Below are 274,819 nucleotides of genomic sequence, written 5' to 3' on the forward strand. Positions count from 1 at the left end.
TCTGTCTGTCCGTCCGAATGAACGCTGTGATCTCAGGAACTACAAAGCTTGAAGGTTGAGATTAACAATACAGACTCCAGAGACATAGACGCAGCGCAAGTTTGTCGATTCATGTTGCCGCGCCCACTCTAACGCCCACAAACCGCCAAAAACTATCACGCTCATACTCTTGAAAAAAGTTTTGATATTTTTTCATTTTTGTATTGGTCTTGTAAATTTCTATGGATTTGCCAAAAAAAATTTTGCCACGCCCACCCTAACGCCCACAAACCGCCCAAAGCTGCTACGCCCACACTTTTGAAAAATGTTTTGATATTTTTTCATTTTTGTATTAGTCTTGTAAATTTCTATCGATTTGCCAAAAAACTTTCTGCCACGCCCACTATAACGCCTACAAACCGCCAAAAACTGTGTTTAAGACTCTCCTTCTCCCTTCCACTAGCTGAGTAACGGGTATCAGATAGTCGGGGAACTCGACTATAGCGTTCTCTCTTGTTTTAAATTCAAATGTCGATGGACTTTAATTCTTGATTATTCAATGAACACATATAGTTTTAAAAAATATAGTTCACTCCTTAAACTACTAACCTGGGTTGGTTTGGTCCTGGTTTACGGCGTCCTGAATGCAGGTTGTACATCCGCGCAGCTCCTGAATCTCCATCGCCTGCATCAACGTTCATAGAGGCCATTACATTCTCTAGTTTATGGGCTGGTAGAAGAGTACATATAAGGAAAAATAAACAAGAAAAAGTTGGGAATTATTTGAAAGCATCATGTATATACTTTTCAAACCATCATTAACGATTACGTGGCCAAACTTAAGAAATTTTGACTATGTATATTTTCGGCAATCAGTTGACATGTCATATTTGGTGTAAGCTGACAGTAATTCAGTTTTTTTAATATTAAATGTCGATGGACTTTTATTCTTGATTATTCGATGAATACATATAGTTTTTAAAATAAAGTTCATTCCTTTAACTACTAATCTGACTTGGTTTGGTCCTGATTGTACATCCGCGCAGCTTCTGAATCTCCATCGCCTGCATCAACGTTCATAGAGGCCATTATATTCTCTTATTTATGGGCTGGTAGAGAGTACATATAAGGAAAAAATAAACCAAAACAAGTTTGGAATTATTTGAAAGCATCATATGTATACTTTTCAAACCATAATTAACGATTACGTGGCCAAACTTAAGAAATTTTGACTATGTATATTTTCGGCAATCAGTTGACATGTCATATTTGGTGTAAGCTGACACTAATTCAGTTTTTTTAAATCAAATGTCGATGGACTTTAATTCTTGATTATTCAATGAACACATATAGTTTTAAAAAGTATAGTTCACTCCCTAAACTACTAACCTGGGTTGGTTTGGTCCTGGTTTACGGCGTCCTGAATTCAGGTTGTACATCCGCGCAGCTCCTGAATCTCCATCGCCTGCATCAACGTTCATAGAGGCCATTACATTCTCTAGTTTATGGGCTGGTAGAAGAGTACATATAAGGAAAAATAAACAAGAAAAAGTTGGGAATTATTTGAAAGCATCATGTATATACTTTTCAAACCATCATTAACGATTACGTGGCCAAACTTAAGAAATTTTGACTATGTATATTTTCGGCAATCAGTTGACATGTCATATTTGGTGTAAGCTGACAGTAATTCAGTTTTTTTAATATTAAATGTCGATGGACTTTTATTCTTGATTATTCGATGAATACATATAGTTTTTAAAAATAAAGTTCATTCCTTTAACTACTAATCTGACTTGGTTTGGTCCTGGTTCACGGCGTCCTGAATGCAGATTTTACATCCGCGCAGCTCCTAAATCTCCATCGCCTGCATCAACGTTCATAGAGGCCATTACATTCTCTAGTTTATGGGCTGGTAGAAGAGTACATATAAGGAAAAATAAACCAGAAAAAGTTGGGAATTATTTGAAAGCATCATGTATATACTTTTCAAACCATCATTAACGATTACGTGGCCAAACTTAACAAATTTTGACTGTGTATATTTTCGGCAATCAGTTGACATGTCGTATTTGGTGTAAGCTGACACTAATTCAGTTTTTATACCCGTTACTCGTAGCGTAAAAGGGTATACTAGATTCGTTGAAAAGTATGTAACAGGCAGAAGGAAGCGTTTCCGACCATATAAAGTATATATATTCTTGATCAGGACCAATAGCCGAGTCGATATGACCATGTCCGTCTGTCTGTCCGTCCGAATGAACGCTGTGATCTCAGGAACTACAAAAGCTTGAAGGTTGAGATTAACAATACAGACTCCAGAGACATAGACGCAGCGCAAGTTTGTCGATTCATGTTGCCGCGCCCACTCTAACGCCCACAAACCGCCAAAAACTATCACGCTCATACTCTTGAAAAAAGTTTTGATATTTTTTCATTTTTGTATTGGTCTTGTAAATTTCTATGGATTTGCCAAAAAAAATTTTGCCACGCCCACCCTAACGCCCACAAACCGCCCAAAGCTGCTACGCCCACACTTTTGAAAAATGTTTTGATATTTTTTCATTTTTGTATTAGTCTTGTAAATTTCTATCGATTTGCCAAAAAACTTTCTGCCACGCCCACTATAACGCCTACAAACCGCCAAAAACTGTGTTTAAGACTCTCCTTCTCCCTTCCACTAGCTGAGTAACGGGTATCAGATAGTCGGGGAACTCGACTATAGCGTTCTCTCTTGTTTTAAATTCAAATATCGATGGACTTTAATTCTTGATTATTCAATGAACACATATAGTTTTAAAAAATATAGTTCACTCCTTAAACTACTAACCTGGGTTGGTTTGGTCCTGGTTTACGGCGTCCTGAATGCAGGTTGTACATCCGCGCAGCTCCTGAATCTCCATCGCCTGCATCAACGTTCATAGAGGCCATTACATTCTCTAGTTTATGGGCTGGTAGAAGAGTACATATAAGGAAAAATAAACAAGAAAAAGTTGGGAATTATTTGAAAGCATCATGTATATACTTTTCAAACCATCATTAACGATTACGTGGCCAAACTTAAGAAATTTTGACTATGTATATTTTCGGCAATCAGTTGACATGTCATATTTGGTGTAAGCTGACAGTAATTCAGTTTTTTTAATATTAAATGTCGATGGACTTTTATTCTTGATTATTCGATGAATACATATAGTTTTTAAAAATAAAGTTCATTCCTTTAACTACTAATCTGACTTGGTTTGGTCCTGATTGTACATCCGCGCAGCTCCTGAATCTCCATCGCCTGCATCAACGTTCATAGAGGCCAGTATATTCTCTTATTTATGGGCTGGTAGAGAGTACATATAAGGAAAAAATAAACCAAAACAAGTTTGGAATTATTTGAAAGCATCATATGTATACTTTTCAAACCATAATTAACGATTACGTGGCCAAACTTAAGAAATTTTGACTATGTATATTTTCGGCAATCAGTTGACATGTCATATTTGGTGTAAGCTGACACTAATTCAGTTTTTTTAAATCCAAATGTCGATGGACTTTAATTCTTGATTATTCAATGAACACATATAGTTTTAAAAAGTATAGTTCACTCCCTAAACTACTAACCTGGGTTGGTTTGGTCCTGGTTTACGGCGTCCTGAATTCAGGTTGTACATCCGCGCAGCTCCTGAATCTCCATCGCCTGCATCAACGTTCATAGAGGCCATTACATTCTCTAGTTTATGGGCTGGTAGAAGAGTACATATAAGGAAAAATAAACAAGAAAAAGTTGGGAATTATTTGAAAGCATCATGTATATACTTTTCAAACCATCATTAACGATTACGTGGCCAAACTTAACAAATTTTGACTGTGTATATTTTCGGCAATCAGTTAACATGCCGTATTTGTTGTAAGCTGACACTAATTCAGTCTTTTTTAAATTTAAATGTCGATGGACTTTAATTCTTGATTATTCAATGAACACATATAGTTTTAAAAAATATAGTTCACTCCTTAAACTACTAACCTAAACCCGCTTTTCATTGAATATAGTTAGTTTTAAGAGGTACACAAAGGGTAAGGGTGGAAATCGAAAAAAACGATACAAATTATTTTTAAAGCGTTTAAACCCTTTTTCATTGAATATAGTTAGTTTTAAGAAGTACACAAACTAAGATAATTATTTTTAAGGGTGGAAATCGAAAAAATCGATTTTTAATGGTAGAAAATCGATACAAATTATTTTTAAAGCGTTTAAACCTGTTTTTCATTGAATATAGTTAGTTTTGAGAGGTACTAAGATAATTATTTTTAAGGGCGGAAATCGAAAAAATCGATTTTTAAAGGTAGAAAATCAATACAAATTATTTTTAAAGCGTTTAAACCCGTTTTCATTGAATATAGTTAGTTTTGAGAGGTACACAAAAGGTTAGGGTGGAAATCGAAAAAATCGATTTTTAAGGGTAGGCAATCGATACAAATAATTTTTAAAGCGTTTAAACCCGCTTTTCATTGAATATAGTTAGTTTTAAGAGGTACACAAAGGGTAAGGGTGGAAATCGAAAAAATCGAAAATTATTTTTAAAGCGTTTAAAGCCTTTTTCATTGAATATAGTTAGTTTTAAGAAGTACACAAAAGGTAAGGGTGGAAATCGAAAAAATCGATTTTTAAAGGTAGAAAATCAATACAAATTATTTTTAAAGCGTTTAAACCCGTTTTTCATTTAATATAGTTAGTTTTAAGAGGTACACAAAGGGTAAGGGTGGAAATCGAAAAAATCGATTTTTAAGAGTAGGCAATCGATTCAAATTATTTTTAAAGCGTTTAAGCCCGTTTTTCATTGAATATAGTTAGTTTTAAGAGGTACACAAAAGGTAAGGGTGGAAATCGAAAAAATCGATTTTTAAAGGTAGAAAATCAATACAAATTATTTTTAAAGCGTTTAAACCCGTTTTTCATTGAATATAGTTAGTTTTAAGAGGTACACAAAAGGTATGGGTGGAAATCGATTTTTACGGGTATGCAATCGATACAAATAATTTTTAAAGCGTTTAAACCCGCTTTTCATTGAATATAGTTAGCTTTAAGAGGTACACCAAGTAAAATAATTATTTTTTAGGGAAATAAAAAAAATCGATTTTTAAGGGCAGGCAATCGATACTAATTATTTTTAAACCGTTTCATCGAAAAAATCGATTTTTAATGGTAGGCATTCGATACAAATTATTTTTAAAGCGTTTAAACCCGTTTTCATTGAATATAGTTAGTTTTAAGAGGTACACAAAATAAGATAATTATTTTTAACCGTGAAAATCGATAAAATCGATTTTTAAGGGCAGGCAATCGATACAAATTATTTTTAAAGCGTTTAAACCAGTTTATCATTGAATATAGTTAGTTTTAAGAGGTACACAAAAGGTAAGGGTGGAAATCGAAAAAATCGATTTTTAATGGTAGGCAATCGATATAAATTATTTTTGAAGCGTTTAAACCCGTTTTCATTGAATATAGTTAGTTTTAAGAGCTACACAAAATAAGATAATTATTTTTAACGGTGAAAATCGATAAAATCGATTTTTAAGGGCAGGCAATCGATACAAATTATTTTTAAAGCGTTTAAACCCGTTTATCATTGAATATAGTTAGTTTTAAGAGGTACACAAAAGGTAGGGGTGGAAATCGAAAAAAAATCGAATTTTAATGGTAGGAAATCGGTGCAAATTATTTTTAAAGCGTTTAAACCCGTTTTCATTGAATATAGTTAGTTTTAAGAGGTACACAAAGTAAAATAATTTTTTTTTAGGGTGGAAATCGGAAAAAAACTATTTTTAAGGCTAGGCAATCGATACAAATTACTTTTAGAGCGTTTAAACCCGTTTATCATTGAATATAGTTAGTTTTAAGAGGTACACAAAAGGTAAGGGTGGAAATCGATTTTTAAGGGTAGGCAATCGATACAAATAATTTTTAAAGCGTTTAAACCCGCTTTTCATTGAATATAGTTAGTTTTAAGATGTACACAAAGTAAAATAATTGGTAGGCAATCGATAAAAATTATTTCTAAAGGGTTTTAACCCTTTTTTCATTGAATATAGTTAGTTTAAAGAGGTACACCAAGTAAAATAATTTTTTTTTAGGGAAATAAAAAAATCGATTTTTAAGGGCAGGCAATCGATTCTAATTATTTTTAAAGCGTTTCATCGAAAAAAATCGATTTTTAATGGTATATAGTTAGTTTTAAGAGGTACACAAACTAAGAGAATTATTTTTAAGGGTGGAAATAGAAAAAATCGATTTTGAGGGGAAGGCAATCAGTACAAATTATTTTTAATGCGTTTAAATAAGTTTTTCATTGAATATAGTTAGTTTTAAGAGGTACACAAAAGGTAAGGGTGGAAATCGAAAAAAAATCGATTTTTAATGGTAGGCAATCGATACAAATTATTTTTGAAGCGTTTAAACCCGTTTTAATTGAATATAGTTAGTTTTAAGAGCTACACAAAATAAGATAATTATTTTTAACGGTGAAAATCGATAAAATCGATTTTTAAGGGCAGGCAATCGATACAAATTATTTTTAAAGCGTTTAAACCCGTTTATCATTGAATATAGTTAGTTTTAAGAGGTGGGAAATCGTTTTTATTTTTTTTTAAGGGTAAGCAAACGAAAAAAAATAATTTTTGAAGGGTGGTCAAACGATAGAATGCAATTTTAAAGGATGGTCAAAAGTTTTTTTTTGAAAATATTTAGTTTTAAGAGGTGGGAAATCGTTTTTATTTTTTTTAAGGGTAAGCAAACGAAAAACATAATTTTTGAAGGGTGGTCAAACGATAGAATGCAATTTTAAAGGATGGTCAAAAGTTTTTTTTTGAAAATATTTAGTTTTAAGAGGTGGGAAATCGTTTTTATTTTTTTTTAAGGGTAAGCAAACGAAAAAAATAATTTTTGAAGGGTGGTCAAACGATAGAATGCAATTTTAAAGGATGGTCAAAAGTTTTTTTTTGAAAATATTTAGTTTTAAGAGGTGGGAAATCGTTTTTATTTTTTTTTAAGGGTAAGCAAACGAAAAAAATAATTTTTGAAGGGTGGTCAAACGATAGAATGCAATTTTAAACGATGGTCAAACGATTTTTTTTGAAACTATTTAGTTTTAAGAGTTGGGCAAACGAAAATATTTTTTTTTAAGGGTAAGCAAACGAAAAAAAAAAATTTTAAAGGGTGGTCAAACGATAAAAAGCATTTTTAAAGGATGGTCAAACGATTTTGTTTGAAAATATTTTGTTTTGGGGTATGAAAAATGCTTAATTGCTTAAGTGCTTATATTTTCTAAACTAAAAGTTTTTTCAAAATCTAAAGGGTGGTCAAACGTGGTCAAACGAAGTTATTGCGATTTAAAAAAAAAAGTTCAAAAAAGTCAAATTTTTGAAGTTCGAAAATTTTCGAAAATTTTCGAAATTCCATATCTTCAAAACTGGACGTGGTCAAAAAAAAGTAATTGGTGGTCAAACATGGTCAAACGATGGTCAAACGATTCCACCTTTCAAATTTCAAAAATTCGATTTTGGCGGACCCAGCTTCTTTGAGCTAGCTTGTGTACCTCTCAAAACTAACTATTTTCAATGAAAACGGGTTTAAACGCTTTAAAAATTATTTGTATCGATTTTCTACCATTAAAAATCGATTTTTTCGATTTCCACCCTTAAAATTAATTATCTTAGTTTGTGTACTTCTTAAAACTGACTATATTCAATGAAAACGGGTTTAAACGCTTTAAAAATAATTTGTATCGTTTTTTTCGATTACCTCCCTTACCCTTTGTGTACCTCTTAAAACTAACTATATTCAATGAAAAGCGGGTTTAAACGCTTTAAAAATTATTTGTATCGATTGCCTCCTCTTAAAAATCGAGTTTTTCGATTTCCACCCTTACCCTTTGTGTACCTCTTAAAACTAACTATATTAAATGAAAAACGGGCTTAAATGCTTTAAAAATAATTTGAATCGATTGCCTACCATTAAAAATCGATTTTTTCGATCAAACGCTTTAAAAATAATTTGAATCGATTTTATCGATTTATACCCTTAAAACAAATTATATTAGTTTGTGTACCTCTTAAAACTAACTATATTCAATGAAAAAGGCTTTAAACGCTTTAAAAATAATTTGTATTGATTTTCTACCTTTAAAAATCGATTTTTTCGATTTCCGCCCTTAAAAATAATTATCTTAGTTTGTGTACCTCTCAAAACTAACTATATTCAATGAAAACAGGTTTAAACGCTTAAAAAATTATTTGTATCGATTGCCTACCCTTAAAAATCGATTTTTTCGATTTCCACCCTAACCTTTTGTGTACCTCTCAAAACTAACTATATTCAATAAAAAACAGGTTTAAACTCTATAAAAATAATTTGTATCGATTGCCTACTATTAAAAATCGATTTTTTCGATTTCAACTCTTAAAAATAATTATCTTAGTTCGTATACCTCTTAAAGCTAACTACATTCAATGAAAACGGGTTTAAACGCTTTAAAAATAATTTGCACCGATTGCCTACTCTTAAAAATCGATTTTTTCGATTTCCACCGTAACCTTTTTTGTACCTCTCAAAACTAACTATATTCAATGAAAACGGGTTTAAACGCTTTAAAAATAATTTGTATTGATTTTCTACCTTTAAAAATCGATTTTTTCGATTTCAACTCTTAAAAATAATTATCTTAGTTTGTATACCTCTTAAAGCTATCTATATTCAATGAAAACGGGTTTAAACGCTTTCAAAATAATTTGCACCTATTGCCTACTCATCAAAATCGATTTTTTTTATTTCCACACTTCAAAATAATTATCTTAGTTGTGTACCTCTTAAAACTAGCTATATTCAATGAAAAACGGGTTTAAACGCTTTAAAAATAATTTGTATCGATTTTCTACCATTAAAAATAGATTTTTTTGATTTCCACCCTTACCCTTTGTGTACCTCTTAAAACTAACTATATTCAATGAAAAGCGGGTTTAAACGCTTTAAAAATTATTTGTATCGATTGCCTACCCTTAAAAATCGATTTTTTCGATTTCCACCGTAACCTTTTGTGTACCTCTCAAAACTAACTATATTCAATGAAAACGGGTTTAAACGCTTTAAAAATAATTTGTATTGATTTTCTACCTTTAAAAATCGATTTTTTCGATTTCCGCCCTTAAAAATAATTATCTTAGTTTGTGTACCTCTTAAAACTAACTATATTCAATGAAAACGGGTTTAAACGCTTTAAAAATTATTTGTATCGATTGCCTACCCTTAAAAATCGATTTTTTCGATTTCCACCCTAACCTTTTGTGTACCCCTCAAAACTAACTATATTCAATGAAAACGGGTTTAAACGCTTTAAAAATAATTTGTATTGATTTTCTACCATTAAAAATCGATTTTTTCGATCAAACGCTTTAAAAATAATTTGAATCGATTTTATCGACTTATACCCTAAAAATAATTATCTTAGTTTGTGTACTTCTTAAAACTAACTATATTCAATGAAAAAGGCTTTAAACGCTTTAAAAATAATTTGCACCGATTGCCTACTCTTAAAAATCGATTTTTTCGATTTCCACCCTTACCCTTTGTGTACCTCTTAAAACTAACTATATTCAATGAAAAGCGGGTTTAAACGCTTTAAAAATAATTTGTATCGATTGCCTACCCTTAAAAATCGATTTTTTCGATTTCCACCCTAACCTTTTGTGTACCTCTCAAAACTAACTATATTCAATGAAAACGGGTTTAAACGCTTTAAAAATAATTTGTATTGATTTTCTACCTTTAAAAATCGATTTTTTCGATTTCCGCCCTTAAAAATAATTATCTTAGTACCTCTCAAAACTAACTATATTCAATGAAAAACAGGTTTAAACGCTTTAAAAATAATTTGTATCGATTTTCTACCATTAAAAATCGATTTTTTCGATTTCCACCCTTAAAAATAATTATCTTAGTTTGTGTACTTCTTAAAACTAACTATATTCAATGAAAAAGGGTTTAAACGCTTTAAAAATAATTTGTATCGTTTTTTTCGATTTCCACCCTTACCCTTTGTGTACCTCTTAAAACTAACTATATTCAATGAAAAGCGGGTTTAAACGCTTTAAAAATTATTTGTATCGATTGCCTACTCTTAAAAATCGAGTTTTTCGATTTCCACCCTTACCCTTTGTGTACCTCTTAAAACTAACTATATTAAATGAAAAACGGGCTTAAATGCTTTAAAAATAATTTGAATCGATTGCCTACCATTAAAAATCGATTTTTTCTATCAAACGCTTTAAAAATAATTTGAATCGATTTTATCGATTTATACCCTTAAAAAAAATTATATTAGTTTGTGTACCTCTTAAAACTAACTATATTCAGTGAAAAACAGATTTAAACGCTTTAAAAATAATTTGTATCGATTTTCTACCATTAAAAATCGATTTTTTCGATTTCAACTCTTAAAAATAATTATCTTAGTTTGTATACCTCTTAAAGCTAACTATATTCAATGAAAACGGGTTTAAACGCTTTAAAAATAATTTGCACCGATTGCCTACTCATAAAAATCGATTTTTTTTATTTCCACACCTCAAAATAATTATCTTAGTTGTGTACCTGTTAAAACTAGCTATATTCAATGAAAAACGGGTTTAAACGCTTTAAAAATAATTTGTATCGATTTTCTACCATTAAAAATCGATTTTTTCGATTTCCACTCTTAAAAATAATTATCTTAGTTTGTATACCTCTTAAAGCTAACTATATTCAATAGAACGGGTTTAAACGCTTTAAAAATAATTTGTATCGTTTTTTTCGATTTCCACCCTTACCCTTTGTGTACCTCTTAAAACTAACTATATTCAATGAAAAGCGGGTTTAAACGCTTTAAAAATTATTTGTATCGATTGCCTACTCTTAAAAATCGAGTTTTTCGATTTCCACCCTTACCCTTTGTGTACCTCTTAAAACTAACTATATTAAATGAAAAACGGGCTTAAATGCTTTAAAAATAATTTGAATCGATTGCCTACCATTAAAAATCGATTTTTTCTATCAAACGCTTTAAAAATAATTTGAATCGATTTTATCGATTTATACCCTTAAAAAAAATTATATTAGTTTGTGTACCTCTTAAAACTAACTATATTCAGTGAAAAACAGATTTAAACGCTTTAAAAATAATTTGTATCGATTTTCTACCATTAAATATCGATTTTTCTTATTTCCACACCTCAAAATAATTATCTTAGTTGTGTACCTGTTAAAACTAGCTATATTCAATGAAAAACGGGTTTAAACGCTTTAAAAATAATTTGTATCGATTTTATACCATTAAAAATCGATTTTTTCGATTTCCACTCTTAAAAATAATTATCTTAGTTTGTATACCTCTTAAAGCTAACTATATTCAATAGAACGGGTTTAAACGCTTTAAAAATAATTTGCACCGATTGCCTACTCTTAAAAATCGATTTTTATTTTATTTCCACCCCTGAAAATAATTATCTTAGTTTGTGTACCTCTTAAAACTAACTATATTCAATGAAAAACGGGTTTAAACGCTTTAAAAATAATTTGTATCGATTGCCTACCATTAAAAATCGATTTTTTCGATTTCCACCCTTAAAATTAATTATCTTAGTTTGTGTACCTCTCAAAACTAACTATATTCAATGAAAACGGGTTTAAACGCTTTAAAAATTATTTGTATTGATTACCTACCCTTAAAAATCGATTTTTTCGATTTCCACCCTTACCCTTTGTGTACCTCCTAAAACTAACTATATTCAATAAAATGCGGGTTTAAACGCTGTAAAAATTTTTTGTATCGATTGCCTGCCCTTAAAAATCGTTTTTTTTCAATTTCCATCCTTACCTTTTGTGTACCTCTTAAAACTAACTATATTCAATGAAAAACGCTTTAAAAATAATTTGTATCGATTTCCTGCCCTTAAAAATCGATTTTTTTATTTCCACCCCTCAAAATAATTATCTTAGTTTGTGTACCTCTTAAAACTAACTATATTCAATGAAAAACGGGTTTAAACGCTTAAAAAATAATTTGTATTGATTTTCTACCATTAAAAATCGATTTTTTCGATCAAACGCTTTAAAAATAATTTGAATCGATTTTATCGACTTATACCCTTAAAAATAATTTTCTTAGTTTGTGTACCTCTTAAAACTAACTATATTCATTGAAAAACATGTTTAAATGCTTTAAAAATAATTTGTATCGATTTTCTACCATTAAAAATCGATTTTTTCGATCAAACGCTTTAAAAATAATTAGTATCGATTGCCTGCTCTTAAAAATCGATTTTTTCGATTTCAACTCTTAAAAATAATTATCTTAGTTTGTATACCTCTTAAAGCTAACTATATTCAATGAAAACGGGTTTAAACGCTTTAAAAATAATTTGCACCGATTGCCTACTCATAAAAATCGATTATTTTTATTTCCACACCTCAAAATAATTATCTTAGTTGTGTACCTCTTAAAACTAGCTATATTCAATGAAAAACGGGTTTAAACGCTTTAAAAATAATTTGTATCGATTTTCTACCAGTAAAAATAGATTTTTTCGATTTCCATATTCTATACTATATTCAATGAAAAGCGGGTTTAAACGCTTTAAAAATTATTTGTATCGATTGCCTACCCTTAAAAATCGATTTTTTCGATTTCCACCCTTACCTTTTGTGTACCTCTTAAAACTATCTATATTCAATGAAAACGGGTTTAAACGCTTTAAAAATAATTTGTATTGATTTTCTACCATTAAAAATCGATTTTTTCGATCAAACGCTTTAAAAATAATTTGAATCGATTTTATCGACTTATACCCTTAAAAATAATTATCTTAGTTTGTGTACCTCTTAAAACTAACTATATTCAATGAAAAACATGTTTAAATGCTTTAAAAATAATTTGTATCGATTTTCTACCATTAAAAATCGAATTTTTTGATCAAACGCTTTAAAAATAATTAGTATCGATTGCCTGCTCTTAAAAATCGATTTTTTCGATTTCAACTCTTAAAAAGAATTATCTTAGTTTGTATACCTCTTAAAGCTATCTATATTCAATGAAAACGGGTTTAAACGCTTTCAAAATAATTTGCACCTATTGCCTACTCATCAAAATCGATTTTTTTTATTTCCACACTTCAAAATAATTATCTTAGTTGTGTACCTCTTAAAACTAGCTATATTCAATGAAAAACGGGTTTAAACGCTTTAAAAATAATTTGTATCGATTTTCTACCATTAAAAATAGATTTTTTTGATTTCCACCCTTACCCTTTGTGTACCTCTTAAAACTAACTATATTAAATGAAAAACGGGCTTAAATGCTTTAAAAATAATTTGAATCGATTGCCTACCATTAAAAATCGATTTTTTCGATCAAACGCTTTAAAAATAATTTGAATCGATTTTATCGATTTATACCCTTAAAACAAATTATATTAGTTTGTGTACCTCTTAAAACTAACTATATTCAATAAGAAGGGGTTTAAACGCTTTAAAAATAATTATCTTAGTTTGTGTACTTCTTAAAACTAACTATATTCAATGAAAAACAGGTTTAAACGCTTTAAAAATAATTTGTATCGATTTTCTACCATTAAAAATCGATTTTTTCGATTTTCACCCTTAAAAAGAATTATCTTAGTTTGTATACCTCTTAAAGCTATCTATATTCAATGAAAACGGGTTTAAACGCTTTAAAAATAATTTGTATCGATTTTCTACCCGTAAAATTCGATTTTTTCGATTTCCACCCTTACCCTTTGTGTACCTCTTAAAACTAACTATATTCAATGAAAAACAGGTTTAAACGCTTTAAAAATAATTTGTATCGATTGCCTACCATTAAAAATCGATTTTTTCGATTTCCACCCTTAAAAATAATTATCTTAGTTTGTGTACCTCTTAAAACTAACTATATTCAATGAAAACGGGTTTAAACGCTTTAAAAATAATTATCTTAGTTTGTGTACTTCTTAAAACTAACTATATTCAATGAAAAAGGCTTTAAACGCTTTAAAAATAATTTGCACCGATTGCCTACTCTTAAAAATCGATTTTTTCGATTTCCACCCTTACCCTTTGTGTACCTCCTTAAACTAACTATATTCCTTGAAAAACGGGCTTAAATGCTTTAAAAATAATTTGAATCGATTGCCTACCATTAAAAATCGATTTTTTCGATCAACGCTTTAGAAATAATTTGAATCGATTTTATCGATTTATACCCTTAAAAATAATTATCTTAGTTTGTGTACCTCTTAAAACTAACTATATTCAATGAAAAACAGGTTTAAACGCTTTAAAAATAATTTGTATCGATTTTCTACCCGTAAAAATAGATTTTTTCGATTTCCACTCTTAAAAATAATTATCTTAGTTTGTATACCTCTTAAAGCTAACTATATTCAATGAAAACGGGTTTAAACGCTTTAAAAATAATTTGCACCGATTGCCTACTCTTAATAGATTTTTTTTTATTTCCACCCTTAAAAATAATTATCTTAGTTTATGTACCTCTTAAAACTAACTATATTCATTGAAAAACGGGCATAAATGCTTTAAAAATAATTTGAATCGATTGCCTACCATTAAAAATCGATTTTATCGATCAAACGCTTTAAAAATAATTTGAATCGATTTTATCGACTTATACCCTTAAAAATAATGATCTTAGTTTGTGTACCTCTTAAAACTAACTATATTCAATGAAAAACACGTTTAAACGCTTTAAAAATAATTAGTATCGATTTTCTACCATTAAAAATCGATTTTTTCGATCAAACGCTTTAAAAATAATTTGAATCGATTTTATCGACTTATACCCTTAAAAATAATTTTCTTAGTTTGTGTACCTCTTAAAACTAACTATATTCATTGAAAAACATGTTTAAATGCTTTAAAAATAATTTGTATCGATTTTCTACCATTAAAAATCGATTTTTTCGATCAAACGCTTTAAAAATAATTAGTTTCGATTGCATGCTTTTAAAAATCGATTTTTTCGATTTCAACTCTTAAAAATAATTATCTTAGTTTGTATACCTCTTAAAGCTAACTATATTCAATGAAAACGAGTTTAAACGCTTTAAAAATAATTTGCACCGATTGCCTACTCATAAAAATCGATTATTTTTATTTCCACACCTCAAAATAATTATCTTAGTTGTGTACCTCATAAAACTAGCTATATTCAATGAAAAACGGGTTTAAACGCTTTAAAAATAATTTGTATCGATTTTCTACCAGTAAAAATAGATTTTTTCGATTTCCACCCTTTCCCTTTGTGTACCTCTTAAAACTAACTATATTCAATGAAAAGCGGGTTTAAACGCTTTAAAAATTATTTGTATCAATTGCCTACTCTTAAAAATCGATTTTTTCGATTTCCACCCTTACCCTTTGTGTACCTCTTAATACTAACTATATTCATTGAAAAACGGGCTTAAATGCTTTAAAAATAATTTGAATCGATTGCCTACCATTAAAAATCGATTTTTTCGATCAACGCTTTAGAAATAATTTGAATCGATTTTATCGATTTATACCCTTAAAAATAATTATCTTAGTTTGTGTACTTCTTAAAACTAACTATATTCAATGAAAAACAGGTTTAAACGCTTTAAAAATAATTTGTATCGATTTTCTACCCGTAAAAATAGATTTTTTCGATTTCCACTCTTAAAAATAATTATCTTAGTTTGTATACCTCTTGAAACTAACTATATTCAATGAAAAACGGGTTTAAACGCATTAATAATAATTTGTATGGATTGCCTACCCTTAAAAATCAATTTTTTCGACTTCCACGCTTACCTGTTGTGTACCTCTTAAAACTAACTATTTTCAATGAAAAAGGGGTTTAAACGCTTTAAAAATAATTTGCACCGATTTCTACTCATAAAAATCGATTTTTTTATTTCCACCCCTAAAAATAATTATCTTAGTTTGTGTACCTCTTAAAACTAGCTATATTCAATGAAAAACGGGTTTAAACGCTTTAAAAATTAATTGTATTGATTACCTACCCTTAAAAATCGATTTTTTCGATTTCCACCCTTACCTGTTGTGTACCTCTTAAAACTAACTATTTTCAATGAAAAAGGGGTTTAAACGCTTTAAAAATAATTTGTATCGATTTTCTACCATTAAAAAGCGACTTTTTCGATTTCCACCCTTACCCTTTGTGTACCTCCTAAAACTAACTATATTCAATAAAATGCGGGTTTAAACGCTTTAAAAATTTTTTGTATCGATTGCCTGCCCTTAAAAATCGATTTTTTCCAATTTCCATCCTTACCTTTTGTGCACCTCTTAAAACTAACTATATTCAATGAAAAACGCTTTAAAAATAATTTGTATCGATTGCCTGCCCTTAAAAATCGATTTTATCGATTTTCACCCTTCAAAATAAGTACCTAAGTTTCTGTAACTCTTAAAACTAACTATATTCAATGAAAAACCATTAAAAATCGACTTTCTCGATTTCCACCCTTACCCTTTGTGTACCTCTTAAAACTAACTATATTCAATGAAAAGCGGGTTTAAACGCTTTAAAAATTATTTGTATCGATTGCCTACCCTTAAAAATTTCGATTTCCACCCTTACCTTTTGTGTACCTCTTAAAACTAACTATATTCAATGAAATGCGGGTTTATACGCTTTAAAAATTTTTTGTATCGATTGCCTACCCGTAAAAATAGATTTTTCTTCAATTTCCATCCTTACCTTTTGTGTACCTCTTAAAACTAACTATATTCAATGAAAAGCGCTTTAAAAATAATTTGTATCGATTGCCTGCCCTTAAAAATCGATTTTTTTTTATTTCCACCCCTCAAAATAATTATCTTAGTTTGTGTACCTCTTGAAACTAACTATATTCAATGAAAAACGGGTTTAAACGCATTAATAATAATTTGTATGGATTGCCTACCCTTAAAAATCAATTTTTTCGACTTCCACGCTTAAAAATAATTATCTAAGTCTGTGTACCTATATAAAACTAACGCGTTTAAATGCTTTAAAAATAATTAGTATCGATTGCCTACCCTTAAAATCGATTTTTCCGATTTTCAACCTAAAAAATAATTATCTTAGTTTGTGTACCTCTTAAAACTAACTATATTCAATGAAAAGCGGGTTTAAACGCTTTAAAAATTATTTGTATCGATTGCCTACCCTTAAAAATCGATTTTTTCGATCAAACGCTTTAAAAATAATTAGTATCGATTGCCTGTTCTTAAAAATCGATTTTTTCGATTTCAACTCTTAAAAATAATTATCTTAGTTTGTATACCTCTTAAAGCTAACTATATTCAATGAAAACGGGTTTAAACGCTTTAAAAATAATTTGCACCGATTGCCTACTCATAAAAATCGATTTTTTTATTTCCACCCCTCAAAATAATTATCTTAGTTTGTGTACCTCTTAAAACTAGCTATATTCAATGAAATGCGGGTTTAAACGCTTTAAAAAATTTTTGTATCGATTGCCTACCCGTAAAAATAGATTTTTCTTCAATTTCCATCCTAACCTTTTGTGTACCTCTTAAAACTAACTATATTCAATGAAAAACGCTTTAAAAATAATTTGTATCGATTGCATACGCTTAAAAATCAATTTTTTCGACTTCCACGCTTAAAAATAATTATCTAAGTTTGTATACCTCTTAAAACTAACTATATTAAATAAAAAACGGGCTTAAACGCTATAAAAATATTTTTTATCGATTGCCTACCCTTAAAAATCGTTTTTTTCGATTTCCACCCTTTCCCCCTTGTGTACCTCTTAAAACTAACTATATTCAATGAAAAACGGACTTAAACGCTTTAAAAATAATTTGTATCGATTGCCTACGCCTTAAAATCAATTTTTTCGACTGCCACGCTTAAAAATAATTAATAATAATTAAATTCGAACAACTCAGGGCGATCTTTCAATTCAAATAACACCTCCGATAGGATAGGTGTCGATTAGGAGTCAATTACATAATATCCAAGAGGATGATGCAAATTGATCCCAACCAGCCTCGAACAACCCTCAAAATATTTTGGAACCAGGAAGAGTCATCCGACGCTGCCTTATTTATTGATAAAAGTTGAACCAGGAAAATCAATAAAATAGTTAATAGATACAGGATCATTTATTTACAGGATTCATTTATTCAACCCGAGTTAGCAGGATGCAGGATTCATCACCGCGATATTCGAACCAGAGCCTGGGTACATCGCGATATTTAATTAAACAAATTGCGGACCGGAGAAGACGTTGAATGGATCGGCGTTAATAAAATGTAGCCATTGCAAGGCAATGTTACTTGGAACAGTCTTTATTTTTAACCTTATTCGTGGTGAAGTGGATAGTCCCGACTTGGTGAGTCGGCTAAACTTCACTGTTCCAAGCAGATTTACTAGAAATTACGTACCTCTAATTTTAAATCATTGTAGATTTAACTATGAGTTGCATGATCCCTACAGAGTATTATGTTCTGACTATAATATATTCTATCCTATTATCTCTAATTCTGACTCTCTGCCGTTTTTAAAGAGCCCAATACTAACGTACTTAACGAATTCTTAGATATTACTACTGGCATACATATATTTCCTCGTCCTTTACTGTCTTCTATATCGCGTCTATCTTCCCGCGATTCGAGCCGTACGATACACGGCAGCGCCCCTCGGTCGGTTGGGCGGAAAGTGTGGCCGTGGGACTCGCGCGTAAAAAAAAAAAAAAAAAAAAAAATGGTGAACAACGTCTAATAAGAAGCAGTGGAGAAGCTTGGCGCAGATGGATTGAAGCTGGATATACCGCAGATAGAGACGATCAAGAAGAACAGGACAGTCCAAGAGTTGGGGATACACGAGTTAAGGATGGAGGATCTCGAAACCAAAATACAGATCAACAAAATACGATGGGAAACCACGGTCCACGCGACAACCCCCTCGTCAATCAGACGAGGGGGTTCACCCGATACCCCTCGCACCACAGAACTACATCCGCTCCAATTCCACCCTTTCGACCAGATCAGCACTTTAAGTAACAAAATATAAACCCAGAGTTGTGAAGAACAAAAGAATAGAAATAAAGATTCAGTCGGAAAATAGAAAGCAAAAAGATCAAACGTTCAATTCTTTAACAAATTCAATTCAACTACCAAAATCGAAATCACTCACCAACTCCCCCATAACCTCCATCAAATCCACAAGGACCTACTAATCATAACTAACGCTTTAGTCGAGTTCCCTGACTATCTGATACCCGTTACTAAGCTTTTGGAAGTGCGAAGGAGAGACTTCAATAGTTTATGGCGGCTTGTGGGCGTTAGAGTAGTTTTGGCAAAAAGTTTTTTGGAAAATCGATGGAAAATTGCAAGTCTAAAACTATACAAAAATATCAAAATATTTTCCAATGATTTGTGGTCGTTAGAGTGGCGTGGCAACATGGGTCAACAAGCTTGCGCAGCGTCTATGTCCCTAGAATCTGTATGCTTAGTCTAACTTCTAGCTTAATAGTTCCCGAGATCTCAACGCTCCTACTTACGGACAGACAGACGGAAAGACGGACAGATGGAGAGGCGGACAGACGGTCCTGATCAAGAATATAAATACTTTATATGGTCGGAAACGCTTCCTCTTGACTGTTAATTACTTTTCAACGAATCTAGTATACCTTTTTACTCTACGAATAACGGGTATATTTAGGAGAGAAAGGCTAGTCCAGTGCAACATCCTCGTCTTTTACTTTTTCTTCTTCCTCTTTTTCATAAAAAAACTAACATCTAGTCTCACTAGATCTTGCGTGGCAAGCTAACTTAATTTTATTCTGATAACCTTTCCCTTGCCTCGCATATAATTGTGTTTACAGAGACTTGGTTAAAGCCGGAGATACTTAATTCTGAATTTTTTCCAGGTGGATTCATAATTGCAGACGTCGGAGAAGATACTTTTTGATGAGTCCCGTAACGTAGAATTTATATGCGTAAAGCTGCCATTTTCCGATATCTCTGCTAATATAAGCACTAACAATCTGCCGTCTTCTGTATTCCCAGAATATCTAAATCATCCAATCCGCCTCAAAAAAGCTATCTGATAGGGACCAATTAGTAGTTCTAGGTGTGGCACTACATTGTCGAACAAAATCGAATATCCTTCTCTCTACAGCACAACACGACTTATCGTTGTCGCAAGTTAATTATATTGAAAACTCTCTTAGTCGATTTTTAGATATATTGTTTTTACAAGATAGGGTAAATAATTTTATACCTGGTGTTAATTGGTCCGATCACTACTCTTGCTAATGTTGCAATAAACGGCATATTTTTTATACGCTAATTAAATTATTTTTTAAACTGTTGTTTTCCGTCTATCTCTATTAAACCCCCGTGGTTCAATAAATGTTGACACATCTAAGATACTATTTTTACGAATAAGAAACAGTCCCAAGATATTAAAACCTCCATGGGCCCCATGGGAGGAGCTCAATATTGTGTTTATTGAGTCAAAGGAATCCTCAATGCCTGACGTAAAAGTCAGGAAGCTGGAAGCGATTCATCCTTAAGAGCCCAATTATACTGCGTAAGACTAAACAATCGAAATCCCATCTGATCTGGTGAAAAAACGCCTCAACGAAACAATTACGATTTTTACGTTTTCTTGTAAAAATAAATAAAAGAAATTAACTTACGCAACGATCTTGGTGTTTAGAAAGTAATGCCAAAGTAGTGACGCATAACGCCTAACGCATAACGACAGAAAACATATTTTTGCCAAAGTCGCGCTACAGCTAGCATGTGCTAGCGTGTCTCAGTAAATTTGGAGGGAGATGTAATTATACCCGTTATCGTAGAGTAAAAGGATAAAAAGTATGTATGTAGAATAAAGCGTTTACGACTATTTAGCTATTAAGCTTTTTCAATAGCTGTTGCGAATAATAAGTAGCCGAAGAAAGTTTGTTTATTTTCCGATACTGTTTATTTTGCGAATTGTTTACAGCGCCCAAGCTTAACGTAGGTAGATAACAAAGAGAACAAGGAATGAGCGCCGCACAGATAAATGCGTGCGAGAACAGCGGTTTGCACTATGGGCATCGCAACTGCTACCACTGACTACTTCGGCTTACAATATTAAAGAGTATGAGATTAGTCTACTGCACAGTTTTGGCGGCTGCGTGACCAACATCCTCCCCCCGTTGGAAGCTTGGCTTCCAACAGAGTCCTCAAGGGGAAGCAGACACAGCTTGTTCACTGCCCGCCTTATTACTCCAGACGCGGTCCTCAATTCTGCAACTCGAGCGACGCCGTCTCTGCCAGGAATCAACTGCATGACTCTCGCCAAAGGCCATCTCATTGGGGGTAGATTCTCATCCTTAATAAGATCGACGTTGTCCACGGCTACGCCAGGCTTTGGGGTGAGCCACTTGGAGCGCTGCTGGAGCAACGTCAAGTACTCTTCCTTCCATCTCGACCAAAATATTTGCTGAAGAAAGGAGATGCGCTGCCAAGAGTCAAGCCGATTATAGTTTAGGCCCGTTATATCTGGCTCGTCAAACGACGAAGGCGGACCACCATTGAGAAAATGCGCCGGAGTGAGGACGTCCAGATCGGCAGGGTTCTCTGAAATGGAAACTAAAGGTCTGGAGTTAATAACTGCCGAGATGTGGCACACCAGCGTCCTCAGCTCGTCGAAGGTCAGAACCGCCGTACCCACAGCTCGGTAGAAATGATGTTTGGCCGTTTTCACCGCTGCTTCCCAAAGTCCACCGAAATGGGGCGACCGTGGAGGGATGAACCGCCAGTCAATCGTCTCCGAAATGCAAAAATTCTGAACGGAGCCTTGATGCTCGCTGCTGAGAAATAACCTTCGAAGTTCTAGAAGTTCATTTTTGGCGCCAACAAAGTTGGTGGCGTTGTCTGACCAAATTTGCTTCGGTTTCCGCCGGGTGCATATGAACCTCTTGAGTCCGCACAGAAACGCAACTGTCGAGAGATCCTTGATCATCTCTAGGTGCACTGCCTTGGTTGCAAAGCATATAAAGACGCAGACGTAGCATTTAACCGCGGGCTTGTTGCGAGTATCCGACATGTGAAAGAAGGGTCCACAGAAGTCTATACCAGCAACCTCAAAAGCGTGAGATCCTTCCAAGCGCTCCTTGGGAAGGTCCGCCATTATGTGCTCTATCAGCCGCGGCTTAATCCGAAAACATCTGATGCATCTGTTCACGGCCTTGGTAACCGTCTTTCTCCCCCCAATAGGCCAATATTGGGATCGAATTGCACCCAGAAGAGCTCGAGGTCCGGAGTGAAGATTGCTTTCATGGTAATGCGAAATAATTGCCAGTCACCGGATGGGACCTTGGAAGGATTTTCGGGTGGCGGCCATTAAAGTCCAATGACGAATTCCGGAGGCGACCGCCTACTCTAAGAAGTCCAAATTGATCCAGGAACGGCGAGAGCGAAGATATGGGACTAGACGAGGAAACTCTTCCCAGCGTTTTTAGGGACTGCATGTCCTCCCATAACTGCGCGCGCTGCACCAACCGCAGCATCATCTGAGTACCCTCTTGAATGTGTGCGACGGTGAGCCCAGGATGACGAATTCCATTACAAAATTTGTAAATGTATGCAAACACTCGTTGCAGTGAGGGGTAAGAATTTGCAAATTTGGAGCTAGCAATTACATCCACGTACGGCGACTTTACGATGAACACACTTCGACGAAGCTCAAGCACCGGTTTGTCAGGACAAACAGCTGTTGGCCAATCTCTTTCAGGCTCCGTAAGATAGGCGGGTCCATGCGCCCAGAGTGACGATTCGCTAAGCTCAGACGGCAGGGATCCTCTGGATAAGATATCAGCCGGACTTAAAGCTGTTGGAACATAACGCCAAGCCATGACATCTGTCAGCTCCTGAATGACAGCAACCCTATTTGCCACAAATATGTTGAACCTGGCGGGCTCATCTCGGATCCAGGAAAGTGCCACCGTCGAGTCGCACCAACAATAGTAGCGTCCTTTAAATACTTTCAAGCCAACTATTTCCCTCATGATTTTAGCCAGAAGATCCGCACCACAAAGCTCCAGCTTTGGTACTGTTATGGTCTTCAACGGAGCTATGCGCGACTTCGAACAAAGCAAATGGCTAAAACTTTGATTCCCTTTAGAAACCACATAAACGCAGGCTCCATAGGCATCAATGCTTGCATCACAAAAACCATGCACCTCAAGACCAGACTCTGCGCTAAACACGAACCGAGGGAAACTAACTTATTATTTCAAAACTGCGACATATATCAAGCCATTTCGTGTTATGAGTTTCCGGGAGGCTTTCATCCCAGGACAGCTTTTCCTTGCAGAGCTTAAAATAATTATCTAAGCTTGTATATTTCTTAAAACTAACTATATTAAATAAAAAACGGGCTTAAACGCTATAAAAATATTTTTTATCGATTGCCTACCCTTAAAAATCGTTTTTTTCGATTTCCACCCTTTCCCCCTTGTGTACCTCTTAAAACTAACTATATTCAATGAAAAACGGACTTAAACGCTTTAAAAATAATTTGTATCGATTGCCTACGCCTTAAAATCAATTTTTTCGACTGCCACGCTTTAAAATAATTAATAATAATTAAATTCGAACAACTCACGGCGATCTTTCAATTCAAATAACACCTCCGATATCTATCTAGGTTGATGATTACCTATCTAGGTAATCAAGCATCGATTAGGAGTCAATTACATAATATCCAAGAGGATGATGCAAATTGATCCCAACCAGCCTCGAACAACCCTCAAAATATTTTGGAACCAGGAAGAGTCATTCGACGCTGCCTTATTTATTGATAAAAGTTGAACCAGGAAAATCAATAAAATTGTTAATAGATACAGGATCATTTATTTACAGGATTCATTTATTCAACCCGAGTTAGCAGGATGCAGGATTCATCACCGCGATATTCGAACCAGAGCCTGGGTACATCGCGATATTTAATTAAACAAATTGCGGACCGGAGAAGACGTTGAATGGATCGGCGTTAATAAAATTTAGCCATTGCAAGGCAATGTTACTTGGAACAGTCTTTATTTTTAACCTTATTCGTGGTGAAGTGGATAGTCCCGACTTGGTGAGTCGGCTAAACTTCACTGTTCCAAGCAGATTTACTAGAAATTACGTACCTCTAATTTTAAATCATTGTAGATTTAACTATGAGTTGCATGATCCCTACAGAGTATTATGTTCTGACTATAATATATTCTATCCTATTATCTCTAATTCTGACTCTCTGCCGTTTTTAAAGAGCCCAATACTAACGTACTTAACGAATTCTTAGATATTACTACTGGCATACATATATTTCCTCGTCCTTTACTGTCTTCTATATCGCGTCTATCTTCCCGCGATTCGAGCCGTACGATACACGGCAGCGCCCCTCGGTCGGTTGGGCGGAAAGTGTGGCCGTGGGACTCGCGCGTAAAAAAAAAAAAAAAAAAAATGGTGAACAACGTCTAATACGAAGCAGTGGAGAAGCTTGGCGCAGATGGATTGAAGCTGGATATACCGCAGATAGAGACGATCAAGAAGAACAGGACAGTCCAAGAGAGGATCTCGAAACCAAAATACAGATCAACAAAATACGATGGGAAACCACGGTCCACGCGACAACCCCCTCGTCAATCAGACGAGGGGGTTCACCCGATACCCCTCGCACCACAGAACTACATCCGCTCCAATTCCACCCTTTCGACCAGATCAGCACTTTAAGTAACAAAATGTAAACCCAGAGTTGTGAAGAACAAAAGAATAGAAATAAAGATTCAGTCGGAAAATAGAAAGCAAAAAGATCAAACGTTCAATTCTTTAACAAATTCAATTCAACTACCAAAATCGATCACCAACTCCCCCATAACCTCCATCAAATCCACAAGGACCTACTAATCATAACTAACGCTTTAGTCGAGTTCCCTGACTATCTGATACCCGTTACTAAGCTTTTGGAAGTGCGAAGGAGAGACTTCAATAGTTTATGGCGGCTTGTGGGCGTTAGAGTAGTTTTGGCAAAAAGTTTTTTGGAAAATCGATGGAAAATTGCAAGTCTAAAACTATACAAAAATATCAAAATATTTTCCAATGATTTGTGGTCGTTAGAGTGGCGTGGCAACATGGGTCAACAAGCTTGCGCAGCGTCTATGTCCCTAGAATCTGTATGCTTAGTCTAACTTCTAGCTTTATAGTTCCCGAGATCTCAACGCTCCTACTTACGGACAGACAGACGGAAAGACGGACAGATGGAGAGGCGGACAGACGGTCCTGATCAAGAATATAAATACTTTATATGGTCGGAAACGCTTCCTCTTGACTGTTAATTACTTTTCAACGAATCTAGTATACCTTTTTACTCTACGAATAACGGGTATATTTAGGAGAGAAAGGCTAGTCCAGTGCAACATCCTCGTCTTTTACTTTTTCTTCTTCCTCTTTTTCATAAAAAAACTAACATCTAGTCTCACTAGATCTTGCGTGGCAAGCTAACTTAATTTTATTCTGATAACCTTTCCCTTGCCTCGCATATAATTGTGTTTACAGAGACTTGGTTAAAGCCGGAGATACTTAATTCTGAATTTTTTCCAGGTGGATTCATAATTGCAGACGTCGGAGAAGATACTTTTTGATGAGTCCCGTAACGTAGAATTTATATGCGTAAAGCTGCCATTTTCCGATATCTCTGCTAATATAAGCACTAACAATCTGCCGTCTTCTGTATTCCCAGAATATCTAAATCATCCAATCCGCCTCAAAAAAGCTATCTGATAGGGACCAATTAGTAGTTCTAGGTGTGGCACTACATTGTCGAACAAAATCGAATATCCTTCTCTCTACAGCACAACACGACTTATCGTTGTCGCAAGTTAATTATATTGAAAACTCTCTTAGTCGATTTTTAGATATATTGTTTTTACAAGATAGGGTAAATAATTTTATACCTGGTGTTAATTGGTCCGATCACTACTCTTGCTAATGTTGCAATAAACGGCATATTTTTTATACGCTAATTAAATTATTTTTTAAACTGTTGTTTTCCGTCTATCTCTATTAAACCCCCGTGGTTCAATAAATGTTGACACATCTAAGATACTATTTTTACGAATAAGAAACAGTCCCAAGATATTAAAACCTCCATGGGCCCCATGGGAGGAGCTCAATATTGTGTTTACTGAGTCAAAGGAATCCTCAATGCCTGACGTAAAAGTCAGGAAGCTGGAAGCGATTCATCCTTAAGAGCCCAATTATACTGCGTAAGACTAAACAATCGAAATCCCATCTGATCTGGTGAAAAAACGCCTCAACGAAACAATTACGATTTTTACGTTTTCTTGTAAAAATAAATAAAAGAAATTAACTTACGCAACGATCTTGGTGTTTAGAAAGTAATGCCAAAGTAGTGACGCATAACGCCTAACGCATAACGACAGAAAACATATTTTTGCCAAAGTCGCGCTACAGCTAGCATGTGCTAGCGTGTCTCAGTAAATTTGGAGGGAGATGTAATTATACCCGTTATCGTAGAGTAAAAGGATAAAAAGTATGTATGTAGAATAAAGCGTTTACGACTATTTAGCTATTAAGCTTTTTCAATAGCTGTTGCGAATAATAAGTAGCCGAAGAAAGTTTGTTTATTTTCCGATACTGTTTATTTTGCGAATTGTTTACAGCGCCCAAGCTTAACGTAGGTAGATAACAAAGAGAACAAGGAATGAGCGCCGCACAGATAAATGCGTGCGAGAACAGCGGTTTGCACTATGGGCATCGCAACTGCTACCACTGACTACTTCGGCTTACAATATTAAAGAGTATGAGATTAGTCTACTGCACAGTTTTGGCGGCTGCGTGACCCAACATCCTCCCCCCGTTGGAAGCTTGGCTTCCAACAGAGTCCTCAAGGGGAAGCAGACACAGCTTGTTCACTGCCCGCCTTATTACTCCAGACGCGGTCCTCAATTCTGCAACTCGAGCGACGCCGTCTCTGCCAGGAATCAACTGCATGACTCTCGCCAAAGGCCATCTCATTGGGGGTAGATTCTCATCCTTAATAAGATCGACGTTGTCCACGGCTACGCCAGGCTTTGGGGTGAGCCACTTGGAGCGCTGCTGGAGCAACGTCAAGTACTCTTCCTTCCATCTCGACCAAAATATTTGCTGAAGAAAGGAGATGCGCTGCCAAGAGTCAAGCCGATTATAGTTTAGGCCCGTTATATCTGGCTCGTCAAACGACGAAGGCGGACCACCATTGAGAAAATGCGCCGGAGTGAGGACGTCCAGATCGGCAGGGTTCTCTGAAATGGAAACTAAAGGTCTGGAGTTAATAACTGCCGAGATGTGGCACACCAGCGTCCTCAGCTCGTCGAAGGTCAGAACCGCCGTACCCACAGCTCGGTAGAAATGATGTTTGGCCGTTTTCACCGCTGCTTCCCAAAGTCCACCGAAATGGGGCGACCGTGGAGGGATGAACCGCCAGTCAATCGTCTCCGAAAGGCAAAAATTCTGAACGGAGCCTTGATGCTCGCTGCTGAGAAATAACCTTCGAAGTTCTAGAAGTTAATTTTTGGCGCCAACAAAGTTGGTGGCGTTGTCTGACCAAATTTGCTTCGGTTTCCGCCGGGTGCATATGAACCTCTTGAGTCCGCACAGAAACGCAACTGTCGAGAGATCCTTGATCATCTCTAGGTGCACTGCCTTGGTTGCAAAGCATATAAAGACGCAGACGTAGCATTTAACCGCGGGCTTGTTGCGAGTATCCGACATGTGAAAGAAGGGTCCACAGAAGTCTATACCAGCAACCTCAAAAGCGTGAGATCCTTCCAAGCGCTCCTTGGGAAGGTCTGCCATTATGTGCTCTATCAGCCGCGGCTTAATCCGAAAACATCTGATGCATCTGTTCACGGCCTTGGTAACCGTCTTTCTCCCCCCAATAGGCCAATATTGGGATCGAATTGCACCCAGAAGAGCTCGAGGTCCGGAGTGAAGATTGCTTTCATGGTAATGCGAAATAATTGCCAGTCACCGGATGGGACCTTGGAAGGATTTTCGGGTGGCGGCCATTAAAGTCCAATGACGAATTCCGGAGGCGACCGCCTACTCTAAGAAGTCCAAATTGATCCAGGAACGGCGAGAGCGAAGATATGGGACTAGACGAGGAAACTAGACGTTTTTAGGGACTGCATGTCCTCCCATAACTGCGCGCGCTGCACCAACCGCAGCATCATCTGAGTACCCTCTTGAATGTGTGCGACGGTGAGCCCAGGATGACGAATTCCATTACAAAATTTGTAAATGTATGCAAACACTCGTTGCAGTGAGGGGTAAGAATTTGCAAATTTGGAGCTAGCAATTACATCCACGTACGGCGACTTTACGATGAACACACTTCGACGAAGCTCAAGCACCGGTTTGTCAGGACAAACAGCTGTTGGCCAATCTCTTTCAGGCTCCGTAAGATAGGCGGGTCCATGCGCCCAGAGTGACGATTCGCTAAGCTCAGACGGCAGGGATCCTCTGGATAAGATATCAGCCGGACTTAAAGCTGTTGGAACATAACGCCAAGCCATGACATCTGTCAGCTCCTGAATGACAGCAACCCTATTTGCCACAAATATGTTGAACCTGGCGGGCTCATCTCGGATCCAGGAAAGTGCCACCGTCGAGTCGCACCAACAATAGTAGCGTCCTTTAAATACTTTCAAGCCAACTATTTCCCTCATGATTTTAGCCAGAAGATCCGCACCACAAAGCTCCAGCTTTGGTACTGTTATGGTCTTCAACGGAGCTATGCGCGACTTCGAACAAAGCAAATGGCTAAAACTTTGATTCCCTTTAGAAACCACATAAACGCAGGCTCCATAGGCATCAATGCTTGCATCACAAAAACCATGCACCTCAAGACCAGACTCTGCGCTAAACACGAACCGAGGGAAACTAACTTATTATTTCAAAACTGCGACATATATCAAGCCATTTCGTGTTATGAGTTTCCGGGAGGCTTTCATCCCAGGACAGCTTTTCCTTGCAGAGCTGCTGCAAAAAGATTTTACACCTTGTGATTACCGGACCGACCAGGCCGAGAGGATCGTAAAATTTAGCAATCGCAGACAAAACAGAGCGCCTGCAGGGTCTCAATGGCGACTGAAAGGCAGCTGGTCGGAGGCGGGATCCCATGCGAGACCTAAAGTTTTGGTGAAATCGCTACCATCTTCAAACTTCATGAATGACTCCTTGTCCTCGGCGGGCACACCCTCCAGCACAAGCGGAATGTTAGAGCACCATTTCCTTAGCTTGAGCTTGCCCTTCGCAAGAATGCCAGCCGTCTGCTGCATTATGCTGATAGCATCCTTTACCGTGCCTGAGCCGGAGATAAGATCATCCACGTAAAAATCACGCCGAAGGATTTCTGATCCAATTGGAAACGATGCCTGCTCATCGATTGACAACTGCTGCATAGCCCTTACGGACAAGAAGGAGGCTGGTTTGGTGCCGTAGGTAACTGTGTCGAGTTTGTATACTTGAAGGTCATCGATCGGGGAGTCCCTCCATACAATGCACTGCAAATAGCTATCTTCTTGCGAGACCCTTAGACATCGGTACATTTTACATATGTCTCCTGTAACGGCAACTGGGTGTGAGCGAAATCGAATTGTGAAATGTGAAATAGCTTGGGCTGGATGACCGGGCCGGCCATTAACACATCGTTAAGCGAGTAACCAGTGGAAGTGGCAGCTGATCCGTCAAAGACAACGCGATGTGGTAAAAAATATCGGCACGAGCTGACCTCGGAGGCAGGCACAGGCGACATATGTCCCAGATCACGATATTCCTTCATGAACGCCGCATATTTAACCCTTAAGCCAGGGTGCTTTGTAAGCTTCCTTTCCAGCGACAGGAATCTCCGCAAAGCCTGAGGATAGGAATCTCCTAAAGAGTCCAAATGGAGTTTTAGCGGCAACCGTACCGAGTAATCGCCAGCTGGCAGTCGGGTGTAATTTTTAACAAAGTGGGCCTCACAATCCAGCTCCTCCTTAGTGGCTTGAACTATTGGGCCGGGACAATTTTCTACCTCCCAAAAGCGCTGCAAAAGTGAATTAAGTTCAACATCAATGCTGTTTTCCTTGCTGGCTGAAGAAGGAACGCGTGAAGCTATTAAGGCGCTACCGCAAGGGCGCGCGCAGCCTCCAGACACAACCCAGCCCAGACGAGTTTTTTTAAGCAGTGGCAGTCCTGGCAACAACTTTATCTGACCTACGCACAGCAGCTCATAAAACAGGCTAGCTCCTATTAACAGGTCAACACGCTGAGCTTTATGAAATTCCGGGTAGGCGAGCTGCAGGTTTTCTGGAATCTTCCAGTTCCCAATGTCCACATTAAAACTTGGCTGGCGATCCGTGATATTGGGAGCGATAACTGCTGTTATGCTCGTTGAGAAATCCGAAGTGACAGACCGCATCGCAATTCCTACCGAGAATCCATCAGTCGCGAAATTGGAATCCCCAATTCCAGTGACGGAGCCGGACGACCTCGACCTCTTAAGTTGCAGTTGATTTGCAAACCGAGAGGTGACCAAGTGCAGTTAAGAACCAGAATCTAACAAGGCCCTGCAGGGAACAAACAGTCCCGACCGATTCTGCACTAGAACGGTTGCAGTGGCTAGCAGCACAAGGTCACTACCGAGATCCTGGGCAATTAGAGTAGAAGAAGTCGAAAGCGGGGCAGAAGGCTCAGTATGGGAGCTTGAAGACACCGGAACATGTGTCTGCGAGGAAGGCGGACCATCTAGATGAAGCAGCGTATGATGCCTGATTCCACAGGTGCGGCAGCGGCTCGAGCTGCATTGCCGTAGCTGATGACCTGCCTTTAGGCAATTTAGGCAAAGTGCTAGCCTCTTTGCCTCGCGCAGACGATCTACTGGCGCTAAGTCTCTAAATTGCGGGCAATAATATATGGCATGCTCTGCACTATGGCAAAGCATGCAACCAAGAGAATTTTGGGTGGTAGCAACTAGCGTCGAACGATTTCTGCCCACCTGAACGCCTGGCGCATAGGAAGCCATGGCGCAATCCACGGCCTCCAAAGTCCTACATCGCTGCTCCAGGAATGCAGCCATCGATTCCCACGACGGAATAAGGTTGACAAAGACCGGATCCTCCAAGCGCTCCTCCCACTTAGCTTGGCTCGCCGCATCCAGCTTTTGCAGCAGCACTTGCACTATGATGCAGCCAGCGATTTGCTCAGTGGTGCCCAAACCCTTCAACGCACGAATGTGAGCGTTAGACTTGTCCGACAATTCCCGAACCATTCCGTACTACCTTTAAACCCAGAATCTCGCGGATGTGCGCCTGAAAAACGAGACGCCGATTATCAAACCTTTTTTGAAGCAACTCTAAAGCCGCTTCGTAATTGGGCGGGCATAGCAATAAATCGCTTTTAATTCGGTTCAGCGGGAAGATGAGCACAAAATAAATGTCGAAAATGCAAGCGGAGTCAATGCACGTAACGATATATGTAGCAATGTATGTATGTATATATGTAATTCTAGCTCGCTTAAACACAGCCACTATCACCGAAATCACCACTCACTTGTCCAACCGATTGCGATTTAATGTATTTATATTAATTTAATATTATTTATATTAACGGGATAAGTGCATTAATTAATGCAAACACTATCACGTCGGGGTCACCAATGTTTAGCTATTGAGCTTTTTCAATAGCTGTTGCGAATAATAAGTAGCCGAAGAAAGTTTGTTTATTTGTCGATACTGTTTATTTTGCGAATTGTTTACGGCAGCTAGGGCCGACAAAGAGCGATTTCAAATGCAGAAGTTGAGTCTTTGCCGAAAAACGAAGAAGTGTCAATTGGCGGGACAGACAGCCGAAATGCAGCGCCCAAGCTTAACGTAGGTAGATAACAAAGAGAACAAGGAATGAGCGCCGCAAATGCGTGCGAGAACAGCGGCTTGCACAATGGGCATCGCAACTGCTACCACTGACTACTTCGGCTTACAATATTAAAGAGTATGAGATTAGTCTACTGCACAGTTTTGGCGGCTGCGTGACCCAACAACGACCATATAATGTATATATATTCTTGATCAGAATCAATAGCCAAGTCGATTTGGCCATGTCCGTCGTCTGTGTGTTGAGATTAGGCATGCAGATTCCAGAGACATAGACCATGTCGTCCCGACATTTCTAACGATTTGCAAAAAAAGTTTAGACACGCCCACTCCACTCCTCAAACGCTCACTCTAACGGCAAACGCATACTTTAACAACTTTGTAAAAAAAAATGTACATTTTTTTCATATTATTATTTTATTTTTTTTGCAATTTCTTCCGATGTTTCAGAAAATGAAAAAATTCTCGCTCGCAATATTAGTAGCTGAGCAATGGGTATCTGATGTCGATGAACTCTTTTTTAATCTTCTTTAATCAGCCATTTCAGGGTTTTGGCTTTGAGTTTTAAGTAGGTTTTTTTGGCTTTAATATAGTTGCGCCAAGTGAGACGTCTGTCAAGGTGTACTCTCAGGTATACAATCCTTTTGTGCTTTCGGTATCACTATGTTTTTTAGCGAAAGTGATTGATAATCTTGTTTAAATTAATAATGACGTTCTTGCTTTTTTGTTCATTTACTTTTATTCTCCAATTTAAGATCCACTTTATAACGTCCACCAGGTGAAGAGCTAGTTACGCTGATGCTTGGGTCGGACATCTGGAACGGCTAAGAATGGCGGTGTCGTCAGCAAAGGTGGATGTTGTCAGACTTCTGCTTGTTGGTAGGTCAGCTGTGTATAAGAGGTATAGACTTGGCCCAAGAACGCTGCCTTGGAGGACCCGTGCTCCAATTTGATGGTCATTGGATGTAGCAGTATTGCTTCTCACTGGAAACTTCACTTTATCCTTGTTTGACTTTAGTAGTTTGTGCGTGTATTTGGGTAGTTTTAGCTTGATCTTGTGCATAAGTCCGTCTAGCTACACTCTGTCGAAACTGCTGTGCAGTATTGTCGGTTCTTAAATGCGGTTCTTATTTCTATTGTTATACGGTTAACCTGTTCTATAGTTGTATTATATTTTGAGCTCTAAGGTATTTTTCAGAAAATCCATTGTGATAATGAGCCTCATGCTACTCCTTACAAGGATCCCTGTCCCTCCGTGTTCTTTACTATCGGGTTGATTAGTACCGTAAAAAGAGGTAGCCATTTATTTAAAAGTTGTATTTGTTTGTAAGGTGTGTTTCCGGGTAAGCATTACGTCGATGTGTTTTTCGTAGAGTAATTGACCTAGTTGAGTTCAGCTAGATTACGTTGTGAAACACCATTAGCGTTCCACATAGCTATACGTAGGGAACACATTATTTATTTGGACTGTTGTGATACCATGATTTGTATCAGCAGGTTTTGGACTCGCATTTCGCCCCGGGCCCCGCGATCAAGTGAAAAAATGAAATAAAAACCGACTTAAACCCGCCCCGGGCCTCAAGTGTCCTTAGTCCGCCACTGGATCAAGGGTATCAATACATCAACATCGAACATGGTAGATCGCATAATTTTGGAAAAAATAGCGGTCGGACAAAACCAAGGTAGAAATAACCCTGCTAGTAACCTTGCCAAAAGCCCTTAGTCCAGCCCGCTTCATACGGTAACCAAAAAAATGGGGGTTGGCAGGAATTGAGTACTTGCGACAGAGACGGCTAACTGTGCGCCGCATTGGCGACGTCAAATTTATTGCGTATTTGTTTTTTCGTTTTTGTCTTGCATTTATTACATAGAAAAATAGAAAGACATGGATTAATCAATTACTGAATGCGGAAACATAATTTTGTTTATAGTATCAGAATTGTTAAATTAATTAAATTTCTAGCATCTGAAAATGCTCAAATAATAATGTGTTATTCTATTTACACATATATTATGTATCTACATATGTATATTATGTTGTACATATGTATGTTCGCAATTTACTAAGAACTTACGCTTTCTTTCGGGCTCTGCATTCTAATCATTGCCTATGCAAGCCATGAACGACAAAATTGCCAAAATTTTATCCGAGTACTCTTAACATTTACTCTGCAATCACTCATTCTATCCATTCCGCTTTGGATTGAATTTCACTCATTTCGCATACAACGAAAACAACGCTAACCAATGCGCACTTCACTCATTTAAAACCGTTTCGGCACGCTGAATTGCGAGTTAGGCTTGTAAGTACTAAAATAACCGAAAATTTTCGAGTGCACTCGTGCAGACCTCTAATATCCAATAGCTAACTTGCAGGATTTTATCAAACAACTGCATGTATTCTAAACTTTGGATTTGGTAAGAGCCCATTACCCGATTTCTATGGCTGCCAACCTGTCGGGTTGGGAAACGGAACACAAACATTTTTTACCGTCGTATATCCCGCATTCATCACACATTCAAGCACTTTTGAACTTTTGACCTGCTTAGAAATGTAAAGAAAAATGATCAACAAAATATGGATTGGACGCCAGAACTCATTCGTGCTTTTGAAGAGGGCAAAAAGTGCGTGACCGGAGCTGCAGTCGGTGTGACTTTTCTCAGACTTTTTGGGTAAATCCATATTTTATCGCACCCAAGTGAAAGAACAACGTCACAGCAAAAGCGCCATAAGTCGCATATGTGGTAGTGAATGATAACAAAAGTTGATGATAAAAAGTCGACGTAGTTAAAGTGAAAGAGCTGCCGTTATCTGCTGATCGGCTTAAACCAGTGGATAATAACAGCATAGACTGTTCATGCCGAACAGCTGAGTCCGGTACCCCGCCAGCAGAGCATCGCTGTTGCAATAATATATGTTCGTGTGTATATGCTGTATGCATCCTTTCCCTTTTATGTTTCATCCAACCATCAACCAATCATCAACTTTCCAATAAAAACACCAAATAAAAACACAATTCGCCACATAAACTTGCACATACAAATTATATAAATTCCGGTGGGTCCAGAGATCTTCCTTCTTTAGCTGAGGTTCGTCTTAGACACTGTTTACGGAGATTATGTTGGAGGGCTTGACTTCGCCCCCTTGGTTATTATCACTAGCCTTGTGGCGATAGCGATTTGATTGTAAATAAGAACAATTGTGTTTAACGGCAGTAAGCCGGAGCAAGTTGTGGTTTATTTCGACACAAGATTTGAACTGAGTAGAAGACAATATTGAAACTAAGTTTACCCTCGAGCAATGCATCGCGCCACCACAAGTCGGCAAGCCGACTCAGCATTTCTTGCAGCGTGAAGCAACACTCCCGATAGGAAGTGTCAGCTTTCCGCTGCCAGGCGTTCTTTGCGCGGAGCGCTGAACCCAATTCTGGCGCGTCAGCATTGTTTATACAAAGCTACTTAGTTGCTACGAAGCAATACATTGTTAATTGTTAACTACTCCCCCCTCAAGTTTATGGCCGTCCTCGGTCATATTGAAAGTGTCGATGGTGCGCTGTATCTCCCTGGAGGCTCGTCTTCTCCTTAATGCCAGATAAAGGGCGAGAGAGCCAATCAAACCGAAGTTTAGGACCACACCAGCCACGAACCAGAGTCTAGGCGAGCCTTCAGATTCCATATCATCCATAAGGTTTTGGATGGAATGTAGGTTGTCGTTACTCATCCGGTGTAGCAGAGGGATGCTGAGCACAGGGTCGTGGCCAACGATGCTAAGTAGTGGTGAACGCACAATGCCTGGCTGCTTGCTTAGTGTTTTCCGTAGATTTACGAATTCTGAGCCGTTGATGGTTGCCGTTCGCTCGAAGGTTACCAGGTAGGTTCCCTCTATCAGTGTTTCGGGGCTGCCATCAGTGCTAACGTGAGCCGCGGCTTCGTTGATAATCACAACGCCGTCATCTACGGGGTTTACTTCTCGCAAGTGGCTGGGTTGAGTGTGGCATTGAGCAGCGTTTCCAGCATGGAGTGAGCGCACGCAAGTTTCGCGCCGAGACCGCTCGCAGAACGTGTAGTGTGTGGTATCTGTGCATCCGGTGACCGCAAAGGTGTCATGTTCGCATTCGGCCAATGTGTCCTCGTCGAGGCGCAAGATGGTGTGTTGGTGAGATACAGGGTAGACGGCGACTTTCTTGCAACTGAACTTGACTCTAGGGTAGGCAATTAAAATATGAATGCTATTCTCGGACTGGAGGACTCTGATCTTAGATGCTTCTATTAAGCTGGCAATTGGGGTATCCTGTTCTACAAGAGACTTCAAGTCGGCATGATCAAGAATTGTGGGATTTATAATGTTTGATTTGGCCAAAGTAATAGTGAGAATTAAATTTTGAATTTCTGTAGACAGCATCCTATTTCTTGCCAGTAGTGCTTCATATAAGTGCGGAGTGTCAACCAAGTCGCCTTTACGGGCAGTGATCACCTTATTGATGGTGTCAGTTAACTTATTTATCTGTTTCTGGGTTTCGGAGTTTATAGCTATCTGCCTGGAATTAGACTCTACTAGTTGGGCCTCTGTGATCTTAATCTTTAAGAGGTCCGTGGCATCGGGAGTGCCCGCCACCACCTTTAAGGCTGTACCTAAGAAATCTAGACTCCTAGCGATCCTATGGTGGACTTTGAGAACGGACAACAAGGTTCTAAGATGGTCAGTATCGACCTCTAGCAACTTACGCATATGTGAATGGGGAAAGGACTCAGACAGTTTCTGCGTTTCATCTATCATACTAGCGTACTCGGAAAGGTTACTCGAATGTTTCAAGAGGTCACGCTGTTCAAACACCAGCACATCCCCATCTAACACAGGAATGTAGTTGGCATGCGAAAAGTCGGTGATCCGAGCATTCGCTACTACCAAGGACATGAACATCATGAGGGTGAACCTGGAAATTAAAGACAAGGTGATACTACAGTGCTCGGGTTTTCCTTAACATAACTTACTACCTAACTGTAGAGGGGATGCCTACTTGAGGTTGTCCTTGTGGACCACCCTCCCCTTAATAAGAACAGACGTTCCCAGGTCTGCCTGCACTTTTTGCTCGGTGCATAGTGGAGTTAGCTTATTTCCTAACCTCTTGTTTTTTACAAACACGTGTTCTCCCACCTCAAACACGCGGTTTTGCCGGGATGGGTTGCATCTTCCGATGCTGTCTTGCTGAGCCTTTACTAATCTTGCCTTGATTTCTAGGCAGCGCTCGTGGGCCCCTGGGTGAACCACCTCAATTGGTCTCTCACGAGTAACTGAGTGCACGGTTTTGTTATATTCTATCGTTGCCCTCAAGATTAGTTCTACTGTGTCATTCGTTTTTTTGTCCAACTTCAGGCACCTGGCGATTTCTGCCAATGTGCTGTGGAACCGTTCAACTTGGCCATTGGACGAGCTGTGGAGTGGGGGCGCATTTACTATGTCAATGCCGAAGCTGTTCTTGAGCATTGAGGTGACAGTTTCCGAGTTGAATGCGGGCTCATTGTCACAATAGACCGTTTTGATATTGGGGAACAGGTTAATGATCTGCAACAGGGGTGCTGTGATGTCCACTATTGTTCTAGACACCACTGGTTGCACTATTGCAAATTTAGAAAATTTGTCAACACACGTCAGGAATAGCTTCCTGTCGGTTGAGAATATGTCAATATGCACCATCTCACCTGTATAGCTGGGTATGGGCGTTTCCCCAAGCTCTTGCTTTTTCGGGTGCCTGTCATACTTTGCTTGGGTGCAAACCCTACAATTAGCTACTACTTCTTTAGCTAAACTGCCCATTTTAGGAAAGTAATAATCCCGAAGGACTTGTTTAATGTTTTCCTGCGCGGCTCTGTGAGCACGGTTGTGCTCAGCAGTGACGATTTCGATCTGTTCGTTTTTGTCGGTTATGTCTAACACGACATTCTTACAGTGACGAAATTGGGTGGCTGGAAAGTGGGAAATGAGGTCGTGTTGGAAGTTTGCCAGAGTGGGCAAGTCGCAGTGAATAGCGTTCACGACGTCAGGATTTACCACCTCCTTAAGTGTTTTTAATAGCCAACTTTTATCAGTAAAGCTGATCAAGTGGCGAGATTTGCTTCGAAAGAGCACCAGGTTCCGTTTGAGCGGAAAACGTGCTGCCTCCAGAATGATCTGGTTCCTGAAGCAATTTAACGGTTTGTCCGTGGTCTCGACCGTGTAGGTCAGGGAGAGCTCACTGTGAATGGTCGCAGCGTCTGATTGGGGTTCGTTTTGTAAGGCATTCAAATTCTGCCTAGAGAGGGCGTCTGCCACGAAATTTTCTTTGCCAGGTTTGTAGAAAACCTTGGCATTGTGCTGGTCTATGTAAGATTTCCACCTCTTTATCTTGGCATTCGTGTTCCTGTCGGCAACAGCGAAAGTGAGGGGTTGATGGTCGGTAAATATATTAATTTCCCTAGAGCCATACAGGAAGTTCTGCAACTTACCTAGGGCCCATACAATCGCCAGCAATTCCCTTTCGTTTGTGGCGTAGTTCTGCTCGGGCTGTTTAAGGGTACGCCATATCATGGTGATTGGCCTGCCCTCCTGGGATAGGACTGCACCGATACCACTTGCCGAAGCATCTGTAGTAAGGTCAAAAGGCTTTTTAAAGTCGGGGTATTTGAGTATAACATCCTCGGATGCTAGTATGTTTCGCAGCCTTTGGAACGCGTTGCGTTGAGTTTCATTAAACTCAACAGGAATTTTTTTAGACATGTGTTTGCTCACCGAACCATTTTCCCCTTTTAGGATATCTGTGATCGGGCGGGCTATGGCAGCAAAGTCTTTGATGAAGACTCTGTAGTAGCTGGCTAAACCAAGGAAGGACCTAACCTTGTAAACGCTATCTGGTTCAGGGTACTCCTGAATGGCCTTCACCTTCTCCGGATCGGATTTAGTTCCGTCCTTACTGACAATAAAGCCGAGGTATTCTACACTCTCTTTAAAGAATCTAGTTTTCTCCTGGCTTACTCTCATGTTGGCATCGATTAGGCATTTTAACACCGTATCGATGTGGCGGACATGGTCGGCCTCATTTTCTGAGAAAATTATTACGTCATCTACATAGACGTAACATATTTTCCCAATTTGTTCTCTTAGTACATCGTCTAAGGCTCTTTGAAAAATGCTGCTTGCATTCCTTAAGCCGAACGGTAGACGACAAAACTCTTATTTGCCGCCGTTTACCGAGAACGACGTCTTCTCACGGTCATGTTCCGCGAGGTAAATTTGGTGATACCCTGATTTAAGATCAAGGGTAGTGAAGAATTTTGCCTTTCCCAGATTCGCTAGAATCATGGGAATGCTAGGCATAGGGTAACGGTCCGGGATAGTGCGCTCATTGAGCTTCCTGAAGTCTATTACCAACCTCTTGTTCGGGTTACCGAACGCGTCAGTGCCCTTTTTGTCAACAACCCACGTCGGGCTGTTATATGGAGACCTTGATGGCCTGATAATGCCATCTTTTAGCAAATGTTTGACTTCGTTATTCACGAAGTCAGAAACACCCATGAGGTTTGGGTAGGCTCTCGAGTACACCGGTTCGTTGTCTACTGTCCGAATTGTGGCAGTGACAGCGGTGTTAAAAGGAAGAGCTTCGTGTGAAGTAGAGAAGGCCTTTTTCCTTCTCAGAATTGTGTCCTTGAACTCCTTTTTAATGGAGGTAGGCACCACAATGTCATTCACATCCGTGAAGTTCACACTAGGGCAGCTGAAAAAATGAAGTTTTTCACAAATGCCCTGATACTCTAAAGACTCCTCAGCTAGGTTCAACTTGACTCCGGCCTGTGTTAACAGGTCTAAGCCTATAATAGCGTCGAACGAGTTAATGGAATTCAATAGGAAGAATGGAGCGTTGTGCTTGAAGACCTTCATAAAGCACTTTTGTTTGATTTCGGTGGAGCCATGTATAGAGCTCACCGAGAACGGACTGGCGACCGGCCTTACCGGCGCCCCCTAAAAAATTCAATGAGTCATCGCTTGGAGCGTACTCATTGTCACTATCAATTTCCTCAACGGCAGCCTTTGCTGCCTTCTCATACTCCTGCTTGGGGTCTTTTGTCTTCGAGTCATTGGTTTTGGGGGTCTCTTGGACAATGTTGTTCAGGCGTTGACGTCTCGGCCCTGTGAAACGGTCCGAAGAATTTCTCCTCTTAGAGGCATTGGACTCATTGGGATTATTCATATTATATTCAGTGCGCTGCCTGAAATTGGAGCACGAGTCGACCTCCATAGGTTGAGGTGCTTGCGCCTGGTTGTCATTGTTGGTCTGACCATTACCATTACCCTTTTGTCGCCTGACAAAGTGTGGGTTTCTGTCCTGGCCTTGTTCCTCTTTGTTGTCTTTTCCCTGTCTACCCTGGAAGCGGCCCTTGCCGTTTCCAGACGTCTGCGCACGTTCCTCTACGGCCTTGGCGTAGGAAGTTGCGAACATGCTCCTTTCAATGCTTGCTTCTGCTTCTCTGGCCAGAGCCAGGGCAGATGGCAAGTCTTTAGGTTGAGCCGGGAAAACCACAGCTCTAAGGGACTTTTTGAGGCCCGAGGTGAAAGCATGGAGGGCATCGGCTCTAACCTCCGCGTTGAGCAAGTCAGCGCCCTCTTGTTCGTGTGTCATCACAATCTTATTGGTGACGAGCGTCAACTTCTTCTCGACTTCGTCATAGTACTGCATCAATGGCAGGTCCCCTTGCCTGACCATCTCCAATCCCTGCCTCAGTAGGCGTAGGGATGTCTTATCTGAATACGTGCAGTCTAACCTGGCCAAAATGGCATCGAAATTCAGTACAGTGTTGTGAGACACGAGCAAGGCCCCAGCTGCGCCTCTAATTTTGTTTCGTAAGATAGCTACAGCTTGGTAATGCGCGCTACTGCCATTATAAGGCTTGAATAGGTCATAAGCGTATATGGCCGCCTGTCTCCAGGCCACATACTCGTCTTGGGTGCCAGAGAACTCTGGCACAGACTTGATTATGTCTAATGGTAAGTCACACCTAACCTCAGGATTCACAGTAACCTTCTCGTACGTGATGATTTGCGGTGCTTCCACCTGCAAACTCTGTACCCGCGCAGCTAAGGTGTTTATTTGTGATTGAAACTGGGTCTGTTGTTGTGCCAATGCCTGTCTGACGGCATTGTCGATAAATGCTTGGATCTGAGCTGGGTCCATGGTGCTGTTTATAGGGGGGCTAGCTAACGGCTGATCTACTATCGGGCTTGCTTGTTCCTCCTCCCAACCGTCCTCACTATCGTATTCAACCTTTATGTCTCTATAAGTACCTGCCCAACTCATTGGTTGGTTGACACAACACAAATATGTATTTTCGCCGAGCACAAACGATCGGCTTATTATGTATGACAGGAAAAGGTATGCAATATAATAATCTTTTATTGGGTATGCAACGAAAATTTGTTTCGTCAAAGTATGCAATATTTTTTACTAAAAGAGGGTATGCAATGTATTTTATTAAAACTGGGTATGCAAATAAAAAAAATTTTGGTTCCTCTAAAAAGTATGCAACACTTATTTTTTAATAAGGTATGCAACAAAAATTTACTCTGCCGAAAATATGCAATGCTTTTGCGATTAAATCCACAACGCACAACTATTACGTGGCCAGATACACAACTTTTTTCACTAGTAAATTTCTTGATTGCTTCAATGAAGTCACTTGTAAAACTTACATGGTCTTCTAACTTAACTACCCTGTTTGTCGCCTGACAAAGTGTGTTAAATTAGATTGGTTTTTTTTTAAATTAATTAACATCTTTATTTAATATTATTCAGGAACAGGTCAATTAAAGCCTTTAACCTAAATGTTGTCTTAAGTAAATAATCTCTTAATTATAAAATATAATTTGTTTTCATCTTAATATATAGGAATAGGTCAAATTTCGAGTAGTGAGGTTTCAGGTAAATAATATATTCATACTATCATCTTAGAAGCAGCCCAAAATGTCTTCTTTTGAGCCTGCGAATTGGGATAGCCCCCTGTAATCTCCGGGCGAGACGATTACGGTGGGCAGTTAGTCGATCGATGAACATACATATGTCCATTGCATCTGCATACATTGCGTACATTGCACATACGCAACGTCGTCCATCTGCATGGTCATAGGGTGTTTCATTAATCGCCAAAACATCAAAAAACATTCAAACAGACATTAATAGCATCCAACATATGTACATACATATATTAATGTTATTGTTTATTTTCACATACACGAAAGGTTCCACACACACGACAAGCCCAGACGATTTGTTGGACCGGCAGATAAGAACCGGCTGCAGCCAACACTAGCGACGAACACATCCACAAACACATCCTCCAGCGCAGTAAGAAAAAAAAAAGAATAACAAACAAACAAATTTAAAAACAACCATCGGCGCTAATATTTACATATTGCCTACATATGTATATATATGTACCAGCATATGTACGTATGTGTCAAGGTAGCCACTCTAGGGCCATATACGGCATATTCCAATAAGGGACCGTTCACACTGGCACTACTTTTTTTCTAGTTTCCAATAGAAAGTGTCAATGTGTGTTTATTTTTGTTTCTTTAATACTTTTTTTTGAACTCCGTTCTTGATTTTATTCTGATTCGCATATATCGTCTCAATAATTGGTCAAACATCCACGCTTATCCAGCTTCCCACATCGACAATCATAGTCCAGCGTGATCCAGCGCCCTCATACCTTTTTTTTTCTCAATCGATAACCACATTTATTCCGATTATTGTGTATTCCGCGCTTAATATATGAAACGATAACATAATTTGTTACGATTACCACTTTTTTTCAAGCGTAATCCGGCGCCCCTTGCCTTTGTCTAAATTGATTAATTCCGATTATTCATTTTTATACCCGTTACTCGTAGAGTAAAAGGGTATACTAGATTCGTTGAAAAGTATGTAACAGGCAGAAGGAAGCGTTTCCGACCATATAAAGTATATATATTCTTGATCAGGATCAATAGTCGAGTCGATCTGGCCATGTCCGTCTGTCCGTCCGTCTGTCTGTCCGTCTGTCCGTCTGTCCGTCTGTCCGTATGAACGTCGAGATCTCAGGAACTACAAAAGCTAGAAAGTTGAGATTAAGTATACAGACTCCAGGGACATAGACGCAGCGCAAGTTTGTCGATTCATGTTGCCACGCCCACTCTAACGCCCACAAACCGCCCAAAACTGCCACGCCCACACTTTTGAAAAATGTTTTGAAATTTTTTCATTTTTGTATTAGTCTTCTAATTTTCTATCGATTTACCAAAAAACTTTTTGCCACGCCCACTATAACGCCTACAAACCGCAAAAAACTGTGTTTAAGACTCTCCTTCTCCCTTCCACTAGCTGAGTAACGGGTATCAGATAGTCGGGGAACTCGACTATAGCGTTCTCTCTTGTTTTTTTTTTGATTTTGTCTCTTGCTCAATACAGCGACCCCGGTGTTTTTGTTCCAATTGTCACATCTTTTTCACGCGTTGTCTTGCGCCCCCACACCCTGTCTAAATTGATGCGATAATTTGGTTCTTAAATTACTTTTGTGCGCTTTATCGAGCGACCCTGTATAACTCCAAATCAACAAACCTTAGCTTTCGATTATTTTGGGTGTCCGCTTTATCTAGCGACTCCAGTTATTTTTTCCTAATACGGAACATTCCGATCGATCCAACTGGTCGCACGCTTATCCAGCGTCCCAATGTATAAGTTGTTTCGATCTTGGTTGCACGCTTTATCCAGCGTCCCAATACAATAAGTTAAATCGATCGGTCCCAAATACATAAGTTGTTGCGTTTTTTCAATTGGTTGTACGCTTTATCCAGCGTCCCCGTATTTGTCCAAGTGGACAGACTGTTTCGTCCCCGCACGGTTTGCGGCTCCTCCGAGAGCTTAATATGCCAATTGGCCACGGTGAGGAGGTAAAAACCCGTTTGACTGTTTCTAAAACGTCTCAACGAGTTAGAGCCAAGAGCGAGTCCTCTGTGCCCTTCAAAAGCCCAAGTCCAACTCGAAGCAAAAGCCCATCGACAACTCCACGAAAATCCACGAGCACGTCGCTCCAAGTTCCACGGTCAGCACCAAACACGAAACCGAATTCAGACTTCTCACCCCAATTTACTAGAGCAACCGCAAAAATTGCGCAAGCTGAGGCAAACAGGGCCTTGATGAAATTCATGACCATAACCGATAGAGTAGGTCAGTTCGAGGTCAGAGTCAACACCCCAGCAGACACAATTCCGTCGATCCACACAAGTAGGGTGCGACTCGAGCAGATCAGAGCCCTATGGGACAAGGTGGAGAAGAAATACGAGGCGTGCTCCGAAGCTCTGTCCGGTCTGGGATCCACAGACACAATAACAGTCATGCAGTCCAAGTATGACTATGACTGTTATGCCGTTTATGAGCGGTGTGCAGCGAGCCTCAACGAGACCATTGAAGAAGGTTCACGCTCGCAACATTCCGTTCAGGCCACCATTCCGCCGCCTCCTCAGGGAGGGTGTCGCTTACCCCCAGTCGAGTGCGACAGTTTCATTGGGGACTATGTTCACTGGCCAACGTGTCGGGATCTTTTCTCAGCCATCTACATACACAACCCTCGGCTTTCAGAAGTTGAGAAATTTTTCCATCTCAATGCTAAAACTAGTGGTGAGGCTAAATCCATTGTGTCCTTATCACCCTTAACCAATGAAGGATTCGAATCAGCATGGAGAAACTTGCAGAATCGTTTCGAAAACAAGAGGCTGCTGGTCAACAGTCAGCTTAAGATTTTGTTTAATTTACCTTCTTTTGCCCTCGAATGCGGCAAATCCTTAAAACAGTTAGAGAGCACAATTCAAGGTTGTTTAACAGCTTTGAAAATAGCAAAAATCGACACCTCTTTTTCTGTGCTCTGCCAAGTTGCCAAAGCTAACGCTGTCTCTATGGGAACAATCCCTTATGAGTAAGACAGATATTCCACTCTGGGCTGAATTCCAGGCTTTCTGACAAGATCGTCATCGAACGCTCGAGGCGATTGAAGATTTTAAGCCAAACGCTCAATCCAGAGCCCTGCGGACTGACAATAGCTCGCGTGCGATCCAGACCTTTGAGAATAGAGTGACGGTAACTCCACAATCCTGTAAACTCTGTTCGCAAGAGAACCATCCTATCCGAGTATGTCCGTTATTCCTACGAATGCCAGTCGGAGAGCGGGAGAAATATATAAAACAGCAAAAGTTGTGTTTAAACTGTTTTGCTAGAACGCATCTGCTTAGGGATTGCACTAGCACGCATAATTGCAATACTTGTAGAGGACGCCACAACACTCTCGTGAACCGAAACGGCACTCCACCAGTCCAGTCAGCGGTCAATCCTGACCACCAGCCCCACGTATCCACATTTAACCACCAGCAAGATATAAAGTCCACTCCATTAACGAATCAACCAAATGTGCAAACGTTTCTGGCTGTAAACACTCAAGGGGTCCTCCTGAGTACAGTTTTAATAGAGATTTGCCATTTAGGCATCAAATTCTCAGCACGGGCACTTATTGACTCGGGTTCTGAGGCAACCTTTATTTCAGAACGCTTGTTCAACTTGATTAAGTTGCCTTATGAATCCAACCATGCTCAAGTTTCAGGGCTCAACCTCACTGTTGCGGCTCAGCCCCGTAAGCGCTGTCAACTCAGCATAGGTTCTCCCGTCAAGCCCACATCCAAATTAAAACTTCTGCATATGTACTATCACAAATGGCCGGGAGTCTCCCATCCTTTACTTTACCTGAAGACTCTTTGGAGCATCTGCCGCCTTTGCAACTAGCAGACCCAACTTTCTACCGGAGTTCGCAGATCGACGTTTTGATTGTTGCCGATATACTGCGGCTCCCATTCCAATATCTGTGGGACGCTTCTTGGCCAGGAGACCATATTCGGATGGATTCTTTGCGGTCCGATCGCAACGAATCCCACGAGCAGAATATGCTCTTTTTCGTCCCGACTAGCTGTCACCGAGTTCAGACTGGACAACATTCTTACAAAATTTTGGGAGGTGGAGGATGTTCCAGTGATGCTGGTTAGGGAATCCACATCGATTTGCGAGGAAAACTTTGTCCAATCTACCAAAATCGTTGCCCTTTAAAGAGCCTAACAATATCAATCTTGGGCACTCCAGGTCGATCGCACTGGCTCAGTTCCTCCGAAACGAGATTCGACTGAATAAAGACGTTTCGTCAAAAAAGCAGTACGACTCAGTCATTCAAGAGTATTCAGATTTAGGTCATATGCACAAAGTCTCTCCGAACGACTCTAATAATTTTTATTTGCCCCATCATGCTGTCTTCAAACCAGACAGCACCACAACGAAGGTTCGCGTTGTGTTTAATGCTTCCAATCCTTCATCAAACGGGAACAGCCTCAATGATATCCTTCATGCGGGGACCGTACTGCAGTCCGATCTGACTATCCAGATTCTAAAATGGCGTTTCTTCAAGTATGTTTTCAATGCTGACATCACAAAGATGTACTGGCAAATTCGGGTAAATTCGGCCCATACGCACTTTTAGAGAATCCTCTTTCGCAATAAGGACGGAGAGCTCTGTGACTATGAACTCGATACAGTCACCATCGACGTAAACTGTGCGCCTTTCCTAGCCATCCGCGTACTACAACAGTTGGCTCAGGATATCCGAGGCCAATATCCTTTGGCAAGTGACATCATCTCGAACTTCATGTACGTCGACGATGTGCTCGCAGGCACTCACACTAAGCGGTCGGCAGTTTTAGCCATCGAGGAGCTTCGGCTGGCTCTTGAGAGTGCTGGTTTTCCATTACGGAAGTAGACCTCAAACGAAAGAGAACTCCTAAAAGAGGTTCCAAAGGAGCACTTGATTAGTGCTGACTTTCTTGAGCTTGAAGAGGCTAGTACGGCGAAAACTCTTGGGATCCGTTGGCAAGCTACATCTGATAGTTTCTTTTTTATTCCAATGGTGATCCACCTCCAAACTGCTCACACAAAACGAGAGGTTTTATCTCAGATAGCCAAACTTTTCGACCCAGAAGGATGGCTATCACCTTTCGTAGTCCGAGCCAAAATTTTTATGCAGAAAATTTGGCTACGGGAGCTGGGCTGGCCCAGCTCGCCAGGGATCTTACGACCCAGTGGCGGGAGTTCCTAGAAGGGATTCCTGCCCTGGAGGAGATTCGTATCCCGAGATGGGTACGTTTCCATGCAGCTGCGAAACTCCAGTACCATGCGTTTTGCGACGCGTCACAGGACGCCTATGGAGCTGCTATTTTCGTCCGAATCGAAACGAAGGAAGGCTGTTGTACCCATCTACTTACATCCAAAACCCGAGTCGCTCCTGTCAGATCCATCTCCATACCACGCTTGGAATTGTGCGGAGCAGTGCTGCTCACGGAGCTGGCAGCTCTAGTAATTTCTGAAATGCCTCCTCATGTCTACGAGACCTTTTACTGGACCGACTCTACGATCGTTCTTGCATGGCTGAGTAAGCCAGCGTGCACCTGGACAACCTTCGATGCCAACAGGGTCGCAAAAATCGAACAGTGTACCGACGGAAGCAAGTGGAGACATGTACGATCCGAAGACAATCCAGCTGATCTGGCAAGCCGGGGCGTCTCACCCCAAGAGCTTAAGGACAGCGCACTGTGGTGGCGTGGGCCAGCTTGGTTGCACCTCAAACAGGAGCAGTGGCCGAGTGAGTTGTGGGTCCATCCGGTGACTGAGCTTGAGCAGCGCCCCGTCAAATGTCACACGGTCGCAGTGCCCTCAGCAGTTGAGATCCTAGAGAGGTTCTCAGCCTTTGACCGAGCTCTGCGGATTCTTGCTTATGTGTTTCGTTTTGTGAAAAGTTGCCGGAGGGAAGGTGTAGCCTCATCGGTAGAACTCACTGCGGCGGAATTGTCGGAGGTGCAGGAGCGGTTAATTGTGCTCACTCAGAAGAATAAGTTTCCCGCCGAATATAAGGTTTTGAGCAACAAGCATCCAGTTCCGCCCGCAAGCGCAATTTCTAACCTAAACCCCTTTCTCGACGGAAATGGTGTCTTGAGAGCAAGCGGCAGGTTACAAGCATCTGAAATGCTTAGTTATGATGAGAAACATCTGATCATCCTTCCTGCACGGTGTAGGTTCGCCGAACTTCAAGTCCTTTTTATCCATCGCATATCCTTGCATGAGGGGAATCTGATTCGTTCCAAATTCTGGATTCCCAAGCTTAAAATGTTGGTGAAACGAACAATACACTCGTGCCGAGTGTGTGTCATGCACAAGAAGAGACTGCAGACGCAGTTGATGGGGAATTTGCCCCGTGCGAGGTCCACGTTCTCCAGACCGTTCACCCATACGGGAGTGGACTTCACAGGACCATTTGACGTCAAGAGTTATGTCGGTCGAGCCTGCAAAATCACAAAGGGGTACGTGTGCATTTTTGTGTGTTTTACTACCCGGGCTATCCACCTCGAAGCGACCTCCGACTTGACTACAGACAAGTTCTTGGCCGCATTCTCCCGTTTTTTCGCTCGGCGTGGGTGTCCACAACACGTCTACTCTGACAACGGGAAAACGTTTGCCGGAGATTCCACCTCCTTATCAAAGGATTTCATTGAAGCTACCAGTACATTGGTTTTATCCCAGCATAGTCTTCAGAATGTGTCCTGGCATTTCAACCCTCCTGGCGCACCTCATATGGGAGGGCTTTGGGAGGCAGGTGTGAAGAGCTTCAAGTCGCATTTTTACAAGCACACAGCCGCTGGGAAATACACGTTCGAGGAACTGACTACCCTCCTGGCGAAGATTGAGGCCTGTTTGAATTCCAGGCCCATCTCGCCAATGTCCGAAGATCCCACGGACCTTATCGCTCTTAGCCCTGGGCATTTTCTAATCGGTGGACCATTACTTGCGGTAGCAGAACCTGAGGTTAAAGAAGGTCCCAGCTCCATTATCAATCGGTGGCGAAGGTTGAAAGCCCTGAATCAGCAGTTCTGCGTGCGTTGGAAGGAGGAATACCTAAAGGAACTCCACAAAAGGAAGTTCCCAACTCGAGATCTCCAGGCGGGAGACATGGTGGTGATCAAAGAGGAGAACTTGCCATCCAACGAGTGGCGACTTGGGCGTATCTAAGTGATCTGTCCCGGCGTGGACGGCAAGGTCAGAGTGGCAGACGCTCTCACAGCACGGGGGGTCGTCCGAAAACCAGTGGCAAAAATTATTCGCCTCCCAATGGACAGCCCTAATGAGTCGAATGACTCCTCGATACTTTAAGTATTAGAAAACCTGCTACTGACGAGTCCTAAGTTTTTGTCGTCCTACGTCGTCCATGTGTCATGATCATCCGCATCTATCTCATCTAGTTTTTTATTTTGCCCATTTCTTATGTAGCCGCATATACAATGGCTCCAGCGATCCGCCACGATGTATACCGCTGTCGAGTGTGCAGGGGGGTTCATCCATTGAGGAGCTGCCAGCGATTCCTGCAACTGCCGGCTGTGAAGCGGCTCCGGGCAGTCTTGATTAACAAGTACTGCGCTAACTGTCTGGCCCACGAGCATTCGGGCCGGTCATGTCGCAGCAAAGCGAGGTGCCGCATCTGCCGAGAGGCCCACCACACTCTGCTGCACATCCGCGGTGAACAGCCAGGCTCTTCGAGGCCTCAACGGAAGCGTGAGCCACAAGCAGCGCCTCAGCCTCAACGGCGTCAGGAGGTGGGTTCGACCGGGTCACGACGCTCAGCCTCGCCGATGGATAGTTCCCCACCCCGCAGCTCATTGTCAACGCCGACGGGCGCGCCTAGCCTGGTGCGGACGAGCGTCAGCATCCTTCCGACCGCTGCCGTGCTCATTGGGTCCGAGCAGAAGAGATTCGATGTGCGAGTCTTGTTGGATCCGTGCTGCCCCGTGAGTCGCATCCACGTCTCGCTGGTGAAGGCCCTCAACTTGGCCGTCACGGGCGTGGGCAACGAACGGCTGTGCACCACCGAGATTCAAAAACGTCCCGGATGAGCAAACAGCTGCTAATGCTGGTGGACGAGCAGATGCAGAGCCGGACGCCGGCACAGCCCCTGGATCCGAAGGTGCAGGACATGTTCCACAACATGACGCTAGCGGATGACCGGTGGTTCCACCCAGCGCTTGTCTCGGCTGTCCTTGGAGCAGACGTTTACGCCGACCTGATGCTGCCGGGTATCATCGCGAGCCAGGACGGCCTGCCCATGGCACAAAATTCCAAGCTGGGATGGATCCTTTCGGGACGCTGTTCTCTTTCCTAAATTTACTTGCAAATTTCTCTTGCAAGGGGGGATATATCCGGTACCCCGCCAGCAGAGCATCGCTGTTGGCGGAATGTTTCGACCCGTTTCGGAAGTGGGGCACGAAGCCGCCATATTCATGTTGGAAAATCACTCGAAAATAAACCCCGACCAGAGAAGGACGAAATCCAACACCCTTTTAGTTTCATTCACTTAAATTCTGGGAATACTTGCGACACCGACTTTTCCGGCCCCCGACGTCTTCATAGACTATTCAAATGTCGGTCGTATTCAAAACAAACAAATTATATCGTGACCCGCTCACTATGGGGGCCACGCGTCAAGAAAACACCACAATTGGAAAGTCCCTCTCGAACGTTAACGTTTTACCACATGTAAAAGATTCATAATCTTTCTTGTAAATATAAATAAAAGATAAATAGTCCTGCGTCGTCCTCGACAGCGGATGCCGTGCTGGCACGAATAATACCTAGAATAGTATGGTGGCGGGGCCACAAGGTGTGCGTGCTGGCGGTGAATGTACTTTAGCTCCGATCGCGGTTTATCACTCGGCGCTTTTTTTTTATGTTATGTACTGTCTTAGCAGCGATTTACCGTCCTTAAAAACTTTGAACTGCTTGCACCTTTTCTAGAACATGAAAATCACTTATAATCCCTTATTCTCAGCTTTAATTCCGCCTTCAGAAATCAGAAAACCCAAATACTTAACTTTTTCATAACTTTTATTTATTTATTTTTCATAAGCCTCCTAAACAAATTTCCCTAAAATGTTTACATGTTCCCCCACATATCCCACATGTAAGCCCACATTTAATTAATTACTTTGTTTTTCTAATAATGTTCGTAAATATTTTATTACCAATTCTTTAAAATACTTCTGGAACAATTTTAAAGCCAAAAATCATTATGCAACGGCCACTATAACGCACACAAACTGTAAGTGTAAATACTTATCTTTCCACTTCCTGAGTAACGGAGATCAGATTGCGTTCTCTCTGGTAAAATCAATTAGTTACTTATTAGTAAATCAACCCAAAAAACTAATTTTTCACAACTTACCTTTTAAGAATAGAATGGTTTTATATGTCACACGTTGCAGAAAAGTAGATAAACATTTTTTTAGATCATGTGAAATTAATTATTTGATTTATTAAAAAAAATGGTAATTGAATAATAAATGAATTAAAGAAATAAATAAAACATTTATTATGTGGTGCGACCAAAATTTCGCAAGGCGATAAGCTCCGGCGACAGAAACTTAAAAGAGATAAGGCTTCTTACGAGCGTATCTAATTTACATAATTGTGAAGGCAGATTATATATACATACTTATCTACATTGTCTTATTCATCTATAATATTATAATAATCTATTTATTTAAAATCAACATTTTAAATAACAATATGGCGTAGAAGAGTACCCCCCAGATAAGATGATAGCAGTGACCCTAACACAGAAAATCAAAAATGGTCCTAGTTCATTGGCACGGATGACCGTTAGAATTTTGTTTGTGTCTTCATAATTTAAAAAGTCAGTCAGGGTTTTTTATATGCTAATACTATTATTTATTTTTTAATAACGTGTTAAATGTAAAAAAAAATGTAAATGCGTTTCTGGTATATTAAACCACCCTTATAGAAAAGTAATATTTATAGTATTGCACGTGCCTTTTATGGGTGTAACAAAACAAAAATACTGCGTAAGAAAGCAGTGTTTTCCAGTTCCGCCAAATAGTCGGTGTACAACAGCCCGTGGCTTTTAATTGCTTCGAAATGGTGACACCCCTAATTATTTTATTAATTATATATATTTATATATTATATAATTGCTTGACATTTTCTCAAAACCGAGTTTTTAATACACCCTAGTTCCCACAGCCAAAAACTACCTTTTAAATTCAGAAATTAATAGCTCTAATTTATATTTACTTTACGATTATAAGAAAAAACAAATGTTTATAATAACAGGAAGTGTAAGTAAAAAACAAATACAAAATTCAACTCACTTAATACGTTGTTAAATTAAACAAGAGAGAACGCTATAGTCGAGTTGCCCGACTATCTGATACCCGTTACTCAGCTAAAGGATGTGCGAAAAAAAAATTTCAACACTGAAAGTTTTTGGCGGTTTGTGGGCGTTAGAGTGGGCGTGGCAAAAAATTGTTGGTGCAAATCGATAGAAATTTACAAGACCAATACAAAAATTAAAAAATATCAAAACATTTTTTTAAAGTGTGGGCGTGGCAGCTTTTGGGCGGTTTGTGGGCGTTAGAGTGGGCGTGGCAACATGAATCGACAAACTTGCGCTGCTTCTATGTCTCTGGAGTCTGTATGCTTCATCTCAACTTTCTAGCTTTTGTAGTTCCTGAGATCTAGACGTTCATACGGACGGACATGGCCAGATTGACTCGGCTTTTGATCCTGATCAAGAATATATATACTTTATATGGTCAGAAACGCTTACTTCCTTAAATTTAAATAAATTAAAAAAAAAAAACCCACGTTCTTATTTTCGTATGAAAATAAAAAAAGAATTAAATAGGAACGCCTGACAAGAATACGAATTTAAGTAATAGAAGATCATATATCCATATCCAAAAATATGTTTTGACTGCTATTACAATATATAAGAGAATTCGCAATTTTATTTTATCCTCTAATGCGTTGGGTCCTTTTCGTTAAATTAATCCTAGTTGCAGGATTAAAAAAAAAATTATTACAAAGCACATTCGACGGTTTTGTGCTTAAACTTATAATTACAAAGAATTAACATGTATTTTAATATGCTAAATATTCACGTATTTTTTATTTATTAAGGCATTATTTCCTTTATAGCGAATCTTTTTTATATTTATGTTATCGTATATAAAAATATCTTAATTTTTTCTTATACTCGTATAAAAATTTTGTGGCAATATTAATAAAGGAATAACTATTTTATGCTTCAAGTAGTTAAAAACTAATGCAATTCTTTTTTATCTTATTATATGCATTTTATTTGCAGTTTATATTTTTTTCGTCTTGTAATATACATGTAATTTTATTGGTGTTATATTTCAAATTTTTCTTATACACTGAAAAGAAACATTTAATTATTCAATACAGAAAATTATAATGGTTTGCTCAGGCTTATTCCGCATCACTGATTTCATCATCCGTAGAATCAATTTTTCTTCTTTTTTTTTTAGTTCGCACCTGATTTGTTTTGCGTCCACTAGGTTTTGAAGGCAAACCTGATGCCTTCACAATATGAGACATTGGCACATCAACCACATCCTAAAAAGCGCGTAATATTTTTTGGAATTATATTTTTTAATACAATTTTTAAAAAATTTCATTATTGGCACTTACCGTGACAGTTAATGAGTATCCATCACTAGCGGTGTGGGAATTTTTTGTTGAGTTTATGAATTTTACTCCATCAGAAGAAGCAGAGATATTTGAAATTGATTTATCGCGGGATTCATCAGCATCAGAGTCACCATCATCCGGATCCAGTTTTAACATCAATTGCTTAAACTAAAATCAAATTAGCAAAATATTTGAAATTTTGTGTGTTATGTGTATTGATACCTACATCAAGGTATTTAACAACAAGGTCCAATTTCTCTTCTTGAGTAAATGTAAAATTTATGTCCGTACTCAATTTCTCTTGTGACATTTGTTTCTTTATAACATCAATTGTCGTTTTCGGATTAAAATCAATAACACTTTTACGTGTTACAGCTTTTTCATATAATTTTTGTTCGGAAGGTGAATATCTTGAAATTTTACTGTCAGTAATAGCATACATTTCCTTTAAATGATCTTTTAGAATTAAAAGAAGCATACATGCTTGAGCAGATGTCATACATTTTATTATTTCCGTCATATCTTCGGGCAATCTATTAAACAACACCTGTGGGTCTTCTACATCATCAACGTCTTCTAATACATCTCCTTCCTTGTCGCTCGGTATTATATGTTCCTTAAACGTAGCGAGTAAATGTGTTCCAGCCATTGAAATTAAGAGATCAATTTGATGGATAAGATATAGAGGCTCATCTTGAACTACATAGGGAAAATAGGCAAGGTTATCAGCAATATATAACATTTGTTGTAAAGATGTTTTCTGATCGTCAAATTGTTTTGTAACTGTTTGCACCAAAGCACGCCTTTGCGGCTTAGTAGTGCGAAGAAGTGTATAAAGAAAGTCGTTTAAAGCGGTAGTTGTGTTATCTGGTCCGCGATTCCTTAAATTGTAAATTAAAGTATTAAGTATAAAGATTCAGAAATATTTTGTAAGAAACTTACGCATATCCTCTAATTATTTCCAGTTTCCCTCTGTTGTTTATTTGTAAAATTTTTTGTAGCTTAAAGCAAAGTTGTAGCCCGAATTGAACTTTCATATTAACAAATCCAGAGTATGTTTTATCAATATCTTTTAGCAGGGCATCAGCTCGATGGGCGGACTACAAATATTTATTTAAAAATTTTAAGTTAAAAAAACTTAATTTTGTACTAACCTCTATCCTATGGTCTGTGCTTAAACAAATTAAATACGGAACCATTCTAACAGGATGAACCAAACCTTGACGAAGGACAATCTGTATTACTTTAACAGCCCATAAACGAACTGTATCATCCCGATGTAGAAAGCATTCCAGAATTTCTTCTAAATATAGTTGAATTATTCGACTTGCCATGCCAGACGAAACGTCGTTCATTTCCTTAAGATCTTCGTGTTTTGATTGTTTTTCCCCTGTAATCATTAGAAAACCAAAAGTTTGAGCTTAAATATTTTTTCTCAAAAATTTCATATTATAATATTTATATTTTCATATTTTGTACATATTTTGTATTTCTTTTTATTTGTATATATATATGAAACATTTTTAATTCTTAGCGTGGAGCTGCACTTTTTAACAATTAATCATTTGATACCCAAAATAACAAATTTTGCTAGGCCATACTTTATGGGATTTTATGTTTTCGAATTATACTCGTTACATGTAGAGTAAAAAAATATACTAGATTCTTTAAAAAGTATGTAAGTATATTCTCGATCAGAATTACTAGCTGATTCATTCGAGCCATGTCCATATAAGGTTTTGTTCTCGGGAATTGTTTTATTTTTTTTTATTTTAATTATGCATACGTGGAATTCCAACTCACCCAATTGGGCGCGCCGGCTAACTACAGTTAGTTGTGTCTAAATTTATAACAATAACATACAAGGGCACAATCACATATAACAAGTGGCATACATGTCAGGGACCGAGCCTCCTCATAGGAGATCGGAGAACGAGGTCCCTCGGTTGTCTTCTGTTAAGCCACAGTGGAGGGCGAGTACTGCCCAGGGCGTTTGCCCTTAGCCTTTCATGGTCGACTCAGGTGCTTGTTAAATTCATCAAATACCGATTTAAATCTTTGTGCAGGGTGGTGTTTCGCACAAACCACTCTCAACCAGTAACCAGTCTCGCAGACCTGTTCTCCATAACCTAGGCCCCTTTGTATATACATAGTCACCTTATTTAGTCATGACATTTTACTGCGAGACCCTAGTAGTCAATAGTGCTTTGCAATCGTAGCACGTATGCGTGTAAAGTCTGCGATCCAGAGTTACTCCAAGATACTTGGCCGTGTTCGGTTCAAGTATCGGGGCCTCCTCAATATAAACAGCTGGTGGTGTGTTTGCCGCTTTTTCTCCCAATATTCCAGCGCCTGCCGCAGTCCGAGAAACTTGTTGCTTAGTCCTGTATGACTTCAGCAGCCTCAAGCTTGTAACTTGTAAAGTAATGGGCATAGTTTGTTAAACTATTAATGCATGAGAATATGTACATACGTGTGCGCACATAAAGTGGTCGGATGTCGCGGTATGCGTACAAGAGAGCTGCTGGCTCTAGAGCTATCTGCTCTCTGTCTACCCTGGAAACAGGGAGGGCTAAGCTCTGAGATCGTGTGCAAAATAATCATATGGCGTAACGTATATGGCAAACGGCCAATTTAAGGCAGAGATATAGCATTTTTGAATAAAATATATTTAGAACGTAACATTTTCAATTTAATCGCAGTAAAATTAACAAAGCTAAAGGTCTTAAGCAACACAGATCATGTGATCATTTAACGGATAGCGTATAACAGAAATGGACAAAGATGTGCAAGTAAGAAATGCACAATCCGTCGTAGACAGGATCAAAAGGATGCTTTCGATACCTGCACTGCAACGTACAGAGCCGGCATTGATGATTTTATTTAAGCAAGAAGTAAATTAGACGCCCTCTTACTTTCTGAAGTCGGTGAACATTCTATAGCCAAAACCATCAAACCGAGTGTTTGTTTAACACTTTGAAGAGCCAAAAAAAATATAAAGTAGTTTAAACCCGTACAAATGGTTCTGGCCAAGCTAATAACAACCCTATAGACAAGCAGAACACCCCAACGCCTATTGTTTCCAAGTGAAATGAAGTGCCCCCAATGTGCAAACAAACTTTAGACACACCTGCTGTTAAGGGGAAAAAGGAGCTCCCTACAATCAATACGAACTAGAATTTCAAATAGACGAAACCAGACCTTGGCCTAAGCAAAGAACAATAAATATTTGTTTCTAAATATTTTCAAAGGGCAGTTAGTTGTTAAGCTATGCTCCTAAGATTCCAATTGTGAAACGCTCTTATTAAACCACCCCTTTAAACCTTCCCCTTTATTATAACAACATTTGTTTTGGCAATAATTGTAAGAAATATATCGTCCTGAATTGCATTTTCTTGTTTCGGCCAGGTAAATGTATACCTACAAAAAGTAATTGTAAAATTTGGATTCAAGTTTTCAATGCTACGCCGTTTAAGTTGCCAAAATATAGAAATAAAGGTACTGTTAATTATTCCATTGAAAAATAATAAAATTATTATTTGAATGTAAAGTTAACTCAAAGCATTTAAATTTCGGATTAATTGAATCTTTCGGACGAGGAAGGAAGGACTAGTATACACGCTGATATTTTGGGAACAATAGAATAAAGAGTTGAAATGCCAATTATTATACTGCTAATTACTCAGCTAATTTTGGCCTATGCAGCACACCCAATATATTCTGAACCCAGTTACGGCTACCTAAAAGTCTACGTACTCGACTAAAGCGTTTTTTTGTCAATCTTTAACTGTCAACTCACTTAAACTATGTTTAATAAAACTTTTACAACTGGCTAAGAACACTTTAGGCTTATGTGTAAAGTTACCAATATAAAAAAAAGTATTATTATATGTACATCATAAATTAAAACGCTATAGTCGATTACTAAATTACTATACCCGTTATTTTGTTTTTCACACAAAATTTGATACAGGTTCTTTAATCTATTATTTTGAATAGGTAAAAATCGAAGACGATCCAAAACACGTACAAGCAAAGCAGCTGTCAACGATTAAGTGAACATTCAAAATGGCCAAGCCTGTCGTAACCTGCAAAAATTCAAAATTCGCCATACTTTTTTAACATACCTCGTATGTCTCAGGATTCTGCATTCGTAAACTTAATAATCTGTATTTTGTAGTTCCGGATATCTAGGCGTTTATATGGACATACGGTAATTGCCAGAACGACTCGGCTAGTGATCCTGATCAATAATATATATACTTTCTAAGGAAACGCTATCTTCTTCCTGTTACATCCTATTGAACGATTTTAGTATGCCCTCGTACTTTACAAGTATGGGGTAAGTTTACTTAGATTAACCATATTAGACGTAGAAATCGATATTTCATAGTCATGTGTCAGAGAATAAAATAAATAAATAAATTGGATATACTAACATTCTTTTTCCTTATTGTGCATAAACATTTCAGATTCTGTTAGATAAATCCAAATATTCCGCATGCAGATTATTTTAAAGCCGGCATCGTTGGAGATTGAGCTTAGTATTTCGCAATACAAATTTTTAAGTTCGGGTCTAGTAAGATAGTCATCGTTTAGTACACAAAATGATCCAAGCGAAATAAGTGCTTGCTTTCGAATTTCTTGATTAGTACAACGGCAGAAGAACATCAAGCAATGGAATACATCCTCACATATCGAATCAGGCAGTCCATCATTTGTTTCACCTAAAAAATATATATAATATTATCCAAAATCATGAAAAAAAGTACATACCCAACGCAATAGGAGACTTAAAATCAAAGTATCTCATTAGTATTCCGATCGTAAATAAACTTCTCCGAAAGCTGGGAGTGTAAATATTATTAACACTGTTGTTTCCTTGTATTACTTGACTTCGAGACCCATCGAGAACTCGATAAAACCTTTAAAAAGATAAATTTATATGTAAGCATTTAAAAAAATTTAGATAAACACAGAAGACAAACTGGTACACTTTCATTTTATAATTTTATTACTTTAATATCATATTTACTTATAAGATAGCGACACTATCATCGGGTAGCCGAGGTCTTAAAATTCCTTGCAGCTTTCACACATTTTATATCTGTACAAATTTACTTAAATATCTAAAAGATATGTATTATAATATAGTAGAGATATAAAATATTAAACGCTATAGTCGAGTTCCCCGAATATTTGATACCCGCTGGTGGAAGTGCGAAGGAGAAATTTTAATTCTTGTAAGCGTTATAGTGGGAGTGGCAATAAGATTTTTGGCAAATCGATAGAAATTTACAGGACTAACGGAACTGTGAAAAATATCAAAACATTTTTCAAAACGGTTTGCGGGCTTCAGAATTTAAATTTAATTAAAACAATAATAAAAAGTGTGGGCGTGGCAGTTTCGGGCGGTTTGTGAGCGTGGCAACATGTTTCGATAAACTTGCGCTGCGTCTATGTCCCTGGAGTCTGAGTCTTAACTTTCTAACTTTTATAGTACCTGATATCTCGACGTTCATACGGGCGGACAGACGGACATGGCTAGATCGACTCGACTATTGATCCTGGCCATGAATATATATACTTTATATGGTCGAAAACGCTTCCTTCTGCCTGTTACATACTTTTCAACGAATTTAGTATACCCTTCTACTTTACGAGTAACAGGTATGTACGAAATGGCAAGAAACATAGTATGTGGGAGTTACGATGGATGTGGTCAAATTTCTGCCGGCATATCGACAGCAATTTGCAAGTCGAAAAATAAAATGAAAAAATATATAACAACTTTAAAATGTGAGCGTGGCCGTTTTGGCGGCTTGTGGGCGCTAGAGTGGGCATGACAACGTTGGGAAACTAGCTAATCTTATATTTTTAGCCGTTATAGCTCCCAAGGTCACAGCGTTCATATGGACAGACAGACGGTTGAACAGGCGGACATAGCCAGATCAATTCGTCTAGTTATCCTTATCAAGAATGTATACTTTATAGAGTTGGAAACGCTTCCTTCTACCTGTTACATACTTTTCAAAGAATCAATTATACCCTTCTACTCTGTGAATAACGGGTATATCTAAATTAAATTAAATATTAGTATTTCGAAGTGTAAAAGGAATATTCAAGAACTTATCACCTTATATTCGGTTAAAAATAGAATAAATAAGAGGCTTAAGATGCGAAAATCCCAAAAACAGAATGTATCTGGAGTCTGTATGCTTAATCTCAACGTTCTAGCTTTTATAAATCCTGATATCTCGACGTTCATACGGACAGGCGGACACGGCTAGATCGACTCCGCTATTGATCCTGATGAAAAATATAGTTTATAGTTTATATGGAAGAAAACGCTTCCTTCTGCCTGTTACATACTTCTCAACGAATCTAGTATACCCTTTACGAGTAACGGGTATAATAATTTGCTTTTGTAAGCCATTTGTAAACGCTTACTACCCAAGGAAAGGGTGCCAGATTCATTTTTCCGTATTATGATAACTTATGTAGTGTCGAGAAAGAGAGTTACGATGGTTGTCGGGTTTTGCAGCCGCCAGCAGTATTGGAGACACAACCTATCTCTACGGCACCTCAGGCGTGCGATTATCTTTCCTTTCAAAGCCCGCCTCTCTCGCGCGCTCTTCATCTTGTACTCTCGCGCTTCCACCTTTGGCGATCGATCTGCTGTTCGCTCTGCATTATATGCATGCGTGCAACGATGCAAAACCTTGTTCGAACGAACAAATAAATTAGTCGTCTGTTCATTTCTCGAAAAATAGCTTTAAAAAACATATTAGCTCAACAATGGTTATTACCGACAAAAGCGTTGTGCACACCGATACTACGCATTGTCTTTGTATATAACTTCGTTATGCGTGTATGCTTATATAAATCTTTGATTATGTTAATGAAATTTTAAAATAATTTATAATCATAATTACGTCGCCGATTATCCGGCCTCACCAAATTTTAAGCTATATCCAAAATGCTAAAGATTTTGGAATATTCAATAAGCATTAAATCTTGTTTTGGTAAAATAGGATGGACAAGCATAGATAAATATTTTCAAAAATTAAACGTAAAAAAGTTTAAAGATTAATACGTACTTTTGAAAACAGTCGCGGATCAATTTAAAGTTATGTGTAATTTTATTCACAAGTGCACCCAAGCAAGAAACACAACTAGTGACTTCGGCTTGATTTCGTGAAACAACCAATAACATTAAGTGCTCTTCCAACGATGCTAAAAAGGATTCACTGGCATTATTAACCAGGGGAACTACTTTTTCGAGAATATCTGCAACTGCACATATAAACTTTGCGGCTGTGGCAGAATGACATTTTATATTGAGATATGGCTCAATTGTTATAGCATGCTTGACAAGCAGTTGGGGCCGCACTTTAGCTAGTAAATGAAGTGTGGTAATGCAACCCAGCATTCGCGAGTTATCTGTATCTTCCAACTCAATTAGTCTGTCAACTAGGCCGTCAGCTAGTTGTTGACAAGCTATCACAATATCCATTGGTGGCTCTGTATTCTTTTTAATAAGTTCTTGAGCGAATCCCTCCGACTTCAGCATATTATCTCTTGGCTTAAATATCTATATTAAAGGAAAAATAAATATAAATTATTAAAGGTTTTTAAGTTATTTTTTTTACTTACACTCATTAGAAGACCCTCCAACCAAGTAGTTCCAGTATCATGTGAAGTATTTACCACGTCTATTATATGATTTATTTTCCTTTGTATTCCAATCTAAGCAACAAGTTATGCCGTAAGAATTATTTAAAACGTTAACTTAATTATAATTAGGTTTAAAATTTGTCTAATATACTTTTTCTTTCTGTAAGCAAGATAAAACGCCATAGTCGAGTTCTTATCGATACTATCAGATACTCGTTATTTAGAAAATGCTTTTGAATTTTTATGCTTATTCTCAACCTTCGTTCCCAAAATCTCGACGTTCATACGGAAGAATATTGCCAGATCGACTCGGCTAGTGATCCCATAAGTTAATAATTTTGCTGCATGTGCTGCTTATTTCAAATCAATTGCGTTTGAGTTAAAATAAGCCGTCTTTGCCGAACAATGTGAACCGCGAAGGTTTTGAAAGTCTAGAAGGTCTAGAGCCGGTTCGCCCTCAATAACAAACATTTTTAAATAATAAAAGATTAAGATAAAAACTAGTTATACCCGTTACTCGTAGAGTAAAAGGGTATACTAGATTCGTTGAAAAGTATGTAACAGGCAGAAGGAAGCGTTTCCGGCCATATAAAGTATATATATTCTTGTCCGTCTGTCCGTCTGGCCGTCTGGCCGTCTGGCCGTCTGTCCGTCTGTCCGTCTGTCCGTATGAACGTCGAGATCTCAGGAACTACAAAAGCTAGAAAGTTGAGATTGAGTATACAGACTCCAGGGACATAGACGCAGCGCAAGTTTGTCGATTCAGGTTGCCACGCCCACTCTAACGCCCACAAACCGCCCAAAACTGCCACGCCCACATTTTTGAAAAATGTTTTGATATTTTTTCATTTTTGTATTAGTCTTGTAAATTTCTATCTATTTGCCAAAAAACTTTTGGCCACGCCCACAAACCGCCAAAAACTGTCCTTCGCACTTACACTAGCTGAGTAACGGGTATCAGATAGTCGGGGAACTCGACTATAGCGTTCTCTCTTGTTTTGAATTTACATCCTTCTCTTAAGACTGTGTCACCAAAAGCCAATTTACCAAATGCCTAGTTCTCTTCGATCATGTATTCTATTTTTTTTATTTAGAATTTAGTGGGTGGTGCACCTGCCAAATAACTTACGTCGAACTTAATATTTCTCGTAATAAACAGAACTATACCACCGAATTTAAACCATGACTGGTACAGAGTATACAATTATATTAAATGAAATATAAAAGCTAGAATTTCGGACACTTTAAAGCAGTTATGTTCTGATGAGAATAACAATCTGATTTGTTTAAGAAATGAACATCTGTCCAAACTAAGATCGAAATCGCGCGAGCTATAAATAATAGAGATCGCGTACAATCTCAAGAATAGTCACTTTCCGGACCTGAACTAGCGGTCTCTGTTGTTAAATAAATTCCTTTTGATACTTAAAATTTAAAGTGATATATTTATTAAAATTAATCTACAAAGTAAATATTGGTACGTACTTTGTCATTTTTAATGCACGGTGTAAACCACATTTTCATAAAAACTTCAGTAACAAGTTTTTGAATTCCTTCTTCGTCATGAACACGTCGTATCATTTTAACACAAATTTCGGGAATTTTAGCAAAATCTGGATATTCTAAACAAATATCTCGCAATATTTTAATGACCCTTTTTCGTACGGAGACACCAGTATCCTACAAGAAATTATTTCTTTTACGTTATGAAAACTTTTTTTTTGTATATTACCAAAATACGAGTGGACAGCATATCATAATACTGATCGATTAGATCTTGATTACTAAGAACAAATTTTCCAACCAAATCTACTGCAGCTTCTCGTACCGAAATAGCCGTGTCTAAGAATTTCTGATTAACTCCCATTTGCATATCTTTTCGTTTTAGGACCAATGGATCAACTTCCACAATGTTGGCAAGACATTTCATTGCACGTGTTCTTACTGCTATCGACGGTTCACTGTGTCATACCAAAAATGTACAATTAGTAGAACTTCAAAAACGGACAGCACTTAATATATACTCACTTTACGACTAAAATAATTTTTTTTAGGCATCCATCAAAAGATTGACTGAAGGGCCTTTTGGTGGCCAGATATTGCGCTATTAACTGTGCGTTATTATAATCTATGTATGTTTTGATGTGCTGATTAGATGAGTGGTTTTGTTCTCCGAAAACTGAAAATGGCTTAATTTTGTTGATAAAATATTGCTTTCTAGCTTCTAAAGCATTAAAAATTTGTATATTTAATTCAAAATTATTGCTCTCCATACAGTGAATTCCTTTTTTTTTTGTATCCGTATCTGTTTCATCGCACGATCCAGAATCCGACGTATCCATATATTCACCTTGAATAAAGAAACAAATATATTTATATATAAAATAAGCTTAATTTATTGTAAATAAACAACTTAGGGTTTGAACATTGGAAGCCAAGTCAACGTTTTTATCATATCGATAAAAATCGGCCAGACAAATATAATGAAAATAATCATCAGATATCCGTTAGTGAGCTAATAGACAAGCTAGAGACAACAAAAATTAATCGACAAATTGTTCCAAAGTATGGGTTTTGGGTTCTTCGTTGACGTTAAAATAGGTGTGGAGAGGTGCGTTTGGCATATCAGTAGAAATCGCCAATGCAACTAATTAAATGAAACAAATGTTGGCCCAGCATAACCCAATCCGTGTAGGTGTACTAGATTCGTTGAGAAGTATGTACAGTTAAAAGGAACCGTTTCTTTATTAGGATCAATAGCAAAATCGATCTGGCCATGTCCGTCCGTATGAACGTCGGGATCTTAGGAACTTTAAAAGCTAGAAAGTAGAGAAAGTTGATGCAAACTCTAGAGACAGTGAAATTTGTTAATCTGTGCAAGCGTCATTTATTAAGTCGGACATAATTCAGCTAATCAAAACACCAATACACTGGTGGTAAACAGTGACATATATTTTCGCATAACACAATTGTCGGCAAAACAATTTACTCTTGTGCTTGAGTTTACCGCAAAACTTATAACCGTGTTGTAAAACGATGATTTTGTTCTTCTTTGTCGCGCTTATTTAATAAAAAAGCGCATAGCAGCAAAAGCTCCAGGTGTTTTTTTACATTTCATCCTCTTCGGTTATAATCATTTAAATTACATTAAAACTTGTATGCTTGCTGCATAAATCTATGCCTTTTTGATAGTAAAACAAGAGAGAACGCCATAGTCGAGTTCCCCGACTATCTGATACTTGTTACTCAGTGAAAGTGCGAAGAAGAGTCTTCAGCACTGACAGTTTTTGGCGGTTTGTGGACGTTAGAGTGGGCGTGGCAAAAAGTTTTTTGGCAAATCGATAAAAATTTACAAGACTAATACAAAAATGAAAAAATATCAAAACATTTTTCAAAAGTGTGGGAGTGGCAGTTTTGGGCGGTTTGTGGGCGTTAGAGTGGGCGTGGCAAAAAGTTTTTCGGCAGATTGATAGAAATTTATAAAACTAATAAAAAAATGAAAAAATAACGAAACATTTTTCAAAATTGTGGACATGGCAGTTTTTGGCGGTTTGTAGGGGTTAGGGTGGGCGTGGCAACATGAATCGACAAACTTGCGCTGCGTCCATGTCTCTGGAGTCTGTATGCTTAGTCTGAACTTTCTAGTTTTTGTAGTTCCTGAGATCTCAGCGTTCATACGGACGGACAGACAGACGGACAGACGAACGGACAGACGGACATGGCCAAATCGACTCGACTATTGATCCTGAACAAGAATATATATACTTTATATGGTCGGAAACGCTTCCTACCCGAGTAACGGGCATAAAAACATATCGGCAGCGTACTCAGGGGTACTCAGGGAGCCGTGATAGCCGCAGCTGTACCGTCTCTTTTTCCGCCATCTTCAACACGTGGAATACTGTATATAAGTTAACACAAGCTAAGCAGAATCAAATCAGCCAAATGCGCGTGCAACAAAGGTTCCACATCCAATGGCGGCGTAACTTGATCCGCGCATCTAACAGCCGACGAAGAAGGTCACGAGGCGCACGGTCAGCAGATCCGTACGCCAAGTAACCGCTACAGAACGGCACGAGGCGCATGGTCAGCGTTCTCCCGCGACGATGCCAGGTATACATAGCTTTCGTTAGGAAAGGACATGTAAGCTTAAGTTAGTTTTTAGAGAACCGCAAACATATCAAAACGTATTATAATAGTTTGATAAGCGCACATACTCCGTAACTAAACAGTATCGTTAAATTAAAACGGTAATTTCGGAAATATGATCGTGGAAAAAATAATAAAAAACGCTTTAAAACAGTTCCACTGACATTAAAACAACAGTGATTTAAAACAAAACAACAACAAATGTTTTGATATTTTTTCATTTTTGTATTGGTCTTGTAAATTTCTATCGATTTGCCAAAAAACTTGTTGCCACGCCCACTCCAACGCCCACAAACCGCAAAAGGTTGCCACGCCCACACTTTTAAAAAATGTTTTGATATTTTTTCATTTTTGTATTGGTCTTGTAAATTTATATCGATTTGCAAAAGAACTTTTTGCCACGCCCGCTCTAACGCCCACAAACCTCCAAAAACTGTCAGTGTTGAAGACTCTCCTTCGCACTTCCACTAGCTGAGTAACGGGTATCAGATAGTCGGGGAACTCGACTATAGCGTTCTCTCTTGTTTTTGTATTAGTCTTGTAAATTTCTATCGATTTGCCAAAAAAAACTTTTGTCACGCACACTCTAACGCCCACAAACCGCCAAAAACTGCCAGTTTTGAAGACTCTCCTTCGCACTTTCACTGAGTAACGGGTATCAGATAGTCGGTTAACTCGACTATGGCGTTCTCTCTTGTTTTAATTAAGAAGTTAAACCACTGCTAGAAAACGACATCATTCGACCATCAAGATTGCTCTACCATAACACTATTTCGGTGGTCGATCAAAAAGGTGTCAATGAATTCGGCCATAAAAGGAAAAGAATGGTCATAGATTTCAGGAAACTAAATAAAAAACCGTGAGTGATTAAAACCCCTAATATTTCTTCAATACTAGCAAGCATGGGTGAGGTTCAGTATTTTACAACACTGAACCTGAAGTCAGGCTTCCACCAAATTGAACTGGCGGAAAGGGATAGAGAAAAATCCGCTTTTCTGTAATCAATGGGAAGTATAAGTTTGGCAGGCTCCAAGTTCTTTCAAAAGAGCCCAGAGTGTCCAGAGGTGGAATTCAAAGTTCACAAGAAAAGTACAAGCCTAAATTTTTGAATTCCGAGAACCCTTTTTGCACTTAGATCACTTCTAGGGTAAGCCAATTATTATAGGTGTTTTATCAAGGGATTGGCTAATATCGCCAGACCCCTAAATGGAGTAACGAAAAAAATTTCGTGAACAAGAGCTTCTAGCCATTGTTTGGGCTTTACGAAATTTAAGAAATGAAACCTCAACATCTATACAGATCATCAGCCAATGACATACGCTGTGTCCGATAAGAATCCCAATGCCAAAAAAAAAGAGCTGGAAAGCCTTTATTGACGAGCATAATGCAAACATAATTTATAAAGCTGACAAGAAAAATTATGTAGCCGATGCGAAGAATAAGTAACCTACACTATAGAGACCACTGGCAAACCAGTAAACTGCATCAGGAATCAAATAATAATACCATTGCGATCTACCGATCCTTGATTTTATACACCACACACCGATCGCACTTTTCCCGTCAACAACATTTCGATACTAAAAGTATTTGGTAACTGACATCCCAGTTAAATGTTGAGCAAATAATTCGTGACTATTTTTTTCATAACATGTCCGAACTAACAGCAGAAATCGTAGAAATTTTATAGTCTGCTCAAGGGGTAAGTATGACCAACATCCAAAAAAAACAGATATAGGGCGAAAAGCTAATTCCCACCTGCGCAGGAGAGCGTTTATTTTTTACAGACCAATAATACTTTTGAACGTGTGTTGATAAATTCTCAAAGATTGCTGCGACTCAGCCAATTTGCTCAAGAGCAAACGTAGACGTCAAAAACCCGATTTTGCAACTTATAAATATTTATCCCAGCATTAACACTGCGACAATGAAAAGTCTCTTAATTTTGAGACGATAAAATCGATCTTGTCCAAAATTAACATTTCACATTGCAAATACAACTCCCTCACACAGTGTTTCAAACGGTCAAGTCAAAAGGTTTCACAGCAGAAATTGCTCATTGTATAACACTTGACACACAGTTAAGCGACACATTGATCTGATTCTGCATTCAACAATCGAATATAATAAAACAATCTGTTCAAACAATGTGGAAACAGGGCTGCAGGTAAAAGCACAGTCTAAACAAATCGCACAGGAAAATAAAAACAGGGAATAGGACATAATCAAAAAATAAGAACTTAGTATAAGGAAATAAAAATAGAACAGAAGTTAAAATTTTTTCCTTTTTTTATCTTAGACTAACAACAATACTGGTTGCGCTTTAATAAAGACATTTACGACTTCAACAATTAAACTGAAAAATAACACACTTTCGACCTATGTACATACCTGTAACAAACGGGGACATAACCATTTGGTACTGCGCAATGACATTGGACACTTTGACAGACTAATTACGATTTTTAAGGTGAACCATAGAAACGCACGTAATATAAACTTGCTTGGGACAACCCTGAAGGTTTTAGCAGGAACTCCTGATTTCGATGACTGGGAACAGATTAAGTTTAGGCAAACACAGCTAACCGATCCAAAACCGAATGAAACAGAAATGCCTCGGTAGTCGAATTCGTAAGAATTTTACGATTGATTTAAAAAGTGCACTTTTGTCTAGCCGAAATGAAATTTAAATGCCTTTTTTTATATCAAATCAGATCTGATTTACTAAGGGGGAAAAAAATGGTTCATTCCACATAACCACAATATCATTCTGCCACTTAGTTATTTTATAAACAACTTATTTCTGACCCCACCCCTCAAATTTGACAAAAATTTCGATTTCACAAGGGTAAGTACGTCGCCAAAAGTTATCGCGAAGGTTGCCATACTGTTGGTGAAACGAAACAGGCAGGTAAAAATACTTATACAATATAAAAGAAATTATTAATTCATTTAATTCTGCCTTCTGGCTTCAAAACAAGCAATTGCAAGTATAAGAATAATTTTTTCACGTTGTCTGATTTTGAAATATTCTTATAGCAAAAGATAGCAACAAATTTTTGAAAATAAAAGCACCCTAAAACGTAACCGAAAGATTTGGCCGAAATCGAATTCGAAAAAAAATTACGATTACCGGAGCCAGACACTAAATTTCAGACAAGACTCAATAAACTAACAAAAATAGTTAACTCAATTAGCAAAACAGACAAAACAATTCTAGCAAAAAATAGAATGATTATCTCAGAGTAACAGAACTTAATCCTTGCCGTTACACTTAAAAAAAAACTTCATCATCCCAGTAATGTTCAGCAACGTTGATGTTAAGGAGATGACTTTTAAGAATTTCACTAATATTAGCATACCAGATGTATTAGATGTAGATTCTATTAAAACATTTCAAAATAATGACATTTTGTATTTCCTAAATATGTATCCCATACCTAAGTTAGCATGTAAATAATAATTATATTTTTCGTGCAACATTCTGGAAAATTTCTTAAGATTTAAGTACTCCACTCCGTACACCATATTGCGGACTCCAAAGAAGTGATTCAAGAATCTGACGGACTATCGAAATGTTTTTACCTAGTCATGTTTTTGGTCACGTAAGGATCATCAAATTCAATTACTCTTTTTGTAAAGCCACGCATACCCCTTGCTCATTAACTGTCCATAAATTGTGTTTTTCTGAATGTAAGTCGCATTCATAAGCTTGACATTACTAAAAGACATAAGCTTACACATAATGCCATTCAAGTTTGTTGATGTTATCGTTGGTAGGGTTAGCAAGTGCGTTAATCGGGTTGATCGACTGATAGGCAATAGAACACTTGCCCTATGTAGGAAACGGAAAGGACAATGAACTAGGATGTGTTTAATGTCTAACTGGTGATGGTTGCAAAGACGTTTGGAGCTTTATGATTTCGGAGTTGAAATTTTGACTTGAGATTGTTTTACACGTTACTCGTGGAGTAAAAGGGTATACTAGATTTGTTGAAAAGTATGTAACAGGCAGAAGGAAGCGTTTCCGACCATATAAAGTATATTTATGATCAATTTATTCAAGGATCAATAGCCGAGTAAATTTGCCATGCACACTCTTACGCCCACAAACAACCAAAAACTGTCAGTGTTGAAGAGCCTTCTTCGCACTTCCACTGAGTAACGGTTTTCACTTGATTTACTTGATTCTTTACTAGGACTTTATAGAATTCAATTGCGTTCAAGAAAATGGTATAAAAAAATTTTTTTCTAAATGATTGATATGTGCGTGGTTAATTCGTGGATTTTATACCGTCGTAAGTCAGATCAATATATGCCACTGTTCGACTTCAAGCTTTATATAACTGAGCACCTGTGCAAGGCAGGAAAAATAAAAAGGCGCGGGCGCAAATGAGGCACCAGGATTTTCCCCTAAATTCTGTTCGAGAGGACACAATTGGACATTTTCCCACTTAGAAAAAAAATAGGAAACTCTGCCAAAACGATTGTTCCTTCCGATCATTCACCTTTTGCGAGAAATGCAATGTATTTTTATGTTATAATGAGAAAAGAAACTGTTTTGCCGACTTTCACATGATTGCATAGAGAGCCATTTTTTTCCCCACAAACTAAGGCCCCAAAAAAACAATTTTTCCAAATATATGTTATTTTCATCTAAATAAAACAATATTTACATAAATCAATATTTCTATGCTCATGCAGTAGAGGGTTAAATGGGACCCACATACCCAAGCGCATTAAGTTCGCTAAGCAACATTTAAATTGTAAGTTTACAGTCAAATGACAGCAAGGTAGTTATTTTTGGTGGCAATGGATCTCTAAGATGGTTGAACAAAAGTTTCAGTACATTTTAAAGTTTATGGAAATAGGGAGGGATGATGTGTGGGTTTCCTTAAGGGCAATGATGTGTTTAACCCATTTTAATTAGTATTTTAAGTTGGGAGTCCTACCAATTGTAAGGGCAGTTTTGTTATCGGATTTATTGGTGATTTCTTGTTGTGTTTTGAAGACTGGGCATGTTCTGTTTTTGGAGTTGTGGGTGTATGCGGTCTGTTCTTCGTTACAATTTGTGCATTTTGTACACTTTTCAGTAGTATTTGGGTCGAGGTGGTAGTCGTCGCGGCAGTTTTAGAAAGACTTGTTGTTATTACAAGTTTGGTACAATTGCCCAAATCCAAAGCAGTTATTACATCTTGTTACATACACAAGGATTGTTGTTCCTTGATAGCCAAACATTATATATTAAGGGAGTTCGTGAGAATAAATGTCAATATAACAAGGCCGGTTTCATTGAGATTTCCATTTTCTTTTTTCAAAATTTTTTTATTTTAGTTACATGTTGATGTGCAAGTTCTTAGTATAACATTTTCGGTTGTTCCTTGCAGATCATTTAAGTGGATTACCTCTTTTGTTGAGTTAAGAGAGTTGTGGAGACTTATGGTAACTTATGGGAGCAACAGATTTTAGATGCATAAGTCTTTTAGCCTGACTTCTTCTCCGCAGGCGCAATCTATTTGTTTTTTGATTAGAAATGGAGATACGTTTGTAATGTCGAGAACTGGATCGGATCTGGATATACTCATGAATTTGGTCGGCCCTCAGTCGGGCGGATCTGCCATCTTGGTGTTGCTGTTTATATGTCGCGCAGGTTATTTTTCGGTTGTATTAATTTACTAGTGCCGGTTGTAACTGTAGATATTAAGATTTATTGTTTGTTTTGGCTTGGCAAAACTATGACACAACTGAACTCAAGAAGAGTACGATTGTGACTACGATGGCAAGAAATGTAATTATTAGTTATAATTTAAGATAAACTGCGTGCATAAGTAAACAAGAAAAAGAAAGTTCGTAATAAATGAATCCTTGGCTTCCTTGTGGGGCGCCGGATGTGACTCGGAGAATACAAGAACCAGTATTTTTAAAAATCGGGCCCTTTTGCTTCGGCCATTCAAATAACTTAAAATTCGGTTTAAATAATTATTTAGGAACGTTAGGAATTTAGTTCCCTTTTCAGAAATGAATGATTAACATAGTCAAATGATAAACTTTATGTCAGTGAAATTCACATGTTTTTAAGTTATTTTTTAAATAATTTATTACAAAGGAAGTACGTTCCGAAGGCTCAGTGGTCGTTGATCTGCATTTTATAACACCGTGCTGACATGGTGATGCTGCAAATGGGTAGGGATAATTTTTTGCATCCAATTTGTTCCTTTCTTTTAATGTTAAGAAATCATAATCGACTCCTTAAATATATGAGGGAACTGTAAAGTTTCCAAGTTAGAGTTTCCAACAGTTTCAGAAGAGGCTTGCACAAGGCTTCCACACAGAACCTATGCGCCCATCAAGGAAATTCGTCGGGAAATAGAAAATAGACAAGCTTAACACGCTGAAGATCCGAAATAAGTGGGCTTTTGTTTAGAAAGGAACAAAATATTAAATTCGACTTAGATATATCGAGCACGTCCATAAACATATCTTGTGCTATAGGGGAAGAGGTTTTTGATTTTTCTTTTATGTAGAACGCATAACCAAGTATATTAATCTCATATATATAAGATAAGATAAAATATATTGGGAATTTAGAAGACGCAGAATGTAAACGCAACTGATATAAAAAAAACTATCGGAAAGTGAAAGCCGTACGTATGTGAACTCCCCTTCTGAAGGGACATTTCGTGCATGTATATTGTGTACATATCTGGGAACACTTTGGAGTTTAGGATCTCCGGCAGTGGTCTAACTAGATGAGAGAAGCTTAATTACCACGGGCCCTTTTAACTTCGAGCTCTTTTACCACCGTAGTATTTCGCGGAAAATCATCAGAACATATCTTGGAAAAAAACTCGTTAGGGACAGTTGTCCTGAGATATTATGCTTTTATTTTGTCTTGTATATAAGACACAAACTTAAAATGATGTTTAATCAGGGGAAAGTAGAGAAACGAAAATTAGTTTTGGAACCACCGATGTGTTTTGGACTACATATTGTGCTTCTGAAGGGACCCTGGTTGTCAACCCAGTGAAGATAAATCAGAATCTCTAGCAATCTCAAGCTACATACCCTCCACCACTGATTTAGCTGCCTTTGATTGTTTGCTGCTATCGACAACTGATCACTTGGCGGAGGCTGCGGGCTTACGCCCAGAATCTTTTTTGCGCTTCGGAGATTTCTCTAATAGCATAAGGCTATTATACCCGCACGAAAACTCTCTCTAGCTACGCCATAGCTGATCAGCATCAGCCCCTGCAAGTTGTCTCTTAAATTATTATGCTCGTTACTTGTACAGTAAAAGGGTGTATAAGATTCGGTGGAAAGTAGGTAATAGGTAGAATTTACAGAGTGTATATGTCGGAGAATGGAATATTCTTGATTATTCTTAGTATTAGAATTTGGTCGTCAGAGAACTTATATAGCCACACAAGCGCAAGCAGCCTGTGCAGTGCACTAACTGCCAAGAATATGGCCACACCAAAGCGTACTGCACCCTAAAATCTATCTGCGTTGTTTGCAGCGATGCTCACAGTACCGCAAACTGTCCCAAGAACAAGGACGACAGCTCAATTAAATTATGCAGCAACTGTGGCGAAAACTACACTGCCAACTGGCGAGGATGCATTGTTTACAAGGAACTTAAGTGTCGCCTAAACAAACGAGTGACTTCAGTTCGTGATCGTACCACACCAGCAATTCACAAAGCAATGGAACCGAGTACAACTAACATCCCTCTGTCTACCAGCTACCGAACAGCGCCAAATATTTCCTTTGCAAGTGCACTAAAATCAGGGATCCAAACACCAGCAGCGGACACCCCCATTCATCAAACAAACACTCACGATAACATGCAACAGCAGCCAATTGGCGTTGAAGCGATTATGCTTTCGATGCAGCAAAGCATGAAAGACTTTATGGCCTTCATGCAAACAACTATGCAAGAGCTTATGAGGAACCAAAACATCCTTATTCAAATGCTCGTTTCCTCTAAAACAGTATAATGACTCCCCTAATAATAGCAACCTGGAACGCTAAGGGCGTTTCGCGGCACAAGCTAGAACTTGCTCAGTTCTTAGCCGACAGAAACATTGATGTTATGCTACTCTCAGAGACTCACCTCACTGAAAAGTACAATTTTCAAATACCAGGATACAAATTTTACTTTACAAATCACCCGGATGGCAAGGCCCATGGAGGCACTGGCATACTAATACGATCGCGAATCAAACACCACTTTGTTAGTAATTGGCAAGAAGATTGCCTACAATCTACCTCTATAAGCCTCCAAGGCTATAACGGTGCTCTCACTCTGGCTGCTGTCTATTGCCCACCCCGCTTCACACTATCAGAGGACAAATTCACAACACTCTTCGACTCGCTCGGTGAAAGGTTTGTTGCAGCTGGTGATTGGAATGCCAAGCACATGTACTGGGGATCTCGGATAGCGACCCCTAAAGGAAAACAGCTATACAACGCAATTATTAAACCGCAAAACAAGCTTAATTATGTTTCTCCGGGTACGCCTACATACTGGCCAGCAGATCCTAAAAAGCTTCCAGACTTGATTGACTTTGCCATCACCAAAAGGATATCCCAATCAATGATTACAGCTGAGGCACTTTCAGAACTTTCATCTGATCACTGCCCGGTGCTCTTTAATCTTTTGTACCAACTGCAACACATCGAGCGGCCGTATAGACTCACAAGGAACAGGACCAACTGGGAGAGGTACAAAAAATATGTTTGTTCACATACCGACTTCTCTAGCTCATTGGAAACCGAGCAAGACATCGATCAGTTTGCTGGTAGCCTAGAATCAACACTAGTCGCAGCAGCAAAAGCGTCAACTCCACAAGATACCAACGGATGCAGTAAAAAGTTCAACATGACAAGTCGAGATACCGAACTCCTTGTGCTTGAAAAACGACGACTTCGAAGGGAGTGGCAGGAGCACAGATCACCTGGCGCAAAGAGTAGACTAAAAGCAGCTTCTCGCAGACTTACTAAAGCGCTTAAGAAAAAAGAAGCGGACGCACAACTGCGTTACATCGAGAACCTCACGCCCACCAGCACAAAAAACTCATTGTGGAAAGCCCACAGGAATCTGCAGGCACCAGCAGAAACTGTCGTACCCCTCCGTAACTCTACCGGAAACTGGTCTCGTAGTGACATGGACAGAGCAAGAGTCTTCGCTGATCATCTCAAAAAGGTATTTCAACCCAATCCAGCCACTAACTCATTTACTCTCCCACCCTTAACTGCATCTGAATTAGCACCACAAGATCCCATAGAATTTCGGCCAAGCGAAATAACGAAAGTCATTAGAGACCAACTGAAGACTGGAAAATCGCCTGGCTTCGATTTAATAACACCGAAAATGATCATCGAGCTTCCAATGTGTGCAGTTCTACAAATCTGCCTACTTTTCAACGCTATTACCAAAATTGGATACTTTCCTCAAAAGTGGAAGAAATCAGTTATAGTTATGATCCCTAAGCCTGGGAAAGACAAAACACAGCCATCATCATACAGGCCAATAAGCCTACTTACTTGTCTCTCCAAGTTATTTGAAAAAGTACTGCTGCTACGAATCAGTCCCCACCTTAAAACACACGACACACTCCCATCGCACCAATTTGGTTTTCGGGCAAAACATGGAACTGTTGAGCAGGTTAACCGCATCACAACGGAAATTTGCACTGCTTTTGAGCATCGTGAATATTGTACAGCTTTATTCTTAGACGTTGCACAAGCATTCGATAGAGTATGGTTGGATGGACTTATGTTTAAAATAACCAAACTGCTGCCTCAAAACTTACATAAGCTTCTAAAGTCTTACTTATACAAAAGAGTGTTCGCGGTTAGATGTAGTTCAAGCACTTCAAGCGATTGTACTATAGAAGCTGGAGTGCCCCAAGGAAGTGTATTAGGTCCAATTCTATACACCCTATACACAGCGGACATCCCAACAGACTACCAGCTAACAATATCCACATTCGCTGATGACACTGCAATACTGAGTCGATCCAGATGCCCAGTAAAAGCTACGATGCAACTAGCACGCTATTTAACATGTGTAGAGAATTGGCTTGCAAATTGGCGCATACGAGTAAACGAACAAAAATGCAAACAAGTTACGTTTACCCTTAACAAACAAAGCTGCCCGCCCTTGGTTATGAACCACACGCGCATCCCACAAGCCGATGACGTAACATACTTAGGTATTCATCTGGACAAGCGGCTCACCTGGCGGAAACACATAGAGGCCAAGACGACGCACCTGAGACTAAAAGCAAAGGATCTACACTGGCTTATAAACGTTCGGTCTCCCCTGAGCCTGGAGTACAAAGTCCTTTTGTATAACTCCGTTCTTAAACCCATATGGACCTATGGCTCCGAGCTATGGGGCAATGCATCGAGAAGCAACATCGACATCATTCAGCGAGCACAGTCTAGGATTCTGAGAATCATAACCGGAGCTCCATGGTATCTTCGGAACGAGAATATACACAAAGACCTAAAAATAAAACTTGTCATTGAGACAATAACAGAGAGAAAAGTTAAATACAAGGAAAAACTAGGCTCACATCCAAATCCCCTTGCAAGGAAACTTCTTCGAGTATGCAGCCAAAGTCGACTGCACCGCAACGATCAACCAGCCCAGCGTTAAATTTGTTAGGCCACATAGCACAAATCATCTCATAAAATGATAATTAGCTAGCTTAGAATAAGATTTGAAAACTTATTGTTAGTCTCTTAAGTAAAAGGGAAGATTCAATAAATAAGAAAAAGAAGGAAAAAAAAAAAAAAGAGAACTTATAAATTCTTAGTATTAGAGTTTGAGCGTCGGACAACTTCTAATTTCGTAGTATTTGAATTTGCTCGTCTCTCTGTTCCTTCGTTTCGAGGAACCATTGGAGCAAGGCGACGGTGGCGCGTCGCCTGTGTAGCGGTGCAAGAGTTACCACAAATGTGGCGCGACATCGTCGTCGAGTGCGGTTCAAGGAATCATATAAAAAGAGGTAGTAGTTTGAGGACGATGAGTTAGTCTTGATCGATCGTCGCTACCGTAAAGAACGAAACGCGCTGTGCCCCTATGGATCCTGAACGTAATTCGACATCAGAAGTGGGATCTGGCCCTCTACCTTCATCAGTAGATGGACCATGTCGTGCCATATTGGAACTACAAAATAAAAACTTAATTGAACTAGTGCGGGCCATACAAACAACGACCCCTGACTCAGTTCAACTTCCCAAATATAACCCAGATAAGACTGGCGCCATCGCTTCATCATGGTGTACTACAGTTGAAATTATTTTGAAAGAAAATCCATTAAAAGGCAGTGCGTTGGTAGTGGCCTTAAGTTCTGCATTGGAGGGTAGTGCTTCGCAATGGCTATCCCAAGTGTGTTACGCCGATATAACCTGGCTCGAATTCAAGGAAATATTTATACAACGCTTTGACACAAAGGAAACACCAGCCGCAATGTTTTTAAATATGCTGACAAAGCGACCGACTGATGGCGAATGTCTCGCAACTCATGCAAGCCGTATGGTCACAGAACTTACAACGAAGTGGCGTGAAATGGAAACAGAAGAAATCGCTGTATCTGTGACTCTTGCATTGCTGGCAAGCTTTGATAACCGACTGCAGCGTTTAACTTTCACATCGAATGTTCAATCCAGAGGAGATTTACAGTCCGAATTAAAAGCGTTCACTTTTAATAAAAGGAAAAGCGGCTTTGTGGAGCAACAAACTGAGGCTCATCCGAAACGACAAAAGCCATTATCGATGGAGTGTCATTTTTGCGGAAAATTTGGACATAAGATGTTTGAATGCAGACTCCGGAAACAACAACAGCATGCAAGTAATAATGAACGACATGACCGATACGTGTAACGTGCTACAAGTGCGGAGAGCGCGGACACATATCTACCCAATGTACGCAGAAGGAATCTGATAAGAAGACATTCATCCGGGAAAAGCGAGTGGAGCAGTGCAGCGTTGCAGTACCTAAGGGATATATGAACCATAAAGGCAAAATTTTTGAAGTCACCTTTGATTCCGGAGCAGAATGTTCACTGATGAAAGAAAAGATAATTACCACATTTTCTGGTAAAAGATTGAATAATATTGTTATGTTAAAAGGCATAGGCAGTAATGGGATATGTAGTACGGTACAAATTCTAAGTAACGTTAAAATTGACGAAAACTGTATCGAGATTTTGTTTTATGTAATTGGGGATGATCACATGCAAAACGATATTGTCATTGGTCGCAAAATATTAAATCAGGGTTTTGATATTGCCCTTTCTTCAAAAGAATTTAAAATTATAAGATCAAAAATAATTAATTTATGTACTGGTAGCGAGCCTGCCGATATTGATACCGAGCTTGAAGGACAAGATAAAATAAAACTTAATTCATTATTGTCAAAGTACTCTAATTGTTTTATAAAAGGTATTCCATGCACTAAAGTTAAAGTTGGCGAAATGAAAATTAGGTTAATCGATCCAAGAAAAACTGTTCAAAAAAGGCCCTATAGATTAAGTCCATGCGAGCGAGATTTAGTCCGAGAAAAAATTAATGAGCTGTTGAAATGCAATATAATAAGACCAAGCTGCTCACCTTATGCAAGCCCTATATTGTTAGTAAAAAAAAAGAACGGTTCTGATAGACTTTGTGTTGACTATAGAGAGTTAAATTCAAACACAATCGCCGATAAGTACCCGTTACCACTTATACAGGACCAAATAAATAGACTTCGGGGAGTTAAATATTTCACATGCTTAAATATGGCCAGCGGATACTATCAAATTCCATTAAATTCTGAATCCATTGAGTATACAGCGTTTGTGACGCCAGATGGCCAATATGAGTTTTTGTCGATGCCATTCGGGCTTAAAAATGCGCCCTCTGTTTTTCAACGCTTAGTAATGCAGGCTCTCGGTGATCTAGCCAATTCTTATGTCATTGTCTATATGGATGACATTATGATAACTGCTGCAAATCAATGTGAGGCTTTAGAAAGGTTAGAGATTGTTTTAAATATTTTGATAGATGTTGGGTTTTCATTCAACATAACAAAGTGCTCTTTCTTAAAAACATCGGTTCAATATTTAGGTTTCTGTGTTAGTGCTGGGGAAATTCGTCCAAACCCTCAGAAAATTGTGGCATTGACTGCTCTTCCGCCTCCACAGTCAGTTACGTCACTTAGGCAATTTATTGGATTGGCATCCTATTTCCGACAATTTATAAAGGGATTTTCGCAGTTGATGAAACCGTTATATTTCTTAACTTCAGAGAAAAATAAATTTATTTGGAAAACAGAACATGAAGAAATACGGAGGACTGTTATTTTTACCCTTACTGATAAACCAGTCCTTGTTATTTTTGACCCCAACTATCCAATTGAGCTGCATACAGATGCAAGTTGCAGTGGATATGGTGCAATCTTATTGCACAAAATTGATAACAAACCCCAAGTAATAGAATACTATAGTAAAACTACTTCACCTGCAGAGTCGAGATACCACTCATATGAGCTGGAAACCTTAGCAGTAGTAAACGCTATTAAACATTTTCGACATTATTTGTTGGGTAGGAACTTTACTGTTTTTACCGACTGTAACTCACTAAAGGCCTCAAGAAATAAACAAGATTTGACCCCTAGAGCGCAGAGCTGGTGGGCTTATTTACAGTCATTTACATTCGATATTCAATACAGAGAAGGAAAAAGAATGGCCCATGTTGATTTTTGTCGAGAAATCCCATATCTACAAAGCCAACTTCTGCCGCTAAGGTTACTGAAGAGAAGAGAGTTAATTTGGCCGAAATTTCTAGCAATTGGCTCATTGCTGAACAGCGGCGAGACTCTGACATAGCGGAAATTGTGAATAGATTAAAAGAGTTTTCTCTTGCTGAAGATATCGCAAAAACCTATGAACTAAGGGCAGAAGTTCTTTATCGGAAAATACAGAGAAATGGCAGAACACGTTGTTTACCAGTAGTGCCACGTGCGTTCAGATGGTCTGTCATAAACCAAGTTCACGAGTCAATAATGCATTTAGGCTTTGAAAAGACACTTGATAAAGTTTACGATTTTTATTGGTTCGATAATATGTCAAAATACATCCGAAAATTCGTTGACAATTGGCACACCATCCACATCGACATAACAGGGAAATTAAGTGGCAAGAGTGACCAGAAGGAGTACATTATTGTTCAGGTAGACGCGTTTACTAAGTATGTCTATCTATATCATACCCTTAAGTTGGACAGTGAGAATTGTATAAACGCTGTTAAATCCTCTGTTTCATTGTTTGGAGTACCAAACCGAATAATAGCTGACCAGGGAAGGTGTTTTACCGGAGCGAAGTTTAGTCAATTCTGTTCTGATCACAAAATAAACTTGCACTTGATTGCCACCGGTGCTAGTCGGGCTAACGGTCAAGTGGAACGGACAATGAGCACGTTGAAAAATATGTTAACGGCGGCAGAGACAGGAACGCAGTCTTGGCAGGATGTGCTAGGAGATGTACAGTTAGCAATTAATTGTACAACTAACCGTGTAACAAGGGCTAGTCCTTTAGAAATGTTATTGGGAAGGGTAGCACGGCCTTTAGGCCTAGTTCCACCTAGTGATCTAGAAAATGATGTTGATCTGAAAAACGTAAGGGAACAAAGAACGATTTGATAAAAACAAGGCAAAAATACTTAGACACCAAGTAGGAGATTTTGTATTACTTAAAAGCGAAGAAAGGCATCAAACCAAACTAAGCCCAAAGTTTAAAGGGCCGTTTGAAATTACACAAGTTTTAGAGGGCGACAGATACATCTTAAAATCCTTAACCAATAAAAGAAAATACAAATATGCGCATGAAGATTTACGAAAATTGCCAGAAGGGGAAGTACCTGAGGAGTTGAATGTGTTTGATGATTATAATAATAATTTCGAAAGTAAAAATGAAAATAATGTTGAAGATGAAAGTGAAAAGGAAAATATTGAAGATGTTGAAGTAAATGTTGAAGGCGAAAGCGAAAAAGAAAATATTGAGAATGTTGAAGTAAATAAAGAATGTGAAGCACACCAATAAGGGTGATGAAATGAAGAGTATTAGAAGCAATATAATGCAAGCACAAGTGCAAAACTTACTAGAGTCTGTTTTGATCATGGCGTGTGGTGCATTTTATTGAGTTATTCTAATGTTGAATAAAGAATGTTGAATAAAGAATGTTGAAGAAAGAAGGTAAAATGATGAAATAAAAGAAAAATAAGAAAGAAACGAAATAAGATCAAAGAGAATGGTAAAGATTATGTTTAAATATGAAGGTTTGTCACTATAATGTTAAAGGATAACTAATTAAGGAAATAAAGTTTATTGTGCTATGGACAAAAAAAAAAAAAAATAATAAATGAATAAGAGTAACTTGAATTATGGAACTTTATACACGAGGTCGTGTTAGAGTCAGGATGGCCGTGTCGGAGAATAGAATATTCTTGATTATTCTTAGTATTAGAATTTGGTCGTCAGAGAACTTATAAATTCTTAGTATTAGAGTTTGAGCGTCGGACAACTTCTAATTTCGTAGTATTTGAATTTGCTCGTCTCTCTGTTCCTTCGTTTCGAGGAACCATTGGAGCAAGGCGACGGTGGCGCGTCGCCTGTGTAGCGGTGCAAGAGTTAGCACAAATGTGGCGCGACATCGTCGTCGAGTGCGGTTCAAGGAATCATATAAAAAGAGGTAGTAGTTTGAGGACGATGAGTTAGTCTTGATCGATCGTCGCTACCGTAAAGAACGAAACGCGCTGTGCCCCTATGGATCCTGAACGTAATTCGACATATACATATATTCTTGATCAGAAACCTATGCAAGCTAGAGATTAGACATGTAGATTCCAGAAGAGCATCGCAAGTTTGTTAACTGATGTTGCCACGCCCAGTCGAACGGCCAGAAGCTGTTCAAACCTGCCACTTACACATTTTTCAAAGTTTTTGTTGATGGAGTTTTGAATTCTATTCCAGTATCTTAGGTAGCCATTAATAACCTATCTAAGAGAATTATATCTTCCATGTTCCAATGTATGCAGATTACGTTTTGACTCACAGTTATGACTGCAGGAAAAATGGATAAATATAAGTAAATGGTAATCATAATATACTTTTTCTAAACCCCTATAAATGCAACTTTATGTCTTTTTATCTAAGAAATATTTTTCTCGGGTCCAAGGCCAATCCTCTTGAACGTAAGAATTTTGCAACACATCAAGGAATATTATTTACTCACAACCAAAAATTTTCCAATCACATTGGCATTTTTGTTATAAAGCAAAAGTAGTCCTTTCACTTGTCAAGCACTAGTCTAATAAATTTGAAGATTCCTGCCAGAGCAACTCCTAATTTTTGGCCTATTTTTTGAAATGTCTGCAAATTAAATTTTAGGGAGCAAAATCCTATCCGTGCTTTATGTGCTCTGTATAATAATACTTCTTGTATTATATTGTTAACTTAGCTTGGATGGGCAAAGACACTATTTGTATGATATCTCAATATTCTGGTTCCAGAGATCCAGGTACATACGGACCGACGGACATGTCCAGTCGGCTATTGATCTTGATCAGCAATATATATATTTTATATGGTCGCTTCCTTCTGCCTGTTACATACTTAGTAACATTGTGACTGGTATAAATCTCAATTAACTCAACAAAAATTTGTGAAACCAAATGAAATTATATTTGTATTTCTGTAAGATATTGTTAAGCTAAATAAGTCAAACCATACACTGGGAAATAGTAAATATTTATTGCGAATTGCCAAACTAATCGAGACACTCCTTTCATGCAAAAAGCATTTATCCATGTAATTACGGCCAACAGTCATTGAACTCGCGCGTTAAAAACTCCCGAGATTCCCTGGGGCTATACTAATTAGATAGATTTTTATTCTATGTATTCTACAGACATAGATAGCTATCCTGATCTTGCAAACATAAAAAACTGCAGCAGCTACGATTATGACAGAGTTACAATACGTTAGAAACCATTCGCTTACTGGAAACTATGGCAACAATGATGTAGCTTTGAAATTATTATAAAACACATTAACAAATTGTCCTTTCATTTTTCAGACACACACTACACAGATTATGGAGTTAAGGGCAGTGCAGAGTGGTTGCGTTTTAATTTTTCGTGAACAGTCTGATAAATATAACTCTTATTTTCGCGCTCTTTATAAAGTGTTCCCAACGGAATTTGTTACTGAATACATCATCGCATAGTACTCTTAAAAAAGATGGATCCGGGGAGTAAGGCGAATTGGAAGGACCCAGCCTTAAAAAATTAACATTTAACAAGAGAGAACGGGTCGATTCAGCTAGTGGATATTAGTAGAAAAATTCGACAGGCTCAAGAAAAAACCTCCAACCAAATAAACAAAAGAAAAATCAAAAAAAAGTGTTAGGTCGCCGATAACTTTTTTCTTTTACCTGGGAAATAAGTTGTCTGTATTGTGCTCCCTACGGTGGTCCATCAAAACACTTTAAAATAAGACTACTACAACGTCACTAATAGAATAACCCCTATATTTATCTATATCTCTGAGGCTTTGTATTTTTTATTCTGATTAGGACCTTTTTGTAACTACGATCTTAAAAATATTTGATGGGTGGAGAAGTTACTATCAGGGATGAATTTACGAAACTTAACGAACTTGAAAAAGGGTTACAATTTACACTTTAACACATGACGACATATACTTATTTAAGAGTTTTAATAGGAATACGATAAAGCGGCAGATTGTTTAAAGAAATTAGTGATTTTTGATATAAAAGCTAGAAAGTTCAGTGACATAGAGAGAGCGCATGTTTGTCGATTTATTTGCCACGCCAACTCTAACGCCCACAAACTGTTTCGCCCACACTTTTGTAAAATGTTGATATTTTTTCAGTATTTTATTAGTAAGGTAATGCCTACCCTAACGCCAAAATACCGCATAATACTCCCACGCCCACACCTTTGGGAAATGTTTTGATTTTTTTTTAATTATTTATTATTTAATATTTATATTTATATTTAATATTATTTATTATTTAATTTATTAGTCTTGCAAATTTCTAACGATTTTCAAAAAAACTTTTTGCCACGCACACTAAACCGCCCACAAGCCGACAAAAACTGTCAGTGTTGAAGAGCCTCCTTCGCACTTCCCCTAGCTGAGTAAGGAGTATCAGATAGTCGGGGAACTTGACTATAGCTTTCTCTCTTGTTTTATATCATATATTTATTATATGGATGTACTATCCATATTACAAAATTGTAAAAATTATATTTATTGTGTTAGCATACCATTAGTCTTCCGATTCTTCCGAGTTTTAGACTTCCTGAAAGTAAACCCTTTTTTGTCATCATTTATCCTACGCCTTTGATATATGACATCCCGATACCATTGTGCCAAATAAAAATGTCTAGCATAGTCCCAGATTAAGTTTTCTTCTTGAGCATTTACTGCTAAAAAATCGAGAAGAATTTTTTGTAAAAAATCTGTTCGCTGCTCCTCGGGCTCTAGTTCAAATTGATCCTGCAATGAACGAACGTAAGATTTTTGTAAACTGTAAAACCGATATTGTTACTTACACTGTTTGATGGTACATCTCCCTCCTTTTCTTGCTCTAATTTGATGGATTTAATCATTGAATCAATTATGTTAACCCTACATCGAGATTCTACTGTGTCTTTTCGCAATCGAGCTGCTACTATGCCCAGGTAATCCAGAGATACTAAGCGGATGCTTTGTTCTATACCCTTATCAGACACGTAGCGAACCAGCATAGTTCCCAAGAGCGAAAGCAACAATTCAGATGCAGGCCATTCTGGTTTGTTTACGGTGGCCAGTAAATCATGAATAAAATTTTCAAAAAGTGGTCGAAAATCAGTTTCATTAGACCGAGATTTGCATTTATTAAGGAAAGTTGTTAAGAAATTTCCACCAATGCTGACAGCTACATCATACTTTTGTAAAACCAGTAGATCCTGACTATGCTGTAGCACTTTTCCTTCTTCTTCAAAAATATTGCCCTCTTGCGGTTTGTTACTAAATTTTCCATTATCACAAAGTGAATCTGGTAATATTGTTGCGCATTGAATTAACTGCAACACAAGGGCGGTAACCATTTGAATATTTCCTCCACTGTTTGTAAGTTTATATGGGCGAAGGTTTTTTTTTGATGACGGTAAGCGATCAATAGATGTCAATATGTCCCCCAAAATGCTGTTTCTTATTTTATCGTATCTTTCCTTGCGAAAAATCTGAAATGTAATCAAATTATATTTAAATATATTATATTAAACAAAATACTGTGGAGTCATTACATTTGTTAAAGTGAATTTGTAATATTTTAGGTTTTATAACTACCGACCTAGGACCGCTAACGCGTATCGTCCGCTTTAATTTATTTATAGCTTTAAGAGCGGCAGAAAGTCAGAATAAGAGATAATAGGATAAAGTCTATTATAGTCGAAACTTAATAAGAACTATTAATAATCGGTCATGCAACTCATAGTTAGAGCTACAATGATTTAAAATTAAGGGTAAGTAGTTTCTAGTGAATCTGCTTGGAACAAAAAAGTTTAGCCGACAAACCATGTCGGGACTATTAACTTCACCACAAATACGATTACAAATAAAGACTGTTCCGGGCGCCGTTTTACGGTTAGCTAGGGAAAGTATGTTAATTAACATTAGTTAGCATTAGTTTACTGGAGATAAGGAGATAATACAAGGCTTGTATCCCAATTTAGACATCATAAGTCAAATAGTAAGTCACTGGTTGTGAAATCAGTGCAGATAAATCGGAATCTCTAGCAATCCCAGGCTGGACACACTTCACAGTGGGGATTGATCGGATTGCTCCGAATCTTTTTTAGCTATCGATCTCAGCAATATTTAAGGGCTTGGTGCGATCGACAGCTGATCAGCTGTGGAGTCTTCTTGATCACTTGCCGGAGGCTGCGAGGAGCCTACCTCCAGCGGATTCATTGCGATTTCTAGGCTCCTCGAATCTAGCGCGGAATGCAGATCATCAGCTCAACGAAAACTCTTTCTAGCCACCCCAAAATTGCTGATCGGTCCCTTAAGTTTGGAGCATGAACAAGAAAGGCATCACAACAGAAAGGCATTTCAGAATGCTGAGATAGTATGCTCAAGATAGTATGGTTCGTACAATGGTTTTCAATTAAAAATGCAGAATAGCTAATATAAATAATGTAACGTTTGAATTGTTGAAGAACACCTTTTTCAGTTAAAAGCGTGAAAGCGTAAAAGTATGCTTTGCTATCTGACAGAAATATTTAGACCCTTAAAAAAAGGGATCGATATAGACAAATTTTACAATCAAAGATAGCTGTGGATAAGTTTTGGTATATATTGAAGAGTAACTGACGACATTTCTGGGTTTTTTTTTGTGACTCAGCATGGTATTTTTTAGGTTATGGTCAAAATTTTGTCCGTTAGACCTATAACTTCTCAAATAGATTAACAATTAGATTAATTTTATAATTATTTTGCCGCTCTGGATACACTGCTTTTTCCGCACCGCTTCGTGGAGCGCATGGCGAAGGTTTAATAATTTACAAATGATCATCTAATGCGAATAAATGCGCAAAATATTGCGAAATGCCATTTCCATTGTAAATGCTTTTGGCCGTACATATGAGCAATTTTTGGTAGTTTCTGGAAATAACTCTTCAATTCTGAAAATTAAAAAAACTTCGATAGAAGAGGAAACGATATAATTTTATTAAGTGGATACATTTTTAGAAAAATTAGACTAGCGACTTCCTCCCGGTTGAGCTTTAGTTTATATATAAATAGCATTTATACTCATTTCAAAATCTTCTTCAAAGGTAAATCGTATAAAACTGTTTTTGTTCGTCTGAAACGTTGCCGATGCTGAGAACAGCCCTAACGGAACTACTGGCATAACCCGTATTCTGGCACCGTAGAGATATTGTAAGCCTTTGACTTGCTTCTTCCACAGAATTTGGAAGAGCCTAGGCGTCGAATAGAGCGAGTTGTTCGTAGCTGTTCGAAATTATAATTATTCCGTGGCATTGGGTAAGCGACCTTTTTAGACCGCATTTAAGTCCGCACACAGTCTCTAGTTGCGCGTTTTCTTCATCTCCATGACTATGTGTGAGCTGTATGAGCCTTTCAGGTGCTCTATTAAACACATTTAAAGGACTTTAATTTCTGTTGTGTTGCTTGCCCGGTGAATTCGTGGCCGGCGCATTTGATTTTCTCCCGGTTTTCGTGAGGAATTTCGAAACTCTACCATTGATAGTATCAAGAAGATGATGCCGAAGTAGACTTCTACCTCGAGTTTCGCACTGATCGCGCTGTCCTTGTAATCCTTTCCCAGGCAGTCAGCTTGTTCACTAGTTCTTCGCCGCCGAAGTTTAGTGTTGCCCCTTGCGACGCTCGCTCACCTTTCTGCGGCTGAGATCACTGGCCGTTTCCCGTTCTCTCGAAGCATTTAAAGTAACCGCTGATTCCGGCAGGCTGCCCAGGGTGTCGTGCTTTTGAGTCTCGGGATGGCCTCTAGAGGGTTGGGTTCTGTCACCTGGGCTGGACCGGATAAGGTGGTCTCTACTGGACCTGAGACGGTGCCCCTTGTTCCCCAGTCTTTTTACACCTTCTGCACGAGACCTGTGCCGGCTAAACTTGTGCTTCTGTTTCTTGTGCAGCTCTTTGTACACGTTTGTGTTTTCTGTTTGTTCACGTGATACGTTCTTCGCAGGTTGGGCAGTTTTCCTTGATGATCTCCGACGTTTTCTTCTTTCCGTATCCCAGGAGCTTTACCAGGATCTGCATCTCAACCGTAGTCCGTAAATGCTCAAAAAATCATATTTAGGTTAGGTTTTATGTTCGGATCTGGTCTTACAGGGTGTGTTTCTTCCAACTCGGGCGGTTTTTTTAATCACTCAAAGTATTATTCAGCCAATGTCTTTGGATGTACCAAATAGTGTGTGTGCGTTAGAGGTTCAGGACTTGCGATAGGAGAATTAAGTATATTAGAGTAAACGGATATACTAGATTCGTGGAAAAGTATGTAACAGGCATAAGGAAGCGTTTCCGACCATATAAAGTATATATATACTTTATCAGGATCAATAGCCGGGTCGGCTATTGGCCATGTCAGTCTGTCCGTATGAACGCCTCGATCTCAAGAACTATAAATGCTACAAACATTAAGCATTCAGCTTCCGGAGACATGACGCAAGTTAGTTTCCAAATAATGCCACGCACACAAACCGCCCAAATCTTCCACGCCCATAATTTAAAATAATGTTTAACATTTTTTTATTAGTCTTATAAAATTCCATCGATTTTCAAAAAACTGTTCGCCACGTCCACTCTAACACCCACAAACCGCACAAAACTGTCACGCCCACACTTTTCGAAAATATTTTGATGTTTGTTATTTTTTTATTTATCTTGTAAATTTCTATTGATTTGCCAAAAATCAATTTGCCACGTTCACTCCAACGCCCAAACTAACACGCCACCATTTTAAATTTTTTTTCTTTTAATTTTTTTTCTGTTGGGTACATCCAGAGTTGTGTAGGGTGTGTGGGTGTGTTTGGGTGTACATGTTGTATGTGTATTAGTGTGTAGGCATGTGCTTAAGTCTTAGGGACTTATGGATATGTCACTCCCCCAATCATTGAATTTGGCCTGTCCTCAGGTCGTTAAATTTGGATATATCATAACATTGTTTTCTGGTTGAATATTTTCCTTGACATTAGTTTCAAGGTGCGGATGTTCTTCTTTTTGTTTACAGTATTTGACAATAATTTTCTTAGGTATATTTTTAAAATTATATGCTAAATACAGAGTCAAACTAATTATCATGATGACAAAAGTTGTAATGCATATAATTTGGAAAAAGTTGAAGTGTTTTAAATGCAATTTTATCATTTCTTTTGTTTCTAAGTGATTTATTGGTTCTAAACGTGTAACATTGTTGGTGATATAAATCGTTTGTGTAAAATCTGCTACATTATTAGAAATTAGGAATTCATCTATTTGCATGGTACAATTTTTAATTTTAATGATGTTGTTTCCTGATATTAATATTTTGTTGTTGGTACAATCTTGGTTGACAACTGTTTCAGAAATATTCCATGTTAAAAGTATATTTGGTTCTATATAATTTATTTGGGTTTTAATGTATTTGCATTAAGTTTGCTCTTGTTTAATAAGTCCAACAATACATTTGTCGAATATTAATTTATCTGTATCTTTATGAAATACTTGGTTATTGAATACATAAAACTTATCGAATATTGGCTCGGTTAGAATATAGTTATGTTCATCTGGGTACGGAACTATTTGAAATATCGGAACTTAAGTGACCTCGCTAGGAACGTGGGATATAATCAAAACTTCGTTCGTGTCTGTCTTGAGCCAAGTTGATGTTTTTATCTTTAGCCTTTTTTCCGAATTTACGTGTTTCAAATAATCATGTTTTAGTAATTTTGGGTTAAAGATTCCTAATCTGGTTAATTGCATACCTAACTCGATGTCTTCTATGTATGCTCTAAACTGCTTTAGGTTGAATATCAGTATTGAAATTTGTTGGTTCTGTTCTTTTTCCACCTTGAGCCTATTAATTATGTCTATTGTGTGGGGCCTCGTGGTGTAGTGGATAGCGCAACTACCTGCTAACCACGGGGTCGTGGGTTCAAACCCCACCCATGACGAGAGCATGGCCATACAAAAACTTCCTCTCTGAAATGCTTTTCTAACTTTAAAAAGTATTCTTCCACATAATAAATGACTATTACAACAATTTTCGGCAACTTCCACTTGCCCCAACGCCCCGCCCCCCTTCTCACTACATGGGAGAAAAACGGGGGCACCCACATAGTACCAAGCGCACCCTGTGTTTTTCTGCGTAAAGCAACAACACCCAGCAGGGCGAGCGCGCGTTACTAGACTGTTCGCTTTTCTACGAATAACAACACAACACCATAGACGCCAATCCCCGGTGGCGACAGGTGGCAGCCCCACCACTGGGATAAGCCGCATCTGGCCAATCACCAGATAGGTCGAAAAACTTACAACGATTACTGAAACTAATACGAAAAGTTCAAACATAAAAACGTTCCCGAGAGAAATAAAAAGGAATTAAAAAAAAAAAAAAATACCGCTATTGATTATGTCGATAACCATGTTTAGATCATGGGTTTTAACGGAGTCTTCTGACATGTTATTAATTTTTCCTCTAACTCCTCCCTGTCGTCTTCATCTAATGTACCATAGAGGTATTTATATGCCTTCCCTACTACGTTCAAGAGACCTCTTTTGCTTCTGTTAATAATTCTTAATCCATTTATTTCCCGTTTTAGTTTATCGACTAAATATTGTATCTGAGGTACATTGGGATAGTCATTTGCTTCAGTTACTAGATTTTCGAACATAAGCATTGTCTTTGTTATGTTTATAATCAAATAGTGGTATTCGTAGCTGGTTGGAATTTCCATCGTTCCGGTTTGGAATATAAGGTATCCATTTTTCGCACTTATTGGGTTTACTTCGATGTTGCTGCATTTGACCATAGAGATAAGTGGTTACATGCAACTAAGCATTATTAGAAATATATTGCGTACTTTGCGCTTCTCTGGCTGGTGTAGAATTATCATATTTGCTCTTATTAATCTTTTTTTGTTTCTTGAATTTTGATTTATAATGAACGATTTTCCTGCCGCCTGTTTCCTCAAAATGTTTACTGTACACTTGTTCCAATCCTTCCTGTCTTTTGGTGATTGGTGATTTTAATCCTTATAGTGGAGCGGATAGTGGAGCCTGTCTATATTTTATTTCAACTTCAAAATCGTGCCTATTCTTATTAAGATATTCGATCTTATCAAGATATTCGATCTTATCAATTTTGTTTTGTTGTACGTTAAAGTCTGGGCTGCCTGCATATAGAAAAATGTCTGCCGGAGATCGTTTTGTACTATTATGTTTAGTTTTATGATTATAGACGTATAAGATTGTTTCGAACCTTGTAAACCTATCTTCGATATTTTGTTCACTACCGATGATTCTTAGCTTTTCGTTTACGGTCTTGTGAAATCTTTCTATATCGGATATTTTTGCTGATTGTTACAGAAATTTGTACGCCTTCGGATCTTAACCAATTTTGCAAAGCTATGCACATAAAAGCTGAATCTTTGTCTGCTTTAATTTCTTGTGGCTTTCCCATATCATTGAATATTTTAGTAATGGGTCTTTTAGCTTCTAGCCAATCTCTACTTTTTACTTCAATTAGTGAGGCAAATTTTGAATAAATATCAATACAAGATAAGAAGATCTGGTTACCCGTGAGATAAAAATCTATCACGTATTTTTCCATTGTGTTAAATATTTCTGGTGTTATTTCAAATGTCAATTTAGTGTCTCTATGTTCTGTTTTTGCCAGATTACAGATTTCACATTCGTTGATAATATTTTGAATTAGCTTTTGACAATCTGGGTAATAGTATTTTTCTTTAAACCAATTAATGGTTTCTTCTATGCCTGTATGTAAAAGTTCCTTCTGCTTCCTTAGGATTAAATCCTTAAATTCCGCATAAGTTAGTATATCAATTAGCTTCGTGATACATCTCAATAGTTTTGTGAAATTGTTAGGGCTTATGATTTCGGTAAATGCCCTCTGGAAGATCCGAAAATCCTCATCATAAGGGAAGTAAATTGCGCATTTCTTGGTGCACACATATTCCTTAATGAGGGTTTTGGCGGGTTCAAGTGTCATTTCTTACAGATTATTTTAATCTTTAGTTTTTGAAAGTAGTGGCTTAAATTTCTTGTGTCACTGTCGCCTTTTTCTATCTTTATTTGTCTAGAGAAGAAATTGATTGGTCTCTCCGTTATGGATATATAATTTAAATTAACTTCATTAGCACTATGTATAGTTGCGTCTGCGCTGTTTGCGACTTCGCCAACCATGACTTCTTCTATCTTTGTGCGGGAAAGAACATCCGCGACATAGTTTTCTTTGCCTGGAAGATATTTTATTTTATAATCGAATTCATTAAGTTTGATTTTCCACCTTTGTAATTTCATGTTCTGCTCTTTGATATTATTCAGCCATACCAATGGCTTGTGATCACTCATTATTTCAAATGGCCTGCCGAATAAGTATGACCTGAAATATTTTGTCGCCCAAACTATAGCTAACAATTCTTTTTCAATGGTAGCATAGTTGATTTCGTGTTCGTTCAGCGTTTTGCTGGCATAACAAACGGGCTTATGGTTCTCTGAGAGCACTGCACCAATAGCTACATTACTCGCGTCAGTTGTTAGAGAAAAAGGCTTCGAAAAATCGGGGTAGATTAATATCGGATCTGAAATTATCAAAACCTTTAGTCTTTCAAATTATTCGATGTAGTCTTTACATTTAATATCTATTACAGCACCTTTCTTTAGTGACCCTCAATCATGGGTTTAACTATCTTGGCAAAGTTAGGAATGAACTTGCGATAGAACCCACATAATCCCAAAAATGATTTTATCTGTTTAGGTGTCTTAGGAACCGGAAAATTTGTGATTGCATTAGTTTTGTTTTTGTTCGGTTTAATGCCATTTGTTGTGACAATATGTCCCAGGAATTCAGTTTCTTTTTTCATGAATTCACATTTGTCTAGCTGCAACTTCAAGTTGGCGTCTCTCAGTTTCTTGAAGACTTTCTTTAGAGATAAAATATGTTTCTCCAATGAAGTGGAGTAAACAATAATATCGTCCAAATAGACTAAACAATCTTTGTAGATCAAATCTTCCAAAAGATTATTCATACATCTCTGAAAAGTAGCTGGAGCATTCTTTAGGCCAAAAGGCATACGTGTATATTTGTAATGCCCATGCTTAGTTGAAAAAGCTGTTTTTGCAATAGAATTTTCGTCCATCTGGATTTGGTGAAAACCCTTAGCTAGATCAATGGTGGTAAAATATTGGCATCTACCCAATTTATCCAATATCTCATCCATTCGAGGAATGGGGAATTTGTCATTAACAGTTATCTCGTTTAGATTCCTGTAATCAACTACAAACCTAAATTTTTGTTTCCCAGAGGCGTCTGCCTTCTTGGGGACCACCCAAATAGGAGAACAATAAGGGGACTTCGATTTGCGAACGATCCCTTGCTCTATCATTTCTTTGATTTGTTTGTTGACTTCTTGGTCAACACTTTGGGGGTACTTTTAGGGTTTACGGTATACTGGATCCTCATGCTGAGTCTGGATGACATGTTTAATAGTACTGGTGAAGGTCAAATTTTCGCCTTCCTTGTACTGAATGTCTCTATATTAGTATAGAACTTTCTTTAAACATTCAATTTCCTCTACATTTAGATGTTCGAGTCTGTACTCGTTACATTCGCGTAACTCATTGTTGATCGCGAAGTTGACTATATCGTTATCAACGGACATGGGATCGAGATGTGTTACATTATTGTCCACTGTGTCACTAACAACTTTTGAAGTGAGGCATTTTGGTAATGCGGTCTCCTTCTTCTGTTGTTGATGCTTTGGTTTAAGGCACTTAGGTGCGGTTTTAACCTTTTGCATCTTTGGATTGATTTCCTCTACTGGAGCAGAATCAACCTTTTGCTGTGGGTCGAGGCATTTAGATGCGGTCTCGCCCTTCTTTTCTCCCTTCTTGAACCTACCGTCTCGTTATCATAATCTATCTCAGCTTTCGTATCCTCTAGATACTTTCGACCTAACAGGAAATCATAATTGTCGGAAAATTTGTGGATATAGAATTTCTGATCAGACGGACATACTGAAGTGGGTTTCATTATTATGCTTTTCTTTAATTTTATTGCCCCTTTAATGGTATACACTGTTAGATCTTCTTCTTTTTCTTCTAAATTTTCTAAATTTTCCCTTATGATATTGATGGATGAAGCTGTGTCGATCATTCCCTTGTAAATTTTGTTATGATAACCTATTCTTACATGGGGACTGGTACGTCCTCCTGTGTCACTTGAGTGTCCGAGGCAGTTTGATGAAAATTTACATCCATTCTGCTTTGGCCACTTTGACTCTCACGTTGTCTCTTTACCGGCATCTTACCGTTAGTATTATTTGAAGTTGAAGGTTGGAAATTAAGGGAATTGTTAGAGGATTGTTTTGTTGGCCTTGTGTTAACTCCCTTCTAAACGTGTAATAATTTCTCCTTTGATTAACCGGTATGGGAGGAGTGGAATACTGATTTTGATTTATTGTAGGTTGATTCGAATTTTGAGGTTGCGTATTGTTATTCTGATTCGGTCCAGGATAATAATTGCTGTGATTGTAATTTCTATTATTGTAATTTATTTGATTATTGCTTTGACTATGATTTCCCCTGTTCCTGCGTCTGTTCCCTTCGGATCTATTAGAACGCTGATTTTCTGGACTGGCGTCATAGAGGCTTTTTTTTAATTTATAAATAGTATCAATATCTTTGCGCCAATGACATATAAATTCTATCCGGCAGTTTTCGATCTATTACAGATTTAACAGTTCTTTTTAACATTTCAGTGTAATTTGATTTATCTACAGGGTCGCTTTCTAATTCTAACTTGTCAAACATAATCCAATATTGTGATTCGAGCTTCTCGATGAACTTACAGATGCTTCCGGGGTATGATGTATCCTCCAGTTGTCTTATAAGTTTTATGTAGGGCCTGTGATCTTTGAATGCCATCGCCAGGACCGTCTTTGTATCCAGCCATGTGTTTACTCTTTCTTGGGTCACGACCTCCAATGCTGCATCCACTAGTAACCGTTTTACTGCTCCGTAGATAACGTGTGCTTGTCTGGCATCTTGGGTAGAGTATAAGTTGAGTAGCTGCTCGATCTGGGTTAACAAACACAGACAACTGGCCCATTGTGCCATCGTAGTAGTTCAGTTTTTTAATTTGATTTAATAATTGATTTAGGTGGGTTTCCGAAAGTTGCGGAACTGCCATGGTGTATTTGTGTATGTTTCTGGATACACGGTGTTTATTTTAATATTTTGTTTTTAATTTCCGGAATTAAAAATTTTAATTAATTCTGTTTCCGACCGCACGGGATTTTAAATTGTTTTGCAGATGTTACTGACCACACGAAATTTTTTCTTGAATGCTATTTTCACGTAGATTCTTTTGCGGATCTCAAAATAATTTTAGATTCACTGTTTTAATTCGCCGATCCTGGATAGCTAGTTGTATAGCGTATCCTTCAATGGATCAGTACCGTACTAAATGGAACAGATCCTACCGACTGCGCCAATTAAATAATCGCAATACTCATATGTAAAAAAAAAAATAAATTTATTTAACTGAATGATTACAATATTTTTAGTTGAGAAGAACACCGACCCATTATAATTAGGTCTCAAACTGAACTCTGATAATTACTCTGATTTGATTGACGTTCAAGCCTCGGTTTCGAGCTTTTCTAATATGGACTTTAGACTTTAGGGTTCTGATCAAATGAAGAGAGAAAGCTTTGGAGTTGCTAACTTTAATAGTCTTTGCATTTCTCTTGGATTCAAGTGCATTCGCTCTTGGATACAAGTGCTCTTAGATTCTTATAATTTTGTTTATTGAAATCTAATACTTCTGTTTTTCGGGATTGCGAGTCCGAGCTTTGAACGGGGAACGAAACGATGATGCGAGGGCTTAAGCATAGATTGTTTAAATTAGACAACGGATGTTTAGTCTACCAGTGGGTGACTTATCAGGTATCTGGTATCTGTTGGGTACATCCAGAGTTGTGTAGGGTGTGTGGGTGTGTTTGGGTGTACATTTTGTATGTGTATTAGTGTCTTAGGGACTTATGGATATGTCACTATATATAACTTCTTCCAACAGATAGAAGTTGCAAACGTATCTAATATACCATTTTACTTTAAGAGTAACGGGTATAACTAGCGATCATTGAACGTGAACATACAAAAGTTTAGATATAACAAAAAAAATGTTGGCACTCTATCAAAATATTTGTTTGATTTCTGGTTCGTTCAGGAAACGACATCGTCGAAAGCCGAAGGGCTTTCGATGTTTTTAAGCAACTTCAGTGCCATGTGATCCATCACCACTTTAAAATGGAAGCCCTCCAGGTATTGCTTTAATTTTCGAATTGCCCACTTTTTTAACTTTTTCGGTGTTTTATGTGAGAATTGCACCAATCCCGTAGTCGCTGGCGTCCGTTTGCAGTACAAATATTTTTACGAGGTCTGGGCACCCCAGAACCGACCAGTCCGGTTTTCACTTCCTCAAAGGCCTGTGACCACGCCCATTTGGTACCCTTGCGGAACAGGTCGTTGAGTGGCTTCATAATGCGCGAGAAGACAGGCACGAAACGGTACAATGACGCCACTACAAGGTATTGCCCTAGCTATTGGATTGACGAGGGTGGTTATAACTGGACTGTAGCTGCTACTTTGTCTGATTTGTGACGCGGTGTCTTAGGTACAACAGTTCTGGCAGAAGAATTGACATTTTTTAAATTTATCCTTAGGTTTGCGTTCTTTAAGCGGCGAAACCCTTCTGTGAGGTTTATTTTGTGTTCATCTAGGGTGCGACCAAGGGTTACGATGATATCATCTTGGTACGCAAATGACATGTGGCGACACTTCAATCACCTAATCCTGTTGAAACGTTGCCGATACGGAGTGTAATCCAAACGGCATCACTCGCTACTGGAACAGCATTATCCCGGGAACCGTGAATGCCGTGACCCCTGGACTTGCTTCTTCATTTATATGCCATCTAGACAGCTTATAAAGCGCGTCTTCCTTAGTTGTTCGATGACCTAATTTATTCGTGGCATTGGGGGGTATCCTTTATGGATTTCGCTTTTATTTGCTTGAAGTTATCTTCTTCACTGCTGCCCATAATCGATTAATTTGCCAGATAACCCCACGTCTGCTCTGACTGGTGGCGCCGGTACCACGCCTGCTCGGTCCTTACCCATTACCATGCCCTTACCATGCCATTGACTGGTTTACGTACGGAATCTCCGACACAGTCGACAGAGATTTTACCACAACTCCCGCCACGCACGCTGGATTTGGTATTTTGGAGTACGTTGAGTGTGTCTGTGCCAGACGTTCCCATTTTTTAGTTTTCCTGGGTATTGGCCTCTGCCATTTGTGTGGGAGAAGCGGTAATCCGGCTGGCTCACTGCATGTCCCCTCTGAAACGGTAGAACTGCTCAGTCCATTCTCAGGTCTTATCGTTTCTTCCCCCACTGACGGCGGTGATCTTCTTATATATGCAAGGTGGTAGACCCTGTTGACGTTGGCGGTTGAAAGACGAAGAAACAGTTGTCCTGCTCTATTTGCTTTCTCTCTCTGTTTCGGTTGTGTTTGTCGGAAGCAGTATTCCGGTTTGCTCGCGGAATGTGTCCGTCGACTCCGGCGTTGTCCTAATGGTGAATCTGCTCCGTTTATTCTCCCAATGTCTTTCCCATAGTAGCTCGTAGATGCTGATTCACTGGAATTTACATCCAACATGATTTCGGCCCATTTTTCATCCCAATTTCTCTGTTTTTTTCGGATTCTCCTGAGAGGTGTTAGGTGCTGTAAACTGCTACATTCCCATATCACCGAAAAACTTATTGAACGTCCGTCTTGTAAAACTCCACTTTCGGAACGCCCAACCTCGCGACTATGCGTTCCCTAAATGCTTTATGTAACGCTTCCGCCGTGTCTGTTCGCAAAAGTACCAAATTCGTCAATTTAGAAAATCTGTCGATCAGCACCAACAACATATTATTTCCATGCTAAGACACTGTTGCCGAGTGGTCTTCCGGGATTTTTGTCAATACTTGTTTCGGCTCCATTTAGGATCCGACTGGAGTACGAGATACATTTTTAGATATCTTCAGTATTATAGGTGAGAATGGCATCTACACAGCCATTGACGTGAAACAAACAAACACAGCGAAATAAGCCTTTACTGGGGGTCTACCACGCAATCTGTAGTTAACATAAAATGGTCCACAAAAATCAACACCTCAAACTCTGAAACGGTCTGCAGGCAAGTTGCCCATGATTTGGCCTAATAATTTTGGCTTATATTTGAAACGCAGCCGCGAACATCTGCCGAGCACATTTTTCAGCCAAATTTTTCATATTTTCGTCATGAGGCAAACAAAGAGGAAATTTCACATCGCAGCGAATGTTACTCTTCAGTAGCATAACACCTAGACCAATGACTTTGAAATATATTCCACGATATTTTTCGTTGAAATCTATTTTCTTGCATTATTTGAACTATTTTCCAAAAGGCATGTCTTCTTTCAATGGCCGACACGACATGAGAATTGGGTCGATAATTTCTGTAGCAGAACCCCATGACGCTACTATTCGAATAATTTTAGAGAAGGAAGATATTCGTTCAATTAGTTCTAAAATTCTATTTAATATTGCCTTTTCATAAACTACTTTGTGAAGTGAAACACATTTTTTATTTTCTGAGCTTTGTTCTTCTGCGCACAGCTCAATTCTCGTGCATCATCCATAAGCGTCACTCGAAGCGTTTACAAAGCCATGAACTTGCAATTGATTGTATTGACATATAGACGTATCGAGGCCGCTTTATTCAGCTGAGATCACGTAAAGTATCTATAAACTGAACCCACTCTGTATGAAGATAAGCAGGAATCGTCTCGTCCCAATCTAGTTTCTGTTTCCACAATTTTTGCAGCAGAATTTTTGCTTTTGTGATATGTCCTTCTGCTGCAATCCAAGCGAGTCGAATAGTCGAGACGTAACTGAAAAAATGTTGCGTTTCGTCGGCTTTATCAACATAAATTCATCCACCTCAAGATTGTATCTAAATTCATCCACGCTCGGTACCAACCGTGTGCCGAGGGTCTTCATTGAGCTTGTCTCGTCGACCTTTAATATTTTTTCGCCCTCATCAGTGCACAATTTTGGATGATTACAAGCCGATTTTGCCAATGGAAAATCTCCTGACAGTAAAACTTCTTTAACTTGCCAATTTTTTGTAGACCTTCATATGTGACAGCGCCATTAAGAATGTCATATACATACATAAAAACAATATTTTATGAAAAAAATTTTTTGCTAACTCAAATAGGCATCTAATTGCCAAAAACTCTGCTGATGCTGTGCCATATGTTACCGTATTAAGTATGTACGTTTGCACTGGCTGCGAGCTTTTTTCTCTCCAGAGAATTAGCTGAAAATTGCGATCTTCATCAACTATGTCGATTCATTTTAGAATTGTCGGCTGTTACAGCGAATTTATTTAATCTAAAATTTAGCAATGTTAAGTTGTCGATACAATGTAAAGCTCCCTCTGAATTGTCGGCCCAACCATGAGAATTTAATTTAATGAAAAACCTGTTATGTTTTGCTTGAAGCATCAAACACGACTCGAAGTTTGGTTGAGGTGCTTTCAGGTCTCAAGACGCATTGATGGGGGATGAAATATTGCTGTCTTAGAGGAGCAGATTCTATAATAGTCATATGACCCAGATCTTTGTACTCTTTTATAAATGTTATGATACATATTTGACAGTGCAAATAACGCCTTTCTGCCGTTTAAAATAACATGCCAAGTATACTAGCATCCTTTTTAAATAGGAGTCTGACTTGAAATCGGACCGAAGGCAAACGTTGGACATAAGAATATTTTCGCACTCTCTTTGTTCAGTTGTTCTATGTGCAGCATTCGACTCATCTGGTGTTCTGTCTAACTCTCAAAAGCGTTCCACCGATGACCCGAGAGAACATTCCATTTTTTGAGCTACTATATTACAGCCCAATTGTCGATGATTTAATTTTCCTGTAGATTTGTCGGATACAATCCAACCGAACAAGGTTTTTTGGATTGAAGAAAGCTCTTAAAATCAAAGAATGCAAATCAATCTTTGCAGGTTTATGAAACTCTGGATCGGCCAACTCTATGTTTACAGGTATTTTCAATTTGTCAGAAGGCAGCATTTTCCCAGGCTAACACAAAGATATATTATTAAATACCCAAAAATCGGTTGAGAAGCCATACGAATTTAAGCGAAACTGGACATAAGTGGATACTTTGGGTTTTATTGATGTAGTACATTTACCTACTGTTAGGGCTGACCTTTCTTGCTGCAATCTTAAATGTTGCACCCCAGATTAAGAAATAAAATTAAAATGCGCCCTTGAATCCAACAAGGCTCTGGCCACATTAACTTGGCCAAATTGATCCTTGACCTGAACACTCGCCGTCGATAAATTAACTTGGTCAGTGCTAAGCACGTGACCTGTGTATGCGGCACTAGGAATTTGTTGAGCTCTTGACTCATATATATGAAGTAGGGAATGGTGAGACTTTGTGCACACCGGACCCTTCAAAGCTTTACAATTTAAACCATTTGGCCACTATTTAAACAATTAATGCATAGTTTATTAGCCTTCACAAATGCAAAACGATCTGCCACAGAAAAATAGCTAAAGGAGGGACACACGGATAAATTTTCTGTTTTAGGCTCTGACAAAAATTGCACTGAATCTTGTTTTCTTGATAGATTTCTGCAATGCATGATTACCCTGTGCAAACGAAAACGAAGCCATACTATGCCCCTTTCGCCTTCTTTGACTCTTCTGCTGCTAAATATTGATAGCGCCTATTTAAATGAGTAGAGCAATCAGACCAGCAAGGCAGCTTGTCGAGATCAAGATGTCCTTGGTATCCAGACTTGGTTGCTTGGTCCACCTTAAACATGAAATGGTTTCACCAATCCAAACGCTTCATCTGATAGAGATGACAGCAAATAATTAAATTTTTTACCTATGTACACCCTTTTTGTAAGAACATAAGACTTTGATGATTCGTATATAAAACCAACCATAGCAGGAGAAGGGGTACTACCATCTTGTCTAGTCAGACAGAACGCGACAAAGAAAATGCAAGTCGACCATAAACGTGTGTCCGATGACCAGTTCAGTGGCCCCATTCGGTCACAGAGAAATTCTACTCCAGTATCGGCACAGTTCACCGAAGGGGTATTGATTAAGGAACACTCCTGAAAGAAGAACTACAATCATACCGGCTGCGCAAAAACATATAAAAGAAGCCTCAAGATGGGCGGCAAGGAGTCCAAGGCTTCTGACTGGCAATATTAAAACTAGTAAGGATCTACAAGCGATCAGTGCCGCGGCACCGGGACCATCAACATACCCTGGAAAGGGTCGTATCCAGTATCCCGCAACCCCAATACTGGATAGTGCGAGAAACGGAGTCAGCAGATATGAGCAGTGTAGCGAGCAAAACAATCCGTCAAATAAAACTCACTTGCCTACAGCCGGACATAAAATAAAAGCCGGCAAAACAAATAAACAAAGAATAAGTGAACGGATGAAATTTTTGTGGTTAACAGCAAAGATAAAGCAATTTTTGTGGTTAACAGCAAAGATAAAGAAACAGCAGTGATTTTCAAAACAAGTGCATTATTCAAATAATCTGAGAATCGGATAGCGGCCGAAGCGTGCCGCAGAAACACATTCATACCAACGACCTTTACTTAGTGTATTTTTCTTTGTTGGTGTATATTATTTTATTGTTCGGTTTATAAATAATTGTTGCTCGAATGTATATGTATGTATAATTCCATCAGTATATATACCATCGGAACACTTGACGGAGTACATATATTCTCTTGTCAATTTTATTTTCATTCGATTAGTAAATATATGTATATTATTGTAATAATGGTAACCGAAGAAAGTCAGGTATAAAAAATATTTTTTTGTTAGCCTCTTCCAGGCAATGTATTTCATTAATAGACATTAAATGTTCAATGTTCAATATTGTATAGGGTGTTTTTTTTAGAGGTATAGAACTTTAAATTGCAATAAAACAACGATGGATTATTCGATTGACATGAATTTTATTGACATGAAAGATAATCTTGTGGCATTACATTTTAAATATGATTTCTGGCATATGACCGCCACGGCTGGCTCGGATGTAGTCCAATCTGGACGTCCAATTTGCAATGACTTTTTCCAACATTTGGCCGTATATCGGCAATAACACGGCGAATGTTGTCTTCCAAATGGTTTAGCGTTTGTGGCTTATCCGCATAGACCAATGACTTTACATAGCCCCACAAAAAGTAGTCTAGCGGTGTTAAATCACAAGATCTTGGAGGCTTATGAAAAATCGGGAACAACAGCAATCTCGTTTTGGGCCCATTCGACGAATCTACGCCTTGCTTGATGATCGTTTGGTTTCAATTCTTGCACGAGTTGGATTTTGTAAGCACGCATGACGAATTGCCAAACCAAACTGAGAATAAATCACTTGACAGCTGTTAAATCGGTCGCCATCTTGAACAGTAATGCCAACTTAAAGTTCTATACCTCTAAAAAAAACACCCGTTATAAATATGAATAACTTTGTAACGGAGAGTATCTACCTTGTTTGTTTGATATGCAAATCCAAAAGCCCTCAGAGCGACGTTTGTAGTCGTGAATAGTCAACAGTTTTTGTTGACGTTTGTACCGTTGCTCGGTGATGAATTCGATACTCCCCGCTAAACACAATTATAGTCAACATTACATAATCTTGGTAGAATAGCCTTTAATTTTTGTATTACACATGGCACTCCCCAAAAATATATTAATCAGTCTTAACTACAACAAAATAAGTAGGTAAACATTTACAAAAGGGGTGCTGACGCGAGAAGTAGAGTAGGTCAGAAAAGATGACATAACGTTTGACGGACAACGGACATTACAGCTTAGCTGGGGACAGTCAGGACTACTGACTGACAAACGGTACTAACTTTTACAGGCACTTTTAATATTTATTCCTTAGTCCTCACCCAGGACACGGACATTAATACGCCGACGTACGAGTTTGATAATGAATGATCGGCATTAACCAATGTATTGAAAAGTCACATAAAATTCCTATAAGCTGAATGCTTGCCACTAAATCCTGGAAGAGACATTTTTGGCAATTGAGCATAATGACGCATATGCAATGTTTAGCACACAATATATGTGAAGATAATGCAGAAAACAATTACAAACATATATTTTTCTGAAAGATAATTTTATTCTCTATTTGATAGAAAATTGTTGTTGTTATTTAGCGTACAACAACAACAGCATTTATTTACAATAGTGGTCAGGGCTCGTAGCAGTGACAGTGCACACTTCAGGTCTGTTTTGCTTAACAGCATTTAAAAACAAAGCTTTGGTGGCAACACACAAATCCTCTAGCTGTCCTTTGGATCATAACTCTCTAATTGAGTTATAAGGCCCATTGCCTTTTCTATATACCGTTCAAAAATCTCAAGACGACACACGAGCTGTGTTTTTTTTCGAAAGATATTGTTTTTTGCTCAAACGAGGCCTTCATGCGCTCAATATCAAATTTCAGGCGATCTAATGTTTGAACCATTATCTTCTTCATTGCTAATGATTAGTAACTTTAATTTAAAAGCTTATGAACTTTAATTGGAATAATGCTGAGCGATATCCAGCTATCAACAAGAAAATTTTATTTCGAATGTACACCTTAACCGCTCGACCTATATACATACCCTTTACCTATGTATGTGTACTAGGTAAGATGTAAGTGCTCAGTTGAGAAGTCAAACAATTAATAAAACAATTGTCTTCACGAATTAACGGCCCACTCAATGCACCAAGACCAGTCGACATCTTTGCTAAGCGACAGAAAAAATAACTATAATCTCACAGCCGCTAACACCAAAGCGGAATAAGCGAATAGTAAAATGTCAATGACCGAGTAAGCGACTTTGAAATTTGTGTACAACAATTGCAGCAACAACTCTAAATTGTTGTTCAATAACGGCAAGGCAAATAAATGTTGATTGGCGAAAAAATAACTGTACATTTGAAGTTTCTAAAAATTTCTATGGCAATCACACGAGCTTTCGGTTCGACATTGAATTAAACGAAGCTTAAATTTCTTCGTATTGCGTGCACAAACTTTTGTATTGAAAAAATATAAAAAACAAGAGAGAACGCTATAGTCGAGTTCCCCGACTATCTGATACCCGTTACTCAGCTAGTGGAAGGGAGAAGGAGAGTCTTAAACACAATTTTTGGCGGTTTGTAGGCGTTATAGTGGGCGTGGCAGAAAGTTTTTTGGCAAATCGATAGAAATTTACAAGATTAATACAAAAATGAAAAAATATCAATACATTTTTCAAAATTGTGGGCGTGGCAGCCTTGGGCGGTTTGTAGGCGTTAGAGTGGGCGTGGCAAAAAGTTTTTTGGTAAATCGATAGAAAATTACAAGACTAATACAAAACTGAAAAAATTTCAAAATATTTTTCAAAAGTGTGGGCTTGGCAGTTTTGGGCGGTTTGTGGGCGTTAGAGTGGGCGTGGCAACATGAATCGACAAACTTGCGCTGCTTCTATGTCTCTGGAGTCTGTCTGCTTAATCTCATCTTTCTAGCTTTTGTAGTTCCTGAGATCTCGACGTTCATACGGACGGACAGACGGACATGGCCAGATCGACTCGGCTATTGATCCTGATCAAAAATATATATACTTTATATGGTCGGAAACACTTCCTTCTGCCTGTTACATACTTTTCAACGAATCTAGTATACCCTTTTACTCTACAAGTAACGGGTATAATTAACAAATAAAGTCTTTTCCAGCAACATTTAAAAATAAAATGAGAAATCCTGCTGTTATGATCCTATTAAATGGTCAAAAAGAAGACTTTCATCACTCGCAAGGATTGTCCAATCGGAACATTGCCAAAGAAATAAATGGAAGCTGTTGAACTGTTGACAGATATTTGAAGGATCCAGAGCACTAAGGGGAATTTGACCTGTTTTTTTTGGCATATCTTTTGCAACTTAAAAAAATTTTTTTTTAACAGATTAAAAATTGATCAAAGACCACAATGCCATCAAATTTGAAATTAACACTCATTCTTGAGGTGTGTTCTATGTGTTTCTACTAATATGTTGCTTAGCCAGTGATGTTCTCGTTCCACTTTCAAAATAAAATTTCAACTTTGAATAGAGTTTTACCAAATTGTTGAAATTTGTTCACTAAGTCCATGTTGTAGAGTGATTAATTTCCCATTTAGAACATATAGGTTTTATTTGCGACTTTTCGCGAAAATTAAATTTTGAGGTAGCAATCTCTCAATTAGCAATGCGGCCCTCCTAGAAGCGCGGCGCACGCATTTTTGGCGATTTCGACGACAGACTTTTTGAAATTAAACAAAGTTACTTGTCGTGTTTTATGTCAATTGTTGCATAAATGAAAAATAATAATACCCGGCCTGGACGGAATACATGGCCCGTTGAACATCATATGAGATCTACCGCTGAAACGGCTTATGATTTTTTTTTCGACGTTGAAATAGATACTGAAGAATATATTGGGTATTCTTGTATTCTCCGAGTCACATCCGGCGTCCCACAAGGGAGCCACCTAGGTCCGCTCCTTTTTACCTTATTTATTAACGACCTTCCCTTAATAATAAATCATTCGCGTGTACTAATGTACGCTGATGATGTAAAATTATGCTTGCAATATAAGGACATTTCTCGCCATTTGGACTTACAATCCGATCTAGATTGCTTTCAAACCTGGTGCCGTGATAACGTATTAAACTTAAATGGCTCTAAGTGTAAAGTTATGACCTTTTATCGTGCCAACTCAATGCACGCAACTTACACTTTAAGTGGGTGCTCTTTGGACAGAATAACACATGTTGATGATCTTGGTGTTCTTCTGGACCCTAAACTTAAATTTTCAGACCATATTTCGTCTATTGTCAATAAGGCCAGAGGTGTGCTTGGTTTTGTAAAACGGTGGTCAAAGGATGATGATGATCCTTACATGACCAAAACCTTATTTATTTCTCTAGTCCGTCCGATCCTCGAGTATGGATCACCTGTTTGGAGTCCACAATATGAAGTTTACTCGGACCGCATCGAATCGGTTCAAAAGAACTTCTTACTTTTTGCCTTACGGCGCCTTAATTGGGATGCAATCCTTAGATTACCTCCTTATTCAAGTAGATTAATGTTAATTAACTTACCCTCCTTAGCTAACCGTAGAACGATGCTTGGAACAGTCTTTATTTTTAACCTTATTCGTGGTGAAGTGGATAGTCCCGACTTGGTTAGTCGGCTAAACTTCACTGTTCCAAGCAGATTTACTAGAAATTACGTACCTCTAATTTTAAATCATTGTAGATCTAACTATGAGTTGCATGATCCCTACAGAGTATTATGTTCTGACTATAATAGATTCTATCCTATTATCTCTAATTCTGACTCTCTGCCGTTTTTAAAGCGATTAATACTAACGTACTTAACGAATTCTTAGATATTACTACTAGCATACATATATTTCCTCGTCCTTTACTGTCTTCTATATCGCGTCTATCTTGCCGCGATTCGAGCCGTACGATACACGGCAGCGCCCCTCGGTCGGTTGGGCGGAAGGTGTGGCCGTGGGACTCGCGCGTAAAAAAAAAAAAAAAAAAAAAAATAGCGTTCTCTCTTGTTTTTAAAGTCAAATGTTGCATTCATCTGCGTTAGCGTGTCAAATCCTAATATATCGTCAAAGCTTGAGAGGTCCGGTAGAGTGAAGAAGGGAACAGTCTTGTTTAAAAGTTCAACAATGCATTTATATTTCACCGTGTTGCAACCGTGAAGAGACTTAACTGTAAATTCTTTTTGTACCGGCGTTATGTACTTCTGCGAGTGGCTGTATATAATTTTTTGAAGATTACGATTTTTATGGTTTTCCTGCTATCTGTCTTTCTATAAACGGTAGCAAGGACCTTTGGCTAAAAAATGCACATTGTCATAACTTGTAAGTTCGTGTTCAATATCCTCAACAGCTGCTGTTGCCCCCTGTTCATAATCATTATACCCGTTACTCGTAGAGTAAAAGGGTATACTAGATTCGTTGAAAAGTATGTAACAAGCAGAAGGAACCGTTTCCGACCATATAAAGTATATATATTCTTGATCAGGATCAGTAGCCGAGTCGATCTGGCCATGTCCGTCTGTCCGTCCGTCTGTCTGTCCGTCTGTCTGTCTGTCCGTCCGTATGAACGCTGAGATCTCAGGAACTACAAAAGTTAGAAAGTTGAGATTAGGCATACAGACTCCAGAGTACAAGACGCAGCGCAAGTTTGTCGATTCATGTTGCCACGCCCACTCTAACGCCCACAAACCGTCCAAAACTGCCAAGCCCACACTTTTGAAGTGTTTTGAAATTTTTTTATTTTTGTATAAGTCTCGTAAATTTCTATCAATATCTTGTATAAGTCTCGTAAATTTCTATCAATTTGCCAAAAAACTTTTTGCCGCACCCACTCTAACGCCCACAAACCCCCAAAAACTGTCAGTGTTAAAGAATCTCCTTCGCACTTCTACTAGCTGAGTAACGGGTATCAGATAGTCGGGGAACTCGACAGGTATGTACACAGTATACAGGCATGATCGTCCCTCCAGGCGGGGAGGTGGAGTCCTAATTGCTGTTAGGTCTACCCTCACGTCAGTGGAGGTACTTTTTGACGAGTTCCGTAATTTAGAATTCTTATGCGTAAAGCTGTCATTTTCCGATAGCTATGTTTATATTACGTGCTCGTACATTCCGCCGTCTTCTGAATTTCCTGAATATATTAACCATTTGTCCGCTATCCAATCCGTTACAAACAGACTGTCCGACAGGGACCAACTAGTTGTCCTAGGTGACTTTAATACACCAGGCACTAAGTGGTTCACAGAGGAACAGTCGAATATTCTCCTGCCTATAGCACAGCATGACTTTATTGACGGCTTGCTTGACATATCGTTGTCGCAAGTTAATTATATTCGAAATTCTCTTGGTCGTTTATTGGATCTATGTTTTGCTTCATGTCCTGAAAGTGTGTTTCTGACTAGAGTAGCACCTCTTAGTCAACCTGAAGATCCATACCATCCAACTTTCGAGGTGACAATCGACACAGGTACCGTAATAAAAGAGAGGCCAGAAAAGTCAACCAAACGAATTCATTGTTTTCGTAAGGCAAACTTTCAGAGGCTAAATCTTTTTATATCTGGCTTTAATTGGTCCGATCTATATTCTTGCAACATAATGGCCGATGCCATAGATATTTTTTATAATGCAATTAAATCATTCTTCAACTCTTGTGTTCCGATGTACTATCCGTCTACCTCTAACAAACCTCCTTGGTTTAATAAAGAGTTGACACATCTAAGAAATGTTAAGTCCAGACTTTATATAAAATTTAAAAATACCGGTTCTCAATCTATATTTTCTAAATATGTAAGTGCTCGGTTAAATTTTACCGTGCTTAATGCTCAGTGTTATAAGAATTATTTAAACCGTTGTAAGTTCCAGTTCGCACAGGATCCCAAACAGTTTTATAATTTCGTTAACACTAAGCGCAAAACAACTAGTTACCCTTCCTCGCTATTTTTTGAAAATACTTCGGTAACATCGGATCAGGCAATAGCCGATCTATTTGCCAAGTTTTTTCAAACCACATATTCTACGTTACCTCATTCCAAACGACCTTACTCTTACGCGGTATCAAAGTCAAATTTAATATTCTGTCCCACTTTAAACGAAAGCTCACTGCTTTATGATCTTCAGCGAGTTAAGCCTGTCTATTCGCCAGGTCCCGACGGAATTCCTGGCTGTGTGCTTAGATTCTGTGCGGAAGCCTTGTGCAAACCTCTACTAAAACTGTTTAAATTATCTTTGGAATCTACTCAGTTCCCCCAAATATGGAAGGAGTCCTTTGTGATCCCTCTCCATAAAAAAGGCAGCAAATCGGATGCAACCAGTTACAGAGGAATCTCCAAATTGTCTGCTATCCCTAAGCTTTTTGAAAACGTTCTCACTCCTTATTTGCAGCACCTTTGTAGGTCAATTATTTCACCATGTCAGCATGGGTTCATGAAACGCAGATCAACAACTACTAACCTTCTGGAGCTAACCTCCTTCGTAGTACAGGGTTTCAAAAATAATCTTCAAACAGATGTCATTTATACGGATTTCAGTAAAGCATTCGACTCTGTTAATCATTGTCTTTTAATAAAAAAACTTGATTTATTAGATTTCCCTGTTGATCTCCTAAATTGGATTCTAAGTTATCTGAATGGCAGGACGCAACGGGTCCTCTTTAAAAATTCTCTTTCTTGTATTCTCCGAGTCACATCCGGCGTCCCACAAGGGAGCCACCTAGGTCCGCTCCTTTTTACCTTATTTATTAACGACTTTCCCTTAATAATAAATCATTCGCGTGTACTAATGTACGCTGATGATGTAAAATTATGCTTGCAATATAAGGACATTTCTCGCCATTTGGACTTACAATCCGATCTAGATTGCTTTCAAACCTGGTGCCGTGATAACGTATTAAACTTAAATGGCTCTAAGTGTAAAGTTATGACCTTTTGTCGTGCCAACTCAATGCACGCAACTTACACTTTAAGTGGCTGCTCTTTGGACAGAATAACACATGTTGATGATCTTGGTGTTCTTCTGGACCCTAAACTTAAATTTTCAGACCATATTTCGTCTATTGTCAATAAGGCCAGGGGTGTGCTTTGTTTTCTAAAACGGTGGTCAAAGGAATTTGATGATCCTTACTTGACCAAAACATTATTTATTTCTCTAGTCCGTCCGATCCTCGAGTATGGATCACCTGTTTGGAGTCCACAATATGAAGTTTACTCGGACCGCATCGAATCGGTTCAAAAGAACTTCTTACTTTTTGCCTTACGGCGCCTTAATTGGGATGCAAACCGTAGATTACCTCCTTATTCGAATAGATTAATGTTAATTAACTTACCCTCCTTAGCTAACCGTAGAACGATGCTTGGAACAGTCTTTATTTTTAACCTTATTCGTGGTGAAGTGGATAGTCCCGACTTGGTTCTAAACTTCACTGTTCCGAGCAGTTTTACTAGAAATTACGTACCTCCAATTTTAAATCATTGTAGATCTAATTATGAGTTGCATGATCCCTACAGAGTATTATGTTCTGACTATAATAGATTGTATCCTATTATCTTTAATTCTGACTCTCTGCCGTTTTTAAAGCGATTAATACTAACATACTTATCGAATTCTTAGATCTTACTTCTATATACATATATTTCCTCTTCCTTTACTGTCTTCTATATCGCGTCTATCTTCCCGCGATTCGAGCCGTACGATACACGGCAGCGCCCCTCGGTCGGTTGGGCGGGAGGTGTGGCCGTGGGACTCGCGCGAAAAAAAAAAAAAAAAAATCTTAAAGGTTAGTGGGGGCGGGAGGGTATGTGGGGGTGATTTCGGAGGCGGTAAAAAAATTTTCATTGTAACTTAAATAGTTACCGAGAGAATAATTTATGCCAAATAATCAGGTCAAATTCCCCGTAGTGCAGAGGTATATGGAAATAACTTCAAAGGGCAAAAAGGCACTATCAAAACAAGCAGTACGCAAAATTGTTAGAATTACTTCGAATTTCACTAGCTCTGCTGCTAAGATCAATGAATTGGCCGGAGTAATCGCAAGCCTTTCAGCTATTCAGCGTTCGATTAGAAATGCAGAACACCTGAAGGATCTAAAAAGAAAGAAAAATACATGACGTGGACTGTCCAATCTAAAACTCGACTAAATAATTAGTTCAGTCAAAACGTTAATATCATGACCTGGCCACCATATTCTCCAGATCTCAACGTAATTGGATGTTTGGTGCGGGATAACGCAATACGAAGATAAGGAAACATTAGCTGCAGTTGTTAAACTTGTTTGCAACGAGATTTTCTTGAGCTACATAGATTACTTGTACCAGTCTATAAAGGACCGGATTTACGAAGTTATTACTAACAAAGAAGGCAGTACTCTTTACTGAAATTATTTTTTTCTTATTTCAAATACTTTTCTTATAAAATTTTAAAAGCAAAAGTGCGTATATTCTAATGACCAAGAAAACTGCGCCTTATTTTGAGTAGTTTCAAGAAAATGTCTAAAAAACACATTTTTGTTAAATATGTATAATAATTTGAATATTATACATAATAAAAGTATCATTAAATAAGAAATGTTTTTGCATATTATTTAACAAATAAATATGAAGCGATTTTTCATTAACATGCCAAATCTACTCTGACAGTGTGATAGCTGTGTAGTGAGCAATGACAAACACACCAAGATTGATGAGTTGATGGGTAAAATACAGCAACTTAAACGTCCTTTTTTTAATTTAAATTCTAAATTTATAATCGTTTTTAGCGTCAAAACTAACCACGAGAAAAAGCAAAAATATACATGCTAAGGAAATAATAAAAAAAAAACATGCGGTAGCCACAAAGCCGGAGGAATTGTATAAATTTGTCGCGGATAGGCTAAAAATTAAGGTGGATTTAATTAATTGTAATCCTTGACTAAAAAAAGGCGCGAATTTAAAAACTTTAATGTTTATAAACTTTAAACTTTCCTGAGCACCATAATTAAGCAGACTTCAATAATGAGTTTCATGCATGCATGCTTCTTCAAACATCGTTCCTGCAATGGATAGCTTTTGTATGGAATTTAAAGATAATGGCCTCCCCTCTTTGGTTTGGTGCTCTCTCGCAATAATTCGTCTTCATTTCATGTTTCGTCGCCTTCTCATGGGCACTATGCGAGTATCAATGCTCTCACCGCTCTGTGTGGATCCGCGCCTTCGTTGCTCTCTGGACCGGATGCCAATGCGCTTTTGGAGATAACGTTTAATGCTAATATCTTCCGCTCTAAACAGAAATGAGCTTAGGCTTAGCGCGTCTACTGGAATAGCGCTTTCCCTACTGGTTTTCAAAAAAATGTCTCTTTGAATAACCATATGCCCTTTATAATGACGAGTGATTACATTCAATCTGATTATGCTGGCAGCGACAATGGTTTGGAGCAGCCCATACTAAGTTGCTCTAACATTCTGCGTAGTGTTCTCGGCGCACATCACCCAATAATGGGCTCTCTGCCCACTCGGCAGAATTCTTTGATTTGCATTTTTTAGAAGTTTTCCGTAAAGATGGAGACTACAGTAGGAGTAATTGCGCGATAGGTGGGGGTATTACTGTGGCTGTTCACAGTAATTGTTGTAGTACACTTAAGCTACAGACAACACAAAATGGAATTTGAGTTCCTGAATAAGTTCCTTTTTAAACAGTATATCTCTGAAGTGAAAAATAGTCTCAGCACGAAGCCAAACAAATTGTGGCGCTTTATTAATTCCAACAAGAGAGAACGGTATAGTCGAGTTTCCCGACTATCTGGAAGTATGAAGGAGAGTCTTAAACAGGCGGTTTGTGGGCGTTAGAGTGGGCGTGGCAAAAAGTTTTTTGGCAAATCGATAGAAATTTGCAAGACTAATACAAAAATGAAAAAATATCAAAACATTTTTCAAAAGTGTGGGAGTGGCAGTTTGTGGGCGTTAGAGTAGGCGTGGCAACATGAATTAACAAACTTGCGCTGCGTCTATGTCTCTGGAGTCTGTATGCTTAGTTTCAACTTTCTAGCTTTTGTAGTTCCTGAGATCTCAGCGTTCATACGGACGGACAGGCAGGCGGACATGGTCATATCGACTCGACTATTGATCCTGATCAAGAATATATATACTTTATATGGTCGTAAACCCTTCTTTCTGCCTGTCTTTCTCAACGAATCTAGTATACCCTTTTACCAAAGACAATATAATAACAAGATGCGTAACGGCCATACATTGGTTTTCCACTATGCAGCCACTTTTTTGGTGACGACCAAAATTGCTCTCTTTTCGCTCGCCTAAAATCGAGAGCGTTAAAATCTAAAAATATTTTTTTATTATTATTATATTAAGGTGGACCAAGACTTGTAAAGTCTGGGCCACTGAGTTTTAGGAGCCATGGCAACTCAGGCCTTCAGCTGCAGAAGTGCATGATAATGCTAATTACAATATATCTTATTATAACTTAATGTCTAGATGTGAATATACATATGTACATAATTCATTGTGTTGGACATGATAAATAATAGATATACAGATAATCTTAAATACTATAGTATAAGTTTACACTTCTTAGTGTCTTTAATAAGAGTGTAATATTTTCGTATGATGGGTTTGTTAATGTGGCTAATGGGGAGGGGTTGAGCCTGAGTTGGGTTATAGAAGGACATGATGCTATAACGTGATCAAGTTTAATTGGGTGGAGGTTACATAATGGGCAAGTTGGCAGAGGGCTTTTGCTTATATAGTGCGCAAGAGTTAACTTTGCATGACCTAATCTAAGGCGAAGAAATTTTATTTCGTCCAGTCGAGATATTCGATGTGTTTTTGTAAGAAAATGGGAAATGTTTAATTTATTTTTGTTTATGTTTTGGTACCAATTTGAGGAGTGCAGAAATGTGTCATTGGCAAGGGAGTTGAAATATTTAGAGACATATTTTTTTATGTCTCCGCAATTGAAGTTAATTGTGTAAACAAGTGGATGGCGTAGAGCATTTTTGGCTGCTAAATCAGCAAATTCATTGCCAGTTATGTTGACATGGCGGGGAATCCACAATAGAGTGAATTTTGGAAAGTGTCTAATAAGTAAGTTTCGAATTTCGGTGGCATAATACGAATGATTAGAAGTGTTTTTAATAGCTTTGAGGGATGATAATTTTTTTTTTATTATTACTTTGCTTTTATTTATTAAATCTTCTTGTATAAGAACTAACAATAAGTTTAAAAATCTTAACTATAACATGTATTTTTTGAACCGTTGTATTAATTTTCCAACTGTTCTATGGTTAAACGGCCCCAATAATTTATTCGCTGGGTTGGTAGGTCCTTTCGCCGGAGACGGGAACGGCTGCTGAGCTGGATTAGACATCTCGCTAGGTGGTTGGGGTGCGTGTAAAGCTTGCTATGGTATTTTTCCTTAAGTTCCGTGATTGCATTGGTAACTGATGGGATATTTAAGTCTCTTTGGATGTTTTCACTCCGAACGTACCACGGTGCCCCAGTGATGGTTCTCAGAATCTTTGATTGTGCTCGCTGTATGATCTCAATATTGCTATTGCTGCCATTGCCCCATAACTGTGAGCCATAGGTCCAGATAGGTTTCAATATAGAATTGTAGAGTAAGACCTTGTGATCTAGGCTGAGCGGAGAACCAGAGTTGATAAGCCAGTGTAAGTTGTTGGCTTTGAGTTTAAGTTGGGTTTTTTTGGCTTCAATGTGCCAGCGCCATGTGAGTCTTCTGTCAAGGTGTACTCCTAGGTACGCTACCTCATCTGCTTTCGGGAGTGGTATGTTGTTCAATAAGAGCGGAGGGCAGTCTTGTCTGTTTAGCGTAAACGTCACGTGCTTGCATTTTTGCTCGTTTACTTTTATGCATTGCCAGCTGTGCTGTAGCTTGGATAAGGGACCTTGAATGGCTAAGGACAGCTGTATCGTCGGCAAATGTGGATACCGTAAGCGACTATTTGTAGGGATGTCAGCTGTGTAGATGAGGTATAAGGTTGGCCCAAGAAAGCTTCCTTGGGGGACTCCAGCCTCAATTACATGATCAGTGGAAGTGGCAGTGTTGCACCGCACTGCAAACTTTCTGTCATAGAAGTAAGACTTTAGGATTTTGTGTGTGCTTTCGGGTAGGGCCTTTTTTAATTTTAAACTTTAGGCCGTCGAGCCAGACTCTGTCGAATGCTTGGGATACGTCTAAAAATACTGCTGTACAGTATTCGCGATTTTCGAATGCAGTTCTTATTTTCGTTGTTATACGATTCACCTGTTCAATGGTTCCGTGGCTTTCGCGAAATCCAAATTGATGGGCTTGGATTATGTTGTGGGTTCTCAGATGTAGATTAAGTCGGACCAGCAGGCATTTTTCAAATAGTTTCGAAATACATTTTTTTTTTTTTTTTTTTTTGCTTTTTTTTATTATTTATTGAATCTTCCCTTTGTGTTAAGAGACTAACAATAAGTGTTCAAATCTTAATCTAACTTAATTAACTTTCACTTAGTGATAGTTTTTTCATTAATGCCCTAATAAGTTTATTGCTGGGCTGGGAGGTCGTTGCGATGCAGCCGGCTTTGACTGCATACTCGGATTAGTTTTCTTGCGAGGGGATTTGTATGGGTGGTCAGCTTTTCGTTATACTTCGTTTTTTTCTCAGCTATTACTTCGATTACTAATTTGATTTTTAGGTCTCTGTGTATGTTTTCGTTCCGAAGGTACCACGGCGCTCCAGTGATAATTCTCAGAATTCTTGACTGTGCTCGCTGAATAATGTCTATGTTACTTCTGGATGCGTTGCCCCACAGCTCGGAGCCATAAGTCCAGATAGGTTTTAAGACGGAGTTGTATAGAAGAGCTTTGAACTCCAGACTAAGTGGAGAGCGAGCATTTATGAGCCAGTGGAGGTTCCTTGCTTTAAGTTTAAGATGTGTCGATTTGGCTTCTATATGTTTGCGCCAAGTGAGCCGCCTGTCCAGATGAACACCCAGATATGTTACCTCGTCGGCTTGTGGAATGCATATGTTATTCAAGACCAGTGGTGGGCATGTTTGTTTGTTTAAGGTAAAGGTAACCTGCTTGCATTTTTGAACATTTATTGAAATTCTCCAGTCGGCAAGCCATCGTTCTACAGATGTTAAGTGTCGGGATAGGAGTGCCGTGGCTTTTATTGGGCATTTGGAGCGACTGAGTATCGCGGTATCATCAGCGAACGTGGAGGTTGTTAGATTGTAGTCTATGGGGAAATCCGCCGTATACAGGGTGTATAAGATTGGACCCAGTACACTGCCTTGCGGCACTCCAGCTTCGATTGCGCAATCGCGTGAAGTGCTTGTATCGCATCTTATTGCAAACACTCTGTTATATAGGTATGACTTCAGTAGCTTATGTGTGTTTTGGGGCAACAGCTTGATTATTTTAAACAAAAGTCCATCGAGCCACACTCTGTCAAATGCGTGCGCGACGTCTAGAAAAATGGCTGTGCAGTATTCTCGATGTTCAAAAGCAGTACGAATTTCTGACGTGATTCGATTGACCTGTTCGATGGTTCCATGTTTTTCTCTAAAGCCAAATTGATGTGTTGGAAGTGTGTTGTTTATTCTAAGATGAGGGCTAATCCGAAGGAGTAGCATTTTTTCAAACAGCTTTGAAAGACATGTTAGTAAGCTTATCGGTCTATATGATGATGGCTGCGTTTTATCTTTTCCTGGCTTTGGAATCATTACTATGGTCGACTTTTTCCATTTTTGAGGGAAGTATCCAAGCTTGGCGATTGCGTTGAACAACAGGCAGATGTGAAGAATAGCACACTTTGGGAGTTCAATGAGCATTCTTGGAGTTATTAGGTCGTAGCCAGGCGATTTTCTTGGGTTCAGTTGCTCTTTGATAACCTTTGCTAGTTCACATGGTCGGAATTCAAAGGGTTCTTGAGGATCTAGATTGGCTGCTATTAAAGGAGGGAGAATAAATGTGTTGGTAGAGGGATTTGGTCGGAATACATTTTGTAAATGGTCAGCGAAAGCACTGGCTCTTTCTTCATCACTTCGAAACCAGGTGCCAGAGGGACTTCGTAGTGGCATAATTGGCGCTATTGGAGTCTTTAGGTTTCTGTGAGCTCTCCAAAGAGGGTACTTAGTGCTGGTGGGAGAGAGTTGCTCGATATATGAACGTTGGCTGTTTTTTTCCTCTTGTTTGAGAGCATTGGTAAGCCTGCGTGTGGCTATCTTAAGCATGTGCTTTGTAATTGGTGATCTATTAGACTGCCAATCCCTTCGTAGGCGTCGTTTATCTAATACCAGCCGCTCGATTTCGCGATTAGTTTTGATGTAGTTTGGTTTTGCATACGTCACTGGCGGGGTTGAAGCCTTTGCAGCCGAAACTAAAATGTTTCCAAGAGTTTCCGTTGACTTGTCTATATCCTCCTTTGTAGATAATGCCGTCGTTAGTTCTATGTGTGAACAGACATACTTTTGATACCTTGGCCAGTTTGTTCTAAAATTTGTGAGTCTATACGGTGGGTCGACGATGTGGGGGCGAGTTAGCATATTTAGAAAAACAGGTGAGTGATCTGATGATAAATCTGCTAGTGCTTCGGCGGTGACCATGTTGCGGGGGACATGTTTAGTAATTGCAAAATCGATCAGGTCTGGGATTTTTCTTGGGTCTGCTGGCCAGTATGTAGGCTTACCCGGGGATACATAGTCTAGCTTGTTTTCTGGCTTCGTAAGCGCATTGTATAGGGTGTTTTTTTTAGAGGTATAGAACTTTAAATTGCAATAAAACAACGATGGATTATTCGATTGACATGAATTTTATTGACATGAAAGATAATCTTGTGGCATTACATTTTAAATATGATTTCTGGCATATGACCGCCACGGCTGGCTCGGATGTAGTCCAATCTGGACGTCCAATTTGCAATGACTTTTTCCAATATTTGGCCGTATATCGGCAATAACACGGCGAATGTTGTCTTCCAAATGGTTTAGCGTTTGTGGCTTATCCGCATAGACCAATGACTTTACATAGCCCCACAAAAAGTAGTCTAGCGGTGTTAAATCACAAGATCTTGGAGGCTTATGAAAAATCGGGAACAACAGCAATCTCGTTTTGGGCCCATTCGACGAATCTACGCCTTGCTTGATGATCGTTTGGTTTCAATTCTTGCACGAGTTGGATTTTGTAAGCACGCATGACGAATTGCCAAACCAAACTGAGAATAAATCACTTGACAGCTGTTAAATCGGTCGCCATCTTGAACAGTAATGCCAACTTAAAGTTCTATACCTCTAAAAAAAACACCCGTTACAATTGCTTACCCTTTGGCGTCACAAGTCGAGATCCCCAATGGGTGTGCTTGGCGTTATAGTCACCCGCTGCGATGAACCTGTCACCTAGTGTGTTAAAGAATTCCATGAATTGATCCTCAGAGATTGGAAAGCGCGGTGGGCAGTAGACTGCGGCTAGAGTCGTTGAACCATTGTTGAGTTGTAAGGCTATGGACGTAGATTGTAAGTAGTTTTTGTCAAAATTGTTTAAGTGGTGGTGTTTTATGCGATTTCTGATGAGTATTCCAGTGCCTCCATGAGCTTTACCATCTGGATGATTTGTACCATAGAACAAGTATCCTGGTATATGAAAATTGTTTTTATTTGTGAGGTGCGTTTCTGATAGTAGCATTACGTCGATGTTTTTTTCGTAAATGAACTGTGTGAGCTCTTGTGTATGCCGTGAAACGCCATTTGCGTTCCACAGAGATATCCGTAGGGAAGCCATTATGGGGATTTTGAAGATACAAGAAGTTGAATCAGGATATTTTGGTTTTTCATGAGCTCTTGCAAAGTATTTTGCATGAACGTCATAAAGTCTTTCATGCTTTGCTGTAGGGATAGCATCATAGCTTCGATGCCACTTTGTTGTGTTTGTTGGATGTTTGTCGGTGTATGTTCGGAATGAGCAGTTCTTGTCGGTGGGGCGGGCACTTCTAGTCCGGATTTTAGGGCGCTAGCGAAAGAAATTGTTGGAGTAGTGCTTGGGACAGTTAGGGGTGGTTGAAAAATCGGTTGCGGAGAGTAGAAATTGACTTTGTTGTATGTATGTGCTGTGGCAATACGTTTGTTTAGGCGGCTCTTCAATTCTTTGTACACCACACAGCCTCTGTAGTTTGCAGTATGTTTTTCCCCGCAGTTACTGCATTTCTTCACAGACTTATCGTCCTTGTTTTTGGGGCAGTTTGCGGTAGTATGAGGTTCGCTACAGACAACACATACGGTCTTAAGGGTGCAGTATGCCTTGGTGTGGCCGTATTCTTGGCAATTAGTACATTGAACTGGATTGATTCGTTTGTGCGGCTCCTCCACGGTGATCCTCCGATGTAGCAAGTACTGTAAATTGTATATTGGGTGCACTTCGTTTTTCTTTAGTGCCTGGAGCTCTGGTTCGAGTTCTATTTTGAATAGTGGCTGCGGAACTTTGTCTTTGTTTAAAATATTAATAGCTGTCTTTGCAGAAAAGTTTTTGGCCTTCAGAGCCTCAATTATCTCAGCTGGTGTCACTGTTGCTTCAATGCCCTTAAGTACTACCTGTAGCCCTTTGCAACTTTTTAATTGGTATGTGTAGTAGTTTTTACCAGCATCATTTAGGTATTTAGTCACTATACGGTGGTCTGCTTCTGTTTGGATCTGTAGTTTTATTTCATGAATATTTCCTTTTTTAAGTGGGATAATGTGGAATTTGCTGTCACCAATCAAAGCAACGAGTTTATTTACAAGTGCATTTGTACTTTGTTCTCGTATGAAAATTGGTGGAGGCCTGGTCTTTTTTGGTTCCCCTACCGTTTTTTCGTTGGGTTGTTCGGTCGCAGAATCAGCCAAGATAGCATATCGGTTTGAATTATTTACTGCAGAGTTTTCATTGCCGTTGCTGGTTCGATTGATTTTGGGTTGATTACCTGCCTTATTGTTTTGAGGGCTGAGCTTTCTCTTGATTTGGATGTAGCGATCCATGCCAGTCTGCACAGTCGAAATCGACTTCTGCTTTTGTTTTGATTCTTCTTTGCGTGCATTATTGTTGTTGCAAACGGTCAGTGCTGCTGAATTATTTACAGCTGGCACAGCGATAATTAGTTGGGCCGCTGACGAAGTTGTTGTTGTGGTAGCAGTGACAGTTGCCAGTGAGGTCACTGCACTCGTTATTGCAGTGTTACAGTTACCCGGGGCGGTCGTTTGGCGCTGCGAGAGGAGCGGGGTAGGAGAGGCGGTCTCTTCGCTCCACGACTTGTGAGCCGAAGCAGGCAGAGAGGGAGAGCAAGAACGCGGTCTGTCGTTCTCTGAGGGCAAAAGTTTCGAGTTAGTTGAAGGTGAGGGTGCTCGATCACCGATTTGCGGTGAGACGAAAGAAAAGTATGCATTGTTGCGTTGTAAAGAGAGCCGGCGCTCGTCTTGTTCACATTGTCGCTGAGAACGTATGTCGTTTTGATTCATTGTTCTAAGTCCACATATAACAATTACCAGAACAATATGGAATAATTATTTATTTTAGTAAATAATTACTATAGTCAATAATTGTTAGTTGTGCAAACTGCACTTTACACTTTGTGTTTAACTTTCACTATACTGTTGTAGTTTTTAGAACTTGCTATTCGTAGCTTGAAAGAAACACGTCTGCACTCGCCGACGTTCGAATTAGCGTTTCGAAATACATGAGAGTAGAATTATTGGTCTGTAAGATGAAGGGACTGTGTGGTCCTTACCAGGCTTTGGAATCATTATGATAATCGACCTCTTCCATCGTTGTGGAAAGTAACCAAGTTTGGTGATGGCATTAAAGAGCTTGGTTATGTAGCGAACTGCAGAGTGAGGCAGCTGGATGATCATTTCCGGTGTTATAAGGTCGCAGCCGGGGATTTTTTCGGGCTGAGATTGTCTTCGATTATTTTAATTACTTCTATAGGACGAAACACAATTCGGGTGTTTTGCTGGTGGCAGCTTACGGGTGAGGACGGTAGCGCGAACGTGCTAGTAGCCTAGTTTGGCGTGAACACATTTTGTAGGTGAGCGGCAAATGTGGTGGCTCTGTCTGCATCACTACGGGCTCAGCCGCCTGAGGAATTCCTTATCGGTAAAAGGATGGATTGCAATGCACACGTGCAGCTCTCTATATCAGATTCAGTATTGAGTTTTGGGCTTAGCTCATTGTGTGAACTTATATATTTTTTATACCTGAGCCAGTTTGTTTTGTAAGAAGTCAATCTGTATGGTGGTTTCACGTTTTCTGCGTATCGGCGGAGGTGAATTAGTACAGGCGAGTGATCAGATGACAAATCCGGCAGACATTTAGCTTTAACCAAACGGGGAATATTTTTCGTAACTGCGAAGTCGATCAGGTCAGGCAGCTTATTGAGGTCTGATGGCTAGTATGTAGGACTCCCAGGGGAAACATGGTCAAGTTTATTATTGGCTTTTGTTATAGTCTTATCAAGCTGTTTTTCTTTTGGGTTCACAAGTCGCGATCCCCAGTGAGTGTGTTTAGCGTTGTAGTCGCCTGCTGCAATGAAGTGTGGCCCTAGAGCTTGGAAGAAATCCAGGAATTGAGCTTCCAATACTGTGAAACGGGGGTGGGCAGTATACGGCCGCTAGTGTGAGGAGAGTGTTGTCCTCCAGCTGAATGTTGATAGATGTGGCCTGAAGATGATTTTCCGCAAATTCTTTGTAAAAGTGGTGCTTCGTACGGTTCCTTATGAGTATGGCGGTGCCGCCGTGTGCTTTTCTGTCGGGATGATTTGTACCACAGAAATGGTAGTCCTTTATTTGAAAATTGTATTTGCTGGTGAGATGAGTTTCCGAAAGAAGCATTACGTCGATATGCTTCTCATGTAGGAATTGAGCTAGCTCAAGTTTGCGTTGTGAAACGCCATTGGCGTTCCACGTAGCTATGCGTAAGGTAGCCATTATTTAATTGATTGTTGGGCTACAAACATCTGTATCAAAAGGTTTATATTACGCAACATGTCTTGTATGGTGGTCTTCATAAATGTCATAAATTCCATCATGCTCTCTTGTTGGGCTTGCATCATAGCTTCAGTTTTTGTTTCCTGCTGCGCAGCTTGGTTATGGTTTTGCTGTGTGTCTAATTTTGTGTGCACTTCATGTGGGGTTCGAGAATTTTGGGTTGGAAGCGTCATACCGGATTTTAAAACGTTTGCAAATGTTATCTTGTTAGTGTTGGATGTAGGCCAGGGAGCGAAACTTGCTGCTTTCGAGAAAAGTACTTCAAGATTTGTTTCTGATGGTATCAGCGTAGCTGTTCCTTGGTGTGTCCGCGCCGTGTTCATTCTTTTGTGAAGTCGGATTTTCAGCTCTTTGTAGATTGGACAGCCTCTGTAGTTTGCTGTGTGATTGCCCCCACAGTTATTGCATTTTTTCTCGCATCCATTTTCTTTGTTAGTTTGACAGTGTTTGGAGTCGTGGAGATCTCCACAGACTACGCACACCGGGCGAAGTGTACAATACGACCTCGTGTGGCCATACTCTTGGCAGTTTGTACATTGTACAGGAGCGTTAAGTTTGTGCGGCTCTTCTTCTGTGATCCTACGGTGCAGAAGGAGCTGGAGTTTGTAAATTGGGTGAACCTCGTTTTTTCTAGGAGGCTTGTTTTCTGGTTCAAGCTCAATCTTGAAGAGTGGTTGGGGCTGCCTGTTTCTGTTTTTGATATTGAACACGCTTTTGGCGTAAAATCCCTTTTCCTTTAGCGCCTCAGTTATCTCTTCGGGCGTAACATAAGACTCAATGCCCTTCAGTACTACTTGCAGGCCCTTTCTGCTTTTAAGCTGGTAGGTGTAGAAGCTTATTTTTTGTTCGGTAAGATAGTTTGTGACTTTTCTGTAGTTGTCCTCCGTTTTCGTTTGAAGTTTGATTTCATTGATAGTACCTCTTACGAGGGGAATTATATGAAAGCTATCTTTTCCAATAAGGCCAATCAAAGCATTTACAAAACCGCTTGTGCTCTTCTCGCGGATGTATATTGGCGGAGGCTTTGTTTTCTTCGGTTCGATATCAACGGATCCCAGCGGAACGTCCTCAGCGGTATCTGCCATCAAGGCAAATCTGTTGGTATTTCCGGGGGCTACATTGTTGATCAAGGTAGAGTTGTCGCGTGTATTTTTCGGCTTGTTTTCCAAATCTGAATTTTCCGGGCTGAGCTTTCGCTTTATTATAATGTAGCGGTCCATTCAAGTCTGCCAGGTCGACCGTCGCTGACTCAGTCAGAGCGTGAGCGGGTGCAGCCGATGACGAGATAGAGCGGGCTGTCGGTATATCTCCAGCTGTTGTTGTTGGAGGTAGCGAGGCTTCTGTCGGAGATAAGAGAGCGAAAGAGCAAGAGCGCGCTCTTTCTTGATTTGTTGGTAGAAGATTTGATTTGTTGGTTGTCGGTGAGACGTAGACGTTGTTGCGTTGAACTGAGAGCCGGCGTTCATCTTGCTCACGCTGACGCTGAGAGCGAGTGTTGTTCTGACTCATAGTTTTATTATTTACGATAACAAATCACTATATATATTTAAGCGATCTTGCATCGCATAGAGCGTCTCTTTCGCTTTCGGATTATTTATTTAGTTTATTTTATTAGGCGTTCACTTCACTCAAAACAACTGATTTTGTGCGGAGCTCGATAATTACACGTCTTCACGCGTCAACGATCGATGATAATGAATCTGAGCAAATTATGTATTTAACCCGATTTGTTTTGAGTGTCATAATGGATTCATAAATGGCTATTATTTCTGCTGTGTAGACGGTAGAATAGGTTGAAAGAATTCCCATTTTTAAGATGCTAGAATTGGTTGTCACTGCAAAGGCAGTGAGATTGTTTATTTGTGACCCATCCGTGTAAATAAAGGATGTTTTATTGCCATTGAGTTCGGTTTGTATTGTATTTCGAGGTGTTTGTGTGATTCTATAATTTTGTCTAGAACAGACAGTTTTTTACCCTCCTTAGGGGTTTTATATTTATACCCGTTACTCGTAGAGTAAAAGGGTATACTAGATTCGTTGAAAAGTATGTAACAGGCAGAAGGAAGCGTTTCCGACCTTATAAAGTATATATATTTTTGATCAGGATCAATAGCCGAGTCGATCTGGCCATGTCCGTCTGTCCGTCCGTCTGTCCGTCCGTCTGTCCGTCTGTCCGTCCGTATGAACGTCGAGATCTCAGGAACTACTAGAAAGTTAAGATTAAGCATACAGACTCCAGAGACACAGAAGCAGCGCAAGTTTGTCGATTCATGTTGCCACGCCCACTCTAACGCCCACAAACCGCCCAAAACTGCCACGCCCACACTTTTGAAAAATGTTTTGAAATTTTTTCATTTTTGTATTAGTCTTGTAATTTTCTACCGATTTACCAAAAAACTTTTTGCCACGCCCACTCTAACGCCCTCAAACCGCCCAAAGCTGCTACGCCCACACTTTTGAAAAATGTTTTGATATTTTTTCATTTTTATATTGGTATTGTAAATTTCTATGGATATGCCAAAAAACTTTTTGCCACGCCCACAAACCGCCAAAAACTGTGTTTAAGACTCTCCTTCTCCCTTCCACTAGCTGAGTAACGGGTATCAGATAGTCGGGGAACTCGACTATATCGTTCTCTCTTGTTTTTTATAATATTACAAATGGGCGCATCTGCGCTATTGGTGATGCATGTAAATAGATTACTGGTAAGGAGCTTTTGTCTAATAGCGAGAGGCGCAATGTTGGTCTCAAACAGCAAATTTTGTGTTGGTGTCGAACGAGCGGCACCAAGAGCAATTCTAATAGCTGAATGTAAAGTTGAGTTAACTTTTTTTAGTACACTTTTTGGGGCAGTTCCGTAGAGCGGTAAAGCGAAATCAATTTTTGCTACTATTAAAGCTTTCACTACAGAATTAGTGTTAATGTGCTACAATTGTATTTTGGATTAGATAGGCATTTAATAATGTTAAGCCGTTTCAGCAAAGCAACGATAAGATGGTCTATGTGTGAGTTCCACTTGGGTTTATTGTTGAATATCAGGCCTAAGATTTTGGGTGAGGTAACATTGGGAAGTTGAAAGCTGCCAAAGGATACATCGTATCTGCAATTTTGTTTGTTGCATATATGCAACACTTTTCGGGTGAAAGGATAGCACCAGAATAAGAACACCAGTTAAATATGTCATTATTTAGCACATCTAAATTTAATATCCCATTTTTTGTTTTATTCATTTTAATAAGCAAGTTGACATCGTCAGCATAGGCGCCTTTTTGTATTTCTTTGTGCAATGCTATCAGCTCGATAAGATTTTGGTAAGCTATGACAAATAGTACCACAGATAAAGGCGAACCTTGTGGGATACCATTGTCGAGTGGCAGTGTGTTGGAGAAATGTTTGCCAACTCTATTTTTTATTTTCCTGTTGGTCATAAAATTGCGAACATAATTAATGATTTTGGGGCCTAGTTTCCACTTTAATAGCTGGTTGATAATTGCATGTAAACCAATTTTGTCAAACGCTTTGCAAAAGTCGAGCGAGATAATAGAAAGATGATCTTGGAAGCGAAGTTTTTGTTAACAAGTAAGTCTATAAAGAGTAGACTGTCCATAACTGATTTGCCTTTCCTAAATCTTGTTTGGCTATTGTGGAGAAGTTTGTAGTTAGTTACAAACCACCATAGCCTTCTGGCCACAATTTTATCGAGCAGTTTGGCCATGCAAGAGTTAAGGGAAATTGGGCGGTATGATAATGGGTCGGTTTTATTTTTGTCAGGCTTGAGAATGGGAATGATTACACTAACTTTATATTGTTGCGGAATATGGCCGCATAGTATAAGATTATATAAGTCGATTATCCGGTCCTGAAGATTCATAGATAGAGCTTTAATCATGTCGTAATTAATTCTGTCAAAGCCTGGAGTTTTACCTTTCAGCGTGTTTAGAGCTGAGGAGAATTCATTAAATTTAATGTCAAGCTCTATTGGGAGAGCTCTTTTGTCGGGTGTGTGTCGTGTGTTGTCTTGAATTATTTGAATTTTGTTATCATTAAATGTTTGGGAGAAATTGCGATCGCGTGATTCAGATGACAAATGTTCGCAGAACAAGTCTTTTTAGCTATTGAGCTTTTTCAATAGCTGTTGCGAATAATAAGTAGCCGAAGAAAGTTTGTTTATTTTCCGATGCTGTTTATTTTGCGAATTGTTTACGGCAGCTAGGGCCGACAAAGAGCGATTTCAAAAGCACAAGTTGAGTCTTTGCCGAAAAACGAAGAAGTGACAATTGGCGGGACAGACAGCCGAAATGCAGCGCCCAAGCTTAACGAAGATAGATAACAAAGAGAACAAGGAATGAGCGCCGCACAGATAAATGCGTGCGAAAACAGCGGTTTGCACTATGGGCATCGCAACTGCGACCACTGACTACTTCGGCTTACAATATTAAAGAGTATGAGATTAGTCTACTGCACAGTTCTGGCGGCTGCGTGACCCAACATCCTCCCCCCGTTGGAAGCTTGGCTTCCAACAGAGTCCTTAAGGGGAAGCAGACACAGCTTGTTCACTGCCCGCCTTATAACTCCAGACGCGGCCCTCAATTCTGCAACTCGAGCGACGCCGTCTCTGCCAGGAATCAACTGCATGACTCTCGCCAAAGGCCATCTCATTGGGGGTAGATTCTCATCATTAACAAGAACGACGTTGTCCACGGCTACGCTAGGCTTTGGGGTGCGCCACTTGGAGCGCTGCTGGAGCAACGTCAAGTACTCTTCCTTCCAGCGCAACCAAAATATTTGCTGAAGAAAGGAGATGCGCTGCCAAGAGTCAAGCCGATTATAGTTTAGGCCCGTTATATCTGGCTCGTCAAACGACGAAGGCGGACCACCATTGAGAAAATGCGCCGGAGTGAGGACGTCCAGATCGGCAGGGTTCTCTGAAATGGGAACTAAAGGTCTGGAGTTAATAACTGCCGAGATGTGGCACACCAGCGTCCTCAGCTCGTCGAAGGTCAGAACCGCCGTACCCACAGCTCGGTAGAAATGATGTTTGGCCGTTTTCACCGCTGCTTCCCAAAGTCAACCGAAATGGGGCGACCGTGGAGGGATGAACCGCCAGTCAATCGTCTCCGAAAGGCAAAAATTCTGAACGGAGCCTTGATGCTCGCTGCTGAGAAATAACCTTCGAAGTTCTAGAAGTTCATTTTTGGCGCCGACAAAGTTGGTGGCGTTGTCTGACCAAATTTGCTTCGGTTTCCGCCGGGTGCATATGAACCTCTCCAGTCCGCACAGAAACGCAACTGTCGAGAGATCCTTGATCAGCTCCAGGTGCACTGCCTTGGTTGCAAGCATATAAAGACGCAGACGTAGCATTTAACCGCGGGCTTGTTGCGAGTATCCGACTTGTGAAAGAAGGGTCCACAGAAGTCTATACCAGCAACCTCAAAAGCGTGAGATCCTTCCAAGCGCTCCTTGGGAAGGTCCGCCATTATGTGCTCTATCAGCCGCGGCTTAATCCGAAAACATCTGATGCATCTGTTCACGACCTTGGTAACCGTCTTCCCCCCCAATAGGCCAATATTGGGATCGATTGGCACCCAAAAGAGCTCGAGGTCCGGCACGAAGATTGCTTTAATGGTAATGCGAAACAATTGCCAGAGTCACCGGATGGGACCTTGGAAGGATATTCGGTTGGCGGCCATCAAAGTCCAATGACGAATTCCGGAGGCGACCGCCTACTCTAAGAAGTCCAAATTGATCCAGGAACGGCGAGAGCGAAGATATGGGACTAGACGAGGAAACTCTTCCCAGCGTTTTTAGGGACTGCATGTCCTCCCATAACTGCGCGAGTTATCGGTGACGGCACAAGCATGCCTTCACCTCCCCCGAAACCCCCACGGGCAGCGACCTACATATGAGACACTCAACCCGGACACACTCCGCAGCAAAGTCATCAACCCACACTGGATCAGCAGAGTCAGGATTCCCAAGAATCCAACCGAAGCACTGGAAGGGGCATCCGGATAAAAAGTGCTGACGCAAGGGGTTTCGCAGACCAAAAGAATTGTACGCTAGGCTTAGAGGAAAATTTATTCTGAAAATAAAATCATTCTGTCACCGAACTTCAAACGAGTCGCTTTAATTACTACAAAATCCTCCTTGGCTTAAATACAAAACCAAACAGATCCTCGCCCACGACATAACTGGCGCAGCCGGAAAAGGAACCTAAAGGAGATCCAGGACATCCAGAAGAAGGATATGAAGATCACCGGGATATTCTTAAATATTATACTGTAACGCAGGTAAGCAGCCGGCCAAGTGACTTCAGTAAGTGAGTGCAAATATAAAATAAAGAAAGAAATGAAATTAAAAAGAATGCAGTGCATCCGAACAAATTGTAAATTCCGTGCGCTTAAAAGAAAAACAACCGACTCCAAACATACAAAAAAAATAAATAAATAATTTTTACACAAAAAAAAAATTTATAGAAACATATTTTTAGCAACGATCAATCGCTGATTGCCGCTATAAAATGCATTGCGCATTAAAATATGTACACGCCTAATATGTACCACAAAAAATAAAACAAATAATTTTTACACAAAAAAAAAAAAAATTTATAGAAACATATTTTTAGCAACGATCAATCGCTGATTGCCGCTATAAAATGCATCGCGCATTAAAATATGTACACGCCTAATATGTACCACAAAAAATAAAACAAATAATTTTTACACAAACAATTTTTATGGAAACATATTTTTAGCAACAATCAATCGCTGATTGCCGCTACATAATGCATCGCGCATTAAAATATGTAAACGCCTAATATGTGCCGCAATAAAAATAATAATAAATAATTTTGCATATTACACAAAAATTTTCTATGAAAACATATTTTTAGCAACAATCAATCGCTGATTGCCGCTACATAATGCATCGAGCATTAAAATATGTAACGCCTAATATGTGCCGCAATAAAAAAATAATAATAAATAATTTTGCATATTACACAAATTTTTTTTTATGAAAACATATTTTTAGCAACAATCAATCGCTGATTGCCGCTACATAATGCATCGAGCATTAAAATATGTAACGCCTTATATGTGCCGCAATAAAAAAAATAATTTCCCATATTACACAAAGAAAAATTATAGAAACATACATAGGCGGCAATCAATAATAATTAATAGCCGCTCATGCATCGCGCATAAATATGTGAATATAGCCACACTGAAAAAAAAGGGAAACGAAACCTATGTGCCCCAACTTAACAAATGCTAGTGCTCCGCCACCTAAATTAATGCTTGTGTGTATATAAGTGCGGCCGATCATTTCTTTCTGTGTGCCGGGGAAGAAAGGGGAAACCGGCACCGACAGCAGTTCGTAGGGAGCCCCCTCCAGGCCTCGGCAACAGCACTTAACAGTCGACCACTTGAGTTTGTTTACGTGGGCACACATACTTGCATGCACGCCGCAGCGTCCGGCCGCTACATTGTAGACGGTGTCGCATGACAACATAAAACTATATTCAGTAAAATCGACAAGACGACCGCCGCGGAGTCGGATGCTTTTGCGCAACGGATGCTAAAATAAAAATATACAAATAATCAAATTTTACGACTGCAGTGCACAATGTATCAAGAAAACACTTAGGAAAAAAAGAGAAACACTGCACTGAAACCACTTGGCTCGGCGGCTTTATTAGATTACTTTTTATCGATTGAGTAAACAATTATTAACGACACCCACTTGCAGATCCCAACGGATCAACCCATACACTACACAATAAAAAATTTTTACGAATGATAAGTACAAACAAACAAAACATAAATAAAACATCGTAATATATAAAATCTTACATTAGCACACAAATACATATATATATATATATATTTTTTCCATACTATTACACATACACATTTTTTATACTCTAGTAGTATAAAATATCAATATACAGATAACCAAATATCGTCAAAGATAGATAGGAAAAATTAAAAAGGGAAAATAAAAAAAGAAATAGGCCGAATATCTTAACGTTATACTTACGCGAATTTTCACTTGCGAATAAAAGGGGTTCCGTAACCTAAATGTCAAAGAGGACAATAGTGGACAAAACGAGGTCCAGGCTAGGTCTCAGGAGTAGCGGTAGTCTACCGGAAATTAGGGAGGAAGAATTAATAGCCATGGATTCGGGACACGCCACCGGGGGTTCTAGAACCACCAGCCCGATCCCCGGCGGTTCGAATAGTATAGGGAATATGAGCACTGTCCTGAATACTTCAATTAATACTACTCTGTCCACTACATTGAATCCGAAAGATATTTTAGCATTTGTTAAACAACTACCGACTTTCGATGGGACCCCGGGGACCCTACAGAAGTTCATTATAAGCGTGGAGGAGGTCATTATGTTAATTAGAGGAACTGACCAAACACCTTACGGACAGCTATTGCTGCGTACGTTGAGGAACAAGATAATAGGGAGAGCGGACGAAACTTTAAATATGCTGGATACTAAGCTGGAATGGGATAGTATTCGCGACAACCTAAAACGCATGTACGCATGCAAAAAGACGGAACCCATACTAATATCTGAAATACAGAACCAACCAAACGGTCTCTCCTTCGGGAAGCTTTTTTACGAAATTACCAGGCTCAGGAGTGAACTACTTACACTGCCAACTAATTCAGAACAGGGGGTCAGTGCGGCATCAAAAAGAGCCCTCTATGATGGCATTTGCCTAAATGCCTTTTTAGTCGGGCTCCGCGACCCGCTCAGAACAGTCATTCGGGCTAAAGGGCCGTCGACCATTGAGCAGGCCCACGAATGGTGCCAGGTGGAACAAAGTTTCATGTACCAGAGACAAAATAGGGATAACAACTATAGTAACAGCTTCGACCGTAACAGGTCTTATCAAAATAGATCAGGCGGACGCTTTGAGCGTAACCGCAATTACCCCTCGAACAATTATAGGCAGGACTATAGGAGTAATAACCCTTTCCGACAAGAGGAGTCCCGGAACTACAGTAATAGGGGGCGTAACAACTCCAGGGATGGATCACGCGACCCGCAATCAAATAACTCAGGTCGGCGTAACAGATCCCCCCAAAGGGCCCCCGCCAACTTCAATAACATTGATGACAGCGTAAATTTTCAACAAGGAGCCTCGACCGACAAGTCGGTTACTTAAGTAACAAAACTCCTGGCTCTGCCCTTCCCTATGTAACACTGACTCTTTTTGACCCCCCCAAACTCCTAAAATTCCTTATTGACACCGGGTCATCCTACTCATTTATCGACCCGGACATTATTCCCCAAGAATTGACGCGGACACTTGACCAGGACGTAAAAATAACCACTGTCTTGGACAGTTATACACTAAAAAAAGCAACGACACTACCTATACCGAGGGAGTTCGAGGAGCAAGGGGTCATGAACCTCCTGCTCTTCAAATTCCACCCCTTTTTCAACGGGCTCCTCGGTATAGACTTCCTAACTCAAAATAAGGCAAAGATTGATATTGAGAATTTAACCCTCAAGACACAATCTGCCTCCATTCCAATAATGACACGAACTAACAGGGGTACACAGGAATAGCACATTCCACCCCACAGCAGATCTCGCGTCAGACTGCCTGTAGACATTAGCAAGGGACATTTTTCCGTCAATACAGTGGGTATTAGTAACAACCTTACCATCACGGGGGGCCTCTACACAGCTATCGACGGACACAGTTACTTTGAGGTAACTAACAACTCTCACGACGAACGGACACTCTGCTTAGACCAACCAATAGAAGTTACACCGTATAATGAAGACGAATACAACCAAATCTACAGCATGACACTGGGGCCCAACCCCAATGAAAAATACAAACAACCAATCGACACATCCGGACGGAACACCTAAACTCGGAAGAGAAAAAGGGACTCCTCCTCGTCTGCAACAAGTTCCGGGAGCTGTTCTACGATGAGAAGGAGACTCTCACCTTTTCGAATGCCGTCAAACACTCGATACCAACAACAGACGATATACCAGTACACGTGAAAACATACAGGTATCCTTACATCCATAAAGAGGAGGTACGGAGCCAAATAAAAAAGATGCTAGAACAGGATATAATCCGAAATAGCCACTCACCTTGGGGCGCACCTGTCTGGGTTGTACCCAAGAAAACCGACTCGGATGGCAATAAGAAATGGCGACTGGTCATAGATTTCAGGAAACTGAATGAAAAAACCATCGCCGATCGATACCCCATTCCCAACATCAACGAAATTCTCGATAGCTTAGGCCGTGCCACGTATTTCACTACCTTGGACCTGGCAAGTGGGTTCCATCAAATCCAGATGAACCCCGAAGACAGGGCTAAAACAGCATTCTCGGTCGAAAATGGCCATTACGAATTTACTAGAATGCCCTTCGGTCTAAAGAACGCCCCCGCCACATTTCAGCGTGTTATGGACAATGTCCTAGGTTCATTAATCGGAAATATATGCCTAGTCTATCTAGACGACATCATAATATTCTCCACTTCATTACAAAAACATTTGGGGGATATCGAATTAGTCTTCACAAAACTCCGTACGGCCAATCTAAAAATTCAAATCACCAAGTCGAACTTCCTACGAAAAGAAATAGACTTCCTGGGTCACGTGGTCACCCAGGAGGGTATCAAACCAAACCCTAATAAAATAATAGCTATAAAAGGATTTCCCTGTCCCAAAACCCGTCGGCAAATTAAGTCTTTCCTGGGACTTATAGGCTATTACAGGAAATTTGTAAAAGACTTCGCGCGAATTACTAAACCACTAACCAAACAACTAAAAGGAGGGAAGTCGGTAATAATCGACAACGAATTCCGCGAAGCCTTCGAATTCTGCAGAACTCTCCTTATAAACGACCCCATTTTGAAGCACCCAGACTTCACCATGCCCTTCACCTTAACAACAGACGCGAGCAACGTCGCATTGGGAGCAGTGCTGTCACAAGGACCAAAATCCTGCGACAGACCAATCTGCTTCGCGAGCAGGACCCTTAACGAAGCCGAAACCCGTTACTCAACGGTAGAAAAAGAAATGCTGGGAATCGTCTGGGCAGTAAAGTACTTCCGACCGTACCTCTACGGCCGGAAATTCAAACTAGTTACTGACCACAAACCCTTATTAGGCCTAAAAAATTTTAATGGCCAGAACGCAAAACTCATTCGCTGGAGGGATGCCTTAAGCGAATACGATTACGAATTGGAACACGAAAAGGGTTCCCAAAACGTCGTCGCAGATGCACTAAGCAGGGTAGAACCGAATACCCATGTGAATGTCTCGATACCAAACGACCCGGAAGCAATCCCGATATCCCCGAGTCCACTTAACGTCTTTAGATTACAGGCCACCTTTACAATCTCACCAGACCCATCACGCACAACCTGTGCCCCATGCAGAAACAAAATTAGGAGACAGATATCCGAACCTCTCTTTAACTTAGAAATTGTTACGGATATCTTAAAAACTTTGCTAAAACCCAATAAAACCTTAGCCGTGTTCGCCACCGACGAAATTTTCGGAATAATACAAGAATCTTATTCCAAATATTTCGCGGGAACCAACCTTTATAAAATCCTCAGGTGCTTAACGTTCCTTAAGGAACCCTCAAGCAACGAAATAGAATCGATTATCAAGACAGGCCACACAAATAAAGGGAAATTTACGCGCCCCATCTGAAAAGCCTCATCACACAAGCAATTCGGAATTGCGAGATCTGCCTCACCCTCAAATATGATAGGCACCCGCAGAAACCGCCTTACAAATTGCCCGAAATCCCAAGCAGACCACTAGACATCCTACATACAGACATCTATACTATCAACAAGACCTACAACCTGACAATCATAGACAAATTTTCCAGATTCGCACAGGCGTTTCCATTACCTAATAGGAACTCCATAAGTGTCACTAAGGCATTCAAAAATTTCTTTTGCCAATTCGGCATACCTAAAAAGGTAATCTTTGACCAAGGAGCCGAATTTGCGGGTACCGTTTTTACCGACTTCCTGGGACAGTATGACATTGAAGTGCATGTGACTTCCTTCCAGCAGTCTAGTAGTAACTCGATAGTTGAAAGGCTCCATTCGACCTTAACAGAAATCTATCGAATCATCCTCACGAAGAGGAGGGAAATGAACCTAGATCTAGATCACGAGGAAATTATGTCGGAGGCAATAATAACATACAATAACGCTATACACTCGAGCACGAACCTAACACCGTTCGAACTCTTTAGTGGCCGCACCCATGTGTTCGAAAAAACAGTCAAGTTCAACAACGAACATGACTTCTTAAGCAGGCTTCATGAGTATCAGAGTAAGCTCTATCCAGTCGTCAAAACACACCTAGAAGAAACAGCCAGCAAACGGATAAACAAACTAAATGAAACTAGGGAAGACCCCCTTACTCTGCCTGTCGGAAGCTCGGTCTTCCGTAAGGAAAACAGAAGGAACAAAATTACTCCCAGGTTTAGCAAACATAAAATTTCTCGAGATAATGGGGTCACCGTGCGAACAATTAAAAAGCAGAAAATACATAAACAGAAAATTAGGAAAATCTCGTTACCTACAAACCCATAAAATTAAAAACTGACCACCTCGGAATTCTCCTCTTTACAGGCTGACGTTAGTCAATAGCCAGCGACTAGAAATAAATAGACTAGGTGAGGAGCAAACCCTCATTAAGCTCAACATGGGAACGGCCCGGACAATAACATCATTTATGACAATCAAACACCTGATCCACCTGGAAGAATACGAAGCTACTACAGACAAATTACACGAATTAATTACGAACCTGCCGGACCTGCCGAACATCGTCGAAATAAGAACACTATTACTTAGGAAACTTAATCAGATAGAACAGAAATTAACTTCACTTCTACCTAGCGAAAGTAATAGCAGACCTAGGAGAGGGCTCATTAACGGACTAGGGACAATAATCAAAACGATCAGCGGCAATATGGATGCCACTGACGAAGAAAAAATTAATTCCGAATTAAAACAATTGGGGAGGAACGCGGAAAATACAGCGCAATTTCAGAACGAAACATTAATAAGGTTCATGGAAATCACAGACCACATAAACAAAGAGCAGGAGATCATAAATAATTTCATCAATTTTAATCAGAATAGGATATCTAAGGAAATAGATACAGGACTCCAAGATGCAGAATTGAATATATTTTTGACTAGAATCAATATTAACTTAGATCTTCTCTACACACATTTGGCAGGTATAGCAGAAAGCCTATTATTCGCAAAACTCAATATTGTCCCCAAATACATCTTAGATAATGCTGAGATACAAAAAATCAAAATGTCATTAACAGATCAAAACGTTAAGATAAAGGCAGACTACGAAGTTTACAACCTACTATCACTCGAAACTAGCACAGAAAAGAAAACAATTGTTTTTGAAATTAAAATACCAATTTTGTCTCCAAATAATTACACACTGTACCAAATTGTAACCATACCGTTCAACGGGACGGAAATTGTAAACCTACCAAAATTTATTTTAGAGGATAGAATAGAACTTAAAACACTAAACACAAATTGTATTAGAGTTAATGATTTATCAGTTTGCGAAACCCCCACCGACCCCGACAACCCAGAATGCATCCATAACCTGCTAGCCAACAAGACAGCGACATGTACCGTGGTGGAAACCATAACCCAGACACGGATCTACAGCCCCATAGAAGGACTCCTGGTTATCCTCAACGCAAGAGACGTTAATATGACCTCCGATTGTATACCGAGCAAAAGTTTGAGCGGGTCGTTTATTATAAATCACGACAGTTGCTCCATCACCATCAACGGTACGAAATATGCCGACGCCACCGTCACAATGACCGATAGATGGCAGATGGATATAACAAAGACCAACGACGTTAAAACCATGCCAGCCATAGAACCCATCAACCTTCAACAACTGCACCTCAGTACACTCAAAACCAAGTGGGCTATCAACACCATGCAGAGCAAAGCGGCGGACCACTTGACAACGATATATATATTGATCGCAAGCTCTATCGTACTAGCAATCGCCGCATGGATCTGGAGGAAAGACAAGATTATCTATGCAACTACTTCCCTGCCAACCACCGGAACTCCAGCTATACCTTCGTTGTGGCCCTCGTTCCGTCTTGAGGGGGGAAGAGTTATCGGTGACGGCACAAGCATGCCTTCACCTCCCCCGAAACCCCCACGGGCAGCGACCTACATATGAGACACTCAACCCGGACACACTCCGCAGCAAAGTCATCAACCCACACTGGATCAGCAGAGTCAGGATTCCCAAGAATCCAACCGAAGCACTGGAAGGGGCATCCGGATAAAAAGTGCTGACGCAAGGGGTTTCGCAGACCAAAAGAATTGTACGCTAGGCTTAGAGGAAAATTTATTCTGAAAATAAAATCATTCTGTCACCGAACTTCAAACGAGTCGCTTTAATTACTACAAAATCCTCCTTGGCTTAAATACAAAACCAAACAGATCCTCGCCCACGACATAACTCGCGCGCTGCACCAACCGCAGCATCATCTGAGTACCCTCTTGAATGTGTGCGACGGTGAGCCCAGGATGACGAATTCCATTACAAAATTTGTAAATGTATGCAAACACTCGTTGCAGTGAGGGGTAAGAATTTGCAAATTTGGAGCTAGCAATTACATCCACGTACGGCGACTTTACGATGAACACACTTCGACGAAGCTCAAGCACCGGTTTGGCAGGACAAACAGCTGTTGGCCAATCTCTTTCAGGCTCCGTAAGATAGGCGAGTCCATGCGACCAGAGTGACGATTCGCTAAGCTCAGACGGCAGGGATCCTCTGGATAAGATGTCAGCCGGATTTAAAGCTGTCGGAACATAACGCCAAGCCGTGACATCGGTCAGCTCCTGAATGACAGCAAGCCTATTTGCCACAAATATGTTGAACCTGGCGGGCTCATCTCGGATCCAGGAAAGTGCCACCGTCGAGTCGCACCAACAATAGTAGCGTCCTTTAAATACTTTCAAGCCAACTATTTCCCTCATGATTTTAGCCAGAAGATCCGCACCACAAAGCTCCAGCTTTGGTACTGTTATGGTCTTCAACGGAGCTATGCGCGACTTCGAGCAAAGCAAATGGCTAAAACTTTGATTCCCTTTAGAAACCACATAAACGCAGGCTCCATAGGCATCAATGCTTGCATCACAAAAACCATGCACCTCAAGACCAGACTCTGCGCTAAACACGAACCGAGGGAAACTAACATGACTTATTATTTCAAAACTGCGACATATATCAAGCCATTTCGTGTTATGAGTTTCCGGGAGGCTTTCATCCCAGGACAGCTTTTCCTTGCAGAGCTGCTGCAAAAAGATTTTACACCTTGTGATTACCGGACCGACCAGGCCGAGAGGATCGTAAAATTAAGCAATCGCAGACAAAACAGAGCGCCTGCAGGGTCTCAATGGCGACTGAAAGGCAGAGAACGAAAACAATAGCTGGTCGGAGGCGGGATCCCAAGCGAGACTTAAAGTTTTGGTGAAATCGCTACCATCTTCAAACTTCATGAATGACTCCTTGTCCTCGGCGGGCACACCCTCCAGCACAAGCGGAATGTTAGAGCACCATTTCCTTAGCTTGAGCTTGCCCTTCGCAAGAATGCCAGCCGTCTGCTGCATTATGCTGATAGCATCCTTTACCGTGCCTGAGCCGGAGATAAGATCATCCACGTAAAAATCGCGCCGAAGGATTTCTGATCCAATTGGAAACGATGCCTGCTCATCGATTGACAACTGCTGCATAGCCCTTACGGACAAGGAGGCTGGTTTGGTACCGTAGGTAACTGTGTCGAGTTTGTATACTTGAAGGTCATCGATCGGGGAGTCCCTCCATACAATGCACTGCAAATAGCTATCTTCTTGCGAGACCCTTACACATCGGTACATTTTACATATGTCTCCTGTAACGGCAACTGGGTGTGAGCGAAATCGATTTTCGATGTGAAATAGCTTGGGCTGGATGACCGGGCCGGCCATTAACACATCGTTAAGCGAGTAACCAGTGGAAGTGGCAGCTGATCCGTCAAAGACAACGCGAAGCTTTGTGGTAGTGCTATCCTCCTTCATGACGCAGTGATGTGGTAAAAAATATCGGCACGAGCTGACCTCGGAGGCAGGCACAGGCGACATATGTCCCAGATCACGATATTCCTTCATGAACGCCGCATATTTAACCCTTAAGCCAGGGTGCTTTGTAAGCTTCCTTTCCAGCGACAGGAATCTCCGCAAAGCCTGAGGATAGGAATCTCCTAAAGAGTCCAAATGGAGTTTTAGCGGCAACCGTACCGAGTAATCGCCAGCTGGCAGTCGGGTGTAATTTTTAACAAAGTGGGCCTCACAATCCAGCTCCTCCTTAGTGGCTTGAACTATTGGGCCGGGACAATTTTCTACCTCCCAAAAGCGCTGCAAAAGTGAATTAAGTTCAACATCAATGCTGTTTTCCTTGCTGGCTGAAGAAGGAACGCGTGAAGCTATTAAGGCGCTACCGCAAGGGCGCGCGCAGCCTCTAGACACAACCCAGCCCAGACGAGTTTTTTGAAGCAGTGGCAGTCCTGGCAACAACTTTATCTGACCTACGCACAGCAGCTCATAAAACAGGCTAGCTCCTATTAACAGGTCAACACGCTGAGCTTTATGAAATTCCGGGTAGGCGAGCTGCAGGTTTTCTGGAATCTTCCAGTTCCCAATGTCCACATTAAAACTTGGCTGGCGATCCGTGATATTGGGAGCGATAACTGCTGTTATGCTCGTTGAGAAATCCGAAGTGACAGACCGCATCGCAATTCCTACCGAGAATCCATCAGTCGCGAAATTGGAATCCCCGATTCCAGTGACGGAGCCGGACGACCTCGACCTCTTAAGTTGCAGTTGATTTGCAAACCAAGTGCAGTTGAGAGCCAGAATCTAACAAGGCCCTGCAGGGAACAAACAGTCCCGACCGATTCTGCACTTGAACGGTTGCAGTGGCTAGCAGCACAAGGTCACTACCGAGATCCTGGGCAATTAGAGTAGAAGAAGTCGAAAGCGGGGCAGAAGGCTCAGTATGGGAGCTTGAAGACACCGGAACATGTGGCTGCGAGGAAGGCGGACCATCTAGATGAAGCAGCGTATGATGCCTGATTCCACAGGTGCGGCAGCGGCTCGAGCTGCATTGCCGTAGCTGATGACCTGCCTTTAGGCAATTTAGGCAAAGTGCTAGCCTCTTTGCCTCGCGCAGACGATATACTGGCGCTAAGTCTCTAAATTGCGGGCAATAATATATGGCATGCTCTGCACTATGGCAAAGCATGCAACCAAGAGAATTTTGGGTGGTAGCAACTAGCGTCGAACGATTTCTGCCCACCTGAACGCCTGGCGCATAGGAAGCCATGGCGCAATCCACGGCCTCCAAAGTCCTACATCGCTGCTCCAGGAATGCAGCCATCGATTCCCACGACGGAATAAGGTTGACAAAGACCGGATCCTCCAAGCGCTCCTCCCACTTAGCTTGGCTCGCCGCATCCAGCTTTTGCAGCAGCACTTGCACTATGATGCAGCCAGCGATTTGCTCAGTGGTGCCCAAACCCTTCAACGCACGAATGTGAGCGTTAGACTTGTCCGACAATTCCCGAACCAATCCGTACTACCTTTAAACCCAGAATCTCGCTGATGTGCGCCTGAAAAACGAGACGCCGATTATCAAACCTTTTTTGAAGCAACTCTAAAGCCGCTTCGTAATTGCTGTTTGAGATCTCCAATGATCGGATAGTTTCCAGCGCTGAATCCCTCAAACATGACCGCAGATGTTGAAATTTCTCAATGTTGGAGAGGTCCGGATGGCTGTCGATTATGCTCGTGAACACGGAGTAAAAATCCGCCCAGTTTGCGTAGCCTCCGCCAAAGGTTGGCAGCTGCACAGGCGGCAACGGCATCGGCCTCGGCCGCGGCTGCGTTTGAGGACCACTACACTGGTGGGGCACAACACCTTCCGCAAGCGTTGAGTGCGGCGCGAAATGCACATTGCGTTTGTCTATTTCCGCGCGCACACTAGCCTTGAATTCAACGATGAATTCATCGAAACTCTCGCTCATTTCACTGCCAATTTCGTCGAAATCCAATTCCTCAAGTTCTGTATGCAGAACATTGAAGGCACTTTGCAGCTTCGTCGTATCCGCTTAGCGTCTCATTAGACAGCGACGTTTGTAGCCTCTGCAACCTGCTGAACAGAGCATTGTCTTTGCGCTTTAAAACGGTCACCCTGTTTTTGTCACTTTCAGCGGGCATAGCAACAAATCGCTTTCAATTCGGTTCAGCGGGAAGATGAGCACAAAATAAATGCCGAAAATGCAAGCGGAGTCAATGCACGTAACGATATATGTAGCAATGTATATATGTAATGCTAGCTCGCTTAAAAACAGCCACTATCACCGAAATCACCACTCACTTGTCCAACCGATTGCGATTTAATGTATTTATATTTATTTATAAACGGGATAAGTGCATTAATTAATGCATGCAAATTAACACTATCACGTCGAGGTCACCAATGTTTAGCTATTGAGCTTTTTCAATAGCTGCTGCGAATAATAAGTAGCCGAAGAAAGTTTGTTTATTTTCCGATGCTGTTTATTTTGCGAATTGTTTACGGCAGCTAGGGCTGACAAAGAGCGATTTCAAATGCACAAGTTGAGTCTTTGCCGAAAAACGACAATTGGCGGGACAGACAGCCGAAATGCAGCGCCCAAGCTTAACGTAGGTAGATAACAAAGAGAACAAGGAATGAGCGCCGCACAGATAAATGCGTGCGAAAACAGCGGTTTGCACTATGGGCATCGCAACTGCGACCACTGACTACTTCGGCTTACAATATTAAAGAGTATGAGATTAGTCTACTGCACAGTTTTGGCGGCTGCGTGACCCAACAAAGTCAGCTATGTTTTGTTGATGGGTGATGAATTGGTTAGGATTGTGTGGGTGATTTAGACAGTGAATTCCCTTGGTAGCATTTAGCCCGCAAAATCTGCGGATATTACTCCAAATCTTTTGTATGGACGACTTAGGATTAATCTAATCAGTAAACTTGTTAATTGCGTCTCTTTTTGAGATTCTAAGGGAGCGCCTGAAGATCGCTGATTTTTTCCTGTAGTTGATAATGTTTATGGTGGTAATATTTCTTTTAAGAGCATGCCATGCAGTATTTTTGGCAATGCGTAGGGTTTGGAGCTCTTTGTTCCACCAAGGTACTGACCTTTGTGCTTTTGAAGAAAATTTGGGTATGCTTTGGTGTGCACTTTTTAAAATAATATTATTGATAATGGCTGCTTCGTGATTGATATACGGGCTATTGGGGGTTGTCAGATTAAGTGAGTTGGACAGCGATTCAAACAATTTCCAGTCAGCTTTGTCTGTATTAAATGGGGGTCTTTTTATCATTGAGTTGTTTTGGGTGGAATGAAATAAATACGTGATGATTGGAAGGTGATCGCTTCCGAAAAAGTTGGTTTCTATTTCCCACTCTGCATGTATTGCCAGCTCTGATGAGCAGAGAGTGAGGTCTGTGTGTAAGAGTGTTGTGTGTGCTCAAGTGTGTGGGGCTCTTGTCATTAAGAATGATATAGTTTGACTGCATAATGAATTTTTCCAGGATGATTCCTTTTTTGTTGTTTGTGGGGGAACCCCAGCTTCTATGCCACGAGATGAAGTCCCCCGTAACTAGCGTTGGCTTGTTGTTTGAAGGGAGCAGTACTGCTTGCAGATTGTTGATAGTAAACATGAAGTGGAGATTATATTAACTTTTTTTTGGGAGCATATCTCAATGCAGATTGCATCGAAATCAGTGGGGAGAGAAATTTCTTTGAACTGGATTGTCTTGTGAATAAGTATTCCAACACCACCATAAGAAGGTGATGAGTTGAGCGTGAGAAAAAGATAGTTTTTGGGAATCGGGTAGATTGAGTTGAATCTAAGATAAGTCTCTTGCAGAGTTAATATATGTGGGTGGTGTTCTTTTATTAATGATTGCAGTTCACTGTAGTTATTGACATAGCCATTTATGTTCCATTGTAGAATTTTTAGAGACATAAGATTGGTAGGGAATTAGAGAAATGCTATTAGAAAGGGAGCTAAGATGATATGCAGATGTCTGGAGGCCAACACTCTCCGACATCGACAACAGTGAGTACCGCTGTACCCTCCCCCGCTAAGCGCCAGTCCCCACGCCTAGCGCAAATCTATTGTTTTGCCGGCACCGGGAGTAGCGCTCGGCGGGGAAAGGGGAGCGTACTGCGTGAACTACGGTAGATAATTAAGTGTCAACATCTGAGTTGTCGGGTGACATGTCAACGTCTAAAAAATTGACATCCGTTCGTCTTGTCATAGCTTGTAAGTGCATCAGAAGGTAAATTCTTTTTTAAAGTGTTTAACTGTTTTTTTCTTTCGCCTTAAGTAGGGTCTTCGCACGATTATATAGGTTTTTGGGTGTAATATCATTGTACGTGATAAGTTTTCGAGCAGCTATAATTGCCGTATCTTTGGATGTGGATGGGCTTGAATCAGATTTATGTGTTGAATCGTGGTTAGTGGGATTGTCTTTCTTATTATAGTTAATTGTTAGGTTGGTCTTAACTACACTGGATCTTGACAAAGATCGGACATCCTCTGTAAATTGAAGAGTGGTTGCTGTCGGGTAACTTGGCGTCTTTGCAGTTAACGCAGCTTTTGTCATTAGAACACGTTTTATAATTTTCTGGATTGGTGTGGAAATCGCTTGCAGTAAAAACAATAAAGAAGATCGTGTGTATGTGTACGTGCTTGTGCTAGAAGACGACTTTAAGGCCGAAATCGATTTTGATCTAAGAAACAAATTTGATTAATGTTTTGGTCAATTTCGATTCGTAACTCTTATAGTTTGAAAGAAGTTTTTATACCCGTTACTTGTAGAGCTTTTCTTAACACCCATAATTGCGCGGTTTTTTAAAGATATCAAAATAAACAAGAGAGAACGCTATAGTCGAGTTTCCCGACTATCTAATACCCGTTACTCAGCTAGTGGAAGGGAGGAGAGTCTTAAACACAGTTTTTGGCGGTTTGTGGGCGTTAGAGTGGGCGTGGCGAAATTTTTTTTGGCAAATTGATAGAAATTTACAAGACTAATACAAAAATGAAAAAATATCAATACATTTTTCAAAATTGTGGGCGTGGCATCCTTGGGCGGTTTGTAGGCGTTAGAGTGGGCGTGGCAAAAAGTTTTTTTGCAAATCGATAGAAATTTACAAGACCAAAACAAAACTGAAAAAATTTCAAAACATTTTTCAAAAGTGTGGGCGTGGCAGTTTTGGGCGGTTTGTGGGCGTTACAGTGGGCGTGGCAACATGAATCGACAAACTTGCGCTGCTTCTATATCTCTGGAGTCTGTATGCTTAATCTCAACTGTCTAGCTTTTGTAGTTCCTGACATCACAGCGTTCATACGGACGGACAGACGGACGGACAGACGGACATGGCCATATCGACTCGGCTATTGATCCTGATCAAGAATATATATACTTTATATGGTCGGAAACGCTTCCTTCTTCCTGTTACATACTTTTCAACGAACCTAGTATACCCTTTTACTCTACGAGTAACGGGTATAAATATAACAAAATAATTTAACTGACTCTTATTTGCATTTTAAATACTGAAAATTCAACTAAATAACTATGTATAGTAAATAATTAATACGTATACAAAGTAAATTATTATAACTACAGTAATTTAAAACAAAGCATTTCGAAAATTCGATTTAAAAAATAAATATTTCATAAAAATAATTCATAAATAAAAATGTTATTTATGAAATAAATAAAAATACGGAAACTGTTTATTGCAAAATTGATTTCTTGAAGCACGAAGTGCGGACATAGGCACCGAAGAATCATCGACGTCTTATATTTTTCACACGTCGCACGCTGAATACTCTAATGACGATTATTCTAATATAGTCATATTTGAAAATTATTATGCATTATTATGTATGCATTGTGCTATTATTATTTCTATGTTGAATTTGAATAATTGTTATGTTAAGGCAATGCAAAAGAATAAGAACTTCTAAAATGAAGGGCATATTTTGTCATTTTTACAATGCTTGTGCATACGTGTGCACCAATACAATGGTTAGCTGTCGCTGTATGCGACAAGAGAGCTGACTCTAAAGATCTCCGCTCTCTGGCTTTCGAACACGAAAAAATCGTGTGCAAAAAAATCGTATGGCGTTACGCATCTTGTTATTCTAATGTCTTTGCTTTTACTCTACGAGTAACGGGTATAAAAAGAACTCTTCGTCAATACCTTAAGCTTTGCCATATGGGAACATTTCAGTTAACGCTGATGTTGGCATCTGCAACCCATTTCCTTCCTACTAACTTGAGTCGGCTTTTGCCTGTGAATTACCAAGATATTTTGGCAAGATTCTGTGAATATTCTTCAATGTTGGATCGTTAGATATTACTGATGACGACATTTCTGATGCGATACCCGATATCTAAGCCAGACATTGATGGAGTCTCCTCCCTTTTCTTTAAAAACTTTATGTCGAGAGTTTATCTTTCTCTTAGGATGCTGTTTTCCTCATCATCATCTAAAAATACCCTTTTTATTTCCACATAATAATTTGCTAAGATCTTGCCGATTGGCCAATTGCAGAAATCAGCACTATTGCTAAGCTTTTTGAATGTATAGTTTGTAAAAAATTATTTTTCCTAATATGTGGTTATATCGGTCCCAATCCTGGGCAATCAACTACTACCAACCTAGCTAAATTCTCTAAGGTTAAATTGGGGTACACAGATTTAGCTAAACTTTTTGACAGAGTATGTCGTTAGCTTTGCGGGCCAAACTTTTCAATCTTGGTATTCACTCTTCTTTTTTAAATTGGATTGCATCATTTATGGTAAATAGGAGTTATTATATCAAGATTAATGGAGTTGTTTCCGACCCGTATACTTCTGGACTTCCTCAAGGTAGTTCTCCGGGCTCTTTGCTTTTCATTCTTTTTATCAATGATAATTTTCCAAGTACCGGCTGTACGCAAATGATCTCAAAATCTATATGACAATTAACAGCGACAGGTTCTTGCTTCAATCTTTTTTAGGCCGAATTTGCAAATGGTGCACAAAATAATCTTAAATATTACTAAATGCAGCGTTGTTACATATAGCAAATGCTTGTCAAGATTGCTTCTTCTTACTCCATAAATAAAAACCTTAGTCCTTGTTAGATGAGATTTTGGATCTGGGAGTCTTCTTCTTCTTCGGGTTTGTTAAGCGAAATACCATGCAGTTTAGAGATCCATTCTCGCGTCTGTCTGTGTACTCGGCGTAATTTGTTCTAGGGTAGAATACGCTTCCATTACATGGATATTTCTCACCTTTTGGGGTTTATTAATATTAATATTCCAGTTCCGCACACTGGGTCTGCTCGTACCTAATGGTCTTACTTCGAGCATTCGCTTTAGTTGGGGGCTTAAGTTTAAAAACGAACTTGTAAATTATTTTTTATGTTGGATATAAGTGTATTGTAAAGGTGTTTTTTTCGAGGTATAAAACTTTACATTGACATTCATTTTAAAGATAACATCCGATTTAGCTGCTGTGAAGTGACTTGGCAATTCATGTAAGTTAACAACTAATAGAGCGCTCAATATATTTGAGTCGGCAGCCACATAGCTTACGTTCATAATGCCCTAGCAACTAAGTAGCTTCATACAAACAATGCTGATACGCCCCAACTGAGTTCAGCGCTCCGCGCTAGGAACGGTCAGCAGCGGCAACCGGACACCCAGTATCCGGGGTACCGAACTGCGCTGCATAAATGCTGAGTCGGCTTACCGACCATGGATTTATGGCGTGATGCATTGGGGCTAGGGTAAATTCATATTTTCTCGATTCTTTGTATTCAGTTATTAAGCTAGCACTTTACCTATAAAGAACAGTTACTCCGGCACTTAGCCGTTAAATACCATTTTCTTTATATTAAACATTCTCGCTGAGCCAAAAGGCCAACGATCGACCAAGTGGGCAAACTCACGCCCTCCATCCTAGTCTCCGTAAGAAGTCATCACTCTCTGGCTTAGCAGCCGAACACAAGACTCAGGAAGAAGACATTCCCAGCGTCTGGAGTCGCAGAAGACATCCGGACTGGAAGAATAAGCTTATTCGCGCCCGACGATTATTAAGAACCTAGTATCTTAACAGGGTAGTTAAGAAGAGAAACCATGTAAGTTTGATAAGTTCAATTCGGCATTTCCCATTGCATACTTTTGCCAAGAGTAAATTCTACAGCATACCCCAAGTTACTTATAAGGAGTATTATTTCCCATTGGCGGCAGCGATTGACGTTAATAACGAATAAGATCGTTATGACACATGAACCGGACAGTGCCATTCTGTTTAATAATGAAGTTAGAGAGGATGCTCTCCATGCATTTATTGCTGGCCTTAGGAAACCCTTGAGGACCATGGTCTTGCCAGCGCAGCCAAAGGATTTGCCCTCAGCTTTGACTTTAGCTAGGGAATCCGAGGCTACCATAAAGCGCTCTACCTTTGCTGCCACATATGCAAAGGCTTTGGAGGACAAGACACTCACCTATAAGCACCGAAAGAACCGAAACCGCTCAAGGGAGCCGCAGGGAAAACATAGCAGGGCCAAAGATGGCTAAGGGAAGAACCCCCATTTTTACAAAATACAGAATACGCCCCGACAAAATAGTTCTGCCCAGAACGCGGGGAGCTATCGTAATCATTCGCCTGAGCTTATGGAATTAGGCTCTGCCATGACTCAACATAGGCAGCCGACTTCCTTTGGAAGCGGTCAGCCTACAAATACCAAGGCCGAAAGTGTTCGGGGCCATAAAGGATTTGGCTCCGCACGTATGACCGGTCAAAGGCGTCAGAGGTTGCAGAACATTATGCAACAGGCTGACCATAAAAATGACAGCAAATATGAGGGCGCGGCCGCAGCGGCCGTGACCGGGATAGACGATGAGTCTGACGAAGATAATCGGATCAATTTTATAGGGAGCGCTCCCGACTGCCGTTCATTGAACGCCAGCTGCAAGGGAGAAAACTAAAAATTTTAATCGACACAGGGGCGCCAAAAAACTATATCAAGCCCGTAAAGGAGCTTAAAAATATGGTGCCGGTCGATTCCCCTTTAACAGTGAGTTCCATTCATGGTTCTAACAGAGTTCACAATGAATATTTTCGGAATAACATCTCCGTTCTTTCTTTTAGACGAGCTGACGCCATTCGATGGTTTTATAGGATTTGACTTTTTAGCTCAGGTGAGAGCATAACTCGACGCAGAGAAAGGTACAATAAATTATGGTTCTGTTTCTGAAGAGCTTCAGCATCATAATTGCGACAATGTAAATCTTACTAACGTAAATGACATCGCCGTACCGAAACCTGTGAAAGTTCAATTCCGAAACATGATCGCAAACAGATCCAAGGCATTTTCAGCCTCTAACGAGGAACTGCCGTTTAACACTTCTGTTTTTGCCACAATTCGTACAAGCGATGATATGCCGGTATATTCCAAATTATACCCGCACCCCATGAGTGTATCTGAGATTGTTATGCGAGAAATCGCAGATTTATAACCTCAAGGTCACCGTACAACAATCCAACATGGATTGTGGACAAAAAAGGCCATGATGAGCTGGGGAACAAAAATAAGAGTATGGTTATAAACTTTAGGAAGCTTAACGAAAAAACCATCGCTGATAAAAACCCAATGCCAAACATCCCCATGATACTGGCAAACTTAAGAAAAGCCAAGTACTTTACAACGTTAAATTTGAAGTCCGGCTACCACCAGATATACATGGCAGATCCATTTTCTGAAAATGAAAACAAGAGAGAACGCTATAGTGGAGTTCCCCGACTATCTGATACCCGTTACTCAGCTAGTGGAAGTGCGAAGGAGAGTCTTCAACAGATTTTGGAGATTTGTGGGCGTTAGAGTGGGCGTGGCGAAATTTTTTTTTGGCAAATTGATAGAAATTTACAAGACTAATACAAAAATGAAAAAATATCAAAACATTTTTCAAAAGTGTGGGCGTGGCAGTTTTGGGCGGTTTGTGGGCGTTAGAGTGGGCGTGGCAACATGAATCGACAAACTTGCGCTGCGTCTTGTTCTCTGGAGTCTGTATGCTTAATCTCGACTTTCTAGCTTTTGTAGTTCCTGAGATCACATGGTCATATCGACTCGGCTATTGGTCCTGATCAAGAATATATACACTTTATATGGTCGGAAACCCTTCCTTCTGCCTGTTACATACTTTTCAACGAATCTAGTATACCCTTTTAGTCTACGAGTAACGGGTATAACTAGAAGTATTTCTTTTAATATTATGATGGCCATAAGGTTACAGTCATTGGTGATCGGTTACTAATTACTAACTTTTTTTTTTCCTGAAGGGAACAACCATGACGTCCAGGAGCTCTGATTCCAACAAGACGGCGCAACATGTCACACAGCTCATGCCACAATCGGTGTATTGAAAGACATGTTTGGTGAAAACCTAATTATACGTATTGAACCAACCAGATCTTGAGATTTAACACCGCTAGACTACTTTCTGTGGGGCTATGTAATGTGATGTACTATATAAGTAGCTAGATAGGGATCAATCTATCTGTTTACATATGAACATAGATATATAAGAGTAACGCATTGGGAATAGCGTTGGTCTAGTAAGAGACAATATTATAATATAAAGAAATAAATTGAAATATCAACCCAACAATTGTGGACGCTTGCTTTATTTTCAGCATCTTTACACTATCCATTGGCGTATATAAATAAATTAAGTATTGCTTTAGCTGTGGAAACGTCGAAGGCGGTTCCAACTAATCTATGGCTGGGTCAGAACCTATCCCCTGTTTTAAAAAAGGCGGTGTCCCAAGTACAACAGCTCTTTTCTGAAAAATTGACATTTTCTAGGTTTATCCTTAGGATTGCATTCTTTTAGCGTCGAAACCTTCTTTAAGATTTTCTATGTGCTCTTCTAGAGTGCGTCCACATAACTGTAATTCTGGTACACAAAGGCATATTTTGACATTTCCAGTTTATGGCCAATGCTGAGTGTAACCCGAACATACACCGTGAATGCTGTAATCCTATGATTGTTTTCCCCTTGGACTTGGGGATTCAAGGTGTAATATCGATGCTTGCTTATTCGATTTATCGTCCTTCGTGGTTGTACTCTGATAACGTCTAACTTTGCTTTCAACAATGTTTCCACTTTTCCTTAGGTCACCCGTTGCGCCTGTTCCTGGCCGTTATCAAAATTTTGTGTGTCACATAATCCACCGAGGTATATAATTGGATTGTGTCCAGAGCATGAACTGTTTCCTAGATCAGCATTGTAAAATGTATGCACCGCACCACGCTTCATGGGGGCAATCAATTACTGGTACACCTCATCCGCAATTCCGAAAACATAGTAAGTAGTGAGTAAACGCAGTTAATTATTTCGGCAAGGTATGCGTTATTCACAAAACCCAAAATTGCAAATCTAATTCAAGAAAATTTTACGCCTAGTAAGGGAAAACGTAAAAGCGTTCGACGCCATCAATCCTATTAATTGATAAGGAACAGGATTGCATCCCGATTTGACCTCTAAGCGAAAGCGTTATGGCTTCCCTACAAGATCACAAATAACAAGTTATTTCCAGTTCACCGACTATTAGACACCCGATATTACGCTTGTATAAGTATAAGGGCAAGCAAAAATAATTTTTTTATTTTACGTGTAATGAGTCATTGTCAGAAATATAGGGAGGACTTCTGTGATAATACTTTGAAAATGTGTACTTACTGTGGTAACGAGTTCCAAACATACAAATTGTAAGGTCTCTATGTTGTCAACAAAAAATGGTTCAATAGCCAGCGTCGACAATGGTAAAACTATAGTATCGACGAATACACATTTGTCAAAAAGTGTTACAAAAACCTTTAAGAGCTCTACAGTTTTCGAGTAGAATAGCTGCATACTTCGACTTTGGCTTTGTTGTGATTTTATTTTTTTACGATGATTGGTCCTCTTTACACTTTTTGCAGTGTAAACCGGGTCATGAAGAGGAAATATGGTTTCACGCAGTTGAAATTGCGTAAATTTTATTATGTGTGATACGTTATCTTCTTGTAAAAACTGAAGATCGCTTACTGTAGAATAAATGTTACAAATAAGCAAGCAAGCATCCATTGCGTTAAGTAATTTTTCTATAATTTCATCATCCACAAATTCCTCTTCGTCCTCCTGCAAAAATACAATATATTATTATTTAATTTATTTACACTAATGGATGGATTCATTCCTATCTGTCTATAAATAGATAAAGAAAAAACGATAAATATAGATTAAAAATTAATTTTTTAGGTTTATACCGTGAACTAATTTAAAAAGAAAAAACCGTTGCGGATGAAATGGAAAAATTAAAATTAAAATAAACAAGAGAGAACACTATAGTCGAGTTCCCCGACTATCTGATACCCGTTACTCAGCTAGTAGAATCTTCAACACTGACAGTTTTTGGCTGTTTGTGGGCGTTAGAGTGGGCGTGGCAAAAAGTGTTTTTGCAAATCAATAGAAATTTACAAGACTAATACAAAAATGAAAAATTATCAAAACATTTTTAAAAGTGTGGGCGTGGCAGTTTTGGGCGGTTTGTGGGCGTTAGAGTGGGCGTGGCAACATGAATCGACAAACTTGCGCTGCGTCTATGTCTGTGGAGTCTGTATGCCTAATCTAAACTTTCTAGCTTTTGTAGTTTCTGAGATCTCAGTGTTCATACGGACGGACAGACGGATATGGCCAGATCGACTCCACTATTGATCCTGATCAAGAATATATATACTTTATATGGTCGGAAACGCTTCCTTCTGCCGGTTACATACTTTTCAACGAATCTAGTATACCCTTTTACTCTACGAGTAACGGGTATAAAAAAAAAATTAAAATAGCAAATAAAAAACCTTGTTAGCTCAAAATGTTATATGTGCAAAACCAAAACCTAGTGGAAATCATACAAGCTTAACATTTTATTGCCAAGTACATTGCCAAGTAACAAAAGCTGCCGCTTATTTCGAATTTCGAGTCGCTCTTCTCTCGGTTTGTTTTAGTTGCTGTAGCCAAATTCTGAAAACGTTCTCCTTAAGAAACATTTAGAAAAATTCTTAACAAACTCGAAGAACTGGATGACGAGGAAATTTAAAGGTATTTAAGTAAGCAATTTGCTGCCCCTTGAGCTCCGAAATTCGCTGAATGCTATGCTAATTGGCTAGATTTTTATTCTATGCATCCATTCGCTTACTCTAAATTTCTGATGGAAACTGTGCTCTAGCTTTGTTATAGCATTATTACGAAACATATTTGGTAATAGTCGTTTCCCTTTTCAGGCACCCATTACTAAGATTCTCAAGACAAGGGCGGTGCAGAGTGGTTTCATTTAAATGCTTCGTGACCTGTGAATATATTTCACGTTCATACTCGCGCACTAAATGGAATGGCTCATTGGAACAAATCGCTGGATGCATCGTAGTCTAAGTACTTTTTCAAAAGCTGAATCTGGCGAGTCAGGCAAAGAGGAGATTTTGGTGGACCCAGCCTTCAAAACTGTAACTAACGTGGGAATCCATGTCACCGATTTTTGAAGCAGCGATATAGGATGGTAAAGTCTATGTATTTTGCCATAGTAAGCTATGCACCAGGGAACCCGGTGGGAAGTAATCGAAGTTCTAATATGCGTGGTTCCACCTTTCTCGCCACAAATCTTACCCATTCGACGTGTGTCTTCTGTAATGCGTATTAGCTTTAAAACCCTGACCCCAGCAAATTGATTTCAACAAGCAAGAAGACTCACTCTTTGCATTAATTTCCTTAAGACAACACATTAACTGAGGCATTGAAACTTCGGCAATTGCCTTAAAAATCAAATCAGCTTTACCTTAGGAAGGTAAAGTTTTCCGCTTGCTTTTAAAATAGGCGATTCAAGTTTTGAGTCAGATGATTTGTCAGTAAATATTTCAATGTGATCTCGAACGTAATAGCTTCCAGTATTACAGAATGTCAGCCCAGCTATATTTTTTACATTTTATAGATTATTCACCAAAAAATAGCGGATAGTGCTCATAAATACTTATTACACTAAAAATATTGTACAGCCATCTAACACAGTAGCCTTGCTGACACCCTTTATTGACCAAGTTATACTTCTTTGGATAAAGGGACGGCTGAATTTAGGTGACCATCTTCCGATCTTCGTACCAAGGGATCATCCAGTTTCTATGGCCATTATAACTCACACTCGACTGTGCACAGATACATCGCCATTTCGGGCTATTGGTACAGACCTATTTACAACTCTGAGGCGCACAATCAGGCGCATATGAAAATATGTTTGTGTTTTCATTTGGATCTAACATTCTTGCGCAGAGCAGGCCACGACAAATTTGGCCCGACAATTCAACTAGCTTTGTTGACGCTAGGAATGAGTTGCTTAAATTACATATCCATTTTAGTTTCAGTTTATCGACGAATTATGGACAGCGCATTGCCTACATGCAGCAAATGTTTTGGTGGATGGAAGGAAAAATATTTAACCTTACTGAAGCAGCGATCAAAGTCACGTACCCCCGTGTATGGTGTAGTTGTGGCTGAATTGGTCCTTGTTGACGAAAGCTTGCCACCCATGAATTGGTGTTTGGCTTAGCATTTTGCTGTTTGCTCTGCAATTAAGTAACTCTTGCCATTCGCTTTCGTAACACATGTATATGCCATTTCGCTGCAACTTAATTAAATAAAATATAATCATTTGAAATATAATTATTTCGTCGCCGTTCGTTGACGTGTTTTTAATCGACCTCCGTATCGGTTAATTTGAGTGAATGGTGATGAATATAAAACAAATAAATAAATCAAAAGCGAACGAGACGCTCTGTGCGATGCACCATCGCTCGAATACACGCAACTTAACGGTTCCGCTGTGCTAGCAGAAAACCAAAACATACAGACTGGAATGGATCGCTACATAACAATTAAAAGAAAACTCAGCCCTCAAAATAATAAAAATCAACAATGACGATGTCACTAATAAAACGCCAGCAAACACCAACAGATTTGAGCTTCTGGCAAATTCTACTGATGAAAGTGTACAAACGGCAAAGCCATCCAAAGAGGAACCTAAGAAGGTTAAGCCTCCTCCATTCGCGAAAAAAACTTAAGTGCCTTAGTGAACAAAATAGCGACATTAATAGGAGAAAACTCGTTCTACATAATCCCCGTAAGAAAAGGGAACATTAATGAAACAAAAGTTCAAACTCACACCGAGGCTAGCCATCGTATCCTAACCAAATTCCGGACGATGCAGGAAAACACTTTTATACATACCAACTAAAAAGCGCAAGGGGCCTACAGGCTGTTGTCAAAGGGATTGAGGCAACTGTTTCGACCACTGAAATCGTATAAGCGCTCAAGGAAAAGAACTTTAATGCAAAAATGGTCATGAACATACTTAACAAAAATAAGGAACCACAACCAATGTTCAAAATCGAGTTGGAGCCAGAGAGCCAGGTACTAAAAAAAAAATGAAGTTCACCCAATCTACTAGTTACAGCTCCTATTGCATCGGCGTATCACAGTAGAAGAGCCCACAAGCGCAACCGCCCAGTGCAGTGCACTAACTGCCAAGAATATGGCCACACTAAGGCTTACTGTAAACTGAACTCTATCTGCGTAGTCTGTAGTGAAGCCCACAGCACAGCCAACTGTCAAGGAAGACAGCTCTGTTAAAATGTGCAGCAACTGCGGTGGAAGTCACCCAGCGAATTGGCGTGGCTGTGTAGTATATAAGGAACAAAAGAACCGTCTTAACAAACACGGAGAATCAACACGAGCTCAGGCCACACACATCAGTCACACTCCGCCACAATCGGGCCCCTCTTACACGGCACCCCTTCCTACACATCGTACCAATCCTAGCGTTTCCTTCCCTACTGCCTTAAGATCGGGAATTAAAAGCGTGAATCCAATAACACAAAAGTCAACTACTACGCGGGAAGAACAGGAAATAACTAACTGGCATTGAAACGATGATGATCTCACTCCAGCAAACCCTAAAAGAATTTATGACATTCATGCAAACCACAATGCAAGAGCTTATGCGAAACCAAAATATGCTGATACAGCTTCTCGTGTCATCAAAATGAAAACATAATGTCTCCACTTCAAATATCTATGTGGAACGCGAATGACGTTTCACGGCTTAAACTCGAACTTGCCCAGTTCCTATCCGAAAAAAATATTGACGTCATGCTCCTCTCCGAGACACATCTAACAGACAAGCACAACTTCCATGTTCCAGGATACCTATTCTACGCCACTAACCATCCGGACGGAAAAGCCCATGGCGGCACTGGCATACTTATCAGAGGTCGCATCAAACACCACCTTCATAATAGAACTGAAACGGACTACCTGCAATCCACTTCCATAAGAATGCAATCTAGCATCGGCCCCGTCACTTTGGCCGCAGTCTACTGCCCACCTCGTTTTGCAGTTTCTGAGGACCAATTCTTGGAATTTTTCAACTCACTCGGTGAGCGATTTATAGCGGCTGGTGACTACAATGCCAAGCACACGCACTTGGGTTCACGCCTTTTAAACCCAAAGGGTAAACAACTTTACAACGCGCTCATTACGCCACGAAATAAGCTCGATTATGTCACTCCGGGTAGGCCTACATGCTGGCCAGCAGATCCAAATAAGCTCCCGGATCTCAATGACTTCGCAATAATAAGAAAGATCCCTATAAATAATATTACGGCTGAGTCCCTTGCAGAACTATCATCAGATCACTCACCAGTTTTACATGCTCTCAGGCATGGACCACATATAACTGAGCACACCTACAGGCTGACAGGCAACAGGACCAACTGGGCAAGGTACACGAAATTTGTTTGTACTTACACGAAACCAACTCAAAAAGTGTTTACCGATGAGGATGTTGACCGCCTGACCGAATCGATGGAGGAAAATCTTGTTGCTGCAGCCAAGGCCTCTATCCCTCCAGACACACACAAAATGACAAATCATACCAAGACAACTCGCGAGATCGAACAGCTAGTACTTGAAAAACGAAGACTAAGAAGAGAATGGCAGAATCACAGATCCCCAAAGGCTAAGGAACAGCTAAAAATAGCAACACGTAGACTAACCAGGGCACTTAAGCTTCAGGAAGCAAACGCCCAGCATCCATATATCGAACAACTATCGCCAACCAGCAAGAAGAACCCTTTGTGGAAAGCACACAAAAATATTCAGCCACCAGCAGAAACAGTCGTTCCACTGCGATGCCCCTCAGGAAGCTGGATACGCAGCGAACAAGATAGAGCAAGTGCATTCGCCGATCACCTTCAAGGCGTATTCCAACCAAATACTGCTAGCAGCTCATTTGTCCTACCTCTAGCAATTAAAATCCAGCCACCAATAAATCCAATAACATTTAGTCAACGTGAGATAGCATCTATAATAGAAGATCTTGAGCCCAAAAAATCACCTGGACACGACTTGGTGACACCAAAAATGATCATAGAACTCCCACCGTGTGCGGTTCTGACCTTATGCAATCTCTTAAACGCTATTACGAAACTTGGATACTATCCCCAAAGGTGAAAAAAGGCGGTCATAGTGATGATTCCCAAACCAGGTAAAGACAAAACGCAACCCTCATCCTACAGACCAATCAGTCTCCTATCGTGTCTCTCGAAACTGTTTGAAAACGCATTTTTAAAACACCTAGGCCCCTACTTAAGAATGCGAAACACAATACCATCCCATCAATTTGGTTTTCGCAAAAATCATGGAACGATCGAACAGGTCAATCGCCTCACAAACGAAATTCGTACTGCTTTTGAGCACCGGGAATATTCAGCAATATTCTTAGATGTCGCACAAGCATTTGACCGAGTCTAGCTGGAAGGACTAATGTACAAGATAACAAAACTGCTTCCGCAGAATACCCACAAAGTGTTCGAATCTTATCTCTTCAAAAGAGTGTTCTCAATCAGGTGTAACAGTTCGATTTCACACGACCGCGTCATCAATGCTGGAGTTGCCCAAGGAAGTGTGCTGGGCCCCGTTCTTTACACTTTATATACAGCAGACATGCCTACAAACTATCAGCTCACAACCTCTACGTTTGCTGACGATACCGCAATACTCAGCCGATCCAAATGCCCATCAAAGGCAACAGAAAAACTTGACTGCCATCTTAAAACAGTGGAAAGATGGTTTGCGGACTGGCGTATTGATAAACGAGACCAAAAGCAGACATGTAACATTCACACTGAATAGACAAACCTGCCCACCATGTACCCTAAACAATACACTCATCCCACAATCAGACGTAGTAACATATCTCGGGGTTCACCTAGACAGACGCCTCACCTGGCGGCGACATATAGAATCTAAAAGGATTCATATGAAGCTTAAAGCAGGCAATCTCCACTGGCTTATTAATTGCAACTCTCCGCTTAGTCTGGAATACAAAGTACTTCTCTACAATACCGTGCTGAAACCCATTTGGACATACGGCTGTGAATTATGGGGAAACGCGTCCAAAACCAACATTGAAATTATACAGCGAGCTCAGTCAGTGATACATACAAACATAGAGACGGACCTAGGATTTCTTTGCTGGGCTGGAGAATCTTTGCGCTTTAGTCTGCTGTGACTACATACACGCGTGGGCGACTTCGCGAGAGGATTTTCGTGTGCGGCGAGCTTTGCTTGATGTTTACTCTTTTTCATCTGGATTTCCTCGTTGACGAGGTTTATGTTGAGGTCTCTATGGATGCTTTCGCTGCGTAGGTACCATGGTGCCCCAGTGATAGTTCGCAGAAGTCTCCTGTAAACCAGGAACTTCGTTCAGCCGTTAGATGCCTTTATCCAGTAAAAATACTGTATTTTTCTTCGAGCCGAACACTTCCGATAGTTTGATGATTTAAGTGACAGTGAGCCTTTAAGAAAAGCAGAGAAGGATATTTACTGTGTCGGCCAACAGAGCTGTCTAATTAGTGGGACGTTATAAATTCGGTCGCCAGGGCTACAACAAATAGACGAGAAGCCTGTCTTAATTTGAATTCCTATGTATATATCACTACCTTAAAATTGATTAAGTTTACCAACTCATTACTATCATTTAAGTTATTATTTCAAAGTAATACTATTATTTGCGTATGTCAAGGGATGAACTCCCCATACATGGCTAACAAGAGAGTTATTAGAAAAATTGATTTAGGATACCTTCTCGTGCTGAGCAAATGGCTCGCGTGATCTCTAATTTCTTTCAGATTATACCATCGTTTAGTGCGCGCTCTGTGACAGTTCAGCGACGACTGACTCTTTATTTATTCCGCACGTGTGTGTATACTGTTTACATTCGCGACTCCTATAATTAGTTCTTACATTCTAATATTGCAATGGGGCTACTACTATACTTATGTATATACAATTACTACTACTACTACTACTACAGCTCGGCCATCCTGATAATTAGGATCTACTGGTTTGTTTTCCTTTATCATTTTTCTTATCTGTATTTTTATTATTTGATACCGAATTCTTTTCTCGAAGCCATGGTTTAATATTATGAGCCGCCCATATTCCATCGTATGGTTTTTGTGTCAACTGAAAACCTTCCACATCTTTGATACAATACCTATCATTATCTAGTACTTTGGCGATTTCATAGGGGCCTTTATATTTGGTTATTAATTTCCTAGGCGCTCCAACTGTTGAATCAAAATTCTTGACCACAACGTAGTCTCCTAATTTGTATTTATTTGCTTCTAGTCGTTTAGCGTCAACATATTTCTTGTTATAGTTCTGTACTTTTTCCGGCGAAACTTCTGCATTTTTTCTAATTTTCTCTAAATTAATTCCTTTTCTTTTTAGCCTTGACTCCAATACATTTTCTTTTAAACAATCTAGCGTTTTTCCTTTTTGATTCACTCCAAACAGCATTATACTTGGGTGCTCATTTATGCTTCTGTGCTTTGTATTATTCATTGCATACTCTACTTCTTCCAAAACTTTGTGCCACTGTACGTTTTTTTCTACATCCACGAGCTTACTAATCATGGGTCCTAGGTCTCCATTTATTCGATCAACTTGTCCATTAGCTTGTGGTGAGCCTGTTGCAATTTTGACGTGCCTAATGTTTCTTGATTCCAAAAATTCTTCGAACATATCTGATGTAAAACATGTCCCTCTGTCTGAAACAATGGTCGTTGGTCAACTATACGCTCTAAAATAACCACTTTAGGCTTCCATTGCTTCCTTTGAGTTTGTTGATTTCGCTGAATACAATCTCACAAACTTTGTGCATCCATCAACAATTACTAATACATGTTTTTTCGTAGAATTCTTTTGATTTACCGGACCATAGTGATGTATGATGATATGTATGACTTCAAATGGTGTATTTCCCTTTGGTAAAATTTTATTAGTCCCTTCTTGCTTACCATTTCTTCCTTGAAAAGCTATACATTATAGGCAGTTCTTAACATGTTCATCTGATTTACTTCGAACATTTGGAAACCAATAACTTTTACCCTTCAATTTTTCTAGTCAAGAGTAAAGAGTTTTCTAGTAGAGTAAAAGGGTATTCTAGATTCGTTGAAAAGTATGTAACAGGCAGAAGGAAGCGTTTCCGACCATATAAAGTATATATATTCTTCATCAGGATCAATAGCCGAGTCGATCTGGCCATGTCCGTCTGTCCGTGTGTCTGTCCGTCCGTCCGTCCGTCCGTATGAACGTCGAGATCTCAGGAACTACAAAAACTAGAAAGTTGAAATTAAGCATACAGACTTCAGAGACATAGAAGCTGCGCAAATTTGTCGATTCATGTTGCCACGCCCACTCTAACGCCCACAAACCGCCAGAAACTGCTACGCCCACACTTTTGAAAAATGTTTTGTTATTTTTTAAATTTTTTTTATTAGTCTTGTAAATTTCTATCAATGTGCCAAAAAACTTTTTGCCACGCCCACTATAACGCCCACAAACCGCCAAAAACTGTCAGAGTGGAAGACTCTCCTTCGTACTTCCACTAGCTGAGTAACGGGTATCAGATAGTCGGGAAACTCGACTATAGCGTTCTCTCTTGTTTTTATTTAAATTTTTGAAGATGTTGAATCGGGCATACTTTTAACGACGGCGTTTTAGGTATCTTTAGAAGAATCACCTGCCTCGGTTTGATGACAGAAAAAAGGAGTATTTTGGTGAATATTTCTAAGAAAAGCAGATAAAATGCAGTTAGGCATTGTCTGGTAATCGTAATTTTTTTTTGGAATTCGATTTGGGCCAAATCTTACGATTTCTTTTTTAGGTGCTCTGGTTTTCGCAACATTTTTGCTATCGGTTTGGTATCGGAATGTTTCGTTTCTCATCGTCTTTTGCTGCTCAAACACGTGTTTTATTCTATTTGTCAAAATCAATTAACGTGAAAAATGCCTTTTATTTTTGCAATTTCTTGTTTTGAAGCCAGGAGAAGGCAGAAATTTGAGGGATTGAGAAAATCTAGAGCTGCCACCCTTTTCACAGTTTTAATTCCGATGTTCGCAATTACTTTTTTACTGCACTTTAACAATTTAAAAAATTAAATTAAATAGCATTATTTTTATTTTGAAAGGGAAAGGTCGCATTAGATAAGCAGCTTTTAGCTTTACTGCTGAAAATAAGCCCAGGCTCGAATGAACGCCACGTACATAAGTAAAGTATTTATAGTCTAAATGATCGTGAATTTGAATGTTTTTATTTTATTCTTTTAGATTAAAGCAGTAACAGAAATGTCAAAGGCAATAAAGAGCGTTAATTAGGAATGCTTTAAAAGCATTCCAACATTTTTTTTTAGTTTTTATTGGTATGTATATTTGTAATTATGCAGATTATTTAAATATTTTTCTTTACAGATAGCATTAGTTAATTAGAAGGCCAGCAGAGAGCGGAGGAGGCCTTGGCTCACGTATTAATATTCGTTAAAAATATTGCAAATAAAAAAAGAAAAAAATTTTATATATATTACAAATAAATAAAACTTAAATTTTAATCAAATGTATAACTCTTTAGTTTTTTGGGAGCTTTTTCTGTATTTTACAGGTATTTTGCAGAAGAATTCTAGATAATAGCGCTAGGTTTATACCGAGCAATTCTAAAGGAAATCCTCGGGATTTCTCGAGGAAAGCCAGGGAAAATCCTGAGGAATTCGCGAGGGAACCCTAAGGAATTCCCGAGGAAAACCAAAGGAATTTTCCAAGAAATCCTAAGAAAAACCTGAGGAAGTTCCTAGGAATTCCCTGGGAATATCGGAGGACTTTCCCAGCATTTATTTTCGAATTCCCTAACGGATTGGTACTGAAGTGAACATTACAGTTTGCAATCGTAAAGTTAATTACAAAAAAAATACTATAATTTAGTTTGTCGAGTTCAGATACACGTTTTTCAGATAAAGGAAGTGCGGGGGAGATAGAGATACCCACGAACACTACTTAGCGGCTGTTACATTTACTGACAAACGGACAACTTTCTTGCTCATTTTTGGAATTTGTAAATCGTAATCGACCATGAATATAGTAAAAAAACAGTTCATTTAACACAGTGTAGTTGTTCAAAGAAGGATATAAATGATCATAATATTTACCGTTCCAGCAAAATAATTCCGGGCTAAGTAAACGTTGCGCATTGCATAATTAATAAGTAGGGTTAACTTATTTTTTGGTATGGAGTCTAAAGCTTGCTTAGCTTTTAACTTGGCAACATCAGTACTCATTGAATTCAAAAGTTTTGAAGAAATACATTCAATTGTTTCGTCTACATCCTCTGCAATAGAACAAATTAAAGGCATACATTAATATTTAAAGAGCGGTGAAGTGTATATGTATTTAACAGACGAATAGATCGGAGCGCAGGTATTTTTATTAGTTTTAAAAATATATCAAGTCAATAATATTGATAGGAGGAAAATGGGAAAAAATTTAAGGTTTTTTTGTGCAAGCTAACCAAGTTAACCGGCGAGGGCAACGACCGATAACCAGCTCATGCATAGCCGGCAAGCGCTGCATTATGGCAGCGGCCGCTAAGATAGCTTTTAAGTTAAGTTCGTTTTGACGATTCATATCATAAAGAGCAAAAGCTCTCATCAAAAACAACTATTATTTAGGTTATGAAGGGCAGTTACAACGGCCAGCCGACCAACTTACATTGCAACTAGAGGTCGCACATTTGCCCACCATTCAGTATCCCAGCGAGGATTAACGTCGTTTACAACCCGATACCGGAGTTAAATAGTGCAGCATGGGAAATGTGCAGTGAATGCAGCATTGAAGCGAGTTACGACTCCTGCATCTATAGGAAAATACTGATCGAGGTGCGGTGAATGCCAGTTACGACACCCTGCATTTATAGCAAAATATAGATTTGCATATAGAATGTGAAAATGGAAGAAAACCAAGTGATAAAGCTGTAGTCGAGTTCCCCGACTATCTGATAACCGTTACTCAGCTAGTGGAAGTGCAAAGTTTTTCAGTTAGTGTGGGCGTTGCAAAACGATTTGGCAATCGAGAGCAAGTTACAAGACTAATAATTAAATGAAAATATATCAAAACATTTTTCAAAAGTGTGGGCGTGGCAGTATTGGGAGGTTTGTCTGGCGTTAAAATGGGCGTATTGAACTTGCGCTGCGTCTATGTCACCGTAGTCAGCATGCTGAATCTCTCTTTTATAGTTCCCGAGATCTCGACGTTTATACGGACGGACGGATATGGCCAGATCGACTCGGCTGTATATTCTTATCAATAATATACATATATACTTTATATGGTCGGAAACGCTTCCTATTGCAGGTTTCATGAACATATGCGCTTTCTTCTACCTTCTTCGTTTCAACGAATTTTGTATACCCTTTAACTCTACGATTAACGGGTATAAAAAAAACCAATACTGGTAGAGTAAAGGGGTTTACTGGATTTGTTGAAAAGTATGCTACAGGTAGAAGAAAGCGCAATTGTTCATGACATTTCAACATTTAACAACCACCGCGATTGGGAGTTGGTAAGCGAGTAAATTTTTCCCAAAGTTTCTACGCAATTAGACGCCATAAAGCGTCAATTAATGTTGCTCCAATTGGAAAACGACATGTTGAAATTGGAATGTGCTCAAAATCGAAACAATGCTGCCCCATTAGATCGAAACAGTGCTGCCAAACAAAATCAATAAAATGGTGCCACACAAGATCAAGATATCGCTGGCAGAGATGCCAGATCGGAGGAAGCAGCTGCAAATAACCTAACGTTTGCTTATTTAGCAACGACCAGGAAATGCTTCCGAAATTCTAACAACAACCTTAATGTCAGCAAATGGATCGCACAGCTCAACGCAGTCACAAAGATGTTAAAGCTAAGTGACGATGTAATTCGCATGCTGGTGATGTGCAAGTAAAAGAACCATGCTCAAATTTGTTTGCACTCTTCCAAACGTTTGCTGGCTGTGCCGGTTCAGGAACTTATATTTCATCTTGGAGAAGCTTTCCACAGTAAGGAGAGCTAAATAATATCTCGACGCAAGTTTCAAGAGTGGTAATGGAAACCGTCAGAAGATTTTCAAACATATTTCAAAGAAAAAACGGTGCTGGCTACACAGATTCGGATGGATCCGAATTAACAACATAATTGAAGGGATTCCCTACTCCCTTCTGCGACAACAGGCACAGCTGTTGCAGGCATTTACTAAGGTCTCGCTGCGCAAACCGCTATTTTCTTCTTCTGGGACGTGCCAAATTTTCGATCGAGAATGGGCCTGGTTCGGCGTCTATAAAAAGGTGATTTGATTGCAACGCTATTGGGCATTTCGCCGCTGACTGCCGAAAGCCCACGCGGGAGCACGAAGCATGCTACGAATGTGGCAGTAAGGATCATCTGGTGTACAACTGCACTGAGAGGAAGTTCGTATCCAACAATGAATATGTAAGACCATTTAAGATTTAGTTAAGAACCTAATTAATACTTATTTTTAGAACGCATAATCGATTTTGGGAGTTCATATTGAAAAAAAAAACATATTAAGTTTAATGAAAAGATTCCTACAAATTACGTTGGCTTAAGCGGTAGCCCTTTAGATATAATTGGAAAAATATCTTCTTTTGTCACTATCAATATAGAAACACTAAATTTTGAGTTATTAATTGTGACAAACAGATCGATGGCATATGGAACAGTTTTGGAACGAGAAATCGTGTAAATTGTGTTGCAAATGATAAAAATTGTGAAAATTATGTTAAAAATATTAGATATTCAGAACAATATTTTTCAAATGATAGATATTAAAAAAAAGATTGTTTAAATTATAGATATTCGGAAAATTATTGCTGAAATGATAAGAGATCGGAAAATGTACTGAATAATTATCACAAATATTATATTATATATTATATATTATCACAAATAAGAAATATTATCAATTGAATATTTCGATCCAATATAATGCAGCCAGTTAAACATTAACGAGAAGTGTGAATTGAATTTAAGAAACAGGTTAATAGACATTTTTTATACATTTTATGTAAAAGCAAAACGACCAGAGCTCCCATCAGTAAAATGGGAAATGAAACTCACTTTTGATAAAACGAAGCCTTTCAACTCAACTACCCTCCAAGACGATTATCTTTAAATACGGGATTATACGTGCAAGCGAGTTAGAATATGCATCGAGTTAGAATAACATGCAATTGTTCTAGTTAGGAAAAAGTCAGGAAAACTAAGAATGCACGTTGACTATCAAACAAAAACATTCTAAAAAAAATCTACCCTACCCCCCAATAGACGACCTTATTGATAAACTTTCTGAAAAAGTCCTTTTTACCAAACTGTATCTCAGAAACGGGTTCTTTCAATCAAATACACCGCGTGCACTACACCAATGGGACGGTACGAATAGCTCAGAATGCCGTTCGGCTTACGCGAAACGCTCCTGCCAAACACTTCTGGAGTTTTTCACATCACTTGGAGTCGACTTTTTGACGATCAGAAAACGCCACAAAGAAATAGGAATAATGAATGACAGCTTCAGAAGTGTTTGGCACGGGTCTTCATCGAGCAACGTTGAAATAATAATGTAAACACTCCCCTGCACAATAATTGCTATGAACACAATAAAGAAATGTCATATACTGTTAAAGATGCGCTATGTCAGTAGCTTCCAGCAGAGTATTTACTTTTGTGTGTGTGACTGTGAATAGTTGGCTAGCGTCATCTTTCGTAAAACGCTACGAATTAATTCCAACACCTTGTAGTTCCTAAGATTCAGGCGTTCATACGCACAGACAGACGGACGCACATGGCAAGATCGACTTGGCTATTGATACTGATTGGTTTGTATGTGTTATCTGCATTATCCTCACATATATTGTGTGCTTAACATTGCATATGTGTAAAAACACCAGCCGTGCGAATTAATAAAGGTCAGGGCTAATATATGGTGGTGGTCCCCGATCGGGTGGATCCCCCATCTTGTATGTATGATATTTTTGCAAAGGCTTTGTAACCGAAGATTTTGTATATTTTTGTTGGTTTGGGTCGATTGCTTATGAGCGCTGAGGTTTCTTGGCGATACGAAGACACGACTAGTCTTAGGGAGACTGACTCGGAAAATAGGATAAAGAATGCAGATTCTTGAGGCGACGTCGCAGTCGGCATGCCTACTGAATGTAACGCACTGACCGGCAAAACTTTTCACGCCCACACATCTAAAAGTTGTTGAGTTTTGTATTTGTTATGCTAACTTCTACTCTGAAAGTGGAGTTTTTCAAGACGGACGTTCAATAAGTTTTTCGGTGATATAAGAATGAAGCAGTTTACAGCACCTAACACCTCTCAGGAGAATCCGACGGAGAGAGCGAACCCCACAGTAAAGACCACTAAAGCACAGTTCTCCGGAAAAAATAGAGAAATGGGGATGAAAAATGGCCCGATATCATGCTGGATGTAAATTCCAGTGAATCAGCATCTACGAGCTACTATGGGAAAGACATTAAGAGTATGCGGCAGAGTCAACAGGATCCGAGAATAAACGGAGCAGATTCACCATCAGGACAACGCCGGAGTCGACGGACACATTCCGCGAGCAAACCGGAATACTGCTTCCGACAAACACAACCGAAACAGCGAGAGAAAGCAAATAGAGAAGGACAACTGTTTCTTCGTCTTTCAACCGCCAAAGTCAACAGGGTCTAAAACCTTGATATATAAGAAGATCACCGCAGTCAGTGGGGGAAGAAACGATAAGAATGGACTGAGCAGTTCTACCGTTTCAGAGGGGACATGCAGTGAGCCAGCCGGATTACCGCTTCTCTCACACAAATGGCAGAGGTCAATACCCAGGAAAACTAAAAAATGGGAACGTCTGGCACAGACACACTCAACGTACTCCAAAATACATGTAACAGAGGCGACCGTATAGGCGCCAGGCCAAATCCAGCGTGCGTGGCGGGATTTGTGGTAAAGTCTCGGTCGACTGTGTCGGAGATTCCGTACGTAAACCAGTCAATGGCATGGTAAGGACATGGTAATGGGTAAGGACCGAGCAGGCGTGGTACCGGCAGACGTGGGGTTAACGTGTTGTTGTTTCACCCGGCGATTGCCTGGAGCAGAGCTGTCCAGGTCCGACCGCACCAGTTTTAGGAAAGGTTAGGGCGGAACGTTCGTCTTTCACTAGGCGTCTTGCTGCAGAGACTGCGGCGTATGCGGGCGTATACCGGCGTATTCGGTGCGTTAGTGGAAACTGAACAGGCGTCTGGCGGGACCAGCCGAGACCAAAATGTGATTACCCGGACGGGTCGCAAGATGCGAAATTATATGGATCTTAATTATATAGATCTTAAATGGCATATAAATGAAGAAGCAAGTCCAGGGGTCACGGCATTCACGGTTCCCGGGAAACTGCTGTTCCAGTAGCGAGTGATGCCGTTTGGATTACACTCCGTATCGGCAACGTTTCAACAGGATTAGGTGATTGAAGTGTCGCCACATGTCATTTGCGTACCAAGATGATATCATCGAAACCCTTGGTCGCACCCTAGATGAACAAAAAATAAACCTCACAGAAGGGTTTCGCCGCTTGAAGAACGCAAACCTAACGATAAATTTCGAAAAATGTCAATTCTTCTGCCAGAACTGTTGTACCTAAGACACAGCGTCACAAGTCAGACAAAGTAGCAGCTACAGTCCAGTTATAACCACCCTCGTCAATCCAATAGCTAGGGCAATACCTTGAAGTGGCGTCATGGTACCGTTTCGTGCCTGTCTTTTCGCGCATTGTGAAGCCACTTAACGACCTGTTCCGCAAGGGTACCAAATGGGCGTGGTCACAGGCCTTTGAGGAAGTGAAAACCGGACTGGTCGGTTCCGGCGTGCCCAGACCTCGTAAAAATATTTGTACTGCAAACGGACGCCAGCGACTACGGGATTGGGGCAATTCTCACATAAAACACCGAAAAAGTTAAAAAAGTGGGCAATTCGAAAATTAAAGCAATACCTGGAGGGCTTCCATTTTAAAGTGGTGATGGATCACATGGCACTGAAGTTGCTTAAAAACATCGAAAGCCCTTCGGCTTTCGATGATGTCGTTTCCTGAACGAACCAGAAATCAAACAAATATTTTGATAGAGTGCCAAAATTTTTTTTGTTATATCTAAACTTTTGTATGTTCACGTTCAATCATCGCTAGTTATACCCGTTACTCGTAAAGTAAAATGGTATACTAGATACGTTTGTAACTTCTATCTGTTGGAAGAAGTTATACAGTTGCGAAAAAAATAATAGCACCACCATACCTTTTTTTGTTATAGATCAAATAAATTAAGGTTGAGGTACCGATAGAACCAAATACTGATTTTTCGCATAATGCAAGATATTTTTCCCATCCAAAAATGAATAAAAAAATTTGAATTGTTCATACCTTTATTTTTTATAATTTTTTTTTGGGCGGCAAGGTCTAAAATGAGGCGAAAACAAAAATAGCACCACTATCGATTTTTTCAAATAATCAATAATTATCGAAGGGTTTCTTTGGTAAAAAGCATGTGGTTATGAAACTTGACACTTGTTCTATTATTTCGAAAACAATTTTTAAAAAATTTCCTTTAAAAAATCATTAAAATGGGACGTGGAAAGCACTGCACTGAAGAAAAACGTGACTTGATCAAAAAACTCATTTCTGAAGGAAAATCTTTTAGAAATATTGGTCAAATCCTTCAATGCTCAAACAAAATTATAGGAAATGTAATCACCTACAACGAGAATCCCGAAAAACGTGGGAAAAAACAATCATTGTGCACCCATCTTTTCAAAAGGCTTGTGCCCGAGAGCAAGAAGGATCCATTTAAAGCTCCTACCGAACTGAAAAAGGATCTCAACATACCCGCAACAGTGCAAACAGTTCACACATGTCTAAAGGAATATGGTTTAAAAGGCTGTAGTCCAAGGAAAGATACTTTTTTTAAATGGGAGACACATACCCAAGCGCATTAAATTCGTCAAGGAACATTTAAATTGGCCATGCGAAAGATGGACGAACTTTTTATTGTCAGATGAGAGCAAGGTGGTTTTTTTTGGTGGCAATGGATCTTGATCAAATGTAAGACGCCCTAGGAACACCGAATATAAGCCAAATATGCCGCTAAAATTGGTCTTTCAACAAGACAATGACCCCAAGCATACCAGCAGAAAAGCCAAGGAATGGTTCCAAAATAAATCAGTTCATGTTCTGTAGTGGCCTGCGCATTCGCCAGACCTCAATCCCATCGGAAACCTTTGGTCGGATATTAAAAAGGCAGTTGCAGCTTTTAAGCCAACTGATAACGAAAGCCTATGGACCGTGATTAAGGAGTCCTGGAGCAATATAACCCCAAAACGGTGCCAGGACCTGGTTGACTCCATGCCAAAGCGTTGCGCAGCTGTTATTGCTAATAAAGGATACACTACCAATTACTAAATTAATGGGATCGGCGTAGTTTTAATATACAATCACTTGTTATTAATGAATTTGTTACTGTTAAGTTTATATTTTATGTTTAAAGCATTTTTTATGAAGTGGTGCTATTATTTTTTTCGCCTTATTTTGTCATTTTTAATAAAGTTCCTTAAATAAGTTAAGAATTCATAGAACAATTGTGATTTTTTTTATTTCCCAAAAAGTGTATTGCTTAACCTTTTTAAAAAGGTATTTCAGATCCTTTTAAACCCAAAATTGTAGGTAAGAGACTTATTCAAAGTTTTACTGGGCAAGTGGTGCTATTTTTTTTCCGCAGCTGTATATATGTCGGAGCGAGTTTCCAGGAATTAATAAAAACCATGCACGCCACGAGAGCACCGGCGTCAGATGAAAAGTCTTTGCACGTCAAACTGCCAAAATTCTGCGCTGATAGCGCTGGAGCGGATCCATCTACATGGTGGACTTAATCTTTGCAGATAATGCGCTTGTAGGCAGTGCGCTCGTAATAGCGTTGAGCAAAGCGCTAGAAGGCAGTGCGTCGCAATGGCTGTCGCAGATATGCTTCGCTGGAATCACATGGCCGCAGTTCAAGGAACTGTTCATACAGCGATTCGTAGGGATTGAGACGACGGCTGCCATTCTCATGAACGTTTTGAATGCGGTATCGGTAGCGTTGGCTCACATGGCACAAATCGATAATAATTTGTTGCGTTGGGTGTTTACGACAAATGTGGCTACGCGCAATGAGCTTCAACAACAGCTGCAAGCTTACGCCTTCAAGAAACGTAACAACGAAGATGATTCTGCCCCAGAAAAGAAGAAGTCGAGGATGCAGTCGCAGACTAAGTGCCATTTTTGTGCAAAAGTTGGCCACAAATTCGGCGAATGCCGCGCTCGAATGGAAGGTACATCAAACACCAAAGGAAGAAGCCACAGCGGAAGCAACACGCCTGGGTCAAAAGATCGTTCGAACATAAAATGTTTTAAATGCGACGAAATGGGACATGTGGCTTCTGTATGTCCCAAGGGCAACAACAAATACATCGAAAAGCGAGTTGACGTATGCAAATTCAGTGAGCCAAGTGGATTATTCTTTCAATCAAGTGAGCCCTTTCCATTCTTTTTCGATTCGGGAGCCGAATGTTCTTTGGTAAAAGAAAAATTAAGCAACAAATTAGCTGGCAAGAGAAGTAATAATCTAGTTATTTTAAGAGGAATTGGTGATAATATAGTTAAGAGCCACTTGCAAATACTATCAACAGTCCAAATGTCAAAATTTAATTTAGAAATTTTGTTTCATGTTGTAATGGATAACTATTTAAAGCACGACATAATGATTGGCCAAGACATATTAAAGCTTGGTTTCGGTGTATTGATTGAATCTGATAAATTTAGTATTTACAAATCCAAAACAAGAGAGAACGCTATAGTCGAGTTCCCCGACTATCTGATACCCGTTACTCAGGTAGTGGAAAGGAGAAGCAGAGTCTTAAACACTGACAGTATTTGGCTGTTTGTAGGCGTTAGAGTGGGCGTGGCAGAAAGTTATTTGGCAAATAGATAGATAGAAATTTACAAGACTAATGCAAAAATGAAAAGAGATTAAAAAACTTTTTAAAAGTGTGGGCGTAGCAGCTTTGGGCGGTTTGTGGGCGTTAGAGTGGGCGTGGCAAACATTTTTTTGCAAATCGATACAAATTTACAAGACTAATACAAAAATGAAAAAACATCAAAACATTTTTCAAAAGTGTGGGCGTGGCAGTTTTGGGCGGTTTGTTTGCGTTAGAGTGGGCGTGGCAACATGAATCGACAAACTTTCGCTGCGTCTATGTCTCTGGAGTCTGCATGCTTAATCTCAACTTTCTGGCTTTTGTAGTTCCTGAGATCTCAGCGTTCATACGGACGGACAGACGGACATGGCCAGATCGACTTGGCTATTGATCCTGATCAAGAATATATATACTCTATATGGTCGGAAACGCTTCATTCTGCCTGTTACATACTTTTCAACGAATCTAGTATACCCTTTTACTCTACGAGTAACGGGTATAATTATTAATGCCGTTCAAAACGATGCACCTGAGAACACCTTGGAAATACTTTTTGACACCAATACAGATTTAAGTGATAATGATAAAAGTAAATTAAGAAATATATTGAAAAAGTATGCCGATAGTTTCGTAATTGGGATACCAAATAAGCGTGTAACCACAGGTGCATTGGAAATCCGTTTAATCGATAAGAATAAAACTCTTCAAAGGCGCCCATATCCACTCAGTGCAGATGAGAAACTGTTGGTTAGAGAAAATATAGAACAAATGCTTGAATCTAATGTAATTCGTCCCAGCAGTTCTCCATTTGCAAGTCCAATGTTATTAGTTAAAAAGAAGGACGGCAGTGACAGGGTGGTAAATATTTTTCCATTTTAGACATGGCCAGCGGATTTTATCAAATACCGATTCATCGAGATTCAATAGAAAAACAAGAGAGAACACTATAGTCGAGTTCCCCGACTATCTGATACCCGTTACTCAGCTAGTGGAAGGGAGAAGGAGAGTCTTAAACACAGTTTTTGGCGGTTTGTGGGCGTTAGAGTGGGCGTGGCGAAATTTTTTTTGGCAAATTGATAGAAATTTACAAGACTAATACAAAAATGAAAAAATATCAATACATTTTTCAAAATTGTGGGCGTGGCATCCTTGGGCGGTTTGTAGGCGTTAGAGTGGGTGTGGCAAAAAGTTTTTTTGCAAATCGATAGAAATTTACAAGACCAATACAAAACTGAAAAAATATCAAAACATTTTTCAAAAGTGTGGGCGTGGCAGTTTTGTGCGGTTTGTGGGCGTTACAGTGGGCGTGCCAACATGAATCGACAAACTTGCGCTGCTTCTATATCTCTGGAGTCTGTATGCTTAATCTCAACTGTCTAGCTTTTGTAGTTCCTGAGATCTCGACGTTCATACGGACGGACAGACGGACGAACATGGCCAGATCGACTCGGCTATTGATCCTGATCAAAAATATATATACTTTATATGGTCGGAAACGCTTTCTTCTTGCTGTTACATACTTTTCAACGAACCTAGTATGCCCTTTTACTCTACGACTTACGGGTATAAATACGATAAATTCTCACGTGCCAGAAAATCCAAAATAAGGAAAATATATACAACAAATAAAAAATATTCAACAAATTTGGGAGTTTACAATTAAATAAATACAATAAATTCTCATGCGCTAGAAAATGCAAAATAAAAAATAAATACAGCAAATAAATGACATCCAGCAAGTTGTGGAGTTGAATTTTTAATTAATTTCAAAAGTGTGGGCGTGGCAGTTTTGGGCGGTTTGTGGGCGTTAGAGTGGGCGTGGCAACATGAATCGACAAACATGCGCTGCTTCTATGTCTCTGGAGTCTGTATGCTTAATCTCAACTTTCTAGCTTTTGTAGTTCCTGAGATCTCGACGTTTATACGGACAGACGGACAGACGGACAGACAGACGGACGGACAGACGGACATGGCCAGATCGACTCGGCTACTGATCCTGATCAAGAATATATATACTTTATATGGCCGGAAACGCTTCCTTCTGCCTGTTACATACTTTTCAACGAATCTAGTATACCCTTTTACTCTACGAGTAACGGGTATAAACAGCATTTGTGGCTACAGAGGGTCAGTATGAGTTTCTGGCCATGCCAGTTGGTCTAAAAAATCGTCGTCTATTTTTCAACGTGCCATTGTTCAAGCTTTGGGGGACTTAGCCTATTCCTATGCAGTTGTTTACATAGACGATGTGCTAGTAGTTGCGAATACAAAGGAGGAAGCATATGAGAGGTTGAATACAGTGTTAAAAGCATTGTCAGAGGCAGGATTCTCGTTCAATATATACAAATGTAATTTTCTTTGTACAGGAATAGAGTACCTAGGATTCTATATCAAGGATGGAGAAATTAAACCAAATCCTCGTAAGATAGAAGCTCTTTCTGTTTTATCTCAGCCAACCACGACAACACAGTTAAGGCAGTTTATAGGTCCGGCATCGTATTTCAGACAATTTGTTCCACGATTCTCAGAGAAGATGAAGCCACTGTATCAGTTAACCTCTAAGCTAATTGCTTTTGTTTGGAAGGAGGAACACGAGAAGATACGGCAGGATATTATTAAAGTGCTTACATGTGACCCTGTATTGACCTGTATTGACCTGAGCTTCCAATTGAATTTCATACTGATTCCAGTGCAGATGGCTATATGGCTATGCTCATGCATAAAATAGAAGGGAAACACAGAGTAGTCGAATATTATAGCAAATGCACGTCAATATCAGAAGCCAAATATCACTCGTATGAGTTAGAGACGCTAGCTGTCTATAATGCAGTAAGACATTTTAGACATTATTTGCACGGTAGAATATTTGTTGTGTATACTGATTGCAACTCATTGAAAGCTAGTCGTACAAAGGCCGAGTTGACATCAAGAGTACACCGCTGGTGGGCGTACTTACAGGCAATTGACTTTAGTGTAGAATATCGCAAGGGCAGCCAAATGGCTCACGTGGATTTTTTATCCGATTCCCACAGTTTCAAATGCCATAAGCAAAGTAGATGAAGTTCGTGTTGATCTGGCGACAATAACAGATAATTGGCTATTAGCCGAACAGCAACGAGATGAGGGCATAAATAAAATCTTGGCTCAATTGAATAATGAAGACATGGAGGCAAATATCGATAAAACATATGAGGTTCGAACTGGATTACTATATCGCAAAATACTGCGTAATGGCAAGACTCGTTGCCTACCAGTAATCCCTAAAGCGTTTAGGTGGTCCGTCATTAACCACGTACACGAAGCTGTAATGCATTTGGGGTGGCAGAAAACTTTAGACAAAGTCTACGAGAAATATTGGTTTGAGCACATAACCAAATATGTAAGAAAATTTGTGGAAAATTGCATGACATTCAAACTGTCCAAGCCTTCATCAGGCAAAATGCAAATTGAAATGCACCCAATTCCCAAGATTGACATACCTTGGCATACCGTACACGTAGATATAAGTGGGAAGCTTAGTGGAAAGAACGGTCTAAAGGAATATATGTAAAGTAGAGTTGGCTATCGATAGCTATCAACGTGCCCACTAAGGGATAGCATTACGATAGTTTTTAAGGAAGTAACATGACTAGCGTCGAGAAAATATAGCGAGTGCAAGGCATACGAAGAGCAGAAAATTACCATAAGATCGTAAAAAGTTAGAGTCCAGTTGTCAAGTTGAAAGTAGTCGTCGAGGGATCAAGTCCGAGCATATAAGTTGGTGTGTCGGAGGGTCAAGTCGTCGAGTCGTTGAGTCTTCAAGTTGCAGCCATCGCCAGCAGAGCCGAGGAGGCGCCATCTCAGTTAATTGTCATCCCGCAAGCTTTTGTTACACATCCAGCATAATTCTATTAATAAACTGGCTTTAATGCCTTACATTTGGGGGCTCGTCCCGGTCTAAAGCCTTACATTTGAGGCCCGATCCGGTCAAATCAGTTGGATACATAAGCTATTTGCAATCCGTGGTGAAATTCAAAGCGTCAGTACGTCATCAGAAGAGAGCGTGTACTTAAGCATGAGCGACGACGAGCGAGAGCAAGAGAGAACGCATGCTTTAACACGATCGCAAACGCGCAACGGAAGGGAAGTTGGAAAAGGAGAATATCAAAAGAAAAACAGAAGTGAACTGGAAATACAAACTCAGGAAGAGATGAATAACGAGAGTCTTCAACAAATAATTCAGCTTCTAACGCTGAAAATTCAAGCAGACGAAGCCACTGACAGGGAGCGGAATAGAACCACAATTTCAGCTGAAAATTTTGCGAATGTGGTTCCGGACTATGACGGAGAGACTATTCCTGTGGAGAAGTGGTTCAATAACTTTGAGCAAAATGCCGAGGCATATGGCCTGAGCGAACAACAGAAATACGTACAAGCACGTGGAAAGATTTCAAAGTTGGCAAAACTGTTCTTGGATTCGGAAGTTGTTAATACGTTTGAGCAGCTGAAAAACGTATTAATAGGAGAGTTTAGGCGTACAATGAGAAGTGCCGATTTACATGCCCAACTGGGAGATCGAAAGAAAAAGAAATATGAGCGCTTCCAAGAGTATATTTTGATAATGAAAAATATAGCAGCACAAGGAACGATTGATGAAGAGTCTCTTATTGGATACATTGTGGACGGGTTAGATATACCAAGTGAATTCAAATTTAACCTGTACAGCTGTAAAGAATTTCACGAACTGAAAGAGAAATTCGAGATATATCAACGCAAGTGCATGTCCAATCAAGCCAAGTCGTACAGTGGTGGCAAGAAAAACATATCCAGTGCCAGTCACCGAAATACTCGTTGCTTTAATTGCGGGTCAGCGGAGCACCTAAGGAAGGATTGCAAGATGGATACCAAGTGCTTTAAATGTGAAGGCGTAGGACATATTGCAAGAGAATGTCCACAAATATCCAGATCTGTGCAGGTGGTTCAGTCTTCAAAACGACATAAGGCGATTAACGTGAACGGAATTGAAATAAATTGTCTGGTGGACACTGGAGCGGATGTGTCAATCGTTTGCAACTCAGTTTATAGGAAACTGACCGACGTGAAATTGGAAAAATGTTTCACTGTACTGCGAGGCCTAGGAAATGTTAAAACCATGCCGCTGGGTACATTTACGGGAGCTGTGAGCGTCGATGGAGCTGAGGTGGAACAAAAATTTTTTGTGGTTCCGGATAAAAATATTGAAGATGACGCACTGCTTGGTTTTGACTTCGCTTCTAAGTTCCGGGTCACGTTGGACGAAGAGGGATTCACTTTCACCAAGGTGTCAGCGCGACCAGACAGCGCTGGACATAATGAGCTAAGTATTTACAATATTGTCGAGACCGAGAATAACATATGCGTTTCCGAACAGTTCAAGCCGATAATTCAGCCGTTGGTCGACAGTTACAAGCCAGCTGAATCTCCTATCGAGTGCCCTGTTCAGATGAAGATCGTACCGGACGAACAAATAAAACCATTTCGTCACCAACCAAGCCGATATTCAGCTGTGGAAGCGACCGCCGTTAGAGATCAAGTGGACGATTGGCTTAAGAATGAAGTAGTACGGAAGTCATCGTCAAATTTCGCAAGTCGAGTTGTCATTGTGAAGAAGAAGGACGGAACAAACCGAATTTGTATTGATTTTCGTCAGCTGAACCGGATGGTACTCAGAGACAGTTTCCCTGTACCCTTAATTGATGAAGTGCTAGAAAAGCTGCAATCTGCGAAAGTATTCACTGTCATGGATCTCGAGAACAGCTTCTTACATGTACCGATCGAGGAGTCTAGTCGTCGCTACACTGCGTTTATCACCAAAGACGGTTTATTTGAGTTCTGTAAAGCACCGTTTGGATTTTGCAACTCACCTGCCGTGTTTAACCGTTTTGTCAATGCCATTTTTCAAAACCTGATACAAGAAGATGTCATGCAGATCTACGTCGACGATATAATCATATTCGCTCAAACAAATGAGGAGTGCATAGTCAAGCTAAAGAAAGTCCTGGAGGAGGCAGCTAAATATGGATTGCGCATTAAGTGGAAAAAGTGTTCCTTCTTGGAAAAGAGGATCAGCTTTTTGGGTCACACAGTGGAGGACGGCAAAATCTGGCCAGGAAAGGAAAAAACACAGGCTGTTCAGAAGTTTGCTCGACCCAAAAACATTAAAGATGTCCAATCGTTCTTAGGATTGACAGGATTCTTCCGGAAATTTGTACGAGGGTATGCAGTAATAGCCCGACCGCTAACAAATTTGTTAAAGAAGGACACCGAGTTTATATTCGAAGCCGAGCAAATGAGCGCAATGAACCAGCTGAAGGATATACTGTCGAATGAACCTGTCCTACAGTTGTATAACAGAGAAGCACCAACCGAACTACATACTGATGCTTCTATGAATGGATTTGGTGGCATATTAATGCAGAGATTCGGAGGCGAACTTCATCCAGTTGCATATTGGAGCAAGAAAACTTCAGCAGCAGATTCAAAGCGCCACAGTTATATTTTAGAAGTTAAAGCTGCGTATCTGTCGGTCAAGAAGTTTCGCCATTACTTACTGGGAGTCGAGTTCAAGTTGCTCACCGATTGCTCAGCGTTTTCTCAGACGGTGAAGAAGAAGGATGTACCCAGGGAAGTAGCTGAATGGATTCTGTATCTTGAAGATTTCACATTCCAAGTTGAGCATCGTGCTGGAGATAAAATGAAACACGTCGACAGTCTGAGTCGCTATCCGATGGATGTTTTTGTAGTAGCGTCGGAGATCTCAGTTCAAATAAAGGCAGCTCAGCAGAAAGATAACTATATCTCAGCAGTTCTCGAAGTTCTCAAGTCGCAGCCCTACAAGGACTTCCAATTAAAGGGAGGATTACTTTTCAAAGTAGTGGATGGTAATGAGGTCATAGTCGTCCCTAAATCAATGGAGAACGAAATAATAAAGGAAGCACATGATATTGGGCATTTTGCCCTGCAGAAAACTATGCATTCCTTGCAGCAACATTTTTGGATCCCGCATATGGAGAAAAAAGTAGGCCAAATCATCAACAACTGCGTGAAATGTATTCTGATAAACAAGAAGGTTGGAAAGAAAGAAGGTCAGCTGTTCTGTATTGACAAGGGAGATAAGCCACTACATACTCTTCATGTTGATCATCTCGGACCGATGGATGCGACTTCTAAGCAGTATAGGTTTATCTTTGCAGCCGTGGATGCATTCACCAAGTTTGTGTGGTTATTCCCAACCAAAAGCACTGGAAGCGACGAGGTCGTGAAGAAGTTGCAGGAATGGTCAGCTGTCTTTGGCCACCCACTTCGTCTCATAAGCGATAGAGGAGTCGCGTTTACGTCAAATCAATTCCAAGAGCATATGACCACAAATGGAATTGAGCATGTGTGGACTACAACAGGAGTTGCCAGAGGAAACGGACAAATTGAACGTGTAAACAGATGCATTATCTCAATGATAGCTAAATTGTCTGCTGAAGATCCATCCAAGTGGTATAAGTTTGTAGCGCAAGTTCAAGGAGCTATAAATTCGCATGTCCACTGCTCCACAAAGAAGACCCCGTTCCAGTTACTATTTGGGGTACAAATGCACAACAAAGTGAGCGATAATGTGTTGTCGTTGCTGGAGGAAGAAATAGCCAATGATTTCGATCAAGAAAGAAACCAGATGAGAATGGAGGCCCGAAGACAAATTCAAGAAGCCCAAAAAACGTACAAGAGGAACTACGACAAGAACCGAGTCATGGAAAGGCTCTACAAAGAAGGTGACCTGGTTGCTATTAAGCGAACTCAATTTGTGGCTGGTAAAAAATTGGCCAGTTCGTTCATCGGTCCATACACAGTAACCAAAGTGAAGCGAAATGGGCGTTACGATGTTAAGAAGGCAGCATTCGGTGAAGGACCAGCTCTTACTTCTACCAGTGTTGATAACATGAAGCTTTGGAAATATGTAGCGGATAACGAAGATACTGCGTCGTCTGGGTCAGACTCAGATTATCAGGATGGCCGAATGTAAAGTAGAGTTGGCTATCGATAGCTATCAACGTGCCCACTAAGGGATAGCATTACGATAGTTTTTAAGGAAGTAACATGACTAGCGTCGAGAAAATATAGCGAGTGCAAGGCATACGAAGAGCAGAAAATTACCATAAGATCGTAAAAAGTTAGAGTCCAGTTGTCAAGTTGAAAGTAGTCGTCGAGGGATCAAGTCCGAGCATATAAGTTGGTGTGTCGGAGGGTCAAGTCGTCGAGTCGTTGAGTCTTCAAGTTGCAGCCATCGCCAGCAGAGCCGAGGAGGCGCCATCTCAGTTAATTGTCATCCCGCAAGCTTTTGTTACACATCCAGCATAATTCTATTAATAAACTGGCTTTAATGCCTTACATATATTATAGTTCAGATAGATGCGTTCACTAAGTTTGTTCACTTGTATCATACTCTAAGTCTTGACTCGGAAAATTGTATTAAAGCTATAAAGTCAAGTATGTCTTTCTTTGGAGTTCCCAGTCGTATTATAGCGGATCAGGGCAGAAGTTTTGCCAGCAACAAGTTCCGTGAGTTTTGTTCAACAAACAGGATTGAGTTGCACTTAATAGCTACAGGTGCCAGTAGAGCAAATGGGCAGGTTGAAAGGGTGATGAGCACTCTTAAGACCATGCTTACTGCCGTGGAAACGAGTCAGCGATCATGGCAAGATGCGTTGGCAGAAATCCAACTAACCATGAATTGCACCACAAATCGGGTCACTAAGGCAAGTGCCTTGGAATTGCTGATAGGAAGAGAAGCTAGGCCTTTTGGGTTGTTGCCAGTCGATGTGGAAGAAAGTGTAGTCGATAGAGAACAGATGAGGGCACAAGCCAAAGAAAACATGCAAAAGAATGTATTGTATGATAAAAACAAGGCAAAAATAGTTCGGTATAAGGTAGGCGATCATGTGTTACTGAAAAGCGAGGAGCGGCATCAAACGAAGCTTGACCCCAAATTTAAGGGCCCATTTCAAGTAATTAATGTACAAGATGGTGATCGATACGAGTTGAAGTCGTTAGTTAATAAGCGAACATATAAATATTCGCATGAATGGCTAAGAGCGCTACCAGACAGACGATTGACAGCAGAATGTAATGGTGACACTCAAGAGGGAGAATAGTTGAAAGATGTCACTAGTGAACGTGCATCTGTGTCCCAAGAGGGGAAAGATTTGATAAACGGCACGAATTAAATGGCGTGCGTTCAAAAACAGTAATGACCGCACTATAACAGCTATCTCGCAGGGACGAGAAGTCCGGCCATATAAAGAGTATACACTCTGGATCAATGTGTTGATGTGGCCGGTCCGTATGTCTGACCATCACACTATGGGAAATTTGACCCCTTTTTTTGGCCAAAACCCATTTTCTGAAAGTCGGAATATTACAATAATATTTAGTGTACGCATTCATAATTGACCAATCTTTAGTGCTGCATACCAGAAATTTTAATAGATGGCGCCACAACAAAGAAATCAGCTGTTAAAAACAGCTGTTGCGCGTACACAAAACAACAATCTGCAACATTAATTTTTTCTTTCGTTACAAAAGTTCTAATATCTTTGGAACCAAAGCGTTAATTTCCATTCTGTAAAAAGTATTTTAATCAGTGGGCCTTCTATTAGGCGTTTGCAACATTCAATAGAAAAAAAAACAGTGTTGTCCCGGTAATTTAGTAAAAAGCTTAGTTGCTTTACAAAAGTATTTTTTTTTATAATGCCTAACTTTGAATAGAGATTTAAAGTGATTGCAGCAGATTGCATCAATGAAATATACCTCATGTTGTAGCTTTTTTAATTCTTGTTCAGATTATTGTAATTTTAAAAACCACTTTTACCGATTTTTGGAGAATTTATAGATTTTAGACTTAACTCTACTTTTCCAAATTCAGAGTTATCTCATGCTAAACGGGAGTTAAACAAGGCGGTTGCTGAATTGTTTCGTTATTTTTATTAGTACTATTTTTGTTAACTTCTGTAAAATAATTAAGTATATAAACTCTATCACGAAATCAGTTGTTTTGGCTGAGATAAGAAAAAGCATACAAAATGAGTGAAAGCCTTTACGAAAATTAATAATATAAATATAAGGGGCTGTGCCACGCCCCCAGTTTTTGGGGAAAGTTTAGATATGGTCTAGTGCAAATTAATGCAAAAAAAAAAATTAAATATTTTTATTCGTTCTGGAGTTATAAATTACAAAAAATAGAAAGGGCGGTGCCACGCCCACAATTTTTGGTACCATAAAAGATATGGACTAGTGTAACCCCATACATAAAACACCAATTGAAAATCTCTCCCCGTTCTGGAGTTATTAATTTAGGCCAGAAAAAGTGGTCAAATTTCCCATAGTGCATCAGTCCGTATAAAAGCCTCGATCTGAGAAACTATAAAAGCACGCAATTCCAGCTTAAGCTTGCTAGAGTTTCTGATTTATCTGCACACCATCTAGCTACGTTGAAATAATTAAGTAACACGCCCCGCAAAAACGATTTTCAGGCACAAACTTCGGCATGTTTGATACTGCACAACAATTGCTATGAACACAATAAGGAAATGTCATATACTGGTAAAGATGCGCTATGTCAGTAGCTTCCAGCAGAGTATTTACTTTTGTGTGTGTGACTATGAATAGTTGGCTATCGTCATCTTTCGTAATTCCAACTCCTTATATGTATGTACCGAGTGAAATGGAAAGTTATGTTTTGTCCAATTATCAGGATCAATCAGGACACATTGGAATAGGCAAAATGGTAGAAGTGATTTTAAAGATCTTCTGGTTTCCTAAAGTTAGAGAAAAATGCCAGATACATGTTACCAATTGGTTAAAATGTATAGCTTATTCTGAAAACTCTGAAAACTCACAACATTCCCAAAGTAAATATTCCATTTGATGTGGTACACATAGACCATTATGTTCCTATTGATAAAAGCAGGTCAAACGAAAGCATATTAGAAACAAGAGGGAACGCTATAGTCGAGTTCCCCGACTATCTGATACCCGTTACTCAGCTAGTGGATGTGCGAAGAAGAAATTTCAACACTGACAGTTTTTGGCGGTTTGTGGGCGTTAGGTGGGCGTGGCAAAAAGTTTTTTAGCAAATCGATAAAAATTTACAAGACTAATACAAAAATGAAAAAATATCAAAACATTTTTCAAAAGTGTGGGCGTGGCAACATAAATCGACAAACTTGCGCTGCTTCTATGTGTCTGTCATTTTACGAGCTGTTCTCTGAGCTAATAGACAGCAGGAAGGATCTCAGCAACACAAGGAAGCTGGGATATTTAAGAGCCCGCTTAAAAGGAGAAGCTCAAATGGTGGTTAGCCATTTGATAACGGGATCAGCGGCTAGCTATGCAGCAGCGTGGGAGCTTATCTGCAAACGCTATGAGAGTAGCAGAAAAATATTCTCCCAACACTTCAACAAATTAATGGAACTGGAGTGCTTGCTGCCCCATGATGAGAAAAATTGAGGGAAGTTCTTAGATACTGCGACCGAGAGCATATTTATCATAAAGCAAAAAGGAAAAATAGGAAGCACAGCTGACGTAATTTTAGCAGAAATTCTGCTGCGGAAATTTTCGCCAGAAGCCTTGCAGCTGTATGAACAGCATGTACAAAAGGCAAGAGATATACAGTCCTTACAAGATGTACTGGAGTTTATTGAGCAACAATACAACTCAGTAAATGCCATTACCAAAAATACCGCTCAGCTTGCTACAAGAAAAGTGCAAGTTAGATCGTGTGCCTTTTGTTCTAAGGATGGCCCCGATATGATAAAGTGTCTCAAATTCAGAGCACAATCAATCGAAAAAAGAAAAGAATTCGTTCAAAAGAACAGCATGTGCTTTAGATGCTTTGAAAAGCATAATGCTATCGACTGCAGAAAGGAAATTACATGCAATCGATGCTCCAAAGGACACAACAGCCTTCTTCATAAAGACACAAAACGCAGTATCAACAGCAATAGCCTCAATCAAGGCCAAGACACACTGTTGACTACAGCTGTTGTTTTAGTGAAAAACAAAGCTGGAGGTTACAACGAGTTGAGGTCGCTTATGGACGGTGGATCCCAGAAGACAAAAATTAAGGATTCCCAGAGTAAGGAGTATTATAGAGGTCGAAGGTATCTCCCAGACTGCTCAAATATCAAAAAATAGTGTCCACCTGACGATCAAACCAAAAATGCCAAGCACCTTCTAAACATCAACGGAAGAGCCCTTCCCAGCAAAAAGTTTAATATTGATATCAACAAAGAGTGGAAGGGCTACAGGCTAGCAGATCCACGATTTAACGAGCCAAGCAGAATTGACTTGATGATAGGTGTGGATCTATTTCCCCTGATTATGATGGAGAAAATAAAAACCGTGAATGGAATCTTGGGACAAAAAACCAGATTTCGATGGATTGTGTCCGGAAATATAACTCGAGCAGCCAAGCAAAAAATTATAAGTGCCACTACAACAATAAATCTAAAAGACCTAGAACGCTTTTGGGAATTGGAAGGAGAAGCCGATGAGACGATTACAGACAATGCAGAATGCGAAAGAAAATTCCAAGAAACAACTGTCATTAACGAGGAAGACAGATTTGTGGTTTCAATTCCATTCCACCAAGAGGCAAAGCTGGGAGACTCTCGCAAACAGGCAATGGCAAGGCTTATGCAAATGGAAAAGAAGTTTCAAAGAATCCCAAAGAACTGGGCTGCATACAACGAATTCATGAAGATGGGACATATGGAATCTGTAAAGACAACGGGTCAAGGTAAATACTATTTACCCCATCAAGCAATCATCAGGCCTGGAAGCTTGACTACGAAGCCACGAGTAGTTTTTGACGCATCCGCAAAGACGACAAATGGACTAAGCCTAAATGACGTTATTATAGCTGGTCCTAAGATTCAAAAGGATATATTCGATATTCTAATTAAATGGCGCAAGTGGCAATATGTTATGGTAGCTGACATTAAAAAAATGTATCGCCAAATAAAGGTTGCTGAGAAAGACCAAGAATACCAATATATCCTATGGAGAGATGTATGTAGTGTGAACAAAATGAATCCCTAAGTTTAAAGGACCATATAGAATAATAAAAGTTTTGCGTAACGTTAGATATGTCGTGCAGGACGTAAAGGGTTTCAACAGTCTAGGCTTTCATACAAAGGAGTTTGGGCAGTAGCAAATATGCGCCCATGGATAAACAAAAGTCAAATATTAATATAAAGAGATCAGGAGCTCTCTGGTCAGGAAGGCCGATTGTAGCAAGCAGCCACACTAACTAATATAACAAACAGTCACACAACCTTACTTATTTTACATACATTGCTAGAAGTTCACTTAGTTTTAGGCACAATGTACGCATCCCGCTTACGTTCGCTTTAAGATCGTGCTTACTGACACTACTTCGTGTGTCCCGTTCGCACGGTCAGCAACCGACACACCAATAAACGTAAGTAATAGGCTAAGTTTTGGTTGGTTTATAATTTTTAAATGGTAAGGATTCACAACCGCTAATGGCTACGTTTATGGGTCGTTACAGGGGGTCTCTCCATCTGCTTGCAGTATAATGAGTTAATTCTAATTTCTGAAAGCACATTCACTTCAGCACTAGTTATTTTATACATTCTGGCCATATATTTTCCAAACATGTTGTTGACTTTAGTATCTTTCATGAGTTACTAATGTTGTCCGCAGCATAATTGATGTTATAGCTCTTTCAAAATGTTTTAATTAATGAGTTTACCATCCTAGGTATTACGCCCCAAAATTGGGTACTGTCTCCTAATCCGTTGGTTGTATCAAAGCTGTTGTATTTTTCAGAATGTACTCAGTCAAGACATCTTCAGATAGTTCTGACTAATTTGTAGAATGCCCAGGTGCACGATCCAAAATAAAAGCCTCCTAAAGTTATGTCAGGGAAATATTTTATACTTTTGCACATATGCCTTTTACCCAATATTTAAAAATTTCCTTTGTCATTTAAGTTTTGCCTAATGTCAAGGCAAGGTAAATCGCTTCTTAGACACCTTATAACCAGGCGTAGAATCTGACGTACGATCAAGCATATGCTCTTATAAGGGCCTGTTTCGTCTACAATTGCTAAGCTGTAACCACTTTTTCAAATAATGCCTTTTAAGATGTCGGGATATTTTTGTTCTCGGCGTGGTAGGAGTTTGTAACCTCCAGTGGATTCATCGGTATCTGCAGACATATGGTTTTGTTTCTTCTTCTGAACACGGATAGTTTGAATTGTATATTTCAGATCACAAGCAAAAGTTCTCAGAAAAATGCGTGTAGTGTTATAAAACTTAAAGTGATTTGGACGTGATCCTGCAACGACCGTAAAAACGGCAAAGATCAACGAATTGATGACGAAACTAGGAAATGATGAAATTGATACGAAATTTTGTAACAAAACGCAAGCACAATTATGCAAGCTGAAATCAAAGATTTAAAGGAGATGGTGGCAAACTTGGCAACGATGGTCCACGCGGCGTGCACGTAGCAACAAGGTCAAGGGCAAGGGACTGTGGACTCGCCAACGGCACACGTACGGGCAACAGGAGAAACGCTGGATGAATCGAGACACACACACACCAAACGAGACGCAAAGCGGAAGTGTGCGCTCAACACCACAGCTAGAAGATCAAGGTCAAGGTTTGGCAAGCAGCAAATAAATGATAGGAATTCTGCCAGAGTTTGATCCCATAGGTAAAGCAACTACAAACCGTATATACGTGGACAAGTTACGCTGTGATGTTTGCAGTGCAACATAAGATACGTGGAGTTGCAAAAACTTGGCTGGATGCACAGGTATGCAGGTATATCGATCATGGGATCGTTCAAATCGGCATTCGCACTCGATTTTCCAAGTGTGGTGAATACCGCTGTGACGCAAGCGACGCAATAGCGAGGGACTAATGGAATACTTGTATGCGATGTTATCTATCGGACGGCGTGCAAGTATTGATAAGACTTCGATAAATTCATAAATTCATCTGAGATCTGCACAAGGTATGCAGCAACAACGACACAACGATTAATGCAAGGCAAAACGACGATGCTGATAGCAAGAAAAAAGCAAATAAATGTTATAAATGCAATAATTTGGGGCACTTTACGCAAAATACCCAGAGCCACAACGAAAAGAACGGTGTTTCAAATGTTTTAGGATTGGGCATAATGAAAAGGATTGCAAGGCAACATCGTCAACGGTTGCTCAAGTGCATGAGACAAAACATAAGAAATAACCGCCAATAGTTCTGATTGGAGGTCAAAAGTTTTAAACGTTCATCGACACGGGCAGCGATAAAACACTCATTAAAGAAGCAGCAGTGCCAGTTAGAGCAATACGCCAGCCAAGGGTCAAACGTCTGCAAGACTTTGCAGGATCTGTGGTCGAATCGAACTATTTACACAAATTCAGGTGGTACCAAAAGAAGTCCTACCATACGATATCCTGGTGCTATGAAGAATGTTTTGCGAATATGTGTCATACTTCACGACGATAAATATGACCTCTGGTTACTACCAGGTCCGGTTGACGAGAGATGAAAGAATTTAACAGCATTTACGACACCAGATGGACTGTACAGTCATGCCCTTTGGTCTGGTGAACGCACATATGGTCTTCCAATAAGTCATTACGGAATTCATAGGAGAACTGAAACACCAACGGAGTATTATTAATTAAACGGACGATGTTATAATTGCATCTAAGACGGTGGGAGGATTACAGATTATATAAAGGGAATTTCTGGATGCTGTAAAGTTAGAGGGCTTAACCCCGCGCCAATCCAAAGGCGCTTTTATGAAAACGAAGGTGATTTTTTTTGGGTCACGTAATCACGGACAACAGGATTCAGCCAGGCAACGAGAAGACTGAGTGCATATTAAAGGCCATGTAATAAAACCAAAGTTCGTAAAACGCCTAACGGCAAAATCCTCCGCTGGAGGATTACAAAAGCAAACTATGACGATTTAAGACAGGACAATACGGCACCAGTCCAACTTATTCAAAGGAACTTTTGGTTCCCACGCAAGAGGAGATATATGAAGTCGTACATATCTTCGTGCCCAGAGTGCCGTCTATACAAAGTAAAAGGAGGCAAGCCTGAAGGGTCACATGTACTCGACACGGTACGATTCCGTGCAATAAATATGGATCCCATAGGCCCGTTCCCAAAGAGCAAAAGTGGAAATCTTCAGATTTTGGTTATTGTATTCATCAATAACACCTTTTTGGCAGCAACACGAACAACGAAGACAACGCCATTAATTAAAGCACTTCAGCAGCTGTTTGCAGTAATTGGTAACCTGGAATCACATAATCTCAGATCGCGGAACAGCATTTACGTCAAAGGAATTTGAGAATTTTATAAAGGAGCATGGTATTCAGCATATCAAAGCAGCAGAAATAACGGGCAAGCTGAAAGAACGAATAAACCGTTATTAAATGGTTTAAGGACCAGCACAGAAATAATTAAAGAGTGGGACCAGAAGTTATTCAGTGGGACATAAATTCACACACTCCAAACGATTTAGTCTTCAACTTTAACCCAATAGACGTGACAAACAACCTTCTATTACAGGCACTATCAGATGATTCCATTTCCAAATCGGATATTGAAATGAAAAGACAGCAAGCAGCAGCAAATATTACAATCGTGTAAAAGAAATGGAAAATTAGGTTCGACGTAAAGCAAGCACAACGAAATACGAAGTAAACAATTTAGTCGTCATTAGCTTCGTACCAACGGCTACAGGAGAGTCACACATTGGATGCTGCGTATAAAAGACCGTATGTAGTAACATAGGTCCTGAAAAACGATCGCTATATTGTGGAAGATCTGCCAGACCACACTGTTACTCAACGACGCTATTGTAACGTAATGTCAATAGACAATTAGGAGGCCAATGTGTTCCTTAATTTTAAACCTGGATATCGACGAACCGACGACAGAATGTCGAGCAGTAGGAGAGGGAGTTGCATTCGAAATGACAGCGAAGGAGGACGTATGTGTTTTGCTACATAAACGAGGGATATATTGTACTTGGACATAAAGATTATATAAATGAATAATAAAAAAAAGAGAGCCATATGTTAATACAACCTGATACTAGTATCTACTATCTTTAGGAGACTAACGTAATACGCTGATCCTAGTTCTTCTAATGATAATAAACTAGATTCCATAAGCTTATAACTATGTTCCCTCTTAATCCTTTCCATTAATAACACTAACCGCATGATCACTGCGCTTAAATAAGGTTCACAATAAATAAGCAAAAACTTACCAGGTCACGCCTCGAGTGGCTCTTGCTACCCAACTCCCCCACTAAACTTCTTTAATGCAATAAAACTTCTAAATACAATAGGAGTAATTACTCTCTACACTAATCAAACAGTTAAATACACATTTTATTGCCTTTCAGGAAACCCATCTATTCTATGAAACATCTATCCTGATTCCCATAAATTTTAAAATATATTGCAGCTTCTGCTCAAATGAATTCGGAGGCTCAGCCATTCTAGTTCACAAATCATTCTGCTACACGAAACATCAACTCAATTCTGACTTTGAAGCGATTGTAATTTTAACCAATTCCAAAACTAATGTTAACGTCTACCTACATATCACCCAACTACAAATTTTGCCTGAGAAACCTGCAAAAATGACTTACCCCCACTTGTCCTAGGTGACTTTAAAAGTATTAATTACTATCAGCATCGCTAAGTTTAAAGATGGCTTTCCTAAACGACAAATCCCACCCCACTTCTTAACTCAAAATATAGACCCCTACCTCTGTTAAAATAGCCCCCAAAAAACAAAAAAAAAGTGAACAGCTGGAACAAAGAACTTTTTATACTAAATATTATACTAAAATATATTAAATGAAAAATGTTTAAAAGGAATACACACAAAAATACAATTTAGAATTTAATAAGGACAATGCGAAGTTACAAAGGGAAAATAAAGAAGCTAAATACGGCTGTTATAAAATTCACCTCCCAAATACATCCAAAATTATACCGATCGAGAATGTGGGCTAACATTAAACGGCTTACCAAACCACTCACCCGAACAACAACCACATGCTCTGAAGTAGATGACACCTTCGTCGTCCTATAATCACAATTGACGACAGAACGACAAGTTACACCTTTGCAAATACAAATCAAGTCAATGCAAAACACAGGAAATCATTACCCTCCGCCTTAACCAACCTAACAAAGAGAACCAAACGTTTCCTACATCGAACTGCTATCTGCTCTTAATTCTCTTAAAGGTTCCACAACAGGTATGGAAAGCATTTCCTACTCCTACTCCATTATACAGAACGTCCCCACAACCTTTAAGCTTAGAATACTAAATCAGTTTAATAATTTTCCATTTAAATCCTATATTAAAGCCACACAAACGGCTTATACATAGAATCAAATATATATGTAGATATGTCCTTGAACCCACTCGAAAGACCTAGATAATATATTTTCATACGTTTGTGAGACCAAAAAAACTCTTTTACATCAACCAGTGTTTAAAAGGGGACATTTGCTCAGACATTTGCTTATACGTAGACCACGTACCTTTCAATAACATTTTGGGAATTTTTCAAAGCCTCTTTGAAATAGGTATCCATTACCTTATCCACCGACTCCCAAAATTGAAATGAAGTTGAAATTCCAGTTTTATGACATCAGAAAACAGCATCTTGCAAGATTACCCCATATCAGACATTTTATTCGTAATCGCCTACAATTCCCCAAATGCCATTATATATGTCCCAAAATAAAGTTTTTTTTTTGCTTGTACTGACTACTTCCTTTTAAAAATTGAACACAAAAAATAAAAACATCCACAAACTTTTCAAGCGTCTGCTATAAAATAAACCAATGGTGCACTTTTTCAGGTAATTTTGAAAACTAAGAGAATAGTTTTCCTGGCATGGACATCAAAACATCAAACATCAAAAGTAGCAATAATGTCTCCGTCACTATTTTGGAAACTTCAGAGTGAAATAACTATAACCCCTTCAAGGGTATACAAGAACATTAAAAACATTGTTTAAAAGTGTGGGCGTGATTTTGGGCGTTTGTGGCAAACATGTTTGCGCCTAGGAGTAGAAGTTAGCATAACAAATACAAAACTCAAAACCATTTCTAGATGTTTGGGCGTGAAAAGTTTTGCCGGTCAGAGCGTTACATTCAGTGGGCATGCCGACTGCGACGTCGCCTCAAGAATCTTCATTCTTTATCCTAACTGTCTAGCTTTTAAATTTTTCAAGTCACTCTCCCTAAGACTAGTCGTGTCTTCGTACCGCCAAGAAACCTCAGCGCTCATAAGCAATCGACCCAAACCAACAAAAATATACAAAATCTTCGGTTACAACCTGTGCTAGTGTAACAAAGCCTTTCCAAAAATATCATACATACAAGATGGGGGATCCACCCGATCGGGGACCACCACCATATATTACCCATGACCACTATTAATTCGCACGGCTGGTGTTTTTACACATATGCAATGTTTAGCACACAATATATGTGAGGATAATGCACATAACACATACAAACATACATTTTTCTGAAAGATAATTATACCCGTTACTCGTAGAGTAAAAGGGTATACTAGATTCGTTGAAAAGTATGTAACAGGCAGAAGGAAGCGTTTCCGACCATATAAAGTATATATATTCTTGATCAGGATCAATAGCCGAGTCGATCTGACCGTCTGTCCGTCCGTATGAACGCTGAGATCTCAGGAACAACCAGAACTAGAAAGTTGAGACTAAGCACACAGACTCCAGAGACATAGACGCAGCGTTTGTTGATTCATGTTGCCACGCCCACTCTAACGCCCACAAACCGCCCAAAACTGCCACGCCCACACTTTTGAAAATGTTTTGATATTTTTTCATTTTTGTATTGGTCTTGTACATTTTTATCAATGTGCCAAAAAACTTTTTGACACGCCCACTCTAACGCCCATAAACCGCCAAAAACTGTCAGTGTTGAAGACTCTCCTTTGCATTTCTACTAGATGAGTAACGGGTATCAGATAGTCGGGGAACTCGACTATAGCGTTCTCTCTTGTTTTTTATAATTTTTTTTGGGCGGCAAGGTAAAACTATCGATTTTTTCAAATTTTCAATACTTGTCGGCGGTTTGTTTTTGTGAAAAGCACATGGTTATAAAACTTGACATTTGTATTCCTATTTCCAACATTATTTAAACAAACCTTAAACAAAATTATTAAAATGGGACGAGGAAAACATTGCACTTTAGATAAACGTGACATAGTCAACAAATCACAGAAATCACAGAAATAATCCTTCAATGCTAAAACAAAATGATAGGAAATGCAATCACCTACAATGAGAATCCCGAAAAACGTGGGAGAAAACAATCATTGGGCACCCATCTCTTCAAAAGGCTATTGCCCTAGAGCAAGAAGGATCCATTTAAAGCTGCTACTGATCTAAAAAAGGATCTCAACATATCCGCAACAGTGCAAACAGTTCACACATGTCTAAGGCAACATGGTTTAAAAGGTTGTAGTCCAAGGAAAGTCCCTCTTTTAAATGGGAGTCACAAGCGCATTAAGTTCGTCAAGGAACATTCAAATTGGCCATGCGAAAAATGGACGAACTTTTTATGGTCAGATGAGAGCAAGGTGATTTTTTTTTGGTGGCAATGGATCTTGATCGTATGTAAGGCGCCCTAGAAACACCGAATATAAGCCAAATTAAACAGTAGAAGCAATTAACGGGTATAATAAAGGTATGGACAATTCAAATTTTTTTTTCATTTTTGGATGGGAAAAATATCTAGCATTATGCGAAAAATCAGTATTTTGTATCATCGCATCGATAATTTATTTGGTCGCGAATAAAATACGTTATGGTGCTGCTTTTTTTTTTCGAAACTGTACCTCCCTTATGTAAATGTCACCACAAAACTATTTTATTATTATCGACTCGGACAGGTTTTTAATTATGAAAATAGTACTAATAAAAGATGAAAAAAAATTCAGACAAGAGAGAACGCTATAGTCGATTCTCCGAATATCTGATACCCGTTACTCAGCTAGAGGAAGTGCGAAGGAGAGTCTTTGACAGTTTTTGGCGGTTTGTGGGCGTTGGAGTGGGCGTGGCAAAAAGTTTATTGGCAAACCGATAGAAATTTACAAGACTGATACAAAAATGATAAAATATCAAAACATCCTAATTCATACGGACATGGCCATATTGACTCGGCTATTGATTCTGATCAAGAATATATAAATTAGCTTATTCCTCCAATATGGATGACTTTTGCGGCCCCAGCCGCTGGGAATGTCTTCTTTCTGAGTCCTCGGTGTGTCCGGCTGCTAAGCCAGAGAGTGATGACTTTTTACGGAGATTAGGATGGAGGGCGTGACTTTGCCCCCTTGGTCGATCGCTGGCCTTTTGGCTCAGCGAGAATGTTTAATATAAATGTTCAATATACGGCCAAGTGCCGGAGTAGCTGTTCTTTATTGTTAAAGTGCTAACTTAAACTGAATACAAGAAAATATAAATTTTCCCAAGCTCCAATGCATCACGCCATAAACCCATGGTCGGCAAGCCGACTCAGCATTTATGCAGCGCAATTCGGTACACCGGATACTGGGTGTCAGATTAACTTACATAACTTAACTTTTATCCCTTATATGGTAGGAAACGTTTCTTTCTGCCTATTACATTTTTTTAAACGAAGCTAGTATACCCTTTTACTCTACGAGTAACTCTACGAAAAACGTTTTGCCACGCCCACAAACCGTCCAAATCTGCAACGCCCACTCTTTTAAAAAATGTTTTGATATTTATACCCGTTACTCGTAGAGAACTTTTGAACTAGATTTGTTGAAAAGTATGTAACAGGCAGAAGAAAGCGTTTCCGACCATATAAGGTATATATTTTCTTGATCAAGATCAATAGCCGAGTCCATCTGGCCATGTCTGTATGAACGTCGAGATTTGAGGAACTGCAAATGCTAGAATGTTGAGATTAAGCTTACAGACTCCAGAGACAAGTTTGTCAAGTATTAAAGGTGCGTCACCGGATAGCCAGAAGCTTGGAATTCTTAAGCATCGCATTTAAATTGGTAGCGGGACTCCCTGATAAAGCTTATTTATAAATGTCAATACCATCGAAGAGGTCTCGCACCCAATTCACTGTTTTTGACTTCCGGCCACCAACTAGATTTTGCACTGATGAAAATATTGTAGCCTTTGAGGCCAGTGTTTTAGAAGACTCGAACTCAGAGATGTAACAGGAGTTACATCTCTGTTCATCGACATTGTGGCTGCGAATTTTTGTTTCCAAAATTGCGTGAAAATTGTATAGAAGACATTTAGTTTCAACAAGACAGGCCTCTAAGATCGTGCGATATTACACCATTGGATTATTTTTTGTGAAGGTCTTTGGTCTATGCGAATAAGCCCACCATCATTCCGGCCCTAGAGGCCAACATTGAAAGAGCTATTGCCGACATACGACTTCAAATGCTTGAAAAATGTCGAGAGTATTGAAATTGTCGAGTATTAGACTTCCGGGATGCAGTTTCTGAAAGACACCCGTTGAGGCCATTTGCCCGAAGTTGCATATATTCCATTAATGATAGCCATCCAATTAACTCTGAAATAAAAAAAAATCTGCTCTCTACCGCAACCTGTTAATTTTCTTTTTCAATTTAAAAACATAAACCTCCTATAAAAAAAGAACCTTTAGAATGTTAATTACAGAAATACAGAACCTACATTCACACTTTCCAAATCTGAATAATTTATAATTACAGTCTTAATATTTTATATTAAATTAAATATTTTTTAGTTTTAACACAGCATTTTCACTTACCTGCGTCGAAGTTAGGAGATTCACTTTCGTCTAATATTTCAATTATATGATCCATGTTTCGAATAAATTGTTGATATGTTTGCGATCGAGTGACTTCTTCCTTTACACACTTTGTGTTTGAAAGAGGTGTTATTCTTTCGACCCTACGCATTTTAGGCTTTGAAACTACATAATAAAATTTTAATTAATTCGTTTTTTTATACATTATTTAAGAAATTTTACTTACATATTTGTTCCGGTGGTATGTCACCAATTGATACGGCAAGTTTTCTTTTCGCAGAGAATCGTTTTTCATCGGCTTTTATAGTAGAAAATGTATCAATAGGGATTTTGACTGCATTATTTGTACTGGAAGCCCCACTTATTGATACACATTCTTCGGCATTCAAAGGCAGAATATTCAAGTTTTCATGTTGCTGCTGACACGTTTCTTGTAGTAACCCCATACTTCTAGCCAATTCTGGTGACTTTTGTACAAACTTTTTAATACTCTGTTGCATAAGGCGAGAATCCTCAATACTAAGGCGGTTTATACATACCCGGACCTGGGACTTGCCACTTGATGAAGTAGATGTCGATGTAGTTGTTGATGCAATTTGGTTTGTTTGGTACGTTGAATTTTTATTAACCATATGTAAGTTGGTACTTTCTAAGAACTGTTGGGGGTTTGAAATGCTGACGTCATGAGCTTGGGGTTTTTTTTTTTTTAAATATTCAATCGAAGAGTTGTGTGTTTGAGTGAAACCAGTTTCAGTAAAAGGTGGACTTTCTACATATAACACGTTTGGAATATTTACAGAATTTAAATTAAAACTTGCGGGGTCTAAGACATGGGAATAAGTAGGATAAATATTTTGAATTTTACCAACATTTGTTGATACTTGATTAAAATCATGTTTTAAATTAAAATTGGTTTCTTGTTGATTAATAAAAAACGGTTCTTGTATTGATTGCATCGTACTTCTTTCTGGTGTATTAGACTTTTTTTTTTGAGTGTTTGGTGTAAGTATCTTAGTCGCATTTAAATCTGAGTTTTTAAATACGTCATCGATTTTTTTTTTTTCTGTTGGATTTTCCTTAAAATTTATTTGGGAAAATTCTTCTAAAATTTCATTTGAGGTCATACTAAAACAGAAAAATGCATTAAATGTTAAACTTGTATAGTATAGTAGTATAATAAAATATAAACCCCACCTAGTTAGCTGATTGATACATTCTTCAGGGTCTTGCAATCGATCTTCACTTGAAATCGACAAATTTGTTGGTGATGTATAACATTCCGGCATTGAATAGGAATCAATTTCCATTTTCCTTGCCTCGAATCGAACATTAGCCGTATGTTGGATCGGAGAGCCTGTGGATTAAATTCATGTAATACACAAATGATTGCTTTTTTTAAAACATACTTATTTTGATGGAAGTGTTGAAGACCGCAGGTCTAAAATGATACATTCCCTGTAGCAACTCGGGATAAGTACTACAGTTAGTAGATGCGTCTTCAACTGGGCAATGTATTAACTCTCTAAAATACACATGATGATTTTAATAAAGGAAATTATACAACCAATTAAACAAACTAACATATTATCAGAGTTTGTCCTCTCAATGGCAGTTACCAACTGTCGAACTAGATTTTCATTTCGCATTGAAAGTAAATTGTTTGACTCCTTTGCTACCAAAGCGTGAAACAATAAAGATTTATTTAATGACGCTGCACTCTGCAGCGAATCCGGCACTGGTAGCTCGCTTAGCACTTGCATTTAAATTAGGAAAAAATGTATAAGTTTTAAACATGTGCATACATATTATGTTATTTTGCAGAGAAAATACTTACAATCCGAAGTGCTGGTTAAACCAGCTAATGTTGTTACAGGTACGGTTGGGTTGTCACGGTCCCCCATTTTAAATGACAGTATAATCCGCCAGAATTTATATTTTTTTCAACTTAGATTTTAAGAGCTGAAAAAAAAAGATATATTATCCATAAACAATATTTATCATAAACATGGTAATCAATTATATCAGAAACAATGTTTATATGCCCATATGTATATGTAGAATAGCAGTTTTATCAGACACCGTATATACGAGATATACTAGCACATTTTTTTAGTTAAAAACTTTAAAATCTATCTGATATTTCGTTTATTTCGATTTATAATAAAAAAAATGTAGATAAAAACCAAATTTCAGTACCATTGCGATGTACTATTAACAAATTACTAACAACAATCATTTACGAATTGGCACAGCTCAATATTATGGAATTACTCCAATGCTTCCATATAATTAAATATCAACTGATGCATTTACTTTTATTAGTACTTAAATTTTCATAGTTTTGCGAAACAGAGTTTGAAGAATATGGCCGACCTGAAAGATAGTGTGGCCACGCTGAATTTAAAAAAAATTCTCTATTCAGACCAAAAGTTATTAATTCATAAATAATTTAAGTTCCTTCCCAGACTATGTACTTTTACCCTAGCACACGACAGCTGGTATATGTCCAATGTTGTTTCCAAAGGAGCTTAACAAGCTGTACAAATATCGAAAGTCTAATAGCTTAAGCTAAACCTTCCGTCGCGTTTCTTAACAACATCAATAATCATTAATAGTGTAAACAAGGCTTATTTTTTACGACCATAGTAATTGCATATGGTAAAAAATACAAAGATAAACATGGTTGCCAATTTATCAATTTTTTGCCTATTACAGTATATTATATGTAATTATTGCGTTTCAAGAAGATTCGTAAAACTAGCACATTATTAATACAAAATGTCTGGGGTAGCCCACATCTACACTAAAAGTCATATATTTTTTCTCACAATGCGACCTTTCTTCAATGGATGAGGTATCCAATTAATTTTATTGTGTTGAAGTAACATGTACTTGCGTCCTAACATTATTGGTAAAGCGGTATCACAAAGTATCACAAAACTAATACTGCCTTCATTTTCTCTGATTTAAGTATTTTTGCCAGATTGTTGCAGTCGATGATAATGGGGCCTTATCGATAATCCCGGTTCAGTCCGGGATTACTCTTAAATGGCCTGGATTATGTCCAATGACCCAAGGAGTGGAATATGAACATGGCGAGGAGCATGATAAAATGCAAATCATAGTCAATCGTAGCCTCACCGACGAGCTATCCAGTTGCAGATAAGACAACTTAAATTTTTATATCTGTGTGGGAAATTAAGAAACAGTGAGTTAGAAAATTTAGTTTCGTGTAAAGTTATTTATTTCTGCATTTGTCCCTAGTATAACCGAGGTCCCAACATAAAAGTTCCCAAAACTTAAAGTTTTCGTCAATTATTTAAAATTAATGCACAGTTTACCATTTTTTTTCTTTACTTATTAGAGATCGTAGTCGATTAGAGTTGTAAGACGTCGATAATTATCGATATCTATGTTGCGAGCTGTGTGGCAAGGGAAAAACTCCGCCCTGGGAATAGCCTTAGCTAGCGGCACTGCCACAAATAACAGGAAAAGCAGTTCGTAACATAATGTCGCCCAATATAAGACAGTAGTGACTCCGTCATCTCAGATGGTAGCTTGACTGCAATTGCATTAGAAGGGGTGACGGAGTAGCCAACGACGGAATAGGGTGACAGGCAGGATGGGAGGCTTTTCAGCAACAAAAGCTGAAAATTTGCTCCTGGTTCCATATTTAGCGATCTGATGGTGGCATCCTTTTGGCAGCAGCCAAGATATGCATCACGATGCGCGCACTGAAATAAATCTGTGATAGTCCTGTATTCGTTTATATTAATTAGCTGGTCCTATCTGTAGTTTTTCGTTTCTCTTTTTTATATTTTTGTTTTGTTTACTGTGTAATCCTGGGTTTTTTTTTTCGTTTTTCCCATTGTCTGTCGGGAAACTTAAATGTGAGGCCGTGACCCGTGGCATTCCACGCGCGGCACGGTCTCCGCGAGATGTGAAAGTAAATGCAGACGAGAAGAAAATACTAACAGGAGCTTCAGGTCAGCCGATGTCTTTAACTGGCAGATTTCAACGAGGGCTAGTCCAGTTGATGAACGGTTAGTGAGCGACGGGAGGTTTGAGTTTTGGGAATACGAATACGGTTGAAAGTCCACCGGCGATGGTCTGTACCATCTCCACATTTAAAATCTGGAAAGGAAAAATTTTAATTGGTGGTCCGTGAGGTAGGGACTAGAAAATTTTATACAGTGTTCCGTTGATTTTCATTTACCTTGTTTTTTTTTGTAGCTATTAGCTATTTATTTTCCCATCCAATTCAATTTATTTAGGCGTATTTATTTATTTATTCATACTTCTTAGTTATTCACATCTATTAATTTACTTAGGTATATTATTGTTGAAAGGTCCTCCAGTTGTCGACGAAGACGAAGTCTGGTCAACAGATATCGATAGAACGCCGGTAATTGGAGGCCAAGTTGCTCGGATTAGGGATAAAATGGCTCCTTGTCAGGATCACAGTTCGCCAAGGAATTGGGATCTTAAAACCACCTTCGAGGAAATGGTTCAGCCGCCGGTTCAGGACCAGGAGTGGCGGAGTTCCGTACCGGACGCCGCAGCGGAGTAGGCGGTAAACGCTGCGCTAGCGAAAGCGGCGAGCACATACCGCGCTTTTTGTTTTCCGACTGGAGCTCCTGCAGCGTCAGCACCGGTGTCCGTGGGATGAGGTTTTGCGCAACTTTCATGTCCTTCTATCGGGAATAGCGAAGGAGTGGTATTGGGTCCGTGTTCGCCAATCCAGAGTGGACACCTGGGCCCAGCTGCGCAGGACTCTGATGTAACGGTTATGTAGCAACCAGACGGAGCACGAGCGGATGCACGAGCTGGTTCAGCGCGAGCAACTGCGTGGGGAATGCGCGGATAATTACATCCATTCGATGCAGCAACTGGCCTCACGCCTGAAAAAACCAATGCCTGTACGGCAATTGATAAGGGTGGTTAAGAAAGGCTTGAGGGATGGAGATACGTATACCCGATGAAGTTGTTCATCGTAGATGAGCTTCGTAAGGAGTGCGTTAAGGTGGAATGGAGTTTCGGTCGCCGAGGACGCGCTTTGTATGCGCAGCCAGGCAAGATGCGGGTGAATGAGGAGCCGATACGGTGTCACCGAAGTGCCTCGAGTTCGCAGAAAACGGCCGACTTGGCAGTGAATTCTGCAAATTAAGCGTAGAAACAGTATTAGGTAGTCGTAAGTCTTAGCTAAGATTCTTACCAGCGGAGGAACGGATGCGACGGTATTTGTTGTAAATGTCTATATATCTATGTATATAATTGTATACATGAGAATGGTTTTAACGTGACCATATATGGACATATGCAAAAGCCTCATTGATATGCTAATGATAGAAAGAGATGGCTAATGTGCACAACAGGATTAGCGGGACTTCTCCAGAATTGGGAATTGTCTTTTCGGTCTTTGTTCGCTTTTATGACTCTGTGGTCGTTCAGTTGATTTTAGATGACGAGTGCGTGCACATTGAAAAGAATAAATATTAAAACTTCAAAAGTCCTTTTGTTTAATTGAGGCTGGATAAATATATGGTGTTTCTTGGTTGTATTCTTGGTCTTAACAAAATAATTAAATAATAGTGATTTTAAATAATAACTGTTGCAAAAGAAATTGAGTGCAAGAAGAACAACAAAAATTTGACGCAAAAGCTGTGCTTGTGTAAGTGAAATACAGAAACTGCGTGCTTAAGCATAGAGTGCAAAAAAAAAAAAAAAATTTGGGCGCAGAATTTGTGGTTGTGTAAGTGCACACGGATTACAGAAACTACGTGCTAAAGCAAAAAGTGCAAGAAGAACAAAAAAATTAGACGCCGAAATTTATCAGACAAGGAATATAAAGGCATTTAACAGGGATTTAAAAGTATTCATTTTGGAAATTACGAATTAGAGCTCTGTTAGAAGAAAATGATTTATTAGACATTATTGACAAAGACGCAATAGAAGAGACCGATCAGTGGAAAAAGAGAAACAACAATGCTAGAAATATTATAATTGAGTACTTAAGCGATTCGTTTCTTAACTTCGCCAATGCCGAGAATAATGCGAAGCGGAAGCAGTTGCTGGCATTGAAGTTAAAGGGCGACATTTGTCTTGTGAGTCATTTCCATTTTTTTGATGACTTCATAGCAGAGCTTATTGCGTAGGGTGCTAAGATAGAAGAAATGCCCAAGATATCACATTTATTTTTGACCCTTCCTTCAAGTTATGACGGCGTTATAACGACTTTAGAAACATTATCAGGAGGTAACTTAACATTAGCGTTCGTAAAAACTCGTCTTCTTGACCACGAGATCAAGTTAAAGACCATCAGTAAGGATACTAGTGCCAAGGTGTTACAGGCAGTTCGCGGTCAAGATCAAAAGGAAAACAAAACAAGAGAGAACGCTATAGTCGAGTTCCCCTACTATCTGATACCCGTTACTCAGCTAGTAGAAGTGCGAAGGAGAGTCTTCAACACTGACAGTCTTTGGCGGTTTGTGGGCGTGGCAAAAAGTTTTTTGGCATATCGATAGAAATTTACAAGACTAATACAAAAATGAAAAAATATCAAAACATTTTTCAAAAGTGTGGGCGTGGCAGCTTCGGGCGGTTTGTGGGCGTTATAGTGGGCGTGGCAAAAAGTTTTTTTGGCAAATCGATAGAAATTTACAAGACCAATACAAAAATGAAAAAATATCAAAACATTTTTCAAAAGAGTGGGCGTGGCAGTTTTGGGCGGTTTGTGGGCTTTAGAGTGGGCGTGGCAACATGAATCGACAAACTTGCGCTGCGTCAATGTCTCTGGAGTCTGTATGCCTAATCTAAACTTTCTAGCTTTTGTAGTTCCTGAGATCTCAGCGTTCATACGGACGGACAGACAGACAGACAGACGGACAGACAGACGAACGGACAGACGAACATGGCCAGATCGACTCGACTATTGATTCTGATCAAGAATATATATACTTTATATGGTCGGAAACGCTTCCTTCTGCCTGTTACATACTTTGCAACGAATCTAGTATACCCTTTTACTCTACGAGTAACGGGTATAACTACTATGTGGTTTTCATTGATTAGTACACACATTACTGTGTAACGTATTTAGTATCCTACAAGTCAGATGTTTTTTACAGTTTTTAAAGATTTGGTTGCCAAAGCGAAGCTCACTTCAATGTAAAAGTTGTAAATCTTTACATAGATAATGGTAGGGAATATTTATCAAATGAAATGCGAGATTTTTGTGTAGAAAAAGGCATCAGCTATCATTTAACTGTTCCTCACACTCCACAATTGAATGGTGTTTCTGAGCGTATAATTAGAACGATAACAGAGAAAGCTCGTGCAATGCTTACGGGAGCGTATGGTTAGAACGATAACTGAGAAAGCTCGTGCAATGCTTACGGCACAGAGGTCTGCATGAATACAGTCAAAGCAGCATTTGGTACTCTTACTCAAAGTTCTGACTGACTGAGTGAGACATTGAGTAAAACGGAATTGGCAAATGTGGTAAAGGCATGAGTAAAAAATTTACTATATTCGAACGGCAAAGCAATCCACAAATGAGTACTCGCGACCGAGTACTCGGAATAACCGAGACGGCTAACTGTGCGCCGCATTGGCGACGTCAAATTTATTGCGTATTTGTTTTTTCGTTTTTGTCTTGCATACAAGACATAGAAAAATAAAAAGACATGGATTAATCAATTACTGAATGCAGAAACATAATTTTGTTTATAGTATCAGAATTGTTAAATTAATGAATAGTAATTTAGTAATAGTAATTTATAGTATCAGAATTGTTAAATTAATTAAATTTCTAGCATCTGAAAGTGCTCTATTATTAATGTGTTATTCTATTTACACATATATTAGGTATCTACATATATTATGTTGTACATACGTACGCAATTTACTAAGAACACGCTTTCGTTCGAGCCCTGCATTCTCATCATTGCCTATGCAAGCAATGAACGAAAAATTTACTCTGCATTCACTCATACTATCCAATCCGCTTCGGATTTAATTTCACTCATTTCGCATACAACGAAAAAAATTGAAACCGTTTCGGCACGCCGAATTGCGATTTAGGCTTGCGAGTACTCAAATAACAGAAAATTTTGAGTGCACTCGTGCAGACCTCTATTACGGGAGCAAAATTGAATAAAAGCTTTTGGGGTGAGGCTGTTTTAACAGCAACTTATTTGATAAACAGATGCCCAAGTAGAGCATTGCAAAATATAAAGAAAATGCCGTATGAAATGTGGCATGACAAGAAGCCGGTTTTGAAATATCTGAAGATATTCGGATCAATAGTCTATGGACTTAATAAAGTGAGAAAACGCAAATCCGATGAGAAATCGATTAAGTGTATTCTTGTTGGATACGTACCGAATGGTCTCAATTTGTGGAATGTAGAAATGAGGAAATTTATGACAGCTAGAGATGTTGTGGTGGATGGGACTAATATGTTAGGTACTAGATCTGTAGATGATAGTGTCAAGCAATCGCAAGACAATCTATCTGAACCAGAAACAGGTTGAAGACTCTTGTTTGCTAAATAAAATTGATGATAACATTGATGAGTCTATAAATAAGAAATCTGATAATTTTGAATCGGATATACAGTCTAGTGAAAATTCCACAAATCTTAAGAATGCCGATCCTGTAGATAATTCTGGTGACAAACTTCAAAACTCACAAATAGAGAATAAAGAAATTAGAAGAAGTGAAAGAATAAAAGGTAGACCAAAATTATCTTTTAGATTAATAGAAAAATGTTTAATGAACGCGTACACATGTTTCTATGATGTACCCAGAAATTTTGAAGAAATTAAGCATCGAAGTGACAGAGTCGTTTGGAAAAGGGCAATTCGTGATGAATTAGATTCTCATTTAGAAAACAACACGTGGTCTTTGATAAAAAGGGCAGATAATAAAAATATTGTTGATAGTAAATGGGTGTTTACAGTAAAGCAAGATGAATTTGGTCATTTATTAAAGTATGACAGACTATGACGAAACTTTTGCGCCGGACGCGCGAATCTCTAGTTTCCGTTTCATATTTGCACTTTTAAATCAATATGGTTTAAAAATCCATCAAATTGATGTAAAGACAGCATTCCTAAACGGAGTTCTAAAGGAGGATATTTATATGCAGGTTCCTCACGGCTTAGTACATAATCAGAATACTGTTTGCAATCTGAATAAAGCCATATATGGCCTTTTTTAAGCAGCTAGATGCTGGTTCGAAGTGTTCGAAGATGTATTAAAAGAAATTGGTAGTAGATAGAGTAGATCGCTGTATTTATATTGTCCATTTATATTATCCAATTTAAAGTCGTATTTTATGAACAAATTTAAAATGACGGGTTTAAAGGATATTCGATATTTTATTGGAATTAAAATAGACAGATGTGGAGAACAATTGAGCTTAAGTCAGTCAGCTTATACCAATAATGTTCTGAAAAAGTTTAATATGGACGATTGTAAGCCGGTCAGTACGCCTCTTTTAAGTAAACTTGATTATACTGCATTACAGTCAGATGAAATATACGACGCACCATGTCGAAGTTTGATCGGCTGTCTGATGTATATAATGTTGTGTACACGGCCAGACTTAAGTACACCAATAAGCATATTAAGTAGGTACACCAATAATAATAATAAAGAACTATGGCAAATTCCTTAAATGATTTCTGAGGTATTCAAAAGGTAGTCAACTTTAAGTTGACTTTTGTCAAAAATATGAATTATGAAAATAATGAGACAGACAGAAGAAGTTCTACCGGTTTTATTTTTAATGTATTTGAATCTTGCTTGATATGTTTGAGTACCATAAAACAGAAATCATTTGCAGCTTTATCAACAGAAACAGAATATATGGCATTGTTTGAAAGTGTACGTTTAGCAATATGGTTGAAATGAATGGAATTAAGATTGAGTTAAATAAACCAATACACATTAATTAAGACAACCAAGGCTGTATTAGCATAGCGAATAATCTAGTCTGTCATAAACGAACAAAGCATATATGTAGATATTAAGTATCACTTAACCAGAGAACCAGAGAAGTTGCCGGAATCCTCGTGTCTGTCTGCGCAGTACAGGAGGGCTTAGAAAGGGTCAAGAGTCCGTGGAGCAATCGCACGACAGTAGTGTCCAAGCCCGGGAAACACCGCTTTTGCCTGGATGCCCGCAATCTGAACACTTTCACGCTAAAGGATGCATACCCTTAACCCAGTGTTGATGGGATCCTCTCCAGGATCGACCAGACGCACTTTATCTCCAGTTTGGATATAAAGTTTGCGTTTTGGCAGATCGAATTCGATGACAAGAGCAAGAGTACACGGCGTTCACGGTTTCTGGGAGACCGTATAAGCAATTGCAATGGCAGCATAACTTTCCGAGGCTTTGAAGAAAAGCAAAAACAGAACGTTTGCCTTGAGTCCCAGCGCAGCACGAGCAGTAGACAATCTGAAGTTGGCCCTGACGAGCGCACCGGTCCTGGTTCATGCGGATTTCAAGAAGTATTTCTTAATCTAGTGCGATGAATCTCTCTTCGGCGTTAAGGCAGTATTTCTTCAGCGGAACCGGGACGACGAGGAGCAGCTTGATGCGTCGAGGAAGTCCTGGCAAATCCAACAAAGTTATGAGGGTACGAAACTATCGAAGACTACGAGGAAATAGTGCTAGAAGTATGGAAGAATGGAAGGAACTTACCGGACCTCAAAGTCGACAACGGGCTAATATTCAAATGCAGCGGAGTTCCATTTAAGAAACAACGGCGGCGAACGTTGTAGATTTCCTGGTGAACGAAGCTTTTAACAAGTTCGGTGTCTTAACATGTGTTTAGACATGATAAGTAGACAAACTATAAATATGTTCTATTTATGGGCTGCAATAAACATGTCACGGGACAGCATAAGTGGCAACTACAGATAAGAACAATTGCAGTGGTCTATTGCCGAAGTGTCAAGAGTTATGACCACGCGGAGGTGATTAGCGCGATCATAGGCCTTAAACATAGATTTAAGAATAAATCTCAGCTGCATTGACCAACGCAGACTGCAGCGTCTTACAAGCGCTGCATTATTTAATTAGATGATAAGAACTTATGAAGAACCTAAGAATGAATAAAAGGCGATGCCCACGCAGTAGCGAGTCAATTAGATTCAAGCACCCGAATTCAACTAATTAAGTGTACGCATTAGTTTATAGTGTGCACATTTTGGACCTTCGAGAAATTCTGTTGTTTTCCCCCACCAGTGGTAAGAAACACAGAAGAAAAAACCAGCGCTTCAAAGTAAAAAGAGCAAGGTTATTTGAGAAATTCTGTTGTTTTCCCCCACCAGTGGTAAGAAACACAGAATAGAAGACCACGCCTTAAAGTCCTAGGACGATAAGGTGAAACATTGAGTTCTTGCTTTTCCTTGGCTGATCAATCAGTTGTGAGTCGAGGCACAGCTAGGTCAACTGGGCGACCAATCAAAAAATCCTCCACGGATCACGCCAAAGAATACAAGCAGAAAGCACAAAAAAGTCACAGTGATTGGTTTCCCAAGATGTTGTTGGAAAGATCTGTGAAATTGATGCAAGACCAAGGAGAGCTGCAGAACAAAAAACTGCTAGCCATCAAGGAAAAGGAATCTATACCAGCAATAGAAGCATTGGTAGTCCGATTTACTACTAACAACAATGCGCTGGCAAAATTGGGAGTTGGCGATCATCAATATTTTAATGATAAAATTTTTATTAAAACTATTGATGCTGTCAAGGCCTACAAGAAGTCGCAAATAAAGGTAGAAACACTTGAAGAGATAAATATACCAAGTGGATCAAAATTATCTGATACCGCATCAGCTCGGAGCTCCAGTCCAGTTGATAATCTGGTTCAACTGGTGGACAGAAGAGCGGACAGGGTGAGGCAACAGATGAGCCTAATCTACGAAACCCTAGATAGTTCAAGTGAGATTGAACTAGTCAAGCAGCTGGCAATGATGAAAAGCCATTGGTCCAACGTGACGGACACACTGAAACTGCTTGAAAACAAGTATGACAGAACTGCCTTTAATCAAGATGAGGCAGACATTCTGCAATCTGAAGTTTCCGCACTAGAGATGGTACTTCAGAGGACGTTGGAACAGTTCAAAAGTTCCAACTACGACGTGCCAGAACTCCCAAAAGTGGACCTTCCAACGTTCAATGGAAATGCGAAGGAATGGCCAACATTTTACGAGCTCTAATAGACAGCAGGAAGGATCTCAGCAACACAAGGAAGCTGGTATATTTAAGAGGCTGCTTAAAAGGAGAAGCTCAAATGGTGGTGAGCCATTTGATAACGGGATCAGCGGCTAGCTATGCAGCAGCGTGGGAGCTTATCTGCAAACGCTATGAGAATAGCAGAAAAATATTCTCCCAACACTTCAACAAATTAATGGAACTGGAGTGCTTGCTGCAACATTTTTTTTTTTTATTTATTTGCTTATATTTATTGAATCTTCTTGTTTAAGAACTAACAATAAGTTTAAAAATCTTAACTATAACAAGTATTTTTTTTCTGGACAGTTGTATTATTTTTCCAACTGTTCTATGATTAAACGGCCCTAATAATTTATTCGCTGGGTTGGTAGGTCCTTTCGCCGGAGACGGGAACGGCTGCTGAGCTGGATTAGACATCTCGCTAGGTGGTTGGGGTGCGTGTAAAGCTTGCTATGGTATTTTTCCTTAAGTTCCGTGATTGCATTGGTAACTGATGGGATATTTAAGTCTCTTTGGATGTTTTCACTCCGAACGTACCACGGTGCCCCAGTGATGGTTCTCAGAATCTTTGATTGTGCTCGCTGTATGATCTCAATATTGCTATTGCTGCCATTGCCCCATAACTGTGAGCCATAGGTCCAGATAGGTTTCAATATAGAATTGTAGAGTAAGACCTTGTGATCTAGGCTGAGCGGAGAACCAGAGTTGATAGGCCAGTGTAAGTTGTTGGCTTTGAGTTTAAGTTGGGTTTTTTTGGCTTCAATGTGCCAGCGCCATGTGAGTCTTCTGTCAAGGTGTACTCCTAGGTACGCTACCTCATCTGCTTTCGGGAGTGGTATGTTGTTCAATAAGAGCGGAGGGCAGTCTTGTCTGTTTAGCGTAAACGTCACGTGCTTGCATTTTTGCTCGTTTACTTTTATGCATTGCCAGCTGTGCTGTAGCTTGAATGGCTAAGGACAGCTGTATCGTCGGCAAATGTGGATACCGTAAGCGACTATTTGTAGGGATGTCAGCTGTGTAGATGAGGTATAAGGTTGGCCCAAGAAAGCTTCCTTGGGGGACTCCAGCCTCAATTACATGATCAGTGGAAGTGGCAGTGTTGCACCGCACTGCAAACTTTCTGTCATAGAAGTAAGACTTTAGGATTTTGTGTGTGCTTTCGGGTAGGGCCTTTTTTAATTTTAAACTTTAGGCCGTCGAGCCAGACTCTGTCGAATGCTTGGGATACGTCTAAAAATACTGCTGTACAGTATTCGCGATTTTCGAATGCAGTTCTTATTTTCGTTGTTATACGATTCACCTGTTCAATGGTTCCGTGGCTTTCGCGAAATCCAAATTGATGGGCTTGGATTATGTTGTGGGTTCTCAGATGTAGATTAAGTCGGACCAGCAGGCATTTTTCAAATAGTTTCGAAATACATGAGAGTAGAATTATTGGTCTGTAAGATGAAGGGACTGTGTGGTCCTTACCAGGCCTTGGAATCATTATGATAATCGACCTCTTTCATCGTTGTGGAAAGTAACCAAGTTTGGTGATGTTATTAAAGAGCTAGGTTATGTATCGAACTGCAGAGTGAGGCAGCTGGATGATCATTTCCGGTGTTATAGGGTCGCAGCCCGGGGATTTTTTCGGGCTGAGATTGTCTTCGATTATTTTAATTACTTCTATAGGACGAAACACAATTCGGGTGTTTTGCTGGTGGCAGCTTACGGGTGAGGACGGTAGCGCAAACGTGCTAGTAGCCTGGTTTGGCGTGAACACATTTTGTAGGTGAGCGGCAAATGTGGTGGCTCTGTCTGCATCACTACGGGCTCAGCCGCCTGAGGAATTCCTTATCGGTAAAACGGTTTCAGTCGGTGGGCGAAGAGTTGAGTGGGCTCTCCAAGTGACTTATGTTTCGTGCCTGTTGGTGTGAGTTGCTCTATGTATCGGCGCTGATGGTCTTCCTCTTCTTGTTTCAGAGCGTTGGCCAGTTTTCGTGTGGCTACTTTTAGCTTTTGTTTTGCAGTTGGAGATCTAGAATATTGCCATTCTCTGCGTAAGCGTCTTTTTACGTGGATTTGTGAGTTGGTCTTTTTTGAATTAACTGTAGTATTTGATATTTTGGGTGTTGCAGTAAGAGCTGCTGCAGTAAGGATGGATTGCAATGCACACGTGCAGCTCTCTATATCAGATTCAGTATTGAGTTTTGGGCTTAGCTCAATGTGTGAACTTATATATTTTTTATACCTGAGCCAGTTTGTTTTGTAAGAAGTCAATCTGTATGGTGGTTTCACGTTTTCTGCGTATCGGCGGAGGTGAATTAGTACAGGCGAGTGATCAGATGACAAATCCGGCAGACATTCAGCTTTAACCAAACGGGGAATATTTTTCGTAACTGCGAAGTCGATCAGGTCAGGCAGCTTATTGAGGTCTGATGGCTAGTATGTAGGACTCCCAGGGGAAACATGGTCAAGTTTATTATTGGCTTTTGTTATAGTCTTATCAAGCTGTTTTTCTTTTGGGTTCACAAGTCGCGATCCCCAGTGAGTGTGTTTAGCGTTGTAGTCGCCTGCTGCAATGAAGTGTGGCCCTAGAGCTTGGATGAAATCCAGGAATTGAGCTTCCAATACTGTGAAACGGGGGTGGGCAGTATACGGCCGCTAATGTGAGGAGAGTGTTGTCCTCCAGCTGAATGTTGATAGATGTGGCCTGAAGATGATTTTCCGCAAATTCTTTGTAAAAGTGGTGCTTCGTACGGTTCCTTATGAGTATGGCGGTGCCGCCGTGTGCTTTTCCGTCGGGATGATTTGTACCACAGAAATGGTAGTCCTTTATTTGAAAATTGTATTTGCTGGTGAGATGAGTTTTTGATAGAAGCATTACGTCGATATGCTTCTCATGTAGGAATTGAGCTAGCTCAAGTTTGCTTTGTGAAACGCCATTGGCGTTTCACGTAGCTATGCGTAAGGTAGCCATTATTTAATTGATTGTTGGGCTACAAGCATCTGTATCAAAAGGTTTTGATTACGCAACATGTCTTGTATGGTGGTCCTCATAAATGTCATAAATTCCATCATTCTCTGTTGTAAGGCTTGCATCATAGCTTCCGTTTTTGTTTCTTGCTGCGTAGCTGGGTTTTGTTGTGTCTAATTTTGTATGCACTTCATGTGGGGTTTGGGTATTTTGGGTTGGAGAATTCATACCTGCTTTGAAAACGTTTGCAAAGGTTATCTTGTTAGTGCTGGGTATAGACCAGGGAGCGAAACTTGTTGTTGCTTTCGAAAAAAGTACCTCAGGATTTGTTTCTGATGGTGTCAGCGTAGCTCTTCCGTGGTGTGTTCATTCATTTGTGAAGACGGCTTTTCAGCTCTTTGTAGATTGGACAGCCTCTGTAGTTTGCTGTGCTTTGATTACCACCACAGTTATTGCATTTTTTCTCTTTGGCATTTTCTTTATTAGTTTGGCAGGCTTAGGAGGCTTGTTTTCTGCTTTAAGCTTAATCTTGAAGAGTGGTTGGGGCTGCCTGTTTCTGTTTTTGATATTGAACACGCTTTTGGCGTAAAATCCCTTTTCCTTAAGCGCCTCACTTATCTCTTCGGGCGTAACATCAGACTCAATGCCCTTCAGTACTTCTTGCAGGCCCTTGCTGCTTTTAAGCTGGTAGGTGTAGAAGCCTATTTTTTGTGCGGTAAGGTAGTCTGTGACTTTTCTGTAGTTGTCCTCCGTTTTCGTTTGAAGTTTGATTTCATTGATAGTACCTCTTACGAGGGGAATTATATGAAAGCTATCTTTCCCAATAAGGCCAATCAAAGTATTTACCAAACCGCTTGTGCTCTTCTCGCGTATATATATAGGCGGAGGCTTTGTTTTCTTCGGTTCGATATCAACGGATCCCAGCGGCACGTCCTCAGCGGTATCTGCCAGCAAGGCAAATCTGTTGGTATTTGCGGGGGCTACATTGTGGATCAGGGTAGAGTTGTCGCGTGTATTTTTCGGCTTGTTTTCCAAATCTTAATTTTCCGGGCTGAGCTTTCGCTTTGCAAAGGTTATCTTGTTAGTGCTGGGTATAGACGAGGGGGCGAAACTTGTTGCTTTCGAAAAAAGTACTTCAGGATTTTTTTCTGATGGCTCTTCCGTGGTGAGTTCATTCTTTTGTGAAGACGGATCTTTGTAGATTGGACAGCCTCTGTAGTTTGCTGTGCTTTGATTACCACCACAGTTATATTTCGACTGAATTTTCCGGGCTGAGCTTTCGCTTTATTGTAATGTAGCGGTCCATTCCAGTCTGCCAGGTCGACCCAGCTTTTTTGTTTACGTTTTCGTTTTGTTTTGCTGGTAGTGCAGCAGTACCGTTTGTTGCTTGCGGTTTTACTTTCGCTGACTCAGCGGGCTGTCGTCTAAACAACCGATTTTGTGCGGAGCTCGATAAAAACAAGAAAAGTGCAAGTTAGATCGTGTGCCTTGTGTTCTAAGGATGGCCACGATATGATAAAGTGTCTCAAATACAGAGCACAATCAATCGAAAAAAGAAAAGAATTCGTTCAAAAGAACAGCATGTGCTTTAGATGCTTTGAAAATCATAATGCTATCGACTGCAGAAAGGAAATTACATGCAATCGATGCTCCAAAGGACACAACAGCCTTCTTCGTGAAGACACAAATCGCAGTATCAACAGCAATAGCCTCAAGCAAGGCCAAGACACACTATTGGCTACAGCTGTTGTTTTAGTGAAAAACAAAGCTGGAGGTTACAACGAGTTGAGGGCGCTTATGGACGGTGGATCCCAGAAGACGCTGATTTCAGAGGAAGCAGCACAAATATTAAGGATTCCCAGAGTAAGGAGTACTATAGAGGTCGAAGGTATCTCCCAGACTACTCAATTATCAAAAAATAGTGTCCACCTGACGATCAAACCAAATATTCCAAGCAGCTTCAAAACATCAACGGAAGCATTGGTTTTACCCACACTCCATAGAGCCCTTCCCAGCAAAAAGTTTGTTATTGATATCAACAAAGAGTGGAAGGGCTACAGGCTAGCAGATCCACGATTCAACGAGCAAAGCAGAATTGACATGGTGATAGGTGTGGATCTAATTCCCCTGATTATGATGGAGAACATAAAAACCGTAAATGGAAATATAACTCGAGCAGCAAAGCAAAAAATTATAAGTGCCACTACAACAATAAGGACCTGGAACGCTTTTGGAAATTGAAAGATGAAGCCGATGAGACGATGAGACGATTACAGACAATGCAGAATGCGAAAGAAAAATCCAAGAAACAACTGTCATCAACGAGGAAGGCAGATTTGTGGTTTCAATTTTATTCCACCAAGAGGCAAAGCTGGGAGACTCTCGCAAACAGGCAATGGCAAGGCTTATGCAAATGGAAAAGAAGTTTCAGAGAAACCCAAAGAACTGGGCTGCATACAACGATTTTATGAAAGAATGCTTTAAGGTGGGACATATGGAATATATTCGATATTTTAATTAAATTGCGCAAGCGGCAATATGTTATGGTAGCTGACATTGAAAAAATGTATCGCCAAATAAAGGTTGCTGAGAAAGATCAAGAATATCAATATATCCTATGGAGAGATGATCCAAAATTGCCGATCAGTGAGTTTAAGTTAACAACTGTAACTTATGGCACCTCGACAGCACCTTTCTTAGCAGTCCGATGTATACGAGAGCTGGCAGATCGGTTTTGCCAAGAGGATAGCGTCTTAGCAGAAACAATTATATGGATGACCTCATAACTGGTGGAGACACAGTCAACGAGTGCTATGAACTTCAAAGGAAATTGAGACAAGTGATGGAGAAGGCCCGCATGCATCTGCGAAAATGGGTTGCAAATGACGAACGTATTTTATCCGACATTCAGGACGACGCTGCTGCGGAGAAAATCTGCATTAAGGAGAATGAATCGATCAAATCCTTAGGACTTCAATGGGATCCGAAGAAGGATACATTTACGTTTTCGGCAGAAAACCCAATGCTAACACGCATAACAAAGCGGTTAGTGTTATCACAGTTGTCCAGAATTTTCGACCCACTGGGATGGTTGGCACCTGTAACGATTCAAGGCAAATGTTTCATTCAGGAACTGTGGAAGTTACCGATGACTTGGGACGTTGAATTAGAATTCATCTTAGCAAACTGGTGGATGGAATATGCTAAAGGTCTATCAGATTTAGAAGAAATTAGCATTTCACGCTGGACTGGATGCTCCAAAGGTATTTTGGAGCTACATGGATTCTGCGATGCATCAGAGAAAGCATATGCAGCGGCTGTGTATACAAAAGTAGGCGACAGAGTTACTTTGCTAGCAGCAAAAAGCAAAGTAAATCCTATAAAAAACAGGAAAACAATTCCAAAGTTGGAACTATGTGCTGCGCATTTACTAGCAAAGTTATTAGCGAAAGTGCAGGCTATTTGTGGAAATTGTTGTGGTATTGATAAAATCCGAATATCTGCAAAACTATCTTTTATCGAAGTATTCATCGATCGACAAACTTCTTAGAGTAATGGCGTATGCATTACGCTTCATAACAAAGATGAGAGGAAAATCGCAACAGCCGTCACATCTTACGGTGGAGGAATTAAAGCTATCGAAGATTGCTGTGGTAAAGATACAACCACAGCTAGATTTTGGACACGAAGTCAGACTACTCAAAAACAACATACCTTTAGACCCAAAGAGTAAGTTGCAGGCGCTAAATCCGTTTTTGGATAGTGATGGCGTACTTCGAGTTGGTGGACGACTACAAAACGCAATTATACCGTATAATGTAAAACATCCAATTATACTGGATAAGTCACATTTGACTTGGTTAATTGTAAAGTATTCTCATAAAGAAACTCTGCATGGCGGAATTAACATTATGAGAACTTATATTCAGAGGGAGTTCTGGATATTTGGCATACAAAATTCCTTAAAGAAATATTTAAGGGAATGTATTGTATGCATACGATACAAGCAAGAGATGTCCAGTCAACTGATGGGAAATTTACCAGTTTATCGAGTAACGGCTGATTACTCGTTTCAAAATACTGGAATCGACTACGCCGGACCGTTCCAGATTCGCTGCTCAAAGGGAAGAGGTCAAAAAACGTATAAAGGATACATTTGTGTATTTGTTTGTATGGCAACAAAAGCGATACATCTGAAAGCTGTTAGCGACCTTTCGTCAGACAAATTCCTGGAGGCTCTTCGACGGTTCTTTGCAAGACGAGGCAAGAGTGAGAACATATACTCAGATAATGGAACAAACTTCGTAGGAGCTTCAAGAGTATTGGACAAAGAATTTGTAGCTGCCATTAAAAACAACAATGAGTTAGCACCTACACTAGAAAAAGAAGGCATCAAGTGACACTTTATTCCCCCGGGAAGCCCCCACATGGGAGGTTTATGGGAAGCCGGTGTAAAATCAGTGAAGCATCACCTTAAACGAGTTATTGGTGAAAACAGCTTTACATATGAAGAATTTGCATCGCTGCTATGTCAAATCGAAGCAGTGCTAAACTCGAGCCCATTAGTCACTGTAAGGACCGAAAACTATGGTGAGGAAATATTAACGCCGGGTCATTTTCTGGTGGGAAGAACTCTAATTGAAGCTCCTGAACATTTTGACGAAAGTAAGACAATCAGCTCTTCGGATAGATAGAAGCTTATTCAACGCATCAGAGGTGATTTTTGGAAGAAATGGAAAGAGGAGTATCTGGTGTCATTGCAACAGCGAACCAAATGGCGCCAAGTAAAGCCAAATCTTATGGAGGGACAGTTGGTTCTTATAAAACATGAGAACACTCACCCTACAAGATGGCCAATGGGAAGAATCATTAGTACGACTAAAGGACAAGATGATAAAGTCCGGGTAGTCACGATTAAAACGAGCGATGGGGAATTAAAAAGATCGCTAAACAAGATATGTCAACTTCCTGTTAGCCAAGCAAAACCAGCTGGAGCTGCAACGCCATCTATAACGGAGTCAATCCAGCTAGGCAAGGACAAGAAGCTTAGGCAGCGAGTTCCAAAAGGCAAAAGGAATTGCACTGGAAGCATAGCTACTGTGCTATGCTGTTTATTGATATTGCAAGCTACAACTGCGACAAAAAATTCGGAAGAAATTCCCAAAGAACTTGGGAAAATTTACGACATCGACGCAAAAGCTGCAGTTATGGTAAACAAAATTGGTAAAATTGAAGTCGCTACATCCAGTTGGCAATTATTGTTTTATTATGACATGCAAGCCTATTTTGATGTCATAAAACAATCAGAGGACTTCCTGGAAAAATCCCGCCTGGTTTGCAAAAAAAATGGGAGACTTCAAGGACTACTGCGATTTCTTCGGCACGACAATACGGACAAAAATTAACAACATAAAAGAAAAAGACAAAATACTACGGCACCGTACCAACCGAAAGCAAAGGTTTATACTGTTCTTTGATATCGGAAATGCAAATAGTATACAGGAAAATATGCTAACGATCATAAAAAACGAAAAACATCTAATGTTTGTATCTAATATGTTGACAATCAGACCTCTGTCATCAATGCCACGGAAGAATTAGTAAGAGCAACTACGAAAGAAACAAACCGGAATTTGGGAAAACTGACCCAACAAGTCAATATTATTGCAGAAACGATGAAGGAGCACTTTATGGTATATAAGGAGTCAATTTAATTCCTTATGTTATCAAATCAAGTGCGAAACTGGATTGAAGAGGCAGAAAGCCTACAAGTAACAGCGATCTCAATGGTAACGGACATTTGTGAAGGAAGAATTCATCCTACACTAATTGCGCCTAACAAAATGCTGGAGGAGCTCGAAAAAGTTAAGCAAAAATTAGGACGAAAACAAATGCTACCGGGTGGAAAATCAGTTATACAATTACCACTGATCTATAAACTGATGAAGGCACAAGCTATGTTGAAGGATAATGTCCTATTCATTGAAGCAAAATTACCGATATACAACAATCAGGAAACGGATATCTTTGAAGTAATCCCAATACCACTGTGGACAAACGGAACAAAGCCTATTCCGAAATTGAATTCTAAATATTTTGCGTTCAATACAGACATAAACGCATATCACCTAATGTCTGAAATGGAAATTAACCAATGCAGACAAGAGGATTCGATAACATGGCTTTGCGAAAATAATTGGGCATGGAAAAATGCGGATGATAACTCTTGCGAAATATCTCCATTGAAACCAAGCAAGGCACACTCATGCGAAATGATGGAATTCCAAGGCAATTCGTTCATCAAAGAGATAAGTGGATCCAACCGTTGGCTATTTAGACTGTTTCGGAATACAACAGCTAATATAAGATGCAACAAACATCATCAAGTTATAAGACTGCCCAATCAAGGCATTATACAACTACCTGCAGGATGCACAGCAATATTAGGGGATACAACAATAATTACTCCTCAAAAAGTAATTTCGACAGCGTCTGAAATGTCTATCTTCCCCAGTGTACGAATTATAGATGACAAGGAGACATGGAACGTGGTCCCGCTGAAGCAATTGATTGTCAATAACACTAATGAACTACAAAATCTTCAAATGCGCATCCAGACTCTGAAAAATAACAAAGTACACATTGATGACTTCATGTTTCTTGAACCGATCCCTATTTAAAAGAACAGGATCAGATATGGTTTTAGTTTACTCACAGCCTGCGCCCATTTTACCCAAATTCAAGTAGAAGTAAAAAATGATATATTAAGGTGTGTCCACTATATTAAGGTGTGTCCACTAGTTAAAATATTATAATTAAAAAATGTAAATATACCCGTACTCGTATAGTAAAAGCTCGTATAGTAAATAAGAACGTCACACATAACAAACGAACGTCACAATTCCACCCATGGAATTATTTAATTGCATTTGCTTGATGAAATTAAAGTTTTTTGTTTTGATAAAATCGCTTACTTCAAATAACTCAACCGGAACCTCATTTTTTAATAAATATTTTTGGACACTCGCAACAGCATGTTTGGAGTATTCCTATAAATATAAGTTGAAAAATTACATTTGGTCAATTTTTATTAATGGTTACTTGCATAGGTGTGCGACAGCATTTCCTCCATTATAAAATTGTCATAAATATCTCTTGCCATTTTTTTTCTCTCATCATAACATTCTGTTTTTTCAAAAATTTTTATCTAAATAAAAAATGAAAGAGTTAATACAACTTCCAATAAGAAAAAGGTATTTCACCTGTTCAAAAAACTTAAGTTGCTGTATAGGTTCATCTGAGTCGTTTTCACAAAAGTCTTTGAACAATAAATAGCCTGCGAATAGTTTTATATAGTTACAAATTTTTTAACATATGTAGATTCATACTTACCCAAAACTTCATTAAATATTTTATGAAAATTCAGTTCGCCTTCTTTTTCCAAATATTTATACATAACACTTCTAACACTGAAATAAAAGATTGGTTGATTAGTACAAACAAATATTTATAGTTTGTTTAAATTAATGAGGGCAATATATAAATGCCTCTGTTAGGTTTACTGTCTCGATATCTGTATTCTCGGAATCGCAAAGCTATCGACGACGAAACTGGCACGTCGCTGCTATATAGGGAAAGGGTATCCGCCGAGCTGCTGCGCCAGTTGGTAGTATATTTGTTAATATTTATGGTGAAAGAAGTTTTTTTAAAACTACTTGCCTTGGAACTTAGTAGACCAATACCCAGATTTAATTAATGCCGTTTGAGGTATTGTGTTTATTATTCAGCTGTATATAACAACAAAGAGAATACAATTTTTTGACTTAAAACTATCATTGCTGTTAGTTGCTGTTCGAATTTTAGAATGTATTCCGGGTAACGTTCACTAAAATGTGGAAGGTCAGGGAGACTTAGAATATTTATAATAGTAATAATAGTAAGGGAGGCGAATTTGCTACTTCCGCGGTCTTTTTTGGGACTGCGCCGTGATTAATGAAAATTGTTTTGGTCAAAGATAAACAGAACCAGATGCTGGGAATGTTGTACACTCGCATCTGCGTTGACCATAATCATGAAAGCTTAATTTAAATAGGTAATTGGCTGTAGATCACTGGGTCTCATAATGTGGTACTCCGCCAGAATGTAGTTCAATCCCGCAAGAACTTTTCACTGCTGGTAGTCAAAATATGATTCCTGGTGTCACCAAACAGTTTTTAATTAAATGGACTTATCCGTCGTAACATTAAATTATAATGTGCAAGGAGAACATTGTATTTTTATATGTATATTCTAACTTGACCTTGGGAAATTTAGTGATAGTGTAAAATGTTTCTGGATTGACAGGCAAGATGTCCCTTACGGGAGCATCACTAGGCTCCGATATCACACCATTCCCGCACTCGTTTCTCGAATATCGATCGTCTTGGACGTCGGTCTAAAAGAAGGTAATTTTGTTTTAGAAAGATCTTATCACGGTAATTTCAGTGGAGCACATACTATTGAATATCGCAATGGACTCTCTATTTGTAGCCGTCGACTCTGTTTGACCTGACAATTATGCCGATTGCACATCGTTACATGAAAACTCACTGGAAAGCATATACCATTTACTTCGAAATCGAGAAACCATTCCGCTGCCACAAGCTCGCAATAGCCAACACATACTGTGACGAGCTTGTTTATCTACGGCTTCATTCACATCACAACTTTTGAAATTAGTCATACTTCATAAAACACAAGTCGCATCATGAATCGATTAATGTCCTTTCTTTTGAAGAACGAGGAAAATGCAGTTCGACAGTCATACGCCCCAAACATTTTCATGGAAATTCCATTGACTCCCAAAATAAGGGAAATAGTGAAATATTATTATTGAGTTTACCACTCTGATTCCTTTAGTTTCGCCAACCTTTTTTGAAGAAGAGTTAGTTTGTCCGATTCAGACAATTTTGTTGTAATCTTTCGAATTGTCTTTGTCACTTGTTCCACAGCAGAGTTTTTTACATGCCCAAAAAGGGTGTAAGTGGCCTTAAGGGATGTGAGTGATAGTGTTGAATGTACTGTTATTAATGTTCAATTTGAGCGCAGTGCAAACTGTGAAGACTGATAACAAACCTGTTTTCTCAAGTCGTATTGTAGTCTGTATAAATTTGCACACAGCTTAAAGTATAATGGATCTATAAGTCTTAAACTTTATATTATATCGTTTGTCAAATGGTTAACATCACATGGAATTTCAAATAGTAACTATATTCGCACTATTATTCACAACGACGTTCCAACCTACCGCTGTATGATTAAAACATATGTATTCATTCATAAACATTCATAATTCTTTACAGTTGAATTAAATTTTCCGAAAAGATCGTAAATATTTTCTTCGACGGAAAATGATCCTGAGTTTGTTGTAGTGGATCTATAGATTACTAGAATTAGGCTGATGGTTCGGTTCTATGGCGACTGTCAGTAAGAACGCTAGCAATCAGCTTGCAGAGTTATCTGAGCTGTTAGGACGGCAAATGCTTGTCTCGATTGCCTTGATATTTGCCTCTTTATTTCTTGATTGTTTATTGCTGCTGACCTAGATTTCTCATGCTGACTTGCTTTTTTAGTACAGTTAAGAATAATTGATTGCTTTTTAAATACCATCAATAATACCTTCCTATTCAACCTGACTTAATTTATGACCTTGACCTTTCATATCCGCAGCATATCTCGAATCAAGCTTGCCAAATACAGAGTTTGCTTCATTTCACACTATGTCAAGTAGTAATATACGCTGCCAGGAATGGCTTACCAGACCTTTTATGATCGCCAGGCAAATTGGGAGTACTGCACTCTTAACTTTTTTCTTTTGTGATGGGATTTCTTTTGTAACCGTTGCTTCATAAAATAAGCTGGATATCTCTCTTCAAAAGCGGCGCTAGCAATTAGTTACTGATCGTTTAAATATGTCTAATGAAGTTTTACGTCTCATACTCGGACGGGGTCTTCCTTACCACTCCATCATGTTGCTTAATTCATCACCTTCAAGTTGTCTTTTTGTAGTAGAACTCGCCGTCATTCCTTAACGTTTTGACATATATTTTTCCATTTGTTTCGCATTTGCAGCTCCTGATAATGGGATAGCCTTTTACCTTTGAATCTTTCCAAAAATATCCTGTTGCCTTTTAATTTGGCAGGTGTAAATCATTCCCCACTCTGTACGTTAGTTCAGCGCTCGTGAATTAGAACAAAGCAACCGGACGAAACTTAATTGATTTTGTACTTACCTTTTGTACTACTTGCATACACTGCTGCGTATTTGTGTATTTTTTCATTGAGTGAAACTTTTCCGTCAAATATGTGCCTATGAATTTGCATTGTAATTAAAGGATTGCGATTAGCGTGGGAGCTCATCGTCCAAACCTAAGTCTAGCGTCTGCACAAATATCATTGCCTTTACCACCACATGGGCGAAAGGCCCTAATACATCATATAAATTTGCTGTTTCAGAGTTTACCACCGATTAGTGGTGTAAGCTTGCGGCTAGAAATATATACTTAATTGTTTCTTTTCTAACATTCAGAGCAAACCCAACGTTTCAACACTAGTTTTTCAGCGTTTTGTCGAGTTTAAGGTGTTCGAATATCATCATCGGGAATTTCCTTAAAAACCTGTTTACTGTTAGATGACCATTTCAGCAGCTTGAATTCGCATAGAAACAGTATTCTGTTTAAATACTTATGTAGGCATATTAGTACCCTTGTGCTGTCAATAGATATGTCATCATTATACCCGTTACTTTACTATACGAGTATACTAGATTCGTTGAAAAGTATGTAAACTGGATCAAAAATTATAAATTAAACTTAAATGCCAATTATACTGAGATAATTAAAGCCAAGAATGAACAGCCGGCCAAACAAACAATAGAAAATATAGGACCTATGCTTTTTTTTTAAATGCCAGCTAAAATAAAGTAAGAAGTTATTATGTGCTCATAAGATTTCGAGATGTATGACGTCATGGCTATAGGTCTAAACCCGTTGTTGCCCTTAGGTATTGGTATTATTTAATTCCCCAATTTAGGGAAAGTGTTAAAAAGCTGGGTTAAAAACAAATATGATTACAAGAATCATTAGTGGAAGTATAATTCTGAAGTGAATGTTTTAAATCGTCTCAGAAAATTCCTCCCAGAAATTACGTACCAGGAGGTCCAAAAGAAAAAAAAATCCTAACTTGCTCTTATTTATAGTATTTTCTCTTTAAGGAATAAGTGCATAAAATCTTAAAGTTAAACTTATTTTTATAATGACTGCACAGAAAGTGAACATATGAGTTAAGACCAAATATGATAAGAACACACAAGAACTAAAATCTCGATCACGACTCCACCACATGCAGTACATCCGCCACGAGCAGACAGTCAGCGAAGTCCCAATAACAACAACAAGCCCAATGCAGCCCAACATAAACCAAGAAATTGCACAACAAACAACAGCTCAGCAAGAACAGGCACATTGACTCCAGCTACGACGGCAGTGCATCCGCCACGTGCGCTGCATCAGCAGAATGTCTGCACCGTGGGATGTGCATGTCGTGGGAACGCCAACGACATCGGACACCATCAGCGACAACGGTGCAGCCACAACGGCAGCGGCAAAGCTACAGCGGCAGCGACGGCTTCGACGACATCAGCGACGTCGGCAGACAATAGGTTTAATTATTAATTGTAAAACTTAGTCCAGTTAGTTCCAAAATTAACACCAATAAAATCTGACGTGTTCTTTTTTTTAAAAGAAAATTAAAAATATCTTTTAATTGGCGCCTGAACAGGGACCGGTAAACAGAGCCTTCGTCAAAAGGATCACGCGTAACGTTCAAGTAACTAAAGCAGCTACAAGTTCGCGTCGCAGTGCCTAGAATATAGCCACAGTGAACACTGACTAATCAACAACTACAAAAAATAAATAGAAGTGACAAAAATCGCACAGTGTAAAAGTGCCTTTAAAAAAGAAGCCACAACATCAAGTGCGTCCAGTGAACAAGTGCGAAAGATTCTAAGGTTCAGTTTAACCGGTCTAAAAACTATCGCCGACTCTCCTGTAGTGTCCGTCCGCAGGAGCCTTCGAAGGAACTCAGTGCCACCAAGGGTCCCGAGTCACCCACACCCGAACACCGCTACGTCGCTGCCCAACGTGGGACAAAAAGGATCAAACCCACGGGGGTTATCGAGGGAAAGTCGCCGAAAATGTTATTTATCGCGTAAGCTAGAAAAATAAGTTTAAAAACAAACACTACTATACTAAAAAGAAGAATTAAAAAAAGGGAAAGAAAAGTAAATTTAAAAACAAGAAAAAATTTTAAAACAAGAAAGATAAGAATCTTATGAGAATAATAATCTATTGAAAATAAGTCAAAATAGAATTTAAACAACAATACTTAAAAGAAATATACAATAAGCTTAAATAATTTTAGAAAAAATACATCGATATATAACTCAAACTAAAAATTCAAAAAGAAAAAACACCCGAAAACCCAAAACATCTATTAGTTGTTGTCCGAAATAAACAAATCCTTAAGCCTTTAACATGTCAAAAGATAGAGAATTGGCAAGTGCATTAGCTGCACTTAATATAGGTACCGATAGCGGGGAACAACCCGGGGGAAGCAGGCCTACGGCCCCCAGTACACCGGTAGCTAGCCCAGAGCTAAAACAGGTAATTATGTCTCTATTCAAAGAGACATTAGGCGGAACCGAGTTTATTGGGGAACTTTTGAATAAAGGCAGACCATCAGAAATGTTAGAAGATGTCCCCTTTATCGGCCCACTACCAGGCGAGTCCAAAAAAACTACCAGACCTTACAAAACTAATCAGTGAATTTTCAGGAAACCGCACAGAATTTGGTTCTTGGAAGAAGAATGTATCTAGAATAATGAGTTTGTACGAGGGTAGGGAAAACACCAACGCATATTTTTTGATAACGTTGGCGATTAGGAACAAAATCACCGGCGAGGTCGATGCCGTTTTAGAATCCTATAACACCCCTCTGAACTGGAAGGCGATTGCAAAATGCCTAACGGGTCAGTTCGCTGATCCTTAATCAAATCAGCGTGCAAGAATTAAAACCTGATAGTGTCCATGCCCTGAAACAAAATTATCGAGAAAAGGCCTTAGATACTTTCATACGGGGATTAAATGGAGACTTGCCCAGACTCTTGGCCATCAAAGAACCCAGAGATCTCGGTCACGCCTTACACTTGTGTGAATTGGTCGACAATCAGGAACAAAGGAACGCATTCACGCCCAAATTCAGGCAGCATGCACCTCCTGTACCTCCTAGGCAAGCGCAGCCGCCTGCCTTTAACAGGTCCATACCAAGGAGATTGCTTACAGCAGACTCTGCGGGAAATTGGAGAGTTTTCAACCCTAGACTATATTATAGTCCAGCTCCCCAACATACGACAGACCCACGCACTACCGGAAATCCGCAGATCTGGCAAACAAATCAAAATTATCAGCCAGCACGGCAATTCTATCCGCCTCCGCGTCCAACGGCCCCTAAACCACAACCGAAACCCTTACCAATGGACATAGACGGCTCCATTCGTTCAGGCAACGTCAATTACATGAATAGACCCAATGTTAACGACTTCTCTGGGAAACGACCTGCCCCATTAAACGGACCTCCACCTAAAATCCTTAGGCAGTTTCACATTGCCACGGGGGTTCCAGAAGAGGCATCCGAGGGAGTAGAGGGCGACTTTTACTACCTTGACCCCGAGGAACAGACCTATTTCGCTAGCGCCGATTCCGAGGGAATTACGGGCTTGTATAACCAGCAATCTGAGGAAAACGAACCGGAAAGCGAATCGACTCCCGTCGACGCTTCGGATGTTCATTTTTTAGGTTAAACGGGTCATCTCTGCCATACTTCCAATGCATCATGGAAGATGGCACCAAACTCATAGACACCGGATCGAACCAGAACTACATCCAACCAAATCTGGTGCCACACCCAAAAAAGAACGAAGGGAAATTTTTCGCAAATTCAGTAAAAGGACAAATCCCAATAACTCACCATACTTTTCTCACTCTGTTCAATAACAGAGATAGACCCATCAAATTTTTCTTACTGCCCTACACTCAAAACTTTCCACGGCATCCAAGGGAACGACACACTAAAACAACTAAACGCGGTTATTAACGTTAAAAACGACATATTAACATTAAATGGAAACTATAATATCCGAGTGAAACAACTAGTGACTCAATCAGTAAATAACATAAAGCTCAGAATGGAGCATATGTCGAACAGTCAGAAGAATCTTATAAATTCACTCACCCAGAAACATTAGAACCTATTTGCGGACCCAGATGAAAGACTAACTTACACTACCAGAGTAATAGGTGAAATAAGGACATCATCGGATGCACCGGTGTATAGCAAACACTACCCGTACCCAACTTCTTTAAGGCCCGAGGTAGAAAAGCAGATGGGACAATTGCTACAAGACGGCATAATACGACCTTCACGGTCACCATACAACGCACCCGTATGGATAGTCCCCAAAAACAGCGACGCGTCCGGAGAAAAGAAGTATAGGATAGTCATTGACTATCGAAAACTTAACTCCGTAACTATTTCGGATAGGTACCCTATCCCTGAGATTGGAGAAATAATCGCACAATTGGGTGACAATAAATATTTCTCCGTTCTAGATCTCAAAAGCGGATTCCACCAGATACCGCTTAAAGAAAAGGACATAGAAAAAACTGCGTTCGCAATCAACCGCGGAAAATTCGAATTCACTCGATTACCTTTCGGTTTAAAGAACTCACCCTCTATTTTCCAGAGAGCATTAGACGATATTCTAAGGGAACACGTAGGAAAAATATGCTACGTGTATATCGACGATATTATCGTCTTTAGTCGGTCCGAAAATGAACATGCCACGCACTTAGATAAGATATTTGCCACATTATAAAAAAGCCAATATAAAAGTGCAGATGGACAAATGTGAATTCTTCAAAGAGGAGGTAAATTTCTTGGGATTCACTATCTCACAAAAAGGCGTCAAAACAAACGCGGATAAAGTAAAAGCAATAGAAAAATTTCCGATCCCAACAACACTAAAAGAACTTAGATCTTTCCTAGGTCTGGCCAGTTACTATAGGCGTTTTATTCGCGACTATGCTAGACTTTCAAAACCACTGACTAACTTATTGAGAGGCGAAAACGGTCGCCTCCCAAAAAATATTTCAAATAAAACAAAGATAGATCTGAACAACGACGCGATAAGCGCATTTGATAAGATAAGAAGAACTTTAGCCTCACAAGACGTCATACTGGCGTACCCAGACTTTAGTAAGGAATTCAAGTTAACAACGAACAAGATTCCCGACCGATCACTTTCATTTCCCGTACGCTCTCGAAGACCGAAAAAAACTACGCAGCAAATGAGAAAGAAATGCTAGCAATAGTTTGGGCACTTCAGAGCCTACGAATGTACCTTTACGGTACAGCCAAGGTGATAATATACACTGACCACCAACCGTTGACTTTCGCTCTTAGTTCAAAGAACCATAATGGGAAGCTTAAAAGATGGAAAAGCTACTTAGAGGAATACAACCACGAGCTAAGATACAAGCCGGGTACCTCTAACGAAGTAGCCGACGCACTTTCCAGAATCCCAACAAACCCCCAAATAAATAGTACAACGGCGACGGTTCATAGCGACGAAAGTTCCTCGCATAATTTGATACCAGTCGAAAATGTCCCCATTAATGTATTCAAAAACCAACTATTTCTCCTGATATCAGAAGAAGAGGAAGAGTCGTTCGAAATTCCCTTTCCTACTTTTCATAGGCACATAATAAAAAAGAAATCATATTCCGAGGAAGATCTGGTGGATATTCTAAAAAAACACCTAAACCCAAAAATCGTGAACGGGATCTTCACACCCGAACACGTAATGGGCAAAATCCAGAATATTTACCCACAGCACCTTAACAATTACAAAACTAGATACACGCAGAAACAAGTCACGGACGTGAGTTCAGAGAGCGAACAGGATAATATCGTAGCTTCCGAACACATGAGGGCGCATAGAAACGCCATTGAAAATAAAATCCAGATACTAAGCAAGTTTTTCTTTCCTGGCCTTCGAAAAAAAACAGAAGCCACGGCAAAAGCATGCGGGACTTGCAAAATAGCCAAATATGACAGACATCCGCATCATGGGGAGATTCAACCAACCCCCATACCGACGTACCCCGGACAAATCATTCATGTAGACATCTACACGACCCAAAAACAGCTAGTACTAACGGCCATAGATAAATTTTCAAAATATGCCCAGATAAAACTATTAAGATCAAAAGCATCGGAAGATATAAAACATCCACTAAGAGAAATTATGATAGCATTCGGCATACCCAAGCAGATTGTAACAGACAACGAAAAGGCTCTAAATTCAGCAGCTATCAAGTTTCTGCTGCAAGAGCAGCTGCAGGCAAAAGTCTACACGACACCGCCCTATACTTCGACTAGCAATGGGCAAGTCGAAAGATTTCATTCAACTCTAACAGAGATAATGAGATGCCTTAAGCTAGACGAAAGCACACTTGAATTTGAAGAACTACTCGGAAACTACTTTTCGGAAACCAGTTAAGCGCAAACCCCCAAGAACTTCAAGATGTTAGGAAAAAGATCAGCGAAAAAATAGAAAAAAAACAGAATACCGACTTAGATTACCACAACCAAAGAAAGAACCCAATAAAGAAATACGAGGTAGGGGAAACAGTTTATGTGAAAATAGATAAAAGGTTAGGGTCAAAACTAACACCGAGATACAGAAAAGAAATAGTCCAAGAGGATAGGAACACCACCATAAAAACACATTCAGGGAGAATAGTACACAAAAATAATATTAAGAAATAACATTCATTCGCAGGTTACTCTTATTGCCAACATGTTTCGGACGGGTTACCATACTAGACTACACCCACTCCCAACTCATTCCCATAAAAACGGGAACCGCTGTTCTGCAAAACGGGACATTTAAAATTATCCACGTATTCAACATTGAAGAATACGAATCCGCGTTCGGTGACATATCGAACAGATTAAATGAAATTAATAAAACGCACCCACTTCTCCCTTTCTTAAAATTCGAACTTATGAAGTCGGAATCAGACTTAAGAAAACTTAAACCCTTTAAAAAACAAAAAAGGGCAATAGATGCTTTGGGAACGGCATGGAAATGGTTGGCCGGTTCACCGGACCACCATGACAAAGAAATAATAATCAATAAAATAAACGAACAGCTCGAGAATAATAATAAGCAGTTAATAATAAATAAAGTACTAAATAATAGAATTAAACAGTTAAGCTTAATAACCAACAATATAATTAAGGCCACGTCAGAAAATAAAAATTTTATAGACGAAAAAATCTCTCTGTTGCAATATAAATTACACATACTTAAAGAAGAACTTAATAACCTAGTCCATGCAATAGATTGGGCAAAAACAGATACCATAAATTCCATTATATTATCAGAATATGAAACTGAACAAATCGAAAACCTATTCAATAAAGAGATTGTTTTCATGAACATAGAAGAACTGCTAGAATTTTCCAAAATAAAAATAGCCACCAACGGCAAAAACCTATTGTACATTATTAGCATACCTTTAATTTCTAACGAAACCTGTACACATACAATTTTAAAACCAATAAAAAAGGGTAAAATAATTTACGAGATAAAATACACTAAAATCATCCAATGTAACCAAATAAATTACGGCCTTAAAGGAAATTGTGAAACCCATAACGATAAGTCAAGTTGTAAGTAGTCTCTACTAAGTAGTAAGACCTAAGTAGTAGACCTAAGCAACGACACGTGTATCACACCGCTACTAAGAAGTCGAACACCTAACTGCAATATCATCAATAGCCAACACGTAGCGGACCACGAGGAAATCCTGACCGGCACCATTGTCCTGAATGACTTCAGAGGCACCGTACTCATCGACAGGGAGGAGACAACCTTGGAAGGAACGTTCCTAGTCCAATCCCAGAACTCTACAATCGTCATAGCAAATGACGTGTATGAGACAAAGATGATGACGTACGCCAAGGCTGCACCCCCAGTTCTTCAACTCCAAGCACGAGAGAGCAAGGTGGAAGAAGTTCTTTCGCTACAAATGCTAAAGGAATTCAATATCAACAATACCAGGGAGCTTGAGATGATAAGAGACGACAGCACCAAGACAGCAACAATCAACGTCTCGGTGACAGGGACTCTGCTTTTGGCACTCATCGCGGAAATCGGCTGGATAGCAAAACAAAAGCTATCTCATAGGGGCAAAGCTACAGCGGCAGCGACGGCTTCGACGACATCAGCGACGTCGGCAGACAATAGGTTTAATTATTAATTGTAAAACTTAGTCCAGTTAGTTCCAAAATTAACACCAATAAAATCTGACGTGTTCTTTTTTTTAAAAGAAAATTAAAAATATCTTTTAATTTATGTAAATACGTGTAGGGTACCGCAATCCAGAGGAGTTTCAGGGGTAAGTCCGAAATCCAAAGTACTTTCTCCGTCAGACTAACTAAAGATTCGCGACCCAAATTTAAAAGCAGCGGCACGACGACGACAATTTGACCTCTCTATTCTGACTCCGGATTGCGGTATAGAAATAACACCGCATATATCAACAAGAAAAGTAAGACTAATTGAACTATAGATTTCTCCGCCAGGACTAGCGGTAGATGGTGGCGGTTGTTGTTTTCGCCGACTCCCAATAAACTTTTCCCAAGGCCCTTTATGTTGGGACCCAAGTTACTCTAAGGACAAATGCATAACTAAATAAATTGACGTGACAATAAAATTTTAAACTCACGGGCCTTAGCTAAAGGTACAAATGTATAATTTTAAGTTGCCTTAGTTGCAACTGAAAAGCTTATTAGTACGGCTACCATTAAGCTATGCTTTGCAATTTATTTATGCTCCCCGCCATATTTTTAATCCTCTCTCGATTTGGGTCATTAGACATGATCCATGCAATCAATGATGTTCCCGTAACGCTCAAATTCTCAGCTCGCGGATCCAGATTTCAATCGCCCTCAGCGCGTAGATTTATTGATTTGCGCCAGTCTATTTTACGACCTGCTGTGCGTCGGCCAAGTCAATCCCTGCCGGGATTGCAACGACTCATTCAGGCTGGATAAGAAAACCCAACTTGATCGTCATAAGGAGCTGCTTCGGCGGTTTTGGAAGGTGGAGGAAAAGCAAAGGAAGAGCTTGACTGTGAAGCTAATTTTACCAATTGCTGGTAAACTTACCAGCAAGCTCTGCGAAGATTCTTTTCACTTGAGAGAAGACTACAGCATCGTCCAGCCGTCTAGGCCCATTGAGGAGTACTTGCTAATGGGACATATGTCAGCAGTTCTTGCAAGATTCCAGTTCCTGTCGGTATTTTTTGCCTCACTTCTTTAGGATACTTCTTAAAAGATGTTCCAATAATTCAGCCAAAACTATTCCAGATTCTTCTTCGTATTCGCTAGCCTCTGGTTGCAATCACAGAAGAAATCTAAAAAATGTACCGGTGTGTGGACTTGCAGTGCATTTTGTGGAGACATTTTCCTCAAGATGATCTGTGAATGTTCAAGCTGTATCTGCTTCCTACCTATTTGTGAGGACGACAATGAAGTGGTGTTCAAATGTACCAAATGAAGATATTAAGGACTCCTTTTTGAAGTTTGACGACCTTACAAAACCGCTAGCCCTCGTCTGGGATCCATTGTCTGATCAACTGTTGATCTCATTTTCAAAAGAGCAAGATCTGCCAACGTTCAGTTTCATCCAAAATCGCTAGATTATATGATCTTTTTGTCCTGGGACGAAAGCCTTTCTTTGGCGGAAGATTTTGAATGGCAAGATATTTGCAGTAGTTTTGCACAAATTCGGCATGCCTCATTCCCACGATGGACCCTTTGACCAAGAATTACAGATTAACGGTTTTTGTAATGAGAGTATTGAAGCTTATAGAGCCTGTACGTCGTTCCTAGGGGTCAGTAGCGCAGCAGCCTCTTACTTTGTTCAAAGTGGCGAGTGGCTCCTTTAAAACCACTAACCGTGTTAAAACTTAAGCTTTGCGGAGCTGAGCTGCGTAAATTGAAAGTATTCGAAGGAATATTCTACTGCTGGTACGACTCAACTGTGGTGCCATGGGGATCCGGGAGGATTCTGTAATTCTGGGGAATTAATTTGCTGCTTTGCAGCGTACGTTTGGATACATCCATAAGTTTTGCATACTATTCGTCATTCAAAGTGGGATTTCTCTGTTGCTGCGCCTAATTTAGCGGGCTCATTTGTGGAATGACATTGAATCATTGCAGACCAAAGTAGTAGTGCAGCTGTCTATTTCACTTTTCTTGCTGTCATCCTTCATTGACCAAGCTGGACTTTTTCGAGTAGATGGTCTTCGTTGAATTATAATGGCCGCCACCCCATCATCGTACAAAAGGATCACCCAGTTACTATGGCCATTATAAATCACGCGTCTCGATGAATCTCATGCATTTGAAATCACTGGTTGTGTGGATCATTTTTCTATAAAAACAAGGCGTGCAATAAGGCTTCTCTAAAATGCTAAGTGTGTGTTTTTATTTGCCTTGCAATCAAGACGATAGATTTGGATTTTATCGAAGAAATCTATACTGTTACTTTTTGTTACTAATTTCTGCCTGGCATAGAAAATCAAGGGGCGGTTCATGCCTCCTCGATCACCACACCATGTTGGTTTTTGGGAGACTGCAGTGAAGAAAGCAAAGCATCACTTTTACCGTGCTGTGGGCTCTTACTTTTTGACCTTCGATGAGCAACTGAGAACTCTTCTTTGCCATATATCTGCGGTAGTTAATCCTTGACCTTTAGTATGAATTTCAGAAAACCCTGCCGATCTTGATGTTTTTACTCCAACGCATTTTAATGGTGGCCCGAGTATTTAATCTTAATGCAGCAGCGGTCTAATTGGCGCACTCCCACGGTAGTTGTGGATGACATGGTCCTCGTTAAGGATAAAATCTTGCGGCTCATGAAGAGGCCTTTAGCGAGAGTCGTTGAGCTGCTGCCTGGAAGAGAAGGTATCGGCCGAGTTACTGTACTGAAGACAGCAACAGGATTGACGATGTTCTTGAAAGCCACGCTTCCAACGGGGGAAGTCTGTAAGGTCTCGCAGTCGCCAGCACTTCCAAAATCTATGTCTTCGTTTATTGGCAACATGGGAATTAGTCTTTACGGCACTTTCGTTTTCTAAGCAGAGTAGCTACGTCAGCATCTAAGCTCTCCCCTCTTGTGCGCTCTTTCTCTTGTACTCTTGCATCTGAACGTTTCGCTTTGTGTTTTGTTGTTCGCTCTGCAAATAAGTCAACCGCCACAGCATCCACCCTCAGCGGTCCCCTCCGAAACCTCCTCGACAGCCAGAGATATCGAGTTTAAGAAAAATTTGAATAATTTGTGCTCTTTCGCATGTAATAGGCAGGGCGCTTTAAAAAGAACAGTGCGACTGCTTAGCATGAGGACGAAACCAATTGATTACAAGTATAATACAGCCGCATTATAGTGCCTTAAAGCACTTTAGCGCACAGGGCGGTTGCCTAGCGTAGGAATGGTTAGGAGTTAGCTGTTCACTGTAAAACAAAACAAGGGGTAACACCAGGGTGCAATGACTGTGGACAGAAGAATACACAAAATCAAATACAGAGTAACATAATCCCCGGAAAGACGCATGGAAACTATACATTTTGCTCTATATCTGTCCAGTCCGCTGCCGGCGATATTGCCGATATGGGCTGAGATTCAAACGAGCACCTCAGCCCTGGGGTACGCCAAAAATTACCCTTACCCCATCATCATGAGAAAGGTGGGGGATAAATTTTTGCGTAATTAAATAATAAGGACATCGAAAAGTCTTTATAACTTCACGTGTTGGGTATTGCCCAAAAAACAAAGCCGAATGGGAAAAAAATAGTATTGAATGGCAATTGACTTTAAGCGTTTAAGCCGTAATCATACAAATCTCCTTTATACCAGATATTAACTCCATACTGTCCAGCCTTGGGAAAGTCAAATATTTTACCACTTGTCATCAAACTTCATGAGATAGTCAGTGTTGGGTCAAAACCTAATTAGAATAAATTTTTTTATATTTGAATTCCCCGCCTTTTGAATGTTGTTAACATAACATCTGTTGTATGATGCTGCCAACTCATACTAGGGAGTGAGTGGCAGATTAAAGAAGAAGACTGAAGTTATAAAAGGCCACGAGAAGTGGAAGTGTGGAAAATCCATCTGACTTATCATTTACACTCAAGAAAAAGCTCTTGTGTTTCGCGACCGTGTCAAGACATGTGCTGGTTTTTTAGTTAACTTTGGTGATGGTTGTGGTCATGTACGCCCCCATTTTCACTTTTCTCTAAGTCTCGCAAGCGCATTTTCGACCTTTTTTTCCGTTCGCTGCCGGTCTACCCAGCGTCCGCAAAGAATTGTCGCTCGAGCATTTACGCGCAACTCATAGCTGCATCCCTGGACGTCGTTGGAGTGAAAATACCATCCTCCAAGTGTCATCGCCATAGTTGGAGTCGACATCTCGGTGCTCCATCTATACATCTATAGTCCTTAGGAGCACCCCCATACATAACCTGCCGCAACACATCGGTTGCACTCTAGGCTTGGCGAACTAAAATTTTCCACTACATCTCGTCGTCTCGCTCGCTCTTACATACCATGTCCAGCAAGGCCCTGTCAGATCGAAAAAAAATCAAGTAAACAAAAGCTCAGCGAACGAGTGCTCGGAAAACCTTTACCGTATGAGAAATTAGTGGAACCTGGTTTGAATTTATCTCCGTTGGAATGATCTTGCCGTTTGTCGATTTAGGAATCGTATTTTAAGCTTGCTTTATGCACTCTGGAGCATAGAGCAGATGGAGCCAGCTGAGCCGCAGAGCAATACTCGCTTCAAAATAGAGGAACTATTTATCCACGCGTTCAGATACAACGTTGACCAGACGCATCCAGCACCGGTATTCATTAATCCCACGGTTAGTTTTGGACACACAACTGCAGTTAAGCTCCCGCGCTTATCATTGCTGGCATTTGACGGCAATTACTGCGAGTACCAAAGTTTCATCTTGTCGTTTAACGAAATCGTTGGCCACCAGCCATCCATGTCAAAGATCGAGAAGTTCAACCAGTTGTTAACCTGCCTTCGGGGACCCGCTCTTAAAACGGTTCCAGCTTTCCAGATGACCGCAGACAACTACACAAGACTCTGGACCGCTTAAAGCAGCGCTATGACAACCAAACTATTCTTGGATAACATATCGTCACTTCTCGCATTGGCAACTGTCGCCAAGTCAAACCAATGCATTTTTAGATCCAAGTCATAGAATTGTTAAACGCAAACAATAAGTGCAGTAATGGAATCAGTGAAAAAGAAGAATACGACATTTACTTTATGTATAAAAGGAGTAAGTTTCATGGATCACAGTTCCTTCGCTACAATATTATAACATAAATATGGAGCTAATGTAATTTTTTATAAGCTGTTTTTTTTTTTCAAAATTAACGAATGATTTATGAGTGTAGCGATTTCAAATGAATATGGTTATTCTCCTGATTTGAGGTCCACTCTTCCGATGAAGACCGTGACATCAACTTTGGTTTTGTTTAGTTTTCTGACATCTAAACACAGATGACTTTTTTTCAAGCTTCCGGACTGTGTACTCTTACTATTCTCCGATTACTCCGAATTTGAACATTTCGGTAATTTTTGTAAGCATCAGCTTCTGAATTGCCGGAGAATCTTTCTTCACGTTCCTTCACGGGAGCCTCCTTTCATGCCTGTCTGCCCGATTCCATGACTATCGAACGCAAAGAATTCGTTGAAAACTTATTCGAGACGATTTTGCTGATCTTGGGAGAGCACATCCGTGCTTCACGAGTTCTGGTGCTAAGCCAAATCTTCGGCAGAAATGGCTTCCTTAATACAGCACAAAGATCGTCTCTGCTGCTACCAACCTCAAGTGATTGCCTTTCCCCCACGGATCCGTAGAGCCCAATTTAAACATTCAGCAGTCAGGACATCTGCTAATCCGCGCATGTAACTAAATTTCTTACGTACCTGGGACTCGCATTCATAATAAGTATGTCCCGAAATTTCTCCATATATGGCTTCCGCAAGTGCCAGCGTGTTTGCCACAATCTTTTGGCACAGTTTTTTTTTTATATAATATTACTTATCTTCTTTTTTTTGCGTAGAAAGCTTGATAATGGTATTTTCCTTTAAGTTCCGCAATTACAATGATAACAGGTGGAATATTTAAGTCTCTTTGGATGGTTTCATTTCGAACGTACCACAGTGCCCCATTGATGGTTCTAAGGATATTTGATTGTTTTCCCTGTATGATGTCAATATTGCTGTTGCTCCATAGCTCTGAGCCATAACTATAGAGATGTTTAAATACGGAATTGTAGAGTATTAGGTGTTGTAGTGATCTAGGTGTGATCTGAGGTGTAAGGTAAAAGGAGAAGGTAAAAGTAGGCACTTAATTAGGTCGTTCTTAAGGTCGGGAAAAATGTTAATTAGGCTGTCATGTAGAACATTTCTCCAACTGCATTTTTGGAGTTCAGACTCGGGGTCCCGACCCGAAGCGGTAGCCACTGGGCATTAATTGAGTTTAAACCAGCGTGCAAGAAAGTGCGTCCGAGCTATCAAAAAATAAAGTATAGTGATCTCTCAAAATTACAAAAAAAAGAGAAATTGACAATTCAACCAAAACTCACAAATTTCGATCGAGAAGAAAACCCAGTGAATCGGAAAATTTATATTTCGTTAACTTTAGTGCCAGCCCCTAGAGGGTAAGTTTTGTGCGCGTGTTGTGGCTTAGAATTTTTTTTGTTAAGGGCATAAAATTACAGGTGGCACCTAGAAGAATATTATATTTACAAAAAAATAAGCATTGTGGCCAGTGAGACCAGTGAGGGATGCATAAATTGCCGACCAGGAGGTCTATTTCTGGATTTCATCAAAAACATTATTTAATTGAATTCACTATCTTTACATTATCTACATCTATACATATTCTACCTTACACCGCTTTACACCTGACCGACTGCTTGTTAGGCAGATCGGCAACCAGTTAAGCGCAAAAACATTATTTAATTGAATTCACTATCTTTACATTATCTACATCTATACATATTCTACCTTACACCGCTTTACACCTGACCGACTGCTTGTTAGGCAGATCGGCAACCAGTTAAGCGCAAAAACATTATTTAATTGAATTCACTATCTTTACATTATCTACATCTATACATATTCTACCTTACACCGCTTTACACCTGACCGACTGCTTGTTAGGCAGATCGGCAACCAGACAAGCAGATCAGCAAAATTTATTCCGATCGGAAAAATAAATTCCGCCTTATGTTAGGAAACTAATTTAAGTTATTTTGTAAGAGAAATAGTATTCATTTAGGGCAATTCCTTTCTTTTCTTTCCTTCTCCCTTTATCCCATTTTTTTTCCTCTTCCCACATAAGCAACCACTTGAAGCGCTTCATCGTGGGAAATTCAATGTGAGTAATATAAATTGTTTTTCATAAATGAGAAAGCAGCCGCCGCAAAAGAAAATCAAATAATTAGCTACTGCGGCTCTACTTGTTTCCAAGTCCATTGTTTACCAATAATAAATTTAAAAAAAAAAAGAAATTTAAAATGGAAATGAAAATTGCTCATGTTTAAAATTTACCCTTGCCCCAATATTCGCTTTTCTAAAATCTTTCCTATATACCCTACTTTCCCTATTCTTAATGCCCTGCCGAGCGTAAATATTCCTTTCTTTTTAGCAAACAAAAAACTTTACATTTTTACATACATATCTGTTGCAATAATATCTATATGAACGCCACAGTCCAAAATTTCTTTTAATCATTTAGGATATGTTGTCTAAACCTGTTCCAATTAAAACATTGTCAGTTTTAAGTTTATTCTACGTTAAAAATTAAATTTTATAATGTTTAAATCCAAGTAAATCTCTCTAGCGGTGCCATGCGGCGTCGGAAGGTGTATATCGTGTAAAATGTAGCATACTTGTAGGGATCACCGGCTATGTCAAATGGTTAGTGGTGGCCAAGGTAGGGTGGGCGTCGACAGCTTAACAGCTGCTGTCGTACGAGTGTGCTATGTCCTTGTTTGTCCTTAGTCCTGTCGTCCGATAGTCCTTTAGTGTTTCTTGTGGAGATCAATTCCAAAGCACGCGAAATAAATAAGAGTGTGATACGAGACGAGCAAGTAGTCACGATGTCAAATATTCTTCCCCCTTTACTCTACCGAGAATTAGTAGCCGGAACCAGCTCGTGCTTGATCGCCCAACTGCAATTTACCATCTGCTCGGGAAAGTTATACTCGTAGTTCGCTACAGTATACTTATTATTTATCATAATCTGACTTTGGCGCCCAAACGTGTGAGGCCCGATTCTGTCATGGTGACAGATCGATCCGGCGAGGCCAGATCAAAAATAAAAATTTTTTCAAACCGTCAATAACATCTGATGATCGCTCCCAAGATCTCCCCAAGTTCATCAACAAAATTATGTGGTCAAGGCAAAAAAAAAAAAAAAAAAATCGCGATCTAGAAATCCGAAAATTGCTTAAATCAGGCAGCAGGAAAATTATTAGTCATTTGGCTCTTACGCCGCTACTGAATCAGAACACATATTGTTTTATTATTATTATTATATTAATTTGTCCTATTGTCTGCTGGAAGAGTTTCAGCTATTTAGCTTTAACGCCGCGTCATAATTAGTGCATTTAATGTTTTAATAATTTATTTTGTTATTTTAATTCCTTTTTAATTTTGTTTTGTTCGTTAATCTTTTGTATAAAATTAAAAAAATTAAATGTATAAATTGTACAAGCCAAATGTTGTCATTTATTAATAAAATTCAAAAGGTTAATGTACATAGGATGTAAAATGTAGGACTAGTGAAAAGTTCACTAGGATTTCAAAGAATCAAGGAACCACTTGTTGCCTTTTGCCTTGTGTTGAGCCAAGATATTTGTTTTCTATGTCTAAATACAACATCCTTCACCTTCCATTCTAGTAATTTTCTGTTTTAAATCAGTAGTGTCAATAGCGTACATTTAAACCACGTCAGGACCTTAGTAACAAGGAATTTTACACAACGATACCTGAAAACAATGGCATGGCAACCCGATTTTTATTTGTTTATTTATTTTCTTTTACCTTATTTTTGTGTTCTCAATTATTTATTTAATAGGATAATTTTTTATTAATAGTCCACATTATTTATTTAATTATTTTATTATATGTTCTTGAGTGTATAGTATAGGTCAGAGTAAAGCATAGGTTCATTAGAGATGCCACTAGCACACAGCACCGAAGACTTATCTAAAATTGTCAAAAATATATGCCACATCTGCTCTAGAACTATTTCTTATCCTAGCCAAATTTTAACCACCAGTTGCGGACACGAATTTCACCGAACTTGCTTTACTGCGAAATCGGGAAAAAATAAAATCTGTCCTGTCTGCTCTAGTTCCCTTTCATTACCATCCACCGAAAACTTGTCCGGGGACCTAGAAAACCAACCCTCAGGGTCAAAACTTAAAACTCCAAGAGCACAACCGAACGTTCTGACTAGGCCCAAAACCATTCAAGAAAGGCTACAACAAAAAACGACAATGTCTAACCCAAAAAACCAAGAACAGCCTTCACCTCCGACTGAACCCACAACCGATTTTCAGACAGCAATGGCTGAAAGCATAAAATCGGCTATCTCGGGAGCCATTACGGCAGCCTTTGCCCAACAAACAAAATGTTTTGCAGACGCTTTGGGCCAACACACAAATAGTCTGAACCAAGCGATCACTGCGGGCTTTAAAGCTTAGGCATCTGGATACAAAACGAGCGAAAGCGGCAAGAAACTTTTCGGTCGTTCAGTCAGATGTAGGCTCTAAATGGATGGCCTTGGTGGAGAAACAAACAAAAACTAACACATACCCCTTTGTAATAAGACAAGCTCTTCCCGTATAGCTCTTTATATCGAACGGACCGGCGTAATCCATGCCAGTATACGTGAATGGTCGGGAGAACGATGCTCTTTCTTTGGGCAGGACACCCATCAGTTGGCTTTGCAACCGCTTTTGTGGATCACACATACCTTGCACGAATTTACTACTGCTTTCATCAGGTTCTTAATTCTCGGAATCTAGTATTTCGACCGGATGAGGCGCACCATTAACTGGTTACCACCATGGAGAGTTATACGATAAGTAAAATTCGCAAGGAGGCGAGAAAGCAGGCAGTTATACGGAATAATCACTGGATGCCGTTCATTGTATTGAAGGAATTCGGAAGCCGCCAAACGGCCGCACGCACTGATCAGTCCTTGCGAATCTAGAAACGGGTTCATGCTTAGGATGGCACTTGAACTTGGCACTGGACGCTTTTCACTTAGGCAGTGATATTCCACAGGGAATTCTCTGCGCTGAGTGTTCAAAATTAGGAACCCCTCGGCGGCGGCGATTTCAGAGGCCAGCAGATGCACATCAGATGGAGATGTCTGCTTCCGGCACCGCTGAATGAAGCGATGAACATAAGCAAGGACCCGTAGAGCTTTCTCAAGCTTGGAGAAACGTGCCAACAACTCTTCAGAAGGAGCTTTTGCGAGATGGACTCCAGGTCGGTCACCGGAGCGTTGTCGACCTGAGCTGGAAATTGGTTGCGTGGATTTTGCAACCAAGTCGGTCCGTGCCACCATAACTGGCTATCGCCTAGATCTTGGAGGGAAACTCCTCTACTTGACAGGTCTGCTGGATTATGCTCAGATTGAACATGAGACCAATTCTCTGTTTTTGTGGCCTGGGCGATCTTCGTCACCCTATTGGCTACAAATGTGGTCCACTGGCACGCTGGCTTGCTTAACCATGCAAGCACTATCGTGGAGTCCGTCCAACAGTAAAGTTCGTAGTTAATCGTAGGCATCTGCGGAATGATGGCTGCAGCCATTTCGGAAAGCAATAACGCTCCGCACATCTCCAGTCTTGGGAGCGAAACCGTTTTGACTGGTGCTACCCGGGTTTTCGCGGTTAGGAGTTGCACCATAATGGTGCTGCCCACTTCTACGCGGACATATATTGCCGCCCCATAAGCCTTTTGCGATGCATCGCAGAAGCCATGATGCTCGACCTTGAAATCTGGATGAAACGATAGCCAGCGTGGAATGCGTATCTGCTCTAAAACCGAATAACTTCGGAGAAAATTAAGTCATCGCTGAAAAAGCTCATTTGGAATGTTTTCGTCCCACCCAAGCTCCTGCAGCCAAATCTCCTGCAAGAAAATTTTAGCTCGAACGATAAACGGCGCTAACCAGCCTGCAGGGTCGAACAATTTGGCTATTTGGGACAGGACTTGGCGTTTTGTAAAGGACGTTTCAATAGCCAACTCTGGCGGGACGAAGAAGAATTCGTCGGAGGTTGCCTTCCAGCGAATACCGAGGGTTTTCGCAGTGCTTTCTTCATCGATCTCGAGAAAATCAGTATTTAATAGATAATTGCTCTGAATGGCCGCTAAAACTTCCTTATGGTTGGAGGTCCATTTCCTCAATGGAAATCCGGCGGAATTCAGAGCGTCTCGGAGCTCTTGCACCATGAGCTGAGCTTCTTCCGTGGAGTCCGCTCCGGCTAGAACATCATCCACATACATGAAATTACGAATGATATAGCTAGCTTTTGGATGGCTGAGTTCTACGTCAGCTGCTAGCTGCTGCAGTACTCGGATGGCCAGGAAAGGCGCGCAATTGACTCCAAAGGTAACTGTTTTTAATTCGAAATCTCTGATTTTCCCTCTATTGTTACGGAAAAGTATTCGCTGGAATGGAGTGTGTTTCGGATCTGCCCAGATCTGCCGATACATTTTTTCGATATCGGCGCTAAACACGTATCGGAAATAGCGCCACTTCAGAATTTGAATGGTCAAGTCGGACTGTAAGACAGGGCCTGCATGAAGGATATCATTTAAACTGGAGGCATTGAATACTACACGGAGTTTAGTAGTTACGCTTTCCGGTTTTAAGACGGCGTGATGTGGCATATAATAGGCGTTGCAATCATGGGTAGGAAGAACTTGTCGCATGTGATTTAAGTCGAGATATTCCTGGATCACCGAAAGGTATCTCGCTTTTAATGCCTCATCTCTTTTTAGACGCTGCTCAGTTCTGAAAAACTGAGCCAACGCGAAAGACCTAGAATGCCCTAGCCCGGAACCGATATGTTCTGGGTCGCGAAAAGGCAGAGTAACGACATATTTGCCGCACTCGTTTATCGTGGTCGTTTGAAGGAAATTCTTCTCTCACATGGAATCGGATTCTTTTACCAACTTTGTTGGTATATTCTTCACCTCCCAAAATTTTGTGAGTAGTTTGTCCCGTGAATTATCGTACGCGTGGGAGATCTGTGTCGAAAAGGAGGAAATTCTGCTTTGGGCTGAGGCTGACACTGGCCCAGTTAGTACCCAGCCAAAAATGGTCTCTTTCCCCAAGAGAGAGCCAAAGATGTTGGTTTTTGCTCCACTCAGAGGCACCGAAGGCAGAATGTCGGCTCCGATAAGGACATCTATTTCTGCGCTCTCATATAATTTTGGATCCGCCATTGGAATATCGGGAAGATCCCGAAGGAAATTTTGCGGAATTGGGTACGAAGGCAGATTTTCGGCTAGTTGAGGGAGAACATAGGCCGTCGTCTCCAACTGCAACGCGGGCCGGAGATCGGATGGTGAAACTGCAAAGCTTCTTGGACTGAGCTACTGTTTGGTTTAAGCCTGAGACTTGGGCTTGAACCACCTGGAATGGCAATCTTAGTAGATTGAACAGTCGCTCGGTTATGAATGTTGCCTCTGATCCGGAGTCGACCAGGGCGCGTGCCTTAAAGTTAGTGCCAAGATGGGAAATATTGATTACGGCAGTGCCAAGAAGGATAGCTCTTGAGCGCGTGGCGAAATAATTTTGAACACCGGCTTGCTCATTTGGAACGAAATTGGCCTGATTAACGAAAATTGGCCTTGCAGGATTTGAAGGGCTTGAACTGCTGGAAAAGGGGTTGTTTCGGTGCAACAACGTGTGATGCCGGCCACGGCAAGTAAAACAATTGTGCGTGCTTTTGCACTCACGAAGCTGATGTCCCTTTGCAAAGCAGTTTAAGCATAACTGCTTCCGTTTAATGTAGGCTGCCCGGTCGTCATTTGGAGAAAACGCGGACATACACGGACAGGATGGTTTTCCTTGTTGCACAAGTCGCAACTTTTCGATTTTGGAGCCACTTTCGTCTCATAGGAATTTAGTTTTCTAGAGGGCCCACTTGAGTTCATCGCTTTGGAGTGCGACTGACTTGGTACGGACGGTCTCACATCATCGATGGCCTCTAGGGTTGGATGACGTTCTGTGAGGAAGGTGTTCAGCTCTGCCCATGACGGGATGTCGGCGTTCTTATGGAGCGACTGCTCCCATAAGGAGAGAGTTATCTTCGGGAGCTTGGATGAACACAGATATACCAGCAGGCAGTCCCAGTTCTCAGTGTTGATGCCTGACAGTTCTAAGGCAGTCAAGCATCCTTGAACAGTACTTTGCAGTACCTTCAAGGCCGCCCCAGATTCCTGTGGTATCGAATGCACATTAAACAGTATTTTCAATTGACTGTGTTCACCAACAATCGTTTATTTTCGAAACGCTCTATTAGGTTTTCCCACGCAGAGCGGAAACCCTCGTTGGTGAGAGGCGAAATCGAAACGATGGCATGCGAGTCGCCACTTGTTTTGGCATTTAAATGGAATAACTTTTCAACCGGAGTCAGCCGTGGATTATTGATATAAATGGCTGTGAAAAGATCCCGGAAAGTCGGCCAGCGAAGATAGTCGCATGCGAAAACTTCTGTATCGCATGGAGGCAACCGACAGCCAGAGGAAATGTAGGCCTGGAGCGCAGCGTTCGCGGCTGGGATGGACTGAGACGTGCCCTGCTCGATTTTATCAACGAGCTGGGCAACACACCTTTCATAGACTGAATAGCAATAACTGTATTTAGACCTGAGAATAGGCATGTTGCCTGCTGCCGCTTCGCCTGCTGACACAAGGCACTCTGAGCAGAGGTCGAATTCCTTTTCAACCTTGTCCCATAGGGTTCGGACTTGGTCGCGACGGACGCTAAGCATCGTGAGGGTTGGTGTTAATCTGAGCCTCAAATTCGCTTAAGCGGTCAGAAACCGAAATGAATTTGGCTAGCGCTAGATCGGAGTAGCACAGTCGTCGGAAATCTGCGAAGGCGTATTCACCGAAATGCTTGGGATTCTTGGACTCTTGGGCCCTTGTGGTGAATAAATAGACCTGGGTTTGTCAGCGGACAATTTCTTCTTATCGTCCCAGATGGGCATAATCGAAGAAATGCGAAATGGAATGGAAGCGGTTTTGGAGCCCGGTCACACTTTTGAAAATGTAGACAGATTCCTAAGACTGCACTTAATAAATTTAAGCTTGCCGCCGTGAACGGTATAAAGCAGCGGAAAAAGACCGTATAGGATGTAATGGGTGAGAAAGTGGTGTAAAATTTACGAAGTGGAAACGCCGTAGTTTCGACTAATTGGACAGGTGACTCTGAGTGAACAGCGAATTGTATAAATGACCTGTGATTTATGGTAATTAGGTCCACCTGATTTACGGTTGGAACACTTGGAATGTGGAACACTGTGAAAAAAATGTTTATTAGAACGTAGAAAATTTTATTTTTTTGTTTACAACTGGAAACGGATAAAATGGAATGGTAGAATTGGAGTCTTTTCTCCGCGTTGTAAGTACTTCTAAAACAAACACAAATTAATATCCAAGCAATACAGGAAAAAATATTTGTCGGGTGAACGACTTATATCTGGCGGTCGTATTATTTATTTATGGATGAAAAAATGATTGTCTTGTAGTTTTTTTTTTAATTTTTTTTGAAAATTTAAAAAAATAATTTAATAAATATTAAAAAATTTATTTGTTAAAAAAAAAAAAAAAAAAAAAACCCTTTTAATTTATTGCTCGGAAATTAATTTGGAAATTTACGGAAAAAATTGATGGAAAACAAAACGCCTTTTCCGCGTCGGCACTTGGAATAAATTTTATTTGTGGCTTGGATTTGCCGACGGGAAAAAATTTAAACTTTGGTATATGTTTAAAAGGAATGCAGATTATATGCGCAATGTCGGTAATATATGTATGTATGTGATATATGTAGATAATATATGCAATGTATATGCAGATAATATGCGCAATGTATGTCGGTAATATATGAGGATGTAATGTATATGTGATATACGTAGATAATATATGCAATGTATATGGATGTAGTATATGTTGATATAATATATGTTGATGTAATATATGTTGATGAAATATATGTTGATGTAATATATGTTGATGTAATATATGTTGAACTGGCGGGTAAATGTTTAATTAATATTTTATTTGGAATGGCCAGTGGGTATGTGTTGTTTGTTTCGTTATAGTATTCTTCGATAGCAAAGCAAATTGTATTAAGTGGACTGCGGAGTTAAAGCAAAAATGTGTTGCGAAAAGAATTTGGCTTGCGTTGGACACAGTGAAACGAGAACAGAATTTTTGCCACTTTTGGCAGAGCTTTGGACTTAAAAATTTTCACTGAACTTGGCACAAATTATTTTCACTTTTTCACATTTGGAATTTTGCACTTTTCGGACTGGATGAATATTTAAATATATTCGGAAATTTGGACTTAGAAATTTTCACGAATGAGGGTGAAAGGAGAACGGTGGGTAATATGGCGGCGCCCGTGGGAATGAATAAGTACTTTTCTTTAATTGCTTTTTGTCGGAGAAATCCTTTAGATTTGACAATAAATCTTACAGCAAATTGAACGAAATTGGATTTTCGAACCTTTTGCGTCAGACCGGCAATTAAAAGGAATGGAAATTTCGTACTTATCTTGTAATTTGTTCGCTAGTGGACAAACTTGAAAATCCAGGTGATCCGGTTCGAATGACCAAAAAGGATGGGTTGTAGGGGGCTGCTGTCCTGGAATTTTCCAAATATGCTGAAATAGAAACACTCGAAAAAAAGCAAACACTAGACTTTTCTTAATTGCGCGGGCGCGACCGGGCGTATGTTTATTCGGCGAAATTAGTTTTTACACTGGTGCTTATTCTAATTAGTTTGGCTCTCCCAAGCGCAGCGGAGACTCCTTGGAGACTCTGTGGTGAAGAGCGGGAGAGCGTAAGAGGGAGCGGAGAGCGGGTGACAGTCCAAACCCCGTAACTTGGACACTGGTCATTCAGACAGGATCTTCCAAAGACTTTATGTCGATTTTTTAGGACCGTATCCGCGTAGCTCAGAAGGGAATATAGGATTGTTCGAAATTCCCATTTCTTAAAGCCGTAAAAAAGTTTACAACGGAGGCTATCCTTCCCTTCCTGGAAAAGGAAATCTTCCACTGTTTTGGCGTTCCGGAAACAATCATTTCCGACAATGGGGTACAATTTAAATCCGTGGCTTTCAATTCCCTGTTAGAAAATTATGGCGTGGCGCATTCTTATACCGCTATTTATGCACCGCATGCCAACGCTTCAGAAAGGGTCAACAGATCCGTTTTAGATGCTATTAAAGCTTACATAGACCTAAACCAAAAGAACTGGGATAGTAAGCTCAGTAGCATCTGTTGCGCGTTGAGATCGAGTTTACACTCAGCCATTAAAACAACTCCCTACAGAATGGTGTTTGGGCAGCACATGATAGTAGACGGGAAGTCGTATCGAATTATTAGAGAACTAGGACTGCTGGAAGATAGAACGGTGCAGTTTGATAAAGACGACTCGAGGGATATAATCATGCGTACCGCCCAGGAGGCGATGGACGTCCAAAGGCAAAGAAACGAGCGGTCCTACAATTTGAGAATAATACCTTACCCCAAGTTAGATGTTGGTAGGGGGGAATTGTAAGGTAGCTTGTCGTTGATCTCGGCCTAAAAGTAGGCACTTAATTAGGTCGTTCTTAAGGTCGGGAAAAATGTTAATTAGGCTGTCATGTAGAACATTTCTCCAACTGCATTTTTGGAGTTCAGACTCGGGGTCCCGACCCGAAGCGGTAGCCACTGGGCATTAATTGAGTTTAAACCAGCGAGCAAGAAAGTGCGTCCGAGCTATCAAAAAATAAAATATAGTGATCTCTCAAAATTACAAAAAAAAAGAGAAATTGACAATTCAACCAAAACTCACAAATTTCGATCGAGAAGAAAACCCAGTGAATCGGAAAATTTATATTTCGTTAACTTTAGTGCCAGCCCCTAGAGGGTAAGTTTTGTGCGTGTGTTGTGGTTTAGAATTTTTTTTGTTAAAGGCATAAAATTACAGGTGGCACCTAGAAGAATATTATATTTAAAAAAAAATAACCATTGTGGCCAGTGAGACCAGTGAGGGATGCATAAATTGCCGACCAGGAGGTCTATTTCTGGATTTCATCAAAAACATTATTTAATTGAATTCACTATCTTTACATTATCTACATCTATACATATTCTACCTTACACCGCTTTACACCTGACCGACTGCTTGTTAGGCAGATCGGCAACCAGACAAGCAGATCAGCAAAAGTTATTCCGATCGGAAAAATAAATTCCGCCTTATGTTAGGAAACTAATTTGAGTTATTTTGTAAGAGAAATAGTATTCATTTAGGGCAATTCCTTTCTTTTCTTTCCTTCTCCCTTTATCCCATTTTCCTTCCTCTTCCCACATAAGCAAGAGCCCGCCTAAACTGGCGTGAGTACCAGAATGAAGTAAAAAGAAGAGAGAGAGTACCGCAGTAGGAGAGCAGCTCAAAAGAGCAGATCGAAAATAATTAGCTCTCTTAGGATTAAAAGGCGGTGTAAGCTGATTTCTCTTTCACAGGCAACCACTTGAAGCTCTTCATCGTGGGAAATCCAAAGTGAGTAATATAAATTGTTTTTCATAAATTAAAAAGCAGCCGCCGCAAAAGAAAATCAAATAATTAGCTACTGCGGCGGTACTTGTTTCTAAGTCCATTGTTTACCAATAAAAAATTCAAAAAAAAAGAAATTTAAAATGGAAATGAAAATTGCTCATGTTTAAAATTTACCCTTGCCCCAATATTCGCTTTTCTAAAATCTTAAAAAAATAAAAACAAGAAAAAATTTAAAAATTAAAATACACTTTCCTATATACCCTACTTTCCCTATTCTTAATGCCCTGCCGAGCGTAAATATTCCTTTCTTTTTAGCAAACAAAAAACTTTACATTTTTACATACATATCTGTTGCAATAATATCTACATGAACGCCACAGTCCAAAATTTCTTTTAACAATTTAAATCTAGATGTTTAAAATTTGTAAGTTAGGGTAATCATTTAGGATATGTTGTCTAAACCTGTTCCAATTAAAACATTGTCAGTTTTAAGTTTATTCTACGTTAAAAATTAAATTTTATAATGTTTAAATCCGAGTAAATCTCTCTAGCGGTGCCATGCGGCGTCGGAAGGTGTATGTCGTGTAAAATGTAGCATTCTTGTAGGATCACCGGTTATGTCAAATGGTTTATGGTGGTCAAGGTAGGGTGGGCGTCGACAGCTTAACAGCTGCTGTCGTACGAGTGTGCTATGTCCTTGTTTGTCCTTAGTCCTGTCGTCCGATAGTCCTTTAGTGTTTCTTGTGGAGATCAATTCCAAAGCACGCGAAATAAATAAGAGTGTGATACGAATTAGTAGCCGGAACCAGCTCGTGCTTGATCGTCCAACTGCAATTTACCATCTGCTCGGGAAAGTTTTACTCGTAGTTCGGTACATAGGGGAAAGCCAGCGTTGATGATCCGATTTTATGGTCAGCGGAAATGGCAGTGTTGCACCGCACTGCAAAAATTCTGTCGTAGATGTATGACTTTAGAAGTTTGTGAGTGCTTTCTGGTAGGGTTGTTTTAACTTTAAACATTAGCCGTCAAGCCAGACTCTGTCGAATGCTTGGGATACGTCTAAAAATACGGATGTACTGTATTCTCGATTTTCAAAAACAGTTCTTATTTCCGCTGTTATTCGATTCACCTGCCGAATGGTTCCGTGGTGAACGAAAGCCAAATTGATGAGCTGGGATTCGGGTGTGGGCGCTCAGATGAAGTGAAAGTCGGATTAGCAGGCATTTTTCGAATAGTTTCGAAATACATGAGAGTAGACTTTCTGGAGATGAAGGGACCGTGTGGTTCTTATCAGGGTTTGAAATCATTATGATGATCGATCTCTTCCATTGTTTTAGGAAGTAACCAAGTTTGGTGATGGCATTGAAGATCTGGGTTATATATCGAACTGCAGAATGTGGCAGTTCAATAATCGTTTCCGGTGTTATAAGGTCGCAGCCAGGGGGTTATTTCGGGCTGAGATTGTCTTTAATAATTTTGGGTATTTCTTTTGGACGGAATAAAATTGAAGTGTGTTGCTGGTGGGAGTTAACGGGTAAGGACGGAAGCGCGAAATCCTCGTTTGGGGTAAATACATTTTGTAGGTGAGCAGCAAATGTGGGGGCTCTGTCTGCATCACTACGGCCCCAGCAGCCTGAGGGATTCCTTATCGGCAAAACGGTTTCATTTGGTGGACGAAGAGTTGAGTGGGCTCTCCACACTGCCTTATGTTTTGTGCCAGTTACAGAAAGTTGCATATGTATTCAGAGCGTTGGCCAATTTCCGTGTGGCCATTTTCTACGTAAGCGTCCTTTTTCTGAATTGTCAAGACGTTAGTCTTATTCGGATTATGTGTAACGTTCGTGAATTTAGGTGTTGCAGTAACTGTACAGCTCTCAATATCAGATTTAGTGCTGAGTTTTGGGTTTAGCTGGCAAAGTCGATCAAGTCAGGCAGCTTATTAAGGTCCGATGGCCAGTATGTAGGACTCCCCGGAAAAACATGGTCAAGTTTGTTAGTGGCTTATATTATAGTCTTGTAGAGCAGTTTTCCTTTTAGATTCAGAAGGCTCTTTGTAGAAGTGGTGTTTCAAACGGTTCCTTATAAGTATAGAAGTGGTAGTCTCTCATTTGTATTGTATTTGCTTGTTAGATTAGTTTCCGAAAGAAGCAACGATGTGCTTCTCATTTAGAATTTGAGCTAGCTCTAGCTTGCGTTGTGAAACACCATTGAAGTTTTACATAGCTATGCGTAAGGTAGACATTATTTATTTAGATTGTTGAGATACTTGATATAGGCCAGGGAGCGAAACTAGTTGCATTCAAAACGAGAACTTATTGATTTGATTCCGATGGTGTCAGCGAAGCTTATCCTTGATGTGCCCGCGCCCTGTTCATTCTTTTGTGAAGACGGCTTTTTAGCTCTTTGTAGATTGGACAGCGTCTGTAATTTGCTGTGTGATTACCTCTCACAGGTACCTCTCTTTTTTTTCGCTTGCATTTTGTTTATTAATTGGAATCGTGGAGATCTCCACTTACTACGCACACGGTGCGAAGTGTGCAAGACGATCTCGTGTGGCCATACTATTGGCAGTTCATACATTGTACATGAGCTTTTCGTTTATGCGGCTGCTGTACAGTAATCTTACAGTGCAAAAGGAGCTGAAGCTTATAAATTGGGTGGGCGAATGTTCGAGCAAATGTGGTCAAGTTTTGAACGGTCAACGGGCGACCGTTGGGGGGCTATCGGCGGAAATACAATCCACAAGGACGACGGCGCGAACAAAGACGGATGTGATCGACATTCCGCCTGCATGCCACGCCTGGTGGAAGAAATCAACGTGCCTCCAAATCCCTTGCCACGAGTGTTCCAACGAACAATGAACCGCGATCCAACATACATGCCGACTGCACAGCGTCCAACCGGCGGCCTTCCCTTACATTGGGAGATTCTGGAAGAGTCGGATGCAGAATGGCCTCCTACCTTCGGTGGCACACAACCCTGGCCGGTATTTCAGCGACATGCTCGAAGAATACCAGTGGTCCGAAAGGAGGAAGTGCAGAAAGTTGTGTAGGTCAGGCAGCCGCCACACTTAGCTCGTACAGCGCCCTTGCAAAAGTCATGCCCAACTACTTCACCATCATACTGGTTACCACGCCTTCCATACTTAAATGCGGGGCAACGAGAGCCTTGCTCTCTTTTGCTTCCATTATGCAATGGAACCAGAACGCCTAGGTAGAGCCGTGTTCGGCAAATTGGCGGCAGCGAACTTCAATAGCATCCTTGTTCAGCGCTTTATCGTAGGACTCCGAGAGACAGAATATCAGGTCCCTATTATTAGTAGCCACCCGCGATCACTCCACTGACATGGCGAGCCACATTAGGGCCCAGTGCCGACGAAGAAAAGCTGCCGAAGCTATGAAAGTTGACACCACTCCAACGACTAGAAATGGAGGATAACGCGACAGACATGAGATCCCCATTGAATTCTGTATCACCAGCAGGAAATTGACGTCAGCCTTTCGGGGCTGAGTTTGACAGCTAACGCCAAAAACCCCAGCGACCGCTGTTAAATCCGAGCGCAACATCCTTGACGCCACACCGCGCTTCGCCGAGAAGCAGCCGACAATCAAGCAACTGGGTGCTTCAAATTAAGTTAAAGCCTGGCGCTCTTAGCCATCAGAGTCGCTAAGTGAAGCCAATCGGGTCACCCACACAGCATGCAGACCGTCGGGTTGAATACTGCCTAGAACCTTCTCCTTAGAAGCTTCCAAAACTGGGGTCCCCTTTGGGAGAGCACCACCAGTTCCCTTAAAGCTTAAAGCCGGAATCGCCGTCCGATGATAACGCCTAGGAACCACCGCCCATCCCAACCAGGTTTCATCCGATATGCCGCCGCCGCTGAACCCGAAGAAAGACTAACGCCGCCTGCAGAAAGAGAGAAACCGAACATTCTTCACATAGACTCCGTATTAGGCTGGTTGTTTCCGGAAAGATACGACACAAACCCCCTAGACTGTGGAGAAACCCCAGACAATTGGAAACGCCGTGGAGGATGACAATAGAGGGAAGCAGCCTTTGCCCGCTCAAGCTACGTACACCTCTAGTGCCGTTGGTGGCCAACACCACTGTGCCGCTGTATGCCCCATCTACAGAGCTGCACCCACTCGTACCTGCCATATCGCGACCCTCTCTTAATGTTCCAATGCAGGACCGAGGAGCCGCTACCGGTAGCTCTACTGGAACGTGGACCTTAATCTCAGTTGCCCCCCAAGGTTCTACTCGGTAGTGCCTAAGTGGTCACCTCAAACGATACCAGTACCCTGCATCTCATGAATCTTAGAACGCAGACGTACACGCTACCAGCACAAACGACAGTGGGTCAAGTGGAACTCGTAGAGATCCTCGTCACCATACCAGTTCAAGATGAAGGAGACAAAGTACCGTCCCCAAAGTAGAAATAGCCCCGGACTTACCCATCAACCTCCGCTTTAAGTCGAGAGGCATATCATCGGCACCGGAAGCCGGAAATGGAACAACTGGCTGCCGACATGAATCTCAGAGCGGTAATTCGCCCATCTACCAGCCTGTGGGCATCGCCGGTCATCCTGGTAAAGAAAAAGGACGTTTCCTACCGGTTCTGTGTAAACGTAAAGGACCGTTAGACCCTGCCAAGGATCGATGCATGGCGCCTTCTGGTTCTCTACGCTAGACCTCCAGAGCGGCTACTGGCCGAAAGTTCCCGACCGAAAACTTACCCAAAATGTGACGCGGGCCTCTTTCAATTTTACGTGATGCTTTTTGGCCTAACCTTTACCTTTAAGTGCCTAAAAGATGGACTCCTTTCCGGCCCTTATTGGAAATCCACGGCCGAAGACCACCTGGATCACGTGGTGCGCGTCTTCGATAGATAACTTCTTTCGAACAGAGGTTGTTTACCTGGGTTCTATAGTTAGCCGAAAGGGCTTAATGTTGTGTCCGGAAAAGATTCGGAAAGTCGTCGACTGACCACCGCACCGAACCGCTGTGTGACTCGCACGGCTGGTCTGGCAGATAGTCATGGCGTTGTCCACATTGTGGCCATTTTTATTGTCGGCTTGGTTTGGCAAGCTCGCAAAGTTAGTGGGTTTTAAAACGTATGCTTTTCCGTCTGGATTATTTTTTTCATAGAAAAAAAGACCGCTTACTTGGAAATTATATTTAGCAGTATCATGTAATTCCAACAGAAGCATGACGTCAATATGATTGTCATAAAGTAATTGAGTTGTTGGGAGCGTATGCCACGTATATCTCGTACATCACTGCCTTGTGAAGTGAGTTTAAGCCGCATGTTAGTCAAGTTTAATTTAGCCCTAGCTAAGCACCTATTTAGATAGAATCTGGTAATACTTACTTTGGGCAGCTTTCGGCATCAGCTTTTTAATTAAAGTTACGTCTGAGCACAGGTCAGAAACCCGAGAACTAGGCACGAGCGAAGTGCTCGTGACTTTCTTGCGGGCTACGCTGCCATAACCCTCGGGCTTACCCTTGGATAACTGTTTGATAATCCATTAACTGGCCAATACGATATCATCTACCTACGACTACCTAAAACTATAACTGACTATGTGGGCTTCTCCGTTAGTACGGTTCGTACGGTTCCGTACACGGTTAGATTTGTCAAAAGAACTAGATGCCACTTTGACAAAACCAAGTTCGTCAACCTAGTTTTTGTTGAATGGGACCGGCTGAAAATAACAAGGAAGTTCACGATATTAAAACACTTTGTGCAACGGGTTCAGGTACAAATCTCTTACAAAAAGTGTGAAATCATAATATGCCACCGGTGCCAAGCAATTTGACACTTCAAAAATCATTGCCAAGAGCTTCCTAACTCCGTCAGATGTAGTTTGTAATATGGTTTGGAGGCCTGCTTGAAGGATTTTAATGCACTGAAATGTATTAAGTGTGGCGGAAATCATACAGCCTATAAAGGATGTGTCGCTTGTCAGCAGAATCGACGCAAAAGTGCCCCATCCCATTGCAGCAGGGTTCCCCACCAGGCAGCTAGGCTGATGTGTCCCCTTATATTTATATTACTCATATTCGTAAAGGCTTTCTCTAATTTCGTATACTACTGTAGCAAAAAACAACTGATTTCGTGATAGTGTTTATACCCGTTACTCGTAAAGTAAAAGGGTATACTAGATTCGTTGAATAGTATGTAACAGGAAGAAGGAAGCATTTCCGACCATATAAAGTGTATATATTCTTGATCAGGATCAATAGCCGAGTCGATCTGACTATGCCCATCTGTCCGTCCGTCTGTCCATCCGTATGAACGTCGAGATCTCAGGAACTACAAAAGCTAGAAAGTTAAGATTAAGCATACAGACTCCACAGACATAGATGCAGCGCAAGTTTGTCGATTCATGTTGCCACGCCCACTCTAACGCCCACAAACCGCCAAAAACTGTCACGCCCACACTTTTTAAAAATGTTTTAATATTTTTTCATTTTTGTATTGGTCTTGTAATTTTCTATCGATTTGCCAACAAATTTTTTGCCACACTCACTCTAACGCCCACAAACCGCCAAAAACTGTCAGTGTTGAAGACTCTCCTTCGAACTTCCACTAGCTGAGTAACGGGTATCAAATAGTCGGGGAACTGGACTATAGCGTTCTCTCTTGTTTTATACTAAATTATTTTACATAAGCTGACAGCAATTATTATAATAAAAATAACAAAACAATTCAGCAACCGAATTGTTTACCTCCCTTTTACCATTATTACTCTGAATTTGGAAAAGTAGGGTTAAGTCGTAAAAACTATAATTCTCCCAAAATCGTAAAATGTGTTATTTTAAATTACAATATTCTGAACAAAAATTATTGCTGGACTCACTTTAAATCTCTTTTCAAAGTAAGTCATTAATAAAAAAAAAATAATTTTGTAAGGCAAAAGTAAATAATTTTTTGTACACACAACAGCTGTTCTTAACAGCTAAATTCTTTGTAGTGGCGCCATCTATTAAAATTTCTAGAATGCATCGATTATGAATGCGTACATTAATTATTATTGTAATATTCTGACTTTCAGAAAATTGTTTTGGCGAGAAAAAGTGGGTAAATTTCCCATAGTGGGTGGATGTGCAATTATAACTATATTCTGTATTTAATGTTACCAGTTCCAAATTCTGCAAATTTAAAATGTTCAATGTGTCGCCAAAGTCAAAACTGACCTTGGTAAAATAGCCATTTCGCGTATCTATTCTGAACCAAATTTTCAATGTTCTGTCGACGACTTTAAATAAATAAATTCATATTTGCTTAGGATTGGAATAGTTACCAATGTCTCCGGGGGGTTGAAACTCAACCACCCGCAGAAGAGCAATCGCAGCCTACGTTTACAGTTCAAATATCCAAGTTATTGCTACAGGAAGGGCAACGCATTAATCATACAGCCAAAAAATCCCAAAAGCCATTGACTTTGATCTCTATAGAGGGATTCGCTATATGAGTGTCTCTCCATCACGGAAAGCCTTGAGCTTACCTTTAATCACATACAATTGATCATAAAATTAAGAGTCGCTGCGCAAAAAATCTCTCACAAGCCTCAAATCCTTCATCAAAACGCGAGCCTTCCACGTTTCCAAGCAGCGGTTAACCAGCTTGTCAGCCTTATCATGGTACTAAGCTCTCCCGGTGCCATCAATGACGCTGTCGTGTTGTTTGCCCGGGACATCCATATTGATTCCGAGTCCGCAACGTGTGGACACATCTCCAACTCCTCCACCTAAGGCTCTTTTAAAACCTAAGGTTATGGACTTGATAAGGTTGATAAGATCATTTGGTCGCAGATGTATGGGATCCTATGACCTCGTCGACAAACTTATTATCGTCGAGCTGAAGATATCTAATTCTTAATACCAAACGTGAATATTTTATTGAGATGCCCCGCAACGCTGACACTATCAATCCGTACGGCTTCAACATATGGAAATCTACACGGAATATGAAGCGACAGCTTCTTCAAAAAATTCCCGTATAGAAAGCCTACAGTACACGGTGCAGGTCCGACTCGGAATTCTTTTGCAGACAAACTACAGAAACGCTGTGAGTCGCGAAGAGTTTGAACAAACACTGGCCCTCCTTAATGGGCCGTATCGGTATCGACCGATAAGCTCTTTTAGTAAAATATTGAAAGTAAGAAGCGTGCAGGATGCCATTCGCGGCCATTAGGTTTAGTTTTTGCTACCAACTTGGGACCTCAGAGCAAGCGCATCCTGCATCCAAATAAGAAGCATTGCTTCAGACTCGAATGTCATGAAGTGCAAAGTGCACATAATTGCATAGAGAACAGATCAACCAAAACAGGGTAGCCTCCTTGGTGACTCCTCCGATGTCCAAAAGAAGGCTTAAACGACCTGGCGGTCTTTGGACAAGAATATGAATTGTCTCTCTAAATCTAAAGCAGTTGAACTGGAAGGGGCGGATAATTTAAAAAAATACGGACTTTGGTCGTCGTCGTTTCGCTGTTGTTGTTGTCGGAGTTGTTCCAGTTCAAAAGAAAGTAGATGACGTCAGATTAATAATAATCTTAGACCTTACCAAAAGAGTGCCGCGGAGCGCTGAACTTTATGCTCTATGGTTACCTCAGGTTGATACCAGACCCATCTCGGAACGCGGATCTGGTTGAGTTCGGAATACTCATCTAAGAACGATACTCCTGGATCACGATGTCATATTGCTCTTTTAGGGGAAAGTCTCTTTTTAAACGATTCTCGTTTCTAAAAAACTGAGCTAACGCTTCGTGCACCTCGAATATCCTAAATTGGATCCAGAATTCTGGGGGCCACAGAACGGGAGCATCACCACGTACCTCATGTTTGCGTCTTTCTTCGTAGTTTGGATGAAGTTCCTCTCGCAATAGGAATCGGACTCTTTTACCATCTTGACTGAGAAGCGAGTCGAGCGAATCGGGGTCGCCTTTTAGGGGAAAGTCTCTTTTTAAACGATTCTCGTTTCTAAAAAACTGAGCTAACGCTTCGTGCACCTCGAATATCCTAAATTGGATCCAGAATTCTGGGGGCCACAGAACGGGAGCATCACCACGTACCTCATGTTTGCGTCTTTCTTCGTAGTTTGGATGAAGTTCCTCTCGCAATAGGAATCGGACTCTTTTACCATCTTGACTGAGAAGCGAGTCGAGCGAATCGGGGTCGCCTTTTAGGGGAAAGTCTCTTTTTAAACGATTCTCGTTTCTAAAAAACTGAGCTAACGCTTCGTGCACCTCGAATATCCTAAATTGGATCCAGAATTCTGGGGGCCACAGAACGGGAGCATCACCACGTACCTCATGTTTGCGTCTTTCTTCGTAGTTTGGATGAAGTTCCTCTCGCAATAGGAATCGGACTCTTTTACCATCTTGACTGAGAAGCGAGTCGAGCGAATCGGGGGCACCTGAGTCGTGAAGGATGAGACCCCTTTCGGATTACCTTAGTAAATCGGCACCGTTAGCACCCACCCGAAAATAGTTTCTTGACCCAGGAGCGAGCCGTAAATATTTTGTCGGGTACCATCCATCATAATGGACGGTTGAATGTCGACCCCGATCATAATATCAAATTGAGAGCTCTCAAAAATGCCCAGCGGAGAGCGGGCAGGTCCTTCAAAGAACTCCGGGGTATCGGATAGGAGTGCAGTTTGCATGCTAGTTCCGGAAGGATGTACGTGGTGTCTACTTATAGACCCGGCTTATTCGGAGAGCGGATCCCAAAATGACACAGCTTCGAGGACTTCGTGGAGGCAGAATGATTGGCCCGGAGACTTGGGTCCGGGTATTACGGAGTTGCTACTTAACCAGGCGTTCGAAAATGAACATTGCCTCGGATCCCGAGTCGATTAAAGCTCGGTACGGTAGTTCTTCCCCAAATGACACACGTCAATGATTGCCGTGCTCAGTTAAACGGCTAAAGTGCCGGAAGCGAAATGCACTTGACCAAAACGCTGAGCCATGACCACACGAGCGACCGCTCTACCACACGAGCATCCGCTCCACAAATAATAATAATGCACTTGCCCAAATTGCTGACCTAGCGTCTGCGTCACTTCCGCGATTCTTCAGCAACGAGGCCTCTGTCGCGACCGACGACAGCGACAACGTTTTCTTAGGGCCAGAATAGGGTACATTAATTTAGTCTTAAAATTATAATGAACTAAAACGGACGGTTTTTGACCGCTCAAATAAAGAACAAATTTGTTATTAACAATAAGTAATCTGTTGTCGCGTGTACAACAAAACTAAGTTCGTGTTAAGAGCGGAAAAAATTCTGCACAGTGACGGTTACAAATCCACGGCCGAAGACCACCTGGATCACGTGGTGCGCGGGTTCGATAGATAACTTCTTTCGAACAGAGGTTGTTTACCTGGGTTCTATAGTTAGCCGAAAGGGCTTAATGTTGTGTCCGGAAAAGATTCGGAAAGTCGTCGACTGACCACCGCACCGAACCGCTGTGTGACTCGCACGGCTGGTCTGGCAGATAGTCATGGCGTTGTCCACATTGTGGCCATTTTTATTGTCGGCTTGGTTTGGCAAGCTCGCAAAGTTAGTGGGTTTTAAAACGTATGCTTTTCCGTCTGGATTATTTTTTCATAGAAAAAAAGACCGCTTACTTGGAAATTATATTTAGCAGTATCATGTAATTCCAACAGAAGCATGACGTCAATATGATTGTCATAAAGTAATTGAGTTGTTGGGAGCGTATGCCACGTATATCTCGTACATCACTGCCTTGTGAAGTGAGTTTAAGCCGCATGTTAGTCAAGTTTAATTTAGCCCTAGCTAAGCACCTATTTAGATAGAATCTGGTAATACTTACTTTGGGCAGCTTTCGGCATCAGCTTTTTAATTAAAGTTACGTCTGAGCACAGGTCAGAAACCCGAAAACTAGGCACGAGCGAAGTGCTCGTGACTTTCTTGCGGGCTACGCTGCCATAACCCTCGGGCTTACCCTTGGATAACTGTTTGATAATCTATTAACTGGCCAATACGATATCATCTACCTACGACTACCTAAAACTATAACTGACTATGTGGGCTTCTCCGTTAGTACGGTTCGTACGGTTCCGTACACGGTTAGATTTGTCAAAAGAACTAGATGCCACTTTGACAAAACCAAGTTCGTCAACCTAGTTTTTGTTGAATGGGACCGGCTGAAAATAACAAGGAAGTTCACGATATTAAAACACTTTGTGCAACGGGTTCAGGTACAAATCTCTTACAAAAAGTGTGAAATCATAATATGCCACCGGTGCCAAGCAATTTGACACTTCAAAAATCATTGCCAAGAGCTTCCTAACTCCGTCAGATGTAGTTTGTAATATGGTTTGGAGGCCTGCTTGAAGGATTTTAATGCACTGAAATGTATTAAGTGTGGCGGAAATCATACAGCCTATAAAGGATGTGTTGCTTGTCAGCAGAATCGACGCAAAAGTGCCCCATCCCATCGCAGCAGGGTTCCCCACCAGGCAGCTAGGCTGATGTGTCCCCTTATATTTATATTACTCATATTCGTAAAGGCTTTCTCTAATTTCGTATACTACTGTAGCAAAAAACAACTGATTTCGTGATAGTGTTTATACCCGTTACTCGTAAAGTAAAAGGGTATACTAGATTCGTTGAATAGTATGTAACAGGAAGAAGGAAGCATTTCCGACCATATAAAGTGTATATATTCTTGATCAGGATCAATAGCCGAGTCGATCTGACTATGTCCATCTGTCCGTCCGTCTGTCCATCCGTATGAACGTCGAGATCTCAGGAACTACAAAAGCTAGAAAGTTAAGATTAAGCATACAGACTCCACAGACATAGATGCAGCGCAAGTTTGTCGATTCATGTTGCCACGCCCACTCTAACGCCCACAAACCGCCAAAAACTGTCACGCCCACACTTTTTAAAAATGTTTTAATATTTTTTCATTTTTGTATTGGTCTTGTAATTTTCTATCGATTTGCCAACAAATTTTTTGCCACACTCACTCTAACGCCCACAAACCGCCAAAAACTGTCAGTGTTGAAGACTCTCCTTCGAACTTCCACTAGCTGAGTAACGGGTATCAAATAGTCGGGGAACTGGACTATAGCGTTCTCTCTTGTTTTATACTAAATTATTTTACATAAGCTGACAGCAATTATTATAATAAAAATAACAAAACAATTCAGCAACCGAATTGTTTACCTCCCTTTTACCATTATTACTCTGAATTTGGAAAAGTAGGGTTAAGTCGTAAAAACTATAATTCTCCCAAAATCGTAAAATGTGTTATTTTAAATTACAATATTCTGAACAAAAATTATTGCTGGACTCACTTTAAATCTCTTTTCAAAGTAAGTCATTAATAAAAAAAAAATAATTTTGTAAGGCAAAAGTAAATAATTTTTTGTACACACAACAGCTGTTCTTAACAGCTAAATTCTTTGTAGTGGCGCCATCTATTAAAATTTCTAGAATGCATCGATTATGAATGCGTACATTAATTATTATTGTAATATTCTGACTTTCAGAAAATTGTTTTGGCGAGAAAAAGTGGGTAAATTTCCCATAGTGGGTGGATGTGCAATTATAACTATATTCTGTATTTAATGTTACCAGTTCCAAATTCTGCAAATTTAAAATGTTCAATGTGTCGCCAAAGTCAAAACTGACCTTGGTAAAATAGCCATTTCGCGTATCTATTCTGAACCAAATTTTCAATGTTCTGTCGACGACTTCAAATAAATAAATTCATATTTGCTTAGGATTGGAATAGTTACCAATGTCTCCGGGGGGTTGAAACTCAACCACCCGCAGAAGAGCAATCGCAGCCTACGTTTACAGTTCAAATATCCAAGTTATTGCTACAGGAAGGGCAACGCATTAATCATACAGCCAAAAAATCCCAAAAGCCATTGACTTTGATCTCTATAGAGGGATTCGCTATATGAGTGTCTCTCCATCACGGAAAGCCTTGAGCTTACCTTTAATCACATACAATTGATCATAAAATTAAGAGTCGCTGCGCAAAAAATCTCTCACAAGCCTCAAATCCTTCATCAAAACGCGAGCCTTCCACGTTTCCAAGCAGCGGTTAACCAGCTTGTCAGCCTTATCATGGTACTAAGCTCTCCCGGTGCCATCAATGACGCTGTCGTGTTGTTTGCCCGGGACATCCATATTGATTCCGAGTCCGCAACGTGTGGACACATCTCCAACTCCTCCAACCCACCTAAGGCTCTTTTAAAACCTAAGGTTATGGACTTGATAAGGTTGATAAGATCATTTGGTCGCAGATGTATGGGATCCTATGACCTCGTCGACAAACTTATTATCGTCGAGCTGAAGATGTCTAATTCTTAATACCAAACGTGAATATTTTATTGAGATGCCCCGCAACGCTGACACTATCAATCCGTACGGCTTCAACATATGGAAATCTACACGGAATATGAAGCGACAGCTTCTTCAAAAAATTCCCGTATAGAAAGCCTACAGTACACGGTGCAGGTCCGACTCGGAATTCTTTTGCAGACAAACTACAGAAACGCTGTGAGTCGCGAAGAGTTTGAACAAACACTGGCCCTCCTTAATGGGCCGTATCGGTATCGACCGATAAGCTCTTTTAGTAAAATATTGAAAGTAAGAAGCGTGCAGGATGCCATGGGCGGCCATTAGGTTTAGTTTTTGCTACCAACTTGGGACCTCAGAGCAAGCGCATCCTGCATCCAAATAAGAAGCATTGCTTCAGACTCGAATGTCATGAAGTGCAAAGTGCACATAATTGCATAGAGAACAGATCAACCAAAACAGGGTAGCCTCCTTGGTGACTCCTCCGATGTCCAAAAGAAGGCTTAAACGACCTGGCGGTCTTTGGACAAGAATATGAATTGTCTCTCTAAATCTAAAGCAGTTGAACTGGAAGGGGCGGATAATTTAAAAAAATACGGACTTTGGTCGTCGTCGTTTCGCTGTTGTTGTTGTCGGAGTTGTTCCAGTTCAAAAGAAAGTAGATGACGTCAGATTAATAATAATCTTAGACCTTACCAAAAGAGTGCCGCGGAGCGCTGAACTTTATGCTCTATGGTTACCTCAGGTTGATACCAGACCCATCTCGGAACGCGGATCTGGTTGAGTTCGGAATACTCATCTAAGAACGATACTCCTGGATCACGATGTCATATTGCTTTTTTAGGGGAAAGTCTCTTTTTAAACGATTCTCGTTTCTAAAAAACTGAGCTAACGCTTCGTGCACCTCGAATATCCTAAATTGGATCCAGAATTCTGGGGGCCACAGAACGGGAGCATCACCACGTACCTCATGTTTGCGTCTTTCTTCGTAGTTTGGATGAAGTTCCTCTCGCAATAGGAATCGGACTCTTTTACCATCTTGACTGAGAAGCGAGTCGAGCGAATCGGGGTCGCCTTTTAGGGGAAAGTCTCTTTTTAAACGATTCTCGTTTCTAAAAAACTGAGCTAACGCTTCGTGCACCTCGAATATCCTAAATTGGATCCAGAATTCTGGGGGCCACAGAACGGGAGCATCACCACGTACCTCATGTTTGCGTCTTTCTTCGTAGTTTGGATGAAGTTCCTCTCGCAATAGGAATCGGACTCTTTTACCATCTTGACTGAGAAGCGAGTCGAGCGAATCGGGGTCGCCTTTTAGGGGAAAGTCTCTTTTTAAACGATTCTCGTTTCTAAAAAACTGAGCTAACGCTTCGTGCACCTCGAATATCCTAAATTGGATCCAGAATTCTGGGGGCCACAGAACGGGAGCATCACCACGTACCTCATGTTTGCGTCTTTCTTCGTAGTTTGGATGAAGTTCCTCTCGCAATAGGAATCGGACTCTTTTACCATCTTGACTGAGAAGCGAGTCGAGCGAATTGGGGGCACCTGAGTCGTGAAGGATGAGACCCCTTTCGGATTACCTTAGTAAATCGGCACCGTTAGCACCCACCCGAAAATAGTTTCTTGACCCAGGAGCGAGCCGTAAATATTTTGTCGGGTACCATCCATCATAATGGACGGTTGAATGTCGACCCCGATCATAATATCAAATTGAGAGCTCTCAAAAATGCCCAGCGGAGAGCGGGCAGGTCCTTCAAAGAACTCCGGGGTATCGGATAGGAGTGCAGTTTGCATGCTAGTTCCGGAAGGATGTACGTGGTGTCTACTTATAGACCCGGCTTATTCGGAGAGCGGATCCCAAAATGACACAGCTTCGAGGACTTCGTGGAGGCAGAATGATTGGCCCGGAGACTTGGGTCCGGGTATTACGGAGTTGCTACTTAACCAGGCGTTCGAAAATGAACATTGCCTCGGATCCCGAGTCGATTAAAGCTCGGTACGGTAGTTCTTCCCCAAATGACACACGTCAATGATTGCCGTGCTCAGTTAAACGGCTAAAGTGCCGGAAGCGAAATGCACTTGACCAAAACGCTGAGCCATGACCACACGAGCGACCGCTCTACCACACGAGCATCCGCTCCACAAATAATAATAATGCACTTGCCCAAATTGCTGACCTAGCGTCTGCGTCACTTCCGCGATTCTTCAGCAACGAGGCCTCTGTCGCGACCGACGACAGCGACAACGTTTTCTTAGGGCCAGAATAGGGTACATTAATTTAGTCTTAAAATTATAATGAACTAAAACGGACGGTTTTTGACCGCTCAAATAAAGAACAAATTTGTTATTAACAATAAGTAATCTGTTGTCGCGTGTACAACAAAACTAAGTTCGTGTTAAGAGCGGAAAAAATTCTGCACAGTGACGGTTACAAATCCACGGCCGAAGACCACCTGGATCACGTGGTGCGCGGGTTCGATAGATAACTTCTTTCGAACGGAGGTTGTTTACCTGGGTTCTATAGTTAGCCGAAAGGGCTTAATGTTGTGTCCGGAAAAGATTCGGAAAGTCGTCGACTGACCACCGCACCGAACCGCTGTGTGACTCGCACGGCTGGTCTGGCAGATAGTCATGGCGTTGTCCACATTGTGGCCATTTTTATTGTCGGCTTGGTTTGGCAAGCTCGCAAAGTTAGTGGGTTTTAAAACGTATGCTTTTCCGTCTGGATTATTTTTTCATAGAAAAAAAGACCGCTTACTTGGAAATTATATTTAGCAGTATCATGTAATTCCAACAGAAGCATGACGTCAATATGATTGTCATAAAGTAATTGAGTTGTTGGGAGCGTATGCCACGTATATCTCGTACATCACTGCCTTGTGAAGTGAGTTTAAGCCGCATGTTAGTCAAGTTTAATTTAGCCCTAGCTAAGCACCTATTTAGATAGAATCTGGTAATACTTACTTTGGGCAGCTTTCGGCATCAGCTTTTTAATTAAAGTTACGTCTGAGCACAGGTCAGAAACCCGAAAACTAGGCACGAGCGAAGTGCTCGTGACTTTCTTGCGGGCTACGCTGCCATAACCCTCGGGCTTACCCTTGGATAACTGTTTGATAATCCATTAACTGGCCAATACGATATCATCTACCTACGACTACCTAAAACTATAACTGACTATGTGGGCTTCTCCGTTAGTACGGTTCGTACGGTTCCGTACACGGTTAGATTTGTCAAAAGAACTAGATGCCACTTTGACAAAACCAAGTTCGTCAACCTAGTTTTTGTTGAATGGGACCGGCTGAAAATAACAAGGAAGTTCACGATATTAAAACACTTTGTGCAACGGGTTCAGGTACAAATCTCTTACAAAAAGTGTGAAATCATAATATGCCACCGGTGCCAAGCAATTTGACACTTCAAAAATCATTGCCAAGAGCTTCCTAACTCCGTCAGATGTAGTTTGTAATATGGTTTGGAGGCCTGCTTGAAGGATTTTAATGCACTGAAATGTATTAAGTGTGGCGGAAATCATACAGCCTATAAAGGATGTGTTGCTTGTCAGCAGAATCGACGCAAAAGTGCCCCATCCCATCGCAGCAGGGTTCCCCACCAGGCAGCTAGGCTGATGTGTCCCCTTATATTTATATTACTCATATTCGTAAAGGCTTTCTCTAATTTCGTATACTACTGTAGCAAAAAACAACTGATTTCGTGATAGTGTTTATACCCGTTACTCGTAAAGTAAAAGGGTATACTAGATTCGTTGAATAGTATGTAACAGGAAGAAGGAAGCATTTCCGACCATATAAAGTGTATATATTCTTGATCAGGATCAATAGCCGAGTCGATCTGACTATGTCCATCTGTCCTTCCGTCTGTCCATCCGTATGAACGTCGAGATCTCAGGAACTACAAAAGCTAGAAAGTTAAGATTAAGCATACAGACTCCACAGACATAGATGCAGCGCAAGTTTGTCGATTCATGTTGCCACGCCCACTCTAACGCCCACAAACCGTCAAAAACTGTCACGCCCACACTTTTTAAAAATGTTTTAATATTTTTTCATTTTTGTATTGGTCTTGTAATTTTCTATCGATTTGCCAACAAATTTTTTGCCACACTCACTCTAACGCCCACAAACCGCCAAAAACTGTCAGTGTTGAAGACTCTCCTTCGAACTTCCACTAGCTGAGTAACGGGTATCAAATAGTCGGGGAACTGGACTATAGCGTTCTCTCTTGTTTTATACTAAATTATTTTACATAAGCTGACAGCAATTATTATAATAAAAATAACAAAACAATTCAGCAACCGAATTGTTTACCTCCCTTTTACCATTATTACTCTGAATTTGGAAAAGTAGGGTTAAGTCGTAAAAACTATAATTCTCCCAAAATCGTAAAATGTGTTATTTTAAATTACAATATTCTGAACAAAAATTATTGCTGGACTCACTTTAAATCTCTTTTCAAAGTAAGTCATTAATAAAAAAAAAATAATTTTGTAAGGCAAAAGTAAATAATTCTTTGTAGTGGCGCCATCTATTAAAATTTCTAGAATGCATCGATTATGAATGCGTACATTAATTATTATTGTAATATTCTGACTTTCAGAAAATTGTTTTGGCGAGAAAAAGTGGGTAAATTTCCCATAGTGGGTGGATGTGCAATTATAACTATATTCTGTATTTAATGTTACCAGTTCCAAATTCTGCAAATTTAAAATGTTCAATGTGTCGCCAAAGTCAAAACTGACCTTGGTAAAATAGCCATTTCGCGTATCTATTCTGAACCAAATTTTCAATGTTCTGTCGACGACTTCAAATAAATAAATGCATATTTGCTTAGGATTGGAATAGTTACCAATGTCTCCGGGGGGTTGAAACTCAACCACCCGCAGAAGAGCAATCGCAGCCTACGTTTACAGTTCAAATATCCAAGTTATTGCTACAGGAAGGGCAACGCATTAATCATACAGCCAAAAAATCCCAAAAGCCATTGACTTTGATCTCTATAGAGGGATTCGCTATATGAGTGTCTCTCCATCACGGAAAGCCTTGAGCTTACCTTTGATCACATACAATTGATCATAAAATTAAGAGTCGCTGCGCAAAAAATCTCTCACAAGCCTCAAATCCTTCATCAAAACGCGAGCCTTCCACGTTTCCAAGCAGCGGTTAACCAGCTTGTCAGCCTTATCATGGTACTAAGCTCTCCCGGTGCCATCAATGACGCTGTCGTGTTGTTTGCCCGGGACATCCATATTGATTCCGAGTCCGCAACGTGTGGACACATCTCCAACTCCTCCAACCCACCTAAGGCTCTTTTAAAACCTAAGGTTATGGACTTGATAAGGTTGATAAGATCATTTGGTCGCAGATGTATGGGATCCTATGACCTCGTCGACAAACTTATTATCGTCGAGCTGAAGATGTCTAATTCTTAATACCAAACGTGAATATTTTATTGAGATGCCCCGCAACGCTGACACTATCAATCCGTACGGCTTCAACATATGGAAATCTACACGGAATATGAAGCGACAGCTTCTTCAAAAAATTCCCGTATAGAAAGCCTACAGTACACGGTGCAGGTCCGACTCGGAATTCTTTTGCAGACAAACTACAGAAACGCTGTGAGTCGCGAAGAGTTTGAACAAACACTGGCCCTCCTTAATGGGCCGTATCGGTATCGACCGATAAGCTCTTTTAGTAAAATATTGAAAGTAAGAAGCGTGCAGGATGCCATTCGCGGCCATTAGGTTTAGTTTTTGCTACCAACTTGGGACCTCAGAGCAAGCGCATCCTGCATCCAAATAAGAAGCATTGCTTCAGACTCGAATGTCATGAAGTGCAAAGTGCACATAATTGCATAGAGAACAGATCAACCAAAACAGGGTAGCCTCCTTGGTGACTCCTCCGATGTCCAAAAGAAGGCTTAAACGACCTGGTGGTCTTTGGACAAGAATATGAATTGTCTCTCTAAATCTAAAGCAGTTGAACTGGAAGGGGCGGATAATTTAAAAAAATACGGACTTTGGTCGTCGTCGTTTCGCTGTTGTTGTTGTCGGAGTTGTTCCAGTTCAAAAGAAAGTAGATGACGTCAGATTAATAATAATCTTAGACCTTACCAAAAGAGTGCCGCGGAGCGCTGAACTTTATGCTCTATGGTTACCTCAGGTTGATACCAGACCCATCTCGGAACGCGGATCTGGTTGAGTTCGGAATACTCATCTAAGAACGATACTCCTGGATCACGATGTCATATTGCTCTTTTAGGGGAAAGTCTCTTTTTAAACGATTCTCGTTTCTAAAAAACTGAGCTAACGCTTCGTGCACCTCGAATATCCTAAATTGGATCCAGAATTCTGGGGGCCACAGAACGGGAGCATCACCACGTACCTCATGTTTGCGTCTTTCTTCGTAGTTTGGATGAAGTTCCTCTCGCAATAGGAATCGGACTCTTTTACCATCTTGACTGAGAAGCGAGTCGAGCGAATCGGGGTCGCCTTTTAGGGGAAAGTCTCTTTTTAAACGATTCTCGTTTCTAAAAAACTGAGCTAACGCTTCGTGCACCTCGAATATCCTAAATTGGATCCAGAATTCTGGGGGCCACAGAACGGGAGCATCACCACGTACCTCATGTTTGCGTCTTTCTTCGTAGTTTGGATGAAGTTCCTCTCGCAATAGGAATCGGACTCTTTTACCATCTTGACTGAGAAGCGAGTCGAGCGAATCGGGGGCACCTGAGTCGTGAAGGATGAGACCCCTTTCGGATTACCTTAGTAAATCGGCACCGTTAGCACCCACCCGAAAATAGTTTCTTGACCCAGGAGCGAGCCGTAAATATTTTGTCGGGTACCATCCATCATAATGGACGGTTGAATGTCGACCCCGATCATAATATCAAATTGAGAGCTCTCAAAAATGCCCAGCGGAGAGCGGGCAGGTCCTTCAAAGAACTCCGGGGTATCGGATAGGAGTGCAGTTTGCATGCTAGTTCCGGAAGGATGTACGTGGTGTCTACTTATAGACCCGGCTTATTCGGAGAGCGGATCCCAAAATGACACAGCTTCGAGGACTTCGTGGAGGCAGAATGATTGGCCCGGAGACTTGGGTCCGGGTATTACGGAGTATTTCTTCAGCAACGAGGCCTCTGTCGCGACCGACGACAGCGACAACGTTTTCTTAGGGCCAGAATAGGGTACATTAATTTAGTCTTAAAATTATAATGAACTAAAACGGACGGTTTTTGACCGCTCAAATAAAGAACAAATTTGTTATTAACAATAAGTAATCTGTTGTCGCGTGTACAACAAAACTAAGTTCGTGTTAAGAGCGGAAAAAATTCTGCACAGTGACGGTTACAAAGAACAAAAATTCGAGACAGACTCCCGGGTACACAAACAATTTGCCGGTCGACTCGAAACATAAACAACATAAAATAAAACAAAACTACCACCCTGGCAATAATAGATCCGAGTTGATCCTGCTCTGAATTGTAAGGTACGACCGCAGCTCGCCCTTCAACTGAAGTATCCGGATCCCAAGTAGCCAAAGAGTAAAAAGGAGTTAGTCTGGACCACCGGGAAGGATGCGATCAACATTTTAATGTAAGACAAGATTAAGAAAAAATATATAAAACATTTTTAAAACAAAATATTAAGAATCTTGAATAAAAAAAATAAAATAGAAAAATAAATATTTCTGTATCCTGCATACCACAAAAAATAAAGTAATAGGTCACCCAGACGCGGTACTAGAATCTTATAATGTGCCGTTGGATTGGGCCTCCATATCCAGATGCTCTGCATTATGCAGGTTTATACATCACGTTTATTGATGTAAACACTTTAGAGCATTATATGACAACAATGATGAAAATTAGACAAGCGGTAGAAGAGTATTATCAGGAGATTTACATCCATCTATCTCTGATAGTTAACAAGGTAGGATGTATGGAACTGTCTAAGGAATCTAAAAGGGTCATGACTCAGTTCTATAGGGACAGGGCCCTAGATACTTTTGTTTGGGGGAGACTTACCTAAGCTTCTGGGTATTAAAAAACCACAAGAAATGCCCCAAGCAGTGTTTGAAAAGCTGCAGTCGAATTAGCAAAAGTATAAATATTTTAGCTTTTCGCTGCTTCTGCTGCGAGCGATATCAGAAAGTGAACAATTGCTTCTGCTCCTGAAAAATAAGAAGTCGCAGTCAAAGCATAAGTAAAAATCACGCAGCGACTAATATCAAAAATCAGCAGCCGTCGCCGTCGCCGTCGCCGTTTTTCGTTTTTTCCCTTTCTGCTTTGCTATTGCTTTTGATCGTAGACGTAAGTCACTGCTGCAGCTACCGACGACTTTCGGAAGTCGTCAGAAGTCGCAGCAGCATAAGTCGGCGCCTTCGACTGTTTGCTGCTTTTGACTTTCGTTGCTATTGCTTCTGATCAACAGTCGCAGCAGCGTAAGTCGGTGCTTTCGACTGTTTGCTACTTCTGATTTTTGCTGCCGAGCAGCATAAGGCGACAGACGCATAAGGCGACAAATTCATTCAGTAGCCGCGACTTGTATTTAACTACGAATGACTAAATTTTTTGGAAATTGTTTATAGCGTACTTCTTTTACTTTTTTTTGTTCCCAAAAAAACAAATCATCTGCCAAATCATATCGAAATGGAACCTAACTCATGCCATTTGATTTGAAAAATGTCCCAGCAACTTTCAATCGTTGCATAAATTTCGTCCTAAAACACCTCATAAACAAACATTGCCGTGTATTGCAAGTTAGATAAATGTGCATTTATGAAAGAACAAATTGTTGAATATCGATTATGTAGAATATCGAGTATTCTTTTGTTTGTAAGTGTCGCGGATCGAATATTGTTATCGATATGCTAGTTAGTATTTTTGAGAAGTCCGAATGTGGAGGGATTTGTAAGCCCATATGTGTCTGGGCACATTGTTTTTCGCAGCCAGCGACAAAGAGACGCAAGAAGCGTCATTTGTGGAGACCGCAGCCAGCGGTCAGAAGGCGCAAGGAGCGCCAAGCATCCGTGGCCGCAGCCAGCGGCACGAGGCGTCAGAGACGCCATTTTGGACGCGCAGAGGCGCCGCCATTTTGGAGCTGGGGAAGATGCAGCATTCCCCCAGGAAGAGTGCCCGGCTGAGCGGAGGGGAAGCCACCCCTATAACAACAGTGAGTCAGCAGCCAGCCAGTAGTGGAGCAGGAACTCGGACGCGGGTGAACATCACGGCGGCGTCGATTCCTTGCCCGGCCACTACGGTGACTACAGTAGCTTCCCAACCTAGAAGTACTGCTGTCACAGCTGCGAGTTCAGTACCGGAGGTGAACCAGCCCCTCGCGTTGGAACTCATGGAGAGGATCGCAGCGTTGGAGAGGGAGCTGGAGAAGGCTAGATCCCTGGAAACTGTGAGCACCGCCAATTGCGCGCCAATCGCAGTTGGCCCAAGCGCAGTTGGCGCCAATCGCAGTTGGCCCAAGCGCAGTTGGCGCCAACAGTGGAGCGTCGGGGCGGCCGCCATTTTGGAGCGACCAGCCAATACCCACATCTAACGGAGAGGCCTTACATAACGGGGTCGGGTCGGTGCCATACAACGGTGACGGTGCGAGCGGTGCGGCCTGCACGCTGCCGCCATCTTCGAGTGGACCGCCATTGCTAACGACTAGCAACTATTTTGTGGAGCCACTGTGTGCAACAGGCACTGCGCAGCCAGCGCATGGACTCGTGCTACCGGGCGTGAGCATCCACAATGCGGCAACAGCATCGCCACTTGTCGGATCCTACGCCGCGACGACGCCGAGTGGAATCCAGGGAGCATATGGGCCAAGGAAGCTTCCGGACTTCCCTATATATGGAGGGCAGCCCGAGGAGTGGCCGATCTTCAGCTGTGCGTTCGTGGAGACGACCCGAGCGTACAACTGCACGGACCTGGAGAACAACCAGAGGTTGTTAAAGGCGCTGAAGGATGAAGCGCGCGAGGCAGTGAAGGCGCTATTGATTCATCCAGGGAATGTCAGCGCCGTGATGGAGCAGCTGCGCTTTAGGTTCGGCCGACCGGAGCAGCTTATACGCAGCCAGCTCAACAACGTGCGAGAGGTGCAGCCAATTTCGGAGCACAATTTGGCGAAGATCATTCCCTTCGCAACCCGAGTGAGTAACCTCGCGGCCTTCTTGCAGTCAGCGAAGGCGGAGCAGCACCTGGGGAACCCAACCCTCATGGAGGAGCTTGTGGCCAAGCTGCCAACGAGCAAGCGAGTGGACTGGGCCAGGCATGCTGCAACGATTGCGCCCTTTCCCACTGTAGTCCACTTCAGCGCGTGGCTACAGGAGTACGCAAACGTGGTGTGCACGGTTTTGGACGTCGAGGGAAAGGAGCCGAGGCGTCGACCATAATGAATGCGATCAACAGGATGATCGGCATGGAGGTTGTCCCATCTGTGGAGGACAGCATGGAATATTGAACTGCAGAGAATTTATTGGAGCTTCGCCACAGGAAAGGTGGAGCAATGTGAAGAGGCATCGGCTCTGCTTCAATTGCCTGCGAAGCGGGCACACGGCTAGATCCTGCTATACGCAAGGTGAGTGCCAGATTAATGGATGCCGAAGGGAGCATCACCGTCTGCTACATGGTGCGGACGAGGAGCGAAGGCCGCTGCAGCGAGGTGGCTTCAGACGCCACGAAGGGAACCAGCAGCCAGCAGTTTCCAGACGCAGCCCGGCCAGGAGGCCTTCGCTACGAGATGGTCACAGGGACCAGAAGAGGAACCGGCAGCCAGCCGTTCCCAGCAACAGCCTGGAGAGAGGAGCTCCGCGTGAAGCGGGAGCGCCCATGCAGAGGAATTTGAGCTGCGTTGACGCCGAAGGAGGCCGTCTACTGTTCCGTATACTGCCGGTTACGCTGTACGGAGCGGGGCGAAAGGTGGATACGTATGCGCTCCTAGATGAGGGATCCTCCGTCACGATGATCGATGACGAGCTACGAAGGGATCTTGGAGTGCAAGGAGAGCGTCGGCAGCTAAATATCCAATGGTTTGGAGGTAAGGCAACCAGAGAGCCTACCAACGTGGTGAGTCTGACGATAAGTGGAGTTGGAAAGCCCACTCGCCATGTATTGAAAAACGTTTATGCCGTTTCGAGTTTGAGTTTGCCGATGCAGACATTGAGCCGACGAGATGTCCAGGGCGTGCACAGGGATGCGCGTCTGCCGATGAAGCCTTACAGCAACGTGGTGCCGAAGCTGCTCATCGGCCTGAATCACGGACATCTGGGGTTGCCACTTAGGACGAGGCGGTTCGCTCGAGAGGGACCGTATGGGGCCGCAACCTAGCTGGGCTGGGTTGTGTTTGGGCCTGTAAGTGGGCAACCGACCACGCCGTCACCGAGGTCCTGCCTACTTGCCGGGTCAGTGGATGACGCGATGGAAAAATGGTGGAGGACTACTTCGACATGGAGAACTTTGGAGTGAAGCCCGCGCCGCCGGTCGCAGCCAGCGACGATGTTCGGGCCCAAAGGATACTCGAAGACACCACGGTGAAAGTGGGGCGTCGCTACCAGACGGGATTACTCTGGAAGGACGACCACGTTGTGCTGCCACCGAGCTATGAGATGGCGTACAGGAGGCTGGTCAACGTCGAGAAGAAGATGAAGCGCAACAAGCCGTTGGCGCAGGAATACGATCGGATTATAAAGGATTACGTGTCTAAAGGATACGCGAGGAGGCTGCAGCCGGAGGAGGTCGCGGTAAGGAGCGATCGCCTATGGTATTTGCCACATTTTGGTGTCGAAAACCCAAACAAGCCAAAGTTGGAGGAACCTCGCTAAACTCGGAGCTGGACAAAGGGCCTCAGCACTATAAGCCTTTGCCAGCTGTGCTCTTTCATTTCAGAGAGGGAGCCGTCGGAGTCTGCGGTGACATCAAGGAGATGTTCCACCAAGTGCTGATCCGACCCGAGGATAGATGTTCCCAACGATTCCTCTGGAGAGATGGCGACGACGAGAGAGATCCGGATGTCTATGAGATGAACGTAATGACGTTTGGAGCAGCCTGCTCGCCGAGCGCTGCGCATTACGTGAAGACTATGAATGCCCTGAAGTATTGGGATTCGGATCCGAGAGCGGTCCAGGCCATCACCGACTACCATTATGTCGATGACTATGTGGACAGTTTCGCTACAGAGAGCGAGGCTATCAGCGTATCTACCCGATTGAAGGAGATACACAAGGATGCTGGATTCGAATTATGCCAGTTTTCATCCAGCTCACCCACCGTGGAGACGGCTTTAGGACCTGGTCGAGTCAAGAGCGTCGGATGGGGTGAGGCTGAAGAGAAGATCCTCGGAATGCGTTGGCAAGTAGCAACAGATGACTTCAGATTCAACGTGGAGTATCATCGAGTGCCAAGCAGCGTCCTGAGTGGAGATCGAGTCCCTACGAAGAGGGAATATTTGAGCCTGGTGATGTCAACGTTTGATCCCCTAGGATTCCTGTGCTGCCTCATGGTTACAGCGAAGCTGCTGCTGCGAGAGATTTGGAGGCAGAAGATCCAGTGGGACGAACCACTACCGGAGGAGTTAAGCAAAGCCTTTGCGATTTGGCGCAAAGAGATGGACGCCGTGGGACAGTTCCGATGTCCGCGCCAATATTTTGGGCGTGGAGCAGTCCGGGCCGTAGAGTTGCACGTCTTCGTGGATGCTAGTCAGGCAGCATTCGCGGCGGTGGCCTATTGGAGGGTCACATATGAGGACGACGACGTGCAGGTGAGCTTCGTGAGTACGAAGACGAAGTGTGCCCCAATGAGAACGATGACGATCCCACGGCTGGAGCTGCAGGCAGCAGTTCTTGGAACCAGGCTGATGAACACTGTCAAGGAGGTGCACAGTGTGGTCATCACGGACCTGGTGTTATGGACGGACTCTAAGACGGTGCTGAGATGGATCGGCAGCACCCACCGCCGGTATAAGCAGTTTGTTGGCAACCGAGTGACGGAGATTTTGGAGTCGTCGAAGGTTTCCCAATGGAGATGGGTGCCTACAGCCGACAATGCGGCTGATGATGCGACGCGGTCGCAGAAAGGAGTCGACCTTAGCCAGGAATCAAGGTGGCTAAGAGGACCTGCATTTTTGAAGCAGCCAGCAGCCAGCTGGCCGGGGCCTGAGGAAGGAACTGAGCGTGTTCCCGATGCCCCTGATGAAGAAGAGATGCCCAGTGAGTTTGCATTAGTTGCGGCAGACGATTTTGTTATTCCGTTTCAGAGATCCTCGAGTTTCAGTCGCCTGGTGAGGACCACAGCCTGGGTCCTACGGTTTGCGCGCTGGTGCCGCAAACAGCGAAACGAGCTCGAGGAATACGGCCTTACTGCAGCAGAATGTAAGGCCGCGGAGAACCTGTTGGTCAGACAGGCACAATTGGAGTCGTTCCCCGACGAGATGAGGTCGGCGGAAACTGGACAGGACGTCGCTAGATCGAGCGACATTCGAGGGTTGGTGCCCTACCTAGACGAGGACGGGATTCTGCGAGCTTACGGCAGAATTGATGCCGCACTGTGCATCGTATTACTGTCACACAGGCACAGTCTGACAGAGCTGATTGTGAGAGACTTCTACGTCAGGATGAAGCATCAAAATGTGGATGCTACGATTGCGGAGATCCGGACAAAGTTCTGGGTCACAAAGATGAGGCGTGTGATGCGGAGAGTCATCTAATCGTGCAACGAGTGCAAGTTGCAGCGAGCGCGGCCGATGCCGCCGATAATGGGACCCCATCCGGAAGACAGACTGGATGCGGGTGGATGGCCATTCAAATACACAGGACTGGACTACTTTGGGCCACTGCTGGTGACTGTGTCCCGTCACAAGGAGAAGCGTTGGGTCGCCTTGTTTACGTGTTTGACGACAAGGGCGATTCACCTGGAGCTGGCGCATGACCTGTCGACGGATTCCTGCATAATTGCGATCAGGAACTTCGTCTGCCGTAGAGGGCCAGTATATAGACTGCGCAGCGATAACGGCAAGAACTTCGTGGGAGCTGACAGGGAAGCCAGGCGCTTTGGTGACGTATTCGAGATGGAGAAGCTTCAGAGTGAGTTGTCAAGCAGAAGCATTGAATGGGTTTATAATTGTCCAGCGAACCCGTCTGAGGGCGGAGTTTGGGAGCGCATGGTGCAGTGCGTCAAGTGAGTACTGCGTCATACACTGAAGGAAGTTGCGCCGAGGGACCATGTATTGGAGAGTTTCCTGATTGAGGCGGAGAATATTGTAAACTCGCGTCCGCTCACCCACTTGCCTGTGGATGCGGACCAGGAGGCGCCGTTGACGCCAAACGATCTACTCAAGGGAGTAGCCAAGCTGCCGGATACGCCTGGATTGGATGCGGAGCTGCCCAAGGAGGGTTCTACGAGGAAGCAGTGGAGGATTGCTCGCCAGTTACGAGACCGTTTCTGGAGGAGGTGGGTCATGGAGTACCTGCCTACGCTTGTGCGCCGCGAGAAGTGGTGCCGCCGAACGGAGCCCATCCACCAGGGTGATATGGTCTTCGTCTGCGATCCTGCCTTGTCCCGACGAGAGTGGCGCAAGGGCATCGTGGAGGAGATCTACAGCGGAGCTGATGAAGTCGTCAGACGCGCTAAGGTGCGCGTGAACGACAACGGCCTATCTAGGACAATGATGCGACCCGTCTCTAAACTTGCAGTTTTGGATTTGAGTGAAGCGGTTCTTCACGGGGTCGGGGATGTCGCGGATTTGTAAGCCCATATGTGTCTGGGCACATTGTTTTTCGCCATTGTAAATTGCCGGGAAAATTTAGCTTTTCATTGTCGTGTAAGAGTTGGAGGACACACTGCGGTGAGCTAATAAGTTAAGTTAGTTGCAATTGTGAAACATTGAATTCTTCCAGAATAAAACGTGTTCTACTACCACGGATTAGTCTGCCCTTTCCTTCGGGAACCAATGCGTGGGGTAGCCGTTTAAGGCAACTCCATGTGACGCACGACGACAGAAAGCTTTATACCAACTAGCTGGCAGCCTTGTAATCTCTTATGCTTTACTCCACATTTCTATGTTCTCTTTATTAAACGTTCACAATTCAACATTGCTTGTGTGATATTTTTTTATTATCTAAATAACCAACGATGGTTATGGAACGAGATCCCTCGTGAATTGTGAAGAAGCCTAGAAAACGTCAGAGAAAAATTCGTTATGAGTATGTCAGTTTAAATAGAAAAACTTGATGACGGTAATGATGAATGGAAAACATTTTTTAGCATTCATATGCCGTCGGGACCAATAAAAAAACTCAGTTTTATCAAAAACTAGTAAGATGGAAAATACCGTCTGGGGATACTGCGTCTCATTACGTTAATTCGTTTGTAAACATAACTAGAAAATTGGCAGAGCTTGCAATAACTTTGGGAGACGAGTTGGAGTCTCAATAGAGAGAGAGAGAGACCCGACGAGATGCCGCCAATTGAAACGGTAAAAATCAAATTTCTCGAAGGAGGAGAGAAGGAAGAGAAAGTAAAAAAACAGAAGCTGTATACACATACACAAAGCAGAACACCTGAACGGAAGGACAATCGCCTATAAGATAAAGCTAATTTTAAGGGAAAATGCTACAAAAAAACGGAACATCGCGCGAGTGAATGCAAAAAGAAAGAAGAGAGAAAAGAAAAAGAGAACGAACCTTTCAATTTTTTAATGCATGGAAGTGTGGTTAAAGACAGATAAATATGTGGTTCCTTCACTCAGAAAACTGAAGAACGAATATTTTGAAAACGAACGTTCTTAAAAATGTACTCTGTCGTACTAAAAATTTGTAAATGAACCGGCGTTTTTAAATCAAACGTAAGTACTTATTAGGGTTGTTGACAATATATAAAAATATCAATATATCGATCGTTTTTTCTGAAAATGATATATTTATATCGTGATATTTTTTTGCCCAAATATCGGTATTGCGATATTATTTTGATATTTTCCCTTCGCTCACATTGATTTCGACGAAATACCAAGTACATGAGCACGTGATAAAACGAATATCAAATTACATAGAAATAAAAAACGGTACTGCAAAATGCAAACTGTGCGAAAGAATTATAAAAACCAGTGAAAACACTGCAAACATGTCCTCGCACCTTAAAAATAAAAATTACGACGTTTTCGTAAAATGTGCGAAAAATAAGGTACATACAAAGACATTAGAATAACAAGATGCGTAACGCCATACGAATTTTTTGCACACGATTTTTTCGTGGTGGCTTTTCAAGTGGCTCCAGGCTCTCTCGAAATTTTGTTCAAAAGCCAGAGAGCGGAGAGCTCTAGAGCCAGCAGCTCTCTTGTACGTATACAGCGACAGCTGACCACTGTATTGGTGCACACGTATGCACATGCATTGTAAAAATGACAAAATATGTATGCCCTTCATTTTAGAAGTTCTTAGACTTTAAATCTATATTATTTTTTATAAATTGCCACCACTTAAAAACTCTAGTTTTGCATTGCCTTAACATAACAATTATTTAAATTCAACATAGAAATAATAATAGCACAATCTATGTACCTAATAATGCATAATAATTTTCCAATATGATTTTATATTAGAATAGTTTTCATTAGAGTATTCAGCGTGCGACGTGTGAAAAATATAAGACGTCAATGATTCTTCGGTGCTTATGTCCGCACTTCGTGCATCAATGAAATAAATTTTGCAATAAAGAGTTCCATATTTTTATTTATTTTATAAATAATATTTTAGTTTATAAATTATTTTTATGAAATATTTTAAATGTAATTTCTTTTTGTTTGTTGTTCTTTGTTTTAAATTACAGTAGTTTTAATAATTTACTTTGTATACGTTTTAATTATTTACTATAGTTATTTAGTCAAATTACTAGTATAAAAATTACCAATTTTCAGTATTTAAAATGCAAATAAGATTCACTTAAATTATTTTTTTATATTTTATTTTGATATTTTTAAAAAAGCGCTCAATTATGGGTGGTAAGAAATGCTCTACGAGAAACGTGTATAAAAAACTTCTTTCAAACCATAAGAGTTACGAATTACGAAATTGACCAAAACATTAATCAAATTTGTTTCTTAGATCAAAATTGATTTCGGCCCTAAAATCGTCTTCTAGCATAAGCACGCACACATGCACACGATCTCCTTTATTGTTTTTACTCATACAAGCAAGACAATTCTATTTTTAGATTTTAACGCTCTCGATTTTAGGCGAGCGAAAAGAGAGCAATTTTGGTCGTCACCAAAAAAGTGGCTGCATAGTGCAAAACCAATGTATGGCCGTTACGCATCTTGTTATTATAATGTCTTTGGTACATACATATGTATGTACATATGGCATATGTATGTATGTATGTGTGCGTATGTTCAGATTTCAGAAAGTTCAAAAATTCATTGAAAATTTATTATTATCTGCATTATTATCCTTGTTATTATTATTATGATCTGTATTAGAAATCCATGAATTTAAGTTATGATATATTAAGTTTAAATGAAAATATAAAAAGAAATATATTTTTATTATTAGGGGAAACAAAATTTTATTAAAAAAAAAAATATCAAATATATCGATATATTTTTATGATATTTTAAATATTATTATTTTGTTTTGATAAAAAACACAAGAGAGAACGCTATAGTCGAGTTCCCCGACTTTCTGATACCCGTTACTCAGCTAGTGGAAGTGCCAGTGTTTGAAAAACTGCAGTCGAATTAGCAGAAGACTAAATACTTTTTCTTTTCAGTGCTTCTGCTGCGAGCGAAATCAGAAAGTTAAACAATTGCTTCTGCTTCTGCTTCTGAAAAATCAGAAGTCGCAGTCAAAGCATATGTAAAAATCACGCAGCGACGAATATAAAAAATCAGCAGCAGTCGCCGTTTTTCGTTTTTTCGCTTTCTGATACTTTTGATCGTAGACGTAAGTCACTGCTGCAGCTACCGACGACTTTCGGAAGTCGTCAGCAGTCGCAGAAGCATAAGTCGGCGCCTTCTACGGATTGCTGCTTTTTATTTTCGTTGTTAGTGCTGCTGATCAACAGTCGCAGCACCGTAAGTCGGTTCTTTCGACTTTTTGCTACTTCGGATTTTTGCTGCCGAGCAGCATAACGCAACAGACGCATGAGTCGACAAATTCTTGGAAGTCATCCGCAGCGGCCGCAGCCTTCGCTACGTTTATTTCCTCATATTAATTTTACTTGTAAAACGTTTGCTGCTTGGTTCACACCTACACTCACTTGCATATTTCTGCAAACCATGGCAAACCATGACAAGTGAAGTTTGGAAATATTTTGAAAATAAGGCAGTCGAGGGCTTAGCTGTATGTATATGTAAAAGCTCTCTCAAAAATAATAGAATATCAAATTTAAAAGCACATTTACAATAACAACACAAAATTAATTTTAATGTGATTAGTTTAGAAAACCTTGAAACTTCATCAACAAGTTCTTGTTGTAAAATATTAGGAAAAAAAAAAATTGAAGTAAATAAAAAACAACTAATAAGAAACAACAAATATAGGATTGGTAACCGAAGATAGCATTCCCTTCAAAGTT

General features: G+C 40.0%; 2 protein-coding genes, 2 long non-coding RNA genes and 2 pseudogenes across 9 annotated transcripts; 3 read left to right on the forward strand and 3 right to left on the reverse strand.

The window, feature by feature from the left end:
• Nucleotides 1-47,045: 47,045 nt before the first annotated feature.
• Nucleotides 47,046-49,124, forward strand: LOC122756633. Its single transcript, XM_044006850.1, has one exon. The coding sequence runs from the start codon at nt 47,046-47,048 to the stop codon at nt 49,122-49,124; it is 2,079 nt and encodes a 692-aa protein (XP_043862785.1).
• Nucleotides 49,125-53,235: 4,111 nt separating this feature from the next.
• LOC120457834 (nipped-B protein) lies at nt 53,236-194,001 on the reverse strand. 4 transcript variants are annotated; one of them, XM_039645336.2, is made up of 24 exons: nt 193,815-193,974; nt 193,453-193,577; nt 193,200-193,371; nt 193,025-193,140; nt 192,813-192,972; nt 192,158-192,743; nt 191,845-192,085; nt 191,619-191,783; nt 159,808-159,986; nt 148,923-149,363; nt 84,077-84,748; nt 83,789-84,020; nt 63,324-63,645; nt 63,028-63,256; nt 62,781-62,975; nt 61,275-61,367; nt 60,719-61,212; nt 58,395-58,543; nt 58,058-58,345; nt 54,773-55,008; nt 54,561-54,718; nt 53,845-54,499; nt 53,619-53,786; nt 53,236-53,543 (listed from the first exon to the last, which is right to left on the reverse strand). In XM_039645336.2, exons 2-24 carry the CDS (start codon nt 193,517-193,519, stop codon nt 53,397-53,399), a joined length of 6,165 nt encoding a protein of 2,054 aa, XP_039501270.1. In that variant the 5' UTR covers nt 193,520-193,577; nt 193,815-193,974; the 3' UTR covers nt 53,236-53,396. The 4 variants fall into 4 exon arrangements, with proteins under 4 accessions (XP_039501270.1, XP_039501268.1, XP_039501267.1 ...); XM_039645334.2 differs by having other exon boundaries at nt 191,845-192,743; nt 193,932-194,001; XM_039645333.2 differs by having other exon boundaries at nt 191,845-192,743; nt 193,846-193,985.
• Nucleotides 55,161-58,048, forward strand: LOC120457835. Of its 3 annotated transcripts, XR_005617096.1 has the most exons (3): nt 55,161-56,410; nt 57,618-57,748; nt 57,799-58,048. It is a non-coding gene; the product is annotated as an uncharacterized LOC120457835 (long non-coding RNA). The 3 variants fall into 3 exon arrangements; XR_005617094.1 differs by having other exon boundaries at nt 57,618-58,048; XR_005617095.1 differs by having other exon boundaries at nt 55,161-55,934; nt 57,618-58,048.
• Nucleotides 194,002-213,932: 19,931 nt separating the features above from the next.
• LOC120457840 lies at nt 213,933-214,264 on the reverse strand. Its single transcript, XR_005617099.1, has 3 exons — nt 214,219-214,264; nt 214,089-214,162; nt 213,933-214,033 (listed from the first exon to the last, which is right to left on the reverse strand). It is a non-coding gene; the product is annotated as an uncharacterized LOC120457840 (long non-coding RNA).
• Nucleotides 214,265-227,806: 13,542 nt separating this feature from the next.
• On the reverse strand, nt 227,807-239,329 carry LOC122756634 (annotated as a pseudogene).
• Nucleotides 239,330-267,541: 28,212 nt separating this feature from the next.
• On the forward strand, nt 267,542-269,956 carry LOC122756632 (annotated as a pseudogene).
• Nucleotides 269,957-274,819: the final 4,863 nt, after the last annotated feature.

Source organism: Drosophila santomea, unplaced genomic scaffold, assembly GCF_016746245.2.
Source record: "Drosophila santomea strain STO CAGO 1482 unplaced genomic scaffold, Prin_Dsan_1.1 Segkk83_quiver_pilon_scaf, whole genome shotgun sequence".
NCBI classification, from domain to species: domain Eukaryota; kingdom Metazoa; phylum Arthropoda; class Insecta; order Diptera; family Drosophilidae; genus Drosophila; species Drosophila santomea.

Coding starts and splice junctions, on each gene's coding strand:
- LOC122756633 (XM_044006850.1), top strand. CDS start 47,046: ATGGCTATCACCTTTCGTAGTCCGAGCCAAAATTTTTATGCAGAAAAT.
- LOC120457834 (XM_039645334.2), bottom strand. CDS start 193,519: ATGGGGGACCGTGACAACCCAACCGTACCTGTAACAACATTAGCTGGT. Junction 193,141..193,199: donor AGGACAAACTCTGATAATAT/GTTAGTTTGTTT, acceptor TGTGTATTTTAG/AGAGTTAATACATTGCCCAG. Junction 192,973..193,024: donor CAACACTTCCATCAAAATAA/GTATGTTTTAAA, acceptor TTTAATCCACAG/GCTCTCCGATCCAACATACG.